Source organism: Ptychodera flava, chromosome 11 (assembly GCF_041260155.1).
Source record: "Ptychodera flava strain L36383 chromosome 11, AS_Pfla_20210202, whole genome shotgun sequence".
NCBI lineage: Eukaryota > Metazoa > Hemichordata > Enteropneusta > Ptychoderidae > Ptychodera > Ptychodera flava.
The window spans coordinates 131,602-335,698 of record NC_091938.1 but is presented as its reverse complement, the minus strand read 5'-3'; the positions used below and the strand labels follow the sequence as shown (position 1 = coordinate 335,698).

Below are 204,097 nucleotides of genomic sequence, written 5' to 3'. Positions count from 1 at the left end.
AAGCAACTTTCTGTATTTTTTAGTACATCCTCCGGCACATTTTTAATTTTAATTTATACATTTAGAGTGACTGTATCACTTATACTGGAAGTTGTGATTATCTTATCTTTTCAGGACTTTTGTATTCTGATCACTTGAAAATTATGAAATTATAGAACCTGTTTTCTACTTGTTTCCTGCGTACAAACCAAGCAGGTACACTAGGTAAAACATTGAAAACTATGTATGGTTGTCAAGACAGAAAGTTGTATTTGCCTTTTAAGATCAAGGTAAACAGATGCAGGCCACATCAGTTTCATTTTTTTCACAGCATTTTATTGCAATGATGAATGCAAGAATGGGTGAACAAGTAGAAACACGTCAATAATGATAAAACAACATATCAAGTCATTATGTATTATTTTGCTTTAAAAAGGTATTTTCAATTCTTTTTTCTCAAAAAACAGCCTCAAAAAACAACAGCAACACATGTTTTAACATTCAACAATACACTACGTAGAATGCCATCTATCCAACAAATCCCAACACAAAAACACACAAAAGGGGTTGAACTTTGAAAGTTTCTCGATAGCAAATACTGAATAAATCTGAATGAATAATCGTTTTTGTGTAGCAAATTTCAAAGAAATTGGACAAGCCCTTTCAGAGAATACAGATTTTTTGACCATGAATGGCATAAATTGCCCTAAAAAGACAAATATTGAAATTTCAACACATCTATACACATCCAATCAATTTGGACATGCTGCTACAGAGAAATAGATGTTTTGATCAAAAAAGGGCAACAATTGCTCTAAAAAACACAAATATGCAAATTTAACTATATTATTTAGCTTATTTTAGCTTCTCAGCTTGTCAAAATCAATTGTGAATCATGAGATATGCATGATGTTTGGTGGGGTGCATGTAGCCATTTCACCATGCAGTAGAAGGGAAGCCAGGAAACCAAAATAGTCAATTTTCAAAAACTATAGGAAGCTACTGAGGAGCAAGAAGACCATGTTTCAGAGGAAGATGTGTAATCCGAAAAAAAAGCTCCCAAAGTGCCACCAAATAACACCATTTTTATCTCTATTTTCAAAAGCTCCAACAGCAGGAGGGGGGACACCCCCCTCCTGACCTCCCCCCGCAAAAATACTCCCCAAGTGCCACCAAATAACACCATTTTAATTTCTATTTTTCAAAAGCTCCAACGGCAGGAGGGGGACACCCCCTCCTGACCTCCCCCCGCAAAAATACTCCCAAGTGCCACCAAATAACACCATTTTAATCTCTATTTTTCAAAAGCTCCAACGGCAGGAGGGGGACACCCCCTCCTGACCTCCCCCTTCAAAATACTCCCCAAGTGCCACCAAATAACACCATTTTAATTTCTATTTTTCAAAAGCTCCAACGGCAGGAGGGGGACACCCCCTCCTGACCTCCCCCCGCAAAAATACTCCCCAAGTGCCACCAAATAACACCATTTTAATCTCTATTTTTCAAAAGCTCCAACGGCAGGAGGGGGACACCCCCTCCTGACCTCCCCCCTCAAAAATACTCCCCAAGTGCCACCAAATAACACCATTGTAATCTCTATTTTTCAAAAGCTCCAACAGCAGCAGGGGGACACCCCACTCCTGACCTCCCCCCCCCCCCGTGACCGCTTGCGTGGCCGCTTGTGGTGCTTGGCACCACATCTTTGCCCTCTTTATCTTCAGACAGCGACGAACTAAAAAAAAATTATAAATCTGAAAATTTACTCTGAAAAAAAAAATTGCACAGCTAATCTCAATTGGAAAAAAAAAATTTCAGAAATTTACAATAGTAAAAAAAAAATTTTCACAATTTCATTGTGACCACCCCCCTCCCAAAGTCTAATGGTCCATCCCTAAGTCTGAATCAATATGATTCAAAGTTAGTCATATCTGGATCTGTTACAGGTCTTGACGGAGAAATTTTCATCATCGATTCCAAATTCCAGTCGGTCATAAGGACCGACATGTTGCTACAAACTTTCGACCCGACGAGAAATCTGTCGGTCTCGGACCGTCGGACCGACGTTATTTCGCACACTGGTACCCACACTGTATAGGTCGTTTGTCATCGAAACATATAAGCGAAGAAACTTTCAGAGAGCAGAGGTAAATTTTAACGAAAAACCAAAGCACTGAACTCATTGCCACACGTACTTGGGAGAAGGTAGTGGGATATTTTGGCTTTGAGAGGGAAAGTGGAGAGTATTGAGAGTTAGGGGAAAACCTTACGGTAACGGTGGAGGATTGTCAAATCGTAGCGGGAGAGGAGAGGAGTTACAAGCGGTTAATATTTTGCCCAACATTTTTTACGTTTGGTCAAATACGTTAGAATATATAGAAAGATAACTACATGGTTCCATCTCAAGTCGGCTGTTTGCTTCCATGATAAAATTGCATCGTTTACGCGAAATTGGAACGGTTTTGAAAGTAATGTTCGATGGACGGCATCGTATCGTATTTAACTAATCCAACACATGTCAGGAACACTCGCTTTTTACGGGGGAAAGGTTAAATCAGTCTTCATTAATGTTGAACTACACAAAGACTGCTCCATTGCTTCTTGATAAGTCATAAAGTGTCACAAATAGATACGAATTTTTACTATGATATTATAGATGTTGCAGCTGTTTGAACAGAAGTTCAGAGTCCAAGCCAGTGAAAGAAAGTTCTAAAGTCGCAGGGCTTCATATTTGAAAGAACGGTCATCATCCTTGTCGTTTCCATGTCAATTGCACTGTTAATCAGTTTAACTCACACCGTACCACATGACAAGGTGACAATAAGCCCGTGCGTATGTACTATTTGGTGTCAGTCCGATGCCCATCAAAAAGTTTCCGTAGCGGTATATTCTACACGGTAGCGTTAACATCTTCACTATTACGAATAACCTGTACCATCACGTGTTATATTGATCCATCAGTAGAGTTCACATATGCACTACATGTTCACTGGAAGGTGTAGCCGGGCCAGGGTGTGCGCATGCGCAGATACATGACTGTCAGCACGACCCGTCAAGCGGATTTGAGAATCGAAAATAAAACGGAAAATTCATTTGATGTGGCCACCTTCTGGCGGTGGCGTATGAAGTGTGTGGCGGTTCTCACGCGCCAATCACGTGAACACAGAAGATCAGAATGAATAAATAAGCAGCCACGCACATTGTTATCGAAGTAGGCTTCATCGCGCCGTAACATTTACTTCTCTATTTTTTCCGAATTAAGTATAATTTCAAAATTGTCGATAAAAAACTCTAGGAGTGATGAAAGGATGACAATTCTGAACATATATTTACGATTCATGATATTTCGGGTTGTTTATGATTTTGTTTACTTGTTTATTTTGGGTCTTTAATGCCAGAGGACGTCATGTCAAGATGTTTATCACTGTTGCAACATCAATATTACTATTTGCACAAAAACAGTGTCTCATTATTATACGCAATCATCATTTGTAGTGGATTCCATCCTTATCAAAATGTGTGTTACTGATCGGACAATCTCGATTTGCGAGTCTCATCACTTGGGCGTTGTCATGAGAGACATGACGTCATTGGGGTATCTAGGTTCTGCGCCAAATATGGCATCTTGTCTGGGAAGGGCAGTGCCTGATATAAATGTTAGACTGGTTGACTGAACGAAACTTTATTGAAAACAACAATAATCTTGCTCTTCACCTCGATTTTCTTAGCTTTCAAGTTTCCAAAGTCAACGCTTCCCTGTCATTTTCACTTACTCTGAGACTATTTTTGTAGTAATATTCGTTCGCATTTTCGACGCATGACACACTGACTACCGTTTGAACATCTTATATCTAGATTATATTGGCCTACACAATTACAATGACAGGCGCCTAAGAGAGAGTAGATAAACAAGCTGGTACTCATATTTGCAGCACGACAAACAAGTTTGTAAAATATATGCTCGTATATTCATATCAGCTGTACTCAAAAGAATGTAAAAGTAGTGAAGACAACCTACATGAATATGAAAGGTCTATGGTATTGACGGTTGTTGTCATGTGAACACTATAAGAGCAAGTAGATGTATTGAAGCAGACCCTCACACGAATCATAGTCAGTATTTGCAGTTCAGGTCTCTAGTTACTCGGTATAGTCAATACAGTCAATAACATAGACATATAAAGTATCGCTATGGAATAAACTTTGTAAACTTTGAAGACAGCTGTAAGAAATAATACCATGCTGTACTCTATAGGGCACTGAAAAAGTAATAAGCGTAAGATCTGCTAAGCAGGACTAGCAGACTGTGAACTCATTATATGATTGCCAGCCATGCAGTACGATATAAGCCTATTGTGATGTGAATGAGACACAAATAAGACTTTTGCTCTTGATGGAGATATTGGCATAAAAGTTCTATTCTTTGGAAAAATTGAATATGTCGATTTTCTTAGAGTAGGCCTACACGTTGTAGATCTCCATCATGGAAATAATATTGCAAAAGATCGACTGCAAGAAGGAAGTTCATCGCCTGGAAGAACAATAATTTTGGTTACTATGAGAGTACCGAAACTGTGGTATCAACCAATAAACAAACTCCACCTCAAAATGGGTGTTGGCAAGCTGCCAGATAATTTATTTGTTATGCTGTCCTCTTGCATTTTAAGGGGCAAACCAATGTGCTGATAGGGCCTTCTCTGCTCCATACTCTTGAACACAGGTATAAATTTTTGGCAATGTCATGTCTCTAGTGTCTGAAATTAGTATTGACTGACGACTCGGAGTTAAAATTTGCCTCAAAGAAAATATCGTCGAAGAGACATTGTGGCTAGTACATTCATGTTGAGAACGTGACGGGAACATGACACAGTTTACAAATATTGGTCGATCTTTCCAGCAAGTCAGAGCTCGTGCACGACAGTGGCCTAGGGTTCAGCATATGCTGAAGCAACTGCAACTAAGTTTTTTTTTGCATTTCCACGTACCAAATGATTCTACCATTTGAGTGTCACCGTCTTTATTTGCTGCGTATCATTGACTCTGGTCACGTGACCATCATCCCCCCGGCTTGGATGTTGGCAAATCTGCTTCCCTTAAACCGGTTACCCATGGCAACCGGTAGAGCCGAACATGATCCGGAAACGTCCGAACTTTATCGATCGGTGATGGAGCCGATCATCAGAGTGTATTTTCTCCCAAAGATTTCTTAAATGTTTGAATTTTTGTTTTAAGTTTAGTCCGTTGATAGAAGACGAAGGGTAATATTAGGTCCAAATATCTGAACTTTGATAAATATAATGTAGTTATGTTTTGGGCCCCCAGCGACGAAGATTTCCGAAGGACACGTGACGTCATCGGGAGAAAGGAAGAAAACGGGCACGGGAATGGTGAGCTCTTTGTGATCTCTGTCCCCTCCTAATTCCCGTTCACCGATCGCAGGTGGGAATATTTCAATTTTACCCCCTCCGGGACACCAACTTTGTCACTCGGGAAGTACATTTAAGGAGAATTATCCAGAATGGCGGCGAATATGTATCGAGTTGGAGGTGAGTGAGCGCGAGTCAGCGTACCTATTGTAAAAGTAGGGGTTGGCTCATAGGATATGATGCCGGGTGGTGGTGGTTAGTTGGTTAGTTGACCCACGCTTTGATCGTAAGACTCAAGAATCAACTGTTAATTATGTATATTGCCCGCCACCAAAATATACACAGAGGGGAAGTAAAGACGTCAATTAGATTGATCATTTTACCCTACTTATCCTTACTTCCAACGATCGGATCACTTGCCGACATTTGGTGGCTGTGAGGCGAGTTGTGAGAAAATGGTGGACAAGTGTGACACAGTGCGTAGGGCGAAAAGCGGCATCATCATAGTCGCCGATTCTTCGCCGCCGCAATGGTCTGTACTTCTAAAGTACCCTATCTATGTCACCAAGTACATTAGACAATTAGTATTTTGTGGCGGATATATGGCTAATTTGACCAAACATGCGACATTTGCGTCTTTGTGGACTATGTTTTTGCTTGCGCGGATTGATATCTAGTGACCACCGTCTAAACAACATGAACAATGGCCTCACATTTTTTTGTGTCAATTTCTCATATTCCTTCTACAGATTACGTATATTTTGAGACATCGTCCTCCCAGCCATATCTCATACGAAGAATTGAAGAACTAAATAAGGTACTTTCTCATTTCCCTTATCATGTCTTCAGCATCCAATATGATATTTTAAGTCAATACCATTGATACACTATATATTTCTCGGTTTGCCAGACCTAATACTGGGAATGGCCATACAAAATGAAAAAATAGTTTCCTTACTTAGACTTATCGATTGATTGCAGACACCAAATGGTAATGTTGAAGCAAAGGTGGTGTGTTTTTATAGACGTCGAGATATATCAAGTTCACTCATCCAGCTTGCAGACAAACATCAAAGTAAGTCGCCTTTCTGAATAGTCTGTCAGAAATTTTCATTTTTGTGATTGGGAATTATTGTCAAACTGACAAATTCTGTATCGTGATGCAGAGCAAAATCTAGTTGGAATTGTCTAAAATTTTGACCATTATTTGGAACATAAAGACTCCCTCCTGGAAACTTTTTTGATTGGACGATGTCGTTGCATATGTAATGAGTTTGAGGCTTCGCTGTAACCTGATTGGTCGATAGTTACGCAGCAGCTCTTTGCTGTTTCTGTGGAATTTTTCAATCGATGCTGATGATTTGGACAATTTTAGACTGATGAGATTGTATTTCACTGTCTTCTGTTGTGCAAATCATCAATAAATGGCCAGATTGTATGGTGGAGCGATCAGTGATCCCCATCCTGAAACGTAAAAAAAGTTATTAAAATATTGTGTTAACGTTTTCTGTATGATCTTACATGAAATATTGGTAGTCGTGCAAGTCTTCTTTTTGGTTTGAAATTTTAGTTTGTTGCATGGAATGACAGAGGAGTTGGAAATGTTTCTTGAAATATGTGAATTCGTAGATATCTCTCTAAAGTGTACGTTTATAAATCTGAACTGATGATCTTTCTGTCACAGCTTGTCTGAAAATTATATTTCTTCCCTAAAATTTTATGAGGTGTGAAGTGATATGCTGTTAATCAAATAATTTTCCTTTATCAGTACCCTATTCAGTGTTTTGTATGGCCTGTGAAAAATGCAGTAAATTTCGAAAATATTGGAATTATCCTCAACATCTTCAGGCATTTTATTTTTACTACAAGTACAAAAATAATCTTGAGATGACTAATTTAATATTTATCAATGGAAGGAACATTTTCATGTAGCTCTGATCATGGAGTGTAAACCACCAAGTGGCTACTAATGCCTCTGTAGTAAGCTTTACCCATACTCAAGCAGTGTGAATCAATGCAAGGTCAGGTAAAAAGTGTGAGATGTGAACTGATTTACCGTTTGCCTTTTGCCATATCGCCCAACAAAGGTTATTCATTTTGTAAACCAACCAATAGGGTTGTATCGTAGGTCTATGATTGGTGCGATATCTCGGTAAAAATGTGATTTTGTTCAAAATTTCACAATCTAGGTTTTTTAGCCCAGTTCAATCAATATCTCTGGATTCAGTGTATTCTTGTACTTCCTATTTTGAGATCACTTTGGCTTACATAAATGTAAGAAGTTGTACTTTTTCTGGAACTTGGAAGTTATGTTCTAACTTGTAGAGCAGTCCTACTTGCTGAATGATGTCTGCAGTCATAAATCACCACATTGAAGCTGAAAAATTCTTTGGATCAACATAGTGTTAGTTTCACAACAAGACATAATGGATTTCTCTCTATGACCAGAGTTCTTGCTGATGTCATATTTTCATTTTGGCAGTTTCACTGGAAGAGGAACAGGAAGCAGATTTTCAAGATTTATCTGAGAAAGAACGACATCAGCTGAAACACAGAGAATTGTTCCTATCACGTCAGTTAGATACGTTACCAGCAACACATATACGAGGCAAATGTATAGTAACACTTCTCAATGAAACAGAGTCACTTCAATCCTACCTGTTAAAAGAGGTAAGACCTAATTTCAGTATTTACAGCTAAGTTTTCAATCTTTTAACTTCAAGCATAGCAATTACCAATGTTCATCAGAACTTTGATGTTATTGTGAATAAACAATCTGACGGCTGGTAAATCTTCTAGAGCAGTAAAATTATCTTTAGTGATAAAGAAACAAATTAAACACGAGTATGTCTAAGGGTAAACAATTTTAATTAAATTATCAAAAAACATCAGTTGTCTTAACTTGTAATTTCAAGTTTTGTCAGCTATACATTGTCTATTTAGCAATAATAAAGAGAATAGGTTTAAGATCATTTGAACTCTGGAACTTTTTAGAGACAGTTTGTGATGCTATTCTGAATTATGGCAAATATGTCCAAATGGTTTTGACAGGATGTGAAGGTACAAACCAGTCTTCAAATTAATGACTTATTTGTCTGATTGTAAGGTGATAGAGTCCTGCTTTTTCAACTTTGACTTGATTGGAAAGGTTCTGAAAATATTAGGAAAATAGATAAACCATTGGATAAGGTTTTCCTGGTTGTGTTGTGCAAATCATACCAATGAACCTGTATTTTCCTGGTTGTGCAAATCATACCAATGAACTGTATTTTCCTGCTTGTGTTGTGCAAATCATACCAAAGAACCTGTATTTTCCTGGTTGTGTTGTGCAAATCATACAATGAACCTGTATTTTCCTGGTTGTGTTGTGCAAATCATACAATGAACCTGTATTTTCCTGGTTGTGTTGTGCAAATCATACAATGAACCTGTATTTTCCTGATTGTGTTGTGCAAATCATACCAATGAAATATTTTCCTGGTTGTGTTGTGCAAATCATACAGTGAACCTGTATTTGTACAAATCGTACCAATGAACCTGTATTTTCCTGGTTGTGTTGTGCAAATCATACAATGAACCTGTATTTGTACAAATCGTACCAATGAACCTGTATTTTCCTGGTTGTGTTGTGCAAATCATACCAATGAACCTGTATTTTCCTGGTTGTGTTGTGCAAATCATACCAATGAACTATTTTCCTGGTTGTGTTGTGCAAATCATACCAAAGAACCTGTATTTTCCTGGTTGTGTTGTGCAAATCATACCAATGAACTATTTTCCTGGTTGTGATGTGCAAATCATACAATGAACCTGTATTTTCCTGGTTGTGTTGTGCAAATCATACCAATGAACTATTTTCCTGGTTGTGATGTGCAAATCATACAATGAACCTGTATTTTCCTGCTTGTGTTGTGCAAATCATACCAATGAACCTGTATTTTCCTGGTTGTGTTGTGCAAATCATACCAATGAACTATTTTCCTGGTTGTGTTGTGCAAATCATACCAATGAACTATTTTCCTGGTTGTGATGTGCAAATCATACAATGAACCTGTATTTTCCTGCTTGTGTTGTGCAAATCATACCAATGAACGTGTATTTTCCTGGTTGTGTTGTGCAAATCACACCAATGAACTGTATTTTCCTGGTTTTGTTGTGCAAATCATACCAAAGAACCTGTATTTTCCTGGTTGTGTTGTGCAAATCATACCAATGAACGTGTATTTTCCTGGTTGTGTTGTGCAAATCACACCAATGAACTGTATTTTCCTGGTTTTGTTGTGCAAATCATACCAAAGAACCTGTATTTTCCTGGTTGTGTTGTGCAAATCATACCAATGAACGTGTATTTCCTGGTTGTGTTGTGCAAATCACACCAATGGACTGTATTTTCCTGGTTTTGTTGTGCAAATCATACCAAAGAACCTGTATTTTCCTGGTTGTGTTGTGCAAATCATACAATGAACCTGTATTTTCATGGTTGTGTTATGCAAATCATACCTATGAACCTGTATTTTCCTGGTTGTGTTGTGCAAATCATACCAATTAACTTGAATGCGGTTTGTGTAAGAGTACCAATTTCTTCTCGTTGTCTCGGTAATATTTCTGGAAAAGTTGCACAAAAGTTGTTTACACCAAGTTTTCAACTTCATGTCAGTAATTTATGTCTGAAGAAATATCTTCTTATGTTATAAGCCATGATAGATATTGTGTGGCTCTGAGATATGCTGCACAGTGCCTGGAATTTTGGTGTTATTTTGTGTGGTAAATATTTGTAACGTCACGGCAATAGTTTTTAAGCGTCAGTGTAAAGATATATTACCAGTAACTGGCCAGATGACACTCAGCAGATAAGAAAGTTTATCTCAGATAGCTAGTAAATATTTATGTGTAAAGACAAAATCATGATAGATTTTGAAAAAACCAGTGAGTGATGTATTCAAAAAGCTGATTTTGCATCTTTAACATTTTGTTATGAGTACTGTAAGAGAATGGAAATTTTCAGTTGTGATTTGGACATCAATCTGTGTTGTCCATTTTACTAGTTTATGTCGAAAACATGATTTTTCAGAAAAACTAGCACATACAAGTATTTTGAAAAGCAAACACGATCCCATTATGCATAACAAACTCTTACAAAAGGAATATGAAAAGCGCAATTTGCAAACAGCCTGCTTTACATGTTAGCTGTCACATTGACTCATTCAACAAAGTGTTAACCCTTTTCCTGCCGAGCGCCCTTGTCCATTATCCTGCCAAGTCAGCTGAAAACGGCCCAATAATATGTGCCTGCAAAAGATTGGCTCTCCTGCACATTATCCTGCCAGGTATTTTGGCAGAAACCACCCTTTTTAGCTCCACTGTCAGCGACGCGGAGCTTATCAAATAGGTCGATTTTCCGTCGTTGTCCGTCGTCGTCGTCCGTCGTCGTCGTCCGTCAACAATTGCCTTCTCCTCTGAAACCGCAAGTCCAATTGCTTTGAAATTTTATATGCAGTTCTCTTGGGATGACCTCACTTAAGTTTGTTCAAATCGTGATGAAATTAGCATATTTGTATTTTTGGGGCATTTTTTGGTGTTTTTGGTAAAAAAATCTTCTCGGAAACCGCTTGCCCGATTTCTTTGAAATTTGATATACAGTTTACTTAGGGTGATCTCATTTAAATTTGTTCAAATCTTGGTGAAATTTGCATATTTGTATTTTTAAGGCAATTTTTGTCATTTTTGGTAAAAAAATCTTAAAAATCTTCAAAACTAACAGTCAGATAGCTTTGATATTTGGTACATATGTCCTTAGGGGTGATCTATATCAGATTTTCTCAAATTGTGCAGAAATATGCAAATTTGCATTTTAAGGCAATTTTTGCCATTTTTGGTCAAAAAATGTTTCTCTCAAAAGGTACTGGTCTGATAGTTTTGAAATTTGGTATACAGGTTTCTACAGATGAGCCAAGTAATATATATTTAAATTATGGTGAAATCTGTAATTTTGTATTTTTGGGGCAATTTTTGCCGTTTTTGGTCAAAAAATGTGTATTTCCAAAAGTACTCTTCTGATAGCTTTGAAATTTGGTATACAGGTTCTTACAGATGAACTAAATGATATTTATTGAAATTATGATGAAATCTGCAATTTTGTACTTTACGGCAATTTTTTTCGTTTTTGGTCAAAAAATGTGTATTTCCAAAACTACTCATCTGATAGCTTTGCAATTTGGTATACAGGTTCCTACAGATCACTTTATGATATTTATTGAAATTATGATGAAATCTGCAATTTTGTAATTTTGGGGAAATTTTTGCCATTTTTGGTCAAAAAATGTGTTTCTCAAAAAGTACTGGTCTGATAGCTTTGAAATTTCGTATACAGGTTTCTACAGATGAGCTAAGTAATATATATTGAATTTCTGATGAAATCTGTAATTTTGTATTTTTGGGGCAATTTTTTCTATTTTTAGTCCCCACGGACACCGTCCGGGGGGACTTATAGGTTTGGTCATGTCCGTGCGTGTGTGCGTGCGTGCGTCCGTGCGTGCGTCCGTCCGTCCGTCCGTTCACGCAGATATCTCAGAGATGCCTGAAGCGATTTCATTCAAACTGGGTACAAGGATTACTTCATATGTCATACAGATGCACGTCGATTTGTTTTGTGATACGATCCAATATGGCTGCCAGGCGGCCATTTTTATTACGATTTTTTCATGTACAGAGCCATAATTCAGGCATGTTTCAACCGATTTTATTCAAAGTTGGTACAAGGACATTGACCAATGTCATAGATATGCACGTCAATTCTTTCTGTGATACGATCCAATATGGCCGCCGTGCGGCCATTTTGTTACGATTTTTTCATGTACAGAGCCATAACTCAGGCATATCTCAACCGATTTTATTCAAAATTGGTACAAGGACATTGACTTATGTCATACATATGCACGTCAATTTGTTTTGTGATACGATCCAATATGGCTGCCAGGCGGCCATTTTATTACGATTTTTTCATGTACAGAGCCATTACTCAGGCATGTTTCTACAGATTTATTCAAAGTTGATACAAGGACATTGACCAATGTCATAGCTATGCACATCAATTTATTTTGTGATATGATCCAATATGGCTGCCGTGTGGCCATTTTTGTTACGATTTTTTCATGTACAGAGCCATAACTCAGGCATATCTCAACCAGTTTTATTCAAACTTGGTACAAGGACATCGACCTATGTCATACACATGCACATTGACTTGTTTTGTGATACAATCCAATATGGCCGCCTTGTGGCCATTTTATTACGTTTTTTCATGTCCAGAACCATAACTCAGACATGTATCAAGCAAATTTATTCAAAGTTGGTACAAGGAGATTGACCAATGTCATACATATGCATGTTAATTTGTTTTGTGATACGATCCAATATGGCTGCTGTGCGGCCATTTTGTTATGATTTTTTCATGTACAAAGCCATAACTCAGGCATATTTCAACCGATTTTAATCAAAGTTGGTACAAGGACATTGACCTATGTCATACATATGCACATTGATTTGTTTTGTGATTCGATCCAATATGGCCACCATGTGACCATTTTATTACGATTTTTTCATGTCCTGAACTACAACTCAGACATGTATCAAGTGAATTTATTCAAAAGTATTTTTATCACAGACCTAATGAAGAGGACTCTATCCTCTCTGAGGACCTGTAATCAAAGCACCCATTAACAAGTGGGGACTGTGTCATCAACGATGACTTGTTGGTCAAAAAATGTGTATTTCCAAAACTACTCATCTGATAGCTTTGAAATTTGGTATACAGGTTTCTATAGATGAACTAAATGATATTTATTGAAATTATGATGAAATCTGCAATTTTGAATTTTTGGGGCAATTTTTGCCATTTTTGGTCAGAAAATTTTATTCTCAAAAAACTACTCATCAGATAGCTTTGGTTGACATGTTCTTAGGGATGATCCGATGTGATATGTTCAAAGTACGATGAAATCTTCAATTGTGTATTTTTGCAGCTATTTTAGCCACTTTTTTCTGGCCACTGCATTGAGCTATCAAAGATTTCCACCTTCTTCATCAACATGTGTCAAAAATAGTTATTCTCTACATAAACACAGCGGAGCTATATCGGCCACTAGGTCGCTTGTTCAGGGTAGTTTTAGCCATACTTATAGGTGTTAGACTTCGATAATTTGTACATGCCCGTAGACGGGAAGGTGCTCAAGGGTTACTGCAGAAAAAAATTGGGGTCACGGCTTTGTTTGCCCTAGGGGTGCGTCATTTTATTGCTGTTTCATGCTTATTTTTTCGGAAATAAACTCCTTCAGTATTGCGCACGTCCGCGAGGCACAAACATCACCCCGCCGTCTGTTAGTCGGAGACCCTGGGGGTCGTGCTAGGGGTGCAGCAGCACCGGCATACCTGTCCTGTTTCCCCAGGGTAGGGTCAATTGAATACGTACCTTCAACGACTTGGCAGTGTAGCACAAAAACTACATTTTTGCCGTTCCACTAACGACATGGCTGAGCATTTGAAGCACAGCTTCCACGTAGTTTAGCCAGCTCGTTTGGGAGTTGGCTTAGGAGTGTTACCGTTCATTACCGACTTAATTGAGCGGTCCTCAGTCAGGTACGGGTTTGTACCATCATGGCTTGGGCTGCAGCTAACCAGTGATAACCAATCACTACACCCAAGTTGTCAGTCTCACTTTTGCGATGCACGGGTACAACGCAATATGCTTCCATTGTTCTAGCCATTGACGTCTCCACATGCCTGGCGGCCATTGTACAGCTAGCTGGTTTGCATAACAAAAGCAGTCCCTGCTCAGTGCAGGCGATATCCCCGTAGCATTGACCTCATGTCCCCTCTTGAATTCTTGGTACGCAAACAGCGTACGTAGCAACCAAAGTCGTCGGCAACAGGATACGTTTGCCTGCAAACCAGAGCCAATACTTCGGACAATGGAATAAATAAAAAATCCAAAGCCACGCACATTGAATGGCACGGCCAAGGCGGTGAAGGACGTTTCCTGGCTTGAACTTGCAGAGCTGAAGCCCAGCTTAATTAACCCTTTTCCTGCCGAGCGCCCTTGTCCGTTATTTTGCCAAGTCAGTAGAAAACCGCCCCATAATATGTGCCTGCAAAAGATTAGCTCTCCTGCATGTTATCCTGCCAGGCATTTTGGCAGAAATCGCCCATTTTCAGGGTAGTTTTAGCCGTACTTATACGTGTTAGACTTCGATAATTTCTACATGCCCGTAGACAGGGGAAGGAGCTCAAGGGTTGCTGCAGAAAAAAATTGAGGTCACCGGCTTTGTTTGCCCCTGGGAGTGCGTCATTTTATTGCCGTTTCATGTTTATTTTTTCGGAAATAAACTCCTTCAGTATTACGTACGTCCGCTAGGCACAAACAACACCTCACTCGTCTTTTAGTCAGAGACCCTGAGGGTTGTGCTAGGGGTGCAGCAGCACCGTCAAACCTGTCCTGTTTCCCAGGGTAGGGTCAATTGAATACGTACCTCCAACGACTTGGCAGTGTAGCACAAAAACTACGTTTTTGCGTTGTATTAACGACATGGCTGAGCCATTGAAGCACAGCTTTACGTAGTTTTGCCAGCTCAGTTGGGAGTTGGCTTACGAGTGTTACCGTTCATTACCGACTTAATCGAGTGGTCCTCAGTCAGGTACGGGTTTGTACCGACATGGCTTGGGCTGCAGCTAACCAGTGATAACCAGTCACTACCCCCAAGTCTTCAGTTCACTTTTGCGATGCACGGGTGCAACGCAATATGCTTCCATTGTTCTAGCCATCGACGTGTCCACATGCTGGCAGCCATATTGTACTGCTAGCTGGTTTACATAACAAAAGCAGTCCCTGCTAAATGCAGACGGTATCCCCGTACATGTAGCATATTGACCTCATGTGCCCTTTTGAATTCTCTGTACGCAAACAGCGTACGTAGTTACCAATGCGTCGGCAAGAGGATACGTTTGCCTGCAAACCAGAGCCAGTACTTCGGACGGTGGAATAAATAAAAAATCCAAAGCTACGTCCATTGAATGGTACGGCCAAGGCAGTGAAGGACGTTGCCTGGCTTGAACTTGCAGAGCTGAAGCCCAGCTTAGTACGTCGGACACCAGTTTGTAATGGTATTTCCGAGTCGTTATATCCGTTCCATGGAGGAACAAGTCGAGCCCGCCCGTCAAAAATACGTTCTCATTTTCAGTCACGCACAACTGAATAAGTGACTTTCGTCTCGCACCATCGGCATATCTGCCAAGTTGTTTGCAAGAGGTAGCCTTCTAGATTAGCATTGCCGAGTTGGTCAAGTTCGGCAGCAATCTGTATAGTGCCAGGCAGCCAAGTACGTCCAACTCCGCCAGAAAACGTCACCATGCTATCCTGCCAAGTCCGCTAAAAAGCTGGTAAAAAAAAACAGACCCCCTCGGGTGTGGGGGACTGGCGGACAGGTTTCTGCACCTTTCCCTGTCCTTGGACTCCCTGTGAACCCATTTTGAGAGCAAACGCCGTTCCTCGCCCAAAACCTGTCCTCGAACGACCCCTAGCGTGAGCAAGGGATTGCTACACGTAGTTCCGTCGACTAGGCAGGAAGGGGGTACCAAAAGGAGCCCGATTTCCACCGCCTTAGGAGGATAACGGCCGTGGCTGCTCAGCTTCTAGCTACACCGAATTTCAAGCGGATTTTCACCGACTTGGCAGGAAATGGGTTAATACGCCGGACACCAGTTAGTAATGGTATTTCCGAGTTGTTCATATCCGTTCCATAGGAGGAACAAGTCGAGCAGTCACGCACAACTGAATAAGTGACTTTCGTCTTGCACCATCGGCACTATCTGCCAAGTCGTTTGCAAGAGATAGCCTTCTAGATTAGCATTGCCGAGTTGGTCAAGTTCGGTAGCAATCTATATAGTGCCAGGCAGCCAAATACGTCCAACTCTGCCAGAAAACGTCACCATGCTATCCTGCCAAGTCCGCTAAAAAGCAGTAAAAAAAACCCAGCCCCCCTCGGGTGTGGGGGACTGGCGGACAGGTTTCTCACCTTTCCTGCGAACCCATCTCGAGGGGAAAAGGCGTTCCTTGTCAGAAAACCTGTCCTCAGATGACCCATAAACGCACAGGGGATAGCACAACATAGTGCCGTCGACTTGGTAGGAAATGGGGTACCAAAAATTGTCCGATTTCCACCGAGTTAGCAGGATAACGGCCACCAGTGCTTAGATTCTGGCTACACCGAATTTCGAGCGGATTTTCACCGATTTAGCAGGAAAAGGGTTAAATAATCAAAATATCTTTGAAGGTAAACATTTACTAGGACATTGAGAATCATAAGCGCACGTACAAACTTAGCAAATTCAGGAACAGAACATCTCGTGATTGTCTACACTTCATTATTTTGTATGGTGGCAGGATGTGACCTTGAAGCATTAATGTAACTTGTATGCAGATTTTCTAACATTAGTCCAAAGATTTCTCAATGAGTGAAATTTTTCCCACTTTATAAATTGAGAGAGTGCTTTGCAAATCAAGGTTTGTGTACTTATTAGCCCTAGTATCATTCAACTGCACTTTGAGCTGTTTAGTTAGTTGTGTGTGTGTGTTTCCATGATCAGGGATTACCCTGGCTCAAGAACTGCATGAGATAAAAATCCCACATGAAAAAAAACAGTGGGAGAATTTCAAAGTCTGTGGGAACCGGACTAATTTTCCTGATTTTCTGCATATTGGTTAATTTGCATAACAATACACTCATGGTGTGACAGTTTTCTGACAACCTCCGTTCCGGACATTTAATGACATGCTGTTCGTTGTACTCACTTCGCTCCGTATTGATAGCTATTTACAAGTCAAATTAAGTCACGTGACGCTGCCGTCCCGTTTTGGATATTTTTTTTTTCAGTAGAAGCTATTTCAAGCGCTACAAACTTGGCAAAGTTAGCCACACCGTACGATACAAGGTGTCGAACGCAACACACACAGACAGCCTGTGTCCGATATCTACGTCCTATACACGTCAAAATATAGTTGCGTCGTCCATAAAAGAAACGTAACTAATTATCACGAAATATTTCCATATAGTTTTTTATAACACATCGAAATTGAAAATCGGGGTTCGAAGTTTCAAAATATCAGTATTTAGCCCCTTCAATCATATTCCAAATACGACGTCCGATTAGATTACTGCGATAGCAGTCCGATTATTACGCACTCAAAAATTGGGTCAAAAATTTGGCAACTCTGACCCCCTAAATACCACTTCCGTTGTGTTAACAGTTTGAGGATAAACACAATAAAGTTTCGAAAGGTATGATAATAAGATTTCGTAGTGCTTGTCATTATGAAACGGCTTTGGGCGAAATTCACAACTTGTCCGAAAACTGTCACACTGAGTGTAGTTGTAATCGGAGGCGGTCGAATCCATACTTTCCTAGTGATGCGGGAGTATCGGAAGTACAGTAGTCCAGAATAGTGCATTTTCGTTTTTTCTTCGCACTACCACTCATACTGGACACAAATTCCTTCGAAAGTGCCATTTTGAGCGACGACAACACGCTGTACATCAGCAATGAACACTTGCTGTATCGACTCCAATGATTTGTCAATGAACGCAGAACTTCCTGTTGGCAACCAATCACAAACGCTGTTTGAAACGGGTAACTCTGCAACAAGTTCTTGGTATAGCGCTCTCTACGGTGACACAATGAGTGCTTCTGTACTGAAAATCTGCCAAATATTACTGATGAATTAGATCGCGTAAATGTATCACGTACGCACCATTTGCATTATCGGCGCGACTTTTTTGCCCAATTGATCTTTCTGAATGGCGATATTTCTGATTTTTGAGCGTAAATATCGTGTTATCGCGCCCCAAAGTGATCCCTGATGATGTATGTAAACCAATATGAGTGCCTATAGACACCAATATATTGTGATACGATAGTAAGTACATGTAGGTGGTGTTCAGATACAGTGTGGGCTGAAAAGTCAAGTTTGTTCCTGTAAAAAATATGAAAGTGTGTCAAAAATTTAAGTTTAAAAGATATACTAGTGAAACACGTTTTAGTAAGAATTTGGTAACCATTGGAGATTGTTGCCGGAGATGTCAGAGAAGAGGACTATTCAATGTTTTTGATAGTTGAAGAAATACAGATAGGTGAAAATATGCAGTAATGTGAATGAAAGCCAAGTGTGTTGAGGTTTTAAACCGGTGTGCGGGGTATAAAAGGCCCCTAATCATTGAAAATTCATAATGGCGCTTGAGTGACAACTGGCAATAGCTAGGTAGACCGCTCCGTGAAAATCAGCCTAAACGATTCTCAACATATACTTATTGGACATACCATGAACATAGACTGTTTCATAAACACCTAGGCCATACAGGTATCTGCAAAGTTTCACAAAGTTTTTTAAAACTACGACGATTAGGGGAAAATCGCTTTCTGAACAAAGGGAATGGCCCTCAGGAGACAGTCGTTCCATGATTCAAACAATTGTCAATCATTCGGTGACGCGCAGAGGCGTAAACTGGTCAAACATTTGCTGTGCATACGAGAACAATTACGATGTAAACAAACTATATGTAAACTTAGAGTTATATCAGCGGGCGAAGGATGAAACATTTGTGTTGCCATCAACTCTTTGCTAGCGTTTATGGTGCAATGACATCACGAAAGTGAACCATTTTCAGACGTGACTTAGCAAGAGGACTAGTCCGTAAGCTTACCCGTAGTACGATGTTTTCTAGCGAAAAGCGCGTAAGCAGAGTCCGTAGTTTGCTCTGAGAATGGCATCGAAAATAACCATCAAAACATGGCGTAGCCTCCATGATCAATTTAATTATTGTCAGTCGAAGAGATCCACGTTTTTAACAACTTCCCCCTTCCAAATCTACGGCCCAACGTGACGGTACTGAAAAGTTGTTTTGGATATATATGCTGGCCCGAAAAGGCGCGTATGTACACGTGTTTTTACACGTGGAAATGACATGTCGTGTTCGGAGGGTGGTACTAGTAAGGTTTTGACATACCGATTATCCCAGTTACATTTGGACTTCTGTGATGAGAATTTAACAAAATTGTAAGATATTTGAACAGTTGAAACATTCAATCTTTCAGTTCAAGATGAGCAAGTAAGCGCCATCAACCAATCTTGTAAACGCTTTAGGATACGCGTGTCTGAGGACAGCTCATTGATTCCGCGCTACATCGTAATAATATTTCGGCAAAAGCTGGACTTACTTATTCCTCCAATAACCATGGAGGTAGAGAAAGAAAGACGGAGAGGAACCCAGTCTGTCATTGATTCCAGTCGAAGGTTAACAAACGTTTCGAGCAAAACTTGCAATTGCTCCGAAAATAAACATAACTCGTGATAATTTTCGATATCACCCTGCCGCCAAGCAACCGAGCGACTGACCGCGATCACTATTACAGATATCGTGATACACGAGATTCAGGAAGTTTCGACCCTTCCGTGAATTTCCTTTATTTTTTGCGATCGGTCATGACGTCGCGTTTACCTTTTTCCTACCATTTTCCTGACGTGTTCCTTTTCCTTCCTAGTTTTTCTTTCTTTCTTAATTACCATGGCATAACTGAAACGAACCGGGAAACGAAGGCTGTACGTACCCAAGCCTGAGTGTGATTTGAGAGCAAACAGATTACGCAGATAATGCGAACGATCGCAACCGTTGCCAACAGACTCATTATGCAGAGCCATGCCCCAAAACGCCCACCCAAACTTGGCACTAATCCTGATCCCGGTCCATTTCGAGCCGGGCTTTAAGGATTTTTACTCTCTCTGTTGCTGTTAAGATTAATCTCTGTCTGTCAGTCTGCCTGAAGTTGTAACTGGAGCATGCACGAATTAATTTTATTGAAACTTGGTCTCTAGGAAGGTACTCTGAGTTCACTTGCATAATGAATTTTTGTCAACACGATCCAACATAGTCTGAAAACAGTGATACAGTATACGAGTATTCATATTAGATGTGAAATGTCAGGATTATGTATGCATGTATGTTAATCTGTCCGGCCGCTGAGTTTTCTCTGAAAATGTGGCATTTATCAGCATACAATGTTGTAGTGTATGTGTATTCAGGTCAAGAATGGAATTTTTTAGATGTTAGTATTACTGCTTTATACAATTAAGCTGAATAAATGCAGAAATGATCAAAAATTAAAAAATTCACAAACAAATGGCCAGAGACCTTTGGAATTCTGCAAAAATATTTTTGCTGTGTTGCAGATCTATGTTTATCTAAGCCAAGTTGATCACATGACTAATGTGCAAATGAGTAAAATAAATGTAAAAATGGTCAAAAATTTTAAATTTAGAAAGTACTTGCTCTTGGACTTTGAAATTTTGTGAAAATTTCCTATTTTGATGTAAGTTTAGTTGTTTTTCTAACCAACTTGATTATATGACTATGTCCAAATGAGAAAAATTATCCCAAAAATTGGAAAAAACTTATAAAGCCAGAAAGTACTGTCTCTGCAGTAACATTTACTTAATATATTCATCACTTCATGTAGATATAGTTTTTTTTTCAACCAAAATAGAAAAATGGCAGAATGACTGATATGCAAATGAGCAAAATAGATCTGAAAAATGGTTGAAAACTGCAAACTCATAAACAAGTGGCTTCAGGGATTCAAGATTTGATTGATATATTCCAGTTTTTTTCTTCCAATCTAAGTTATTGAAATCAATTGATCAGATGAATGACATGAAAATGAGGGCATAGAGTGTGAAGGAATGGTTTGAAGGGTATAGGGTTTGAGGGAATGGTTTGACGGGCATAGGGTTTGAGGGAATGGTTTGAAGGGTATAGGGTTTGAGGGAATGGTGTGAAGGGCATAGGGTTTGAGGGAATGGTTTGAAGGGCATAGGGTTTGAGGGAATGGTTTGAAGGGCATAGGGTTTGAGGGAATGGTTTGAAGGGTATAGGGTTTGAGGGAATGGTTTGAAGGGCATAGGGTTTGAGGGAATGGTTTGAAGGGTATAGGGTTTGAGGGAATGGTTTGAAGGGTATAGGGTTTGAGGGAATGGTTTGAAGGGCATAGGGTTTGAGGGAATGGTTTGAAGGGCATAGAGTTTGAGGGAATGGTTTGAAGGGCATAGGGTTTGAGGGAATGTTTTAGACTTTGAAACAGTGTAATTTGATTTTCTATTTCTTGGATATTTCTTTCTTTTACCACATTTGTACGTCATAATAAATTACTGATTTTTTTTTTACTATCATGAATAATTTCATAATTTCACCATTGTTATTGCAGGATATTTTCTTTTATTCACTGGTTTATGATCCACAACAAAAGACACTGCTAGCAGATAAGGGTGAAATCCGAGTAGGCTCCAGATACCAGGCAGATATACCACCAATGCTAAAAAAAGGTGAGGATATCTAAAATTTTACTCTTTGAAGTCTTATGATTTGGGGCTTGGAAAGACTGTCACATTTTACAGATATTCGGAATTCCAACATCACTGACTATTATCATCGATGACTTTGTATCTGAAAGTTTTCTGTCACTGTTCGGCCTTTTCTTCCTTTTATTTTAATGTTCAAGCACATGGTGTCTATAGATATTCTATTTTTGCAGCTCAAACTGTTCCATGAAATCATTCTGGAAATATTCAATCTTAACGAAATTATTTCTTTCCATAAACGACCTTAATTGTGCAAGTCACACCCATGCAGAAAAACCTTTGTATAAACAAAACTTATCCAATCACACACATCAAATTGACATTTGGCTAAGTTAATTTTTAGATGTGTTCCCACATTAAGTGAAAGTTAAATCATGTAAATACATGATATGTACATGTAGTATTCCATGAGCAACTGTTTTCATAGGTTTCACTGTCACTAAGTTCCAAGTATAGTGGGTACTCCATAAGCATATTGAGTAGGTGATTCAGAATGACATTTTTAACTTCGTAACTGATGAGAGTAGAGACACAGTGGTAATCAGTCAGCTAGTATTATCTGTAATTTGGATGGGGAACTTTTACTTGTATCAGCCAGTTAGTCACCAGAGTCCTCCCTAAGACAGTGCACAGAGCTCATCTTATTGTCCAAGAGAGGGATGATTGTCACATGTGAAACTTTTCAAGGAGCATGCTGATTGCAACAGACTGGGCATTGTGTAATCATGTGCCTTGGGGAAACTACTAGAACATTGTATCTGCTATTTTCCATTCCCACTTCCATCATCTGCAAATGTACAGTAACTTTCAGGGCAGTTAATAACTGTTGGTTGATCGATTTATTTAAAATTTTGAGCTGTCATGGGATATATTACCCTGTTTTGATCTTTCCTTATGCTAGCTCTCTTTTTACTCTACCCTTGAATATGTAAACACAATTAATCATGAGTTTTTTAACATTTAATCCATTCCATTCCAAAGTTATTCCATACAGATGTACACTGACTTCAGAGGGAAGTGAAGACACTCTCACAGCCCCTCCGTGGCTACTCACTGTGGCTGTTGTAGGCTGCCTCAGTGAGTTGACTAGGCTGGCAATGCCAGGCTGTTGAGCCTGTCTACAGCAGCCATAGTGCTGAGCCTGTCTACAGCAGCCATAGTGCTGAACCTGTCTACACCAGCCATAGTGCTGAGCTAGGCTACAGCAGCCATAGTGCTCAGCCAGGCTACACCAGCCATAGTGCTGAGCCAGGCTACAGCAGCCATAGTTCTGAACCAGGCTAAGCAGCCATAGTGCTGAACCAGGCTACAGCAGCCATAGTGCTGAACCAGGCTACAGCAGCCATAGTTCTGAACCAGGCTACAGCAGCCATAGTGCTGAACCAGGCTACAGCAGCCATAGTGCTGAACCAGGCTACAGCAGCCATAGTGCTGAACCAGGCTACAGCAGCCATAGTGCTGAACCAGGCTACAGCAGCCATAGTTCTGAACCAGGCTACAGCAGCCATAGTGCTGAACCAGGCTACAGCAGCCATAGTGCTCAGCCAGCCTACAGTAGCCATAGTGCTCAGCCAGCCTACAGCAGCCATAGTGCTCAGCCAGTGAGGACTGAGAGTCTAGAGTGAAGTCACAACACACTCTCACATGTATAGTTGTTGTCACAGTGATCATGCATGGCTGGTGGAATTGTACAACCAGTCCCAAGACTATGTATATCAAAAGTATTGGGTATTTGAAGCACTTTTTATAATCCACCGACTCTTGAAGACAGATGTTTCAGAAATTAGTTTTGTACTGAATGCTTATTTTGTTCACTGATTGTGTTTATGATCTTAAATGTCGCCAAAATCATGACAGATATGGCTGTTTAATAGGGCTGTTCACAGTTTACGTCACTGTTCTCTCATTAATATGCAAAAATAAATATTTGTCCGCATTCTTAGATTACGCTTTTGAAAATTACGCATGCAAGAACGACGGAAATACATCACAGTGGGCGACTGCTAGTGTAACAGTGAATACTAAAAAACATATTCACGACTCAGAGTACAAGTTGCAAAAACAGCCACGCATGCAACATTGATAAAATTTGTCCGCATTTCAAGCTGCGTGTCCGATGTCGCGCGCGTACAGCTATATTTAGTAACAAACCTGTAACCGTGAACAGCGCTATTCAATGTGATGTGTTTGAACCCTGTTTGCAGATGAAAGTGATGATAGAGATTTATCAAGAATGGAAGTTTTACAATACAATCCTGAAGGTGGTCTGACAGATAGACAAATTGATCAATTTATGATTATAGCAAGGTTAGTAAATCTACTTCTTCATTCTTTATTACTATGTTGGTATTCATGTGGGTTAGTGGTGTCAAAATTGTGAACCAAGTCTTACAAAACCAAGTAAAGTGCTTTGTGTTTGTAGCATACAATTCTCGAAACTTGCTTCTCAAGTTTGATGTATGCCTTTTTGTTGCCAATGCATCGTCAATTCTTCACATGTCACTTTGGTTATTCTCCACATACCACTTGGTTAAGATTTTCTTTATTTGTTGGCATTTGTTTCATATTTTGTATACTTGAATTATGAAATTACTGTGCAAGTAACTGACATGACAGCGTTCTATACTACTTGCATATCGCCAGAATTCTCCATCAATCTTTCTTCATTTTACAGGTCTGTTGGAACGTTTGCCAGGGCATTAGATTGTAGTAGTTCAGTTCGTCAGCCTAGTCTTCATATGAGTGCAGCTGCTTCATCTAGAGATGTTACTCTTGTAAGAATTTCCTCTTTCTTTGCAGTATAATCCAATATGAGTGAAAATATGGATTGGATTCAGAAATATCTTAATAGAAATGATGCACTTTTCACTGTTAATCAGAGACGTTCATGTGGAGATAGCTTGGATAACAAATAACAAATGTATAAAAAATAATGTTGCTGATTGCAATATTTTTGGATTGTTGCCAAGAAAAGATTACTTCATGTGACCATCTGTAGACCTGTAGCTTATCATAGGAATCATTTACTGCATTTGTTGTCAATATTGCAGTGGTATGACTATGGCAAGAGTTGAGGAGTAATATGTGGGTGATATAGAGATGGGTATTAACATTATTTCATAGGGGTGGTTAGCATATGAGAGGAGGGTGTTATTTCCTGATAACTCTGAATTGCAAATCTTTCATTGACAGTTCCATGCGATGGATTTGCTGCATAGAAACAATTATGACATAGCCAAGGCAATATCCAGTCTAGTTCCGCAAGCTGGTCCAGTGTTATGTCGTGATCAGATGGAAGAGTGGTCTGCATCAGAAGCTAATTTATTTGAAGAAGCTCTAGAAAAATATGGAAAAGATTTTAATGATATTCGACAAGACTTTGTAAGCGGCTCAGTATCAATATTTTTATAATTTGCAATGATGTGATTGTAATTTTCAGTGTTAATTTAATCATTTGTAACTTCAAAATGCAAAATCTTGTATGTGTTAATTTGTAAAGTGCATGTCATTGGCAGAATGATTGTATTATTGCCATACAGTCCAGGGCAGATTTTCAGCAAAACAGAAAATTACTTGTTCCGTGCTATGACTCCTGCTATGTTATCTATGTTTGTACATATTTTCTCTAGGAAGTGTGCCCTTAGACAATCACTGATTTCTATAGCAAGAAGAATGTATCCGTGTGTTTTTCAGGTGTGCCTCATATTCTGCATTTATAAAAGATCAGTGACCATGATGCAAAAAACTATGTTGTAGAAACAGACTTGATGAATGACAAGTATTGCTGTTGTCTAACATTTCAGTAGTATCTAGTCTCAGGATTGATCAGTAATTTTGTCATAATTTGCATATTTACTATGAAAGTGTTATTTGCTTTCTTCTTACAGCTTCCATGGAAGTCACTAAGTAGTATAATAGAATATTACTACATGTGGAAAACTACAGACAGATATGTACAGCAGAAACGACTGAAAGCAGCGGAAGCCGAGAGTAAACTGAAGCAAGTGTACATCCCAAATTAGTAAGTACCAGCTGATGTTCTTAATAAGTAATCCTTTTCCTGACTAGAAGGGTTGTACCATTAATATCCAGCAGGTCAGCAGTCAGACTCTGCTTGCTGGTTCTAGTACCGTGTAGCTCAATGTTAACAGGTATATCACAAACTCTCTCTTGTGTTTATATATGCATATAATATGTTGTGTATCAAATAGTTCATCGTAGCAACAATGAAAAGATTTTTCTTCCAAAATTTGGAGTACTAAACAAAACACTTGAAGTTAGCATAGTGTTTTAAGAAAAGACAAAGGTAACATTACAGTTTTGTATCATGAGACCGTGGATAATTTAAACCCTTTTCCTGCCAAGTCGGTGAAAATCCGCTTGAAATTCGGTGTAGCTAGAAGCTGAGCAGCCACGGCCGTTATCCTCCTAAGGCGGTGGAAATCGGGCTCCTTTTTGGTACCCCCTTTCCTGCCTAGTCGACGGAACTACGTGTAGCAAACCCTTGCTCACGCTAGGGGTCGTTCGAGGACAGGTTTTGGGCGAGGAACGGCGTTTGCTCTCGAAATGGGTTCACAGGGAGTCCAAGGACAGGGAAAGGTGCAGAAACCTGTCCGCCAGTCCCCCACACCCGAGGGGGGCTGGTTTTTTTTACGCTTTTTAGCGGACTTGGCAGGATAGCATGGTGACGTTTTCTGGCGGAGTTGGACGTACTTGGCTGCCTGGCACTATACAGATTGCTGCCGAACTTGACCAACTCGGCAATGCTAATCTAGAAGGCTACCTCTTGCAAACGACTTGGCAGATATGCCGATGGTGCGAGACGAAAGTCACTTATTCAGTTGTGCGTGACTGAAAATGAGAACGTATTTTTGACGGGACGGCTCGACTTGTTCCTCCCATGGAACGGATATGAACGACTCGGAAATACCATTACAAACTGGTGTCCGACGTACTAAGCTGGGCTTCAGCTCTGCAAGTTCAAGCCAGGCAACGTCCTTCACTGCCTTGGCCGTGCCATTCAATGGACGTAGCTTTGGATTTTTTATTTATTCCACCGTCCGAAGTACTGGCTCTGGTTTGCAGGCAAACGTATCCTCTTGCCGACGCATTGGTAACTACGTACGCTGTTTGCGTACAGAGAATTCAAAAGGGCACATGAGGTCAATATGCTACATGTACGGGGATACCGTCTGCATTTAGCAGGGACTGCTTTTGTTATGCAAACCAGCTAGCAGTACAATATGGCTGCCAGCATGTGGACACGTCGATGGCTAGAACAATGGAAGCATATTGCGTTGCACCCGTGCATCGCAAAAGTGAACTGAAGACTTGGGGGTAGTGACTGGTTATCACTGGTTAGCTGCAGCCCAAGCCATGTCGGTACAAACCCGTACCTGACTGAGGACCACTCGATTAAGTCAGTAATGAACGGTAACACTGTAAGCCAACTCCCAACTGAGCTGGCAAAACTACGTAAAGCTGTGCTTCAATGGCTCAGCCATGTCGTTAATACAACGGCAAAAACGTAGTTTTTGTGCTACACTGCCAAGTCGTTGGAGGTACGTATTCAATTGACCCTACCTGGGGAAACAGGACAGGTTTGACGGTGCTGCTGCACCCCTAGCACGACCCTCAGGGTCTCTGACTAACAGACGAGTGAGGTGATGTTTGTGCCTAGCGGACGTACGTAATACTGAAGGAGTTTATTTCCGAAAAAATAAACATGAAACGGCAATAAAATGACGCACTCCCAGGGGCAAACAAAGCCGGTGACCTCAATTTTTTTCTGCAGCAACCCTTGAGCTCCTTCCCCTGTCTACGGGCATGTAGAAATTATCGAAGTCTAACACGTATAAGTACGGCTAAAACTACCCTGAAAATGGGCGATTTCTGCCAAAATGCCTGGCAGGATAACATGCAGGAGAGCCAATCTTTTGCAGGCACATATTATGGGGCGGTTTTCTACTGACTTGGAGAATAACGGACAAGGGCGCTCGGCAGGAAAAGGGTTAAACAACAATGTGACACATTAACTCATTGCATGCAATTGAAGGTAGGGGAATTGATCCCAGGGATCGAGTTTGTTCTAGTCTATAAAAGGATTATGAAGGGGTCATAGCCTTTTGTTTTCCATTGAAATTGTAATCTAGGAAGTAAATTTTCTGGCAAGACAATCTGACGCCTGAACCATGCCTTTGAGGAAAGGAAAGTTTAGCTATATTTTAGTTATCTTGTACAAATTACATAAATTTAGCATTCACAAATAACTTTGGATTGGGTTGGAGGATTTGAGGGGGAATGGTGCATTTGTTTGTCCTACAGAAACCACTCTGCACTGTGTATTTTGATTTGTATTTGCATTTGGATGATTTACATAAATAACAGTTATTGCAATAATGCACAGCTGTTAATTACGTCAATAACAGTTGTTACAATAATGCAAAGCTGATGATTTTTCATGACATGATTCATTTAATGTGTCAGGAAAGATCCATAAATATTGTACGTACGCAAAGTTCACCATATTTTCAATCAATTCAATTTGATTTTTTCACTTGTCTTTCTAGTAATAAACCAAACCCTAATCAAATCAGTAATAAACCAGGCATACAACAGCCAAGTGCTGGCGGAAGAGCCTGTGAAAGCTGTTATGGTGAGTCACAATCTTTGACTTTTGAGTCAACTCTCATGCTTTCTACTTTTCCACAAATGTATTGCATCAAGCTGGGTGCTGATAATTTGTTCTAGGAATGTCTTCCTTGCAGTGCTTTCACTTTCTCTGTACGACTGTCCGAGTTGAACAAACTGTGGATAGATGACAATACCATCCATGTATCAGATATCACAGGTCATGTACAGATCATGAACTTGAGCAATTTATGATTGGGCTAGCTTGGTCTTTGTGTCCAGGAAGCACACTCTGTAAGTGTAATTATTCCCCACGGACACCGTCCGGGGGGACTTATAGGTTTGGTCATGTCCGTGCGTGCGTGCGTCCGTCTGTGCGTCCGTCCGTCCGTTCACGCAGATATCTCAGATACGCCTCAAGCGATTTCATTCAAACTTGGTTACATAGATTACTTCATATGTCATACATATGCACGTCGATTTGTTTTTTGCATACGATCCAATATGGCCGCCAGTGCGGGCCATTTTGTTATGATTTTTTCATGTACAGAGCCATAACTCAGACATGTTTCAACCGATTTTATTCAAAGTTGGTTACAAGGACATTGACCAATGTCATAGACATGCACGTCAATTTGGTTTGTGATACGATCCAATATGGCTGCCGTGTGGCCATTTTTTTATTGATTTTCATGTACAGAGCCATAACTCGGGCATATCTCAACCGATTTTATTCAAATTGGTACAAGGACATTAACCTATGTCATACATATGTAAGTCAATTTGTTCATGATATGATCTAATATGGCTGCATGGCAGCCATTTTGTTACAATTTTTTCATGTCCTTAGCCAAAACTAGGGCACGTCTCAACCACTTTTATTCACGATTTTATTCAAACTTAGTAAAAGGACATCACAGACCAAATTAATGAAGAGGACTCTATCCTCTCTGAGGACTTGTAATCAAAGTACCCATTAACAAGTGGGGACTGTGTCATCTACGATGACTTGTTATCTATATCATAACAGCAGTTTTCACAGATGATGTTGTTTATGTTTACCCTAATGGCAAGTTTCATAGATATTATTGTTTATGTTTACGCTAACAGCAGGTTCATCTTATCAGTGGTACTCATGGGGTCCAGCCAATATGCAGTGTCGACTTTGTGCAGCCTGTTGGATTTATTGGAAGAAATATGGAGGACTTAAAATGCCTACCAGATTAGGTGAGTAACTAGACTGTCTCTTTCACAGACTTAAAAAAATTGGTAAGATGGTTCGTGCATAAGCAAAAATAAAAATATTGTATGTATAGTTCCAACAGTGGATAGGGATGAGTAAGTTGATGACTGATAAACTTAGTGAATGTTGGTTCAACAGTTCCATTTTGTGATTCTAAGATGAATTGCCCTTTTTCAAGTCCCAGTTCATTTTACTTCAAAGAAAGTGATAGCTTGTTTAAAACTGCACCATCTGACAAATATGACACAGATGGTATCCTTTTACCAATTTATAATTGCATTTTTATTTTCATTTTGGAGCTAGCTGTTCCAGGTTCTTATAACTGGAGTGAGACACAAATTCCAAATCGACAGTCTTTGAGTTGATCTCTACCATAACATTTCTATCATAGTTCTTGTCTTGAACCACAGACAAAGAGGTGATGTGTCTTCTGAAAATGTCCAAGCTTTGAAGAATGGCTCAACCAATAAAAATCTATTCAGAGAGTCTGAACTTAACTTAGGAAAGTCTAGCAATATTTTTGCTGTTTCCTGTGTATTGGAAATTTTAGGATACCAAGAACAACTCTGGTGAAAACTACCTAGAGGAATCTACTCCGATGAAATGATAAATAATGCCCCTGCTGACATTTCTGTGCACAACACAATCTACTGTTTACTGTTGAGAGAAAACTCTGCTGCATTCACTGCAGATCTAGTGTCCTACCATTGTTAATCAGGGAAGTTTGATTAGTGTCACTGATAATTTGCCAATGTCATTACGTGGCAAAACCAGATTACATCAACTCTACAAGTGAGCCATGACCAACCTTGATCATACAAAATATGGCCGTACTCTTCTATTTTTCTGTTTGAATAAAATATCAAATCCCTCCTTATGGTGCAAATACATTGTATTTATAAATAATTTTAACAGGTGAACGCTTTCAGGAGATATGAAATAATTTGTGTGTTCTAACTCATTCACCTCCAATAAATTCATATAATGTATTTTATACATAAATAATTTATGCCTTTTTGTTATAATTTTAATAACTGTTTACAGATGGGGATAGACCGGTACCCAATCGTGTTGTTGATGGTTCCATTCCAGGTAGGAATGTTGACTTTGGTCTTTGCCAGGCTGTTTGCTATGTCTAACATGCTCATAGCTTCCCTTCTGCATGTGCTTAATCATTGGTGATGGTGTCATCCCTCTGTTGATCTGCTGTGTCTCTTTCCTCTATCCAAACCTGTCCCCCTCTCTTCATTCCCTCATTACTCCCTCCCTTCTCCCCCTCCCATGCTTACATGCTTGTTCCATAGCATTTTGATATTGCAGATGTATATGCACAGTTACAATGAATGTTTGAACAATGAGTTCTCGCCTTTGATTTTCAATTTTTAAAGTGAGGGTCAGGCAAGTTACTGTTCTGAAGAATTTTGCAAATAGGAATGTGGTAGATTGCCCACCTTACAGGAGTGTGGTAGACAAACTGCGCACAGTCCGAGACGGGAGTGGCAGACAAACTGCATACAGTCCATCCCCCTGGATTGGCAGACAAACTGCATACAGTCCACCCCACAGGAGTGTGGTAGACAAACTGCATATAGTCCACCCCACAGGAGTGTGGTAGACAAACTGCATACAGTCCACCCCACAGGAGTGTGGTAGACTAACTGCCTACAGTCCCACCCACAGGAGTGTGGTAGACAAACTGCATATAGTCCACCCCACAGGAGTGTGGTAGACAAACTGCATATAGTCCACCCCACAGGAGTGTGGTAGACAAACTGCATACAGTCCACCCCACAGGAGTGTGGTAGACTAACTGCATACAGTCCACCCCACAGGAGTGTAGTAGACAAACTGCATACAGTCCACCCCACAGGAGTGTGGTAGACTAACTGCTTATAGTCCACTCAATAAAATTAAATTTTTACCTCTATCGCTGGAGACTTGTGCTTTTACAATAAAGGCTGTATTTTTAAGAACAATAGAACTTTTGCAGATAGAGGAAAATATAAAAATATGAAATAACAATTTATTATCTGTCATAGTGTTGTCATTTTGACTGTCACATACACTGCTTTGGAGAGGAATCAATTTCTGATCATCAAGAATAGATAAGGTTGCCATCCCTTGGAAGTTTGACATAATTTAAAATGAATACTGAAATAAAATAACTTGAAAAGACATGACATCCCGTACAGAATTACCAGTTACAGGGACATAAGCTGTACATAACAAGTGGCAAGTTTTTTGGTATTCTGCTTTTGTATATCAACTACTGTGTCTGACCCTAATCTGTTTGTCATGCTGAAATTTTGAGTATTCTTTTCGTTAACACAGCTTGTATGTGAGTAGTGATCATTGTTTATTGTTTACAAATGAATTCTAGTCCGGACTTGAATACAATTTTTCGACAATAACAATGGAGACTATACTCATATAGGTTGTGTTGACATGCCCAATACTTGGCATTAAATTACAGTTCCGGGATTCAATGCAGAAAGTGTAGGGAAACCGCTAAACAAAAGTTGTGAAAAAATAGCTAAAAGATACAGCTTATGGAGCTTTAAGAGAAATCATGATGATACTGGAAGGGAGTTAGATAGTAAGATACCAATAGAAGTTACATAGATGTACCCAAACAATGTGACTTTTGTTTAACCAGAGAGCGAGATTTTATCAGAAATGTACCTTATGTGCCACTTTGATGGTATCTTTGTCTTGTAGAGATCACAAAAATTGCAGCGGCATTTAAACTGGAACTTACAGGACCTTGGGCGCACAATAGGGGGATTACTGATGACCCAGCCATTTGCATACACTGGGCGGGAGTTTTTGAATTCTCCTTATGAGAAATTTGAACAATCATGACGGACGGGCACTTTCGTGACATTTGCAAATGGTCGTACAGGGAACACATTTTGAAACATATGCGTTCTCCGACAAAACAACTCCCATTTTTTCAGTGTATTTTTGATTCAAGTTTAGTCGCTATATATTCACAGATATCTTATGCAAGATTCAATGACAATGAACGTCTGAAACATGGCAAAATTATGGGATTCTGGGACCAAACACGGCATGTCCGATCAGTAGTGTGGCTTTTATACATTTACATAGATTTACAATAATCCGGGAAGTTCCTGATTAATCTGAACTCATATTGTGTCCACTTTGGCCAAGCCTTTTGTGAGTTTCTGTCATTGATACATGATATAATGTTTAAATGTAGAAGCAATCAACTTTACAGAACACATCAACAATAGTGAATATTTTGTAAGGTAAGTGTGACCGGAAGTCCATATGAACTAGTGTGTAGGGTAGCTAGGTAACAAGTTTGTCAGGCAGATGGCAGTGTTCTCCCCAGGAATTTCTGATAGCATACACTAGTAAATACCTTGTTAAATTAATCATATTCTATTACTTTACCAAAATAAAAAGTAGTGGCCACTATTTTTTAATGGCTCTGGGGAGAACACTGAGATAGATAACCAGTTTGTGGGATTGATGATGAATATTGGCAGGCAGACAAAGGTATCTGATGACTATGGAAATTTACCATACTGTAACTGTCATCACTGTGCAACTTCATTAGTGTTACTGCCACAGTCCCTCCACCATGGTGAGACTATCACTGCCACAGTCCCTCCACATGGTGGGACTGTATCACTGCCACAGTCCCTCCACCATGGTGAGACTATCACTGCCACAGTCCCTCCACCATGGTGAGACTGTCACTGCCACAGTCCCTCCACCATGGTGGGACTGTGTCATTGCCACAGTCCCTGCACCACCATGATGGAACTGTGTTACTGCCACAGTCCCTCCACCTTGGTGGAACTGTCACTGCCACAGTCCCTCTACTGTGATGGGACTTTATCACTGCCACCCTCCACAATGGTGAGACTATCACTGCCACAGTCCCTCCACCATGGTGGGACTGTTTCACTGCCACAGTCCCTCCATGATGGGACTGTGTCAATGCCACAGTCCCATCACCATGACAGGACTGTGTTACTGCCACAGTCCCTCCATGATGGGACTGTGTCATTGCCACAGTCCCTGCACCACCATGATGGAACTGTTTTACTTACTGACCCAGTCCCTCCACCTTGGTGGGACTGTCACTGCCACAGTCCCTCCGCCATGGTGTGACTGTTTCACTGCCACAGTCCCTCCACATGGTGGGACTGTGTCAATGCCACAGTCCCTCCACCATGGTGAGACTGTCACTGCCACAGTCCCTCCACATGGTGGGACTGTGTCAATGCCACAGTCCCATCACCATGACAGGACTGTGTTACTGCCACAGTCCCTCCATGATGGGACTGTGTCATTGCCACTGTCCCACCACCATGGTGGGACTGTCTCTGCCGCAGTCCCTCCACCACCATTTTATTATGCCTCTGTCACAGTGCCAGAGCCACATCTAGCTCCCACTATTGAACCATTGCAGTATCCAAGTCTTTTGTGCCACTGTGAGACTAATTTAGACGAGATTTTACCTGTCAATGTCAGACAGTAATGTCAACTGAAACTTGACATTTGGAAATTATGCCTAGGGAGAACTCACAGGGCATTGATCTTTCCCATATATCCTGTAATACTTCACTTCTACTATAGATTAGCTTTGATAATGATGCAAATAATAAGTACACAAAAAGCACTGTACATTGTCTTTTGCAAACTACAAAATTCTCTTCAATAGATTTACCAAGCAGCGCCATATTCACTTTAATCAGATCACTTGAAAGAGTCAAGTTCTCCAATTTTTTCTGTCATCTGTTTTTGTGTTTTGGGATTGTCATCCACGGTATAGAAGATTTATCCTCAGAGAGATATTTTACTTGGTTTTGCAAATTTACAGTGGGATCTTGAATGGTTGTAAACTATTGTAGACAGACAGACTATATAGGGTGTTGTCATATACTGTGACTTGTGTAATTATTCTTGAAATCCATATAAGATATGCTGGCTAGCATTTCTTGACCAAATCACAGAGCTGTAGTAGTATTCTTGGTAACTGATGGATCATGGCTGTATTTTTACCAGTGTATTGACAAAACAACATTCATCAGTCACGTTTTTGCTGTGGCTGATCTTGAATACAACCAAATGGATGTGATTTCTAAATCCAGTGAGATGCCAGATGAGTTTCTTTCATTAAAAATGATGATCAGGTTCAAGTTCAATCAGGTATATTTTTGTTGATGGTCAGACAGTGGTGACCATGGGGTTTTGATGGTCAGACAGTGGTGACCATGGGGTTTTGTTGATGGTCAGACAGTGGTGACCATGGGGTTTTGTTGATGGTCAGACAGTGGTGACCATGGGGTTTTGATGGTCAGACAGTGGTGACCATGGGGTTTTGTTATGGAGATTTGTATAAAACTTAATAGTACGGAGATATTTGAAACACCATATGTCAAAAGACAGTTTCATTTCTGTAAAACATGGAGCATAAACTGAGCAGAGCAGATACTTGTAAGAATGGCCACCCTCCTGGATAGTAGACTGCACTTTGGAGATGGTAAGAGATGGTCAGAAAGTTAAAGCAATAGCTTGGTTAGCAGAGAGCTACCAAAGTAACTTGTGGTTTTAAACTGTCAGCTGTCATCGACGTTATGACAAAGAAAGTGGTTTTTAGTTAGCTTACAAGAGAGTTACTCAAGATAGTGGTTGTTTGCTTGCAGTAAAGTTACTGTTAGCAGGTAATCAGAAAGTGTTGACAACGGTAGTCACGGTTGTAGACTCCTAGGGTAATGTAAAGGAATCGATCTAGGAAGGTACTGTGGTGTAGAGAGCTTCAGTTTTGTAATTTGTACTCTGTTTGAAGAAGCTAAGTTATTTCCTTTCCACCTTTCTACTCCAGAGGGCGATCGTCCCATTCCAAATCGCAGCCAAGAACCGCAGTATGCATGCAATGTGTGTAACAAGGCTTTCTACCGCCAAGAACGTCTAGCTGCCCACATGAGTGCACATCGGCCATATCGATGTACCATCAGTGGTTGTGGCAAGGTTGGACTTTACTACATCTCTATCTTTACAGGATTTTTGAATGAATCAATCAAATCTAATGATATGATTAAGAAACATAATATGAAGTTTTAAAGCCTGTTCCAGTGAAATGGCAATTTATAATCTTTAACGAGTTAGTTATTAACATAAAACTCTTCACAACAAGGGATACTGATGAAACTTAAGTAGTCATGAAGTAGTTTTACTCTTTGAGAGCTGTACAAGTCAGAAAGGTTATCTTGTGTTGAGAAAGGCAGGTAATCGGGTTTTGATATAATGAGATTGAAGTTAATTCTATGTTCACAATTTACAACTGAAATGCATGTTGACTACTAGCAATGCTGCAAGTTAGGTGTAAGATCATTCCATCTGGAGTTTCCTATTCAAAATTTGGTGTGGGAATTAAGATAGAAGTTGAAAAGGAAGCTTTGCATGGCTTGATAGTAATTTGAATTTGTTGCTGTTACAGGAATTCAAACTAAAAGCCCACCTAGCACGGCATTGCCAGACAGTACATGGGTTGACTATAAAGACAAGCTCCGGTAAGCTGACTGTACTGAAGACAAGACAGGCATTCTTCCTAAGCTCTACAACCTTAACTAGAATTTCAAGAAGAATATGCAAAGATTTGTTAAATGCTCGTCATCATGCCAGGGCACCTTTCTCACCAATCAATATCGCTGCAATCAAACAAGAATGTAAGTTACCAAACAAAATTTGGAAACTGAAAAATTGATTAGTGCATGCATTACAGTTGAATTCTCTATCTTTGATCAAAGAGAATTTTTGTGAGAATTCATTGGATTAGCATGTGGACTACCTTATTTGAGATTTGGGTCATTTCATATACCATTATTTACATAAATAGTCAATCGATTCCTCTGGTAAAATCTCATTGCTTCATCCACTGGCCGTAATATATAACTTATGCCACTTGATTGGTTGTTGTATTTCAGTATTCAATTTGATTAGCAAATGGTTTGATTGATGAGATTTTTCTGCCAATTAATTGGCTTATGTGTTGACAGAATGTTTGCAATGAGTTGGTTTTCATGCTGTGAATTTCCTCACCTTGTTTGTTACCTTGGTGCTGTGGTATTCTTGTACATAGATTTAAACAGTAAATGTTTAAATGAAAATGTCAGTTATGCTTCCAATGTCCCAACTAATGTGAAAGACTGTCCTTGAACTCCAGTGATGTCACCATGACATTCATGTTTGAACACAGAATGATATAAATGATTTAATAGAAATGAGAAGACATGAGTCAAAGTGAATGGGAATCCCATAGAGAAAGTAGAAATTGTCATGCTTTTCACACCATGAACTCTTCATGCTGCTGCACTGACTGCCAATCAGTCTGAGTACGCTTCAAGTCAATATGTAAATCAGAATGTTCTTGTAAAACCACTTGTATTGTGCTTGAAGTTTGTGTTTGCAAAGAAATTATACACTTCTGTGTTCTTTCAGTGTTGTCATATGTATGTTTGACAAGTTCCTTATGCACACACACTTACTCTGTTTCTCATACACACAAGGTGATCCCCTTTCCTGTTTGCCATCACTCCTCTTACAGTATAATGTAACTCTGTCTCCCAGTGTTAATCTTCACTGTTCACTCTTCCTATGATTTAACACAGTTAGAAATCACACACCAATCACAAATCAAAGCCAAATTGTAACAGAAAGGTTTTTAGCACTGCAGTCCTCAAATGGCTGTATTATAATAAGTGGAATCATGTTAAGAGTGTTCAAGTTCATTAATTTGGTGGCAGGTATGGAATTCATGGTGTTGCTTTGACTTCGGATCGGCTACCATACAGACACGTCTACGCTTTACATGAATATATGCAAATTATAAGTCCTTCAAATTTCCATTTGTCGTTGGGAAAAAATTTATTGAAATGATAGCTGTGAAATGAATTTGATTTCAATGAGAATTATCAAAGCTACCATGATGTGCAAACATAGCTCTACAATGACCTATTGCTTTCTGACTGACATCACTTACCAGTTTATATCGTGTAATGACTACAAAGTGGATGTAACATACAAAATGTCTTGGTTTCTCTTCAGGTCAGGTACGACTTCCAGATGCAGCTAAAGATCTTGTCTTAAAGAAGAAGCAATGGCCAACGTCAGATGTTGTAGTCGGTAAACTTGGTATTGATACCAATGTGGAGAAACCAGCATGTCTGGAGCCAGCCAAGCCCAAGACAGAACCACCAAGACTTTCATTTCCACCACCATTGTCTCCATTTATTCACAGAACAGAACCAGAGAAAGGTAATCATGCTTTAGAATGTGACCGGTCACTAGTTACTGATAGAATGTGACCGGTCACTAGTTACTGATAGAATGTGACCGGTCACTAGTTACTGATAGAATGTGACCAGTAGTTACTGATAGAATGTGACCAGTCACCAGTTACTGATAGAATGTGACCGGTCACTAGTTACTGATAGAATGTGACTGGTCACTAGTTACTAGTGGCAGAATCTGTACAAAATAACTTTCATTGTATTTCCCCCTGTGTATATGTGAAGTTGTTACATGGCTAACCAAACACATATCGGTTTTGTCCAGTATGGATAAAAAAGAAATAAAGCTTTTAGAGAACGGACATCGCAGTATGGGTCAGCAGTAATCAGTGTCCTCATCAGCAGGTCAATCCATATGAGTGATTAAATGCTTTCATCATAAGGAAGATAGAGTTGTAGACTAGGAATTATTTCTGATTCTGCCATGCCAGTTCTCTAGGTTACATTGCATAACATGCAAGTGATGTAAAACAACATTTATTGCTGTCTTTTATGGCTTTTGACGTTAGAGTTGCAATAACTGATGCTAAATTTGTTAACAGGTAAAGAGGATAGCAGCTCAGGTATAAACACGATATCGCCAACAATCCTCAGAAAACGTGGATATGAACAGCACAATGGACTTGATGGTGAGTTCATGTAGTCAGTGTATGTCACAGGTGGTGGTTGTGAATGATGTGTATCATATGACTGGTGTTGTCTTTTCCAGTTTGACAAGGAACTGCTACACGTAACCTTGATTGAGTTCAAAAATGGATACTCTTTCTGAAATGTCATATGGCTGATTAATCCATCATGTCATATCATCACACAGTTCAATGATAAAGTGGTCTATAAACTGTCAATGTGTGAAATTATTTTATGTTAGGGTATGCATGTCATGTTTGATGCTGGATGTACCAGCATGATCTTTTGAGTGAATTACTGAATGCTGTTTTTCAGTAACTGTAACTTCATTTACCAAATCTGTCAGACCTGATGCATATGCTACCAGTACTTTTGAAACGTGATATGTTAGAGCAGCTATGCTCCATTGTAAAAATATCACGTCTTGTGTGTGTTTGTGTGTACTGTACTAACATGCTGCATTTTATAATTCTTAACCTACACAACTGACCAACTGAATAGCAAGTGGAATCGTTAAACGTAATCAGTTGTCTTCTATGGTATCTAGATCAGCCAGTAAAATTGTGCCAATCAAAGGTACAACACATGTAACTTCATTTGTTTAGATGATTTAAATGTCATTAATCACTTGACTTAGGTGAAGCCAGACATACTTGTTCATATACTGTAGTTCAGGCCATGACTGCTTTGTTTTTTCCTGATCAAGTTGCTTTCACCATACGCAGTTATATTCTGCATACAGTAATAGCTATTATCTACTCACTATCTGACAATATAATTCTGTAAGATGTTTACAAAAGATGTATTGCATGACGTATTGTTTTATTGTTGGTAAAAAACCACTTTGTTCAAATTTTCACTTTTTAATTCTTCAGAACTAAAATCACATCTTAAACTTCCTGTAAAGGTCTTTAACTTACAGGTAATAATCCTTGACAACACGCAGTGTTTAGATCAATACTTGTGTACAGTAGTAGCTGTGACTTTAATGATGCAGCTGAAAAAAATTAGAATTAGAATTAGAATAACTTTATTGTCCAAAAAATGGAAAATTTTCTTCCTTAATATGAATATCATGCCCGTTTGCAAGGATTTGATAGCACAGTAGTTGAATTTTCACCCAGTTTTTCTATCAGACAGTGGTTTAAACATGTTGATCACAAATATTCAAAGATACTCTGCAATTTGAGAATTCCAGTATTTTTCGTTTGTAACTACATGTTGAAATATGTCAGCAGTGATAGTTCAAAACATACCAGTCTTTTCAATAACCTTGGTCAATGAACCAAAAATGTCAAGGTTGTCTGGGTTCATCTGGTTGTAGGACAAAGACTTTGAACATGTACTTAGTAGTATTGCACTGTTGTATGACTTATGTGTATATGTAAATGTAATGAACAGTGTTGCATTGTACCGTGTGTTGTGGTGTGCGCTTTGTCAATGAGTAACAATGTTCTGTGGTTTAATACTATGCTGTACCGATCACTAGTATGGCTTATTGTTACACTGTGGATTTAATGCATGTCACTGTAAATCTGCAAAATTCAACTATTAACATGAAGGAAAGTTACCAATAATTATTTATATTGGTAGTAAAATTTTCACCTCGCATGTCAATATTATATCGATGAAAATTTTCTACAATTGCCCTTTTCATATATGAGATATGGTTGTGTATATAGGTTGTGCAAGTGTATTGATCAATACCGGAGGAGAGCTAATTGATGCTGAATATAGCTTTGCAATTGAATAAACAGTTGTTTTCTTTTTCACTTTTTAACTTTTATGTAATGTTTATATTTAGTAGGTGCTAGGCTCCTATGTCAAAGATCCAATTTCAGCATTGTAATCTTGAGATTTGAGACTTTGAATTTTAGTCAGTATGTTCCAATGATTCTTGAGATTTGAGACTTTGAATTCTAGTCAGTATGTTCCAATGATTCTTGAGATTTGAGACTTTGAATTCTAGTCAGTATGTTCCAATGATTCTTGAGATTTGAGACTTTGAATTCTAGTCAGTATGTTCCAATGATTCTTGAGATTTGAGACTTTAAATTCTAGTCAGTATGTTCCAATGATTCTTGAGATTTGAGACTTTGAATTCTAGTCAGTATGTTCCAATGATTCTTGAGATTTGAGACTTTGAATTTTAGTCAGTATGTTCCAATGATTCTTGAGATTTGAGACTCTGAATTCAGCTAGTCAGTACGTTCCAATGAATCTTGAGATTTGAGACTTTGAATTCTAGTCAGTGTGTTCCAATGATTCTTGAGATTTGAGACTTTGAATTCTAGTCAGTATGTTCCAATGAATCTTGAGATTTGAGACTTTGAATTCTAGTCAGTATGTTCCAATGATTCTTGAGATTTGAGACTCTGAATTCAGCTAGTCAGTACGTTCCAATGAATCTTGAGATTTGAGACTTTGAATTCTAGTCAGTGTGTTCCAATGAATCTTGAGATTTGAGACTTTGAATTTTAGTCAGTATGTTCCAATGATTCTTGAGATTTGAGACTCTGAATTCTAGTCAGTATGTTCCAATGAATCTTGAGATTTGAGACTTTAAATTCTAGTCAGTATGATCCAATGATCTTGAGATTTGAGACTTTGAATTCTAGTCAGTATGTTCCAATGATTCTTGAGATTGAGACTTTTAATCTAGTCAGTATGTTCCAATGATTCTTGAGATTTGAGACTTTGAATTCTAGTCAGTATGTTCCAATGATTCTTGAGATTTGAGACTTTGAATTCTAGTCAGTACGTTCCAATGATTCTTGAGATTTGAGACTTTAATTCTAGTCAGTATGTTCCATGATTCTTGAGATTTGAGACTCTGAATTCAGTGGTCAGTATGTTCCAATGAATCTTGAGATTTGAGACTTTAAATTTTAGTCAGTATGTTCCAATGATTCTGGAGATTTGAGACTCTGAATTCAGCTAGTCAGTACGTTCCAATGAATCTTGAGATTTGAGACTTTGAATTCTAGTCAGTGTGTTCCAATGAATCTTGAGATTTGAGACTTTGAATTTTAGTCAGTACGTTCCAATGATTCTTGAGATTTGAGACTTTGAATTCTAGTCAGTATGTTCCAATGAATCTTGAGATTTGAGACTTTGAATTCTAGTCAGTATGTTCCAATGATTCTTGAGATTTGAGACTTTGAATTCTAGTCAGTATGTTCCAATGAATCTTGAGATTTGAGACTTTGAATTCTAGTCAGTGTGTTCCAATGATTCTTGAGATTTGAGACTTTGAATTCTAGTCAGTATGTTGAGTTCTAAAACCATAACTATCAATTTGAAAATAAACCTACAGTACCCAGGCACTTACTAAGATTGTGTTGCACATAACCAACTCTTGTTTCATAGCAATATTCCTCATCAAAGCTGACATGATTATATATTCACTGAAGGCAGGGAGTCTTAAGTTTAGTATGGTAGAAATAGTTTTCTCAAAGGATAGAGGGGTTACATGTTTCAGATAAAACAGCTCAATTTTGGTATTGATGAAAAAAATGAAGTAAAAAACTTGACACTACTTTATGAAATGTAATATATTCTTTGAAAGAAGTAGTTTTGTTTTGCATTATGTATTCCCATTGTTTTGGCAACAATTGAAAAACTGACATTCAAAAGAAATGATTAAAATTAGTATGTGAAATTGAAATGACTTGTTATTCCAAACATAAGAACTTTATTGCCAATCAAAATCACTGTTATGTTGTCTAGTTTTTCAAAATGAAATGCAAAAATTTCACATGGTTGACCATGTCAGAGTGGAGTATGTTTTTGAAAACAGAAGAATAATGAAACCAGGAAAGTGGGGGATTTATGTTTGTATGCATAATTGTACATTTGGTATTCACCCATCTTAATATTGGTTGTCATGCTGAAAGGTGAACCCAACCAATATTTTAATCTTGGGGTTGACAAATTACAGAAAAATGACCAAGTTTTTTCAAAGTGATATTTGGCAGAGAATGTTTTGTGACATGCATTGTCTACAATAAGAAATTTGAAGTATCAGTTTCAGATTGTCAAAAGATATTATCATATTGTGTTGATCAATAATATTGCTCTGTAGTGAAGTTCTCGTTTTTATTTTTAATGTCATATCTTCTTTACGCTTCACAGAACAAGTTGGTGGACGTGTTGATGGTCAGAAATCGACCATAGCAACTAAACAGCTATCTGCTACTTCTGTAAGTTTATATCTTTTCCCAGATTTCTGTGTATTTCAGTCTGTGAAAAGAAAAGAAAGGTTTAAAAGAATGTGAAAAGGTGGATTTTTGGACAAATGAAAGGGGTGATAAAAAAATTCAAGTACATGTGTGCTCCTCGATGCATGAATTGTCTCCATTGCGATTGTAGATGTGATATATTAAACACAGCATCACATTATAGGTCTGCTATACTAAACACAGCATCACATTATAGGTCTGATATACTGAATACAGCATCACATTATAGGTCTGATATACTAAATATAGCATCACATTATAGGTCTGATATACTAAATATAGCATCACATTATAGGTCTGATATACTAAATACAGCATCACATGTCTGACATTTGCTTCTGCAGATGGATATTCAGGCAAATTATGTCACTTTTTGCTGTAATTGTTGCTGTAATTTTTCTTATACTTGACATAGTGTCAATCAAAACATCCACAGAAACAAAATATCACAGTTGCCATTTTATAGTTGTAATTTGCAAAATCCTTGTTGAATGTCTGACAAATAGTAGTTTTTGTATATTCATGACTGAACTGTGATAAGCAGAAATAAGTCCTCTCATGATAAAACAGTACGTACAAAAACAAATGTACATGTGTTAGTGAACGTTTTGAAACTTGTTTGCCTTGTAGAGTCCAGTTATTTTACATTTCTGTTCACAGGGGCGTGTTGGCATGAATGGTGGTCAACAGTTCACACATTCTGGACGATCTGACAGCCACCCAGTGAAAAGAAGAAAGCGAACTAATTCAATGTATGCACCTGAAGATGTTTGCTTCCACGCCACAGAAACTACTAGGTCAGTATTTTTAATCTTCCATGCCACAGAATCTACCAGGTCAGTATTTTCAATCTTCCATGCCACAGAAACTACCAGGTCAGTATTTTCAATCTTCCATGCCACAGAAACTACCAGGTCAGTATTTTCAATCTTCCATGCCACAGAAACTACCAGGTCAGTATTTTCAATCTTCCATGCCACAGAAACTAACCAGGTCAGTATTTTCAATCTTCCATGCCACAGAATCTACCAGGTCAGTATTTTCAATCTTCCATGCCACAGAAACTAACCAGGTCAGTATTTTCAATCTTCCATGCCACAGAATCTACCAGGTCAGTATTACCAGCTCTGCTATATTTCCACACCGTTTTTCAAAATGAGATTACCCATATTGATGTAATAGTTTTGTTGTTTTCTTGTTGATTAGGAAATTGCGAAAACAGCTGACCATCTCACAACAAAGACAAATTGCCCGCTGTCCATGGAAGTCTGCCCCAGCGAAGACTCTACTGCCACCCACAACAATTCCACAAGAACCAATCGTCATTGATGATGATTAAACTCCTATCAAGCAAGATGACTTATTCAATTTGCCAGAAATGACTGCAAATTTCACAAGGAAGAAAAACACCTAATGACAAATACTGTCAGGAAAAAAAATATAACATGGTATAATTTCTACCTGAAAGAACCCTTGAAGCTGAAGTGTTTTACTGAACACCGAACACTTCAATGCTTTGAACAAAATAGCTCTCTCCTTTAGTCCACTTGTGATTGTATGTCAAAAAGCACAATGCTTGACAAGTATTTAGTTGTTATTGTAACAAAAAAATGAGTAAATATTCAAGAATGAAAGTTTAAAAAATCTACTTCTTCAATATAATACTTAACCCTGTACAACTGAATCTGACCACTTGGTAACAGAATTTGAATCAGTTATGTACATGCTGTACACCTCGATGTGCTAACTGTTAATTTGTCATTTTATAGGATTTTCTTTCTTTGTATGTAAACACTATTGACATATGTAACCCTTGTGTACAGACTTGCAGATCTGATATCCAATTGTTCCACAAAGGGTATGATCAGGAACCCATGGGGTATGATCAGGACCCCATAGGGTATGATCAGGACCCCATGGGGTATGATCAGGACCCCATAGGGTATGATCAGGACCCCATGGGGTATGATCAGGACCCCATGGGGTATGATCAGGACCCCATGGGTTATGATCAGGACCCCATAGGGTATGATCAGGACATGTGTTATTGAGTCAAGTAGAATACTTTAAGTTAAACATTGGTAGACTTCTATTGTACATAGATGTGTTAAGGGGTATTATTGTTGCTACTTGACAGATTTCAGTTGTACTTTGAGCAGTTCATCCCCTTAAAGATGTAAATTTGTGTATGACTTCAGCCAGGGACAGCTATGCTAAGCGACATACAAAAGAAATTAATGGTGGAGTTGATACCCTCTATCAGATGAAAGAATATTAGAAACCAAAGTTACTAGAGTATAGTATCTTGAAAGTCATGAATAATTTATATTTTCAAGAAAAGTTTGTAATTTGTAGTTGGTTGGGTATAGAACAGAGTTTTGTAAGAGTTGTCTGTAGATTCAGTGTTATACATCACACATGTTTTCCTTCCTATGTCAACTCCTTGTCCCGATAGAATTATTTTAGCCATAGCCCTGATGAAACAGCTGAGTCTGCTTGTCATGTGGTGAGCCGCATGAGGTTGTATTGCTGTATACACAATATGAAAAACTAAGTTATCTAAAGCATGTAAAATCAAAGCCTTGGTATTTGTTCAGTATTTGTGATCAGAGTAATACATTGGTTTAATCTGTCTGTGCCTTGGAGAGATTCTTCAATGAATTGATTTACCGGTATATAATTGAGTAAATATTATACTTACAATAATGTGATTCCAGTACAATATTTATTTGTAGGTACTGAGTTTGAGGTTGTTACGTCCTTGTGGTTCTCCACACTTCAAATTAATCTGTATTGTAAAAACCAAGGCCAGAGTTAAAAGGTAAATGATAAGTTTTCATTTGTTAAATCTATCCCAATTAAATTATCAAAGAGAGGTCTTTTACATTAATGAGGATTTTGCCTGTGTTGTTTTACTGTACATGACTGTCTTACATAATTACAGTGGCTCTATTGGTATGGGAGGGGAGGGAGTGCCATCAGTGTAAGTCCTGAAAGTGTATGGGAGGGGGAGGGGTGTCATCAATGTAAGTGCCAACACTAACACAGTATTGGAGGGGTGTTATAATTACAAGTCCCTACACAGACACTGTATCTTTGTTACAGAAGAGAAAGCCTGAATGCCTATAAATATCCCTAATTGATAAATATCAATGATTAGAAATTTTTGTCTTATCTTTCTTCAGTTGCAATGAATTCTGAAAGTACTCAAATGTTTTCCAGGGTATCATCTTACAGTGCATTTGTATGTTTTAATAGAACTTACATCCAAAAGCACCTTTCAAGGCTTGATTTTTCAAGCACTGTTTGTAATGTGTGAACTTTCATTTGAAATGTATTTCTTAGATATAATGAAATGTATTACTCAGATATAGAGAATTTTTCAGATGTAAAAGGTGGACCAAGTATGGCCTCATATTCTTTGTAAGCTTTGAATTCAAACTTTTCATGTCATACAGGACAAATATTAAGACTTCATGAATTGTATACTGATAAATTGAGTCTGTCTTAAGAGTAACTTTTGTTGGTAACCATTGTCAGTGTCTGTTGGGCTGCATATGGATGATCTTTGCCAGTAAGAGCATTGCAAAAAGCCATTAATTTTGGAAATTTTGTGTTTTAGCGTGTCATATGTTCATGCTGGTATTTTCCCCAGTACTGACACCAGAGCAGTCAAAAAACATTTGCATAGTACATTTAGTTTTCTGAAGGCCATAGATTCTGATCCACAGAAAGGCAATATCAGCAGGAGAGTGTAATTACAGTGTAGTGATTGGCCACTGAAGTTAGCCTTAAGTAGCAAGTACTCTAGGAGATGAGAAATTTTCATTTCTTTTAGCCATAGTTGATGAAGTACATGAGTGTGTATGACACTCAGTAACTGAAGCAGGGAGGCCAGTTGGCACTCAGTAGTTTTTTATGTCAGATGTAATAGTTTTGGAGGAAAAACTTAACAGTTACAAAGTGCTTTTGGCAAGTAGAGATTGATGCTACTACAGAAAGAAATGAATAGCCATATTTGTCAGTTACTGAAACTCTTTAACATTTTCTACAGTTCCAAAGTGGAAAGTACTTTTTTAGCTTATGTTTTGTGTTATGTAACTTGAACAATGATAGTTTTCAATATCAGGGGAACAAGTTTGGGTGTATCTCTCATGCGTAGGTGAAATACTAAAACTATTAAATATTACTAAGTATCAGTATTTCCCTTCAGATAAGATATATACCGAAAGCCATTACAATGTATGTATTGTGACCTATATGTGTCAGGTTATAATATCTGCTCATGTCTGTACATTGTAAGACAGTATACCTTCAAAGATATATCACCGGTCCAGTGAATTTCTGGACAGAAATTTCCAAACTATGTGTACTTGGAATGTGGAGGATAGCCATCACCTTTTCTGTACTAATTTTTGTGCATGCATAGATGCACATTGAACGTTTCGTAGTGTGATTCCTTGAACATGCTGTGTAAGGAATCTATGTTGTCTCAGCACAAACATTGATCTATCCTTTCTAACCATGTATTATCAAATGAGAATTCAGTTTTGGCTAGGTGTGTTATGACATGAAATGAATTTAGAATACAACTTTTATTCAAAGTGGCCACCAAGGACTTTAATCTCTAGGGGAAGAATGGGACAGTGTAGATCTGACTTTGGAAAGGAGTCTCTATTCAAACTTGGACAGTGTGGGTCTGACTTTCTCTTGCAATTTAAGTAACACTCACTGTATTTTATATATAGCGTAGTCAGAAATTTATAAAGCCTTTTTACAAAAACCAAAACATTGCCATAAAGATTGGAAATTATTTATGGAAATCACAAATAAACTTGGTTTCAACAAAGAGTCTAATGTGTAGTATATTTGTGGGATCTCTTTTGGTAGGCCAAATAGAAAGAGCGTTTTTCCATCAACTTGACCTCATCTGAACACCCTGACCCTAAACCTTTATACTCTTGTTTTTAAAAAAATCAGACATTTTTTGCCAATCTTTGTTGTTTTATTATGGGTTCAATCCCATTAGAAAAGAAGAAGGTTACCAACCGATCTACGCATTTTCGTGAAGAGACTTTGATGGAAAAACAAATTTTTGGCCATATCAGCTTAGGTCACTCCTTTGACATTACATGTGTTGTAGTGTTGGTCTTCGGTAGATGTCATATTGGCAAATGAGACTGGTAGGATTCTGCAACGATGATGATGAAATGGCTATCAAGTAATGAGGAATTAATGAGTGCATCCATATCAACAGCAAGTATGACCCCTACAATTATCAAAAGTGAGGTCCTTCCAATCATGGTCTCGGGCACACAGTAAGTGAGGCCACCCACAATTCTCCATGATCCGTGCACATGGAGATCACTCACTGAACTGAAGCAAATTTCTTCTGTACACAGAACAACTCAGTCCATATTTCAAAATTCTGGCAACGTAGTTCTGGTACATATAATCTTCAGATTTCTCACTGTGAATAATGAGAAGATCAACCCCTTTTCCGCGGAGGAGATAGCAATTTTGTAATTTTATCGACATAGATTTTTGACAGCCATACACAATATTTTCAAGGAAACTAAGGGAATATCTGTGTTGGTAAAAGAAAGGATATTGATTTTTTTTAATGTTCGAAACAAAGGAAATTTGCATGTCTGACAGGTGGTATGATGAGACCATCTTAGTTGCTGATAACTTTATCTTGACAAGTGTGCAATTTTTAGCACCTCCAAACATCGACTTCTCATTCAATTTACTCTTGAATTTTTAAACATAATCAATAATTTTGGATCATTGTTTTAACAAATAATCCTGAATTTAAATTGTAAGTTAACAATTGTTAAGAAACTGATAAAATTGAAAAAGCCTTTAGCAAAAAATGTCTGAGTGAACAAATCAAGGGGAATTGTGGGTAGCCTCACTTACTGTGTGGAAATTAAGGTGATGTCTTGTGTCATCAACATTTATCCTAACAATGAATTCAATGTGTGTGTATCCTAGCTTTCAAATCAATAGATCGATCAGTGATTATCATTTTCAGTTTACCAACACTAACGATTTGTTGCTAGTGATGCCACTTTCCAGCAACAATTGCCCTGATTGACCTTTTATCAAAGATGGCCTCTCACTGGTCTGAGATACTGATCCAGCTGTGGGTTACTGTTGACTCAATAAGGAAAGTCCAGCTAGCTGGCCAAGTACTCTTTCCCAAAGGAAATTATTGTGAAATCATGTTTTGCAGCTGTTGATTTAAAATCTTATTATGAGGGCCATCAATCTTAAAACTTGTGTACATTGAAATGAATTAGCATAAAAACTGATGGTCCTATAATGCAAGAAGCAATTACCTGGGTTAATTAGTCACAAATACTAGTAATACCTGTACGATTTTTCTTCTGTTTATCTTCTTGAGTCAAGATTTTAGAGGTGAGCCCATGTGTGAATATTTTGTTTCTCCTGAAAGTAGTTATTATTATTAGGCTGCACTCAAGTTCACACGCTCCTTTGGGAAGAACCAAAAGTTCTCTTTTTCAAATGCTCCCCGTAACAAACTATAACCAGATATGAACTGAAAATGCTCACGTGTTTCATTATATATTGCAGTTATGTGTAAATTTTAACCTTTGCAACATGTTTGCAACTTCATTGAAAGTATTATGATCAATGTAATGAACAATAATCACCGCCGATTAGGTCATGAAGTATACAAACATGTAATTAGCTGAAATAAAATATTAAAGTTCTTTGACTGCTGTCAATGTATCACCACTTCATATAGCGAGTGTAATTACCGTCAGCCAAGTCCTTCAAGCCATATATGCCAAGCTGTGAAAGCTCATTAGACATGCAAATTATAAATTAGCTGACATGAAAATGTGAAATGACTTTTGATATTGTTTTAACCTGGTATAATCATCAATGTACATAGCATGTTTTGCCAGCTTTGATCAAGTAAATCCCAGTATATATCCCTAATAAGCAAAGTTCATTAAATATGTAAATAGGAATTGGCTTTTAAATGCTTAATGATTTTCAATAATGTTGTATCATGGTATATGCAATATATGTAGCAAGTTTTGTCAACTTTGGTCAAGTTGATTCAGATATATATATCTAATTAGGACAGTTCATTTGATATGCAAATTAGGAATTGGCTGAAGAGAAAATGCTTAATGACTTTCAATAATATTGTATTATAGTGTCTTTAATGTACATAGCAAGTTTCATCAATTTTGATCAAGTCAATTCAGATAAATATCCCTAATTATGAAAATTCATTTAATATGCAAATTAGAAATTGGCTGAAGCAAAAATGTCTTTTGATTTTCAGTAATGTTATATCACAGTATCTTTGATGTATATAGCAAGTTTCAACAACTACAATCATGTTAATTCAGATATATATCCCTAATTGGGAAAGTTTATTAAATATACAAATTGGGAATTGGCTGAAGTAAAAATGTTTAATGACTTTCAAAAATGTTGTATCATAGTAGCTTCAATACATGTAGCAAGTTTCATCAACTTTGGTCCAGTCAATTTAAATATAAATCCCTAATTAGGAATGTTCATTAAATATGCAAATTAGCAACTATCTTTCATGTCACCCCGTAATAGCTCCCACTGATGATATATCTTGGTGTGATCTACATTTGTAGCATATCTCATCAAATTGTGTGCAGTCGTTTTTAATGTATATCCGTTTTTTCTAAAATCATTAATTATGCAAATGAGCAAAAAGTGTGCAAGCCACACCCACCAAAAACTAATCAGTTCTTGCCATTTGCTAACTAAATCTATGTACCAGATTTGATTCTGATCTGATAAGCCGTTTTTGAGATGTCGGACCAACAGACAGACAGACAGACAGACAGACAGACATCGCTGCGACATATGCTCACGTGTGTAAACACATGAGCAAAAAATGCCCCCTGCTGCCTTGCAGTAATTTTGAAATCCCCTTACATGACTGGACATAAATTAAAGGGGCTTGGGATGGGGTGGGGGTTCTCCAAGTCTTGTTCGAGGCCCCTCTTTCAACTCCCAATATCCCTTCATATGCCCCCCTCCAACATAACCTTAATAGTTCCAAATCCCCCTCCCTCCACAGGTATTTGTGAATGCAGCTCTAGTATTAGTTTAATTGAGCCTCGAAGATACAAGCTAAATGTAAGGAGGGGGACAACGCAGAAAGTGCTGACTTTTAGAAATTTTCAGGAAACGCTCATCGCCTGTACTCCCTTCTCGCCGTTTGCATGATTTTCGGTTGATCCCAAAGCCAGTGGCTTTTTTTGCTCACGTGTTTACACACGTGAGCATATGTCGCAGCGATGTCTGTCTGTCTGTCTGTCTGTGTGTCCGTGTGTCTGTCTGTCTGTCTGTCTGTCTGTCTGTCTGTTGGTCCGATATCTCAAAAACGGCTGGTCAGATCAGAATCAAATCTGGTACATAGATTTAGTTAGCAAATGGCAAGAACTGATTAGTTTTTGGTGGGTGTGGCTTGCATACTTTTTACCCATTTGCATAATTAATGATTTTAGAAAAAACGGATATACATTAAAAACGACTGTACACAATTGGATGAGATTTGCTAAAAAATCTTGATCACACCAAGATATATCATCAGTGGGAACCATTAAGGGGTTTCATGAAAGATAGTTGCCAATTTGCATATTTAATGAACTTTCCTAATTAGGGATATATGTCTGATTTGACGAGATCAAAATTGACCAAACTTGGTATGCATATTAAAGATACTATTATTTAACATTATTGAAAGTCATTAAGCGTTTTAACTTTAGCCAATTCCTAATTTGCACATTTAATGAACTTTGCTAATTAGGGATATATATTTGAATTGACTGGACCGACGTTGATGAAACTTGCTACATGTATTTGGAGCTACTATGATACAACATTTTTGAATGTCTTTAAGCATTTTTACTTCAGCCGATTCTTAATTTGCATATTTAATAAACTTTCCCAATTAGGGATATATATATGAATTAACTTGATTGTAGTTGTTGAAACTTGCTATATACATCAAAGATACTGTGATATAACATTATTGAACGTCAAAAGACATTTTTGCTTCAGCCAATTTCTAATTTGCATATTAAATGAATTTTCATAATTAGGGATATTTATCTGAATTGACTTGATCAAAATTGATGAAACTTGCTATGTACATTAATGACATTATAATACAATATTATTGAAAGTCATTAAGCATTTTCTCTTCAGCCAATTCCTAATTTGCATGTTTAATGAACTTTCGTAATTAGAGATATATATCTGAATTGACTTAACGAAAGTTGACAAAACTTGCTACATATATTGCATATACCATGATACAACATTATTGACAATAATTAAGCATTTTTACTGAAGTCAATTCCTAATTTACATATGTAATGAACTTTGCTTATTAGGGATATATACTGGGATTTACTTGATCAAAGTTGGCAAAACATGCTATGTACATTGATGATTATACCTGATTAAAAGAATATCGAAAGTCATTTCACATTTTCACGTCAGCTAATGTATAATTTGCATATCTAATGAGCTTTCACAGCTTGGCATATATGGCTTGAAGGACTTGGCCAACGGTAATTACACTTGCTATATAAAATGGTGATACAATGAGTCGATGACAGCAGTCAAAGAACTTTAATATTTTTATTTCAGCTAACTACATATTTGTATACTTCATGACCTTTTAGAATTAATCGGCGGTGATTATTGTTCATTATGTTGATCATAATAATTTCAATGAAGTTGCAAACATGTGGCAAAGGTTCAAATTTACACATAACCGGTATTTAATGAAACACGTGAGCATTTTCAGTTCATATCTAGTTTTGAAAAGCCAAAGCCAGTAGCACCACCCATATCCCCCCCCCTTATGAAAACGCCCTCAACGGTGTACTACTGAAATGAAATATGGCAAAGCCTCTACAAAACACTTCCGGTTTTATTTACACGTATACGGACGTTGTGGCGTTAGCTTCACAGAACAGGAGAGATAGGTAAATCAATGTATATACTGTGATTGTAAGGAGCACATTTCTTTAATGGAATTTTACCTGTGACGACTTTGTCAAAGCTGAGTTTGTGGTCGCGCACCAACATTTCTAAGTCCCTTTGTAAATTGTATTGCACGTAGACTTGATGTGATCCGACGAAGTGGCGGCAATATTTAAAATCACGGGCTCTTGACTCAGTCATAGACCCACGCTCTTTGTTTGCTTCGGCAAAGTCACTTGTGTGTACTGTAGTGGTAACGTACGCGGCGGAAGGCCCTTGTAGCCCAGGAAAAACGTGTTTCCTTCTGGATTACATAGTTACAGAAACGTTCCGCCACGTTTGTACCAGAAGCACGGTCCCTCTACAAACAAGCGACTGATACCTCCAATGATGCATGGAGGTAGTAGAGACTACTACCTCCATGAATGATGCAATGATGGAAAATTACCTCCGTGCTCCAATCTATTAAACTGTGGATGCATACCTATGGTGTTTTCAGACGGGATTCCATCCTTTTACTAGCTGATTTTGACTTGTACGATTTTCAAGTCAAATCAGTCCGCAGGAATTCCGTCTAAAAACGCCACAGCTATGGTACACTGCAACCTCCAATCCTCAATGTTAAAAATGTAGAAAAAAAGTAGTAAGCTTCAGTTTATAAATTTGATGTGTTTCGTTATTTAATACAGTAGAAAACTAGAGGAATGAGGAGCATCATTATTTGATGTCACATTTGTACATGTTGCTGCCACTGCCAGATGTTCTACCCTGATGTAAAGAAGGAGTATGGCAAATAAGCGAGTAAAGCGACTCAAACTTGATGCAGCAATAGTCAAACGACTTGAAAACAAAAATATCATCACATGTAAGGTAAGATTATCAGCAATTCAATGAAATGGGCCATCAACCCTGGTTCAGTAATACTGAATTCTAAAACTACAGTAATTTTGGTGAGTTGAGAACCCGCTGCCCCGAGCAGTTCAGACTTCCTCAGTCAGCCTTTTTTTCTCATCATTATTTTCAAGGTAGGCGAATCTCTATACCGCCTTACAGGGATGAATTAAGGCTTAAAGTGTTAGTCCCGCCACATTTTGAGCCTTTTTTTGTTTGACTTGAGGCCTATACTCTATAGTTCTGGTTGTCAATGAAATTGGTATTACTAAAACAAATATTTACACACAAACTGAAGCTTATTTGAGCGGTTTTTAGACGGTTGTATTGTGTTATTTTGACGAAAACACGGGAAAAATTGCACGTTTTGACTTCAATCATGGCGACATTTTCCGGAAATTGCCGAGCCCGCCCTGTTTTGGCGAAAGTAGCTGTGACGTCACCAATAGAACGCGCGATGGGGACATAGTGCATTGACTATGGTAATAGTGATAATTTCATGAGGGCAAGCAGTGCAACTGAGAATGTCATCGTCACAGAATATATGACGAAGCTGTTCAGAATTTACAGGCCTGCAGATTTTAATATGCAGGACCTTAACCTAAACGAGAACAAGAGCGGAACTCTTGTTGACCGTCTATGACGAGCCCCTGACGAGCCCACCACAGTCCAACACACTTGTGCACTACCATACACACAACCGCAAGCTAACAAAATATGAACGAAGTCTGGAGCTGCCATCCCACCTCATTATTACTTATCAACATAAATTGCCTTGTTCAAAATCTGTATACAAAAATTTGAATGACACCATGACGTTTGTAGATAAATGTAGTAGAGATCAAGTTGAAAATTGTCCACCGTTTAACACACATCTTTCTGATCCACAGCTGAAAGTGGAACCAGCTGAGGGTCACGTTAGCATAAAAATCAAAGTAGTATTCTCGCCGCAAAATCTTCATCAGTTTGGCGTTATAAAACCTCACATGACAGTGATCTCCCCAGGATTTTCTGATAGAGTGGCGGCTAATTTGCATAACAATAAATGCAACTGTTATGGTAATGATTTCTATTGTTTACCAAAAATTATAGAGTGGCGGCTACCACTCTATAATAGCTCTGGGGAGAACACTGCATGAAGTTTGGCACTTTCAAAAACATGTGACCGTAAAGACATGTCTAGCCAAAATCTCGGGAAGAGATAAATTAAAATTACATGTAACATGATATAAATATCGGGGACACTGGCACCCGAGGCCGGGCGGCTCAGGTGGTCATTTCTGTGACGGAGTGATCAGCTACGCTTCCGCAGGTTTTTTTTCTTGATTAAGTGTCAGCGATATAAAGCACAGTCTTCATTGTTTCATGACTGCGAAATTCTCAAAGAAGCTAAAATATTTTAGGGGAGACTTAGTCGGACAGAAGGGAACAGATGACGACAACGCGACTGCTTCGTCAGCAGTATGAAACTTCTTCGCTACACGTTGTGTCACTGTTACTGGCAGCGCCATGCTGTATTATACACAGTTAACCTATCGTTCAGTCTCGCAAAGAGTCAGTCAATCACTTCGTAAACTTTTTAGGAATAAGTTAGATATCTCCCAACGTTACTAATTATAGAGTCACACATACATGAGATGTAGTACTTGTATTTTTTTTATTTACAATCAATGTCGTAAAGCAGCTGAATCGGTGTTCAATCTTGGTGGATGTAAACACGGTCATACTTCTCCGGCCCCGCATCCCCTCGACATGTATATGTTTGGGTAACCTGTTGCAGTCTTGCTGCTGTTCTCGCTCTTGTCCACAGTTGATGATGATAAACGCGAACGCTTTCTGGTGACAATGGCCATACTGGTACGGCATTGCGATCACATAATCGATGAAGTCGCTCCAGAAATTAAATTCTATCTTACTGTACATCTGGCTTCCGAACCGTGTGTATTTGACGCGAAGTCACAAGGCCAAGGCACGGCATGCGAGGCACTCGAAAATGTGCACCGCAGAAAACACTTGTCTGAATGCCTCTTTTCCGACCCTTTCTTGTAATATTGGCAAATACGGCATCCTAAATAAAGTGCATGTTAAACTGGCAACGGCTGCGGTTACTTCAGCCACCATAAGGGTAACTAATTCTCACCATGTTGAAGCCACAGCGGTAAGCATTCGCTATGGCCGTGGTGAACACGCTCACTCGTACGTTCAATTAGTTACGTCATTTCCGGTGGCAATGCCCGCGAATTCCGAAACGACCCGAATGGCAGCCAACTTCAAAATCGCACAACATATTGCATTTTTATAATATTTAACCGCGTGGTTTCCTTGGGATGATGCATTTATTTGATAAAGTAGGGATGGCGAAATCATATAGCATGGCTCATTTTAAGCAAAATTAACTTTGAATTTATGCGGGACATACACTTTAAAGCCAATGAAACGGCAGTTTCCCCTGTTTTTGTATGCATTGACATAAGTTTGTAGGTGGTATGTGCAACGGTATTTTGACTTAAATGTTTGCCAGCCTAGTAAAATCAATTTATAGATAATGCGCTTCAGATCGATGACATATCTTATTGGCAGGTTGTACTGTAGTGCTACTGAGGTAGTGGATCCTGTTCATATTTCAAATAGGGGTAGCAGGCCATAAATAACTATATGTTGCTCATGACACAATGCATATGGCAGCCCTGTCTTACTGTCTCTGTCAGGAGAAGTGTGAAATATTTTATTTATATGTGTACAAACAGTAAGTTTATTTATAACATTTCAACTTTACATGTAATGACTCAGTATGTTTGCCATGTAAGAGGCCATCTAGAGTACTGTAGTGTTATCTAGTCTCCTTGGCAGAGAAAACATATATTGATAAAATTGAACGTGTACAGCAGAAAATTTTTAAGTTCTTGTGTTTTAAATCCAATGTGCAATTATAGAAGTTCTGATCAAATTCTCTGTGTAATATACCTCAACTCCCATCTCCTAAGGAAAGACGCAAGTTTTAGATCCCTGTTTTATTTTAAAATTGCCACTGTTCAAATGGAGTGGTCCAATCTTCTTTAGAAGTTACATTTTAATGTGCAGAGCAATCAGTTACAACACCATGTTATTTTGTATGCCCTTGATAGTAGAATAAACTTGAGAGAGTACCTATTATTTACGATAATTTGGTCTGTTTTGTAGATATCATATCTACAAAACAGACCAAAGTACTAATTTTGTGTACTTCAATTTTAAATTTCGTCATGTTCTAACAAGTTTCTCTAAGCTTTTCGAAATTGTACCTCTTGCCCCGCAGGTTGTCTGAATTGTTGCGTATATGTTGTTGTTTTTGTTGTGTTATTGTTTCAATTTTTATGGTTGATTTTTACGGTGCCTGTAAATGAGCCTCTTGCCTGTTAGTCTACAGAAATAAAAAAATAAATGAATAAATAAGTAAATATTTAAATGAATGAATAACTAGTAAAGATCAGGCATTCTTCTGAAATGTGAAAAAAGTCTACTTGTCAGACTTTTAGGAAGTGCCGTTTCACACTTTTTCCATATATTATCCAGCAAACATGCACTAAATGACTGTTGAAAATCAACATGCTGCGTCCAGGGGCCACTAGGCGTGATTCTTATGTTTGTGTGTAAGGCCATTTCGTTGGCACTTCGAAGGCTGATGACAAGAAGCTGAAGATGTCAACACCCTTTGATTCCCATCTCTCAGCTCATTTTTATTGCACAAATTAAAAACCCTTATCCTGCCAAGTTCATATTTTGCCATCAGATCAAGTTGGTTAAAACCAGTGAAGCATGACATGTCCTATATATTGTGCATTTGAACAAAAAATCAAAGATTTGCGGGCACCTAAAAACATAGACACTGTAAATAAGGTGTTTACAGCGACTGAAGCTGCCGGAAGAGACAAAGCCAAAAGGGTGAAAATACATACGGTTTTGGCTCACCACTGCTTTTTTCTGACTTGGCAGATGGGAAAGTGACACTATCTGGCAGGAAAAGGGTTAAACCCATTAAACTTCACATTAGAATCCAAACATAAACATTTAGAGGTTTTTATCTACTATAGTTGCCAAAGTATGATAATACAAATCTGGCATCCAGAGACAACTTTAGGTGTCAAGAAACTCTGTACAATTTGCCACACTACTTTGCAATGATTCTTACACAGTCTCCAAATATCCCTGCCCACAGATAAAGAGTTGGGTGAAGGTCTTTCACTGAACTTTTTCATCCTCTTCAAAATAAGCAAAGCATATTTTCCTCCTCTTAAATTCTATGAATATGATTTCACAATTTCAGTACACAGATTCTACAAAGTGTTTCTAGAGAAATGCCATCACCATTTGAATAGTCATGTTGACTTTGATCTATAGAATAAATGAAATCATAAATTTCATTTGGCAATTTATTTTCTTTAAGTTTAAAAATAAATGTATATACTTTTCCCTGCTCCAATTGCCATAGGATATTCTGACAAAGTCTTCATTGGAGCTGATGAAAATTACTGGTGTCAGCTGTAAAAAGATCAATGCAGTTATATCACTTGCAGGCAGAAGTTGCTGTCCACAAGCACAGAGTGTAAGTAGACCAAGCACAGAGTGTATTAAGTAGACCTAGCACAGAAAGTAGACCAAGCACAGAGTGTAAGTAGACCAAGCACAGAGTGTAAGTAGACTAAGCACAGAAAGTAGACCAAGCACTGTGTAAATAGACCAAGCAAAGAGTGTAAGTAGACCAAGCATTGAGTGTAAAAAGACCAAGCATAGAGTGTAAGTAGACCAAGCACAGTGTAAGTAGACTAAGCACAGAGTGTAAGTAGACCAAGCACAGAGTGTAAGTAGACCAAGCACAGTGTAAGTAGACTAAGCACAGAGTGTAAGTAGACCAAGCACAGAGTGTAAGTAGACCAAGCACAGAGTGTAAGTAGACCAAGCACAGAGTGTAAGTAGACCAAGCACAGAGTGTAAGTAGACCAAGCACAGAGTGTAAGTAGACCAAGCACAGTGTAAGTAGACCAAGCACAGAGTGTAAGTAGACCAAGCACAGAGTGTAAGTAGACCAAGCACAGAGTGCAACACTTTCATATCCATTAATCAGGACAATCAGCCTAGTGTATGTACATTGTGTTATCATTCAACATTTTAACAATTCATGAATCCTTTAATAATCTTTTGTTAAATGTCATACACTTATCATAACAAATACTACAAAAAAGAAAAATTTGAAAAAAATCATTAACATTGAAATAGAAGGTTTAGACAATATTCATAAGTTTGACAAACCTGGTTTCTTTTATTTATTTTTTTGGTCTGTAATTTTGATGTTTGATGTAGGCTTCTGAACTCTCAAAGAAGGGAGCATCATTTTTTGCTACATCATTCCAACAGTTAGACAGAGTACTTCATGGAGGTCTGCCAATGTCAAGTCTGACAGAGGTAGGTTGAAATGTCTTTGTGTCTTTCATAAATCTTGGATATACATATATGGTGTTCATATAGTATGACTGGTTCTATATCAGGTCACTACCTAAACAGAGGTCAATGTGTTACAATTCATGCAAAAACTGTTAATAGGTCCAAGGTTGCCAGTTTCACCATTTATAACAATGTGTAAGGGCCAAACCATGGTCCCTCCACGTGGAGGGACCTTGGCCAAACCATGCTGGCAAAAGGGTGAAAAAGCATAACATTCTTGTATCCAGACTATAGTCTATGTTGATATCGTTTACATGTAAAAAAGTTAATGTAAATGGGAACTTTCATGTCAAGATGTCGCACAGAGAAACCAGTCATGGTGGTCATTACAGAATGGTCACCTCTTCATATTGATCACTTTCAGACAGTTCTTTGAGATTTAACATCTTCTAGACCCTCTATAAAATAGTGACCTCTGTTATATGGTCAGTGGCCACCTATGCTTAGAATTGGTAGAAGTACTTTTGTGTAGTGGTAAACATTTCTGACTTTTCTGTCAAAAAATATTGATACTGAAAGCAAAAGATGAGTTTGACTGATTTCAAACCTTTTATGTGAATTTTGTCTGAGAAATGACATCTGATTTTAGTAGACTTATGATATCTAGGTTTTGCAAAACACTGGTCTCATCTGACATCCATAATCCAGTGCATCACCTAACCAAGCAGTAATGCCACACCCACTCCTGTAGAGAAGAAAAGATCACCTCTTCATGGTCACTTTTTCACTGTCCCTTAGGTGACCTCTATAGATAGGTTATGATGTGCATAATCTATGAGATGTGACACTATGTTCATTTAATTCCCATAGATTGCAGGTCCACCTGGTTGTGGTAAAACACAAACATCTATTTTACTGTGTGTAATGGCTGCTTTACCAATAAGTCTTGGGGGACTTGATTCGTCAGTGATTTACATTGATACAGAGTCAGCATTCTCCGCCCAGAGGTATTCCATATTTATATCTTATATTATTTAAACTCATCACAATGTCAATAAGTCATCTCATTCAGTTTAGCCCTTTGAGAGCTGTAATTTTTTCCCACCAAAATTTTAGTGCAACATTTTACCAATTTTTATGAATTTTCTGTAATTCTTTTGATAATTTTGACAAAATGGGCATCACATACCATTGGCTAAAGTTTTTTATCAAAATTTGGGCAGAAATCTGGAAAAAATTGACTGGGATATATTTTATAAAGGCAACAAAAATGACTTTGGCGCTCAAAGGGTTAAATCTAAAAGTCTTCAAAGTATTTCAGTCTAATTAAGGTAGTGACTCAGTTTCGTTGACACATATTTTCAATCAAAAGTTTCACATAGAAAACAGGGTCTCACACCCAACATGTGGTACATTTTCTAATAGGTCTATATTTGAAGAAGGTAAAATTTTGTTTAGTTGTCAAACATGCATTGGTATGTTTGTTTAAGTCAAAACATGTGATTTTGAATTTTTTCACTTAAAAGAGTATAAGTAAGAATTGGCAGCACCCCTAAGTGATCTGTTAACGGCACTAGACAGCTGGATATACAGGGGGAAAAACCTTGTTTTGGATTTTTGAAATTCGCTTTTGTTTCTGCACAGTGAGTCTTCGAAGTGTGAACTGTCGGATTTTCACATAAATTATCGGCTTTTGTTCACGTTTGTCAAGTTATCGTCACTTCAGGGGGGTTTATCAAAAATCTAAGACACGGTTTTTCAGGTCTATTCATGAAGTGTTAGCATGCGAAGAATCGGGGAAATCCGCCCACGCGTCGCCGACTTACACTCATTTGAAGGTGCGCATACATAGCAAAAATCGGAACTGAGAAAATCGACGATTTGTGTAAACGTCCCATTTTTCACACAAAATCGCCGAAAAAAGTCGGATTTTTGTGCGTTTCAAAAAAAAAATATTCGATCTTGGTCTAGGTTAAATATTGGGCATCAGGTTAGAGAATTTCTGTCAAGTCCTAAACATTAGTTCGCCTAAAAATGATGAAAATTGTGCGTAGAAACGTGAGGCTGGTCAGCGTAAGCGGTGGGTACTATTTACACAATAAACACTAGAAAGATAATTCAGGGCATAATCTGTTTGTCAATACGTATCTAGCTTATAATTATATTAACTGTACACTGTTTGGTAACGGTTAGAGTCTGGTTACAAGACGAGAAAAGTTTTAAAAAATCATACAGCCGGAATGGTTTACAGGTCTGCGTTCTGCCGACGACGCGCGCTCACTCTCTCGCAAGCGCTCGACTTCCGGTCTCACAGCCCGTAATTTATGCACGTACCAAGTGTGAAATGGTTGCCCAGTTCATTTTAGTGCCGATTTTTGTGCCTATAGTACAAGACGTCACTTGCTTGCTTGCTTGCTTTCGGAGATGAGACGACCAACTCTCGATGCTCTAAAAAATTCTGTAGTTGAGAAGTTCAAGGAATGCGGGAAAGTCGCACTTGTTTTTGTGGTTTTCACATGTGATCTGCTGCAGTCCTTTTGCTCACCATAAAAAATGACCGGGTTTTCGTGCGCTATTTCGCTTTCCACTGTGACATGTACTATTATGGCCTCGGGTATGAAACCAAAATCAACTTCAGTTACACGTAAAAGCGATTCTTCATGACTTAAAATAAACGACTGAGGCGATACTCGACAGATTCACTCATTGTAAAATTGAAACGGCGAGATATCGCGACACCCAGCAACACTCTCTTGACCACAGATAGAAATTGACAGGCAACGATCGTGAAGCGACGTTTCGCGTACGTTGCTGTGCTCTAGACCGACATAACAGTGTCGGATTGACAAATTGGACAAACCATGCTTCCTACATCCATGGACAAACTAAGTCCAAGACAGTCCAAGATCTGGGCTGCTGTTTAATATAGAACCATATTTTCCAGTGAAGATTAAATAGATTCTCTTTGGACGGCAGTGTAATCTATAGCCCGGCGTACGATGCTATGTGTTCCACTACAGCTAATCGCCTCGCTCACCACAACCCTGCAAAGACCCGTAAGTAGGGTCGGTGACTTCAAATCCATTTTGGGACTTGACGTAAAAAGCCAAATTACTGTCGAAATTCAGCGTTCTTGGGCCCAAGTCGTATCCCTGCCTACCTCAGCTACTCGATCGCTTCCAAAAATGCCAGTCTTTTATTCACTTTTCGTAAATAACCGTCGATGTCGGCAACTCTCTCGCTAGCCCTGTGTACGATGCTGTGTGTTAGCTGTAGCGGCCAACACACAACATCGCGTCCATCAGCTTTCCATTTTGCTTCTTCGGCCCCCGGCCCGTTTGCGTTTTCTACACTGTCAGTCATCAGCCATGTTGGATAGCGTCTCTTATGAAGACGTGCGCGCATGCGCAACATGGTGCGTAAAAATTTACATAATCTCCTCAAGGTATAACGATAACGCTGACAGTAATCCGGACCGTTAAAACAAAAAGAAATAATAACTCGCGCAGTGGTTAGAAGGCCGTGTTTTCACTAAAATTTAAGACATTTTCCAGTACAATGTTACCTCACAGTTTTCTCTAATAAAAAGATCATATTTCAGGGGTTCAGAATATGAAATAATCACAAAATCGCTAAAATTTACAAAGGAACCCGAGTCACTACCTTAAGTTATTCTATGGTTTTGCATACCTTCTTGAAAAACATCAATACCAAAATTTCTGTTCTTCATACATTCTTTACACACAAGTTTTCAGAAAGAGTAATGGTGATGACAATATCCATGTCTTTTACATAATGCAAGATTTTAGGCCAATAAATATTCTCCATTGATAATGAAATACTGAAAGAATGCATAAGTGAGTATTCAGTTATTTAGGAAATTTAGCATGGCATGATATCTTTGTCGCAATTTTTTATCAACTCTGTGTAACTGTTTGAGTAAAGTTAGTGAACTTTTAGACTTTACTGAAGATAAGGTCAACAAAGCAAGTTTACAGAAGCAATGTCCATCTTGGTGCAGAACCAAAATACTGGGCTTTAAAAATACAATGATTTGTGAACAAAGGACATACAACTGTAATTTTACTAAACATGAACTAGAATTGGTTAATTGTGATTCTTTTAGTCCCCACGGACAAAGTCCATGGGGACTTATAAATTTTGTCGTGTTGATGTGTGCATCAGTGTGTCCATATTTCTGTGAATGCAAATTTCTCAGAGATGCCTTGGGCAATTTCTGTGAAACTTGGCACTTCCTGTGCCATACATATTTGTTTTGTCATTCGATCCAAAATGACCGTGTGACAGCCATTTTGTTTCCTGTTTTTAATGTCTGCAGCTATTGCTCAGACAGGTGTTGACCAGTGTCTTTCAAACTTGGCACAAAGACAACAACGCACTGTAACTTACATTTGGACATAAATTAATTTGGCAATATGATCCAATATATCTCTGCCACATCCATGTTTGTTTTTCATAATGATGTTGCTGTAAATAAAAAATGAGCTACAATATGTCAAGTCTTGTACTTTGTACCAGGCAAAATATGGTTAGTAAATGCATGTTCGTTTGTTTGTTGTTGTATTGGAAAAAAAAATTGACTGCAAGAATGAATGTCAGCTCTGAAAGTTTGCTGTGAAATTACTCCGAATCTGATTCTGAAATTTTGGACTTTCACCCTAACAGTCCAAAATACTCCGAGTTAAAATATATTTACACAGTTTTGTGAAGTGCAGTTTTTTAGTTTTTATGATTGTTATTGAATAAAAGTGAACTACAGGGATGTTTGCCTCCTTTCATGCAGAGATATTTCTGGTAATATGACAATGAAATTTGTTGAATCTAACTATGAATCTGAACCCAATTTCAATAAAGCCGTAACATTGACAGATATAATTAACAGTCCGGTATTTCCTCTGTGCCCTGTTCTTTCAAGTCAAGTCACGTTTTACTCTTGTGCTTGTAAAACTGAGCTTCATACATTGCTAAGTCAACAATTTGGAAAAACTTGCAATACCTACAGGCTACAGACATATTCCGTGTGAATAACTGTTACATCTATCCACCCATATCAATCTTTATCACAAACCAAAAGTCTGACTTCATATAACCACATTGCAACCATTGATCACACACCAAACTATTTCTTAATTCTAGCTAACTAATTCAATTCAGACATCAACGTCACATACACATTGATACAATGTTCTCTCCACAATTTTCTGGATATCTGTTGATCAATATCACTTCACCATCATTTGCATCAATGGTTTCTAAATTTATTAGCCAAGTGGGGACTATGTCATTTGCAATGACTTGTTCAACAGAAATTTGTAACTGCTCTATGTTATGAGTTTTTCATATGTTGAGACTAGATTGAAAATGGAGAGTGTGGTCTGTTTGTTGAAATGCATGGTTCCACAGAGCCACTGTAAATTGCATTTCAAAACAACTATTGTGTATATAGAGTTTATCGATGGTGTCTATTTTGTTGCTAAATATTTATTGTAAAAACTTCAGTATCTTTGAAATTGGAGCCATTCCTGTAATGAGTGATATGATACTGGTGTGGTAGAAGAGTTATCAGAAGATAAACAGCGGTCTGCCTGAGTCATTTCAATATTATTTTGAGAGAAATCCATGTGGTGGTTTGAATCTGCTGACTGAATATTTTTACATTTCAAAAGGCGCCCTCAACCAATATGTGTTGTCAGGAGCACAACATTCATTCAGTGCATTGTCAGGGAACACCTACTGTGGGGACATAAGCTGTAACCTTTGATCATGTGATGGTTATTTTTGTTCAAGAAAACAAATGAATTCTAGTCTGGACTTCACAGTAACTGATACAATAGTTATACACATACCGGTATACAGGAAGTTTCACGAATTGAAACATGGCATTTTGGGGCAGGACAAAAAACGTTGTTTTACAGACAAAACAAAACCATTGATGGAATTAAAGGTGATGTACTGACCATTAGGTTTATGTATGGGCTTGGCGAAAGAAAAGGCAAAAATTAAAATGCAGGGCAACCTAGTCTGTCAAATTGGCAAACCTCTTGCCCTATCCAATAAATTAATTGCCTGTTTTCCTTGTGCTGAGAAGAGCATTGACACATGTATTTGCACTATCCACTGCCTTTCATGCAGACATCTCAGACATGCTAAGGTACGGGTCAATATCTTTCAAAATTGTCTCAAGGATAATACACTGTGCCGTACATGTGCACATCGATTTGGTTTTTGATCCTATCAAATGTAGCTGCCATGTGGCCATTTTGTTTCATTTGTCTTTCTATTCATGCGTAATCTCAGACATTCTACAGGGGATTTCTTTCAAACTTAGCACAAGGATAAAGCACCATGACATACATTCGTGCATACCATTATGCATGTAGGTTTTGTTTATCAATACAATCCCATAAGCCCCATGGTGACCTTTTTTTTCTTGTGATGTATTTGTGATAATAGTGATTTCATATACAAATCTGAATCAGCGGTGACACAGATCAATTTGTCTGCGTGGTTGCTTGACATCTACGTAAGTTGCTGATGCACAGATATTGCCTCTGAGTAAAGTCACTAACAGGTAAGTACAATTAATATTGTTCACAGTTTGTGTGCAAAACTACGCTTAGCAAATTGTCTCCACACTCCACATATAATAATACTGAAAACATGTGTAGTTGTGTTTTATGCTGATATAAGAATATGTATTGGCGTTAGTAAATGATTTGTATGAAATGTAGAGGGCGCCCTGCTAAGCCATTTCAGGCAGGGTAATAAATTATATGACCATAGAGATACATGTATAATCTGAGCTGGTGCTCAGTGTTTCAGTTCATTTATAGTTTTTCTCTAATGCATGTTCTTTTCCATTTTTTACAGGTATATATTGTTTGCTTTTAGAACTACTGGCAACTCAACTGGTTGGACACACATACAAACACATCAATAAAACACAGACACATCACTGCACAGTTATTAGTGGGTCTTGGCAAGTGCACTAACACACAGCCACTGTCATGACATGACCAAAACTGGAAACAACAGGCATATCAAAAAAAGGGACCCAGAAAAGGCAAAATGTGGGAATAAAAAACAACATGTGTACTGAATATGCAGATCAAGCAGACTGATTACCACACTATGGCCACACAGATTGATTGATCAACTCAGTTGTAATGATACATACTTTACTCATACTGTGTATAAGAATTTTGCATGATATTTCAAATCAATTCTAATTCTGTACAGTGCACAACATTTCAGTATTGAACAGTTGGGTTATATGTTTTCCAATTAAAAATACAAACCTTGAAGGCATAATATTCTACCAATGATATACAAGTACACAATAAACTCTAATTAAACCATCTTTCTTGTAATCATTACAATTGAAGCAGATATCCCTTGCAGTTTTGATAATTTTGACTGATTGCAGTGTGAGAAACACTCAAATAATGGCAATTGTAGATAAACTTCTGAGAATAATTTGTATGATAATAAAACATGGTGGTTAGTATCTGCAAACCAGAATAATGAATGCCATCTTCTATTCAACAGTATTGACTAGCTATTGGTTTTTTCCATAGCGTATATTTCAATAATTTTCAAAAAAGCCAGGTTAACATACTTTTCTCTATGCTGGATCACTCTAGTTTGTACATGTAAGCAATTTATGAAGAAGCTTCTCATATTAGTGGTGAGATTAAATCAAATCCAGACCCTGTCACTCCAAACGTGGTACTTCCATGTTCAAAAATAAAGTTATTAATTTAAATGTACACCAGGGTAGCCCAAAGTATTTAACATCTGTAAGTGGCACCAAAACAACCAACCAACAACTTTGCCACCTTGACATAATACTACCACACTCTTACTGTCATATTTAACAAATTTTAGTGAAATTTCATAAATGGAGTTTGAGCGATGAGCAATGAAAGTGTCTCAAATTGTAGAAATGCAAGGCAAAATCCAACAACTATAGATAACACTGTTGATTTTTTCAATACTAAAATTTCTAAAAAACCTGACATGACACTGGAATTGTTAAGTAATGTGACTGCCATGATATCGTCTTAAAGGTATACTGTCACCTGATCCAATTTTGCCACAGTTATCATGGAAAGAGAAAATCTAACCAATCACAGATTTTAAGTGGGTGGCCGCTTTTTAAAAACAGCGCCCTCACATGGGCATTTTGAATACCAAGTAACACCCCTTTGACCATATATGGGCATATTTAAATTACAGGTGACTGTATACCTTTAATTGTAGGAAAATGTTGTCAGTTATGAATATTTATAAACATGCCATCAATATATACAAATACAACATACCATACTCGATCCAAAGATAAAAATGTTCTCCCTCCCTCAAAATGCAGAACCAGTTTGGAGCAAACTTCTATTAAATTTACTGGTACCCTGGTGTGGAACAATATTCCAGAAGATGTCAAAAATATTTCTTTTAGATATAGATTTAAACAAGAATTATTTGTTAAATTTGTAGTTTTGTCTTTTTGACCATAACTCTCAGTGGTAGTTCTCATTGTAATATGTATCACACTTTTCTTGTTCTTGTCCTGCAAATTTAGAAATATCTGAGTCCTCTTGCCTGCTGCATCAATTTTTTTGTAATTTCATATATTCCCATGGTACTATGGAATGGTCGCCATTTTAAATACAGACTGTAGATCAATGTAATTCTGAGTATGAAGCTGAACTTGCTTGGTGTCCATGGCAACTATATTTCAGTCTTTTACTCACATAACAATTGTTATAAATGACAGTGTTTTCTTTACCATAGATTGTATTCAGTTGACATATACATGAGAATAAATATATTATTATTATATTATTATATCTGATTGTTACAGTGTAATTATACCGACAGAAGTTTGACCTATAACCTTTCCATCCCACTCTCACATCCGTTTTTTAAAAATGCATATATTTTATTATCAGCACAGAAAGCTGAGAAGTACATTTATTTATCTTGGTTTGTACCCAGTTGTGTTTGTATATACTATTTAAAAAATTAATCATACTCTGCCATTCAAGAAGGTATTCAAAATTGATACTTTTGTACTATCAGTTTCATTTGGAGAACACAATATGTTGTCATGAAACTTAACAACTCTGGTTTTGCTATTTTTAAAGTTGAAATTGTAATCTTTTTTCTGGCTATCACAAATTATACCAGTCAACTTCAGATTTTATTGACCTTATTGGAAAACAATTTATATTGTATGTAAAACAAATCAAGATATTTTTCTGTTCTTGTTTTTTCCAGGTTAGTCGAAGTTGCCCAGTGTAGGTTTCCAAGTTACTTTAACAGTGATGAGAGACTGGTTAATTTGACTAACAAAGTTACCATCCATAATGTCACTACTTGTTCTGACCTTTTGTATCGGTAAGAAAATAACTTTATTTAAATATATATTAGGAGATTTTGTTTATGAATTGCTAAACAGTCTGAGGAGTTTTTGAGATGCACTGGAGTTTTTGAGATGCACAAGGGTGAAAGAAAAAGTACAAGAAAAAGGAAAGGCAAGTAACTCATCAGAGCTTTGATAAAAAAAAATTGTGAATTTTTGGACTGTAGACACAACCTTGAGCTTTTATAAAAAATTGTGAAATTTTGGACTGTAGACACTACCCTGTGCCTTCTTGTAGACATTACCCTGTGCCTTCTTGTAGACACTACCCTGTGCCTTCTTGGAGACACTACCCTGTGCCTTCTTGTAGACACTACCCTGTGCCTTCTTTGCTAAAAATACTGTGAAAGCTTAATTCTATGTTTTTAACCCACAGCCAAGAGCTAGCTGAAAGCACAGAGGCTTGATTTCTGTCTGGTAAAATGTTTGAACTGCAACAATTTCTCATTGTTACATGTTTGAACGCTTCCTGTTGTCACTGTTTAAAAGCGAAGCAAAGGCCAAAACTGCACAAAACGATATTGACAGTCTGTATTTTACCAGAGAAATCATCTAATCGTGATTTTCCTAGAAATCAGTTTGGAAATACAATGTTGATTGTCTAGCAATAAAACGTACTTAAACTTTCATATGAAAACAACAGTAATAGACACTTGACGTTGATTGACTATGATGTTGTGCGGAAATCCTTGAAAACATTTCAACACAGGCAGTTGATAGATTTGTAAAGATCCATTCCATTGATTTGCTTAGAGTAGGGACATATTTCAAGACAAGATATTTTATGTGAGAATAAATTCGAGGTATATTTTGTCCAATATTAATAATGACGTGTATCTAATTTGTAATGTTCTTATCATCATCAAAATGTCAGATATGTGAAGTGATGGTCAGTGTGTGCGTGTGTGTCTGCCTGTTCACAAAGTCAATAACCTTGTTATTTAAAATTCAACTCCATCTGTGCAGGTGTATATTGTCAACACTTTACTTCCTTTAAGACGTTTCCATAACAACTGCAGCTTGACCTCTAAGATTGATTATATTGGCATCGCTACTTACATCTCATACTACACTGAATCACTGACTACAAACCTAACAGATTTCACCCAAAGCCTGTATCCAGACTTGTAATTGACAATGCACACTAGCTCAATAGCTGCAAAACAGAGCCGATATCTTCCTAAGGGTTGACTGAGGCAGTTGCCAACTCATTGAAAAACAAACTTCATGCACAAAGAATTTGCTTCAGAGCATCTCTGTTTCATTGGTGTTTCATTTGTATACAAACCTAAATCAAAGAATTGTTAATTTACATTGATATTTGGACAAAAACAAAAGAGAGACATCCGGTATTTTACCAAGTTTTTGATATCTACCAGCGTGAATGTGAATTCTTGTGTCTAATAATTTATATATTCTGAAGATGCTGGGCAAATTGCATTGACACTGACTTTGCAATTAAAGTTTTACAAAGTGAGTTGACATAGACAATACAGTCATTCTGCAAATCTGTTCATCAGGTTAAACCCCATCAATCTTCTTTTACATGTGATTCAATATAGATAGCTGTAGATGTACACAGTCGCTAGATCTAAGATTTGACACATATTGATCCGCAATATTCTAAGCATTCTGGCCTTCAAATGTCATTGTCAACAACACTTTCAAAAAAGAATGTCCACATAATGTACCTGGTAGATGAACACTTTGCCTTACAATGGTAAGGTACATGTACGAATTTAGATGTTATAATTTGAGATCATTTTCATATCATCTCTGCTTATTAACTGATACCAAAAAAAGTTGTGCATCAGATATTTGGGATTTGACCTCACTCTGATCATGTCCTTTGAATCTGAGCTAATCATATACAGCGTCTTGGAATCTTTTAACCAATTGGTTGGCTGAAACTCATGTTCTTATTGAGTTAGTTCCATACAGCCAATCAGGTGGTGAATAGCCCTAGTTACAGACAATCTACCAATCAGATATAACCTTTCAAGCCGCTGCACATTGCTAGTTGGGTGTAGACACTAGATAAATGAATTAATAATAATAGATAAATGAATTAATAATAAATGTATTATCTCTATAAGGAAGGAAACAGATATGACAACTTTATTTGTTGATAATGCATACTAGATAAGCATCTGTCACTTTATTATGTCATTCTTAAAATAAGTATGTTGGATGTGAAATTTTAAAATGAAGTTAATTTAAGATCCAGAATGGCAGTGCTGTGGATACTTATAAAACTTATTTAGAATAATGGAAGACAATTTAAATATTTCTGAGAAGTTAAACTCTGTCACAAGTAACTATTGATGTATAACCCAGCATTATTGTACTGTTTGTACGAGATGCAGTTTATGCAGTGTTTAGTTCTACTCTCAAAATCACATCAAAATGTGCAGTGTTCACTTTGTCAAGAGAGAATGCGTCTGTCTAATGTCCAGTGTTAATGTTGAATATATCATTTTAGTCCTGATTAGAAATCTGTCGTCAATGGCAAATAGCTTTTCCGGGGTAAGTGACCACAAAGCTAGCAATATGTAAAAATCATCTTTGGTGAACTTCCCCTTTAGTTATAAATTTCTAAGAGAATATATGGCGATAAAAAATTCAAGATAGTCTGTTCTCAGTACAAAATTTTCTGATCCTTGCCCAATTAAATTGTTATTTTGACCTTCAGATCAGAAGGTCAATGAGACAACAATGAGGGAATGTTTGAGCTGATGGAGTATACACAAAAAATATTCCGAATGGCGCTGGGAATCTCACAAGAAATTAGTGTCATTGACACTACTCATTCAATGCTCCATTAAGGGTGAACTTTTCACTAAGGGGCCGTCGATAATAAAAGCTGACACACAAGAAACATAATTCCTTCATTTTACTTGAAATCCCCCGCCTTCCACCTCAAAACGAAAGTTCTTATGCAAAATCAATCTCGTTTTATGATGCTGTTTCTGACAAACCCACATGCACCTCTCTGATCCGGACGCCCATGAAAAAATACCGGAAGTGCACATTAATTAGTAAACCTCCACCTTACACGTTTCACTTTTTAAGACAGAACATTTTACGCTCAAAATGTTGGTTTACCGCACATGCCTTTGCACTGCGCAGAAAAGTGTATCAATTTCAATTCAAAAATTAAATGCGACAGTGTTTCGTTTGTAAATTCATGTTTGAGCTCTTTTTTGTACTCCACAATCCTGCAGTAATTTCAGCTTCCCATTTTCCCCACAAGCGCAAGTGGTCATGATTTAGAAAACAATAGACGAAAATCCCTATGCTATTTTGATGGACACAAAATGAAATGAGCTTTTACCCCCTCCCTCTCTAAACGAAAGAATTACGTTTGTCGTGCATCAGCTTTTATTATCGACGGCCCTAATGTGTATGTTAACTCTTTTCAGAGATACTAAGTTAACTCTAGCTAAAACTATAAAAAGCAAATTAGTGACAAAATATACAAACAAAATTTGATGAAAGTTAAACTCTGATAGGAATCTAAAGGCATAAAGAAATAAACAAAACCTGGCATTTGTACCTGAAAGAATACTAAATTGCCAAGGCTATATAGATTCAAGAGAACATGCTGTTTGTCGACTAAAATCAACATGTTATTTATTGACTAAAATCAACACGTTATGTATTGACTAAAATCAACATGTTATTTATGACTAAAATCATTGAAGTAAAACTGGCAAGATCAAAGCAAGACTTTGTCCATGGTGATCAATTTTACAAATTGACATAATGCTTGAGGGTCCATTTGCTTATAAAGCTCATTGGAGTGCCCCTAAGCTACTAGGAAATCCAAACTGTTTCCATAGTGAAGATTAGAACATGAGTTCCTCAGGTACCCTATCATATTAATTACAGCTCTTATTTATCACATTAATGCAACTGTTTACTTTGTTTATCACATAACTACAACAGTTTACTTTGTTTTGTTTTTTATACATGTTGATGACTTTCAAACTTAGTCTATGTTGATTTCTGTGTCAATTTTACAGGTTACAGAACTTAGAAGAGGAAATGATAAGGAAAAATGTCAAATTGATTGTGGTTGATTCAATTGCTTCTCTTATCAGAAAAGAGTATGATAACAGTGTGAGTGGAAATTTGATCCTCAGAAGTAACATACTTAGCAAACAAGCAACACAGTTGAAGTATCTGGCTGAGTCCTTCAATATACCTGTAAGTAATAACAAGCAAATAAGATACATTTGTAGACAATGGTGAGAGGAAAACAATGGTGTTTGACATCAAATATGATTGTTTGCATAGGAAGTGAGCAATTTTGGTTTCTCAGTAAGTAACAAGATTATCATGGTATATTTTGTTGCTTTTGTCGGATGGCAAATTGACATGCACATACTTCAGCCACTTGTTTTATAAATGACAACATTTACAGCTTGTATGGTGGGTGGGGGTAGTGTTTTGAGAGGATGAAAAGGGTGCATGGTGTGTAAAAAAATGGTATTAGTGGAAATGGGGGGGAGAGAGGGAGGGAAGCGGAGGTGTTTTTTTAGTGAAGTTGAGTCAATTTCAAAAGAATCTTGTTTGGTGCTGTTGTGTTGAGCCACTCAAAAAAGTTCTCCCCCTGACAATAGCATGTTTCAATTTGTATTTTCTATAATATTTATGACTGACTTTGAAACATGAACGCAGTAACAAATTCCTCATAAAAGGAAATCACAAGATAGTTGGCACTGTTTGCTTTCATAGGAAAACAAATTGAAATGTTGCTAAGGTTTTATTCTTCAGACATCTGTTAGATGAGTTTACAAGACTTGCACAATGAGTATCTGATTGTAGAATATCAACATTTTGCTAAATTAAAATCATAGGATATCAACATTTGGTAAATGAGAAACAAACTTTAGAACAATTTGTATGTCAACTGTCATAATCTAGCAAAGCTTGATACATGTAAGGTCAGTGACTTGTTGAAAATATAAACTTGATATCAGAGATCTTGTAGAAACTCTGTAGGGGATGTTGTAGCAGAGTTGAAAGATTGTTATTATAGTGGACTGCCAGGCTGACTAAGGCATGGTTTTGTCTATCTGCCTAAATCAGCTCTATTTTGATTTTGTATTGCTATAACATGAATTCACAGAGCTCATACTTACAGTTACGTTGATTTTGCCTCACTAGGTTCCAGGGTCCATGGTACAAATAGGATATGGCTACAAATAATGCTAAAATGATGCTTTTCGTTAAAAGTCCTCTGTAAAGATTTGTGAAAATAAGCAGAGAAAAGGGTTACAAATCATATAAAATTATAACTCACATAAAAAATGACATTTTTTGCAAACACCTGCATAGCTGTCATCTACTCTCACAAATTTTCCACAAAGATTTTCCTGAGCAGTTTGATATTACTTCTCTTACTGCATGTTATTACAAAATTTTCCAAAAAACAGGTTTTTATTTCATTTCAACCTGAAAAGTGATTTAAAAGTTGTATTCTGACTTCTGAAACCAAAAGGCAGATGTGAGACTTCAAATTTTAAAATAAAACCATTTATCTGGAGCCCCAGCATTTGAAAATACAATGGAATCTCATTTACAATCTTGCATCACTGTCTTCCATCTGTCATCTCAATGGAACATGATGAAACCAATCAAAGTTATTACTCGCTGAATTTTGGCAGCAAAAGCTTTTTATTAGGTTATGACTTGAATGACTTTATGAGGTCAGCAAAATTATTGAAACAAAACATATATATATAAAGTAGAGCATCAAATTTTATGGACACATAAAATTTGCCATTGTCAAAATATACTATTCATTTGTTTGAGAGTCTTTAATTTCATGATGTGAAACTAAACGTTTAGATGTCATTCCATGACAGGATGTTACAAGTCAATTGTTTGTTTCATGATTATTGAATATCAGAGATATTATTTTACTTGTCACATGGTACACAGACTTCACTGTCACATGGTACACAGACTCCACTGTCATATGGTACACAGACTTCACTGTCAAATGTCAAACAGCTGAGATATTCCACTGCTGACTGCTTGTCTCTCACAACATGTATATGTGTGTGTATGAGGTTAGAATTGGGCAAAAGATTCACCTGTTCACCCCTATTTCCAGTAAACAAGCCCACAGTCACCATTGATAACAATGGATTTGAGCCAAACCATGCTGATGTAAGGGTTGAAATTTATCACCAGTTGCAAGCTGGTACACAGGTATTTTTGGTACCATGTGAAAACTACTTAGAGGTTCTACACAAACATTCTCTTATTGTTGTGTTATTGACATTGTCTTTGAACCATCAACAAATGCAAAGTGTTGGCCTTATTCTTATGTGCCATTCTAATTATATACAACTGACGATTCAAAAGTATTTCAATTAATCACTTATGTGACACGGAACTGAAAACAAACTCTTATAATTGTGCATTTCAAATTAATGAAGCCTGGATGTGGAGTTCATTTCATGATGAAACCAGACTCATTTTATGGGATTGTAAAAGAAGTATACAATTCCGCAACCCTGAAATGCATAACATTGACCAGTGTGTGCATTTCAAATATTGAGGAAGTGTTTTTTTGTTATAAAGGTCATCGAGGTTGGTTGAAACATAACTCCTAGGAATTTTCTGTTTTGAGACATTTAGCTACCTTTGATACAGGAAGTCTGTCAGACAAAATACTCCTGAACTACAGTTAGTATATCAATTTCCATTTAGAAGGATATTAATGATTTTGCCAATTTCATTCTGGAAACAGTTTGCATATGTCAGACATGAAACATTGATATCTAGGCTGATACAAGCATGCTGAAATATTTTTCAAAGACAACTTTGAAGCTGGACCTAATCTTCAGCTCTGTTAGGCATCACAGTTTAAACTATTATCATCAAAGTTGATGTTATATTTCCAAGAATAACTATTAGCATTATAATTTCAATCGGTCATGTTTGTTGTTAGTCTCTACCAGATGGAAGTCCGGAATGGGGACTTACGGATTGTGTTCTGTCGGTATGTACATGCATGTGTGGGTGCATGCATCCTTGCGTGTGGAGCTGTTTTTTTGGACATGATAGGACTGATTTGTCTCAAATTTGATGATGGACAACATACCATTGCATACACATGCACATCAATTTCTTTTGTGGTTCAATCAAATATGGTTGCCAGGTGGCCAATCTATGCAAAGAGCTATTATAATTTACACAGGCCATGACTGATTTCTTTCAAACTTGGCACAAGAATATACCCAGGTAGTACTATGACATAGAGCTGCTCATCAATATATTTCATGATACAATTGAATAATAATAAATAATAATAATAGTTATTTCTTCTATAGCGCATTACATAATAGTATAAAATCTCAATGTGCTTTTACACCACTTATAGATAAAAGAAAGTACATAAAAGTTGTCATAAAAATAATAAGTACCATTACAAACAAGCACACATAAACATACACTACACACATACACACACACATGCTCACACACACACACACTAGAGCTATGTAAAACTGAGCAGTCTGGTAAAAATACTGGAATTGTACACGCTAAAAGGTTCAACTTTTAAAATACAATTGGAAAACACTAATGGAGTTAGATAAAAAACTCACTGTGAGAAATATAATTATTGTACCCCATATGCCTTCCTAAAGAGATGGGTTTTAAGTTGTGTTTTAAAAGAATACAGGGAAGGTGCGTTTCAAATAGAAACATCAAGGGAATTCCACAGCCTAGGGGCAGCTACTGAAAAAGCGCGCTTTCCATAATGCTCCTGATTATATATAACGAGGTTCGACAAGTTTTGTAGCATTTGCAGAATGTGCTAGTCTACTAGGCTTGATAACAATGAGAAGATCTGACAAATAGGTTGGAGCTTGGCCATGGAGACATTTGTATGTAAGCATAAGAACTTTGAAATCAATTCGATGGATAACAGGAAGCCAGTGTAACTCTTGAAGAACAGGTCTGATGTGTTCGTGTTTTCTAGTACGAGTAACCAAGCGAACATCTGAGTTCTGTATGTGTTGTAACCGGTTAATGAGATAATCAGGTAGATGAATGTACATGCTATTACAGTAGTCTAGGAGTGATGTTATGAAGGCGTGGATTAATCTTCCAGTAGTTTTGCAATCCAAGAATTATGGATAAGACCTATGCGATTTAAAACAAACAAGGCTAACTTAAAAACCTGCATAACTTAATTATGAGCTAAAACAACATTGTCAAAATAAAACCCAAGGTCTCTGACAACGGATGAAGGTGTAATTAGATCTGTTCCGACACATAGTCTGGGTAGAGGTGTATTAGGTCTGAATTTTGAATGAAATTGAATTAATTCTGTCTTATTGTCATTTAAAACAAGTTTATTAACAGTATACAGTATGTATGCCTAGTGTTAGTTTTCTTGAGCCAGTACTACGATATGCTAAGACAAATTTCAGTTATTTGTTACGCTTGTACTTTGCATAATGAGAGTTGAGGTATTGATCTGAATCCTAATAATTTCAGTACCTGAAGTGGTACTCACAAGTTTAACAGCACATAGAAAATTCATTTTTTGTTCTCTATGAAAGTCACGGCAGTGCTGGAGCAGCTGTAAGGTACTTTGTAGTTTTTCAGAGAAACTCATCAACATGATCATGACAAGTCCCAGAGAGAACTAATGGCTTCTCAGATTTTTGAAACAGAAGTGGTACATTTGTTATGAGCACATGATGTCTTTGGATGCAACCAAAGAGAAACACCTTGTGTATAATGAATCAAACATGGTGTATTTTCTAGTGATGAAAATGGAAAGCTTTTTCAAGAGGCATGACAGCACAATCAAATATAATTTTGTCACTTATTAGGCCGCTCCAACTGAGAATTATAAACTGGCAAAATAAACCACTTGCAAATATGTATATTATGTTATTAAGGGGCTTGGATGTCAGGGTCCTTTGCTGTTCAAGGTTGTCCAGTATGTTGTATTTTATTTGTTGGTTGTCCAGTACATTGTGATCTATTTATTGGTTGTCCAGTATGTTGTATTCTATTTGTTGGTTGTCTAGTAATTAGGTATCTGGTTGTTTGTCTAGTATTTCACTGTAGAATGGTTGGTTTTGCAAAAGTCAATTGTCCAGTACTATAATGTACAGTACTCTGTTGCCCGATACTTGACTGCTTGTCTGGTGGTCGTTTGCCCAAAACTTGGTTGTCAGTCACTTTGTTGTCCAGTACTTGGTTGTCCAACACTTTGTTTTTCAGTAATTGTGTTAGCCATTAACTTCATTGTTCAATTCTATTGTACAATATCAATCCACATTTTTAAATATTGCTATGATAACCAAATCTATACTTCCTATCGATAAAGTATTTGAAATCCTTTGAACCAGTCAACTGAAAATCCGAAGTACTTTCCAAAGGCTTCTGAATATATCTCTATATTATACTCCCATGTAAGCTTAACATATGATGAAATTTATAATTAGGGCAAAGTGCTCAAGGCATGAGAACTGTATTAAGAGGAAAATATTGATATAGTGAGAGACGTTATAAACAAGACATGTTCAGAAGCTAAGTAATCTATAAGAGAACCCTGTATGCTCCGATTGATCATCTCATTTGGATCAGTGTGCATGGTCCATGCAAATGTTTCAATTCTCATCTGAACAAAGATTTTGGATGGATTTTCAAATTTCTGAAATTCAAATCTCAAAAAAATTAGTTGGCAACCTTCAGAAGATATTGAAGTGCTGATAAAGTTAGGAGTTGTTGCTAAGTGAATGCTTATCTCAATCTTCTGTTTTATGACGTACTAGCTTTATTTGACATTGAAAGTGTGTTGACATGGAAATCTCAAAGTTCTTGGGAATTCACCACCTGGCGTCAGTTTCATGTAGCAGGGTATAACACAAATCGTTACATTTAATTATAAGTGAGTTTGTGGTGGAGTCAGTGAAAATGTCAGCACTGTTGCCATAGTAACTGCTGGTAGCTTAAATGCAATCTCCTGTACACAATTCACCATTGGATTTTAGTGTGTAAACTTACACGTATTTTATAGGCAGAGATCAAATTTGTATAAACTTAGGAAGGTGTGCTTTGAAACTATTAAAATTAATTATTGGATGTGTTTGGCGATACGGTTGATTTGGTATGCTACAAATTTCATGACAAGCTTTTGTGATGAAATGGTAAAATTCAAATATAATGGTTTTATTCAGTGTAAATCGTTTGAAAGAAAACCATACTGAAACTAATGTCTTGATTATAATTTAAAGTTTTGCAACGCTATTGATAAAGTTTATTCATGTATACATCCCTTTTGTCTGGAAACACTTCAGAGATAGACTTCACCTTGTCAAGTACAAATTTTCAAAACAGTGCAACAAGTGTAACACTTATCCTAGTGTCCATGAAAATCAATGTCAAGGGCACAATTGCAGTGACTTTTGATAATATTTTGGCAATGTTTATTCTAGAAAATAAATAATCTCCTCCCTTCACTGGATTTATATTCAAAGTATCAACACAATGTGTTTTGTGTAAATATACAGTGTTAGTATTGGCAATGATCTCTAGTTGAGACTAGAATTCATTTGTCAACAAAAACAATGGTTGACATCACACTCATACATGGTGTTTTGACAGGGCGAACACATTACATTTCAACATTGTGTAGAGAGTAGAACAAAAAAGTCTTCTGCAAACGGAACAAAAACACCTAAAGGGGAGGGAGTATTCATTTTCAGAGTCCTAACTAAGACATTTGTGGAAAGTTGGCACAAAGACCGTGAACCTATGTCCTACATACGTACTGGTACATTGATTTGTTCTGCAATATGATCCAATATGGCCGCCATGTTTAAAGCTATATATGCCCCGTATATTGAATGGATGCATGCTACATAGGATTCAATGGTAACTCAATGATGACATCACAGGATGCATAGTCATAATTTGACTGAAAGTAAACTGTAACTATTTTCACCTTGACAACTTCGGGATTTAAAAATGATAAAATTACATGGTTACATAGCAAATACTGTTTTTACAGAATTGTGCGAAAAAAATTTTTATAAACCACACAAAATATATCAGTGTGCCATTCACTAATGATTTTTTTCAACAGATTTTTTCTAACATGGTAAACAGTATATAAATGTCATTTGTATGTAAACTTGAAAATTTGGAGTGAAAATTATGTAAGAGAGGCACGTAATAAAAACATAGCCCAAACAATTGTACCTTTAAGGAATGATTTGCGTCAAAATTGGTACAAGGACATGAGCTGTGTCCTATCCTTCACAATGTGATCCAACATGGCCACCAAGTGGCAGTTGTCTGCAGCCATAGCAAAGGCATAACTGGACTGATTTGTTTCAGAGTTGGTACAAGTACATTATACCCCATGTCAGATGTACACACATCAGTTTATTTTGCAGTATGATCCAATACAGCTGCCAGGTGGCCCATTTGTCATATTTTCTCACAATCACAGTGATCACCAGACATGCCTAAACAAATATAATTCAAAGTTGATATGAATACAATAAACAGTGATATACACATACATGCATGTGGTTTGGGATCACAATTTAGATGCCAGGTGGCGGTTTCTTCAAGGTTTTCCACGTCCACAGCCATTACTTTTGTCTGAACCAATTCCATTCAAATGTAGTACAAGGATGTTGTACTATGATTTTAGTTTGTAAGTCAGTAGGTGATTGCACTAAATACAAACATCAACTGATACAATGAAGACATGAATTAACAACTCCCAAAAAACATATGATGCAGTTGGATGTAACAATGACTTGTTACTACCTGAGATTCTATGGGGGATACTATCATACACAGCAATGCAGCATGCTAAATCAAGGTAATTTTTCAAGCTACACTTGTCATCTTACTGTTTGAATTTCAATAAACTCCCCATTTTGTTTGTGCATTGAGTCGATTCCAAGAAACTATGAGTATGTAATGTGAATTAAGGGTTTCTTCAGGGAGAGCGAAATAGGGCGACAAGTGTAGCTTGAAAAATTACCTTTAAACTTCCAATTTTTGTAATATAGTATATTGATTTTTGGAATGCAATCTCATACTATTTTCACTTTCCTGTCAACATGTCTCTTACAATGGTATTGATTTCAATCTGTTAGTGTTTATCATGCCTTCCGTCATCTAGTTACCCAATTTCCCAAGGCTTGGTTTGTCCTTCTGCTTTTTCAAGTTTTTATATTTGCATAATCAGCTCATTGACATCTGGCACAGTCTCATGCCGTAGCTTGTATTTCACAATTTCAGTTCTCTCAGGTTCTACTATTTCTTTCATGTGATAGTTTTTAAGCTTTATCATCTCTGGTGTTCACCTTAAACATTGTCTCTTTGATCTTTACCACGGCAAAATAAAAGGTAACACTTGAGTAGCTCTAGTTGCATCCAAGCTGACCAAGTGTACTTATTTGATACAGTTGTAGATGATGGTTGTGATAACTAATTAATTTTAATAATTTCAATAATTTCATTGGTAGATGCATAAAAGAAAGGATACTGAAGACCATGCTTTAACAATACTACCCTCCTAGTTAGATGGCATCCATCCTTTACTAAATCAGTAAAATTATCAATGACAGCATTTTAACAACATAATCACCTCAAATAATTGAAAATTACATGTATCTGTAGACAACCAAACTAATCTTCTGAATTTTGACAATGAAGAATTGTAAAGTTTTTAAGTTGCAGACAACACAAATGCATGATTTGTGACTCCACACTCCAGCCTTGCTAGCCTTTAGAAAGTCTAATTCTTCCAAATTTCATCATTTGCTTTGTTTTTCCCATCTTTTCATTTGATGAATAATGAAGATCTGTACTCACACAGTTTATTAAAAAAAGTCACTCAAACTGCTAGTTTGAATGGTTCTGGTAACCGTGGGCAACAGGCCTTACAAAGGCGTACTTGACTGATAAAGTCCCTGTATGTCTCTATTCAATGATGTCCTGTTCTGTGTTATTGTTTTGAATGAGCTTTAATGTTCCAGTTTCTTCTCAAAAAGAATAAAAAATGATCTTAGCATACCAAGTGACGTCCTTGGTTGTACTTAAGTCATTCTTGTCAATGAGCTGTTCTAGTTCCTGTGATGCTGGAATGTAAATCAGGGTCTTTTTGTCATGTATTGGTCATCGCACTTTGACCACATACCACCATTTCAAAGCTGCAGATAACACTCCATGCAAGGTCATGCGCCCATTCACTTTTTCCATGACTTATTTCCCTAAGGATAGACTTTGAAAAATATCCCCTGGCGTCAATTTTTGGCACTAAACTTGATCTATTTTTCATCACATGACTTGTTCTGGCAAATTGTGATGCAAAATGGACATGTAGCTTGTCAGAACAGTCCTTAGGGTAATGAGCTATTCATAGGTCATATGCTGTCTGTATGTACCGAGTCATTTGCTGCCAAATCCCAGTCTTTAAAACCTGTATCTGGACTGTAAAAAAGATTATGGTTGCAACATCTCTTTGACTCAAACTGTCAATTTGATATTCGAGATTTTTTATGTCATTGACTCACAGTTCAAAAAGACCTCTTATAACACATTCACCCCATTCCCTGTGGACATGTCCATCATCACCATTGATAACGATTGGTTTGAGCCAAACCATGGTGGTGAAAGGGTTAAGTGGATTTAAGAGACAATATGACTTGAGCACTTACTATGGCAGAGGAAGCAGATATTTAAGTAGCAAAATAGTGTCATGGTTACCTTTGATTAATCACCTTTGAATGTTGGCCACAAATTTTAAAAAATCATCCATTAATGTGATATTTATTATGTGTATGAGTTAATTTATAATTGAAGAGAAAGGCTTACTTCTACAGATACTTGTGCACATCTGTTATATAGATTTTTCCAAGTGAAATGGTTATAAATTGATTCACTACATCAAACTCAAACAAAGCGTTCTCGTATATTGATTTCTTGAAAAACCAAGGATGGATAAATGTGTGGTTTGTGGATAACTAGGAAATACATTGAGGGAAAAACTCTCCAACGATGATGAAATGTGATTGAGAAGTGATGCCTTTGTGGAAAGGTCATAGGTTACCTTTGACTTGTGGAAAGGTCATAGGTTACCTTTGACTTTGTGGAAAGGTCATAGGTTATCCTTGCCTTTGTGGAAAGGTCATAGGTTACCTTTGCCTTTGTGGAAAGGTCATAGGTTATCTTTTAATATCTGCAAAATGCAAGGTGTTGGAATGCTGATAATCAAAGGTCAATGCACTTCCCTTCTTAAAGTGAAGTTTTCACAGGCTGTGTTGTATATCATGTATAGATTTACGGCACTTGTATATTTGTGTTCCAGTTTGTTTATGCCTATGTGTAAACAATTTTCACTGGTGGTATTCACCAGAAACTTAACATGTTCCTGGTCTCTGACAAATTGAAGACAAAAGAATGTGAGAGTGTCATTGACAAACTGTATACATGTGATGTTAGCCCTATTGTGGAAGTGAGTGTTTGTGTTGTGAGAGTAAAGTAACCGCTTTCCTTCACACTCTGTTGTGCTGGTGGTTAATGTAATATGTTGTTATGTTTAGGAAATACGTAACTTGTACAGTATGTTATCTGCAGAACAACTCTACAGTACAACAGCATGCTGAATGTCAGTGAATTTTATAGAAGTTAAAATATTATCTTTGATTTGCTATGGTTTTTTGACAAAAAATATTTAAAAATGTGCTGTCTTATAAGCCTCTGTCAAAACCCTGTTAACAATATTTGGCTAATCTCAACTATGTTTGATAATTCAGATTGTGTGAGATCGCCTGTAAATGTTTCTTATTCTGATGTTAAAAATGTTATATTTTAAAGCTGTAGTTAGCCTCCCTTGTGTAAGATTTGATTAATTTTGATAAAGTGATGCTTTCACCAATGACATTATAAATGAACAGATCACTGTTAGTTGGTCACTCATAGCTTTAGAAACTTATTTGTAAATGAAATTCAATTTCCATGATCATTGAGACTCTGTAACTCAGCAAAATAGATTCCTTTAATGCTATTCATAGTTTCATATCATAGATTTGACTTTCAGAGATTCAGATATGACACTGCACAGAATCAGGTTCAATCATCATTGACATGAAATATGTTAAAATATGATATTGCAATAAATGTAAATTTATTTCAAAATTTGACTTACCAGTGTTCATGACCAAGAACCTTCAGTACAAACTTGTAATCTCTGAACTTGCAACTTTAGAATTCAAAGTAAGATTTACGTATAAAGCAAACAGTACTTCATTGTGAAGATATTGCTGTTTTTGAAATTGGCGTATTTCTATAAAGAGTGTGTAATGTTTTGTCAATAATCTCAAACTGAAATAAATTCAAAAGTTACGCCATGCCTTTCATTTTTCAACAAAAGATAATGCAGACATTCAGTGCAAGAACACTGTTGCTTGAAGTTTTGTGCTCAATGACATCTATTGTACCATGTATAGTTTTGTTAATCACAATCTCTTCGTCTCAGTTGGTAAGTCTATTGAATTTGAAACTGTATTTACTACCAATGTATTTCGTCAATCATATTTGTTGATAGTAGAAATAACAAATTAAGTTTTAAGGATAACATTCAAATATTTCAGTTAGTTAGACTGCAAGGGAAAAGTGATACACCAATTTTAAATCCCTATTCTCAACAGGTACATTTATCATTTTTTTGCATTGTATCAAACAATAATTCTTTCAACTTGATTTATATACAAAGGTTATTTACTTTGAATCTTGTACCTTTGATATCAGGTCTTAGGGATCATCTTAAAAAGTTAAACTATAGCTGTAGAGTTATCTATAATTGACATTTTCTTTGGCGTATGTGTGTGAAGTTTGTACTATGGATCAGTTTTTGAAAACTTGTGTGTACAAGTTTGTGATATTGGTCAATTTCATTGCCTTTTTTGTTGATCACAAGTAGTACAGAAAGATTCAAAGCTGTAAATGGTATCATAGTTCGGTTACTTCATTTTGGAAAAATCATTGTTGGACTGAATTCCAACAAGAATGAACGAGAGCACAGCCAGTGTCATGTTTAACGATGGTAAACTCTATTCAGTTTTATAAAAGCCATGTACAAATGATAACAAGATTCTTGTATGGAATTCAAAAGCAAAAATTTCACAGGGTGGTGTCAAAAATGTAAATGCATTTAAAAAAAAATCACTCTGCAGTTACTTTCCATCAGTTTATGAAAACATGTCATTCAGGGTCTCTTTATCAGTGTCTTAAAAAACAAAGAATCAAAAATTTTTGCTGATATTCAAGTTATCTGGTATGGATTTGGTGAGCAGCAATTTTTTCATAAAGAGTTAGTCGTGACACTTTTGGCCGAAGAATTAGAATGAAAAATCAATAATTGTCATGACTTTAAAGATCAAGTCAGGAGGCGTTTTTTCAATGACCGTTGATATCATATGGATAGCCTTGTCTAATCTCGCTGAGAGAAATACTTTTGAAGCAAATAACCAACAGCCATTAAAATAGAATTAAGTTAGATTAGGACTTGAACAGTTACTGTCTAGTTCATGTCATCACTTCAGATGGCTGTGTTATTCTTTCTATAAGATAAGAAAACCGCCATAATGATAAATACAGCTCCCTCTCAAGGCACTGTCATGAACAGCAGTGCTTGCTGTCACGATGTGCGTTTATGTTTGTCTTGTTTATGTTTCTTGGATTTACTACTACGGAAGCCATGACTCTCCTCAGAAATGTTTTCATCGCTGCTTGAGGAATTCTTGGCAGCAATCTGAATAAACTGAACATTTTCCACACTATTATTGATCTGTGCCGTGAAGAGACTGTTACAGAGATCAACAAAATCTTCAAAGTCTACATGTTCAGGGAAATCCATGGTAACGTTTTGTTGGAATAGACTGTACCTGATATCAAGTGGACTTTCATCTCCAAGTTGTGTTAAAGTCTCACAACATTCTTCAAAATTCAACAAACCGTCTTCATCTTTGTCAGATTCCTTGAATTCAATCCTAAACTCAGCAAAATTTTCTGACCTCCAGTGTGGATACTTCTGCTGTAGTTTTCTGAAGTCTACTCGATTTATTTTCCGTTTTGGAATCAGCGTCATTCTTCGTTGAGTCACCACATCCTGGTAAATCTGGTTATTTATTTTTTGAAATTCAGTCAGCTCATACTTCACCACCATTTTTCGATTATTGACAACTCGACGGCGGCCAGTACTTGTGAAATGTTCCTGTGGCTCATAAAGAATTGGTTCCACCACCACTGGAAAACTGGGTTTCAAACCCATCATGGAGAGACGTCTCCGACATTCTTCCCAAGCATATTCTGCATTCCAACACAGCTTTGAAAACATACCCAGTCAGACTGTTTGGCTGACAGTATATGATCACGTCAAACATAACGTAGTTCCTTGGACATAAAATGACTTCATTTTCAGTTGCACATGGAACTTACCAACTCAACAGAAAGGTTTCACCAGCAGCGGAGTAACTGTTCTAAATATACTTCATCGGTGAAACTTAAGACACAGCAACCATTCTTGATCCTTCAGTGATTTAGGTTAAAGTTGCCCTCTGGTTTCTTGGAGCTGTCACAGCCAAACGTTCTATGGTAATTAATATTCCCCTTGGTGGATTGATTTCACGTCTTCTCAATGTACATGTTACATCGCACACAAACAATTCTCTTCAAATTTTTATGTTGACCAGTGCCAACTAACTCTCTTTGCAGCTATCTGCTATGTATTCCTTTGATAGCGTCTTCTATTGTCTCTGGCTGTAAAACACGGTGTATAGGCAAATGGCATTTCAACGTGACAGTTGTATATGCGCTAAGCAGCTGCAGAACACAGAGAGTCCAAGCAAGCAAATGGGAGATGAGGTCACCCCTGAGAGATAGAACCCCCTAGCACATAGTAACCTCACAAGACATTGATCCTGTCTCACTGTGACAACCACACGTATTTATGATCAACAATGCCACCCTACAGTGTAATCCTTTACTTGACTGTTGCCATGGTAGCCAAACAGTTTCACAAAGTGTCACCTGTTTATGTATAAAGTGTCAAGGAAAAGAGAAACACCCAGCCAGTGTTGGAATAATTTATGTCTTTCAGTGGCTCTCAACTGCTTTGATAAATACCATTGAGAAAGATATCAGAGGAAACCATATGCTTCCTGCCAACTCACTACACATATACAACTTTTATCAAACTAAACTGCTATACCAACAACCTAAGCAGTCAACCTTCTGAACCAATATTTCTGACACTGTGTATGTTTAACCTTTTCATTTGTGTATTTCCCTTACCAAACTAAAGTCAAACAAAATCTCTTTTTTCAACATTTTGTTTTCTGATCACTTTGAACAAGTTCAGTATAAATGCAACATATTCTTTCTTATAGTTATAACCAGAAATGTAGCCAATAGTTTTGAGTCCATAGTGGAAATTTCTATTTGTTGACCCCTCTCATCAAAGTTATCATTTTTCCGTACATGGGAAAGTTATAATGTCACCAGTAGATTGAACAGGTGAGTTACCTGGATACTGTACATATTAATTTTCAGATGCTGGACAGTGTACAGATTCATAGACTTACTGATTAACTGTATAACACAACAAATAGCAGTGTGTAATAAAGTGAGAGCAGCCATAACAAATTCTAAGTTTAATGTGGAACCAAATTTGACTGTCTCAAGCTTTGAAATATTTATTGCATTGTTGTCAGAACCAACCCTTCTTGCTGATATGCCGTGTCTATCATGTCAACCCACTCTCAAGTTTCTTCAACAATGATCAATAGTATAATTCACAAAATGGTACATATTATAGCTTTGCAAATCATGATTTGTCTGAAATTTGGTCTGTTAGTTCTGTTTTTTGAAAGGTTCTATAAGTGAATTTTTGTTGATATTTTTTATTGCCAGGGAAGTGTCGACATGAAATATAAGCCTATGATTTTTTGGTTCTGGTTCCAAGCCCTGTTCATGTTCAGTGGTTGTATTGTATAATGTTCTACATATTGACAACAATACAGAATCCAGAGACGTCTGGACGTTTATTTAGATAATGAAATAACTGTAATAAAAGAACAGACTATGTTAAAGTCACATTTCTTGTTTTTATTTTGTTTTATATGACCATAATAAAAACAAAGTGATTTTCAGTTTTAAATTTGTTACAGTCTTCTGGCTTGTATGTAGAATTTTACAGCAATATAATAAACAAAAAAGTATGAACCAGTCAAACAGTTGACTGAAAGAACAAAATTGCATGGGAGATGTTTGTCATTTAACCCTTTCACCCCCAGATCCCTGTGTACAGGTCCAACTTTACCATAGAAAACCATGGATTTGGGACAAACCATGGTGGTGAAAAGGTTAAAGAAGTTCCTGCTGTCAGAGTGGTCAATACAGCTCTTACTGAAAGTGACATTCCATAGTTTTGTGGATTAGAAAACAACTAAGTAAGTGAGTGTTATTGTGAAGAGACAAAAGTGTTCTTATCACAGTGCACAATGTTGAGGTGCATAGAGCCTGGTACATCTCTAATAATATGGGTACTTTGTTAAGCTTGGCTGAGCACAATAACTTAAAATCAAGGGATTTGGTGTAAGTAGGTCTCTTTTGAAAAAGTAGACAATTGGAAGTCGTTGGCATGACAATCTGCAAAGTGTATGATTGGAATTCAAATCCTGCAACACATGCTGATGTGAACAGAGATAGATAGTGCACTGAGTTACATCACATGAAACCATTCCACAGTTCCAAATGGCAGATTACCACACATTTTTTCAAGTAATTTGATGTTTTAATTTAGGGCAGAGGTTGGCGGTCTTGAAAAATGGTTTGCACCTGTCAAATGAGAAGACAAATCAATATTGCTTGTGTAAGACTGTCTGCTTAAGATCTGTGGTCAATGACATGGAGCTCATCAAATGTATAGCAGTACAATGGCAATTGGTCCTTCATTATTCAGTTAATCACTTCCGATCAGATAATGTTGGATTTGATTCCTTGATCCTATCTGTCCTAAAGGATGATGACTGAGTGGAATTCATTTCAATTATGATAAGATGTGTTTTGTATTTTTGCGGAGGATTTTTAAAACCACTGACCAATTTACATTGCAAAATGTTTTACTATTTAAAGGACATAAGCTGTTACTTGTGGTTAGTTTTTCAGTATTCTGCTTCTGTATATCAACTACCATGTCTGACCCTAATCCGTTTGTCATGCTGAAATTTCGAGTGTTCTTTTCGTTAACACAGCTTGTATGTGTGTAGTGATCATTGTTTATTGTTTACAAATTAATTCTAGTCCAGACTTGAATACAATTTCCAACGATAACAATAGAGATTATACTCATATCGGTTGTGTTGATATGCTAAATACTTGGCATTAAATTACAGTGTAGGGATTCAATGCAGAAAGTGTAAGGAAACCACAAAACAAAAGCTCTGAAAAAATAGCCAAAAGATACAGCTTATGGAGCTTTAAGTTGATACAATTCTATAGTCACCAAGTTTTTACTTCTCAGAATATTTTTAATATTGTTCAAATTGTAATGGAAATTACATTTTGTATTTTTAGTCCCCACGGACACCGTCCGGGGGGACTTATAGGTTTGGTCATGTCCGTGCTTGCGTCCGTCCGTGCGTGCGTGCGTCCGTCCGTCCGTTTACGCAGATATCTCTGAGATGCCTGGAGCGATTTCATTCAAACTTGGTACAAGGATTACTTCATATGTCATACAGATGCACGTGAATTTGTTTTGTGATACGATCCAATATGGCCGCCAGGCGGCCATTTTATTACGATTTTTTTCATGTACAGAGCCATAACTCAGACATGTTCCAACCGATTTTATTCAAAGTTGGTACAAGGACATTGACCAGTGTCATAGATATGCACATCAATTTGTTTTGTGATACGATCCAATATGGCCGCCAGGCGGCCATTTTATTACGATTTTTTCATGTACAGAGCCATTACTCAGGCACGTTTCAACCGATTTTATTCAAAGTTGGTACAAGCTTATTGACAAATGTCATAGCTGTGCACGGCAATTTGTTTTGTGATACGATCCAAAATGGCCGCTGTGCGGCCATTTTATTAAGATTTTTTCATGTACAGAGCCATAACTCAGGCATATCTCAACCGATTTTGTTCAAAGTTGGTACAAGGACATTGACCTATGTCATACATATGCACGTCAATCTGTTTTGTGATACGATCCAATATGGCCGCCAGGCGGCCATTTTATTATGATTTTTTCATGTACAGAGCCATTTCTCAGGCATATCCGCATGTTTCGACCAATTTTATTCAAAGTTGGTTCAAGGACATCGACCAATGTCATAGCTATTGACATCAATTTGTTTCGTGATGCGATCCAATATGGCCACTGTGCGACCATTTTGTTACGATTTTTTCATGTCCTGAACCATAACTCAGACATATATCAAGCCAATTCATTCAAAAGTATTTTTATCACAGACCTAATGAAGAGGACTATATCCTCTCTGAGGACCTGTAATCAAAATACCATTAACAAGTGGGGACTGTGTCATCAACGATGACTTGTTGAAATAAGTTTTGAAAAAGTAAGGAAAGCTTTTCCATTTTCTGTTTAGCCCAATGCCAACGACGCAAAGCTTATCTAATTGGTGGATGCATGGCAGCATCTGTCATCTGCAGTTCAGCATCCGTCAACTGTATATTCCAAGCTGCTACTTCAAAATGGCTAGTCATATTACTTTTTAGCTACTATAGACTATAGTCTATAGAAGCTATTGGGATAGGTATCCGTCCGGCGTCCGTCGTCAGTCTGTATGTATGTATGTATGTATGTATGTATGTATGTATGTATGTATGTATGTATGTATGTCCGTTTGTGAGGCGTCCGTCCACTCAAATATCTTGAGAACCGCAGTACTTACTGATTTGATATTTGTTGTGTAGATGAAAAATACGATTTTGAGAAACTGTTTTTTTTTAATTTTTTGATATTGTTGAAAATAGGCAAATTAATGCCAAAAAAGGTGTTTTTGGTAAAAAATCTTCTTCTTCATAACCGCTGGTCAGACAGCTTTGTTATTTGGTATACAGGTCCCTAGGGGTAACCCAACTTAGACTTGTTCAAATTGTGATGAAATATGCAAATCTGTATTTTTAAGGAATTTTTTTGTCATTTTTGGTCAAAATTTGACTTACATTGTATGTAATTCTTGTACTGTATAAACCCTATCAATTCACCCTGAAAAAAATAATTAATATGATTTTAAATAATTGAATGAATTAGGAAATCATCAAAGCCAAAATAATTTTAGTGTAGAATTATCAGAAAGTTCAACTTTTTTTGACAGTTCATAGTGAAATGCTTACCATCTTGGAGGATTAAAACATGTAAAGGCAACTTTCCTGAATCCCAACTTTGACATATTCTGAACCGTCATTTATTGTGCCCTGTATGTTATCTAAAAGAAATTGCTCAAAATAGTCAATAGAGATAGAGATAGAGATAGAGAAAGTTCTAATTTCCATTTATGGTTGACTTGGTAAGTATAAAATAGAATTACTTTTTGAGGGAAAAAATAGAGTGGTCAATTAAAAGAGTGGTCAAAGTGATAGGGTTTTTATGGTAAAGCTGGGCTGTATAAAGATTCCTCATGTGCTATTTATAGCAATTATGCAATCTGTGTAAACAGTGCAATGAAAGTGTAACATGATTCCTTATAATGCTTTTGATGACCTTGAACTTCTTAAGTTTCAAACCTTTGTCTCTTCAGTGTGCTTTCTCTGAGTATGTACAGTCTCAACTTATTAAACAGAACTCACAATGTTAATCAAAGATATCCACCTTCTTCATCAATACATGTGTCACAAAAGGTTATTCTCTACATAACTCAACAGAGCTCTGTCAACTGTTGAGTTGCTTGTTCTTTCAAAACCGCTGGTCAGACAGCTTTAATATTTAGTTTACTTGTCCGTAGGATGACCTTAGTGAGATAATTTCATACAGTAAGGAAATACTTAATTTTGTATCCATGTCTATAGTAGCTTCAGGGACTTTGGCCCTATGACTTTTTAATATTTGGAGTACGTGTCACCAGGTAACCTGATGACCTGTCACCTGTTTCCTAATTAGTAGGCTATGTCAAGAAATACTGCATCAAATTTTGTGAAACTTGGTACAGATTTTGATCTTTCAGTACTTTAATACTGTGCGGAGATATTAGCAGTATCATGTCAATTGATTGCTAATTTGCATATTTGATGAACTTTCATAATTAGTATTATATGTCTAGAAATGCTGTATCAAATTTGATGAAACGTGATACAGATGTTAATCTTCGAGTAGTGTTATGGCATGCAAAGATAACTGTAGTAGTATCATGTCAATTAACTGCTTATTTGCATATTTAATGAAATTTTGTGATTAGGGTGATAGGTTGAGAAACAGTTCATCAAATTTCGTGGAACTTGAAACGGATGTTGAGCTCACATTGCTTTAACATTAAACGAAGACTCTATGCAGTGTCATGTTAATTAATTGTTAATTTACATATTTACTGAACTTTCCTAATTAGAGTGATATGTCCAGAAACACCATTAAATTTTATGATCTCACAGTGCTGTAATACAATTCATTTACACTTTGCGGTATTGTGTATAAAATGTGGTACACTTGATAATCTGTCAGTGTCATAGTAGAATGCAAAAATGCTTGGCAACATCCGGTCAATTTATTATTAGTTGACTAATTTAATGACCTTTCGTAATTAGGGTGGCAGCCCACATTGTTTTAACGTTTTCACCACCATGGAACTCATCTTTAATCACAGACCCAATTGATGAACAGGACTCTATCCTCTCCAAGGACTAGTAATAAAAGTACCCATTAAACAAGTGGGGACTGTGTCATCAATGATGACTTGTTTGGTAAAAAAAATTGTTTCTCAAAAACTGCTCGTCTGATAGCTTTGATATTTGGTTTACAGCCTCCTAGGAGTTATCTTAATATGATATATTGAAATTATGATGACATCTGCAATTTTTTATTTATTGGGCAATTTTCGCCATATTTTGGTCGAAAAATTTGTTTCGCAAAAAACTACTCATCTGATAACTTTAGTTGACATGTTCTTATGGATGATATTAATGTGATACAATTATGATGAAATCCACTATTGTGTACTTTTGCAGTTGTTTTTGCCATTTTTTGTCAGGCAATCCTGAAATGAGCTATCAAAGATTTCACCTTCTTCATCAACTCATGTGTCACAAGAAGTTATTCTCTACATGACACAGTGAAGCTGTATCGGCCAATTGGTTGCTTGTTTGTTTGATTGATTCAGACAGATGATCCTTCATCTTGTGTGGTCAAATTGTACTGAAATTAACAATACAGCTAACTTAGTACCGGCCAGTACTCAGAATAACCTTCATTGCATCCTGTGATTTAATCATGAATTTACCGCTAGGTTTCATGGCATTCTATGATGTAATCATGAATTGACTGCTAGGTTTCATGGTAACCTTACCGATGATGTAATCATGAATTGACTGCTGGGTTTCATGGTAACCTATGATTTAATCATGAATTGTTGACCGCTAGGTTTCATGGTAACATGTAATCATGAATTGACCGCTAGGTTTGTTGGCATCCTATGATGTAATCATGAATAAACCAGTAGGTTTCATGGTAACCTATGATGTAATCATGAATTGACCGCTAGGTTTCATGGTAACCTATGATGTAATCATGAATTGACCGCTAGGTTTCATGGTAACCTATGATGTAATCATGAATTGACCGCTAGGTTTCATGGTAACCTATGATGTAATCATGAATTGACCGCTAGGTTTCATGGTAACCTATGATGTAATCATGAATTGACCGCTAGGTTTCATGGTAACCTATGATGTAATCATGAATTGACTGCTAGGTTGCATGGTAACCTATGATGTTATCATGAATTGACGGCTAGGTTTCATGGTAACTTATGATGTAATCATGAATTGGCTGCAATGTCTGAGCTAACACAGATCTGTGTTGTAGCATTGTGACTGAGACTACGTAGGATCCATACAGATGAATTGTTAGCCTCCAGTTGTCATATGTAAATATGACAAGTAGCTGTCTAGTGTCTGTGAGTATGTGTGTCCTTCTGCCTGTATTTGCTTCTGTCCATCTACTCAGTTTTCTCTGAAACAGTGGCACTTACCAGCTTGAAATTGTGTGTACATGCACTTTAGGTCAAAGATGGAATTCCAAAGAAATAATCTCATGGCTCCAAAATTACTCTAATGAGCTCAATAAATGCAGAAATGATAAAAAATTTTAAACACTAAAACTACAAAACCAAGACCTTTGAAATTTTGCAAAAATAGTCTTACTTTTGTCGTAGCTAGATCTAAATTTGATCAAGCCAAGTGGGTCACATGACCAATATACAAATGAACAATTGTAAATATCGGTTGATATGTAATCTTAGAAACTATTCACTGTAGGACTGTGAATTTAGTGTAAAACTTTCGATTTTTGTGTAGATTGTGGTTTCTTCAAACACTGTTGATGACATGACTAAAAGCAAATGAGCACAATATTCTACTAAATTGCCCAAGTATTTTTCTGTGACTTAAATATTTGTCGAATATATTCCTAGCTACAACAAAGTTGCCAGAATGACTGATATGTAAATGAGCAATATAAATACAGAATAGTAAAAAGTTACAAATTCAAACCTACTGTCACTAGGGATTTGAAATTTTGTTTGTATACTTCGGTTTCGATGCAAATATAAGAATATTTACAAACCAAGTTGATGAAATGACTATTGTGTGCATATAATCAAAATAAATCTTAAAACATAGTCACAATTTCTACATCCAAAGAGTTCCATGTCTTTTGCTTTAAAAGTTATCAGACTATGTTCTCAGTGACATTTAGATGCATGCTTGTTCAAATCAAAGTTGAATAAATGACTCTACTCAAGTGAGCACAATAAATGTGAAAAATGGTCAAAAATTGCAAAATCATAAACCATTAAGCCTAGGAATTTGAAACTTGGTAGATATGTCTTTTTTGATGCAAATTTAAGATTATGAAAATCAAATGAATAGTTTGCAAGCTGTATCATTTTCTAAAAAAAGTCAAAATAGTCAAATTTCCACCCTCAGACAGTGTTCACTATTTGCCCTCCCTTACTAACTAACCATGTCTGTAATCTAGCAGTTTGTTTGAACAAAGTTGATGAAATGACTCATATACTGATGAACAAAACACGATGTCAAACAGTGCAGTGTTATAAACCAATTAATGGTCGACTACTATCACTGCCATAATGTTCTAAATGCAAAACATAATAAGTGCAGTAAGAAGTGAAAATTAATGTACGTACTCCTTGATATTTGTTGTATTTTCATAGGTTGTTTATCTGGAAGCACACTGTCAATAAATAGTGGTATATTTTCTTCCAGTGTAGCAGTGTTGCCATACATAGGAAAAGATGTTTTTATTCAAGCCAATATTTCTTTCATTATTTCTTGTTGAGAATGTATCGTAGGATTTTTTCACTGATATCCTTGAAATTTCTTGTACCACAAAGTAACACTGCCAGTAAACTCAAAGTCTCTTGCATAAATCAATATTTCTTTAATGGTTTACAAAATAGATATAGTTGATACTCTATCTATTCACAACTATCTGGTGAGCGGTGAGAGAAAACAATAAAAAATGCAGCAGATATTTTTTAGTCCCCACGGACACCGTCCGGGGGGGACTTATAGGTTTGGTCATGTCCGTGCGTGCGTCCGTGCGTGCGTCCGTTCACGCAGATATCTCAGAGATGCCTGGAGCGATTTCATTCAAACTTGATACAAGGATTACTTCATATGTCATACATATGCACGTTGATTTGATTTGTGATATGATCCAATATGGCCGCCAGGCGGCCATTTTATTACGATTTTTTCATGTACAGAGCCATAACTCAGACATGTTTCAACCGATTTTATTCAAAGTTGGTACAAGGACATTGACCAATGTCATAGATATGCACGCCAATTGGTTTGTGATACTATCCGATATGGCTGCCGTGCGGCCATTTTATTACGATTTTTTCATGTACAGAGACCTAACTCAGACATGTTTCAACCCATTTTATTCAAAGTTGGTACAAGGACATTGACCCATGTCATACATATGCACGTTGATTTGTTTTGTGATACGATCCAATATGGCCGCCAGGCGGCCATTTTATTACGATTTTTTCATGTACGGAGCCATTAAACTAAGACATGTTTCAACCCATTTTATTCAAAGTTGGTACAAGGACATTGACCAATGTCATAGATATGCACGTCAATTTGTTTTGTGATACTATCCAATATGGCTGCCGTGCGGCCATTTTGTTACAATTTTTTCATGTACAAAGCCATAACTCGGGCATATCTCAACTGATTTTATACAAAGTTGGTACAAGGACATCGACCTATGTCATACATATGCACGTCGATTTGTTTTCTGATACGATCCAATATGGCTGCCAGGCGGCCATTTTATTACGATTTTTTCATGTACAGAGCCATAACTCAGACATGTTTCAACCGATTTTATTCAAAGTTGGTACAAGGACATTGACCAATGTCATAGATATGCACGTCAATTTGTTTTGTGATACAATCCAATATGGCTGCCGTGCGGCCATTTTGTTACGATTTTTTTATGTACGAAGCCATAACTCAGGCATATCTCAACCGATTTTATTCACAGTTGGTACAAGGACATTGACCTATGTCATACATATGCACGTCGATTTGTTTTGTGATACGATCCAATAAATTAAATTAATTGCCAATTTGCATTTACAAGATGAACTTTTGTTTTTAGGGTGAATGTCCAGAAGCACTGCATCAAACTTTATAAAATATGGTACCAGTGATAATCTATCAGTGTTATGATAGGATGCAAAAATGTTTTGCAACATCCTGTTGATTAATTCCTAGTTGACTCATTTAATGAACTTTAGGATGGTGGCCTACATTGGTTTTATGTTTTCATCACCATGGAACTCATTCTTGGCCATTGAGCGCATCTGTATCAAAGTATTTTTATCACAGACCTAATTAATGAAGAGGACTCTATCCTCTCTGAGGACTTGTAATCAAAGTACCCATTAACAAGTGGGGACTGTGTCATCAACGATGACTTGTTTCATTTATTTTATTGGTTTATTTCAGACATTTTATCCATAGCAGAAATTCACAAACAAATTGAAAGATATGAATAAGTAAACACTTGTGAAAAAGTGAAAGTATTTACAACTTTTGCCATTTTATTCAATTTTGCAATCTGTTACATATATACTTGAAAATGAAATAAAACTCAGTGATGCATCTTAATTTCTGCCAAATTTAAACAAATCACCTTGTGATATGGTTGAAATTTTCAAGTCAGGATCATCTTTGCTTGCATGCAAGTTTAGAACCTTTGAAATATCTACAATTGACCAGCTGCACGCTGCCTTGCTATTTTGTTTGCATGCAGTTGTTGTTCATTATAACCACATATTTCTCACATATATTAAAATTTTAAGATTTATTTCTGTTCTAGCTGTTGAGTACCCCAGTCAAACCATCCTATTTTAAATTGAATGAGTTTCAGAAAAAACATTGAACAAAAAATTTGAAGTCAGAATTTTATCAAGGCATCTGCTAAAATCATCTGATGAGTCACCATTTTTGTGACCCCCTAGTTCTAATGTTAATATTCATAATACCTTCTGTGACCCCTAGTTGTAATGTTAATATTCATAGTACCTACAAAAAGATTTCTTTAATATAAGTTATATTACTTACAAGTTAAGGTCAACTTTTAAAAAAATTGTTTCATTGTTTTATACTTTTGTACATGCAGGAAAATTTTTAAATAAATATAAAAATATAGAGTTTTGGCACTATGAATAGAGGATTAAAAATGACCTGAGAACTGTGTTTGCAATGATGGGTGACTGTAATTGGCAAACCCTGTATAAGGAAAAAGGATATCGATATCTGCTGAGTGGCTTTACTTGACTGAAATTCCAGGAATAGTTTATCTTCAAGAATTCCTGAGTCTGTGCAACATACAAATACCACACACAATGCCTGGTTCTTTGTTACACAACATGAAACACCGACTGCATTTTATGCTCATCTAACTCTGGTATGTAGCTTTCATATCTTCTTGTCATATTTCAGTCTGATATTGTTCTGAATGTTTGCTGCCATGATGTTGTCTTCTGTATGATGGCACATGTACAGCCTGTACATTCCATTCATCTGTGTTTGACAAATGTATAGTTTAAGATATCACATAGTTTGTACACATAAAGTGTCATGTCTGCTTGGAGTGGTTTACTCACATTGACAATGAAATGTCTCTGGCATTGAACACCAGGCATGTCAGGGTATTCCAATATTGATGGCAATTCGAAAACTGCATCTTTTTTCAGTTGTGAAATATTAACATAAAATAACATACTTTTTTCACATCTCATGATTCATGAGTACAACATTGTCAATAATGAGTATGCTTTAGTCTATTGACTGAGATCTCAGAGAATTTATTGATAAAAACTGTCAGATATATTAATATTGATATGGCTAGGTATGTTGCAAAAGTGAAATATGAAATATCACATGGAAATTATGTTACTAAAACCGAAGAAAAATCTTACAGATATTGACAAAGCAGAATTGAGCTTAGGTCTAAACCTACTGAGGTAGCCTGATACATTTTTCTCGTACAAGGTAAAATATCAATGTATTGCTTGATATTTGAATTTCACGGATAAATCTGGACAGAAAAAAAATGAATACAATAAATAAGTTTAATTGCTCAGTATTTACATGTGCTTGTGCTGTACAATGTTAACTTCTGTTCTGTCACAAAAAGTTTAAATTAGAAACATTTGCCGTAAAAGCATAGAAATACATGTACAAACAAAAATATTGTTGAAGATTACATGTTCAAAATTGAAATGCAGGCATGACCATGTTTTGAAGGAAGCTTTCTTCAGCTGAGACAACAATATGATAATGTAAGCTGAGGTCAACTTATTGTAGTCTTAGTACTGCACATAGCAAAACCAGCATTGGATTTCATTTCACAGTCTTGGAATTCAATGACATAGACTGGTCAGATAACTCATGTCTTTTTTTTGTGAATTTATGTCAACAATTTTCAATTATGAATTTTGTAAATGTTACCAATGAAGAAGTGCCATAGAATTCGATGACATAGCGAAACATGGAAAGTCATTTTTAATTGAAGTGGTTCATGGAAAGGAGTATATTTTAGATTTCAATACACTCCTCCAGATGGCATAAAAGACAGATGTGTCTCTTCACTGTTCAGTGTTGTTTTGTTTCCATTTTATCAGTAACGACAGACTGCATACACTTGCATACTTTTTTAGGAATGAATGAATTTGTTTTTTCTAAATTATGAATCATGTATGTTGATTTATATTTCAATGAGGATAAATAATTAATTTTGCTATACAGGCTTATGATTGATGATAAGTTGGTAAATAAACTGTGAATAATTTCATTTTTCTTATTCATTCAGGTATTAGGTCTGACTAGTGAATACGTCAGAAAATTATTAATACTGGGTAAATGACTGGGCTGGTCGTTCAGGACATAAATGTTTATGTAGCTGAATTTGTTTGACAAAATGGTTGGTTGCTATGGCATCCAGTACTAGATATAGCAATGAATGGTGGAAAGATGTAGTTTGGTGTGGTTATCAGTTGCAGCTATGGGAACTTGTCAGGTTATTGTATAAAGCATTGAATTTTTGGAAGGTTTTATTTGGTAGGGTTATCAGTTGTTATGTTAGAGGTGAGAGCATTGGCTCGTGGTTAGAATGGTCAAATAGGTTTGCCTGTTGCTAAGGTTTTCAATATCAGTTGCCATATTTTCTAGTCAATATCAGTTGCCATACTTAAGCCAAGAAAAATAAAAGTTTATTTCTCATCCTAGACATATTTCAAAAATGATGCGGTCACACGGTTTTTTTACTCTCAATTTTTTTTTGTTCTTCAATCAACAAGAACGCAGAAAAAACATGAAAACAATATGTAGGAATGCATGCAGATATAAATTCTCAGCAGTGTTGCTTTATTATTTTTTTTGTATAGCAAAAGTTCTGCGGTTTGACTTTTAGTGCAGCAATGCAGTTTTGACAGTGTAATATAACAGTGACATATGTGTACAGTTCTGAATGGAATGTTAGTGTCAATTATTTTGCTTACAGTTCTGTTTTATACAGCACTGTGTTATGCACTATCGTCACTATTGTTGCGTTTATTTTGTTGTATTTTTTTTCCTCATGAGCAGAAAAAACAGTTGATGTGGCGGGTCTGAATTGATGCGCGTGAGGATGAGCAACAAACTTCTATTAGTTCCAGAGACCAGCTCTGGAACTGTTAGTTTTTGCTCTCTTTCCTTCTTTCTTTCTTTCTTTCTTTCTTTCTCTATTTCCGGTATTACTACCATAGAGCATGCTATACACAAATTTTACCTTAATTACCCAGAATGCATTGCGATACATTTATGATGTCATCGCTCAGCACCGACGGGTTTTACGGGCATTTCTTGTTTGTTTATTTATTTATTTTTTATTTTGCATTGCTCAACTATTATATTGCGTTCAGTTATTAGCTATTTAAGACTATAGTCTACAGAAGCTATTGGGATGGGTATCCGTCCGGCGTCCGTCGTCAGTCTGTATGTATGTATGTATGTATGTATGTATGTATGTATGTATGTATGTCCGTTTGTGAGGCGTCCGTCCACTCAAATATCTTGAGAACCGCAGTACTTACTGATTTGATATTTGTTGTGTAGATGAAAAATATGATTTTGAGAAACATTTTTTTTTAATTTTTTGATATTGTTGAAAATAGGCAAATTAATGCCAAAAAAGGTGTTTTTGGTAAAAATCTTCTTCTTCATAACCGCTGGTCAGACAGCTTTGTTATTTGGTATACAGGTCCCTAGGGTAACCCAACTTAGATTTGTTCAAATTGTGATGAAATATGCAAATGTGTATTTTTAAGGAATTTTTTTGTCATTTTTGGTCAAAATTTGACTTACATTGTATGTAATTCTTGTACTGTATAAACCCTATCAATTCACCCAGAAAAAATAATTAATATGATTTTAAATAATTGAATTAATTAGGAAATCATCAAAGCCAAAATAATTTTAGTGCAGAATTATCAGAAAGTTCAACTTTTTTTGACAGTTCATAGTGAAATGCTTACCATCTTGGAGGATTAAAACATGTAAAGGCAACTTTCCTGAATCCCAACTTTGACATATTCTGAACCGTCATTTATTGTGCCCTGCATGTTATCTAAAAGAAATTGCTCAAAATAGTCAATAGAGATAGAGATAGAGATAGAGAAAGTTCTAATTTCCATTTATGGTTGACTTGGTAAGGATAAAATAAAATTTTGAGGAAAAAAATAGAGTGGTCAATTAAAAGAGTGGTCAAAGTGATAGGGTTTTTATGGTAAAGCTGGGCTGTAAGATTCCTCATGTGCTATTTATAACAATTATGCAATCTGTGTAAACAGTGCAATGAAAGTTACATGATTCCTTATAATGCTTTTGATGACCTTGAACTTCTTAAGTTTCAAACATTTGTCTCTTCAGTGTGCTTTCTCTGAGTATGTACAGTCTCAACTTATTCAACAGAACTCACAATGTTAATCAAAGATATCCACCTTCTTCATCAATACATGTGTCACAAAAGGTTATTCTCTACATAACACAGCAGAGCTCTGTCAACTGTTGAGTTGCTTGTTCTTTCAAACTGCTGGTCAGACTAGACTGAAAGCATTCGTCGCGGTGCGGGCGGTCGGCGCACTGCGAAGTAAGACCCTTTACCACGACGAAGGCACACTGTACTTGGCCGCGGCAAACTCAAAGAAAAAAGTACCGCCCACAACTGTCTTCACAGACTTTTCAAATATGTAAATCATGGTAGTGTAATTTGAATATTGCTCACGTGGGCTGTTTACGGGCATAATGAACACGCGGTAGTCAAGACAACAATATCAATCAACTGCATCGGCAGCGCCGACATTGCATAATCGCTCTACTCGGCAGATGAAAACAACGACACGTGTGTGTAAGCTTTATAGGCTAGCCGCTTGTCGGAGAAAAAACTTACATGTAGATACAATTGTCTGTATGGCTCCATTGACGCCTATAAAAAAAACTCCATAGCGTCTTTCGCGCTGAGCGCAGCAGAATGTGCAGTCTGTGGGGAGCTCGGAAGAAAAGGTCGATCTTTTCGAAAACGACCAATAAGACTGAAGCAACTCTACACAAACAAAACATTACCGTACACACTAATCCAAACTTGCCTACAAAAATCCGGGGCGAAAACAAACATTTTTATATACAAACAATCGGATAAGAATGTAGGAACACATTTTTGAAACGAATCAAACACAAACTCGACACAAAAACATTTTGATAGTAAGGTGGGGAGCCTCTTTCACATTTTTACTTTCGCGCTGAGCGCAGCAGAATGTGCAGTCTGCGGAGAGACTGTAGACTCTCGGAAGACAAGGTCGATCTTTTCGAAAATGACCGATATCGCCGAGACACTGAAGCAACTCTACAGTGGAACTGACGTCTGGACATCACAGCAGAGCCTGCCTTTGCAAGTGTGTCCATAACTTTGGATGCCAGCGTGTAAATCATAGATTTCCCATACCGTGGGGCCCTGTTGGTAAAATAGCGGATACATCTCTGCCGCCGCATAAACTCTTTGAGTGCGTCTCTTTGCTCTCTTTTCAACATAATATTATATAGGCCTACATCAGAACATTTACTGACTGCCTCGGCAATGCGAGTCGGCGATTGTTCGGATCGGCCATAATGATCAAATCGGAACGCTAGCCACAGACGTCGCGCCGTTTGATTTTCAATACTTCGAGTTTGAGAAAACACGTTGTGTTTGTTGACAAACGAGACATGCTATAAGCTAATAGGCGGGACAAAAGCCAGGCGACAGTTTTGAATATGCTAATCACGATCACGCACTGAGTGAGCGATGTGGGCGGTCTTGTTACCCTACATACTGTCAATTACCTCCTTTCTGTAATACGATTGGTTCCAACAAAATTTTGTTGGAGAACAGGATTTCAACAGTGTGCCTTCAGTCGTGGTAAAGGGTCGTAGGTCGCAGTGCGCCGGAGCGCCCGCACGCGACTGAATCTTTCAGTCTACTGGTCAGACAGCTTTAATATTTGGTTTACATGTCCCTAGGATGACCTAAGTGAGATAATTTCATACAGTCAGGAAATACTTAATTTTGTATCCATGTCTATAGTAGCTTCAGGGACTTTGGCCCTATGTTTAATAATTCTAGCTTTCTTTCGCTTTGTTTTTTGTTGCTTTTTATCACAACTGGAAGTTGTGATATAGAGGTGGTTTCAACCGGTGTTTGATGTCGTCCATTTCCGTAAACGACAAAAAGTCAAAAACTGCTGAACGGACTGCGTTGATATTTGATACCGATACATAGACTGGTTCCAAGGTTCCAATTCCGAAAAATGGAGCCAAACGGAGCACCGGTTAGATAGTTTTGGGAAATTTCTAACCCCCCTTTTTATCTAATTGATTTTAGGGGTCTTTCATATATGTAGTTTTGGAATGTACACCAATCCTGCATTGTGGACTGTTTTATGAGTTGTTGAACAGAAATGAGGTTTTGATGAATGTTAGAAATATGCAGGATGGCTGATTCGAAGTATAAGAGATTTCTATGGTCTTTTTGGCATCAAAAGCATTAAAAAAAACATATTTCATAGTTTAGATTCTCACTTTTGAGATGACCCTAGGCATTTGTTGAGTAAACATCCTTGAGTCAATATGCAGACTTTGACATTCCAGAGATTAAGCATCCACAAAAAATACAACTAATGCTAAAGTGTTTTAAAAATACAACTAATGCTAAAGTGTTTTATACCGAGAAAGACATTATCAGTATGCTTGATTTCCTCATTGACAACATATTTGTTGAATTTGGAGGACACATTTTCCAACAGTGTATAGGAATTCCCATGGGCACTAACTGTGCTCCCTTACTTGCCGACTTATTTCTGTTCTCATACGAGGCAGAATTTATCCAGAACCTTATCAAGCAGAAAAAGGTCTCTGTAGCTCGTACTTTCAACCTAACATTTAGATACATAGACGATGTTATTTCATTGAATAACTCTGAATTCAGTAAATATCTCGCTATGATTTATCCTCCAGAATTGGAGATTAAAGAAACTACAGAAACGGCCTCTTCTGCTTCATATCTGGACATTTACTTGAATTTGACTCCAATGGTCACCTTTCTACTAGGCTATATGACAAGAGAGATGATTTCAACTTTAGTATAATTAATTTTCCACACCTCATCAGTAATATTCCACTCTCACCTGCTTATGGGGTATACATTTCCCAGCTTATACGATATGCAAGAGCATGCAGTTCATATGGTGATTTTGTAGAGAGACATGGCCATCTCTCTTTCAAACTGTTAAATCAAGGTTACACCAGAGCAAGACTTGTCTCTACATTCAAACGCTTTTTTGGCAGGTATCGCAAGCTGGTAGATAAATACAATATCTCTCTTCGACAAATGATCACTGATGGCATCGGTGACATTGGGCCTTAGTTAGTGACCACTACCTATCTGACTTACAGATTGATATATGGCGGGTGCCACATGTGGGGCAGGATGCGCTTACTATTTTCGAAACACCTGACATCACTTCTTGGTCTTTTGGCCAGAGGTCCATATATCTTTCTTTCATGAATTTGACTTTGTTTGTACCGTCTATTTACTGTCTGTTCTGTGCTGTTTTGTGTCTATGTTTACAACTATTGTCTTACAAATTTTGACCTAGTGTTATTGGATTATGGATTGGTATGATTGCGATTATTTCACATGTTACAGTCTTTCACTACAATGGTATGGCCCAACCCATTGTTATCAATGGAGAATGTGGACCTGTCTACAGGAAATTGGGGTGAACAGGTTAGACAATGACGTTACAAGTTGTAGGTTAGTTATCAAGGTAGCACCAGCATAGAGTCCTGAGTATCTATCTGTCCATGTGTTCTCACAGCAAATTACAGGGAAAAAATTATTTGAGAAGTTTCTCTCCTTTAAATAGAAGTATATTACAATTTAAACTTGTCATGGATAGATTGCTCTCAAATGATCTGAAACACAGTTATTGCCCATTAGCAACAAATCTATAGCAAGATTTATGTAAAGTTTCATGAACTTACACAAGGTATTAGACAAAAGATGGGCACACAGTCCATGTAGACCGACAATGAGATGCAATGATAATGCGGTCCAAGGTCTCCTCAACTAACTTTCAGCTGGTTCTTCACTTTCTACTATTTTTTAGTATTTTTTACAAAGGCACAGACTTATTCTACCTGCAACTTAAAACTGATAGTGATTTTGTAGCTCATTCTTTACTATTTTTCATAGTTTTTGGTACCGGTAACACACACTTCGTGTTCGTGTCGGCTACATGGACGATCTGCCAAAAGATGACCATGACTTTGCTACTTTTCAACATTTATTTCAATCAGATTTCCCCAGCTTAGTGTATAATTTTGTAATCTTAATTACTGTCAACTTAGCTTTACTAACTTATTCATACCTCATTATTCTTACACTACTGTTATACCTTATAACCACAAAATTTCAAGAGATGCATATATGATTGTCACTTAACAAACAATTTACAAATATGTCTTCTGCTTTTTCTCCATATACATATACATGTCTCTTTTCTCATGAAAATGAGCTTAAAATCGCAATGTGAAAATAGTCTGTCAGCTATATGTTGCTCATTGACTTCGTGGTCTGTCTAATTCACAGTGAGTGTGGTTGTTGATAATGCCGATAATACTAGGCGGTCATTATGTCCAAGCGCCATTGGCGGTATTTTTTAACATAATGACCATAGGTCATTACTGCTGAACAGACTGCATTGATATTTGGAAGAGATATTCAGACTAATTCCAAGGTTCCGATTCCGAAAAATGGAGCCAAACAGAGCAGCGGTTAGATAGTTTTGGGAAATTTCTAACCCCCTTTAACTAATTGATTTTAGGGGTCTTTCATATATGTAGTTTTGGAATGTACACCAATCCTGCATTGTGGACTATTTAATGAGTTGTGGAACAGAAATGAGGTTTTGATGAATGTTACAAATATGCAGGATGGCTGATTCAAAGTATCAGAGATTTTCATGCACTTTTGGTAATAAAATTGATAAAAAACAACATATTTAATGTTTTAGATTTCTCACATTTGTTATGACCCTTAACATTACAGACTTGATGACATAACTAGCTGCTGGACCTGTTTACTGGCGCATTGATTTAAAGACAAAGATCTTTTTATTTTGTAATAAGGACGTGTGATTTCGTAAAACATAGTCTATTAGCCTGGAAATGTGATTTTTGCGAATATTGCTTACCCCACTGACAAACAGTGTGGTTTGAAAATGGCTGGAATTCGCTACTTCGGGACTTTGTTTTCTGTGTGCATTTACTGACAAACTCCAAACCCGCAGCACCTACCCATTCAGTATTTCATGTACAGGTGTACTCAGAGATAGAGTAGTTTCACAATGTGCCAGTTGTGATCAAGTGCCATTGGTGCTATTTTTGATTTTATTTTTCTCTAAATACTCGCCGTACATGGCGCTATACTGTTTCGCCCGAATGCTCATGGTTGAATGAGATTAAAAATGGCGGCGGCATACGATCGCTTCGCTCGCATAGAGACAGAAAAGTAGGCTTTCCGTAAGTTTACAAGCGCGGCTGGGCAAATCGTGTACCTAGGCGAGGTTGGTGTGCTCGAACACGAAGATCAATGCAAAATTTGGATTCAAAATCGGCTGTTTTGGCAGAGAAACTGCCCCGTATTCTGAGGAGCCACCAGCGGTTTTTTAGCTCCCATAGCCATATGTATATATGGCAATGGAAGCTATTCTTATAGGCTAGGAAAATGTCTGTATGTATGTATGTCTGTATGTCTGTATGTCTGTATGTCTGTATGTCTGTATGTCTGTCCGTCAACATCAAAAACTCCAAAACCGCTGCACATTTCATCTTGATATTTGGTGTGTACATGGATGATGGGCTGTAGATGAGATTTTGTTCAAATGAAGTTGTCATTGCCAAAAATATGCAAATTAGTGCCAAAAAAGGCGTTTTGGTAAAAATCTCCTTCTTCATAACCGCTGGTCAGACAGCTTTGATATTTGGTATACAGGTCCCTAGGGATAACCCAACTTGGATTTGTTCAATTGTGATGAAATATGCAAATCTGTATTTTTAAGGAATTTTTTCTCATTTTTGGTCAAAAATTTATTTCATCAAAACCGCTTGTCTGACAGCTTTGATATTTGGTATACAATCCCTAGGGATAGCCCAACTTGGATTTGTTCAAATTGTGATGAAATAAGCAAATCTGTATTTTTAAGGAATTTTTTTGTCATTTTTGGTCAAAATTTATTTCATCAAAACCGCTCGTCTGACAGCTTTGATATTTGGTATACAGGTCCCTAGGGATAGCCCAACTTGGATTTGTTCAAATTGTAATGAAATAAGCCAATCTGTATTTTTAAGGAATTTTTTTGTCATTTTTGGTCAAAAATTTATTTCATCAAAACCGCTCGTCTGACAGCTTTGATATTTAGTATACAGGTCCCTAGGGATAGCCCAACTTGGATTTGTTCAAATTGTGATGAAATAAGCAAATCTGTATTTTTAAGGAATTTTTTTGTCATTTTTGGTCAAAAATTTATTTCATCAAAACCGCTCGTCTGACAGCTTTGATATACAGGTTCCTACAGATAAACTAAATATGATATACAGAATATATGATGAAATCTGCAATTTTGTATTTTTGGTGCAATTTTTGCCATTTTTGGTCAAAAAATGTGTTTCTCAAAAACTACTTGTCTGATGCCTTTGATATTTGGTATACAGGTTCCTGGGGGTTCTCTTAGTGTGATATAGTGAAATTTGATGAAATCTTCAATTTTTGTATTTTTGGGTCAGTTTTTTGCCGTTTTTGGTCAAAATGTTTGTTTCTCAAAAGTTACTCATGTGATAGCTTTGATATTTGGTATACATTTTTTATACATAATTATGATGAAATCATCAATTTTGTATTTTTGCAGCTAATTTTGCCATTTTAGGTCAGGCCATCCTGAAATGAGCTATCAAAGATCTCAACCTTCTTCATCAATACATATGTCACAAAACGTTGCTCTCTTCATAACACAGCAGAGCTCTGTCGACCATTGGGTCGTTTGTTAGCTCCCATAGCCATATGTATATATGTTACAAGTTTACATTTTATTGAAAATCTCAATAGCCACTGAGCAGATTAGATGAAAAATTAGCATGTAAGTACTTTGGGCTGACCTGAAATGATTGTGCACATCTTGGGTCAGTATCTTGGACTTGCTATTTTTCATGAATTTTTTTGTAATTTTCTCCCATTTTTGGTCAAAAATCTTCTTCTATGAAACCACAAGTCTGATTGATTTGAAACTTGGTATGGAAGTGCATAGGAGTGACCTTTCTCAAATCTGGGCAAATCGTGGTGAAATTTGCATATTTGCATTTTTTGGCTATTTTTTTCATTTTTGATCAAAAATTTTTTAACTCTGAAACCACACGTCCGATTGAGTTGAAACTTAGTGTAGAGGTTTTTACGGGTGACGTCAGTAAGATTTGATCAAATTCTGGTGAAATTTGTATAATTTTATTTTATTGGGGGAATTGTTTCTATTTGTGATAAAAAAAAATCTTTTAGCTTGATTTTAGCTTGTTTTGATAACTATATGGGAGCGACCAGTGACATTGTCACTATTTTTCCTATATCAGTCTGCGGGGCTGTGGTGGGAGGCCGTTTAACGCCGGTAACACACAACTCTGCCATGCAGAGCCAGGCATTCATAGTGAACTGTCGGTCACCGCACCGGCATGCGTTGGCTGCACGTAAAAGCAACTAAACTTTCCAAGATCAAACGGTCAGTATCTTGTGAAAACAGCGACATAGCAATGAAAATTGTTTTAGTCTGTGCTTTTAATCAAATGAAAATGCATGTGGCCTCGGTATCTTTTGAAAACAGCGACATAGCAATGAAAATTGTTTTAGTCTGTGCTTTTAATCAAATGAAAATGCATGTGGCCTCGGTATTCAATTTCAACGGCCTAGGTCCGTTTCGTAAACTACGCGCCTCTTTATGGCAACAACTGAGCGCTACCCGTCAAGCAATTGATTTTTGCGTAGGTCAGCGGAGTGAAAATAATTGCTCTGTCTCGCGAGAATGTCGTCTGATATACATTTCCGTGCGTTGTCGCCCCCATATGTATCTGTTGCGTTTTTACCGTACATGTACATGTAGGCATTTGTAATCTGTGTACTGTAATTCCCCGGACTGCCTTGCTTTTAGTTGTATTATGGTGTTTACTGCTATCAGCCCTAACTATGGGTACGTGCTTGAATATTAAAATCTAAAGCACTCTTTCATTCTGCACCTATCTTTGTCACACATTCTCTTGTTTCTTCCGCTGTTCTGGTCTCTGGAACTTCGCTTTTGCTTGCAAATGCTTTCTATTTTTTCTTTGCTTTACCAGTCAATATCAATTGCCATATTTGCCCATCAATATCCATTGCCATGTTTACCAGTCAATACTAGTATCAGTTGCCATGTGTACCAGTCAATATCAGTTGCCATGTTTACCAGTCAATATCAGTTGCCATGTTTGCCAGTCAATTGCTACTCTAAGGGAGTAAGCTGATGCAGTCATTGTACCAATAAAAGGTGATGTTTTCATATAACCTGATATATGTATCATTGATGTGCATTCACTGTTTGGTTAAATCAATTTCTGTTTTAGTTGATTACACTGTCAATCATTTTGTCCTCAATTGAAATATACTCATGATATTGTATGTCATGATTGGATTAACTTAATTTAACAGAAGACAATTTGTAGTGTTAATTGACTCTCAGCAGATCAGTACATTTGTTTTATTCCAATAATTGTGCATAAACGTACACACAGCTGTCAGATGATTGATTGGTTAAACGGACAGAGTCGCCCATTTTTCATGAATTTTGTTTGATACAAGATACTACTTATATTGTTTGACATGTTGAAAGATAGTGAATGAATGGTCATGACCATTAATGGTCATGACCATTAATTCATTTTCGCCATGGTTTCATTTAATTTGTCTAAAACCGGGGTCGAATATATGCATGATCACCTATTCATTCAGTATCTTTCAACATGTTAAACAATATAAGTAGTATCTTGCATCAAATAAAATTCATGAAAAATGGGCAACTTTGTCCCTTTAAGGAAATCACCACATCGTGGGGGCTAGCCAAGTGCAACTCAGGATTAATAAGATAATCAAGTTAAAGGAAACTATCAGGTCACTCCACTGCACAAGCAGAATAAACATCAATTACCTAGCAAATCTTACAAATTTAGAGACATTCACTTTTCGCCAAAGCTACTCATCAGAAGAGGTCTGTGGACGCCCAATACATTTATTCACCCCGTTTAACACTGACCAATATGATAAGTTTAGAACATAAACATTACTACTACTTACTCATTTTCATCTGATCAACCAACAAACAAACACACAATTTGACCGTGTAGGGGACTGTGTTGTCAGTGATGACATGTTTAATTATGCTTATAGGAAAGCACCAACAAAAAATAAATGTATAAATATTTGTCAATTATAAGGTTCTGAATCTTCACATGTATGTCACTGTCAAGTAGACTAACTGCTGAAATTTCTTTTTAATAGGTTGTGATCACCAACCAAATCACAACGAGATTAAAATCATCGAAGCATGATGAAAAAACTACAAACAGTTGTAAGTATTATCAATAAAGATTTCATTGCATTAACCCTTTCACCACCATGGTTTGGTCCAAACCAATTGTTATCAATGGTGAGTGGGCCTGTTTACAGGAAAATGGGGGTGGGGGGGGGGGGGGGTGTTTAACAGATTTACCCTATACCTTTAACCAGATGGATATCACTTTTCACTAACTACAGTTTTTAGTCCCCGTGGACGAAGTCCGGCGGGGACTTATAGATTGGGTCCCGTCTGTGCGTCCGTCCGTCCGTCCGTCCGTCCGTCATCAACAGTTTCTCAGACACTGCTGTACCAATTTCGTTCAAACTTGGCACAAAGGCATAGCACTATGACCAACAGATGCACGTCGATTTATTTTGTGATACGATCCAATATGGCCACGAGGCGGCCATTTTGTTGCGATTTTCATGTCTTTGGACCATAACTCAGACATCCTTGAACAGATTCTGTTCAAACTTGGCACTTAGGCAAAGCACTATGACCTACATGTGCATGTCAAATTATTTTGCGATGCAATCCAATATGGCCGCGATGCGGCCATTTTGTTTGCGATTTTTCGTGTCTTTGAACCATAACTCAAACATCCTTGAACCGATTCTGTTCAAACTTGGCACAAAGGCATAACACTATGGCCTACATATGCATGTAAAATTATATTGCGATACGATCCAATATGGGCATGAGGCGGCCATTTTGTTGCGATTTTTCATGTCTTTGGACCATAACTCAAACATCCTTGAACAGATTCTGTTCAAACTTGGCACAAAGGCATAAAACTATGGCCTACATGTGCATGTCAAATTATTTTGCGATACGATCCAATATGGCCGCGAGGCGGCCATTTTGTTTGCGATTTTTCGTGTCTTTGAACCATAACTCAAACATCCTTGAACCGATTCTGTTCAAACTTGGCATTTAGGCAAAGCACTATGACCTACATGTGCATGTCAAATTATTTTGCGATGCAATCCAATATGGCCGCAATGCGGCCATTTTGTTTGCGATTTTTCGTGTCTTTGAACCATAACTCAAACATCCTTAACCGATTCTGTTCAAACTTGGCACAAAGGCATAACACTATGGCCTACATATGCATGTAAAATTATATTGCGATACGATCCAATATGGGCATGAGGCGGCCATTTTGTTGCGATTTTTCATGTCTTTGGACCATAACTCAAACATCCTTGAACAGATTCTGTTCAAACTTGGCACAAAGGCATAAAACTATGGCCTACATGTGCATGTCAAATTATTTTGCGATACGATCCAATATGGCCGCGAGGCGGCCATTTTGTTTGCGATTTTTCGTGTCTTTGAACCATAACTCAAACATCCTTGAACCGATTCTGTTCAAACTTGGCACTTAGGCAAAGCACTATGACCTACATGTGCATGTCAATTATTTTGCGATGCAATCCAATATGGCCGCGATGCGGCCATTTTGTTTGCGATTTTTCGTGTCTTTGAACCATAACTCAAACATCCTTGAACCGATTCTGTTCAAACTTGGCACAAAGGCATAACACTATGGCCTACATATGCATGTAAAATTATATTGCGATACGATCCAATATGGGCATGAGGCGGCCATTTTGTTGCGATTTTTCATGTCTTTGGACCATAACTCAAACATCCTTGAACAGATTCTGTTCAAACTTGGCACAAAGGCATAAAACTATGGCCTACATGTGCATGTCAAATTATTTTGCGATACGATCCAATATGGCCGCGAGGCGGCCATTTTGTTTGCGATTTTTCGTGTCTTTGAACCATAACTCAAACATCCTTGAACCGATTCTGTTCAAACTTGGCACAAAGGCAAAGCACTATGGCATACATATACATGTCAATTTACTTCGTGACATGTTCCAATATGGCTGCCAGATTGTCATTTTTTTTCCAATATCGCTGCCAGATAGTCATTTTTGGATTTTTTCATGTCTTTGAGGCTTATATTCCTTAACCAATGTTGTTGAGACTTGGTACAAAGATAAAGTACTATGGCATACATATGCATGTCTACTAATTTTGTGCTATGATCCATATGGTCAATAGACAGCCATTTGATTTCAATTTTGGTGTGATTTTTTTATGTCTTTGAAACATAAACATAGGTCACTGTCCTTCGATGGACTGATTTTGTTCAAACGTGATACGAAGATAAAATACTATGGCTGCATTCTTGTGCACATTAATTTGTGTCATTATATGATCTGAAATGGCTGATTACAACAACATACCCGATCCCATACCATTTCGAAAATTCTACCAAACCATGTGTATAGTATGTGCCGTCATGACACTAGAGGCAATGAGGGCATCGTTATGTGTGATGTAATCAAAAGTTCCTTCAGTGGTCATTACCGGCAGAGATGAGTCATTTATTGAACGTTCCTCAGATTACTTTATTATGCAAGTCACAGGCCTGATGCACCCGTTGCATCAATGTCATTCCACAGCTACCTAGACCACAGCTACCTAGACACCAAAGATTATAACAAAATGGACAAGCAGGGACTGTGTCATCAACGATGACTTGTTGATCAAAATTTCGGGGAAGCTCTTTAAAAAAATTAGTCTGATCTGAAAAACATACAAACGGGACAAAAATTGCCTTAGGCACTAAAAGGCTTAATATAAATGTAACCGCATCAGTACTTTTCTGTAACTTTATATGTCTGATACTACTATCAAATAATACATGCTTAGGTTCAACTTTAAAAGTATCATTTTATTTTAGTGAATACTTTACATTCATTCAAATGATGGAAATAAAGGAAAAAATCATTTTTTTTTGTTAGAGTTTTTGAAACAATTGAAAGGTTACTCTTGTTCACACTAGTCTACCACATACATTCAGTTGGGTAAAATTAATGAGTAAATTGTACAAAATTGAAATATTGATTGCTTCATATTTCTACTTTGTTTTCAGATGGAGATGACATTGAACCTGAAACATTTGTCACAGCAGCATTAGGTGACAGTTGGACTCACAGCGTTAATACAAGGTTACTGATACAGTATGTTGATGGCCAGTACAGACAGGTACCTCAGACACTTATAATACAGTTTAGGTTAATCAGTTTCAAATTCATTCAAGCAGTTACAGTTGAAATCTATCCATATTCCCCTGTCTGGACTGTTTACAAAAAGTGCTGCTTTTCAAAAGTATGGACTTTCTACAAACATTTTTTTAGTTTTTATCTCTTTATGTAGTGTTGTCAAGCGTTACGATATTCAAAGACAAATATTCGGGTATTGAGATTCCATGAAAAACAACAGGGTCCATTGAAAACTTTGTACTCTGGTACCTTTACTAATATTGAACATCAAAGAAACTTAAAATAGGACAGTAATATTATGGCTCAAAAAACTGGTATGACTGTGGCAAGAAAGAGTGATATCAGGTATAACACTGGAATCCAATTTCAGTGGATGGTGGTCCTTGCAAATTATTCAGTCTCTTGTCAATGAAGATACACGGGAGTTAGAGAAGACCATAGACCAGGAGTCACCGTGGACAATAGTGAACTTTTCACTGAAAGCAGGTCTATTGGTCCCCAAGTTATTGCTTTATATTTGAGCTGAATTCCGCAGTCTATCTCCTCTCAGATTTCCATAGACTTGTAGCAGTGTCCAGTAGTCTTGCCGATAGCCTTCTCTTAGACTTCCATAGACTTGTAACAGTGTCGAGTAGTCTTGACAATAGCCTTCTCTAAGACTTCCATAGACTTGTAGCACTGTCCAGTAGTCTTGCCGATAGCCTTCTCTAAGACTTCCATAGACTTGTAGCACTGTCCAGTAGTCTTGCCGATAGCCTTCTCTTAGACTTCCATAGACTTGTAGCAGTGTCCAGTAGTCTTGACGATAGCCTTCTCTTAGACTTCCATAGACTTGTAACAGTGTCCAGTAGTCTTGACGATAGCCTTCTTTGGACTTCCATAGACTTGTAGCAGTGTCCAGTAGTCTTGACGATAGCCTTCTTTGGGCTTCCATAGACTTGTAACAGTGTCTGATACTCATGTCTAATAGTTTTCTCTTTGAATTAACTTCTTAAAAATATAGTTTGACTGAAGATGTGTTGATAAAATGACCCCTCTGTAGTAAGTATTTATCCACACCAATGCTTATTGAACCACTGTATAAAGAACTCATGCCTTCGACAGCGCTATTGACAGCAGTCACACTCACAGTAACAAACTGAAAACATTTTATAAACATTGCTATGGGAATAACAAATTGACAACTATTTTAATCTCAGTCTACTGCACAGTAGGCGCATAACCAACAGATGTTTCTCTAGTTGTAAGCAGATTGATAAGTCTATTATAAATAAGTCCAATGGTCTTGCAGAGGCAAATGTACGTATGTTATATATGTATATTCTAACATGAACAAAGTTATTCTATATTCAAGAAATTAAGAAAATCGTGAAACAATTTATAAACTTAAAGAGGAAAGTCCAGCGCCGTGGGCGCACAATAGGCAACGTCGTAGTGACGTCGGTTGATGGCAAACACTGGGCGGGATGGTTAAACACTTGCTTAGTCGTTGGCTTATCAGAGAAACATAAACTATCTTTTACACCAGGAACTACCGATTATCACCTCTGCCTGAATATTACGGAAGTGTGTAGGGTTCACACAATTCGAGACTACATTATAATTAGGGTGGAGTAGGCCTACTGGTCGAGGGGCTGTGGTCTGGTCGACAGCCTGAGACCTTCCTTGACTGTGATTTCTTCGCTACTAAGGTGACTGTATGCCGTACGTTGTGAGTTCGAATCCAATCAAAATTTACTGAATTCAAATCACAGTCGTTTTGTGGTTCGATAGACAGCGATGCGATGACCGCTGTAGTATGCAATAGAAATACATGTATAGGAAGTTATGAAACAGAATGGCCGCTCATGTATCGCCGAGTTCGGAGACGAATTTCCATCATACAATTTACTCAATAAACAGCAACGATGTATGGCTTTCAATACATCTCTGAATTTCTGCTAACCTTTTTGCGTCTATGTAGATGTGTGCATATTCCGTTGCGATTTCAAATGGGACCCGGTTTTCAACCCCCTGGTTTCAACCCCGGCTTTCATCAACACGGAACGGATACTTTCTCACAACAGCAGCGGGTGATTTGAATGTGAAGGCGCTGTGATTGAAGCCAGTTGTTGAAATGGACAGAGTATTACGAGTTTCGGAAGGAAGATAGAAAACGAAGGTCTTGACTTAGTTCAGGAGAGAATTTCCTCGGGCACTGTATTGAGTTTAAATCTAGCCCTGAACATCTCGTGTTCGGTACAAGCGCGCAAACTAGACATATAAAAATAAGGGGAAAGTCTAGCAAATAGATGATAGTCTCTAAGGACGGTAGTAGATTGTGATCGTAAGCAATCGTAAGTTAGAACCTTCTACTGTTTGTAGCTTTATGGCTTTTTGGTTGGCAGTGATGTAGATAATAGCCGGTCACTGGTACTTCGCACGGCCGGGTTACACGCAGCTTGCAACGGGAAAAAAACTTGTGAATTTGAAAAACAAATCTTCACCCATTCGTTAGCTTATTTTCCGTGTAATTTTGGCATTTCGAACAAATCAGATGAAAGGGTGAAGAAATTTTGAGTAAAACTGATTTAAAACGTTACGACCCCCAGTTTAGAGTTTGGTATGCATGACCCGAAGTATAGTGAGGGCATATTGCATATCCGGTTACCTCGGATAGGTAACCTCGGAAAACATCGACGACCGTTCGTAATATGCAAATGACATGTGACTGAGACGTTATGGAAAAGTTGCCGTAGTTCCATAGATGAGCCTGCATATTTGCATACTATACATACGCTGCTTGCTGTTCCGATATGTAAGCCAGAATCTTCAACAAAAGGAAACTACTAGTAATCTGTGACAATGGTCAGCCAAATATTTTGAAATACATTGGTAAAGAAAGTAAATGACGCTGATGAGTCCCCCAGGACAGCTGTGCAGGGCCGTAGTCGTCGTCGATGACTACTCGAGTATGGATGATCATGGATGATCGATCTACAACGCAATAGTGGCAACGATGTAATCGACACTGAAATTCCAATTCCACTCAGCTCAACTGAATTGAATCAACTGATATAAACATGACCAAACTTGTCACAATGCTAAAGGTACTTCCTCAAAATGTGAGCCAAAAGATTCAGTTTCGATGCCTGAAGGAAAAAATGAAATTGTGATTGCCTTCAAAACGACGTGTGAAGACTCTCAATGTTCATAACTTTTTACAGGAACACATACAAAACGTTTTTTTCAAGACCACCAATCACTCCAAAAGAAAATGCCGTTTCTTGCGTGTTCATTACATGTGTCGTATCGTTTACGTTGTATGTGGTTGTGTATATGTGTGTTCAGGTACGTACATAACGGTGATTTTAGTGATAAGTCAGTACGCTTTGTTTGTTGTGCTCGGCAGGGATCAAGATCGCCTAGGCCGCAATTTGAATTTGAGTAATCATGATTGGCAGCATACATTAACATTTAGAACAGAGGTCAAATGGACATTCTGGACCCACACTTTGTTAAAATATGCGTTCTCTGTATTAAATAACAGTGTTTTTCAACGTTTTTTTCGACATAAAGGCAGTCGCTATACATTCACAGGTGTCATGTATGAGATTGGACGGAAATTAACGCCGTTCACCACCGTCGAATTTCTGGAAATCTCGGAGCAAATTGAGTGCGTCTTACCCGTAGCGTGGCTTTTTCACATCTGCATAGTCTTACCATAATCCCCCTTTTGTAGGGGACTTTCCTCTTTAAGGTAGAACGTGCCTTGGGGACAGATATTTGGACTCTCAAACTTTTTCAATTCTTTTCTGATCTACCACTTGTTGGGGGTTCATTTTAAAGCTCTTGGTGTAAGAAAATTTGCCATCAGCATAGTTTTTCGAAAATCAAAAATTTATTTTTTTTCTCCATAGAGTTAACACAGGGATGGCGGCCATTTTGAATTTCAAATGTCGGTAAATCTTGAGTGATTTGTATCTCTAGTTCCAAAATTTGCATAGTGACGTCTGATTTTTATTCTTGATTTTGAAAGAGAATGATTGAAATATTCTTTGAGGAAAGTTTGAGCAAAAGATTAAGTCTTTCACTTTAAAGGCGCATACTATCTTAACATAATATGCCAATGAGAAGCCTAGATAATCAAAGGTCATCCCAGGTAATAGCTCACGCAGCAGACTGCCAAAGGTCATCCTAGGTAATTGCTCAGGCAGCAGACTGCCAAAGAAGGCCACAAGCAGCTCACAGATATGCATATGTCATTGCAGTAAAATAAGAATTATTCCATAACCACATAGTCACTGTGATTGTAATCCCACAATGCTTATTAGCGCATCATTAAACTTCATATCATGCCCAAAGCTTCAGTGCTTTTTACTGTAAGATTTGCCAGCTGTAAAGTTACTAAGATAGCTTTAAAATAAATTTAAAATTACTTAAAAAAATATTTTCATTTGCTTTTGTCATTGTGACTGATGTGAAGAGTCATCATCTTGGCGCAGAGTATGCTGGGTAGTTGGGCTCTAGCGCTGCAGCTGCTCACATAGCTACATGCGCATGGAATGCCTAATGTGGTATATGCACTTACTGTACACTGAAAACCTGAAGACTCCAAGTGCCAGTGCCCATAGTCAGTGAGGCCATCAACACCTGTGATGAAGAGAATCTTCAATAATATTTCATAAAAAAACATCTCCTATGAACTGAGAAGTGTCACTTTCAATGGAAATTATATTGTGTGAGTTATTGGCTTAGCTCTATTGTGATATTATTCTAATACTCAACAAAGCGCTTAAATATTTGTACCTCACATTATTAGAAAGTTTTTGCGGTATGTGTTTATTAATGAAGAGAAATTGGAATTTGTTGCAAAAATGCTCTGATAAAATCCTCAGTCATTAATAAATTTATGAATTCTTGTCAAACAGTGTTATTATCTCTGATTTGAATAACAAAAACAGGGAATTAAAATCATATGATGTTATGAATAAATGTCAATAATTTTTACAATAATACTACCGCCAGGCCGTCACAGCTCCATCAACAGGTTCACTCCACAAATGAGATAAAAAAAACTCAACAGACTTTGTGGACATTTGTTTCCTGAATTAACTCCACTGAGACAATTCTGTGTCAAAAAAGCCTTGGAGCCATTCGTGATTCTTGTCTCAATATGGATGGAAGCCCAATGTTGATCAGATGGGTCATTCTTTCATGTTCCATATTGATATTGCTATAATTTATAAATATTTGTCTAGGTGCGCCAATGGACTATTTGTTTTTTGGCTTGTTTCCTGTTGTATTAATTTGATTTGCCAAGAGTCCAGCCTTTGCAAATTTGCCCACAATATCTGTCAGGAGTCCAGTCCTGGCAGATAATCCTAGAGTCCGTCTCCAGCACACATGTACAGAGTCAACCCAGGCACATTTGCCCAGAGTCCAATCCAGGTAAATTTGCCAGCAATCCAGCTCCGGCACATCTGCCCAGAGTCCAGCTGAAGATGTGTTCTCAAAGTATGACTAAAAGTCTTCCGCGAACTTTTCTGTGACTTATGTTGTCGTGAATTAGACAAACATTTGTCCATTGATTCATCATGAAGTCATCACTGAGATACACTTTGGTTAACACATTTCAAAAGATTCAACCCTGCAAAAGTCTGGGAAAAGAGAACAGTACGTGTGCAGTTTCCAAGGAATCTGACAGGAAGAGTTGATATCATGTTTAACCGTTTGTTGGTTAGTTAGAACAGACTATAAAATAGCAACTGGAACAAACCATGTGATCTTTAACCTTTGTTTAAATTTCATTGCCAGTAGCAAATCTGTGCCTTAAACTATTAAAAAGTAGCTTTAAACTGTCATAAGTAGTCATCAACACAGTATATCAATGATTGATTCAATCTGGAAGTTTCAACCTCAGAGGGGGTTATGAATTCTTGTTCTCAATGATATATGATAATGTCCTGTCATAAATCCACTGGGAAAATCCAAGATTAATTGAAACCATTCCATGTCTCGGCTTAACCTTGCTGATTTCCTATTGTATTGACACCCTGTATCCAATGTCCTAACCTTATGACCTGATTTTTTTGCTTGAGAGTATGGGGAACATTGTCACAATTTTCTGTTCGTGAGGAGACTGTCTAGAAATGATTTTAATAGTAAACACATTTTTTCACCAAATTTGTCTTGGCCAATAAGCCATAAGTGGATGATACAGCTTTCATTACTTAGCGAGCTTTGCCGTAAGGTGACTGGAAGGCAGAGATAACTGCTACAAACTGAACTTGAATAGGATTGTGTTGTTGTTATACTCAAAGATAAGTCTTTAAAAGTGGAGCATTGTGGCTTACAAGATATATTGTGGATACAAAACAATGAAGGATTTAAGATGTTTAGTTGATCAAGCACAGATCAGACGTTTATGAGGATTTTTGATTTTACATGCCAGGCTGTGATGTCTATTTCCATGTGAGCCACCTTTATTATTTGTAGTCAAAATGTTTCCATATTTTTTGAAATTACATTTTAAAAATATATTTTGTGCTCAAAACGTTTCTATAATAAGCAACTTACACGCTGAGTAAAATTGCATGGGCATGGTGTCCCAGCCTTGTTTAAGAGTATGAAAAAGGATAGTCCCAAAATTAAACGGCATGTTGGAGAATTTCATTGCACGCTTGTGTTTAGTTTATGTAGGTTACTGTTGTACATGTTGGTTTTTCGTAGTTCAGACAGGCTATAGTTTTTTTAATGTCGTTTTGAAATAATGGCTGTAAGATATCTCATTTCTGTGTATGTTTACAAAATGCTTTTTTGGCTTTCCATTGTATAAATATTTTAAAATCGTTGCAGGATTATAATGTCTTTGTATGACATGCAAAAATTACAATAAATGAATAGACTGAAGTTACAGATGTGAACAATTTAGAGAAAAGATAGCTTGAAGTAACCTATCCAGCAATTCGTAGTGAATTTGTCACTGCCATCAGAGCACTGCCTTCAGACCCCATAATAGAATTCTTTATTTTGATTTGGTAGTTTCTCCTAGATTGTCTTGAAGCTTATAATTTCTTTTTCTGAAATGGTTGTCATACATAACTCATTTCATTTCATTGACTACCTCATAAATTGTTTTATGTTACAATTGACCCAAGGTTTGAATTGAGGTTGATTAATCTGGTGGTAAGAGTGTATTCAACCCAAACAAAGTCAGCTGACCTTGAGTTGAATTCTTTCCCTTTGTTGAACTCGCCTATTCCATCACCTTCAGCAGTCAGTATACCTGTTTGATAATTAACTTGAAAAACATTAAAATATTACAGAACAATAGTCAAAGATAGGCACACAATTTACATCATTATTATTTGTAGACAAGTCTCCAAAGTTTGAAATTTACAATTACAAATTGTAGTGCAAAATATTTTATGTAGAGAATCCTAAGTCACAATTAAAATATGTTTTATAAAATTTGTACAATATCCCTTACTAAACTACAGATATTCCTTACCAAAGTACAGATAACCCTTTATGTCATACCCTTACTAAACTAAAGTTATCCCTTACTTAACAACAGATATCGCTAACCAAATTGTTTACAGCTATCCCTTACCATACTCCGTGTTTTTTCCAGAGTGAGCGATTGCACAAATTCTCATATTCAAAAGTACCCTTCTTAAACCCTGGGTCGAAAAGGCCCGGGATCGAGATTCACTATGGTGTGAAGAAGATTATGAGGTGTTTCTCTCTTTTGTTCTCCTTTGAAATTGCAATCGTTATATAAATATATTGCTAGATTTTTGGATTAAGTCTGCACTGGGGCTTTAAAATAAATATAAATTCCCATCGCCCCACTACAATGAGATCTTGAAATATTGATATACACAGAATGCTGATTGTAGCATTATGTACCATGATTGCAGCCTATGATGTAACACACTGTTGATTAAATCCACCATCTACCTCAAAACTGTGGTAACTTCCACTCTATAGAAAGATATGCTAAATCTTAGACTCTCTTCTAGACTTTGCCTCCAGATTATTTTATTTTATTTTATTTTTATTTTATTTTATTTAATAATGTTTATTCTTTTTAGATCTGTATTTTTTACCAATGATTGTTCTTTTTAATTGTGTTGTTACTGTCTTTGTTTCATTGTTGTGCTCTTTGTTAGTTTCTTTTTCTTTTGCTGGAACTGTAATTGGGCGAAAGCCCGTTGTTCCCAGCCAGTAGTTAAAAAAAAGATTACAAAACTTTGTCTGAACCTGTGAATGAAATGTGAATGATTTCAGTAAGTTTCTAATATACTATTAAACATTTGCTACATGGTACATGCTACAAGAAACAGGAGAGACTCTTTGGTTTGATATTTGATCTATAACCTTAATTTGCTAATACCTTGAAAAACCTAAATTTGCATAACCTAAATTTGCATAATTTATTGTGGTCCCCCTGCAATCAAAACCAATCAGAATGTAGGCCAACTTATAGTCATCATACAAAGTTAGCATGTTGTTCTAACAACCATCTTTGTCTGTTATAAAATTGTATAACAACAGTAAAATTATTTTCAGTTTGAAGTTATTATTATTAGGTCTTTATTTCAGACAATGAGCATGTCCATATACATAAATGATTACACACTTGGGAAAAAAATGATACAAAAATGGTGATATTAAGAAAACTTCATTTATGGCTTAGACTATGAAGATATATTTCTATACAAAGAAACTCAGATTAGAAGACTGAATTTATTCATCTTGTCCTCAAGTCAGAAGTGAAGTACACAACATTTTACACGTTACGTATAATTAAGTTTTCACTCATAGAAATCCTTTTCATCAAACTGTTGATTTGCTTTCTTAGCAAAGCGTCAAAAGTGTCAATCCTATTATATGTAAACATAGTACTGGTAATGCTGCGTCTGCCATATCACAGAATTATGCGACCAGTGTTATTGTAAGCAACTTTCAATTGTTTCAGGGCGCTTTTATTACAGCTGACCCAATACAATTGATAACAATGTGCTTTAAATAGTTTACACTTAACACTCTGAGAACACAAAGAAAATTTTCTCAAAAAGCATGTTAGCAGAGATATAAAAAGATCTCCTCTGATGCTCGATATCAGAATTGTCAACAGATAGCAGAGTTGTTTTTTCTTTTCAACAAATCGCAGTTTAACTCCATTGAGATAAACAGCCGGAATATGGTCAATCATACATCGCTTGAAAGTTATACACATACATACAGTTTTCTCTGTATTGAAAACAATATCATGAATATTGCCATAATTGCTACAAATATTTAAAAGTTTCTGAGTTCCTTCCACTGACGGGCTTATCAGACATATATCATCTGCATACATCAGATGGTTAACAAAAAATACCACCGATGTTGCTACCAACCTTAGAATTAATCAGTCTATGGCTCAGATGGTCCATGTACACATTGAAAAAAATTGGGGACAAGACACCTCCCTGCTTCACACCGTTTTTTACAGTAAAATGTGTTGAAATACAGGAGCCCCATCGAATAGAGATTTTCTGCATTCTATACTAGGTTAAAAGGTATCTCACATAACAAATAGGAACATTACAGTTAATCAGCTTCTTGAATGATGACCAGTGATTCACTTTTAGCTTTAGAAGCATCCATAAAAGTAATGATAACATTGCAGCCATGACTTCTATAATAGCTAATGACCTCTTTCAGGACAAACAAACACATATCAGTAGAATGAAAAGTTTTAAAACCAAATTGGTAAGGTGAAGATCCAAGAAACGACTCAATCTTATTCAAATGATTAATTCAAAAACTTTTGAAGTAATGTAAGACAAAGCAATCGGGCGATAATTGTTCTTATCGCTTACGTTTTTGGTCTTATCCTTAACAATGGGTACTAACAAAACTTCAGATAATCTAGGAGGACATATATGAATAAGCATTGAAGTGCGACACATGCTCAATAATACAATCCACTTATTACTAGTATATAAGAAATGCTCAGATGAGAGAGAATCTGGACCAGCAGATTTCCCTTGTTGTAACTTGTCAATGGCATTACCAACATCATTAGGTGATACAAAACTCACATGATCAAGGTTGCAATAGTCAACCTTATCTAACATGAATTCTTTGTCTCTAGCTGAGTGAACCACATTTAAGAGATCACTAAAATGGTTCCGCCACATTTCAGAGATATTGACATCACCACTGCAGCCATTTACAGTATTGGGTCTAGGCGAAGGGAGTTTTTGCATTAATTCTGTGGATGTACTGCCAAAATGAATTACAATTACCAGTAAACAAACTATTCGCAGCCGCATCAGCTTTGATTTGCTCCTCATTACGTCTGCAACTTCTTAAAGCATATTTAAATCGCGCATGCGTACGACGCTTGCAGCTCGCCACAGTCATGGTCATAGTCAGGTACAGGAAACCGCATTTTCTTGCAATTTGGGAACAAATCCAAGTCACCCTGGCAAACTCTGACATTCTGGCAAGTTCCACAATCATGACATCGCAACATTACTGTGATAGTGACGGATAAATCACGAAAAAGAAGATCAGTAGCAGAGCGACTAAAAGAGCATGTCTTCACTGAGCACACACATGTGTAAAAAACAAAAATGAATGTACCATCATGGATTTTGCCCAAAGACTGACTGCCTTGCGTTTGTTACATTGACACCTATGTAACTTTGCATTTTTTAGTATTACTGATACATGTACTTTGAATTGATCCAAAGAAAAAAGTGTTTTCCACGTGTTCTTTCAGTTTGATCTCTTGACTACTTGAATGCTTGAAATTTCTGGCACCAAACTGAATTATTATATATTGATATTTGGTGAAAACGCTAGAAAAGTCCAGTTATATATTCACATCATCTTTGCTATATGGATCAACATTTGTAATGATAGTCAGGGTTTAATATCCTTTATGTGTTATTGTCACTCTCTTAGTTTGTGTTTACAGTCCTTATATGCAAATAAAATATCACAATCTAATGCAACATGTGAATTTGACAATCACTGTTTGTGGATCCAGTCCATATATTTCACTTTGTATGTCCAAACTGTTCATAAGAGACAAGTCAATACAGTTATCATCTCTGTAAATTTATAATATATTCGTAGAAAAGCATTCATTTTCCTCTTGATCCCAGAATTAAAAATGTAATGTATTTCTTTTTCCCAGATTATTATTGCAAAATCACCAATAGCACAGTGTGCAGCAGTCAACTTTCTAATAGAAGATAAAGGACCAGTTGAAGGTAAGCCTGGTCAATCTAGGTCTAGTGTTTGAACTCAAATCCTGGCCAATCTCAGTTTCTAAGTCTAGTGTTTGAACTCAAATCCTGGCCAATCTCAGTTTCTAGGTCTAGTGTTTGAACTCAAATCCTGGCCAATCTAGGTCTAGTGTTTGAACTCAAATCCTGGCCAATCTCAGTTTCTAGGTCTAGTGTTTGAACTCAAATCCTGGCCAATCTTGGTTCTAGTTTCTAGGTCTAGTGTTTGAACTCAAATCCTGGCCAATCTCAGTTTCTAGGTCTAGTGTTTGAAATAAAATCCTGGCCAATCTCAGTTTCTAGGTCTAGTGTTTGAACTCAAATCCTGGCCAATCTAGGTCTAGTGTTTGAACTCAAATCCTGGCCAATCTTGGTTCTAGTTTCTAGATCTATAGTGTTTGAACTCAAATCCTGGCCAATCTCAGTTTCTAGGTCTAGTGTTTGAACTCAAATCCTGGCCAATCTTGGTTCTAATTTCTAGATCTATAGTGTGTGAACTCAAATCCTGGCCAATCTCAGTTTCTAGGTCTAGTGTTTGAACTCAAATCCTGGCCAATCTTGGTTCTAGTTTCTAGATCTATAGTGTGTGAACTAAAATCCTGGCCAATCTCAGTTTCTAAGTCTAGTGTTTGAAATAAAATCCTGGCCAATCTCAGTTTCTAAGTCAAGTGTTTGAACTAAAATCCTGGCCAATCTCAGTTCTAGTTTCTAGGTCTAGTTTTTGAACTAATAAACCTCATATGCATGCAAAGTTTTATTCAGTTGTACTTTAGAGAAAAGCCATTATCTTATTGATATTTCTGGGGAATTGTATCTCTAATGTTTGATGGAGTGTACAACAGAGAACAGTCTTGTTTTAATCTGTTGTCATGAGTTCATAGGCATGTTGGAATAGTCATCAATTCATTGCATACAAAATTGGAATCAATGACATTTTCTTTACAGTTAAACCAATCTAACTGGTTGAAAGTTTTTGTGTTTATTTCTAAAGGAAATTATGTTTCACACAAGCTGAGTTTGTTGAACTAATTTGGGATAATTGGATAGTGAACTGAAGTCACTTTAATCTGCAAATGTAAGCTCATCTGCTTTTCTCTTTAAACAATGCATTTGTTTTTAGGAGTAATTTTTAATATTGCAACATTCAGCTATAGAATAGCCTGTAATATTAACCAATCTAACGTCAGTTTGTACATGCAAGGATCAAAAGTATTTTGAACTTTTACCTCCCTCAGTCTAATTGATGGCCATCTTTATCATCTACTATCATTTGTCATTTATCCAAAAAGCTTCTCATCAAAAATTTCCATCGTGAATTTCTTGAGACTTGGTAAATAGATTCCTTTGGATGATCATGTACTTACCATTGTTAAAATGATGATGAGTTGGCATGTATTTTAAAGTTAATTTTGTTAGTTTTGGTCAAACCCCTAACATTTATCAAAACATTCATCCAAATGCTTTTAAATTATGTTTGATAGATTTCTCAAGATAACATCATTTAGAACTATCAAAATTTGAATTTTAACATTCGTATTTTCCTTGCTTTGGTAACTTTGTAATGATTGGTCAAAGCACTTCTGTATAGCCATTCTTCTGATTGCCTTCAAATATTTCGATAGATTTAGAAGGATGACATTAGTCAGACTAGCATGTATTGTGATGAAATTTGTATACTCTTACTTGTTTGGTTGAATTTCACATTTTTAGCCAAAAGGCTTTTCTGGTATCTTTTGGCTGATAGCTGTCAAGGTTTTATTAATGATTTGTCTTAGAATATTACTATGAAGTTTCCATACAAGTATTTTTGAGCATTCTTCTGTAATTTTTCAACCAAAATCGTCTCAGAAAAAAAACAGATGCTTATCAGATTTCTTTGATATGTCATTTGATGAAATTTTAATAGAATATTTTGAAGATGTATTTATTTGTTTTTAGTTTGAAAACCTTAACTTTTAAATTAATCTCCAAATAACTTTTAAATTAATTCATGGTTTCTTGTTCTTATACGGCATGGCACAATCTGTTTTTATGGAACTGAAATAGAACTATTCTCCTTTTTCAAAAATCTTGTGCAAGAAATCATCATTATAACTCTTCCAGTTGCCTTACATGAAATTTTTAATTATCTCAGGTTAATTAACTGCATTATAATGAAGTGTTTGTTTAATTTTAAGAAATTAACATCACCAGTAATCCTGGTGATAGGTTTATTTTGTGTTAGGAGCCCCAGCAGAGCAGTGCTGTCTTGTGTTAGTAATAAAATGAAACTTATATTGGCAGTGAAACTAAATGTAAACAGTGGTAGGGTGAATGACCAGCGAATGAATGTGCATTGCATTGAATAGTAACATGGGGGCGCCCCAACAAGGCTACTATCGTGTCAAACCAGCCATCCACTGCAATGTGCTGAGTGAGTGAGTTATTAGAGACAGCTGCACATAGACTTGTTGTCAGGGACTTTACCCCATCATCATGAGAAGATTTGTGTCTCTCTCCTATTCTGTTTATGACCTTCTAGATCTCATGGTGCTGATCAGATAGACAACATATATGACTTTGTTCCAAATTTGTGTTCTCTTCTGACTCTATTCATCTCTGTCAATTTTCCTATTTATTTTCCATGTTCTGATTTTGAAGTAAATCAATTATTTCATAATGAAGGATAGTATTGTGTCACAGTTTCTGTAAAAGGAGTTGAAAAAAACATTGGAGTCAGTGGGAAGTGGTTGGAATCCATGCCACAGGGCCTCCCAGATGTAAACATTACAACACAGTGATAGTGTAGCTTATATGCTGATTCAAGAACTGTTTATGTCTCATGGAATTGCTTCAAATTCTCTCACAGTGAATTTACAATACTATCCATTACTTTAGACTGGTTGATTCTAAATTTGCTAGAGTCGTGACCTCTGACCTCTTGTAGTATTTTCTACATTTCCCTCTTCTTTAATTATCATCAGCTTTAGTGTTGAAGATATTGGTGTGCTCTCTATGATTGTCATTCATAACTTAGAACAGTTTTGAAGAAAATCATATTTTCCAGTTTGATTATTTTGATGTATTTATAACATAGTCATATCTGATACAAACCACACAGGCAAGATGTTAGCAATCAAACACATCTACATAAAAACTTCATTTTCTGTAGATTAAAGTTTCCAGTCTTGATTTAAAACAAGTAAGTGTCGAAGTATTCCAATTTATCAATGCCCATGGCATTTCTCTAAAAACAAAGAGGAAAACCTACTATTTACACTTTTGTTAAACTTTGCAAATAGGTATTCTCATAAAAATCTAATTAAATTATCTTTACTATCTCTGGACAAAACTTTTTATGCTAAATGTTACTAATCATTTGCAGTGGGAGAAAAAATATGAAAAATTCTAACTTAACATTTTTTCAATTATTCAGTAAATTTAAAATCATTTCTGCATTTCCTCTGTGTCAGCAGTTTATGTTCTCAAAAATGAGAATGGTGTGCTAAGAGAATTCTCATGATGGGAAAAATTTTCTCATTCAATAATCACCAGAAACGGTTTTCCTCCTATATGATTAGGCCATGTGGAACCCAGTAAACCCTAAATTTCACTGCATTTCTTGCATAGATCACAATTGATATTGTAAATTGAAGCAAATAATATGCACATACATTTAAGGTTGTGAAGTCTGATTGTTACCTTTATTTCCAGTGAAAAAACTGAATGGTAAGACAGTAAAAGTAAGAATGTAGATTTTCATTTTCAATATTTTGTTCCGTGCAGCACTACACAGTCTAGTTCCGTCACTCAATGAAAATTGAATACCAAGGTATTAAGGCAAAATAAATAAGTTTGTTTCTCATCCTCAGTCTCTTACAAATATGAAGCCATGACAAGTTTCTTTATATCATTTCTGGGGTGGGGGGATGGGGATTGTGCTTGAGATTCATCCAAATTAGGCCATACATCAAAGTCTACAGCAATTTAACAGTTTGTAGGTCTTGGCAGTGCAAGATACATCATCTCTTTGTTGGTCTGATCAAGTTAATGCCTTTATAAAATTTCAGAGATCAGACCTTAGTCCTCATCATTATTATCGCAAGCCGTAATGACATCTTCTAATCTGAATAGCAACCATGTAATATCTGCTATGTGTCCACATAGCAAACACGTTGTTCAGCTAAAAGACAGCGTTTATGCTCAAAGTGATCCGAATATCAAAACCTGTGCATCATAAGTACAGACACTTAATCATGCATTATACAAGATCTTTGATTGGTTGAAGATTTTGGGGTTAGTGTTAGGCTTTTTCAATGTCTTTTAGAGAGTAAGTACCCCATTCATATAAACTTGATCAGCTGGTAAATGTACAGTTTTCTCAAATGGAGTAATTTCTTTGAAATGCTTAAATGAATTGATGTTGACGCAAAAATTTATTAAACATTCAAAACCAATTTCAATCAAGATTACTTGAGGCTGCCAATCATTTTTAATGTTCATTTTTGCAATTTTTTTTGAATGAAATTTTTAGTTAGATTAGCTTTCAATGTTACAATGTCAATCATCATCAGAAATAAACCATTAACTTTGGAAAACTATTCAAGATTGTTATTTCTTATTTCTCACACAGTTGAAGAATCATTGGTTCTTTACAACACTGGCAGTATGCCATTAGTAGCAGCAATTCAAGTTCAAAGTGATGTAATGGGTCAGCAGATTCCTTACCAATTACACTGAAAGATTTGAAACATTGAGGAGTGAATCAATCTCAGTATTTACTTCAAGCTGATGATATGGTAAGTGAAACATTTCACAATCAAGTACTTGCTAAGAAACTAACATTGAAATTCCAATGTCATAAAGCCAGACTAATAGGGACACATCATAAAGCCAGACTAATAGGGACACATCAATCTTTGAAATGTAAAAATATTGTGTATGAAGTGCCGATGATGGCAAGAAAGGGGCAATGTATATTGTGTTTCTCTCTTTCCCATCTCTCCGCACCTCCAAGAATAACCAACAACTCTCCACCACTCCAAGGATAACCACCATCCCTTCAAATTGACAGGATAACCACATCTCTTCAAATTGACAGGATAACCACATCTCTCCACATTGACAGGATAACCACCATCCCTCCACTAATGACATGATAACCACCATCCCTCCACATTGACAGGATAACCACATCTCTCCACATTGACAGGATAACCACCATCCCTCCACTAATGACATGATAACCACCATCCCTCCACATTGACAGGATAACCACATCTCTCCACATTGACAGGATAACCACCATCCCTCCACTAATGACATGATAACCACCATCCCTCCACATTGACAGGATAACCACCATCCCTCCACCACTGACAGGATAACCACCATCCCTCCACATTGACAGGATAACCACATCTCTCCACATTGACAGGATAACCACCATCCCTCCACTAATGACATGATAACCACCATCCCTCCACCATTGACAGGATAACCACCATCCCTTCAAATTGACAGGATAACCACATCTCTCCACATTGACAGGATAACCACCATCCCTCCACTAATGACATGATAACCACCATCCCTCCACCATTGACAGGATAACCACCATCCCTTCAAATTGACAGGATAACCACATCTCTCCACATTGACAGGATAACCACCATCCCTCCACTAATGACATGATAACCACCATCCCTCCACCATTGACAGGATAACCACCATCCCTTCAAATTGACAGGATAACCACATCTCTCCACATTGACAGGATAACCACCATCCCTCCACTAATGACATGATAACCACCATCCCTCCACATTGACAGGATAACCACATCTCTCCACATTGACAAGATAACCACCATCCTCCACACTGACAAGATAACCACCATCCCTCCACCACTGACAGGATAACCACAATCCCTCCACCACTGACAGGATAACCACCATCCATCCACATTGACAAGATAACCACCATCCCTCCACCACTGACTGGATAACCACCATCCATCCTCATTGACAAGATAACCGCCATCCCTCCACATTGACAGGATAACCGCCATCCCTCCGTTTTGACAGGATAACCATCATCCCTCCACCATTGACAGGATAACCACCGTCTCTCCACATTAACAAGATAATTACCATCCCTCCACCATTGACTGTATAACCATCGTTGTCCACCACTGACTGGATAACAACTGTCTCCACCATTGACAGGATAACCATCATCTATATCACTCAGAGGAAGGCTTCTACCATCTCTCCATCATTGACAGGATAACCAACATCTCCAAAATTACTTGTAATGTGCTTGCTGATCAATTCCAGCCTAGCTACTGTAATGATAGCAGGAATGAAAATATGTATCATCAGCTTGTAAACTGAGGTGTTTAAAGTTAGAAATAATGCTTAGTTTAGGTACAATTCTGTGTCACAAGCTGTTATGACAATGGTGGAGATAAATACACACAGAAACACCAGACTAATTTGAAGGCCAACACAGTAAAGACAAAATCAACAATTTATTTGATACTGATTTCATTGACAACTACATACCCATATGTGTTTTTGAAATGTGTTGTTTATTATAACTTGTTTGGAAATATACTACACATATTGTGTGGTCCATAATGACAATTGTGAAATGTTGGTATTTCACAAAGCATTCCTATCTTCTTTGCACTGGCATTTATCAGTCTGAGAATTAATCATTGTTTGTCCAATGCAACTGTTGTCAGCTCTGCAAGTGCAAAAGATTTTGTTTTCAAAATGACCTTGATCATGAAAAATTTCGAAAATTCTTCAAATTTAGTCAGTTCTACATATTTTGGTTGAGTGTGTCCAATCAGATTTTTTCAACTTACATGCATATATAGCCTGACTGTTTGACCTTTGAAAGCTGTTGATTTATGAGTCAATGACATCTTGAGTTGATGGCTTTGACACATGCATGGGGACTACTCATGAAATCCTGATTTTTTGTGACCACTAGGAAATCACTCATCAGCTGTCTTCTGTGACAGATTTTTTGTGACTGAAATTTCTGTGCATGTGTGTGTGTGTTTGTGTGTCTATCAGTATGTGTGTATATGTGTCAATATGTGTGTGTGCGCATATGTGGAAATGTGTTCATTTATGCTTGTGATGGGTATTAGTGTGTTTGCATGAATATCGTGAAAGCATACAAAACATAAGAATTGATACAAATTATTAGTTGTTTGTTTCCGGGTTTAAATGAAATGAAAATTAACATTTGATCGTGTTGTTTCTAAGGACCTTGTATTCTGTGTTAGTTTGTATATGAATTCCCATTCAGATATTTGTATGTTTTACTGTACTGACAAATCATCAATACTAGGTTGCATTTAGAGTTATTCTGTATTCATTTCATGTTATTATTTGTAACAGCTCATAATTCCATCGAAGCAATTGCTTAACGCATTGTTTTACAGCATTGACAACATTAGTGATATAGAATTACAGAAATAATTAAACTCAGATATTCAGCTAAAGGTTTAAATAGGTTGAAATAGTATGACATTAGTTTCAAAGTGAATTAATTTGAAAAGCCTATTAGAGAGATTTTAGCTTTGATTGAATTTTTTGTACACCTGAAGAACACTGGATTCAATCTTCCATGCCATGGCTTTGTGAACCAACTCTACCCCTATTACGGATTATATCAACTTTTGTAATGTTACAGGTTATGTTGATTTCAGAAACTGATCAGTGTTTTCACTGGACACTGGATTCAATCTTCCATGCCATGGCTTTGTGAACCAACTCTACCCCTATTACGGATTATATCAACTTTTGTAACGTTACAGAATGTTGATTTCAGAAACTGATCAGTGTTTTCCAAAGCTAATCCTCTCTGAAATACCACAGAATGTCTATTTGCTGTAGGCCACTGTGCATCTGGTTTACTTTAGTTTTGCTTTGGTTTTTCCAGTGCTTATCAATCAGTACAGAAGTCTAGAAATCTAGACGTTTCCATGCAATGTTTTTAAATGTATTAATCTATGGTCAACAAACTTTAAACACAAATTTGCCATCAAAGTATTGATGAAATTGACGGTCATTAATCGCTCATAAAATTATACAGTACTGCATAGTGACTAGATTACATGTAATTTGTGATTGGTTGTTGGACTAAGTCTGTTCTTACTGAAACATTAATCAGTACCATCCTTTGCTATTGTCTCCCAGAATTGGATCTTAATAACCATCTGTACAAATCTCAAGTTTTACAGGTGACAATAAACAGTCGCTATGTCAGTCTATATTTTTTTTATCAAAAGTTCAACTGTTTTGTACAGAAAGCTGGTTTGACTTGACTTGCAATGGCAATGCAATCTCCAATATTCATCCTATGATATTCTTTATTTTGATACTAAAGATAGCTATTGTGAACACTCTAGTAGCAACTGGGTTTGAAAATAGACTGCTCATAGAACTTTAAAGTTACAGCCATAGTGTGTACTAGTAACTGTGATGAAATCCCCCCCCCCTTAGAATTCAATATTCAACAACTTTCAGGACTTGTTGTCCAGCATTGAACTTTTCTCAGGTGGAAAAAGTTGGGCGAAGAAATGACCTACAGAGGTAACAAAATTTGAAATCTACTATATATGGCAAAAATATGGGCCCTTATGAGACTTGAGTATTGCACAGTAGTGATTTTGTTTAGAATGGCACCCTGGTAAATTTTTAACATTGGTTCCCTTCAGTATATCAGTGCCACTGACTTAATTAACAGACAACAGAAATGTCGTACAGGGGTTGCCAAACCATCCATAACTTTTGTTCCAAACCTTGGTATTGAAGACACTGTTCAGTAAATTAGAGCTAGACTACAAACTTCCCCATAGAACAGTGGTTTGGCTCAATTGCAAAGGTGATAAAATTTCTGATCTATAACCCATATGCTAGTATATCTGTGATTTTGAGAATCTAGTGTTATGCACAGAGAGCTATGTGTACCTGTGATGCAGTTGATGCATATCAAATATTGACAATTCTAGAGCAAGACTTTAACATCATATAGTATTGTGTTGCCAGTGTCCATTCTGGATGATGAGTATCAGATATCTAGAAATGTTGCAAAATAGTGATTTAATGCTGAAAGATCACTGCAAATCTCAAGATGCACCATATTGAATTTTTTACAGAGCTTTTCTGTAACTTTTTAGTCAAGGAGAGAATCGTTCACAAGATGTACTACCATAGACCCTGAAGTACTCCAGACTCTATGGTATTATTGATCAATAATCCATACTCCAGATGAGTAAAATCACTAAATTTGCAAAATTGAATCTTGCAAGTATCATCACGGTATTACCATATAGCGGCAGGAATTGAAAATTAAAAATAAAATTGACACTTTGAAAGCCTCTGTCAGCTGACCTATGATTTCCAGGTTCCTAGAAGTCAACTCAAGTTTTGGATTCTCAGCGCCAAGAGTCAATGTTTGGTTTAATAGAGTCTGTAATTCAAAGTTTGATTTTCCCAAACCCTGAAAATTGACGTTGGGTTTTGTCACAGACTGGAAATCAAAGTTTGACTTCTCAGAACCTAGAAATCAAAATTTGACTTCTCAGAACCTAGAAATCAAAATTTGATTTTCTGAGAGACTTCTAAAAGTAAAGACAAGGTTGTACATTCATAATCCATGGATGTTTATCGACACATCACAACAATAGGTGCTAATTAAACAGTTTTCTTGAAATGTGTCAACAGTTTTCAGATTGGTTTGATCTGTATTGTCATTTGGTGGAAATAGGAGATTGAAGTGAAAATAATCTTGTCTTTAAACAGTTTTCTTGAAATGTGTCAACAGTTTTCAGATTGGTTTGATCTGTATTGTCATTTGGTGGAAATAGGAGATTGAAGTGAAAATAATCTTGTCTTTAAACCACAGCGATGGATTACTCTTGTTATGTTGAGATAAGAAGGATGTCCTTAGATTATTTGTAGATCACGGCCAAGAATGGCCATAGATAGAATTAGTGTTGTATTATCAAAGGAAACACTCATATTTCAGAAAACTATCCCGGAAGTCAGACAGGCAAGGAAAGCTGACATGAGGTTATTTCATTTCTGGAAAACTCCAGAAGCTGATAGCGTGTACTGGCCATGTGCGCTAACTCGGTAACGTGGGTCGCAGGGATGTGTAATTTTATACTCTTGTATATGTTGTTGGCCTGCTGTCAGAAAGAGCATGTGAAAAGGCTGACCCATTTCCAGTGAGCGGTTGCCAGCACATATGGTTACAGTGAAATCACAGCTTGTTGTCTCTTACATTTGAGTAATGCCTTACACGGTGCCTCAACTCGTCATTGAAAAAGTGAAAACACCAAGTGTTTGAAGTTTAATGTTCTATCAATCTACATGCTGCAAACCAAGAGTCATGTGTTTTCAGACTTAGCAAAGCTAAATCTAAATTCTGTACTTGAAATCCAAGCTAAATATTTGCATTTTCTTCTTTTTAATTTGAGTTTCACACTTATACTTTGACAGTTTAACTTGTTGTCACCAACAAACTTAATCCATGGATACTTCTTTTTTTCAGAACTGTTCAATATACTTAATTTTAATTAAAATGATGTCCTATTTCATGGTCATAGTTATTGTTTTAAGGATATTGGCCAGTATGATATAGGTGTTAATTTGTTTTAGAGAAATGATCTTGATTTTGTGATACGGTTGTGTCCTTCAGATTCCTTATCATGAAGGTATCTGTAATTGTTTTTAATAATGCATTTTCATTGATTGTCACCTAGTACCTGGTTACTCCATCAAAGACCATAGGGTTCTAATGTTATTGTCAAGGTTATTGTTATTGTTTATGTGCATGATCATTTGTTTGTGTATCACTGTTCCAGACTGTGTGTCAGTATGTTCAGTTTTAGAGCAGATGTATGGCTGAAATGTTCATATTTGTCAAAGTTTGCTACAAGTTATCTATGGCAAGAAATTCATCCTTGTCATCTTCTTAAAATAAACTGCTATCCTTTCAGGCTTAAGTGTTTGTTCCAGAAGGGATGTCCCTGAGAGCAGCAATGGCTCAAGACAGCAAGATGTGATTTAGACAAAATCCAACTGTTGTCTTTCCTGGGACATACTGCTCATTGGCTATCATAAAGCTACAGTGCAGTATAGTTTAGAATACGGCTAGTTTTCAATCGCTTTAACTGGGCGAACGACAGTCTCGGGGACAATTCTGTCCACCAGCAGAGCTATCAACCCAGGGTAGAAAATATGGCTAGTTTTCAATCGGGTTGAACTCACAATATACGGCATCAGTCGCCTAGCGGAGAGGCAACAGACAGAACCGCTCGGCTAGGATGTGTACAGTTCACTTTGGGTTCTGTACATCCATAAACACCCTGTAAGTTCAAAATAGACATAGCACCAGGTGCATTTGTCTTACCTCCCCCACCTCCTGTATGACTTCGTCCAACCCCCCACATTCTGTAAGAATTTTAACCAACCTCCCCACCTCCTTTATGACTTAGTCCAATCCCCCACATCCGATACGGCTGTATCTAACTTCCCTCCTTTAGACCTCCTGTATATCTGTTATGTATTTCTTATTTGGAAAGTGAGCATTAATCACAAAGAGAGAATGGAAAATCAAATGATAGAAAATGCATGCCAAGTTGTCAGTCATTATCATGATCTTTATCAATTCTTTATGGAAAGAAATTAAAAAGGAGAACTTAAGGTTCTTTTACTTCATGCTTGTGTTATCTTTGTCAGAAGAATGCTGATCTAGCCATGATTCATCTTATGAATGGAATTTCTTTGAAAGGACTGCAGCTATGAAATGAAGCCTGAGTTACAGTGATTTTAACGTATTCAAAGGCCCCTGACTTGCATTGGCTTGTGTAACACAACACAGCCCGACACAATACTGGGCATGTCATATGCCTGTGGATATGCTACACATGCTGACTTTGCTAATGGAATCCTGAATTACATCATGCTATTCATCAGACCGTGATTTCTGTTGAAGCAGTCAGTGTCATTGGCTTAGCTTAAAAGCTGGCAACTCCAAGTGCAGTGTGGCAATGCAATGCAACAGGAGTGTGTAATTTATGATGTCTGTCTACCATGCATCAAAAGAGAGGTCAGCGATATTATCATTTCAATTGATGAGAAATCCATTCATGAATTATATTTGGTAGTAGCTGCTGGGCAAATAGTTGTCATGTTTACGTGAAGGGATCCAGTTGAAGTAACTCAGCCTATCAGGTGAACTTTGACCTGTGGTTATTGGTTTGGTGTATTACTCCTACAGTAGCCCCCTTAAGACATGTAACTTATCACTTGACCACACAATTGTTTTGCCGCCAAAACACATATGGTTCTTGGTGTTCTCACTTACAGTAGAGAATTCACTGTTGTTTGTCTTTTAACATTTTTCTGTCCAAGAACTGTTCCCTGTTTTTTGTAATACATTTCTGTATCATGCAAAATTAAAGTCAAAAAGTTTTCTATCTGCTTGAATTGATCTTTTACAATATTTATAAATTTCTGGAACTCCCTTTGAAAATAAAAGCAAGGTTCTGGAGTAAAGAAAAAAATTACAGACTGGGTTTCCCAAACCTACAGTTGTCATGTGACCATGACCGAATGGTCATCTTTGTGTGTCAGTCCTTGATACAAACATAGCCATCTACAAATGTACATCATCACTTGATTGTAGCAGATGATTATTACCTTGTCCAAGGTGTCACACTATCATTTCACATATTGCTGTGTTCAATCATAGACCCTAGAGTACAAGGTGTGTGCTTCAATCTTGAACTCGCAGTGCATGCCTTTCATGCTTTTCACAATTGTTCAACTTAAAATCTTTTGATGGTCAGTTCATTTTTACAGATAGGGTGATTTTCTCTGGTCCCAAAAACAAATGCATTGCTGTTGTCTTGGTTGATAGTATGACAAACAAACATTTTGTCTTAGTTGAAAGCCGTGATAAACAAACATTTTGTCTTGGTTGCTGGCCAGGACAAACAAACGTTTTGTCTTGGTAAATAGCTAGGACAAACATTTTTTCTTGGTTGATAGCCATGATAAACAAAGATTTTGTCTTGGTTGATAGCTAGGACAAACAAACATTTTGTCTTGGTTGATAACTAGGACAAACAAACATTCTGTCTTGGTTGATAGCTAGGACACACAAACATTTTGTCTTGGTTGATAGCTAGGACAAACATTTTGTCTTGGTTGATAGCTATGACTAACAAACATTTTGTCTTGGTTGATAGCCGTGATAAACAAAGATTTTGTCTTGGTTGATAGCTATGACTAACAAAGATTTTGTCTTGGTTGATAGCCATGATAAACAAACATTTTGTCTTGGTTGATAGCTAGGACAAACAAACATTGTGTCTTGGTTGATAGTATGAAAAACAAACATTTTTTCTTGGTTGATAGTATGACAAACAAACATTTGTCCTGTTTGATAGCCATGGTAAACAAACATTTTGTCTTGGTTGATAGCTAGGACAAACAAACATTTTGACTTGGTTGATAGCTAGGACAAACAAACATTTTGACTTGGTTGATAGCTATGACTAACAAACATTTTGTCTTGGTTGATAGCCATGATAAACAAACATTTTGTTATGGTTGATAGCTAGGACAAACAAACATCAAATAAGTCAAAGCTTGGTATTAATTCCCGTGCTTTGTAAAATCAATTTTGACATCAAACAGCATAACTTTTCACTCCATAATTTTCAGTTTTCTCTTTGGATAAGCTACTTAATATTTCATTTCGCAGAATGGAAAGTTGTATTCTAGACAAATTAAAGCTACCAACTTAGCTACATCTTCAGTCCAATGAAAGTTGAAGGAAATTCAGGGACTTGTCATGAACATCTGGTTTTTCCCCCTTATTTTATCACAGGGATTCAGCAGAACATTGAAAGTCTTTGTGTTTGTTATTCTTATTATGCCAATAGTCACTTTGTGTCAAACAGCTCACACCAAAATCATTTCAACCGTGTGTAAGAATTCTGTAAGACATTACATTGCCTAGTTAGCAACACTCATCACTTTGAGCAAGGAACATTTCCACAAACAAAACAAAACAAATACTGAGCTGATATAAAGTCGTTGATGGTTCAGTATGGCTATATTTACACCTTGTTGTATATGTATGCCTGTATTTCAATGAGATATTTTTTTTGTGTACAAAATAGACCTGTTAGTATTTAAGACTTTGGTGACCTAGCTGAGCTTTGGTGACCTAGCTGAGCTTTGGTGACCTAGCTGAACTTTGGATGGCAGTTTATTTATGTTGTAGGTGGTTTAATATGGCTGTATCTATTGCTTAATATGGCTGTAATAATGTTCTGACTCTGCAGTGTAAGATGTATGGCTTTATTTGTGTGGTAAATTCGGTTATAGTCTGTATTTGTTAGGGGCCGTGGATAATTAAAACACGCGCACAGTAAACGCAACTTCTGTGTTTAGGGGGAGAGGGGGTTTGGCTGTATTTCAATTACCATGCGCAAAAATCGCACAACAAGTTTTCCTATTGCAACATCTCGCTACACGTTTTTCTGTATCGCAAAATTTCACACTATATTGTTTGGCGTGTACCAGGCCAGTACGGTACCGGCGCTCCACCAGCATTCTTCTGACGTACTTGTTATGATCAGTGCACGAGTAAAATATCGTAACAACCATTTTGGATACATAGTTTTGTTTTATTCTATTGGTTGCGTCATTGTTGAGTTGCGCTGAACAGAGATTGATTTTAGGGGCAGTAGGTGTATAATAATTATATTTATTAAAAGTACATTGAAATATTGTAGTATAAATTTCAAAGAAACCATTAAATAACCATAAAAGTCACATTCTGCAGGTACGACAAATGTCACAGTTTTGGGAAGCAAGTTATGACCAACTGAAAGGGTCATTCTCTGCAAAAAGCTAGCATGTAAATTTCTTTTGTCTTTTCTATTTGGAAAAATCAATATCCTCTTGTTTCAAAAAACAGGTGCAACTAGTCTCCCTACTTTCCATCACTTTATTCTGTATGGCTGAGGACACTATCAGTGGAAAATTTACAAAAATCCTTTCTCTTCTCTCAATCAAGCACAATTTCCTTAATCCTTTAAAATGGGAATTGAGAAGAAAGGTGTTTTTAAAAGTACATTTTCAGAATTTTTACAACTAGTCCAGGAATTTGTCTACACATGGGAGACATGGTAGACTTCACAGGGGAATCTACGTTGGTACAAATCATGATGTATTATGGGAAATCTTTGGTACTGTGTGGGCCGTATATATGAAAGACTGCTGCACAGTACTGAAGATTTCCCATAATTCAATGCGATTTGTATCCTCGGAGATACCCGAGTGAAGTCTACTATGTCTCCCATGTGTAGACAAATTCACGGACTATTTATCAAAATTTTGAAAACGTACTTTTATGCACACCATTCTTCTCAATTCTCATTTTAAATAATTTGGAAAATTATGCATAATTGAGAGAGGAGATAGCATTTTTGTGAAATTTGCCAGAGATTGTGTCCTCAGCCATACAGAATAATGTGATGGAAAGTAGGGAGACTAGTTGCACCTGTTTTATGAAACAAAAGGATATTGATTTTTGCAATGGAAGTGACAAAAGAAATTTGCATGCTAAGTTTTCTCAGAGAATGACCCCTTTAGTTCGTCATAACTTGCTGCCTAAAAAGTATGGCATTTGTAGTACCTGCAGAATGTGACTTTTATGGTTGTTTAGTGGTTATTTTCAAACTTTCACTGAAATATCTAAACGTACATTTACTAGATATTATTTAAAAATTATTCTAATGCTGCACACTAGTGCTTACATGCAGAACTGAAAAAGTTTTTAGAAAAGTAACCTTCAAGGATACAAATCAAAGAGTATTGTGGGTAATTTATTGTACTGTGTGCTGTTGTATCCTTTAGACATCTGGTAGATTTTAATATTCAAGTTTAGAGTACAAGGCAGGAACTAGCTATGACACACAGGCAACCTTGTCACCACTGTGTAGTAGGATACCATAGTGCTTTCAAGTGATCTTCCATAGTAATGGATCAATCTGAGTTTAGTTGGGAATTTCATTTGATCCATGGAATACTGATATGATATGGATAGGAAGAGACTGAAAATGTCCATTTATTTGAATGAGACATGGGGAAGAGGAAGTGTTTTACCAACGCAATGAAAAATGTCAAATTGAAAAAAAGCAACTACAAAAAGGAAGTTAGTTCCTGGGCCGTTGCCAGTAACATAAAAACTAAAGTAATAGAAACAAGAATTGTAATACCATCTCTGTTACTGAGATATAGGATTGGTCCCGTGTATCTTAAATATCAGTCTCTGTGACTCAGATATGGGATCAAACATATGTTTGTTCATGCTTGTCATGGCTGATTCTAATTTTGGTTTAAATACATGATTTGTAGAAAATTAGTAGACGGTAGATTTGATAGTGTCTGGTTTTCCACAAAATTTCAAACATAACATTGCACAAAGACACAGCTAATAGATCTGTTCTATGTTACCATGAAATATCAAACTTGATTTATGATGGAGTCTTGTATCAGACTTTGTGAAGTGTCTCCTAACACATTTTGAAATTTTGAAGAAACCCAAATGGATATTTAAATGGATATTTTTAGTCCCCGCGGACGAAGTCCGGCGGGGACTTATAGATTGGGTCCCGTCTGTGCGTCCGTCCATCCGTCCGTCCGTCCGTCCGTCCGTCATCAACAGTTTCTCAGACACTGCTGAACCAATTTCGTTCAAACTCTGCACAAAGGCATAGCACTATGACCTACAGATGCACGTCGATTTATTTTGTGATACGATCCAATATGGCCGCGAGGCGGCCATTTTGTTGCGATTTTTCATGTCTTTGGACCATAACTCAAACATCCTTGAACAGATTCTGTTCAAACTTGGCACAAAGGCATAACACTATGGCTTTTATATCCATGTTAAATTATATTACGATACGATCCAATATGGGCGCAAGGCGGCCATTTTGTTGCGATTTTTCATGTCTTTGGACCATAACTCAGACATCCTTGAACATATTCTCTTCAACCTTGGCACAAAGGCATAACACTATGGCCTACATGTGCATGTCAAATTATTTTGCGATACGATCCAACATGGCCGCGAGGCGGCCATTTTGTTTGCGATTTTTTCATGTCTTTGAACCATAACTCAAATATCCTTGAACCGATTCATTTCAAACTTTGCACAAAGGCATAACACTATGGCCTACATATACTTGTCAAATTATATTGCAATACGATCCAATATGGGCGTGAAGCGGCCATTTTGTTGGGATCTTTCATGTTTTTGGATCATAACTCAGACATCCTTGAACAGATTCTGTTAAAACTTGGCACAAAGGCATAACACGTACTATGGCCTTCATGTGCATGTAAAATTATTTTGCGATACGATCCAATATGGGCGTGAGGCAGCCATTTTGTTGTGATTTTTCATGTCTTTGGACCATAACTCAGACATCCTTGAACCGATTCTGTTCAAATTTGGCACAAAAGCAAAACATTATGCCCTTCATATGAACGCCTTTTTATTTCATGATATGATCCAATATGGCCGACAGGCGTCCATTTTTTTGCGATTTTCTCATGTCTCTGAACCATAACTCAAACATCCTTGAACTGATTTTGTTCAAACTTGGCACAAAGGCAAAGCACTATGGCATACATATGCATGTATCAATTAACCTTGCGATAGGATCCAATATGGCTGCAGAACTGCCATTTTGTTGGAATTTTGCATGTCTTTGAAGCATAATTCAAAGGTCATTAAACCCATTTTGTCCAAACTTGGCACAAAGATCAAGCACTATGGCACACATACATGTATACATGTCAATTTACTTCGTGACATGTTCCAATATGGCTGCCAGATTGTCATTTTTGGATTTTTTCATGTCTTTGAGGCTTAATCATATGCAAATATTCCTTATCCAATGTTGTTGAGACTTGGTACAAAGATAAAGTACTATGGCATACTTATGCATGTCTACTAATTTTGTGCTACGATCCATATGGTCAATAGACAGCCATTTGATTTCAATTATTTAAACATAGGTCACTGTCCTTCAATGGACTGATTTTGTTTAAACGTGATATGGCTGCATTCTTGTGCACATTAATTTGTTTCATTATATGATCCAAAATGGCTGATTACAACAACATACCCGATCCCATACCATTTCGAAAATTCCACCAAACCATGTGCATAGTATGTGCTGTCATGACACTAGAGGCAGTGAGGGCATCGTTATGTGTGATGTAATCAAAAGTTCCTTTAGTGGTCAACACCGGCAGAGATGAGTCTTTTATTGAACGTTCCTCAGATTACTTTATTATGCAAGTCACAGGCCTGATGCACCCGTTGCATCAATGTCATTCCACAGTTACCTAGACACCAAAGATTATAACAAAATGGACAAGCGGGGACTGTGTCATCAACGATGACTTGTCTTGAATTATTGTGTATCTAATGATGATTTCATAAAGCCTTGTCAAATGTGATAACATTTTAACTTAAGTAAGGTGATAATGTATAGATGGCAATACTTTTAAAGTACATGTTTTGTCAAAATACCCTAAAGTTTAATAGTCGCTACCATAAATATTTCCTGTAGCACAGCTGGTGTTTACATTGCAGACAGAATATACATTGTGCATATATTTACCAGAATAGACGTTGTGCATGTATTTACCAGAATAGACATTGTGCATATATTTACCAGAATAGATATTGTGCCTGTATTTGCCAGAACATACATTGTGCATATATTTACCAGAATAGATATTGTGCCTGTATTTGCCAGAACAGACATTGTGCATATATTTACCAGAATAGATATTGTGCATGTACTTGCCAGAATAGACATTGTGCATATATTTACCAGAATAGACATTGTGCATGTGTTTACCATCTACAAACTTCTCATTTAATATTGATTATTTGTACAGAGAATGAAGAATTTCATTTTGTTTAACAGGACACTTCCATGAACAAACATTTTATCATTAGAATCTAGATGCTTCACAGTGTAATTTATTTCAAATATCGGTTGCAAATCCTAAAATATGGATCACAACTGCCTTTTGATGAAAAAATTCTATCAATGTTACTAATATATCCTTTGAGTCAACTTACCTTAGTTAGTATAGATATTTTTTGCTATTATCTTCTTCAAGGTATCTTTTTCTTGACACATTTGTTTCCCTTTATACTCTCTTGTTCCGACTCTACCTGTGTTATATTAATCATCTATGTATAAAACCAAAACCTGATAGTTGTAGAGATTTGAATGTTTATTAGTTTCAATTGTGTTTATAAACAAAAATGGGGAAAAGGTATGTTGTCTTTGATACTGTTATAAATGCTTTATGCAAAGTAGCCATGTGTCTCCACATATCAGTGCCGGTGGATACGTCCACTATATTGTAGGAGTTATTGATGCCTTTAGGTTTTAATGTTGTTTAACTCTACTATGAATGAATTGTAATTGCCAATTTAATTTTTACAAAATTTCCACTCTACAGAAATGTTTTTGCCCATTGTTTTTGTCTTCTGAGGACATGAAACTTTGATGTTCAAACTTAAACATTTCTTGAGAACCATTTGATGTAATTGAATTGCAACAAAATCTTCATACTCATATTTTAATAATAGTATAAACAAATGCAGCTCTCCAGAATAGAACCCTTTAATACTGCAGAGATATTTAAAGATATTGACTTGTGTTGTTAGTTCAGGATTTTGCAAGCTTTATATGTGAAATTAACCTTGCTACACTTGTATAAACTTGTATTTAAGAATGAAATACTGCTTTGGCAGCACGTCAACCTCTATGCTTCATCACAGTACAAACAACGTAATTATCTGTGTAGTACAACACTGTAATGCGCTATTCAGCACAACATTGTAATGCTCTGAACAGTACAATTTTGTAATGTACAGAATAATTAATGTCAGAGAAAAGATAAGATGACCTACTTTTGAAGTTAAATTTGTAATTGTGATATGTGTATTGACACTATAATAGTGTGATATGTGTAATGACACTATAACAGTGTGATATGTGCAATGACACTATAATAGTGTGATATGTGTAATGACACTATAATAGTGTGATATGTGTAATGACACTATAATAGTGTGATATGTGTAATGACACTATAATAGTGTGATATGTGTAATGACACTATAATAGTGTGATATGTGTAATGACACTATAATAGTGTGATATGTGCAGTAACACTATAATAGTGTGATATGTGCAGTAACACTAATAGTGTTATATGTGCAGTAACACTATAATAGTGTGATATGTGTAATGACACTATAATAGTGGGATATGTGTAATGACACTATAATAGTGTGATATGTGTAATGACACTATAATAGTGTGATATGTGTAATGACACTATAATAGTGTGATATGTGTAATGACACTATAATAGTGTGATATGTGTAATGACACTATAATAGTGTGATATGTGCAGTAACACTATAATAGTGTGATATGTGAAGTAACACTATAATAGTGTGATATGTGCAGTAACACTATAATAGTGTGATATGTGTAATGACACTATAATAGTGTGATATGTGTAATGACACTATAATAGTGTGATATGTGTAATGACACTATAATAGTGTGATATGTGCAGTAACACTATAATAGTGTGATATGTGAAGTAACACTATAATAGTGTGATATGTGCAGTAACACTATAATAGTGTGATATGTGTAATGACACTATAATAGTGTGATATGTGTAATGACACTATAATAGTGTGATATGTGTAATGACACTATAATAGTGTGATATGTGTAATGACACTATCAGTGTTCGCGGTGACTTTTTTCTCCTCGCGTACGGCATACGCATTAGTCTGCTAAAATTGCGTAATGGCTGGATTTGAGTGCGTAATTTCACTTCCGCACTCGATTGATGAAAAAACTGACTGCAAAATACAATGTGCCGTTGAATAAACCTACACTACATATTCGGATTGTACGATGTAACATTATTTTAATGAAAACAGTTTAACGAACAACTTGAACAATGCTGAAACGTAACAGCTCAGGTTATACATGCGACCGTCCAAACACATAGGGCAACCCAAAAGTTAGAGTTATGGCAGCTTATCCAGACGGTTTCTGGACGTTTCGGCACCAAGTCGTTTCGGCCCAAGACGTTTCGGCCTTTGAATTTCAGGCCCCAAGTCCGACGTTTCGGCACCGCAACCCAAGACGTTTCGGCACCGCTGAAGGCTACCTGTGGGAACTAGTGCTGGAGCGTAATGTTACAAATCAAAGTACTAAAAAGTATAGTGTCAACTAACATTCACGTACATGCTTTAATCTTTGTGAGAACATGGGAAGAGACCGTAAGAAAAAACTTCGTATCATTTTGAAATCTGTGACACAAGTTTTAATATCGATATCAATAGCCGCCGACACGGCAAAAGTTTGAAAGCGGTGGCGAAACAGCATGGCAAAATTCACCCAAAATGCACATAAAGTACTGGTCAGAACGCAAAGGTCACGCTTACGAATATGACGGATCAGTCAATTACTGAATAGTTTGAAAAAAAAATCGAAACACAGATGCCGAAACGTCTTGGGTTGCAGTGCCGAAGTGACTTGGGCCGGAAATTGAGAGGCCGAAACGACTTGGGCCGAAACAACTTGGTGCCTGAACGACCAGTTACCATCCAGACACTTCTGCAGTGTTCAAAATTTATCGGGATTCCGACGAGCTCTACCGATGAATCATTTTTTTTCACGGACTCGTAGAGCAAAGTTGAAAGAAAACAGATTTGTCTGCTTCGACGCCATGCTGCATGTGTGCTTGATCAAAATTTGGGAACAGCGAGACGCGATGATCGTGCACGGTCGGCATTTATATAATTTGTTGCAACATTTCTGTCAATCACTCACTTTCAGAAACTATCGCTCGCCTGAAAATTAGCAACGTAATTCATAGGCACAGCTAACATGATAACGTGCCTAACGTGATAACGTGTGGACTACGATGCCGATTTTTCAGACAACGCCCAGAGAATCCGAAACTTCCCACACAACATGAGTGATTAACAGAAATGTGTTGCAACAAATTTCGTCTGGTTGTCGCCTAAGCTCAGTCGTGGGAAGTGCTTTCGGTGTTATCCTTTGCGTATAGAAAACGCATAAGGATAAAAAAATGCGTAGAGAGTCAATTTCAATGCGTAAATACGCACGATTTTTGCGTAAACGCGAACTCTGACTATAATAGTGTGATATGTGTAATGACACTATAATAGTGTGATATGTGTAATGACACTATAATAGTGTGATATGTGTAATGACACTATAATAGTGTGATATGTGTAATGACACTATAATAGTGTGATATGTGTAATGACACTATAATAGTGTGATATGTGTAATGACACTATAATAGTGTGATATGTGTAATGACACTATAATAGTGTGATATGTGTAATGACACTATAATAGTGTGATATGTGCAGTAACACTATAATAGTGTGATATGTGCAGTAACACTAATAGTGTGATATGTGCAGTAACACTATAATAGTGTGATATGTGTAATGACACTATAATAGTGTGATATGTGTAATGACACTATAATAGTGTGATATGTGCAGTAACACTATAATAGTGTGATATGTGAAGTAACACTATAATAGTGTGATATGTGCAGTAACACTATAATAGTGTGATATGTGTAATGACACTATAATAGTGTGATATGTGTAATGACACTATAATAGTGTGATATGTGTAATGACACTATAATAGTGTGATATGTGTAATGACACTATAATAGTGTGATATGTGTAATGACACTATAATAGTGTGATATGTGTAATGACACTATAATAGTGTGATATGTGCAGTAACACTATAATAGAGGCCAACTGTGTCCAAATGAGACATCTGTCTTAATCCTCAAATTCATTAACAACAAAGTAACATAGCACTACAACTTTATAAAATATCTGACTTGCACAATATCATTTCATCATCACTAAGGCATTGAAAGAATGATTTTATGAGTTGACGTTCGTTTCTTTACTGCCAAAGTGTTCCATGAAGTGTAAGGTCATTACATGAATTGCCTAGTATGGCTGAAGTTTTGGAACAAGGTAAAATTTTACATGTGGAGTTGACGGCCAAATTAAGGATTGCATATCCTGACTGTTTTAACAGATTAACTTGTCGTGCTGTCACCAAGCCTGAAGATTACTCTGTTACTACCCAGAGAGCCCTCTTGAGGTGACATGTAACAAGGTGTGAGGCCAGGTGTACATTTGTCCGGGCGTAGTGGCTGCTATAATTTGACAGGAAACTTTTGGGTTAACATAACAGTAACATATTCACAAGTTTTGCATAGATCAAATCTAAGTGTGACAAATTGCTTTGATTTTGTCAATGTGAATATTGAAATGGAATTATAAACATTCATTTGACCTGATAGATTGTCGGAAATGATCCTCTTCAACAGGATACAGACAATCATCTGGGAATCATCTTTGGTTTGATTGACACTATCAACTGTGCAACTGTTTACATAACAAATAAACTAATGGAAACTCTGGCTTATGAAGTTGAATTATCTTGATTCAAGGATACACTCCATGATATAACTGGCAACTACAAACTTCCAAATTTAGAGGCAAGGGATTCTCGGTAGCATCCCTTAGTGTTTGAACACATTACATAACACGACCAAAATGTTAACCAGAAAGTCACAATGCAAACCACTGCACTGTTCTCTTCTTTAAACAATTCAGAGGAAATGTTCTTTCTTGCGAAAATAATGTACAGAGTGTGCGTAGACAAGTTAACTTTCTGCCCAGGTATTCCCAATTTTCTGAGAAAGTACAAGTATTCCAGTTTTCCAAGAAAGTATGATTATAAAGATAAAATTCATATTTTTAGTGCTGGTTGTAAGAGTGATACATGACACATATTGTGAAAATCATAATCTACAAACTTCCTTTCCACATCCCTAATGAGAATTGTCCAAGTCAAAATCTACAACAATCTTTCCATTTTACGGTGCCATGAATCTCAAACTTTTGGGACTTTCTAGAGCAGGAAAACTGACAAATCTCAATCAGCTGGGTCATTAAATCTTCACGTATATTGTTTGAGATGTTATGAACATTGATTCATGTTAATCCCTGTTTTGACAGAGATTTGGACTGCTAAATCATTATCATAGTGTCTATTCTTAACAAGGATATTTTAGTTTACACACTTCATTTCTCATGAATTCAGCGCCACCGTAGTGCATTGTGGAACAGGACACATCAAACAGAGGCTGTGATTTACATTGTATTCACTGCAAAGAATTTATTACCTTGTTTTTTAATCAGTAGTTCCAGTTAACGTCAATAGCCATAAATGACTCGACAACTTGACGTGCTTTAGCTTTTTGTTTGCCAGAAGTATGGGTGTGTTAGACAAGCCATGCAGGTGATACACATGCTAGTCATAGCGTGGTTATAACAGTGTCAGGTAGGGACAAGAGCATTGTGGTAAACCACAGCCCTTTATTTAACACACATCGACTGTAAACATTGTTTCTAAAGACCAATCATAATACATTCAACAGTTATATTGTAATTTCTTCTTCCAATGTCCAGTACTACTATCTTACTTTCTTTTGGAATAGTCTTAGACTTTCACGTAGAAAAAACACATTCAGAATGGGTTTAATGTATTTCAGTGCAATGAAAAGGCATATTAAACCATGGATGGACATGTCCATGATTAAAACCATGTTAATGTGTGGTACCACCAGAGTATAACACATTGAACCAGTACAGGAGATCTAATCTGGGAACTCTAAGAAAAACAAAACGGCTTAATTTAAAGATAGAAGTTTGAAAGCATCGGTTAATCCCTTCATGCAATTATCAAAAACTTTGTTTTCTTGTTGTTGTTTTTTTTGCTTTATACTTCAAACCACCATGAGTTTCACTATATTTCAAATCTTACCAAATATCATGACATATATCAAACAGAAAACAAGCATTATAACATCAGAAAATAATGAATTATTTAGCACAGCTGTAAACTTGTCAAACAAGAACGGAAACAAATTGAAAATCACGAGAAGATCAAAAAGTTTTGATAAATGTTAACCATAAAATTCAGCAAAGTTGGCCACAATTTGACATTAAGGATGATGTATTGTTTTTTTGTCTGAGTTAGCCTGATAAGACAGAAATGGACCAACATACAGTGATAAGATTGGTACACAATGAATACTGCCAATAAATACCATACAGTAATTGTCATATCTCATTTAACTTCATTATTAGGGTCAGCATGCATCTAGCACACCAACACTAAGAAATACAATACCAGGTAAAATGTTTTCATTGGTTCATAACACTATCTTGTTCCTGTAGCACTTGGACTTCCTACCCTGGACTGTTCCATCTTGCCAAATGAAAAAGGGAGGATGCTGAGTACAGTTATGTAGACAGAAAGAGTTTAGGACTAGCTGTTTGCTGAATTTTTCATTATACACAAATGCCATTGATTTGCTTTCAGAACTAGGTTTTCTTGCTTTTCTGTTGCAGTTTTAAAATGATATTTTGTCTCTAAAGTAGAAAAAGCACGGGAATACAATAATATTGCTGACTGTAAGAAAGATGGCGCGAAGTCACATGAATAAATAAGATAGGAAGATACCAATGAAGATAAACACTCCTTCTGCTGAGTAGAGTCAATAGGAACCACAGATAAGACAATTTAAGGAAAAAAGGCAAAGCAAAACCACAACATTTAAATCTGTAAGGGCAGCTTAAAAACATGCAGTGCACATGGGCTCTCGGAATACACTTGGCAAATATGCAAGTTTGGTTCAGTGACCCTAACGTTTGTACAGGCTAGTTTTGTTGCTCAGCCGTGCGTGATTTAAGACTGAAAACAGGCCTGTATGGGCTTTCTTCTAAAAAGATCATCTTACAGTTAAGAGTTGCATAATCCTAGATAAAATGTTTGATGCAACCGGTAGTTGGATGACAAAAGAAACAGCCTACTCAATTCTCTTCCCTTGAGATACAAATAAATATAGATGCCAGACCGGCTATTCTATACTTCTTTGTTGACTGTGGTGTGGTGGCTTTAATAGTTTGTAGGTACATATTGACCAGTCAACCAGCACAAATAAACACCTGAAAATGGCCTCCTATTAATTGAAGATTGAACACTGGTAGTGCTTTTCAGTTACAGCCCAGGTAGACACCTGTGTACCGGACAGCATGTATGGGCCCCACATACCATGGTTTGTTACATACCATTGGTGATATTAATGAGCAAAAAACTCAGAGGCCATACAGTGTCAACAAACTAATAACAGTACCTGTAGCCAGTCTTGATGTGATTGTCAGTCTGTTTGCTAATCACATCTCAGTATCTCAAACAAACTGAACTTTGAAAAAGCCAACAGTAAACATCTTTGGTTTCCATAGATTACCAAGTATGCCAGTGTTGTTTGGTTTAATTATTAACAAAACCTTCAAATAAAGTACGTTCTTATCAGTATTTCCCTTGATATTGTTGAAGTCCGGTTTATTTGCCATATTTTAACCAGTTTTCCTTCAAGTCAGTCAGGGTATGATATTTTATACTGCTCTGTTAGACATGTGATAGCTTGGTTGAATGGCGTAATCTTTTAGCTAGTTTAAGTTATGTTGTAATGTTGGTTCCTCATAAAGTTTGAGAAGGGTATTAAAGTAATTGTGTGTTTAAATTATGTCTAGGGATGTGTTTGTTTGTTTGTCTGGGCCAGGGGTACGTTCAAGGCTTTTTTCTATGACTGTGCTTCTGTAGTTGAACTCACTTTGTGTGATCCCATTTAAATATTGTCTTTGAATGATTCCATACCCAAATTAAGGTCCTTGGGTTTAAGAGCAGTTTTTAATTGTACAGTGGAGGTCGGCAGTTCCATGGTACTGCTAATGGTCCAAATCAATAGAAAGATTTTAAAAGGTCAAATTTCACAACAGCAATGGTTGAGCAATCCTGTCTGTCTAACAAGTCCATGTCTAGATTTCGTCAGTACATCAAAGTTCACTTCCCAAAAAACTGGAAATGCTTGACAGCTGTAATGTTCTAACGGCCTTTTCCTTTATTTGACCTGTACTGTACTCAGAGACACTGAAAGAAAATTGCTGAAAATAACCTTTCCCAGAAAATTGTAGCGATATCTTCTGAATAAGTCTTGTAAAATTTCCATTCTAAAGAAAGCAACATTCAGAAAACAAAAAATAGAGACTGAACCTGAATGAGTGATGGAATGTATCTGAATGCTACCTTGCGAGGTAGCCTCCTTCTGTAGGTAGTCTGGATAAATAGGTAAATAGACTGGTGAATTATTCTCCAGATACGATCTTATTGATATAATGGGGAAGTTAACCAATCTGATAAGAGTGCAGTGTGCAAACTTGTAGTGTTGTTTTAACACTCTCAACCCACTCAATGGTCTAGATTCTAACCATTCGTTTATATCGTGTCTTTCTGTTCCCAGCAGTGGAAACCGACATGGTAGATTCTAGACCAATTTAATTCTTAGTGCTTATATAAACCACAGAACGTAGGTTTAACTATATGATAAATTTGTGACAGTCAGTCTTGATGCATTAACTTTTTGTCTGTGATATATGCAGCTTTTACAACTTTATGTCACCCATTGCTTGCAAAATAAGGAATTTTGACAGGAGAATACTGTCTGTTAATGTGTGATGTAACACAGGCAGTGGGTGTGACTGTAGAACACTGTATTGTTGGAGTGACAGTGGACAGCTTGTCATGCTAGTATGTGTTACATTGACAATGGAATATGGGCCATAACTTTGACATTTAAGTGCCAGCCATTGGTGTAACAGGTGTTGACAACTGAATGCCCAGAAGTGAATGTTAGATGAGAACATGTGCCATTACTATGACTACTAGCTTTCCCATCAGCAGTTTGACTTCAGTGTGATAATGAAACAAATTCAAGTTGTATAAAGCGCCAATGATGCACATTTAGGTCTTTAAGTGTGACAGTGGATGGGCAACAATGAATGTGACCATTTAATTGTTCTAGGCAGATATCCCATTGATGTTTAGCTCTGGACAATTATATATCATTCATATAATTTATTTAATTTTGATTATGTTTAGTTTTCATGCTTTTTTGATTATGTTTAGTTTTCATGCAGTCTGTTTTAGACAGTAAATATTCTTGCTCGCTATAAGACCTTGATTGTAATTTAAATCAAGATCCCCCGAAAAGACGAGATTTCAATAAAGGATAAAATTGCATATCATTAGTATATTAAGGTGGTTGGAAAGGCTATTTTTGCACCAATTCTTTTCTCAGAGTTAATGTCAAGTTTCAAGTGTTAGAATCAAGATATTTAGTTCAAATTTTCAAGATAACTCCCTTAGTTAATATTTTCTCCAAAGAATATAAAAATTGTATATTTGCAGCCATGATTTTGAAATATGACACCAGTAAATATTGAAATTTAATTTTTCATATTTTTTTTACATATTTGAATTTAATAATAATTGGATAGTATTAATATTACCAAATTAGTTATAAATATGTTGACACTATTTATTGTAAGATTTGTAAGGCAGGATTTGTAAATAAAATTTGTTTTTATGATTTTACATGGGTTTATATATCAAAAAATTATTAAAAATTCTTTCAAATTTCAAAATGTGATTTTTCAAAAAGTACTTCAAATACAGGAAAATTGTGCCGTACAAATCTTATCTGTAACCTTGTTAATAGGCTGTAAAAATTCCATGTCCATATCTCATTTCAAAGTTGGATTAAATTGGTATACAATTATGTAGGAAAACTGTTATTCTGTCAAAAATGTTGAAAACAAGCCATATTTGCATCCCTCTTTTGAAGTCACAGAGCAGTCTTTCCGGTTGATCTCACTTTTGACACCTCTTTGACACTCAAAGAATCTAAAAATGCATTTACAATAGCAGTCACTCACTCTGAATGCCAGCACCACCTTGTCAAACTTTCCTGAAAAACAGCAAATAATGACTTTCCCTTTTCAAACATTTTATTAAAAGCTAGGGGACCTCTACCATAGTTAATACACTAAGGACTCCCCAACTTCTTATTTGGTCAGTTTTTCAGAAGTTTTAACAGGCTATAACTCTGCAATGCCTTTGTGCCCAAATGTCTAGTTTTTTTTATTCCACAGAGAATGTTGACTTCTTTTATATTTTAATAGTTTTGTTGAAATTTATAACTGACGCTCTAGCCTTTCCAACCACCTTAAGCTACATTACATTGCATTGCATAGTATTACATTACATTGCATTGCATTGCATGACACTTACACTCTTACATCCTATTTGTATACATACCTTCAAAAAGTGGATAGGAAATATCTTGATGGTAAATGTACAATGCATTGATAACTGTCCTCATACCACGCTGAATACTGGCTATAAGTTTGACAGTACAGAGTGACAATACTGGCTGTAAGTGTGACAGTACAGAGTGACAATACTGGCTGTAAGTGTGACAGTACAGAGAGACAATACTGGCTGTAAGTGACAGTACAGAGTGACAATACTGGCTGTAAGTGTGACAGTACAGAGTGACAATACTGGATGTAAGTGTGACAGTACAGAGAGACAATACTGGCTGTAAGTGACAGTACAGAGTGACAATACTGGCTGTAAGTGAGACAGTACAGAGAGACAATACTGGATGTAAGTGTGACAGTACAGAGAGACAATACTGGCTGTAAGTGTGACAGTACAGAGTGACAATACTGGATGTAAGTGTGACAGTACAGAGTGACAATACTGGCTGTAAGTGAGACAGTACAGAGAGACAATACTGGATGTAAGTGTGACAGTACAGAGTGACAATACTGGATGTAAGTGTGACAGTACAGAGTGACAATACTGGCTGTAAGTGTGACAGTACAGAGAGACAGTACTGGCTGTAAGTGTGACAGTAGAGAGTGACAATACTGGCTGTAAGTGTGACAGTATACACATATTGACTGGCCATGTGGGCAACAGCATACGTCTGTACCCCGAGGGACTGTGAGTCACCCCCAAAAACAGACTGTTTCCCGAGGCCGTAGGCCGAGGGAAACAGTCTGTTTTTGGGGTGACTCACAGGCCCGAGGGGTTAAAGACGTATGCTGTTGCCCTCATGGCCAGTCAATATGTGTTTTGTAACACATCTCATCCGTAGCCATGCATAAGAACGTACTATACACAAAACTTGTCTCATGTAGGCCTACGATGTAATATGTTGAAGTGGTTCAGTAAGAAAACGTTTTTCCTAACAGGATCGCAATACTTCTGCAAAACGTTCAATGCACCTTTGATTATAGTTTTCGTCCGTTTCGAGTCCTTGTTGGAAACCAAAGCATTCAATTCTTCTTCAGAAAGTAGGATAAACCAAAAAAATTCTCGACCATCGTTTCGATCGGCCGCAGACGACATCTTTGTTTACATTCCGGTCCGCGCACGCGTCAGTGTCGTTTTTGACGTCAGCGGGCATCATTTGTCGGAACTGATGCCTGGCAGGCAACAGTTTCAACAAATGATGCCTGATGACGTCGTTTACGTGGATCAGCACAAAAAGAATGCATCCCACGTGACTATCAACTGGCGAATTAGAATACAGACTGCGGATGAGGTGTGTTACAATAAAGAATGGCAATGTCTGGCTGTAAGTGTGATGGTGGAAAGTGACAATACTGGCTGTAAGTGTGACGTTGGAGAGTGACAATTAATACTGGCTGTAAGTGTGACGTTGGATGGTGACAATACTGGCTGTAAGTGTGACGGTGGAGAGTGACAATACTGGCTGTAAGTGTGACGGTGGAGAGTGACAATACTGGCTGTAAGTGTGACGTTGGATGGTGACAATACTGGCTGTAAGTGTGACGGTGGAGAGTGATAATACTGGCTGTAAGTGTGACGGTGGAGAGTTATAATGATCGTGACCTTAGTATACAGTAGTAATTTATTTGCAATCATTCAGCTGACTGTTGAAATTCTGACATTGAAACTTAAGACACATCTCTTTACATAGCAGTTCAGTGTCAGTTAATAGCTAAGTTGATACATAGCAGTTCTGTGTCAGTTAATAGCTAAGTTGATACATAGCAGTTCTATATCAGTTAATAGCTAATTTGCATTGTAAATAATAATTTAATTTATGCTTTTTATCATCACTTGCTTTCCTGTTCTTGTAAAAGGTAAACTCAGCATGACTTGTTTTGTGAGGTGGCATTGAGTGTCCCTGATACACGGATACCTGCATAATAAATCTATCTATCTGTCTATTCAACCATAAAATGCCCTTCAGGTTTTCACTGTTGAAATGGTTATCATAAGTTTCTTTGAAAACACAGTCTATAGTGTATTTGCAGGTTTGGCTGAGCTAGAGATGAATATGTGACCATTTTCTTTCAAATATTATAGTAAGTGCTTCATGAACGAAAATTCCTCTTTCAGAAACCACATTAAATTTATCACGCGATAGACTTGAAGTTATCATACAAGGGACTTCTTGATTGGCTAACTGATCAACCAATACGGTACTGAAGTCCTTGTCATGCAATTACAGTTGAAATATCTGTCACTATTCCTTCCATGTGATGTCCAAAACCATCCTTTATATGTCAAGATGCAAGCTAGACAGTTTGACAGCAACTAAACAGAAGAACTGCCTATGTGTTTTCAACAAGTCTTCAGGTTTTGTTCCAAGTCCTTTTCCTTTGATTTGTAGTTACATTTCATCTCAATTTTTTGAGTTTTCCATTTCCCATGAAATGTCAATCTGAAGCCATTTGTTAAATGCAAAAAGCCTTTTCTTTTTTGTTCACATTGCTATGAGTACTCTGTATCCTAATATGACATCTGGTAAAAGTATGATTTATGTTTTGCTACCGTCACTGCCAATATGTTTAAAAGTTGTGTTTTTAAGGGCTTTAATTTTTTTGTCATACAGATCTTTGTGCCATCTAACCAGTCAGTGATTGTGAAAAATTATTGACTCACCCTTTCTACCAACAACAAAATCAATTTCATTAAATTCTTAAAATATACAACTTCACTGAAGACCCTTTACCAATCTAGTGTATACATGGCTTTTGAACCTTTACCAATCTAGTGTATGGCTTTTGAATTTGAAATTGTGTACAGAACCTTTTAATACTCTATGAGACGTAGACACAGGTACAATATACAGGAATTCTTATACAAGAAATATATTTCATGTTTTGTTTTATTGTATCACCTGACATATAAGTATGAAATCTACCAAGATACTGAAAGACAACCATAAAGTAATCCACTCATGATGCCTAAATCACTCAAGGCACCTAAAATGTAAAAACAAACCCAAAGATTGGTTGTAAAAACTAATTTCAACAGTTTTAACAATCAAAACGTAATGGGGCAATTATTTAACACATTGTATGGTTCATTTCAGAGGCTCACACCTTTGGACATTTTTATATTGGAAGTTACAGTGCCACAAACATATCACTTGTTGTTGTCTATTCCAACCAAGCTTCAAAACTTATAACATATTTGAATGGGAGATCTATGCATAGGCAACTGTTACGTGCAGAGAAAACGAACAAAAGGGTGAACTCAGCAGTTTACGTTTAAACAAATTTATTACGAAAACAAAACTAATTGCTAAGTCAGGGACAGAGTACAAGCTTTAAAAGTGTACAGACTACTTATCTCAGCTGGGACGGCAAAGCTCCAGTCTCAGAGTTGTAACAGTCAGTCGGATGAATGAACAGTCCTTTGGCTTGCAGGCTTGAAGCTGCACAAAGTCCACAGTATAAATCCAGCGTTGGCAGTGAAGGTCTTGAAAAGTCTTGAGAATGACTACTGCTGGAGTTTAGTAACACACAAGAGACACGATCCCAAAAGTCTGACTGGAAGCTGTGCACGTCCCTTTTATAAAGGCATATAAGAACAATCTAGAACTTTTATTGACATGCTAATTACTGTTCTAAAATTATCTCCCTTACACAACTAATCAACTTTCCAGAACATTCCAAACATGACTAATTGAATTCAAGGTTGTGAGGTCATCAAGGGCAGTGACCTTGAGAATGTTCTAGACTAATTGAACTCAGGTCATGATGAGTGTGGGGGAATGACCTACATAACACACCCCCTCTTCAAAAAAAGAAAATTTTTCAAAGAAAAATCTTTCTTTACAAATGTAATCTTGAAAAGGATTTAAGTACTCAAATTTTGTTTTACTCTAAAGTAAAGTTTCTTGAAAGTGAACAACAATAAAATTTCTTGAAATTTGCATAGGCTTTCATTGGGTATCTCATTTCAGCACTGTAGGGAGGGTGGGGATAATGACAACATTATACATTGGTATTTTAGATATAAACAGCAATGACAGTAAGGATATAATCCTATACAGTTTACTGTATTCTACTGATAAATTTTTAGCGGGTCATTTATAGGTTAAAGTCTGTAGTCATCAAAGTAGAGTCTGTTTAATTGTATTGATAAGCTGCATGTATATTTGTATCTAATGATATACAAACTGAACAACTGCATCTTAATTTTCTAAATGATCCAAAGTCTGCATAATATATAAGAAGTTTGCTGGTCACACAGTTTATAGGAGGGGCTGTTACTGGTCGCGCATTTTACAGGAGGGACTGTTACCCGACTGTCACACAGCTAGTTTACATGGGGCAGTTACCAACCCTGTGGAGAGGACGAACTGTATTTCAGGAGATCCCCTAAACAGTGTAGGATATCATGGTATTTAGGATGCTATGCTTTCTTACTTAGTGCAGTGATCTTCCTTAAGAGGTATATGACCACTCCATTGAAATTTGTCTTTGAATTATGATTTATTCAAATCATTTCAAAAGTGAAATGTGATGGAATGAATGGGAAATGTAGGTTGTCTAGTCCAGTAAAAACTCAACGTCTCTCATGATTTTGTTCAATATGTCTACTGTGAAGAAGTTTTTTGAAGTTTTATCAACATTATGAAATTCACCACAGATTTTCCTGAGACAATCCAAAGATTTCAAAAATGATAGTGTTGTAACTGAGTGTTGTCTTCCAACGCAAACGATGAAAGAATCTTGAAAACATGTTTCTTCAGAACCTGCAGTGGTCAGACACCAGGTCAGTTATTGACTCCTTTAAACTCAACCATGCCTCTTTCACCTCACGTACACAGATACAAGTGTGTATCCCGATGGAAGCTGTACTGTTTGAACCACACTAGTCATCTACTTTGCATATGAGAAGGTTGGGCTTGAATGCTCTACAATCATTTCAATTGAAGAGAGGAAGTTGTTTATGGTGTCATCAGCTCCTTACGTTCAGACCCCTTAACTTTGTAAAAACAATCCAAGTAGGGATTCTGATGTTGGAGGTTGTTCAGTGGTCACTTCTGTATTGTGTGAACCCAGTAGCTGTCCAAAAAGGGCTTGCCATGGAGGACTTCACTATTAGAGGTATGACAGGGGGCCTTGTTTTCGGTAGATTTACCTGTCAGTGAATAGGGCCAGGTATTTCAAAGTGCATTGAAAAGCACAGACCGTGTCTTGGACACTGTCCCAGTATTCATAGCTACCTTCTAACTTTGTCTTGCGTGGGAAATAAATCTTGTCAATACAACATGAAGGCTTTAGTCTTGGTGAAGTGTAATTGATCATGTTGGACGGACAGTTGGACCTGTAACATCAATAATTTTCAACAATTACTCTTATTTGATAAAGTGTGAAAATACTTAGGCAGCAAAGTGACTAGTTACTAGTACATCATTTATGTATTTAGTAGGGATGATATCATTCCATTTATTGAAGCAAACCTGTGAAGGGTAGCATAGTGCAGTGGCTGCATGGATACAATGACCAAAGTTGTACGTTGAGGCTTGGTGTCGAAGTTGAAGATTTTGATTTGAGGAAATCTTTTTTGTTCAATCAACTGATCTGAGCATTGTCCTCTCTGTAACTTTGTTTCACTGAGTCACTGCAAATGAATATTTCATGGCCACCTATTGTCACTCCTACACCAACATATTTCTCAATTCCTATATACCGGGACATGACACATGCACATGTTATCATGACACTACAGTCGCTGTTCAATATAGATTACCAACACAGAAATTCAGACGTGAAGATAGAAACTATACTGAATGTTTAAGTTTGAAAGGATTCATAATTGTTGTTAGTAGATATGCTTAATGGACCTCCATGATCAGTGACTCAGTGGATCTCTATGTTCAGCTGAATCAGCACAATTGAAGCACAGTTACACTGATTGCAATTCGAAGTTCAGTTCCTTTCACAGTATTGACAACCAATTCAATAGCCTATTATCCATTCATCTGAATTTTAGTTCATGGATTTTGTCTGGTAGTGTCTGTAACTTATGTAAGATATATAGTTGCTTTCATAGTGTAAGGCCTTGGTTCATTGTTTCAAGTACCCCATCATGTCTAATGACCTTGTCGAACTCAAATCAGCTTTGAAGGAAACCAGTTACTTTTCACAGTCACTCATGTTGTATCATGTTTTGATTTTAAAATTTTGCATCATTTAAAATGTTAATCAACATCTCTTGTAATTGTATAAAAGCCTCTTTCAGTGAGACATAGTACAGGCATGGACGTTACATGCAACACAATTGTGTTTAGCTCATTTTCAGCGGGCCATGTGTTTTCACTAATGTAACACAAACCTATGTTAATTCTGACAGTTGACAGCAGTACAGATTCATATTTAGAATAATGCTTTGATTATGTATTATTGTTATGAACTAAATAATTTAGACTCTTTGATTAAATGACATTAATAAAGCACTGAAGACAAAGTTATATCCTGAGAATAATTTCAGAATTGTCATATATCCAGTGTTAAGGTCAGTAGAATCTGTAAAATCTCTATCGACAGAACCTCATTGAGAAAATACTGCCATTTTGTTTTGTAACATCAGAAACTATTTGCAGTAAAGTGACCATTTGCAGTAAAGTGACCACAATGTTGTAAAGAAGCCAGCATTTTTAGTAGGTTAATAAAAGACTTGTATAATTTGTACTAGGTTGATTATTGCCAAATGTTTGTGATGTGCTGTTTGTGTATAGCAATGTCTGTGATGTGCTGTTTGTGTATAGCTGTGTCTGTGATGTGCTGTTTGTGTATAGCTGTGTCTGTGATGTGCTGTTTGTGTATAGCAATGTCTGTGATATGCTGTTTGTGTATAGCAATGTCTGTGATATGCTGTTTGTGTATAGCAATGTCTGTGATGTGCTGTTTGTGTATAGCAATAATGTCTGTGATGTGCTGTTTGTGTATAGCAATGTCTGTGATGTGCTGTTTGTGTATAGCAATGTCTGTGATGTGCTGTTTGTGTATAGCAATGTCTGTGATGTGCTGTTTGTGTATAGCAATGTCTGTGATGTGCTGTTTGTGTATAGCAATGTTTGTGATGTGCTGTTTGTGTATAGCAATGTCTGTGATGTGCTGTTTGTGTATACATGTAGCAATGTCTGTGATGTGCTGTTTGTGTATAGCTGTGTCTGTGATGTGCTGTTTGTGTATAGCAATGTCTGTGATGTGCTGTTTGTGTATAGCTGTGTCTGTGATGTGCTGTTTGTGTATAGCTATGTCTGTAAGTTTTTTTCAAAGCTATTATGAAACCTGCTTAGTATGGTACCATGTAGGATAATCTTCAGTAAAACTCATCACTTGGAAATGTAAGAGAATGAATAATCAAAGTGTCATTTCTATTCAGGGATGTTATCTCATCCTTCAAAATGTCTGATTTTGACATAGCAGCTTAAAGCTCTATAAGCTGTATCTTTTGGCTATTTTTTCAGAACTTTTGTTTTGTAGTTTCCCTACACTTTCTGCATTGAATCCCTACACTGTAATTTAAAGCAAAGTATTTAGCATATCAACATCACCTATATGAGTATAATCTACATTGTTATTGTTGAAAATTGTATTCAAGTCCGGACTAGAATTCATTTGTAAACAATAAACAATGACCACTACACAAATACAAGCTGTGTTGACAAAAAGAATACTTGAAATTTCAGCCTGACAAACAGATAATAGGGTCAGACACGGTAGTTGATATACAGAAGCAGAATACTGAAAAACTTCCCACTAGTTACAGCTTATGTCCCTTTAAAATTAAAAGAAAGACAAGATTCTGTTTAGCCACTGATCAACTGAATGCAACACCGATATTTTTGTCAGTAGGGTGGTCCCTGTAGTCCTTCCAAAGTGATAATACTTTGACACATTCTGAGCCTGTTAGTTGTAACAATTTTAAGTCCTTACAATACAACTAGCAGTAGTAGCAGTAGTTCAGACTTTTTGAAAGTGCACTATCACAGGTTCAATGACTGCCATTGACATTACATGTACATGTATTTGACATTCACCACCCATCCACTTGTCACTTTAGAATTTAGATTCGGTATATAACACACATGGCTGAGTGGAGACTGCACTTTTGAACTCAACATGTTCCTGCCGAACTGAACGGGAGGACTATGTTCTTTTCTATATTTAGAAATTGTCTGAACTCAATACATAAGTAATTATTTGTGAGTTGATCATTTCCAATAGCGGTTTGTGACCTTTGTAAGGCGACCAATAAATACATGTGTAAGCCTTGGAGACTGGGCTTGGCTTTTTTCCGCCAAACCCTAACTTTAAAAAACACCGTCAACAAATGCTTTACCTATCAGTTCCTCCAAACCCAACCACTGCCAATGAATGTTTGACTTTTGCCTCCAAACCCAACCACTGTCTTGGAAGTTTGAGCTCAAACATGGAATGCAAAATTTGAAGCAATATCGTAGTATAGCAACAGAGGACGTCAGATGCTCTGGAGGGTACCATTTGTTACGGTAGCTGGGGAGTGCATGCTTTGGGGTACCATTTGCAGCTGGGGAGTGCAAAATTTTAGAAGTACAGTTGTTTTCTTTTAGAAGATATTTGACTTTGACTTCTAGAACATTGTTGTTTCCATAAAATCATTCAGAGTAGAAGTGCTTGGCTATCTAATTCTTTTCTGTATCATGCAATGATTTTTCTCAAGACTTTGTTTCTTGTCTTGACTTTTTATGTATTTCAAGAAGTTGTTGCTATTTGTGAAAGAGTGTGAAACGCTTTGATGGTTGGACTCTTTCTTCTCTGGCAACGGTAAATTGCAGTGAATATTAATAAGTCTTTCCTCTAACTCTCAGAGCAATGTTTTTCATCCATACCATATAAAAGGAATAGTTCAGAACACATGCATAGTCCATCTGTGCATCTCAAAGTCCATTGTTGTCATGGTAGAGAACACCAAGGGAAAACTCCACATGAATCAGAGTCAGTGGCTGTTTCCAGATAAGCATATGGAAATTAACAATGAAAGCAGAACCAATCTGAATGATTGACTGATGTATTGTTGCTGAACATCCACAACATCAAATCCTGTTTGTGTCTACACAGATCCAGCCACATTATGATCACACAATTTCATGAAAAATTACTGATTTCATGTGGAAATGGTTTGAATGCTTTGAATTGAAACCAGAAAATAATTCTCCGTGAGTTCACTCTCTTGAAGAGTTGAATGTACATTGACATTTGGTGTAATACAAACTTTATCTCATTGCCATGGTGAATAGAGAAATACTTTACTGGTATGAGTAGAAGTGCTTTGATCAGAAAGTCTATGTGGAACTCATAGATTCAAACAAAATTAAATTCCCAAACTGGCCTCCTATCATAGTTATGTATGATGGACATTCATCATGTAAAGCTGAGCTACAGAAGTTGTATTACTTGTGTATTCAGCTATATTAAACCAGGATGAGAGTATAGATTTGAAAAAGTTAGAAACCAATGGTTTATGAAAGACTGAAATGCATATATCTCATACAAACTTAGACAAGGAAAATTGTCTATCAGCTACAGTGACTTTGTTGAGATTGTTGTGCAGTTAAGTTTGTAACAACTCAGCCTTGAAAACTCTGATGTGTTACAGATGTTACTTTTATAAAATTCTATCTTTCAGTCATGCCATGTCATCAAATTCAGCTTAGTAACAGATCCTTGATAATTTGATAAAACTTTGAATTTCTTTTCAATGGGAAATATTTTTTAAATCGGTGTTCTTGTTCTGAGGGGTATCCAGGCAAAAAAATTCTACAGCCAGAGCTTTTTGCCATTTTGTATCTGTAAAATCACCAGTTTTTGAGTCAAATATCTATAGTTAAAAACTATGAAATAAATTACAAATTGAAGGACAGTTTTGATACAAGACTTTCCATACAGCTTTAACAGTTGATATGAAATACTGATACTCATAAATAATAATTGGCAATATTTTTCTTTTTGATAGAGCTGTCTTTCCAAATCCATATATATCTGCATGGATTATTAAAGTGAATTTATTGACAGAGGTTTGATAAGTCAAACTGCAGAGAAGTGCATGAATCAATAGTTGCTTGCTGTGAAGATAAATGTTGGAAGAAAGACACATGATACCTTTGATTTTGCCTGTAAGCTGTCAGCCAAAGAATATCTTGTAGTGTTACATAAAGGCAGCCATCTGACTGTTTGTTAATTCATTACCATAAACTAACATCATCTTTTAAACTTGAAACATTCAATATTTCGTTGTAAATAGAGTAAAATTATCTTGGCATTGCCATGACAACAGCTCAATTATCTTGGCATTGCCATGACAACAGCTCAATTCCATAGAAATGTTGCAAACAAGTCCAGGTAAGAAAATTGACAATAAACTTTGGACTAGTGTTGTTTCATTTCTTGATTAACCTTAAAAAACTTGTGCATTTGTCTTCCTAAGGGGAGAACCATTTGATTTCTGGGGGGGGGGGGTATGGAGGAAAAGGGTATGGAAGCAAATTTTTTTTTGCTGTCAGAGTGACAGCAATTTTTTTTTTCTACTGTCAGACCTGCATCAATTTTTTTTTTTTCAAATGGAGTAGCAGTGCAATTTTTTTTTTTATTGGTCATCAAGTTTGTAATGCGTTGTAAAGGGAGCCGTCATTAATTACGGCCTGAAACTCCGAAATTTCGAGTGACCCCCCCCCCCCCCCCCCCCCCCCCCCCCCCGCCAACCATGATGAATTTGAGTAACCTCCTTCTCTAACTCTGAAATTTTGACTGATCCCCCACTTAGAAAAGTTTAATACCAATACATGTAATTGTAAAATTTACAAAATACAGCAACAGTAAAGACCTTTCAAATCCTGATGTACCCTGCTAGACTATCATCAGTTATCTCATGATGGTTCAAAAAAGGTGAACACATCAAAATGAAATTCAAAGTCACAATAAAATAAAGATATAAAAGATCACGCAGTATCTAATTATATAGTATATTGTTTAATTTGGATGGATATTATGACAGGGTTTTCACTAGGATATCCGACCGGGCAGAATTTGAAAGTACAGGGGGAGAACATGAGAGAGGCTTAGGGGGAAAGTGTCACAGGGGCTTTCCCCTATCTTGGATGGAAATTTTTAAGATATTGATGTGTGCAATGGTGCAGTCTGGTGCAATCTGAGAGGTGTTTTTTAATTTTTTAACTAAGTGAAACTGTCAGAATACCCCAAGGGGGAGAGCACAAGAGGGGGTTCCCCCTCTCGTATTGGGAATTTTGAGAAATTGATGTGTTTAATGGTGCAATCTGAGAGGAGTTTCAGTTTATTTTGCACTCGGTAAAACTGTTTGAAAATGACATTGAACACTGATATTTTTTACATTTTTTGCATGATCAGTTTTTGAGTCACAATATTCAACAACCAAATAATGACAATACAATGTGTGAAAACAGTTCTGTTTGCCAGAGACTGAAGACAAATGAATATACAGGAACGGAAAATCTGTGACCTTCTTGTGTCATTTCTCCAGCTGCCAGCTTCTAATGAAAAGCCTGAATATGGTATGTTTGCGATCCGGTGTTTGTGGTCAGAAAAACAAGGCTCACACATTGTATTTCATTATATTTGTTGTTCCTCAATTTTTCATTGTCAAGCTACATCTTTCTAACAAATTTTATATTGAGAAATAATATATTGGTTTAACACTAGTTTATTGACTCCTGTCTTGTGTTTTAAATTTTCACAATTTACAGAAGTCAAATAGTCCCCTTTAGATAGTGCCTATGCCATTGAGATATTGCAACAGAAATCCTGAAATATGATTTCTTGGGTCAGAAAAGGGAAGGAAAACATTGAGTGTACTGAGGTGTAAAGTAGACCTATGTAGTGCATGCTTTTATCATAAGTGCTGGGAAAAGAAACATAAGAATTGCTTGTGGTAAAACATTTGCGCCGCCTATGGCGGCGCGCCGGCAAAGAATACATGAGAATAAGGTTTCCAAATTTTGCTTATTTCTGGTGCATTGTGACAATTTTTTTTTCTCTTCTGTCTGTTATGACAATTTTTTTTTTCTCAGGCCATGACAGGATCAATTTTTTTTTTCTTCTCTCTCACCTGGTGACAAATTTTTTTTTCTCAAAATCCTCCATATCCCCCCCCAGAAATCAAATGGTTCTCCCCTAAAGAAGTCATATTAAAGCAGCTGTTTTGACAACTGGTATATTTTGAACTTGATTATGGAACTTTGAATTGATCACATCAAATGAACTATCAGTGTATTCAAGTTAGGACAAGATCACTAGACTGATATCAAATATATGGCTTACAGCAGGCTTGCATAAATACGTCCTTACACATGGTGAAACTACCAGTAGTAAATTGTTCTGCATCATTGTCATGGTCTCCTCCCTACCATACCTCCCCCACCCCCTAACCCCCAATCAGTGAATTCCTCCCCTACATGTGTAAATTTCCTCACACTCAGTCTGTGTTTTTTTTAGGCCAGTACCCGAGTAAATTTTACTGGAGTTCTCCAGTCATTGTGTGGGTTCACCATGTTGTATCAATGCAGTGCCATCAGGGGACATCAGAAATAGTACTGGGAGTTCCCACACTGTTTACATATCTTCCAAACCTACGGCAAAAACACTCTCACAGTCTATAGACATCACCTCAACGGTAGTGAAATCATAGACCCTAAGCCCCCAAAACAAGGGTTTCTGGTGAAGTCAGGGAGGTATTACCTCCATGCTGAAACCCTTCCCTCCCCGTCACTTGAGGATTCCCCCCAGGGTCTGTAGACATCTTTCCACCTTCTTCCAACATCCACTTGTAGATTTCTCTGCACTATCTGCAGACATCCCCATGTCAGTGAATTCTAAATTTCTACAAAACATATTTCCATTATGAGATACAGATACTTGCTACCTCTGATAAGTGTCTATGCTATTTTTGTTTTTGTAACCGCTGTTACTCTACTCTGACATTGTAATAGCGAAAAAGGGGAGTGGCCGGACCCTATAATCACTTCCAGAATGTAGGCATTGTTTGGTTTGCTAATGATGTGAAAATGCGTGGTGGCTAAGTGCGCAGACTCTTCACTGCAGCGGATGCTGATAAGAAAGATCCTGCTATCTGTCTTTGAGTCCAGTATCAGTTAAACTATCTGATATAGTGAATTATTGATCCTACCACTAGTTGATAGCTGGCACTGACAGGCCGCAAAACAAACTTGTCAAAAAATTTGATCCAACTCCGGGGCACGTAGGTTATTGACCACAGGCACATGGTGCAAGGTATAACAGACCTCAAGTAGGCTTTTCCTGATGGATAAAATTTGGTGAACTTCTTGAAAGGACTGAGATAATTAGATTAATTAACCATTCCGGTAATCTGGAGGAACTCATCTGATTGATATTGGATGGAAGTGAGCTGTTGAATTAAACATCAGGGTATTTAATCTGATTTTTGGCTATAAACACTGATGGCTAATGTCTGTTACATTTTAACACTTCTTGCATTTTTGAAAAGTGGACTTCGGAAACGGTACAGTGGTTATTAAGTGCATCTAAGTGTATGGATATGGCTATCATTATCAAGACTGCATGACAACTTTTTCACACGTTTGTTGGATGAAAAACTCAGGGAGCGTCAGTGACAGCTTATCACCCAAGCGGAGTTGCAAAACTAGACCTAGTTTATGTAGCCCGGTCATGTGACTTGGTAAAATGCCAGCAATAGCTGATATGGTTACCAGGCAACAAAATTATTCATTTGGATAGCCTTGTTTCCCTGACCTGAGGTCAGCATTTACTGTATGGACCGTGTCTAGACCCTAGTTTTAAAATCCTCTTGAAACTTGATTTATCTGTTTATTTTTTGTGTTGGGATGTGACCTTTCATTGACCCCTTTGCTCAGATTTCTTTTGCTCAATACAATCACCAGATTAGTGTACCTCACTAAATTATGAAAGATTTTCAGGTCACTTAATCCTGAATCCAAATTTTAAGTTGCACTGTAAAAGTTACATACTCAATGAATGCAGTTATTATTGCAATATTCACTGGTGTTTATTTGCCAACTCACTTACCTCAAGACTTGCTGTTAACAGTTATTCTGTGCACTTTATAGTCAATGAGCTGTGTTTAGTACTGGTCTTACCATCCTTCAATTAAATATTTAGTAAATGTCTCTCAGTGTGTACTCTTTCCATGATTATATTTATTTTCAATGGTGTTGAGCGTCAGAAAACATTGATCAGCCTTTAGATCAGCCTTGTTAAATGGAAGCTTATCCATGTAGTACCTTTATAGTTTACAATAGTTTTAATGAAGATTTGTGGATTGTGTTTTCTTTACTCAAATCATAGCATAATGCCAAGTTTTATGTGTGTTATGATGCTATTTTTTAATTTTCCTGTTCACCTGAGTTCAAAGATCACATCATTGACAAAGGTATGAAAAATTAGCGGGATGAGTCATTTCAACTTGGCTATAACCTCCTCCCAGGCTTTGGTGTATGCTTCTCCTGTGCACTCATACGCTGGGAGAGGTTCTGGACAATATGCCATGAACTTCTGTAGACTTCAGAATTCCCTGTGTTGTTTTAATACTTTGTATAAAAGCTGTTTATACTCATTTGATTTTGTAGATGTTTCTGAAAGTGTTTTTTGTAAAAATCATAAAACTATGAAATTTTAAATCATTACTTTCCAAACGTGAACACAAGTGTAACTATCCTATTATTTATTGTACATGTGTTGTTTCCAAGTTGCACCCCCACAATTCAGCCATGTGCAGCTACCATAACATGCACTTCAGCTTGACACTTTGTTTGTGTTGTTCAGTATAATTTAATTAAGGTTCTTCCACGAATACATTAAGGTCCCTCCACATTTGTGGAGGGACAACATGTAAGTACAGAATAGCAGGAAAGATAAGGTGTGATAGTTCAGCCCACAGTGCTGCTTAAAGACACTACATGGAGTATGTGGCATTAAATGAATTCCTGTGTAGCAATACATTTTGGTTTGAGCTTTCTTATACACTGTATTAATTTCACTATATTGTTGAAATATTCACCTCGGCTACTCTGGACTGTACAACAAGTCTGATCACAAACTCTAGCTGTTCAAAGACTATTATACTCAGTACATTGAGTCCAATGCAAAGTTGTCTTAGATTTTGTTACCATGTTGAAAACAACCCCGCTTTCCAATACCAGCTTTTAATATTCTATTTCACATGTTTCACCTATTCTGTCAGCTGTGACCTTTGACATTAAAAACAATGGGAATGTACCAAAGTTGGAGGAGGGATGAAAGGCTTCAGCTTTTACCACTGTCAGGTATGTGAAGGGGCTGTGATTTGTCCATGGTCAGGTATTTGGAGGGACTCTGAATTGCCCATGGTCAGGTATTTGGAGGGGCTGTGATTTGCCCATGGTCAGGTATTTGGAGGGGCTGTGATTTGCCCATGGTCAGGTATTTGGAGGGGCTGTGATTTGTCCATGGTCAGGTATTTGGAGGGACTCTGAATTGCCCATGGTCAGGTATTTGGAGGGGCTGTGATTTGCCCATGGTCAGGTATTTGGAGGGGCTGTGATTTGCCCATGGTCAGGTATTTGGAGGGGCTGTGATTTGCCCATGGTCAGGTATTTGGAGGGGCTGTGGTCTGTCCATGGTCAGATAGTGGAGGGGCTGTGATTTTTCCATCATCAGATGTGTGAAAGAGTTTTGGTTTGTCCCTTGTTAAGTATTCAACACATGTAGGCATGCTCTGTGAGTGAAAGTTCATTGGACTTAGCAAGATCAACCAGAGTCTGCAGGAAACCTTTTACCGTTTCAAATGTCTATCATCAGCGAAAGAAATAGACATGTAACTTTGGGATTCTGTGACTCTATACTAGAAAAGTAAAATTCACTTTCTCCAAATAAAAACAAATGGTCATTTTTTGGAATGAAAGACTGCAGAAAGTTTTATGTATTACATATCATACATGCAGCTTCCATGAATTAAAAACTTTGCATTATGATGCAAAATCAGTCTTTAATAAGACTGGACATTTCAAGGCAAGAAAACACTAAATCTGGCAGCTTTCCTTTTTTTGCCAATGATAAATTATTTCCTCTGTAATTCACAGGGGAGTTTATGTATGCTGAAGACTTTGATGTTAGTCTGTGCCAGGTCCTTTGTCATCTTTGTTTTCTAGCTGAGGTCAGATACAAAGGTGTTTGTGAACAGAATGTATAAACAGTAGACTACCTTTCCCCATTGCACTGGGAAATCCCATTCTTTCAGCCTCCAGACAGTGTGATGTGGTGGCCATACAAACTTTAATTTGTGTTACTCAAACATTTTGCAGTTTGGAACACTGACTTTGCCTCATTCTCTTTAGATATTATGATTTTCACTGTGAAAACATTAGTGATTAGAATAATGTGAATGTATATTTTATGCTAAAATTAACCTCCTTGCCCTGCTTTCAGTGAAGTTCATTTCATCTTCATGAATTCACGTGGCAGTATCATGATTACAAAAGTGCACATCATTAGTGATTAAATGATTATTCTAAAATCACCTTTTATTCTGCCAAATCATTCCAATTATCTCTATGCCTTATGCCAGTTTTTTACAATCAAATGATGTCAATATCTGGTCATATGCGTATTCAATTTTCCAGCATGACAGGGAACGTGTGCATACCGCGTTCACTGCTCTGTACAGAAACTAACGTTGCTTTGCCTGTCACTTGGTAATAACAATGTCACGGAACACACGTCTAGATCACTTGATTGATATTGAAAAATAGTCCTGTCAAATCTAAAGGGAGAGGGGAGAAAAAAAAAGATATTTTAAGCGATTGTCAGAAAGACAACCCCTTCCCCCCCCTACAGGTAAGTTTCTTTAGACAGTGTATTAGGCATGTCAATCCTACAGGTTGCATACACTAAAGGAGAATTTTCAAGAAAAAGAGTTATGTCCCTTTTCGAATGTTTGGTTCTGTGTGTACTTAGTCATGATAGTCTGCTTAACTCAACTCTTATTGTAATCTTTTCTTAATTTCAGTAAATTTTGGTGTTAATAACATGGAGAAACAAGACTTGAATGATAACTGCCCACCCGAAATCCCACTCCAAGGATGGAATTACAAGAACCAGTAACTGTAGAAGAAAGAGACATTGTTGTCAAATTCTTCGGAGCAATTTGCCTAGAATGTAAATAAGTTGATTTCTGCTCAAATGTGTCTCTATTTGTTCACACTTCAGTGACTTTGTACTCTGAAAATTATGACCTTGTTGTTATTGTTGCTGTTGGCACGGTGATAATAATATGCCATAAGTGCAAAGAAATGTTGAAAAATTAGAAAAAACCAGCAATTGTATATGACTCCTGATGGTATATCATGGAGAGAGACAAAACAGCTAGCAAAAATCATTACTTGTAATTTTTTAGCTCCCATAGCCATATGTATATATGGCTATGGAAGCTATTCTTATAGGCTAGGGAAATGTATGTATGTCTGTATGTCTGTGTGTCTGTATGTCTGTATGTCTGTATGTCTGTCCGTCAACATCAAAAACTCCAAAACCGCTGTACATTTCATCTTGATATTTGGTGTGTACATGGATGATGGGCTGTAGATGAGATTTTGTTCAAATGAAGTTGTCATTGCCAAAAATATGCAAATTAAGTGAAAAAATGTAAAAACAGTCAAAATTGAAAAAACTCAATAACCACTGAGCAGATTACATGAAAAATTAGCATGTAAGTACTTTGGGCTGACATGAAATGATTGTGCAAATCTTGGGTCAGTATCTTGAACTTGCTATTTTTCATGAATTTTTTTGTAATTTTCTCCCATTTTTGGTCAAAAAATCTTCTTCTCTGAAACCACAAGTCCGATTGATTTGAAACTTGGTATGGAAGTGCATAGGAGTGACCTTTCCCAAATTTGGGCAAATCGTGCTGAAATTTGCGTATTTTTAGTTTACACGTCCATAGACTCCCATGTATAAGGCGGATCTCCATAGACTCCCATGTATAAGGCCACGAAAAATAAAAATTTAGTTTCTCATATTGCAAAAAGGATGAAGTGACACAATTTTTAGTCCCCGTGGATGAAGTCCAGTGGGCTTATAGATTAGGTCATGTCCGTCTGTTCGTCCATCCGTGAGTCCATCCGTTCATGCAGATATCTCGGATATTTTGACAAAATGTCACGTGACCTTAGTGACCTTTGACCTCAAGTATACATATTTGTCTATAACTCAGTAACCACAAGTGCTACACCCTTCATGTATGGTATGATAGGACACCTTATGACGCCACATATTGTACCTCATTAATTATGTGCATATCTAATTTTGAGCGAGCCAATAGAGCTAGAGGTCTGATTTTTGGTATATAGGGATAACTTAGCAATACAATTTTTTTGACAAAATGTCAGGTGACCTCGGTGACCTTTGACCTCAAATATACATATTTGTCCATAACTCAGTAACCACAAGTGCTACACCCTTCATATATGGTATGATTGGACACCTTATGACACCACATACTGTACCTCAATAATTATGCACATATCTCATTCTGAGCAAGCCAATAGAGCTGGATGTCTGATTTTTGGTATATAGGGATAACTATAGGAGAGAAATTTTTTTGACTAAATGTCATGTGACCTCGATGACCTTTTACCTAAAATATATGTTTATGTCAATAAATAAGTAACCACAAGTGCTATGTCCTTTGTATTTAGTAGGATGGGAGACCTTATGACAACACATGCTTTACGTCATTAATTATGTACACATCTAATTCTGGGCAAGCAAATAGAGCTAGAGATCTGATTTTTTTGGCATATAGGGCTTAATTAGCAATATAATTTTTTTTTTTCAAAATGTCATGTGACCTCGATGACCTTCGACCTTGATTATACATATATATGCATATCTCAGTAACCACAAGTTCTATACCCTCCAATTTTGATAGGGTATTAGACCTTAAGATGTCACATCTTGTACCTCATTTATAATGCGCATATGTATTTCTTGGCTGGCCAATACTGCTAGAGGTCTGATCTTTTTTCCCGATTTAGAACCATAACTTAGACATGCCTCATGTGTTTCAAATTGGGAACAACAACATAGACCTATGTGCCCATAGATCTCAACATATACACTCCAGTGATACTTCTTAATGACCACATTTTCCTGCCCCATCAAGACTAATACTCCTATTACAAGTGGGGACTATGTCATTGGAAATGACTTGTTGAGTTAGTGGTTGTATCACAGTATTCGATATATCTAATTCTGTATTTTTTCCATTTTATATTCTGAATAAATACATTAAACATATTTCACTGTCTCCGGTACATTACATTTAAGTATTTTCACTTCATGCACTTTATCCCTTTCACACATGTTCAAATATCTGACCAGAGAACAAACACTAAATAGTCCAGGATGGGAGCTACAGTGTCATTGACGCTATTTTCTCATTTCATGGTGTATTTAAGGTGTCTTGCAGGACATCCGTATACAAAGAAGATGACTCAAACGGGGCCAGCAATGCTAACTTTTGGTGATTTTTAACTAATTATTGTTTACAATGTCAACCATAATTTCTTATTCTCCTCCCCAAAGCATGTTGAGATATACAGTATTCAGCTTGTCAACTCAGCCTGTACATGTACAGACTGTGTTGTTATTGTTGACAAGTGAATTCTGGTGTGGACTAAAATTTAGAATGTAAACAATGACAGTGTATTTTACACATATAGACGCCGAGTTGACAAGCTGAATAGATGGTGTTTCAACATTCTTTGGGGAGTAGAATAAGAACTTGCAGTTGACATACATAATCAAAATAATAAAAAAATCAAAAGTTATCATTACCGGCCCTATTAAAGGTCTGGTGAAATGCCCATGTTGCAAAATCACAGAAATACAGTTGATGGTCTATAAAACAGTTGTGTTCATTTCTTTTATCGTTTAGCGCGCGTGATTATGAAATATGGCGAAAGAAAAATACAATGTGGGCGTGTCCCCCAAGCCTCTCCAGTTGACTTTTTTCGGCTTTGCGAAGTTTGCCCGACGCCATATCTCATAACGGGAAGTGACTATTTCACACCTCCGTAAGCTCCCCACGGGGGTAACTTCTAGGGTTTCCGCTTACATGATCAGTACAGTGTCCTCCTTCACTATGGGAAGACGTCGGTTGCATGCACAAGAATAAATTATCAACACATCAACCCTGTATCCACTTGTCTTTCTTTTAACACTGAAAATTACATGATTCTGGATCGCAATGCAAATCGACACCAACATGGAACGTAAATGGGGCCGCAATTAAAATGCACTACAACACGGAAGGTTGGGACCGTGATGCAAATCAACTGCATGAACAGCAACACTGAACGTTGGGACTGCCATTAAAATGCACTGGTCTACAAGATGGAACGTCGGGACCACAATGCAAATCGACAGTAACATAAAACTGAAGTGGGACCATGATTAAAATGCACTACAACACGGAAGGTTGGGACCGCGATGCAAATCAGCTGCATGAACAGCAACACTGAACGTTGGGACACGGTGGTTGGGACTACCATTAAGATGAACAACAACACGGAAATGTTGAGATCCCATCGCGATACAAATCATCATGGTAGATTTCTACCGCCATGATACAAATAGACAGCAACACGAAACATGTCGTTGGGACGGCGATTAAAATGAAGAACAACGGGGAATACTGGACCATGAGGCCTGCCATGAAAATCGACCACAACATGGAACATTTAAGACCGCGATTAAAATGCACAGCACGGAACACTAGACCGCAATGCAAATCAACTGCAACACCGAACGTTGTGGCCTCGATTAAAATGCGTATGTCTGCTATGTATAGCAAAAGTTTCAATTCTCGCTAGCGAGCGTTCCTATGCCTGCTGTACACTAGACAAAATTACGTCAAATTTCTCGCGAGTGCTCGATTGCGTATGTCTAAGTTTCAATTCTCGCGAGAGTCATTTATGCATGCTGTACACTAGACTAAATGACATCAAATCTCCCTTAGAGACTTGGCTGGATTGCAAATGCGATTTTTAGACAAAAATCAGTTTCGCCACTGTGGCGAATTAAGATTGATTTTTTTTTTCACCTCTTCGGATTTCAGTATTGGCATTGGCAAACGTGGCGAATGGGCAGCGTTAACACAGGTGGGTTGCACTGATCGCACAAGAGACTTAAACTGACTTTGTTTTGTTAGCAGACATCGGCCAGAGATAAGGCGGCGTGGGACTGCTATTCAATGTAAATGAACACCACTGTGACGTCACAGTTGGCCAACCATGACTCCCGCTGTGGGCGTGACCTTGGTGTCGCAAAATGACCCAATAAAAACCAAGCATAGAAATATCAAAAAAATTAACACTCGCGCATACTTTTCGGTTGCAATTCTGTTGCGAGTGTAATAATATTGCCCTCCTGAAGATATTCAGTCACAACAACGGGATCATTTCACCAGACCTTTAAAATCTTTAGTAATGTGTAATAATGAAGTTCAAACATCTTGCCCTAATGATAATGATAATCTATCATTAGAGATTTTATGATCACAGATACTGTCATTTCCCAATATTGTTTTTTCACATCGAAAATTAAGAGATGATAAAGTATGCACACATGGTGAATCATACACATATCTTGTTCTGAAAGACAGTGCTATTTCTGAAAAATCCCGCCCATAACCGATCAAGTGTGCACCATTATACCAACTGTAAGACAAAAAGCACTAGTCAATAATGAGTTTTGTTGTTGTGTAAAGAACACATTGAAAGAATCCACTTATCTCGAATCGTGCAATGAAATATGATTTATGAATATCAATATGGCATAATGTGCCCCAATCATATTTTCATTAATAATCAATATATTCACTGCTAGTCCTTAACAGTGGTCCTTCTTGTCTCTACGTATTATATTTAGACCTATCCATTGCCATGTCAACATAAGACAAATCTCATCTTCATTATTCAATCAGTCTCTGCAGGGTCAGTATTTGGCTGCTTAAACCCCAATGCTAACAGTCTGCAGGGTCAATATTTGGCTGCTTGGCCCTGGTGCTAACAGTTTGCTGGGTTAATATTTAGCTGCTAGACTCTAGTGCTAACCAGTTACGCTCTGTAATTTTGAAAAGATTTTTTTTACAGATTTAAATCAAAACAGTGTCTTTCTGCCAAATAGATGTTGAAGGATCTCTACTATTGACCTCCAAAAAAATCCTTATCAATAATATATGATAGTATTTTATGTAAAATGTCTTTCCGTTGGTCCCAGCTGATTGGATAGCAGACTGCAGTGATGCAATCATTAGTTCTGGTGAATTGATGTCAAAAATACCTCAGCAGAATCATCAATATATACAAAATTATTATTGCTATAGAAACCAATGGTATCATCATTCTATTTCAAGGCAGCTGTGTATATGTAGTTATATTGTGTTGCATGCAAGCATATGTGTGCTTTGTTGAGCTCTAGCCATGTGGAGGGTTGAGGTCAAAATTATGGCAACTAAAATTTGTTTTTGAAGTTTTGGTGTAACTGAGTGGTTTGGGTCGCTGTAGAAAAATTAATACCGGTAATACAGAACTGAGAATAACATTGACACAATTCAAAGTTCAAAAGCATTTTGATTATTGAAACTTGTCTATCCAACAGTAAATGTTTTCTGAAATTTTACCTCAATGAACGTTGCTTTGTTCCTGTATATTTTGTTTAATTCATCTCCAATATGTGAAAATTGTCACTAAAAAACTTGAGTTCTGTGCAACCTGTGGTGAAAGCAGTCCTTTATGCAGGCAACTGTGACTTGTACAGTTCTGCTTTAATGCAGAAAGTGAACTGCGCATGTACATTAATAAAGTTTGCATTACATTTACTGCCTGAGAAAACATGTGTAGGAAATTATTTTCACGTAGTATACAACACCGCCGTCCAGTGTGATTCCTAAGTTACTAGTAATGTTCCCCTCTGCAACAGTTGTCAATAAATACTTTTCTCAAACTCATAACAGTTATACCGAAAATCTCCAAAGTCTAGGTATGGCTGACAAATTGATCCAAGGAAAACAGACAGTGATTTTGTTTGTGTAATAAGGGAAAGTTGAAGTGTGTTACTAGACGCCCTTAAAAAAAACTGAAACTGACTAATTGTAATATTGTATACACATTAACACGACTTCTGGCAACGGAGAAAAATTGCTGACAAATTTGAATTTAGATGGTAATTTACGTTGAGATGTGCGGTTTTCGCTGTGATCAAACCTTCATGTGACCATCGCGTCCTGAAAAGGTTCCACTGAAAAGGACCTTTCAGTTGAGTAATTGTTGACTGCTGCTATTGAAGTGCGTCATTACCATAGGCCACAGGGTGACTTGTTTGAAATGACAGTCACGACGCAAGCTACATTCCTATTCTGTGAAGAGAGGAAGTTTGTTACGGGGTCATGTGTCCCGCAAAGGAAATAGGGTAAATCTATCAACGGAGATGAGACTCCCACGCACTGTTCACTTTTATATCAGTTCCAACTCTCATAGACAACGGGACATGGACAGTGTACATACACATCGTGGGTTGAATTTTAAATCAACCTTCTGGCTCGGTCGGCAGTGTGGGTTGATGGATTTTAGGGTACACGTATAGCAAGTATTCTCTGTACTGCAAATTAATCTTTTTCATGTGAACTAAAGCAAGTCATCAAGTCATCTTCAAAAACTGAGCAATGCGGTAAAAGCACATTCGCCATGGTTTATGGACGCGACTATTACATTTAGCGTGATTACGACTTGTGGGCCCAACGGCTATCTGCTTGGCTTGTTTACCAGTATCCGAAAGGTCGTCCACGTGACCTTTCGGCACCTCCCTCTTTTACATGAAAAAAAACTCCAACCACGAGGTGCGCTAACAAGCATTGACTGAATCATGTGGATGATTCAGTCGTATATACGGGTACCCCTAGCTCCAACCGTAACCACGACTAAAGGCGCGGTGTAGGTTACTGAGTTTTAGGTAGGGTCGACGATGGTAGAGCAGCCATACACTACTGAACGTGGCTGCCGTCTCTAACAAGCTGTGTTTGGTTTTACAATTTGTCCAGAACAGCTCTTGGCGTGATACAATTTGGCTTTCGGACAGGTTTTAGTTCAACGAGTCCGCTTGTCTTAAGTACAGCACTACTTTAAAGTAACGCACTTTTTTCGACAGACCAACGGTTAAACGTTATATATATATATATATATATATATATATATATATATATATATATATATATATATATATATATATATATAATATGTGTGTGTGTGGTAATAATATATATATATATATATATATATATATATATATATATATATATATATATATATATATATATAGACGATGTAAAGTTGGGGGCTGTCGCATGTCGTTAGTCCATGTTGTAAAACGGCTAATGAAAACTAACCTATTGACTTTCGGTTGGCAGCGCAGTCGCCATATGGCCGGCTGTGTTTCGTGTGGACAGTTCAAACGACGTTTTACTTGTATTTTTTGTGGGCTGTTACGAATTTCACTTCACTAAGACAAAATAAAAGTAAGAGAGTGCCATGTGTTTAAATATGGGGAGACGGGACCATGAAACTTATTAAAGTTTCAAATTGGGGTTTTAAAAATCGATCACATTGCAGAGTTGACTAGATTTTTAAAGCGCATTGAAAAAACAGCATTGGCTTGACACAGCAGTAGCCTATTGCCAAAGCTTGACCAAAGCAAACAAATGAACCTCGTTATCATTTGAAAAGGCGACACGCACAATACGCTATTGTATAGGTGAAAAGCCGTCGCATAAATTCCATTACACCAAACCTTTTGCAAAGGTATTCGGTCACGTGACTATAATAACAAACACGCAATCAATGGGCATTTGAAAGGCAGTCATATTGTGTGACCCTCTATAGATTACTTGGCTTTACTTATGATAATTTAAGTTCTTTCAGACAGCTTGCAGACTTTTGTTTGTTGCGGGTAGACAAAACGCAATTCATCCTTGGGACTGAAAAACTCCGTCCCGTGGATTGATTTTTAAATTTAGATTATGAGGATGTTTGTGACGTTTCCCACGATCGCGGTCTTTCAATTGATCACAATGAAGGTTTAGTTTTATGAAGATTTATTTCGATTCAGGGAAAAAACTACAAAAAAACGAACTACAGAATGTCAACAGCGTCATCGAGTGGTCATGGTGTGGACAGGGAGAATCGACTGGTGTTTGAAGATCGGGAAGGCAAACATAATGTAGTTTTAAAAAAGAGACCGATCGCAGTTTCAATCATACAACATAAAGACGTATTTGTGGTCAGTTAACCACTCGATAAAACACGTCAGGCTACTTGATATGTGCCTTATGCTTTATTTTTCTAACTATCTCACCATTTGACGATTTCTTATATTTGCTGGCGTTTCTTTTTACTGACAAACACTTCTGGGGTGTACGTACATCTCGCCAATACAGATGTTGTTGATGCAAATACCATAGCATAGTAGCAAACGAACTGCGTCAGTGAGAATTGACGTCACTACCACCGGGTATAGCTCTGAAGCTCACTGCAACTCTCTGATCTGTGGGCGTTGTGACAACTCATTTTCGATGGGCTAATTCATCATTTTGGCAAAACAACAAACTGTGTTATGATATTATGAGTCAAAATATACAAGGTGATCTGGCCTACACCAGTCAATAAAGTTTGGTACATGCGACAGGATGCTGACACTACCTCAGAAAGTAAAATGGTATAGTCCATAATTTATCATGGACAGAAACCGCAAACGGTTCGGATTTCACGGCCATCAAGGCTTGTATATCGGTATACACAACATTTCCCGGTCTCAGTTCGGTTACCAGTTTTCTCAGAGTACACAAGGCCAACTTCAACATCAGATCCGGTTTGACACACCAGAGTCCTAACGTCTTCGCAATGCACTAGTCTATACTTTTGATCAGACTTTTCCCAAAACACTAGTTTCGAAAATCAGAATTAGATGCGATTCAGGAAGTGTCAGGCTTACAGCCACAGTCGACTATGAGACGTTTTTTTGGCGAGGACCTCTATCTGTAACTGTCTGTTTTTCAATACAAACTTGAAATGTCAACTTGGTAGCCGAAAGCCCACGTGCTCTTAATCAAGATTCTGTAGAATCAGCGTGCCGTGTTCAAGATGGAGGGCCCCCTCAGACATTAACATGCGTGAAAGCCCGCCAAAAGAGATGAGGGTCACGGGGTCAATGGCCAAAAGGGGCTACGGAATATTGTGAATGCATGCAAATTACACATTGTATGCGGTTTGCATCGACGTTTGGGCATGGCCTACTTGTTTACTCCATTTGAAAGGGCTAGCAGACAATGAAAAAAACAAATCGCGATTGAAAAGCAGAGCCGAATTACTAATGAGACTGGTGCGAGGAAATTTCGAGACGAGCCTTTCATGTATTAGTGACACAGGAAGTTAGCGTTTATCACGCCATGTACACATGCAAATCTACAAACAAGCTCTGTGAATTGAATGGTAGGATTTCCTGCACACTCGCTGAACTTGAGAATGTACATAGACAGCCAACGACTACGCACTTCGGGTACACACCCGACTTGTATTTTAGTATGTTATACGTAAAAAAAGCCAAGCGCCAAGACAAAGTAAGCAATGCAATCGAACACATTTGAACCACTCCTCAACGCAAACACACACTTTCCAAAGGAAAACATGGATGACGATAGTTTTAATAAAGCCCAAAATTGCGTTTCTTTTAATTAAGGCACGGGTAGATTTTACAAAATGCACGTACAAATATGATATTAAGTACACAAGAAACGACAAAAGTTTTTTTTTAGCTTTGGAAGTTGAAGTCAACATGGTTTGTCAATAACAAACAACATCAAGTAAATTTCTGTACAGAAAAACTGCTCTCCAATCTCCAAAGAGTTCAACTTTAGGAAAAATCTTGTTCCAAAGATTCGGAACATGTAAAAACTATTGCAATGTTGTCCAAAAATTACTTTGCTCGTCAATATTAGCAAAACTTCTTGATTCTTTTCTTATAAAAAGACGACGAAAGTGACAATAATATATTATTAATGTTCCAAATTGACAAAATACATGACACTCCAAAATTCTTGCTGATTTAATAACCATAATTTAACATAAGTTTATAATATATATCTATGTTCATCATGAAACCCGATAAATAGGTGTATTATAAATTTACCAAAAATGCATACTTATAACGTTCAAATAAATAAGGCCTGTTAACTTAAATAAACCGTACATGATACACTTGTGCTTTCCTGGGAGAAAAAGCTGTTATACATGTAGGCCAATATAAAATAATCTTCATGCTCTGCATTAAAATAAAACCGTCCTTATATTAAAACAGTACAGTTAAAGTTTCTCAAAAAAGGAAGCACTTGTTCGGCTGAAGCGTGAGTCACCATGTAACTCGACCACAAGTCACTGAAATGCAAATATAGAACTCACTTGGATTGGCCCCAAAAACTTGTGCTTTGCCCCCAAATCGTTAACTCAAGCTGTATGAGAATGTGAGAGCTGTGTATTCTTGAACAAAGTATAATAAATAATCAAAAAATCCATAGTTATTAATTTAACTCTCGAAAATAGTCCTCACAAAAGTCTTAGTCGGTATGACAATGATACGTCCGGGTCAGTCGTGGTTGTTTTTTAACAAGGTTCGAACTTCCTTGGGTCCGTTCATACTCACTCGTCAATGGAAAGACGGCTGAAAATTGGCAGTCGACGATCAAGTGGCGACGTGGAGGAAATAGAGCCACCAAGAGATTCTTGATCGGATCCGGAGAGAGATTCGGAAGGCGATGGAGACAAACTGCCGTCGGCATCGCTGAGGAAAACGCTATTCAAGTTGTCGTTGACATTCATCAGTTGTTGGTGTTGGTGTTGCTGAATAAATGTGTCGTTGATAGCAGCGGCAGGCAGTGGCGAGGGGAAATTGAATGGGCTAGTTGGACTACCGCTTGCTGGGGACATAGGAGACATCAGCGGGGGTAGATCTTGAGCAAAATTGAATGTATTGGCGTTGTTGTTCAGCGAGTTGGTGGTGGTAGTGTTGAAATTAAGCTGGATGCCGTCGCCGGGATAGAAGGCAGGCGGTGGTGTGAGAGAAGTTGGACTAATCGGCATACCTGTTGGCGACATGTCAGTACTGCTTGTACCACTGAAGCTTAAACTGTGGAATAAAGTTTTTGGTCTCTCAATGGTACGAGTCATAGAAGTGTTCATGTTTCTCACGTTCACGTTATCTTGCACATTCTGTTGTGGTGTTCTCTTCTCTTCGGCGCTATGAATGAAATGACATCTTGGCCCATACGGACAAAATCCGACAGTATGGAATGTACGGCAAAGTTCAGTCTTGTACTTTGGGTGGCGATTCAAGCTACGAACTTCAGGGATACCATGGGCGAACTGGCACTTGTCACCGTACTTGCAAGTTCCGTTCTCTTCGAATGGGCGACAAAGTTCTGTCTTGTACCGGCTTGAGTTGATTTGGTTACGTTTTGAGTTAGTGCCGTCGCTTTCACTGAAGGCGCGATCTCTGTGTCTGTTTTCCTTGTTGTTTAGAAGTGTTGATTCAGTAAGACCAGATACAAGCGACGTCGATGTCTTGTTATTGCTGCCATTACCGATGGTTAACGTTCCGTTGGACGAGTGTCTACGTTGCGTACCGATCGGCGTACCCACTGCCTTTCTGTCACCTCGAAGTTGACTTCGGCTAGCTTGCTGTTGAATTAAAAGAAACATATTATAAGTTTAGTTACTTTAAAAGCGATTGGAGTAAAAGGTTTGAGAACTGTTTTGTGCAACAGTTGGGTGACCACGATGTCACGATGTCTGAATTTTAAATTCGATACATCAACGGTCATTCATACGAGCTGACGCAGAATCTCACAGAAACACGAAGTTTTGAGTAAAGTTTTTTGTTAAACTTGTACTCGATCAATTATTGTTACAGCACGGTAAAAGTTTTGACGTATCTCCTACCTTGTAAAGAACATCGCCAACGTCATAGAACGCAGACACTAGCGCAGTAGACATATTGTAAGGGGTGGCTGAAACGTCCCGAGTGGAATAGACCGATCGACTAAACTAAGTCTGGGCCACCTTTTTGCTTTTAGTCGGTTGAAGACCGATACGTGATTGAGATAACACAGGCAGTGATTAATGAGTGACAAGGAGGCGGGGCTTCTTATCAATACGACCTGTCAAACTACTGCGCCATTTCTATAGCAACTCAACCTTTTGTTACACACTTCTCAAGTTGCAATCACACGATTCGCTACTCTGTCGCGACTTCCTACATCGCCCGAAGAAAGTGGCGGGAATATGTCGATTGGAATGTGTTGCTCGATTCGTACAGTTTCTGAGATAGAGATTCAAGTAAAGTTATCGTGAAGTTTGTGCTGAGCTATGGCTTTTATGTATTGGAATTCATGAAATCATAAAGGAGAAAAGATGAATAATAGCCCTTTGCAAACCACACGTGAACTGGGCTTTTGTTGCTAAATATATCCCGTGACGTCATGACAAACAACCCCATGTGGTCTGATTGATAGTAATCGGATGAAAAGAAGCACTGGCCATTTCCAAATAAGGTGGTTTTACGCATGTCATTTAGAGGCACGCAAAAGTCCAACCAATCAAATCAGTCAGTGGCCAAATTACCGAGACATGTTTATCTTTGGGCGATTTGAACAATTTTGTCATGTTTACAAGCCAATTTCTCACTGACTTCGCTCATGTTGTGAAGAGAAGAGTCGGTCAATGCCAAAATAGTGTTAAGACCAGGGTCTTCGGCGTAAAGTTTGGTGAAATGTTTATAAGTTTTCCCGCGAAAGAAAACTTCGGCCATGTTCGGGGGCGTTTTCTGCACCATTGCGGTAAACAAGTGCGTCACATGACCGTGTTTGCACTCTCTGTAGTCAACCATGATAAAGTACAATAGTAGCTACGTAATAGGATTGTCCATACATGGAACCGAGCGGGAAATTCCAGCATGGTCATACCCATTGTCGTAAGATATAGAGTGAGGGCGCTTCTATCTGGAATATCTGCTTCTTCAGTACTTCAGCGGAAGCAGTATTGTAGTACATCGTCACAATAGTCTAGGCGATTCGCCGAAGGAAGCTGAGTCATCGCAAACACACACCCCGTAAATCTTAATCCCGCTACCCATAAACGGCCAAGTGATGCCCCCGGTCGAGCAGTTACGCTGAACTCATGAACGACCTTGTGCGAAGGGTGACGCCAGTTTTCGGCGGAGTTCAGAAGTACAGTGCATTATGATGAAGTCCAGCTAAGCAAGTCCCAATATCTCTGTGAGCCAAGACTGTTTTGAGCCAAGTCATGTTTTTGCGCTCTCTCTCTCTCTCTCTCTCTCTCTCTCTGGTTTTGCAAAATTGAAATATGTATATATGCATAGGAAGGGCGATAAACATGACCATGTATTTCAATGCATGGAAGGTTACTAAATTTCAGTCGTACGGTAATTCAATTGAAGCTCAGTAGGGACCTAGAAAATGTTTTTTATGACATATTTTTCACACTATTGCTTAATTTAGAAAATCTAGCGAAAAAAAATCACGCCTAACCAATAACTGTTTTTTAATCGTATATTTTCGTCATCTTAAAAAAATCACAATTGACGCTGGTCTTCCCAACCTCTTTGATTTCTTTCCGTGTAACTCCCTGTTGCATTCTTGACTACGGTGCAATAAACAGCTGTGTGGGGTGATCACCGAAGGACCACATCTTATTTTTCAAATCACGGCTCAAAATCGCGAACGAATGTAGTTTTGGTACATTTCCCAATAATTCTGTCTGATGTTCATATCTATACAGTTTCAGATCAGTTCCTTTCAACACTTATCACAGCAGCACACCATCCGCAAACTTAGGTATTCTTTCCTTCCTGCAGACTGCAGAAAACGTTTTAACCCTCAACGATAGCACCGTGTAACATTTTCAGTTAGCAATACATCAATGCATCCAGGCCTCTATTAATATCCGCCCACGTATTCTTTTGAACAGTCATACCAACACAGCCCCATGTGATTATTTGCCACTGTCGATCTTGAAAACACACTTGCATGGAGGAGTGGGGGTGGCAGCTAGGTCGCGTATAGCGCCACCCAATTAACTTCGAGGAAAATACTCGTCGGAAATGACAGGTTTGGGATATCGTCGCATACAATTCACTGCTTCCAAAGACCGTAAAGTCCCGGATATGATCTCGACCGTTCACTGAACCATGGTGGTTTTAGGGAGTATGCTTGAACTGACTACCGGCTGTGTAACACGTTGGTTGATCGCTTTGTAGAGGTACGCGGGACTTGTCCAGTACGTTCCATCGGTCAAGGAGCAGGACAGGCAGGCATGGTGGTGGTGGCAATATCACTACCAGCGCCACCTACACAATTTCACTTGAAAGATACCGTTTGCAAACATTTTTTGAGAAGATGAGATCAGGAACAGCCAATAAATTTATCCGTAAAAATGTTTGCAAGTGATTTCTTTGTTTGGTGACGCATGCAGTATTTTTTACTCGTACGAACAAGCGAGAATGGGTATATAACTTTTTCTCATGAGCTACTAGAGGAGAGAATTTTTTTTTTTTATCTTCACGGGCAATCTAAAAAGCCTGGTGAAGAAGGATGATTCGATTAATAAATCCTGGGAAGAAGGATGATTCGATTGTATCACGGGTATAGAGTAACCGTGATTATATCCAGAGATGAGCCGATGGGAAGGGCAAAACCCTGTTGTAAGGCAAAAAAAAAAATAATAGGTTTGTTTATGGTCATTGACATGTTGCAAAAATGATGCGATTACGCGAATTTTTTTCCAGTTTTTTGTTTTATTTTGGCTGGAATTTCATGCATTTTCCCCTTTTTTCCATTGGGGCAAATGAAAAACAGAAAACAAAGAGTTGACGCGCACACTTTGAAGTGATGCGCGCGCTGACCAGAAACAAATCAATTTGGGGGGGGGGGGGCTAAGGAGAAAGGTTTAGGGACACATTTGCGAAGAGGACTAGACAGCAGGACCGTGGAGGTTTTCTCAGCGGGGAGCCGAGGATGTTTCCGGGGGGGCGTAACGCGGGGTAGGGTGGAAAACCAGGGGGCGAGAGGGAATTCTTTCAAATGGAGAGGGCTGCCGTGAATAACACTTTCCCCTGCAAACTTACTTTCCATAGTAGTAGCCAGTAGTAGGAGTAGCCAAAAATGTAGATAGAAGGCATTTTACTCGAAATATTTTACATACAATTTGGTCTGGCCAAACCTTGCAGATGTACTACCCTCCGTTCAAGGCAATTAACAACAGATCTTATGATTTTACAAAAAAGTGCTATAAATTTTATAACTAATAGACTAGCTTCATGTTCAAGTGTAAGACCATGATATGGACAGCATCAATAGTTACAGCTACTTCTAGCTGAAATAAGAACTAACGTGTTGAAAAAGGGTTTAATTCATTGCCCACTATGGCAGCTTTTTCCTTATAGTCTGGCAAAAAATACTTTTTTACCTTTCATAGTTGTCAGTTAGTATGCTTTATCAAACCTCCAGGGCGATTTGCTTCGACCGTGCAGTATCCTTGTTCTATTAAATGCAGTTTCTTCCTCCTCTTCCCAAATCATTTCCAAAATAAACGCAAAGCGTTCAGCAATTTCCTAACGCACAGTGTTCATCTATTTCTAAAATCACAGCGTTCAACTATTGCAAAATTTACAGTGTCCAACCATCTAAAATTCACATTGTTCATGCACACTTTTCATGCATCTATTCCTAAAGTCACAGCATTCAACTCTTTATAAATTCATATTATTCAACTATCTCAAAATTCCCCAGTGTTCATCTTTCCAAATTCAAAGTCATCCATTTTCAAATTGACAGTGTTCAACTAATGCCAAACGCACAGTGCTAAGGTTGTCATCACATTATGTATGTGTTATGTCAAATGTTGTCAGCGACAAATGAATTTTAGTCCGGAATTGACACCCTCCATCATGCATTGTGTACAGCAAACCTAATATGGTCAGCGAGGAGTACACAGAAGTTTTACTCCTTTTCTTGATGAAAGTGTCATCAAAGTTACGGCTTTTCTTCCCTTTAGTGACAGTACTGTCCTCAGGGTGAAAAAATAATGAAACGTTTCAGTAGATTATGACGATCACAAAGATTATAAGGTTAAAGTGTTAAACGGTGATGTTCCCCAAATGAACTAAACTAATAAGACAACCAATCCTCGTCTTTGTACTTACCTTGATTTCTCATTAGAATCTGATATGATAGGAGTATTTTTAATATCCCGGAAAATAATATGTTAATGGAAAATACTCTTACAAACATTTCCTTCTGAGAGTATACAGTTTCTTATTTTGCATAAGAAATTTGATTGGTTCAAATACTCGCATTAGATTTCACGATGTCATATTCCTCATTTCTTGTGTTTATTGTAAGAGTACTGGGAGTCGTAACTGTCTCTGGCCCCTTCATCTCTATGGTTTTTGGTTGTCCTGAGATTTCTCTGACTGATTAAGGCTAAGATGAGAGAAGTTTTTGTTTCCCGTCATTGTGTGCCGCGTTCTTTTTTTAGATACCATAGACAATAGTGTAGAAGCTATTGGGATGGGTATGCGTCCTGTTTGAGTATGTATGTATGTATGTATGTATGTATGTCCTTTTGTTAGGATGTCCGTCCACCCAAATATTTTGAGAACCGAAAGTTGATATTTGTTGTGTAGATGCAAATATGATTATGACAACTTCTCGGTTTTTCGGGTATTTTTTATATTGTTGAAAATATGCAAATTAGCTTACAAAAGCCGTTTTTGGTAAAAATTATCCTTTGTCATAATCACTGGTCAGACAGCTTTGATATTTGGTATATAGGTCCCCAGAAATGACCTAACATAGATTTGTACAATTTGTGATGAAATATGCAAATTTATATTTTAAGGCAACTATTGTCATTTTTTGTCAAAAATCTTTAAAAATCTTCTTCTTCAAAACTGCAAGTAAGATAGCTTTGATATTTCGGGTATAGGTCCTTAGAGATGCCCTATTTTAGATTCTTTGAATTCTGTAGAAATATGCAACTTTGTATTTAAGAGGCAATTTTTGTCATTTTTGGTCAAAAATATTTTTTATAAAAACCACTTGTATTACAGCTTTGATATTTGGTATACAGATTCATAGGGGTGATCAAAATATATTCAAATTATGATGAAACCTACAATTTTGTATTTTTGGGACAATTTTAGCCATGTTTGGTCAAAAATATTTCTCAAATGCTGCTTGTCTGACAGCTTCGATATTTGGTATACGTGTTCCTCTGGGTTATCCTCGTGTGATATATTGAAACTGATGAAATCTTCAATTTTGTATGTTGGGGCAATTTTTAAAACTTTGTTTCTCAATAGTTACACGACTGATAGCATTTTTTGTCAAACTGCGTGTATAAAAGTGTTCATCTATAGTGTGATGAACGGATGGTAAAGACACTGTAGGCATAGATGGCAGTTTTCTATGCTTGCTATTGAAGAATGTCTGTTTATATAGGGTTCTGAAGAAATTCTTCTGCCATAAGAATACACTGCATTGCCAAAGGACCACTGCATGCACAATATACAATATATGTTTATTTTGGCTGTAAAAATCACAGGGAACCCAGGATAAACAAACAAACAAAAACCTAAAAAAATAACGAAATAAATAAACAAACGAACAACCAAACGAACGAACAACCAAACAAACAAAACAAATCAAAACAAATTAAATAACCACCAAACCAAACAAACACAAACACAAGTAATAGCTAAATAACAAATAAATAAACACCAAAGAATGACGAGCAACATATTTAAAATACTACAGCAGTATCGTTACCCACTATAATGGGTTGCGTAATGGTGTGGCGATTGTCACTCTTACAATTTCAAAGAACTGACGACTCTCGCAAAGGGCAACCTGGGTATTTTAAACGGTGTATGCAGAAGGGCAGAAGCGGGAAGAAATGGTATCAACATGACTTTGGAAATCGCCGGAAATTTGCTTTCTTGTTGATCGCACATTCATTTTATACACAGTAAATATGTGAGCCCGATTTATGTTCTTCCAAACTGGTATGGATTTTTTTTTCTCCTCGGAGAGAAAAAATATATCATCGAGTGGCATGGTATGGGCGGCCATGAAATCACATCCCTTATTGAAGTATACTGCATAGTGAGGCTCACGTCACATTTTGAATATCAGTGAGTCAATGTTGTATGTGTTTTCCGGGCGATTTCTTCATTTCTCATTCAATTTATACTGTTCTCTGTTTTTTATTTATTTATTTATTTATTTATTTATTTATTTATTTATTTATGTATTTTTTATGAGGTTTTTGGTTTATTTGTTTATTTACAATTGTTACTCATTGATTCTTTGTTTGTTTTGATGATTCATTGTTGTTCAGTTGTTTTGTTTTTATTTGTTTGTTTATATTTGTTTGTTTAGTTGATTTTTTGGTTGCTTTTGTTTGTTTGTTTGTTTATTAATCCTGGCTTCTTTGTGAAAATTAATGTTAAATAATTACAATACGCCACGCACGACAAATGTGTGGCAATCAGTGTGGCTGACGTAATAAACCGCACCAGTGATTCTATCATGACATGTCCAGGAAATGCAAGGAAAGAACCCGACCCTGAACGGATGAATATTCAGCTTAGGGATCTACCAGTTTGTAAATGAGCGAAATGCGCCTTGAACCGATCATTCTTTTCACATTTGTTCAGAATTCCAGTTTTGCTTTCCAGTATAACCATTTTATCGATTTATTAGTCATTCACAGACACGTCCCGAGCTTGATTTTCAGTTGCCCCCCCCCCCCCTGCAGGTTTTACCTAAGCGAGGAGAGTCCAGTTGGAAAGGTCCGTTCCTTGATTTTTCTCTTGTGTTTCGTCCCGTCCCTGTATCTCTTCCATCTACACCGTTCCTCCACTTATACCTTCAAGAGAACTTTCTTCGTGGACAGATGTGGAATCCTACATGGTGACAACAAAACAAATTTCTAATATGTTATGATGGCCATCTTCTGTTTGCACTTTGACAAGTTGGAGAAATGTACACATACCACAAAATAAACAATAGAACCTAGGCCTAAAAGACTAGACTATCCAAACAAAACTACAACACTAAAAGCAATATAAGTCGTGAACAGTTTTGATACAAAGTCTATGATTTGCTAAAACATAATTATCATTATAACTCCACGATGATAAAGCAATAAAGCACACTCAGCGACGGTATACCATAATATTTTGATCAGTTCATGACATCAGGAGCGATAGCACTTGCACATATGGAGTGAACTGGTCAAAATCGAGAGGTAAACCGGTTGCTTAGGTGGGTAATTGCTATTATATCATAATATTAATTTGAAATTCTGGCGTGAAACGTCAAAAGAGGATTTTTTTCTCCAGATGAGAGCTCGTGGCTGTTCAAATGTGCTGTATTGCGAATATAGCACAGTTATTTTCACGTCTCGATCAATCAGATCACAGTAATTGCGCCATCAAAATACTGGTATGGTATAATTAAAATATCTCCCTCTGAAATAGTCGCGTCTGGGATTCTATATACGTTCATTTCGAACTCAAGTACGATTTTTAGCTACTATAGACTATAGTCTATAGAAGCTATTGGGATGGGTATCCGTCCGGCGTCTGTCGTCAGTCTGTATGTATGTATGTATGTATGTATGTATGTATGTATGTATGTATGTATGTATGTATGTATGTATGTATGTATGTATGTATGTATGTATGTATGTATGTATGTATGTATGTATGTATGTATGTATGTCCGTTTGTGAGGCGTCCGTCCACTCAAATATCTTGAGAACTGCAATACTTACTGATTTGATATTTGTTGTGTAGATGAAAAATATGATTTTGAGAAACTATTTTTTTTAATTTTTTGATATTGTTGAAAATAGGCAAATTAATGCCAAAAAAGGCGTTTTTGGTAAAAAATCTTCTTCTTCATAACCGCTGGTCAGACAGCTTTGTTATTTGGTATACAGGTCCCTAGGGACAACCCAACTTAGATTTGTTAAAATTGTGATGAAATATGCAAATCTGTATTTTTAAGGAATTTTTTTTGTCAATTTTGATCAAAATTTGACTTACATTGTATGTAATTCTTGTACTGTATAAACCCTATCAATTCTCCCAGAAAAAAATAATTAATATGATTTTAAATAATTGAATTAATTAGGAAATCATCAAAACCAAAATAATTTTAGTGTAGAATTATCAAAAAGTTCAACTTTTTTTGACAGTTCATAGTGAAATGCTTACCATCTTGGAGGATTACAACATGTAAAGGCAACTTTCCTGAATCCCAACTTTGACATATTCTGAACCATCATTTATTGTGCCCTGTATGTTATCTAAAAGAAATTGCTCAAAATAGTTTGTCATGATAGGGTGGTCAAATAAATAGAGATAGAGAAAGTTCTAATTTCCATTTATGGTTGACTTGATAAGGATAAAATAAAATTACTTTTTGAGGAAAAAAATAGAGTGGTCAATTAAAAGAGTGGTCAAAGTGATAGGGTTTTTATGGTAAAGCTGGACTGTAAGATTCCTCATGTGCTATTTATAGCAATTATGCAATCTGTGTAAACAGTGCAATGAAAGTGTTACATGATGCTTTTGATGACCTTGAACTTCTTAAGTTTCAAACATTTGTCTCTTCAGTGTGCTTTCTCTGAGTACGTACAGTCTCAACTTATTCAACAGAACTTACTTACAATGTTAATTTGAAAGTTAAAATGTGCTTGGTTATAGGATGAAAATACTGATAAAAAGATAACCAGCTTAAGATTCTTTATAACCTGACAGATATGCTGTCTTTTTATGATGAAAATCTTGATTTAAGCAAGTCTTGTTTACTTCAATTAGAATGTAATTAACTCTCGTTTATTAGCTACTATAGACTAATATAGTCTATAGAAGCTATATAGTATTGGGATGGGTATCTGTCCGGCGTGCACTGTCAGTATGTATGTATGTATGTATGTATGTATGTATGTATGTATGTATGTATGTATGTATGTATGTATGTATGTATGTATGTTTGTATGTATGTATATCCGTTAGTGAGGCGTCCGTCCACTCAATATCTTGAGAACTGCAGTACTTACTGATTGGATATTTGTTGTGTGGATAAAATATATGATTTTGAGAAACTTTTTTTATTAATTTTTGATATTGTTGAAAATATGCAAATTAGCTCCCAAAAGGCGTTTTTGGTAAAAAATCTTCTTCTTCATAACCACTGGTCAGACAGCTTTGTTATTTGGTATACAGGTCCCTAGGGATAACCCAACTTAGATTTGTTAAAATTGTGATGAAATATGCAAATCTGTATCTTTACAGAATTTTTTTTCCATTTTTGGTCAGCCATCCTGAAATGAGCTATCAAAGATATCCACCTTCTTCATCAATACATGTGTCACAAAAGGTTATTCTCGACATAACACAGCAGAGCTCTGTCAACTGTTGAGTCGCTTGTTTTTTCAAAACCGCTGGTCAGACAGCTTTAATATTTGGTTTACAGGTCCCTAGGATGATCTTAGTGAGATAATTTCATACAGTCAGGAAATACTTAATTTTGTATCCATGTCTATAGTAGCTTCAGGGACTTTGGCCCTATGTTTATATACGTCTATTCGAACTCAAGTACGATTTTATATACGTCTATTCGAACTCAAGTACGATTTTTATATACGTCTATTCGAACTCAAGTACGATTTTATATACGTTCATTTCGAACTCAAGTACGATTTTTATATACGTCTATTTGAACTCAAGTTCGATTTATATACGTCTATTCGAACTCAAGTACGATTTTTATATACGTCTATTCGAACTCAAGTACAATCGTTTTAAGGCAATATAATCATCGTAGAATTATAAAGGAGCCGACATTATTTACGGCCTGGGGGTTGGAGGAATTTCATCGGAAACTCAGAAATTTCGAGTACCCCCCCCCCCCGCCAACCATGCCGAATTTGAGTAACCCCCTCGCCAACTCAGAAATTTTGACTAACCCCCCCCCCCATCCCACTTAGAAAAGTTAATACCGATACATGCATTTGTAAAATTGACATACGGTAAATACAGCAATAGTAAAGAAACTAGGTTATCATCGGTTATCTCATGACAGTTGAAAAAGGTGAAACCAACAAAATGAATTCAAAGTGACAACGAAATACAGATATAAAAGCTCACGCTATAACCAGTATCCAACAATATAGTATTGTTTAACTTGGATGGGTATCATGATACGGTTTTCACTGCCATGGGATATCTGACAGGGCAGAATTTGAAAGTACAGGGGGGGAACACGCGAGAGGTTTGGGAGAAAGTGTCAGAGGGGCTGTCCCCTATCTTGCATGGAACATTTTGAGAAATTGGTGTATGCAATGGTGCAGTCTGGTGCAATCTTAGAGGTGTTTTTAACTTTTTTTATTGATTTAAACTGTTAGAACACCCAAGGGGGAGAGCACGAGAGGGATCCCTTCTGTCTTATCGAAAATTTTGAGAAATTAATGTGCGTAAAGGTGCAATCTGAGGGGTGTTTCAATTGTTTGAAAATTACATTGAACACTGATATTTTTATTACATTTTTTGCATGATCAGTGTTTGAGTCACAATATTCAAAAACAAACAATGACAACACATTTTGTAAAAAACTGTTCTCAGTTTGCCAGAGACTTAAGACCAAAGAATATGCAGGAATGGAAAATCTGTGACTTTCTTGTGTCACTTCTCCAGCTGCCAGCTTCTAATGAAAAGCCTGAATACGGTATGGTTAAATGTCAAAATAGTTATTGAACTGAAGTCAATGAAAATATAACAGGATGAATTCACAACAGTTCAGTTTTGTTCTAGATCGTTTGAAAACTTTCAGAAATTGATGTATACAATGGTGCAATCTGGTGCAATCTGAGATTTGCCTATTTCTAGTAAAACTGTTAGAATACCTCATTGAGGAGAGCACGACTGGGGTATGTCCCCACTTTCGCATCGAAAATTTTGAGAAATTGATGTGTGGAATGATGCAATCTGAGAGGTGTTTCAATTTATTTCACACTAAACATTGAGTATATGCAAATCTGTATTTTTAAGGAATTTTTTTTGTCAATTTTGATCAAAATTTGACTTACATTGTATGTAATTCTTGTACTGTATAAACCCTATCAATTCTCCCAGAAAAAAATAATTAATATGATTTTAAATAATTGAATTAATTAGGAAATCATCAAAACCAAAATAATTTTAGTGTAGAATTATCAAAAAGTTCAACTTTTTTTGACAGTTCATAGTGAAATGCTTACCATCTTGGAGGATTACAACATGTAAAGGCAACTTTCCTGAATCCCAACTTTGACATATTCTGAACCATCATTTATTGTGCCCTGTATGTTATCTAAAAGAAATTGCTCAAAATAGTTTGTCATGATAGGGTGGTCAAATAAATAGAGATAGAGAAAGTTCTAATTTCCATTTATGGTTGACTTGATAAGGATAAAATAAAATTACTTTTTGAGGAAAAAAATAGAGTGGTCAATTAAAAGAGTGGTCAAAGTGATAGGGTTTTTATGGTAAAGCTGGGCTGTAAGATTCCTCATGTGCTATTTATAGCAATTATGCAATCTGTGTAAACAGTGCAATGAAAGTGTTACATGATGCTTTTGATGACCTTGAACTTCTTAAGTTTCAAACATTTGTCTCTTCAGTGTGCTTTCTCTGAGTACGTACAGTCTCAACTTATTCAACAGAACTTACTTACAATGATAATTTGAAAGTTAAAATGTGCTTGGTTATAGGATGAAAATACTGATAAAAAGATAACCAGCTTAAGATTCTTTATAACCTGACAGATATGCTGTCTTTTTATGATGAAAATCTTGATTTAAGCAAGTCTTGTTTACTTCAATTAGAATGTAATTAACTCTCGTTTATTAGCTACTATAGACTAATATAGTCTATAGAAGCTATATAGTATTGGGATGGGTATCTGTCCGGCGTGCACTGTCAGTATGTATGTATGTATGTATGTATGTATGTATGTATGTATGTATGTATGTATGTATGTATGTATGTATGTATGTATGTATGTATGTATGTATATCCGTTAGTGAGGCGTCCGTCCACTCAAATATCTTGAGAACTGCAGTACTTACTGATTGGATATTTGTTGTGTGGATAAAATATATGATTTTGAGAAACTTTTTTTATTAATTTTTGATATTGTTGAAAATATGCAAATTAGCTCCCAAAAGGCGTTTTTGGTAAAAAATCTTCTTCTTCATAACCACTGGTCAGACAGCTTTGTTATTTGGTATACAGGTCCCTAGGGATAACCCAACTTAGATTTGTTAAAATTGTGATGAAATATGCAAATCTGTATCTTTACAGAATTTTTTTTCCATTTTTGGTCAGGCCATCCTGAAATGAGCTATCAAAGATATCCACCTTCTTCATCAATACATGTGTCACAAAAGGTTATTCTCGACATAACACAGCAGAGCTCTGTCAACTGTTGAGTCGCTTGTTTTTTCAAAACCGCTGGTCAGACAGCTTTAATATTTGGTTTACAGGTCCCTAGGATGATCTTAGTGAGATAATTTCATACAGTCAGGAAATACTTAATTTTGTATCCATGTCTATAGTAGCTTCAGGGACTTTGGCCCTATGTTTATATACGTCTATTCGAACTCAAGTACGATTTTATACGTCTATTCGAACTCAAGTACGATTTTTATATACGTCTATTCGAACTCAAGTACGATTTTATATACGTTCATTTCGAACTCAAGTACGATTTTTATATACGTCTATTTGAACTCAAGTTCGATTTATATACGTCTATTCGAACTCAAGTACGATTTTTATATACGTCTATTCGAACTCAAGTACAATCGTTTTAAGGCAATATAATCATCGTAGAGTTATAAAGGAGCCGACATTATTTACGGCCTGGGGGTTGGAGGAATTTCATCGGAAACTCAGAAATTTCGAGTACCCCCCCCCCCGCCAACCATGCCGAATTTGAGTAACCCCCTCGCCAACTCAGAAATTTTGACTAACCCCCCCCCCCCATCCACTTAGAAAAGTTAATACCGATACATGCATTTGTAAAATTGACATACGGTAAATACAGCAATAGTAAAGAAACTAGGTTATCATCGGTTATCTCATGACAGTTGAAAAAGGTGAAACCAACAAAATGAATTCAAAGTGACAACGAATACAGATATAAAAGCTCACGCTATAACCAGTATCCACAATATAGTATTGTTTAACTTGGATGGGTATCATGATACGGTTTTCACTGCCATGGGATATCTGACAGGGCAGAATTTGAAAGTACAGGGGGGGAACACGCGAGAGGTTTGGGAGAAAGTGTCAGAGGGGCTGTCCCCTATCTTGCATGGAACATTTTGAGAAATTGGTGTATGCAATGGTGCAGTCTGGTGCAATCTTAGAGGTGTTTTTAACTTTTTTTATTGATTTAAACTGTTAGAACACCCAAGGGGGAGAGCACGAGAGGGATCCCTTCTGTCTTATCGAAAATTTTGAGAAATTAATGTGCGTAAAGGTGCAATCTGAGGGGTGTTTCAATTGTTTGAAAATTACATTGAACACTGATATTTTTATTACATTTTTTGCATGATCAGTGTTTGAGTCACAATATTCAAAAAACAAACAATGACAACACATTTTGTAAAAAACTGTTCTCAGTTTGCCAGAGACCGAAGACCAAAGAATATGCAGGAATGGAAAATCTGTGACTTTCTTGTGTCACTTCTCCAGCTGCCAGCTTCTAATGAAAAGCCTGAATACGGTATGGTTAAATGTCAAAATAGTTATTGAACTGAAGTCAATGAAAATATAACAGGATGAATTCACAACAGTTCAGTTTTGTTCTAGATCGTTTGAAAACTTTCAGAAATTGATGTATACAATGGTGCAATCTGGTGCAATCTGAGATTTGCCTATTTCTAGTAAAACTGTTAGAATACCTCATTGAGGAGAGCACGACTGGGGTATGTCCCCACTTTCGCATCGAAAATTTTGAGAAATTGATGTGTGGAATGATGCAATCTGAGAGGTGTTTCAATTTATTTCACACTAAACATTGAGTATATGCAAATCTGTATTTTTAAGGAATTTTTTTTGTCAATTTTGATCAAAATTTGACTTACATTGTATGTAATTCTTGTACTGTATAAACCCTATCAATTCTCCCAGAAAAAAATAATTAATATGATTTTAAATAATTGAATTAATTAGGAAATCATCAAAACCAAAATAATTTTAGTGTAGAATTATCAAAAAGTTCAACTTTTTTTGACAGTTCATAGTGAAATGCTTACCATCTTGGAGGATTACAACATGTAAAGGCAACTTTCCTGAATCCCAACTTTGACATATTCTGAACCATCATTTATTGTGCCCTGTATGTTATCTAAAAGAAATTGCTCAAAATAGTTTGTCATGATAGGGTGGTCAAATAAATAGAGATAGAGAAAGTTCTAATTTCCATTTATGGTTGACTTGATAAGGATAAAATAAAATTACTTTTTGAGGAAAAAAATAGAGTGGTCAATAAAAGAGTGGTCAAAGTGATAGGGTTTTTATGGTAAAGCTGGGCTGTAAGATTCCTCATGTGCTATTTATAGCAATTATGCAATCTGTGTAAACAGTGCAATGAAAGTGTTACATGATGCTTTTGATGACCTTGAACTTCTTAAGTTTCAAACATTTGTCTCTTCAGTGTGCTTTCTCTGAGTACGTACAGTCTCAACTTATTCAACAGAACTTACTTACAATGATAATTTGAAAGTTAAAATGTGCTTGGTTATAGGATGAAAATACTGATAAAAAGATAACCAGCTTAAGATTCTTTATAACCTGACAGATATGCTGTCTTTTTATGATGAAAATCTTGATTTAAGCAAGTCTTGTTTACTTCAATTAGAATGTAATTAACTCTCGTTTATTAGCTACTATAGACTAATATAGTCTATAGAAGCTATATAGTATTGGGATGGGTATCTGTCCGGCGTGCACTGTCAGTATGTATGTATGTATGTATGTATGTATGTATGTATGTATGTATGTATGTATGTATGTATGTATGTATGTATATCCGTTAGTGAGGCGTCCGTCCACTCAAATATCTTGAGAACTGCAGTACTTACTGATTGGATATTTGTTGTGTGGATAAAATATATGATTTTGAGAAACTCTTTTTATTAATTTTTGATATTGTTGAAAATATCCAAATTAGCTCCCAAAAAGGCGTTTTTGGTAAAAAATCTTCTTCTTCATAACCACTGGTCAGACAGCTTTGTTATTTGGTATACAGGTCCCTAGGGATAACCCAACTTAGATTTGTTAAAATTGTGATGAAATATGCAAATCTGTATCTTTACAGAATTTTTTTTCCATTTTTGGTCAGGCCATCCTGAAATGAGCTATCAAAGATATCCACCTTCTTCATCAATACATGTGTCACAAAAGGTTATTCTCGACATAACACAGCAGAGCTCTGTCAACTGTTGAGTCGCTTGTTTTTTCAAAACCGCTGGTCAGACAGCTTTAATATTTGGTTTACAGGTCCCTAGGATGATCTTAGTGAGATAATTTCATACAGTCAGGAAATACTTAATTTTGTATCCATGTCTATAGTAGCTTCAGGGACTTTGGCCCTATGTTTATATACGTCTATTCGAACTCAAGTACGATTTTATATACGTCTATTCGAACTCAAGTACGATTTTTATATACGTCTATTCGAACTCAAGTACGATTTTATATACGTTCATTTCGAACTCAAGTACGATTTTTATATACGTCTATTTGAACTCAAGTTCGATTTATATACGTCTATTCGAACTCAAGTACGATTTTTATATACGTCTATTCGAACTCAAGTACAATCGTTTTAAGGCAATATAATCATCGTAGAATTATAAAGGAGCCGACATTATTTACGGCCTGGGGGTTGGAGGAATTTCATCGGAAACTCAGAAATTTCGAGTACCCCCCCCCCCCGCCAACCATGCCGAATTTGAGTAACCCCCTCGCCAACTCAGAAATTTTGACTAACCCCCCCCCCCCATCCCACTTAGAAAAGTTAATACCGATACATGCATTTGTAAAATTGACATACGGTAAATACAGCAATAGTAAAGAAACTAGGTTATCATCGGTTATCTCATGACAGTTGAAAAAGGTGAAACCAACAAAATGAAATTCAAAGTGACAACGAAATACAGATATAAAAGCTCACGCTATAACCAGTATCCAACAATATAGTATTGTTTAACTTGGATGGGTATCATGATACGGTTTTCACTGCCATGGGATATCTGACAGGGCAGAATTTGAAAGTACAGGGGGGGAACACGCGAGAGGCTGGGGGGAAAGTGTCAGAGGGGGCTGTCCCCTATCTTGCATGGAAAATTTTGAGAAATTGATGTGTGCAATGGTGCAGTCTGGTGCAATCTGAGAGGTGTTTTTAACTTTTTTTATTGATTTAAACTGTTAGAACACCCAAGGGGAGAGCACGAGAGGGATCCCTTCTGTCTTATCGAAAATTTTGAGAAATTAATGTGCGTAAAGGTGCAATCTGAGGGGTGTTTCAATTGTTTGAAAATTACATTTTGAACACTGATATTTTTATTACATTTTTTGCATGATCAGTGTTTGAGTCACAATATTCAAAAACAAACAATGACAATACATTTTGTAAAAAACAGTTCTCAGTTTGCCAGAGATTGAAGACCAAAGAATATGCAGGAATGGAAAATCTGTGACTTTCTTGTGTCACTTCTCCAGCTGCCAGCTTCTAATGAAAAGCCTGAATACGGTATGGTTAAATGTCAAAATAGTTATTGAACTGAAGTCAATGAAAATATAACAGGATGAATTCACAACAGTTCAGTTTTGTTCTAGATCGTTTGAAAACTTTCAGAAATTGATGTATACAATGGTGCAATCTGGTGCAATCTGAGATTTGCCTATTTCTAGTAAAACTGTTAGAATACCTCATTGAGGAGAGCACGACTGGGGTATGTCCCCACTTTCGCATCGAAAATTTTGAGAAATTGATGTGTGGAATGATGCAATCTGAGAGGTGTTTCAATTTATTTCACACTAAACATTGAGTAACCCTCCATTCTTCCTCTTCACACTTTGAGCAACCCCCTTAAAGTTTTCAATTTTTTGAGTGACCCCCTCACATGCCTCCGAACCCCAGGCCGTAAATAATGACGGCTCACTAAACCCAGCGGCCGAATATGGTAATTCAGTGGCAAAGAAAGAAAGAAATAACGAATAAGGGGAAATCAGAAGCGAGATCGTGCACAAATATTATTCTTTTGATTTTTCATATTGATTTTATGAGAAGTTTTTGTTTGAAGGCAAATATTACTGGAGAGCGCGCCCGTGTTTAAAGCGCAGTACGTGGTCGTCGCGCTGCGCTTGCGCGATTTTCTGTTGATAAACATAATTTTTTGTAAACATTGTCTTCTCAACTTCAATCGGAGTACGATGGGAGCGGTCCCTCCTTTGTTAATGCCTTTATAAGACTCAACATCATGCAATAGTAAAATATTAAGATCGGAAACGAACTTCATTGGTGTATTTCTATCTATAAACTCATGTAAGGCTATGAACATTGAGACACTATAGGCCTACTGGGCACATTATGTCACTGAGTTTACTTCATGCAGTCACAGTGAACAAATGGGTTTGATCGCGCGCGGTCACGCTGGTTGTACACAATGCTATGTACGGTACAGTAAAAATACATCACTGAAATGATCAACATTGTTTATATGTAAACCAGCAACAAGCTGACACAAAAATTACACTCAAGACCATGATCGGCGGCAAGCCAGAGCAGGACACGGGAGATGCTGTTGCTTCGATAAGAGAGACGGTCACCGTGTTGATGTACACGGATATAAGAGAATCCGGTCCCACAATGTACCGCCCGGCGACGACTTGGCCCACGACCCACTGTTGATCAACATTTCTAACTTCTTCTAGTAATATGTGGCAAGACATAGTGAAATGACAGGAAGCAATAGACAAAACGAGCGGGTTTTCGCGGCATTTGGCAGGAAAATTGCACGGCTACACATCAGATTCAGATTCAGATTCAGGTGCACTCATAGTGCACGTTTATTTGTATTTCAAGGCCACCGGCCCATATACAAAGGGGGTTAACATGGAAAATGGAAACACATATTTGCACAGCGGAGTGTAAGGCAAAGGCTAGCAACAACAGCGCACGAAAAACAGAGAAACATATCTCTTGCATACATTACTTGCTGTCTCAAAATTGAGCGAATACACGTCACAGTAAAACCAGCATATGTCAGTCATTTCTTAAACTTTCTTCTCTTAGGCTACGGCTACACATAGGGACCTATGGAAGACCGGTCACGACATGCGACATGCGACCTGCGACTTCAAAACTGCGACCTGCGTCCTGCGAGTTTGAAACATACGACCTGCGACTTCGGCATTTAGACCAAGGTGTAGGCCTAACCTGCGACTTCACAACAGCGACCTGCGTCCTGCGTGTTTGTCAAACTGCGATATCAGTCTTGATTTGTTCGCACCATTGCTCTGAACACGAGCCTGAAAAACACGAGGGACACCATTGCACTATATTAAAACAGCCGGTTTACCGCATTCTCGCGACCAGAGCATTATTTTCGCACCGCTGGCCTACGCAAAAATCGGCCAGCGAAAGAATTCAACCAGCGATAGAAGTGCATGAAGCTGTGACGGTAGAGAATTCCACAAACGAAGAGCACAAATTTATTTTTCTTCTTACGAAAGGCAAACCGATCTGAAATAATGCAATAGCAATAGGGTTTTAAACGTCTACATCAGTGTTTAATAGTTTCTGGAACTTTTCTGCCTACATGATCTAAAATATTATATACACACAAAAAATAATATGTACATATTATAGTATGTACATATTAGGCTTAAAGACTGAAAATAGGATTGTAGGAGGGTTTAATTATGTCCTGTTTTACAGTTTTAACTCGCGTTATCTATAAAGAACTTGAGTCGGTCTCTGGCTATTCATGGTTAGCAAATATGTTTGCACTTCTGTCAATATCAGTATTATTTTAACTGCTTTACTTTGCATATGTTATTTGTGTAGACAAATGTAGTCCGAAGTTAACCAGTAAGAATATTTTTATTTTTTCAACTGAACAAAAGTTGGATCAATTCGATTTTTTGACGAAAAGTAAAAATGAAATATAGACGAAAAGATGGCAACATCCGATGATCAATCACTAGAGAATTGGAACAAAACTGGAAATGTTAGAAAATGAACGACAATAACTGAAAATTCGAATGTTTGCAATGACACTGACGCAGTTATGATACAGGGGGACAACTGATGAATTAAACAGACAGCTAGATGGTTATACCACAGTGAAATGAGGATAAATACCAGAGATTTCTAAAAATCAAAAGGTTTGTCGATAACATAAGGAAAGAAGCGAGGTAAGGCAGACGAAGAATATCTAAAATAATTTGAAATTATAATATAAACATATAAATGCCTATCACGTAGCATATTATTGTCCATGCATTAACACGGACTGTCAACATTTCCGTCATAAAATTATCTCTCCAGATGAAAATGAGTGAACTGGTGTGTACATGAATTGAGTTTTGCCAGACTTGGTGAACGATTTACCAAAGCGAAAGCAATGGCTTATTAATTGATCGATGTTGAACGTTAAATCTCCTTTCCACGTTTTACCCTTTGAGCGCTGTAATTTTCTCCCACCAAAATTTTAGTGCAAAATTTTACCAATTGTATGATTTTTCTGTAATTTTTTGATAATTTTGGACCAAATCGACATCACATTTCATTGGCTACAGGTTTTTCCCAATTTTTTTGCAAAAATTGGAGAAAAATTGACAGGGGTTTATTATATAAAGGGGACAAAAATAGACTTTGGCGCTCAAAGGATTAAAGTTCACGCAAGACGCCTCCAATCTAATACTGAAGAAAACACCATGAAACGTTACGTGTTGTTGTCGCATGTCGCAGTTGTGAAGTCGCAGGTCGCAGTTTGACAAACACGCAGGTCGCTGTTGTGAAGTCGCAGGTTACACCTAGGGACTGGTCAGTTTCTTCAGCCTGGGGGGGGGCGGTGGATTCATGGGGGGGGGGGGGGTTCACCCTGTTTTTGACTTTGGTGATAGGGGGGTCACCATGTTTTTGAAATGCCCAATAGGGGGGGTCAGTGTGTTTTTGAATTTTGACACAGGCTCATCATTGCCTAAAATGCTAGTG

General features: G+C 37.0%; 3 protein-coding genes across 11 annotated transcripts; 2 read left to right on the top strand and 1 right to left on the bottom strand.

Annotated features, from left to right (window-relative positions):
• Positions 1 to 5,305: 5,305 nt before the first annotated feature.
• On the top strand, positions 5,306 to 47,720 carry LOC139143199 (metastasis-associated protein MTA3-like). Of its 7 annotated transcripts, none has more exons than XM_070713335.1 (19): positions 5,313 to 5,522; positions 6,092 to 6,159; positions 6,324 to 6,417; positions 7,825 to 8,012; positions 21,645 to 21,762; positions 24,003 to 24,105; positions 24,473 to 24,572; positions 24,991 to 25,179; positions 25,686 to 25,819; positions 28,368 to 28,453; positions 29,542 to 29,655; positions 30,716 to 30,763; positions 35,535 to 35,680; positions 36,150 to 36,378; positions 37,757 to 37,966; positions 38,544 to 38,630; positions 42,763 to 42,830; positions 43,530 to 43,666; positions 44,076 to 47,720. In XM_070713335.1, the coding sequence occupies exons 1-19, from the start codon at positions 5,495 to 5,497 to the stop codon at positions 44,206 to 44,208; spliced, it is 2,280 nt and encodes a 759-aa protein (XP_070569436.1). In that variant the 5' UTR covers positions 5,313 to 5,494; the 3' UTR covers positions 44,209 to 47,720. The 7 variants fall into 7 exon arrangements, 6 of the variants coding, with proteins under 6 accessions (XP_070569440.1, XP_070569436.1, XP_070569437.1 ...); XR_011554554.1 differs by having other exon boundaries at positions 5,316 to 5,522; positions 29,539 to 29,655; positions 39,130 to 42,830; XM_070713336.1 differs by having other exon boundaries at positions 5,316 to 5,522; positions 29,539 to 29,655; positions 36,150 to 36,222.
• Positions 47,721 to 52,800: 5,080 nt separating this feature from the next.
• LOC139143198 (DNA repair protein RAD51 homolog 2-like) lies at positions 52,801 to 174,818 on the top strand. 3 transcript variants are annotated; one of them, XM_070713332.1, is made up of 13 exons: positions 52,801 to 52,897; positions 53,585 to 53,765; positions 58,255 to 58,368; positions 59,124 to 59,225; positions 60,075 to 60,211; positions 68,505 to 68,624; positions 72,675 to 72,858; positions 110,648 to 110,717; positions 113,659 to 115,186; positions 117,532 to 118,508; positions 124,971 to 125,046; positions 129,674 to 129,839; positions 171,632 to 174,818. In XM_070713332.1, the coding sequence occupies exons 2-9, from the start codon at positions 53,682 to 53,684 to the stop codon at positions 113,940 to 113,942; spliced, it is 1,095 nt and encodes a 364-aa protein (XP_070569433.1). In that variant the 5' UTR covers positions 52,801 to 52,897; positions 53,585 to 53,681; the 3' UTR covers positions 113,943 to 115,186; positions 117,532 to 118,508; positions 124,971 to 125,046; positions 129,674 to 129,839; positions 171,632 to 174,818. The 3 variants fall into 3 exon arrangements, with proteins under 3 accessions (XP_070569433.1, XP_070569434.1, XP_070569432.1); XM_070713333.1 differs by lacking the exon at positions 117,532 to 118,508 and having other exon boundaries at positions 59,178 to 59,225; positions 113,659 to 113,771; XM_070713331.1 differs by lacking the exon at positions 117,532 to 118,508 and having other exon boundaries at positions 113,659 to 113,771.
• Positions 174,819 to 181,378: 6,560 nt separating this feature from the next.
• LOC139143197 (mRNA decay activator protein ZFP36L1-like) lies at positions 181,379 to 184,542 on the bottom strand. Its single transcript, XM_070713330.1, has 2 exons — positions 183,672 to 184,542; positions 181,379 to 183,410 (listed from the first exon to the last, which is right to left on the bottom strand). Exons 1-2 carry the CDS (start codon positions 183,723 to 183,725, stop codon positions 182,373 to 182,375), a joined length of 1,092 nt encoding a protein of 363 aa, XP_070569431.1. The 5' UTR covers positions 183,726 to 184,542; the 3' UTR covers positions 181,379 to 182,372.
• Positions 184,543 to 204,097: the final 19,555 nt, after the last annotated feature.

Coding starts and splice junctions, on each gene's coding strand:
- LOC139143199 (XM_070713334.1), top strand. CDS start 5,495: ATGGCGGCGAATATGTATCGAGTTGGAG. Junction 36,379..37,756: donor CGCTGCAATCAAACAAGAAT/GTAAGTTACCAA, acceptor GTTTCTCTTCAG/GTCAGGTACGACTTCCAGAT. Junction 38,631..42,762: donor ACAGCACAATGGACTTGATG/GTGAGTTCATGT, acceptor TACGCTTCACAG/AACAAGTTGGTGGACGTGTT.
- LOC139143198 (XM_070713331.1), top strand. CDS start 53,682: ATGGCAAATAAGCGAGTAAAGCGACTCAAACTTGATGCAGCAATAGTC. Junction 68,625..72,674: donor TGTTCTGACCTTTTGTATCG/GTAAGAAAATAA, acceptor TCAATTTTACAG/GTTACAGAACTTAGAAGAGG. Junction 113,772..124,970: donor TTGATGGCCAGTACAGACAG/GTACCTCAGACA, acceptor TCTTTTTCCCAG/ATTATTATTGCAAAATCACC.
- LOC139143197 (XM_070713330.1), bottom strand. CDS start 183,725: ATGTCTACTGCGCTAGTGTCTGCGTTCTATGACGTTGGCGATGTTCTT. Junction 183,411..183,671: donor TTGGCGATGTTCTTTACAAG/GTAGGAGATACG, acceptor TTAATTCAACAG/CAAGCTAGCCGAAGTCAACT.